This window comes from Anabrus simplex, chromosome 1, assembly GCF_040414725.1.
Source record: "Anabrus simplex isolate iqAnaSimp1 chromosome 1, ASM4041472v1, whole genome shotgun sequence".
NCBI classification, from domain to species: domain Eukaryota; kingdom Metazoa; phylum Arthropoda; class Insecta; order Orthoptera; family Tettigoniidae; genus Anabrus; species Anabrus simplex.
In genome coordinates, this window is record NC_090265.1 from 1011706226 (window position 1) to 1011994583 (window position 288358).

Sequence of the window (288358 nt, forward strand, 5' to 3'; positions counted from 1 at the left end):
ATGGTGGTAATTGTGCTGCCATTATTTGGGAGTGCAGATATTAGCGAGAAAAGGAAACAGGTCTGAGGTATTTTTAATAGATCAATAGCTCGCCCATTTGGCACTATAATGATAAAACTATTTTTTCGTGGCTATTTCTGTCGTAACCATCGTCATTCGACACACAGTTCTGCATCGAATGCAAAGAATGACGTGATTTTTCATTTCAAAAATTCCTTTGTTAAGAAGGAAGCCATGTTTGCTAGTGTAGACTTAGTTTTCAGTCTGTCGACGCTAAGTGGACCCCGGTCCAGGCCTCGTATCACTTTTCAAATATCGTGGCAGAGCCGGGAATCGAACCCGGGCCTCCAGGGGTGGCAGCTAATCACACTAACAACTACAACACGTGTAACACTGTAACATAACTGTAAAAATGGTAGCCTGTTAAACAAAGAATGACGTGTCTTACTCTATGTCAACAGAATGGCAAGGGAATGCAGATCTCGCGATACCTGCTCAGAGGGAGTCGCTCTATTGGTACGCGAAGCTTGTCTTGGCGGATGCAAACTGTATGACAGTGCGGATAATTTTGCTCATGATTTCTAAATAAGGTCCGCCTCTGTGGTGTAGTGGTTAGATTCCATTCCCGGAGGCCCGGGTTCGATTCCCGACTCTGCCACGATATTTGAAAAGTGGTACGAGGGCTGGAACGGGGTCCACTCAGCATCGGGAGGTGAACTGAGTAGAGGGCGGGGGGTCCGATACCCTCCTCAGCCCTCCTTGACGTAGTTTTCCGTGGTTTCCCACTTCTGCAGACTAATGCCGGGATGGTACCTAACTTAAGGCCACGGCCGCTTCGTTCCCTCTTCCTTGTCTACACTTCCAAGCTTCCCATCCCTCCACAAGGCCCATGTTTAGCAAAGCAGGCGAGGACGCCTGGGAGATGTACTGGTCCTCCTCTCCAGTTGTATCCCCGACCTAAAAGTCTCACCCTCCAGGACAATGCCCTTGCGGCGGTAGAGGTGGGATCCCTCGTTGAGTCCGAGGGAAAAACCAACCCTCGACGGTAAACCGATTAAGAAAGAAAAAAAAGAAAGAAAGAAAGAAAGAAAGAAAGAAATACATAATTAATAATTAATTAATTAAATAAATAATTAAGTTTATTGATTTTCACTTAGGTATACTTTTATTTTCTCTTGTGGTTAGGCGGCCCTCGACATTGGTATGGTCGAATGGTGATGTATAAAGAGCCTTGGATCCATAAATCCATACATTTGAGTTGCGGATAATATTTTGTATATCCGTGGAGGGCTCTATCTATTGGACGCCCAACTAAGAGAAAGATCGAGAGAGTAACAGGCCACTTGATCTAATACATGTTTTTATGATGATGATGGACATAGAAGATTGTGGTTTCCACGAGTGGGTATAGGAAGCTTCGTTATTTACAATGGTTGCATCGACACACCAATTATGGCTGCCTGAGTGTGATATTTCCTTTTTATGTTTGCTTGTGATACATATTCATACACCGAGCTCGATAGCTGCAGTCGCTTAAGTGCGGCCAGTATCCAGTAATCGGGAGATAGTGGGTTCGAACCCCACTGTCAGCAGCCCTGAAGATGGTTTTCCGTGGTTTCCCATTTTCACACCAGCCAAATGCTGGGGCTGTACCTTAATTAAGGCCACTGCCGCTTCCTTCCCATTCCTAGGCCTTTCCTATCCCATCGTCGCCATAAGACCTATCTGTGTCGGTGCGACTTAAAGCAGATAGCAAAGAAACATATTCATAATGAATTATTTTGAGCATGATTTCTAGCATTTAACATTTTTAATATACTGTGTACTGAACCATAAACCACTGAGCACTTTAAGAGAATTAAACTAAGCTATTGAACCAAAGTGGTAACAAAATATTTCCCAGTGCCTGCATTAGACTCCTTTATATATTACTAACCTCCTGAGCCCAACTTGGTAGGTTCGATATTGTCGCAGTCCGGAGGTATTTGAAGGTGATCAAATACGTCAGCCTCGTGTCGGTAGATTTATGGGCACGTTAAAGAACTCCGGTGGAACAAATTTCGGCACCTTTGTAGCAAGGAAAGCTTCTACAAGAAAATCCTCAGATTTTATCAAATCACTTTAAATCATGCGCATATGTGTACAATACTAGCAAATGTACCCGTGCTTCGCTACAGTATTCTACATTGTACACGGATATCGAAGTAAATACTGTGCGTGCAGTAAATTATATTGTTTTAAAATTGCATGTCTCTTGGCCTTATGCGAGAAATAGCATGGGGAGGTCCCCATACGTTGTTTCCAATGTAAAGTGCGGGTTGCAGGCTCACCTGCCTACTGCCATTCACAATCGAGTTGGCAAGTTTACATATAATTGCATGCCCCATTACCTAGTGCGCGCTCACAATCGATTTGAGTAGTTTTAGTTACAATGGCAGACCCCTTTCCTACTTTCAGACAGATTACAGTTGAGGAGTTTTTATTATAATAGCAGGCAACTTCCCTACCACCAGTCAAAATTGAGTTGTGCAGTTATCATTATAATGACAGGCCCTTTTTCTTGCTGCCAGCCAACTTACTGCCAGTCACACAGAATTGGTGAATTTCTATGAAAATAGCAGGCCACTATACCTAATGCTAGTCAAATTTTAGATTGGAACATTTGTTTATAATGGTGGGCACTCTGGCCTAGAGCCAATGAATATATATAGATGGACATACGAAAGTATATGCATATTTAAAATATTGCAGACCTTCATTTACAGATTAACTGCTGCTAAACGGTACGTCATATGGACCAAGGATTGTACCGTAAGGCGCAGTATTTAGCGATCTAAATGGCTTGTTCTATGATATTTTCTGGCATCGCATCTATTCATGGGTCAGATTGAGTCAGAAACGTTGAATAGGTTGACATTTGTGTACGATTATCTTACATTGCATTACTTTTCGGATAATTATGTGACATAGCATTTGGCTCACAAATGGGTACTGGGTGGGCCAATGTTCGTGCAGAGTTTGATGATACTATCTTTCCTATAAGTGATTGAAAGTATGAATTACATAGGTAAAAAGTCCAAATTTACTTAAAATCGAGAAATAGAGACGAATCTAACGTATAAGCGATATAGATACGATAAAAAGTCATAAGACCAAGGTTGAAGATCACTCCTAATTCAACGAAGATTGTTCCATCCGTTATGTGATAGGACTTTCCGTTTATCCCACGAAAACCTCGAAACGAAGGTCTGCACCATCATTAAAATTGCCTCCATATTTCCATATTCGTCGGGGATAAAAAAATGAAAAATTTAAAGATCTTGGAAGTTTTTCGTCCGTTACAGGCTGAAACAAATAATTTTTTCAAATTTCAATTTTCTTGATCGTCTGGCAGGTTATGCTGCAATCTGGATTTTGGGTGAGGGGGTAAAAATTAGGACTTTCAGGAAATTAAACCAAAAAATATACAGATGTTCATTATTACCCCTCAAACGGGTATCTGTACGAAAATTTCACCAAAATAGTCAATGTACAGGCACACTCAGTCGTTACAATTTCATTTATATAGATAGATAAGAAATTGCTCCGCGTGTGCATATTTTGAGGAAGTGCAAAATCATGGTTCCGGTTTCGGATAAACCCCCAGTAAATTTAGGTATTCAGAAATAATATTGGCCCTGAAACCTACACAAGGACAGGTGGATTCTTAATATCAAGTTTGGTAGAAATATATTCAGTAGTTTTCAAGTTATAAAAACTCATACAATCAGTTAAGAAATATGCAGATGGTCATTATTACAACTGAAACGGATAACTGGACGGAAATTCCGCCAAAATAGTCAATGTACAGACAGACGGTCGTTACGATTATATTTATATAGATGACACCTAAGCATGGGCACGTTTGTAAGTGCAAACCTTCATTTCGAGATTTATTGCTCCTAAACGGCACATCATACCAACAAACGGTTTGCACCCTCAGACGTCTCTTTTATCGCTCTACCTGTTTGGTGTTAAAACATTTTCTCGTATATCACATATTTATGGGTTCGATTAAGTTACGATATTTGAATGGGGTGAACTTTGGGTACATTTTCATCATTTTACATTATTTTTCACAGACTTATATGGAAGTTAGAATCATGAAATTGGGTTCGCATATAGCCATTGGTCGTGTCAATGTGCGTGCCAAATTCGATGACTCTATCTTTCTTATGTGTCAATCTAAGTAAAAACGTGTAAAAAACACAAAATTTACGAAGAATCGAAATATACAGCCATATCTACCCTATAAGGGAGAGAGAGAGACGACAAAATATCACAGGACCAAAGCTGTAGATCACTCGAAATTGAACAGAGATCGTGCCATCCGTTTCGTGATAGGACTTACCGTTTAGCCGCGAAATACCTCAAAACGAAGGTCTGCACCGTCATTAAATTGCCTATATTTCGATATTCTTCGGCATAAAAAGTGAAATATTTAAAGATCTTGGAAGTTTTCCGTAGGTTACCGGCTAAAACGTATAATTTTGCTTAATTTCAATTTTTCAGCTCGTGTGGCAATCTTGATTTTGGGCGAGGGGGGTAAAATTTAGGACTTCCAGGAAACTATAGCTAAAAATATGCAGATGGTCATTACTACTCCTTAAATGGAAGCTGTACGAAAATTTCGCCAAAATAGTCAATGCACAGACACATGGTCGTTACGATACGATTTATGTAGATAGATACGGAATCTGCTCCACGTATAACACCTTTTCGGCTATGTCCGCTGGACTTAGCCTGAGAAACCAACCTTTCATGTTATCTCCCTTATTAATCCTCCTGTTGAAAAATGCACATGAGAAAAAGAAATTAGAATTGGATTTCCAAAATGTTTGATCGATTTCCAGTCAGGTTGGTCTTGTACTTTATATATTGTGGGAGAGTAAGAATCACCATTTCGGTCCCCTATAAAACCTCAGTCCATTCCGTGAATTTGAAATGGTATAGACCTTAAAACCTACCCTTGGACAGGTGGATGCTAAATATAAAGTTTGGTTCAAATATCTTCATTAGTTTTCAAGTTGTAAGAAATACGCTTTACGCGCACCCGCTCTTGCGTTAAGTCCGGTGGGACTTGTACCGAAAAACGGTCCGTTAATGATATCTCCGTTATTAATCCTGGTATCGAAATGATGCACATGAGAAAAAAAAGTTTAGAAATTAATTTCCATTAAGGCAGGTAGATTTCCATTACGTTTGGTTTTGTATATTTTGAGGGAGTGCAAAATCACGGTTTCGGTTTCGTATAAACCCCCAATCAGTTCAGGGATTTAGAAACAATATTTGCCCTAAAACCTACCCAAGGACAGGTGGATTCTAAATATGAAGTTTGGTGGAAATATATCCAGTAGTTTTCAAGTTATAGAAAGACAGACAAACAGACAAACAAACAAAATAAGTAACAAATAAACAAACAGACACCAAAGAAACCTATCCTTGGACAGATGGATGCTATATATAAAGTTTGGTTAAAATATTTTCAGTAGTTTTCAAGTTGTAAGAAATACGCTTTACGCGCACCCGCTCTTGCGTGAAGTCCGGTGGGACTTGTACCGAAAAACGGTCCGTCAATGATATCTCCCTTATTAATCCTGTTATCGAAATGATGCACATGAGAAAAAAAGGTAGATTTCCATTAAGTTCGGTTGTGTATACTTTGAGGGAGTGCAAAATCACGGTTTCGGTTTTGTAAAAATCCCCACTCAGTTGAGGGATTTAGAAAAGATATTTGCGCTAAAACCTACCCAAGGACAGGTGGATTCTAAATATGAAGTTTAGTGGAAATATATCCAATAGTTTTCAAGTTATAAAAGGACAGACAAACCGACAAACAGACAAACAGACAAACCGACAAACAGACAAACAGACAGACACCAAAGCTAAAAATTATGCAGATGGTCATTATTACACCTGAATCGGTTAACTGTACGGAAATTTCGCCAAAATAGTCAATGTACAGACACACGGTCGTTACGATTTTATTTATATAGAAGATTGTTCACGTTGCGCGAACTTGTCAATGATTGAGAGTTGATGATATTCTTCTTCTTCTAGCGTTTTCCCCCACACCTGTGGGGTCGCAGGTGTGAACTGCGTCACACATATGTGGATTTGGCCCTGTTTTATGACCGGATGCCCTTCCTGCCGCCAACTCTATATGAAGGGATTTTATCACTATTGCGTGCTCCTGTGGTGGTTGGTAGTGTACTGTGTTGTCTGAATATGAAGAGGAGAGTATTGGGACAAACACAAACACCCAGACTCCGACCTTGAAGAATTATAATAATTTCGTGTGGCTATTTCTAGCCGATTGCAGGCCTTGTAAGGCAGACCCTCCGATGAGGGTGCGCGGCATCTGCCACGTGTAGGTAACTGCGTGTTATTGTGGTGGAGGATAGTGTTATGTGTGGTGTGTGAGTTGCAGGGATGTTGGGTACAGCACAAAAACCCAGCCCCGAGCCATTGGAATTAACCAATGAACGTTAAAATCCCCGACCCAGCCGGGAATCGAACCCGGGACCTTCTGAACCGAAGGCCAGTACGCTGACCATTCAGTCAACGAGTCGGACAACTTGAAGAAGTAATCGGAAGAGATTAAAATCCCCGACCCGCCCGGGAAACCAACCCGTCACCCTCTGAACCGAAGGGCAGTACGCTGACCATTCAGCCAACGAGTCAGACTGAGAGTTGATGATATTATGAACAAGTAATTACAAATAATGATTATATAGTCCTCAACTGTCGACTTATTAACTTAACAGAAGTGTTTCTGTGTTTACCTAAGCTGCTAATCATTCCTCCGTTACTTTCAGCAACTGCAACTTGGTATGGGAGCATGGGATTAAGGGTAGATTATTAAAAGCAGTCAAAGGAATTTATGTTGGCAATTGGGCTGCGGCGGAAATTATTTCTTATTGTAAGAAATATGTGAAAAATGAAAGAACAAACATCAAGCACTAATGTAAATATAGAAGGATATGACCCATGTTTGTCCCAGAATATACAACACTGTTCAATATAAAGGACTTAACGTTATTATAATGAGTAAAGTGGATATAAAATGTTACTGACAGCGAATTATGATTTATAATATGATAACGAAGACAGAGGGAGCAGGGGTCGGCGGAGCGGAGATAATGTGGACGGGGCCAGTGGTGAGCAAAACAATAGCCCCGGCGAATTGTTGAGGCACGCAATACATATTTAGAAGATGCTGAAAAAGTCGAACAGTGGAGAGGCGGCTGGAACAATCTGGAAGTGGAAACTGTGAAATACTAGGTCTAGAATCGTCTGCTGGCTTATAAGTAGAGCGAAGTTGTAGATCGCCTGTCAGTCGCGAGTCTGGACGAATTATTCCGCAGCGCGTCAACAACGTCTACGCCGAGTTCAGCGTGGCGTGAGACGAGTTCTTGAGCTTAACTGTGTTGGAAATTAACTGCACTGGGGACGACGCTACTGGAGAGGAGGAGCTTGCGTGCCGAAGGGCTGCGTGTTTGGCCAGCTTCTTGCAGAAGTGGAAAACTCGGAACTCGAATGCACTTGTAAATAACAATAAATAACTTGTACATAACAGTTTAACGCTACCTCTCCGAGCACTCGTTTTAGTTTTTAGGACCATGACACCAGCCACGGTATTAATAGGCACAAATAATTTACTATGGTTATTAGTGAATGCATGTATGAAACATTAGCTAGTGGCTTTACGTCGCACCGACACAGACAGGCCTTATGGCGATGATGGGATAGGAAAGGCCTAGGAGTTGGAAGGAAGCGGCCTTGGCTTTAATTAAGCTACAGCCCCAGCATTTGCCTGGTGTAAAAATGGGAAACCAGGGAAAACCATCTTCAGGGCTGCCGACAGTGGGGTTCGAACCGACTATCTCCCGGATGCAAGCTCACAGCCGCGCGCCGTTAACCGCATGACCAGCTCGCCTGGTAAATGTATGAAAAATATCTATATATAATTTTATAGGCATTTGTCGGGAATGTAAATTGTGAGGAAACGGCTGAAGAGATTGCAATGAGCGCTCATCAAAAAGAGTTCAATCTGAAGATTCTTGGAAAAATAGTAGTTTCCATAGGACTGCTTAGTTTTCTACATAATTTCGTATTCGTACTTCCTTCGAGTAGTTTCAAGATATTCCGCTATGTACCGTGCGACAACTGACGTGATTACAGACCCTCCAGTACTGTAACCCCTTTTGATTGACTACTGATAAATAAAATCATGAATAAAAATATATAAATAAAATTACTCAAAAATTAATAAAATTAATAAGCATAATTAACCGAAATGTCCGTAGTATGGGCGCCAGAGTTCACCAGAATGGATCCCTCGAATTTAGATAAGAGCATGATAAACTATATATCCCAGGGCGTGTACATAATGCTGCGTACTGGTACATCTGCTGCAGGCCTTACCTAACCTCCTGAAAACGACTAATTAGGTAGGAACTGCACCTAGGTTCATCAATAACACTCATTCTAAAATAGCTAACTATATTCTTAACAAATTCCGTGCATGAGCACCTCATCAACATACAACATTATACATATAATACACACATAAAATATTGCTGGAAGACTCCATATTTACAACAACAACAATAATGAAAATCGTGGGAAAACGAAAGCGAGAATTAAGGTACCATTTGTAGATAGTCCGATGAACAATGTACATGTATGAAGATAAATACCCTTCACTGTCTCTATATCAATTCGACTTACCGATTCTCATAATCGGCAGTTATCACATCACACAGATACTGTACCTTGCACTACTGTGTTCACATATTTTAACACTTGTTGTAAAGATATATACACACGTCTGTCGATCCTCAACATAAATTTATGGAAAGTCTGAGATAGCTTTCACCAACATATAATGCTAGGCCGCCACAAGTGCTACAATACTTAATGCGCAAGCACTCTCCACAATCAGCCACTTTCCACAAACATAACAAGACTACGCTCCACGAACGTTTGAAGTCCAGTCCATTGCAGCCGTGTCACTCCAGTACCGTGTATCAGCACTACTTCCTTCCTGTACAGTGCGTCAGTTGTAGTTGTAGTTATCTTCCTTCTCGTTCCTTTACAATCACCTCTACAATCACCCTTACAAACTTTCTTACAATCTCCCGGTTGCCGCCGTATCATCAACCTTTATAGACATCAACATCCCCCTCCTCTCAGATGATACGTCTGGATTGGTGCTTGCCAGCCAATCATGGATGGTCCTCTTCTCAAGCCCAAGCCCTGAACTACTTCTTCCTCCCAAGACAATAACAAACTCTGGGGTATATTCCATGAATCACCAAACTTTCCTACTACAACAACAAGCTCACCTTATCAGGCTGGGATATATACATGACTCATGAATTTCCCGACACAAGTACATCACAACAAATACATCTCATAAGACACTGGGATATCCATATGACTCATTCAAATTACCAGAGTTATTAAAGCAATGTTTTCCCACGCGTGCAAAACAAATTACTCATACCTACATATGTGGATATCTTCCAGCTTACCAATATAAATGACAAAACATACAAATGAAATACTGATAATAATAGTAATAATAATAATAATAATAATAATAATAATAATAATAATGATAATAAATCGAATACTGACAATAATATCTCTAACTTCTACATATAATTCGGGGGTGTGATATATATACTATCACATAACGCCCCCTTGGTGAATCGATGATATCACATATTATGATTCACCATAAAACAGAACTTCATACATAACCTTATAATGGCATAACTGAACACATAATTTACTGTAATAATGATATATACATTGCGTCTACTGCATTGTATTCGCACACACGAAATACAATTTGTCCAAACAATAATAATAATAATATGGCTATATACACACAACTCTGATTGTTTCATATAGCATTGAACACAATCCCTTCTTGCTACTGTACACATACATCAAAATTGATAATATATACATCCAAGGTGCAGATCCTATCTCTTATATCTGCGAAGGCTATAGATATTAAATGTCCTAAGAACCTTATTTTCAGCGGTTAGGAGCCTATAAGCACACTTGCCTATTCTACTGTCCACAGTATACGGACCCTGGTACAATTGAAAAACTTATGCATAGTTTTCTGATCGGCATTCGACAAATGAGGAACTCTGAGAAGCACCTCGTCTCCCACCTCAAACTCGTCCTGTACTTTCCCCTTTTGCTGGCGAATTCTCTTATTACCTGCCTTAATTAAATTATCCCTAGCCAGCTGGATACAGATATCCCTGGGTACCGCCTCTCCTGTAGCTAAACCTAATATTCTAGCGAGTTCGTTGGTAGGCTACCTACCTAATTGAACCTCAATCGGAGAATGTCCAGTACTGTCGTGCTTAGCGACGTTAAACCACCGCTCAATATCGTCCAGGCGATTAAACCATGAGCTGTGTTTCTCGCTCACATACGACCTGAACATCCTGCCGAGTTCTCTCATGACTCTTTCAGACATATTCCCTTGCGGATATCGTATCGACGAATAAATATGCTGGATCCCAATTTCCGCCAATTTGGTTCTCCAGATTTTTGAGGAAAATTGTGATCCATGGTCTGATAGTATCCTGAGTGGCTTACCAAACTCAGGCACATACTTGTCAATGATCTGATTGACACACCCTCTCCCTGTGGCTTTCCTCAGTGGATACAACTTGACGTATTTGCTGAAGGCATCTAATACGACAAATATAAACTGGTATCCATACCGAGAAGACACTAACGGTCCGTACAGATCCACGCATACAAGCTATCCAGGCGCCTGCGTCATAACTACCTGTCTAGGACCCTCTAAATGCCTGTTGGGGTGCTTGCAGCGCTGACACAAGTCACAAGTCGCTAGAATTTTCCTAACGTCCCTTCCCATGTTCTTCCAAATGAAATTGTACTGAAGAGCACATAAAACCTTTTCCGGACCGAAATGGCCCAACTCTTGTGATAAAACCAAACAATGTCTTCTGTCAAAGACTTGGGGACTATCACACACCACACATCGTTATAACACTTCTTAGCCAGTAAATCACCTTGTAATCTGTACCACGTGTTACCTTTCTGAATCTGAGTATCAGGCTCACTAGCCTCCAATTCACCAATTATCTGAATGAGGTCAACCTCCTTCCTCTGTTCAATTTTAATCTTACGCAAACGTAACTTCTCCTCCTTACGATCATAAAATTTTACCGTACATACTAAAATGCCTCCTGACTGTTCGGCGACAATGTCTTCACGAGATACCTGAGGGTTTCTACTCAAGAAATCTGCTAAGACATTGTCTGCCCCTTTGACATGAGATATGTCAAAGTCGTACTCTTGTAAGGCCAGAATCCAACGAGACATACGATTAGACGTTAACTTACACGTCTGCATAAAAATCAGAGCATTGTGATCCGTCATAATCTTAAATTTAGTTCCTAACACATACGTTCTAAATTTACCCAAGGAGTACACAATGGCAAGCAACTCTAATTCGGTAACAGTATACCTCTTCTCAGCTAAACTAAGTCCCCTACTAGCTAGAGACACAATCCCAAGGTTACCCTCATCATCCTCTTGAAATAACACCCCCGCAATCCCCTTATCGCTAGCATCAGTCATAACTAAGTATGCACGGTCTGATCTAGGATATTTTAGCATGACAGCTTCTCGAAAACCTAACTTAAGTTGTGTGAAAGCTGTATCATGCTCCGGACCCCAGTTCCACCTAGCATTACTCTTAAGGAGTTCCCTAAATGGCTCTGCAAGAAATGAATATCTAATTACAAACCTCCTAAAATAATTGCAAACTCCCAAAAAGGACCGAAGTTGTTTGACGTTACGTGGTGTCCTGGTGTTGAAAATGTGTTCTAATTTCATCTGTTCTGGAGTTACACCCTGCTGCGTGATAGTGTGACCTAGAAATGTTATGTGTTGTGCACAAAATGTAGATTTATTCAATTTCAAGGTGAAACCCCCATCCCTCAACTTACGAAAACAATCCCTAAGTGTCTCATGTGTTCCTCGAATGTATGTGACGCAACGACCAGGTCATCAATATAACTGGTGGTGAAATCCTCCGTTTCATGTCCCAACACAATGTCTAAAGCCCTGATAAGTGCGGCAGATGATGTTTTTGTGCCAAAAGGGACGCGGGTGAACTGAAATAACTTATTCTTATAAAGAAATGCGGTGAATTGCCGATCTTCCTTCCTTAAGGGAACTTGCCAGAAACTGGAGCTTAAATCTACCGCCGTGAGCCATTTCCTACCATCGAAACGTTGGATTAGGTCTTCGGTAGTCTCAGGTCGTTGTTGATCGGGTGCAATGCGTCTATTCATCTGTCTGGCATCCAAGCACACACGAACACTCCCATCCTTCTTGGCTACAACCACTAAAGGGTTCAGATATTGACTGCTTGAAGGTTCAATGATTCCATCCTCCAACATTTTTGATATAACCTCATCTACAGCTCTGGCATGAACATGTGGAATCGGGTACCGCGGTACCACAAAACTCGAGCGATCAGTGATGTCAAACTTATGTTCATAAAGGTGAGTTTTTCCAGGCTTACCACTAAAACGTCGCTATACTCTACTAACAAAGAAAATAAGCAATCCTTCTGCTCCTGTACTAAATTCGTTCTGTCCACAGCCTCGAGGAACTGGTCTTCCTGACCAGTCTCCACAGACATGTGACACAGATTTACCTGTGACTCGCTATCACAAACTTCATTTACTTCAACATCGTAAGCCACCTGGATACAACTCAACTCATGAACAAAAATTCCCTCATCGATCTTGTACTCCAATTTCATCAAATCACGAGAACTACCCCAAAAGAATCGAACCGTCGCACTATCATAATCCAACTTAACACCTTGACTACCCAACCAATCAGCCCCAAAAATCACCGGATATACTAAATTAGGCACTAATAAACATATCTGAAAAACAGTCTCATTCCCTATCTTAACTGGAATAGCCACTTGACTCTTAATTCTATGTGATTTGCTGCCTACCGCAGACAAGATGAAAGTGTTACTAACAGGAATTTCCTCTATGACATGTCCTTTCCTCTTAGCATCATCATAAAACTTAAGATTAATACAAGACTTCTCACTACCAGAATCTAATAAAGCCTTGACCTTATTCTCCCAAATCTCAACTTCAATCACAGGCGTAATCATAATAGCTTCAGATTCCTCCTGATCACAAAACACTCGGTCATTCAATAATTCCTCTTTCACGTCTAAATCATAACTTACCTGTTTCATCACGTGAATAGGAATTTCGGTATCGGACTGCCTATCTGACCCAACTAAGAAGTCCGATTCCGGTTTAAATTACTTGACGTGGACTGTTCACTATTATCATGTCTCTGCACTTGATCTGGAGGTCTTTGATCCGTACGCCCCCTACTTTCTGATTCCCCTTGATTAGGTCTTCTGCCGTAATATTCCTGGTGATTACCTCCTTGGTTAGTGTGTCTGTTTCCCCTTCCGGAATTACCACCCTAATTCCCTTGCCTAGAATGACTGAAATTCTGATTATTCCTATCTCCCGCTACCTGATTACCTTGTCTCCCATTATCCCCGTAATTTCTACCTTCACTTTGCCTAGTCCTCCCCTGCCCTTCCAAAGCATCAAATCTCTCTAACAGCTGCTCTAATTCCTTAATCGTAACAATATTCTGCATACATGCAGCTAATCCGACCTTCTCAGGAAAATGCCTCAACATCTGGCGTACTGTATCTCTCTCCGATGCTAGACCTTCAATATTCTGGCTGATCAGAACATGCGCTAAGAAATACTCCGTCATAGATACACCTTCCTGAGGTCTATATTTGCCAAATAGCACGCGATCTCTTTCCCTTCCCTGAATAGCTTCACTCCAAAATTTAGAACTAAATTTCTCCCTAAATTCCTCTAAACTCGAAATACCCTGTCTATAAACTTGAAACCAGGATCTCGCTTCTCCAACAAATGCAACATCCAACAGCTCATCGACCATACTCCACTCAATCAAACCATCGTCAAGATTCCTGGAAAACCGTTTCTCCACCGTTTTCAAGAATTCCATCGGATTAAACTGCCGACCATTAAACTTGGGTAATTCAGAGTCCTTCGTACAAGATACGTACCTATTACATATGCTGCTACCTTTTTGGTTTTGACTGATCTCCTGTCTTAACTTTACATGATATGCTTTAATTCCTACATCAACTACCATTCTGGCATTTCCTTCTACTGACTTGAGGTCATCTTTTACCGACTTAAGGTCTTTCTCCAATTTCTCATCCTTCTCATCTATACGCTTCGCTAAAACGTTTTGATTGGATTTAATCCTATCTATTTCTTCGACTTTATCTTCCGCTATTTTTATTCTCTTATCACATCCCTTGCTGTTTTCAACAAATTCCTTCCTAACAACATTAAATCGGCATTCGATTTTCTCAGTCAATTCCAAGCATTGAGCTTCTACCTTATTATTGACTTCCTAAATTTCCCTGCTTTGATGGTCAAACTTCTGGTTCAATTCATCTATTCTACCATTCACAGCACTACTTAAACTATCAATTTTACTAGACAATTCAACACTCACTAAATTTAACTCCTTACTTTGATTCTCAATCTTACTGGACAATTCCGTACTAACTGAATTTAATTCACTACTAGCGAATGTAGCCGTGCTTCGCTACGGTATTCTACATTGTATTCGAATATCGAAGTAAATAGTGTGCATGCAGTAAATAAGATTGTTTTAAAATTGCATGTCTCTTAGCGTTATCCGAGAAAGAGCATGGGGAGGTCCCCGTATGTTGTTTCCAATGTAAAGTGTTTGTTATGGATTTGTGATATAACGGCAGGCTCACTTGCCTACTGCCATTCACAATCGAGTTGGGAAGTTTACATTATAATTGCAGGCCCCATTGCCTACTATGCGGAGAGAATCGATTTGGGGAGTTTTCGTTAAAATGGCAGCCCCCCCTTTCCTACTTCCACACAGATTACAGTTTTTATTATAATGGCAGGCAATTACCCTACTATCACTCGAAATTGAGTTGTGCAGTTATCATTATAATGCCAGGCCCATTTTCCTACTTCCAGCCAGCTTACTGCCAGTCACACCAAGTTGGTGAGTTTCCATCAAAATAGCAGGCCACTATGCCTAATGCCAGTCACATTTTAGATGAGGACATTTCTTTATAATGGCGGACACCCTTGCCTACTGCCAAACACAATCGGGTAGGGGAGTTTTTAACAAAACTGCATGCTCACTTGCCTTCTGCAAGTCAAATCGAGAAGTGAACTATTCATTACAATTGTAGACCTTCCTTACTAATGACAGTTACACAGGAGTTGGAGAAGGAACCCTTTCATACTGCCAGTCAAAGTCGGTGTGGGGAGTACTGATTACAATAGCAGACCCACCCTTTCTCGATCGCTACAAATCGACATCAGTGAATATATATAGATCGACATACGAAAGTATATGCGTGTTTACAATATTGAATATTGAAGACCTTCATTTACAGATTAACTGCTACTAAACGTACGTCATATCGACAAAGGATTATACCATAAGACACGCCAGATTTAGTGGCCTAAATGGCTGGTCCTATGATATGTCATCTATTGTTGGGTCAGACTGAGTTAGAAACGTGGAACAGGGTAACGTTCTTGTAAGATTATCTCACATTACATTACTTTTCGGATACATACATAGCATTTGGCTCATATATGGCTACTGGGTGGGCCAATTTTCGTGAAGAGTTTGATGATTCTGTATTTCATATAAGTAATCGAAGGTATGAATTATGCATGTGAAAATTCCAAATTGACTTAACATCCATTAATAGAGAAAAATCAAACGTAAAAGGGATACAGATACGGCAAAAAGTCATAAGACCAAGGCTGTAGATCATTCCAAATTGAACGAAGATTGTGCATTCTGTTATGTGATAGGAATTTCCGAAGGTCTGCACCATCATTAAAATTGCCTGCATATTTCGATATTCTTCGGGGATAAAAGTGAAAAATTTAATGATCTTGGATATTTTCCGTTCGTTACAGGCTAAAACGTATAATTTTGTCAAATTTCAATTATCTTCTTTTTCTTCTGGCAGATTATGCCGCAATCTGGATTTTGGGCGAGGCGGGTAAAAATTAGGACTTTCAGGAAACTAAACCAAAAATTATGCAGATGGTCATTATTACCCCTTAAAGGGAAAGCTGTACGAAAATTTCGCCAAAATAGTCATTGTAGAGGCACACAGTCGTTACGATTTGATTTATATAGATAAGGAATCTGCTCCATGTAAAACACCTTTTTGGCTATGTCCGCTGGACTTAACCTGCAAAACTGACCATTCATGCTATCTCCCTTATTAATCCTCCTGACGAAACAATGCACATGAATAAAAGGTTTAGAGGTGGAATTCCATCACGTTTGGTCGATTTCCAGTCAGGTTGGTCTTGTTCTGTATATATTGCGGAAGAGTAAAATCACCATTTGTTTTCCCTATAAACCGCCAGTCCATTCCGGAACATGAAATGTTATTTACGTTTAAAACCTACCTTTGGACAGGTGGATGCTAAATATGAATTTTGGTTCGAATGTCTTCAGTAGTTTTCAAGTTGTAAGTAATACGCTTTACACGCACCCGCTCGTGAGTTAAGTCCGATGGGACTTGTACAAAAAAACGGTCCGTTAATGATATCTCCCTTATTAATCCTCGTATCGAAATGATGCACATGAGAAAAAAGGTTTAGAAATTAATTTCTACCAAGGCAGGTAGATTTAAATTAACGTTGGTTGTGTATATTTTGTGGAAGTGCAAAATCACTGTTTCGGTTTCGTATAAACCCCCAGTCAGTTCAGGGATTTAGAAACAATATTTGCCCTAAAACCTATCAAGGACAGGTATAAATATGAGTATTAGTGGAAATACATCCAGTAGTTTGAAGCACTCGCGTACATACGGCGTAATTAAGGAAGAAAATAATACAGTTAAGAATGTTGAAACTAATAGAAAATGGATTATAACTGAGGACAGCCGGATAACGACAAATATGTAAATACCAAGTTAATGTATTGGAAAATCAAATGCCCCTCAATAAATTATGCTAGTGTGAGTTATGGATATAATAAAGCGGTAACAGAGGAGAAATTTAGGTCCATTGATTCCTAGGTAAACAAAAAATAAGAAGATGACTAATGGTGTTATTACTTAATCTATTCGAAGGCGGTTATAACATCCAACGATATTCCGCCAATATCCCGAAGATAGGCCGATTGACGCCTCTCTTGCCTTCTACCCAAGTAACAACCACGAATTTAAAAGCATGATGAGGAAAATGGCAATACGTTACTTCCCTGCTGGCATGCAGTCAGAGACGTTGCCATGGTAACCTGTAGGTTCGTTGTCGGTCTGTCGGTCACTCAATGCAGAGCATGGTACCAGCAGAAAATTAAATTTCTCCGTCATGTAAAGAGTAAGGTAAATTATGAACATAACGAAAGTTGTTCATAATGAAGAGACATTTCACGTACGGTAAACGAAGTTTACAGAAAATCAATAGTATAAGAGAAAATGGAGGAAAACCATTGTGGGTTTCCTATAAACCCCCCGTCTATTCAAAAATTTTAAAATGATATGCATATTGAAACCTTCCCCGGGATAAGTATACTCTAAATATGAAGTTTAGTTGAGATCTATCGAGCCGTTTCGACGTGATGGTGGAAAAACCATTCTGGTTTTCCTATAAACCCCCGACTATTCAAAGATTTTAAAATGATATGCATATCGAAACCTTCCCCGGGATGAGTATACTCTAAATATGAAATTTGGTTGACATCTATCCCGCCGTTTCGACGTGATGGTGGAAAAACCATTCTGGTTTTCCTATAAACCCCCGTGTATTCAAAGACTTTAAAACGATATGCATATCGAAACCTTCCACGGGAGGAGTATACTCTAATTATGAAGTTTGGTTGAGATCTATCCAGCCGTTTCGAAGTGATGGTGGAAAAACCATTCTGGTTTTCCTATAAATCCCCCGTGTATTCAAAGATTTTAAAATGATATGCATATCGAAACCTTCCCCGGGATGAGTATACTCTAAATATGAAGTTTGGTTGAGATCTATACAGCCGTTTCGACGTGATGGTGGAACAGACAAACAGACAGACAAACAGACACGAACAATTTTATTTATATAGATTAATACTGTATATTTCATTACTTAAAAAACTCAATTCACTCTTCAACTCTTTACTCTGACTATCAATCTTGCTAGACAATTCAACATTATTATTATCGATTTTACTGGACAATTCAACATTATTATTATTATCGATTTTACTGTTAACAGCATTTAATTCAACACTCACTGAATTTAACTCTTTACTCTGGCTATCAATCTTACTGGACAATTCAACATTATTATTATCGATTTTACTGGACAATACATCACTCTTACTGTTAAATTCACCCTTCAACTCTTTACTGAACTGATTAAATAGTGATTGAAGCATATTAAGAGTTAAGGTCGCCCCTTGATCCCCTACATTCTGAGTTTGAGACGGGTTACTCGGTTCCTCACCCATCGTTCCCGATTGATCTTTCTTACTATCAGCCATTTCGCTACTCTCACTTAAATTCGATAGACTCAATGTGGTGGAATTCTTTTGACTTCTCTTATCCTGATTCATAGTACCAACAACTTTAACAACCTCTCTACTTCTCAGTTTTATAACACTCGACTCGCTACAACATTTCTTCACACTCCAACTTACATATCACGTACATATAAAACACTTCACTGACATAGTTTGCAGAATTCCAACCACACCTGACAAGTGCGCCTACGCTTATAAGCCTAACAGATGTACCAATCATTCAGCCACACGTTGGGAAGCCAATTGTAACCCCTTTTTGATGACTACTGATAAATAAAATCATGAATAAAATATATAAATAAAATTACTCAAAAATTAATAAAATTAATAAGCATAATTAACCGAAATGTCCGTAGTATGGGCGCCAGAGTTCACCAGAATGGATCCCTCGAATTTAGATAAGAGCATGATAAACTATATATCCCAGGGCGTGTACATAATGCTGCGTACTGGTACATCTGCTGCAGGCCTTACCTAACCTCCTGAAAACGACTAATTATGTAGGAACTGCACCTAGGTTCATCAATAACACTCATTCTAAAATAGCTAACTATATTCTTAACAAATTCCGTGCATGAGCACCTCATCAACATACAACATTATACATATAATACACACATAAAATATTGCTGGAAGACTCCATATTTACAACAACAACAATAATGAAAATCGTGGGAAAACGAAAGCGAGAATTAAGGTACCATTTGTAGATAGTCCGATGAACAATGTACATGTATGAAGATAAATACCCTTCACTGTCTCTATATCAATTCGACTTACCGATTCTCATAATCGGCAGTTATCACATCACACAGATACTGTACCTTGCACTACTGTGTTCACATATTTTAACACTTGTTGTAAAGATATATACACACGTCTGTCGATCCTCAACATAAATTTATGGAAAGTCTGAGATAGCTTTCACCAACATATAATGCTAGGCCGCCACAAGTGCTACAATACTTAATGCGCAAGCACTCTCCACAATCAGCCACTTTCCACAAACATAACAAGACTACGCTCCACGAACGTTTGAAGTCCAGTCCATTGCAGCCGTGTCACTCCAGTACCGTGTATCAGCACTACTTCCTTCCCGTACAGTGCGTCAGTTGTAGTTGTAGTTATCTTCCTTCTCGTTCCTTTACAATCACCTCTACAATCACCCTTACAAACTTTCTTACAATCTCCCGGTTGCCGCCGTATCATCAACCTTTATAGACATTAACATCCCCCTCCTCTCAGATGATACGTCTGGATTGGTGCTTGCCAGCCAATCATGGATGGTCCTCTTCTCAAGCCCAAGCCCTGAACTACTTCTTCCTCCCAAGACAATAACAAACTCTGGGGTATATTCCATGAATCACCAAACTTTCCTACTACAACAACAAGCTCACCTCATCAGGCTGGGATATATACATGACTCATGAATTTCCCGACACAAGTACATCACAACAAATACATCTCATAAGACACTGGGATATCCATATGACTCATTCAAATTACCAGAGTTATTAAAGCAATGTTTTCCCACTCGTGCAAAACAAATTACTCATACCTACATATGTGGATATCTTCCAGCTTACCAATATAAATGACAAAACATACAAATGAAATACTGATAATAATAATAATAATAATAATAATAATAATAATAATAATAATAATAATAATAATAATAATAATAATGATAATAAATCGAATACTGACAATAATATCTCTAACTTCTACATATAATTCGGGGGTGTGATATATGTACTATCACAGTACATGCCGTGTGACAGTAGATGCAATTGCTACCAGCGCTATATCGGGACAATCGCCAGTTTCAAGGCGTAGCGTGCTGGCGTACTGTTAAGACGGTAGTATGAAGTTACCATGGGTTCTGGCTTGAAGTTGTGCTGTTACGAACTTACAGACTTACATTCGTTATATGAAACGTAATATAAAAATCAGTATATTCTATGGCCTACTGACTGTACTGTTGTCTGCTAGAGGACGTCCCGTAGATGCATCGATCCTCCAGAGACTCCTCCAGAAGAAATTGACCCCAGAGGGTTACTACTAGAACGCAAGTACCGACGGATGTTTTACCCAGGTACTTTGAAAATATGATTATTCGTTCGTAATCTGTCGGTTTTTCCCTAGGACGCAGCGAGGGATCCCACCTCTACCGCCTCAAGGGCAGTGTCCTGGAGGTTCAGTCTTTAGGTCGGGGATACAACTGGGGAGAATGACCAGTACCTCGCCTAGGCGGCCTCACCTGCTATGCTGAACAGGGGCCTTGTGAAGGGATGGGAAGATTGGATGGGACAGGCAAGAAGAGGGAAGGAAGCGGCCGTGGCCTTAAGTTAGGTACCATCCCGGCATTTGCCTGGAGGAGAAGTGGGAGACCACGGAAAACCACTTACAGGATGGCTGAGGTGGGAATCGAACCCACCTCTACTCAGTTGACCTCCCGAAGCTGAGTGGACCCCGTTCCAGCCTTCGTACCACTTTTGAAATTTCGTGGCAGAGCCGGGAATCGAACCCGGACCTCCGGGGGTGGCAGCTAATCACGCTAACCACTACACCACAGAGGCGGACAAATATGATTATTAAAATATATATTGTTAAGAATAAAACACCGCCTGATATATTACTCTATTTTTTTCAGGGTGACCCAATAAACACACTCACTAATTGCTATCTATTTACAAGTCTCCGTTCTTTTCACACAGCGGGGGGTCTCGACAAGTTGGAATTACCTGAGAGGCTGTAATTCTATTCACAAGCTCGTCTTTCTTTCACCTCTCCAAGTACAGTCCCCGGTTGTCTGACTCACTAGCCCCTTCAAGGAAGAACCGAGAGGGGCTACCACAGGGCCGGCACGTAACAGTATATTTGCAGTACTTGCTCTACAAGTCCTTAGTTTATTCCAGTTTTGTTATTTTATAAGAATATCTAGTGGGTTATTGCTATTTCTATAGAGTTACATATATTATTATGATGGAACTTTCTGAGGAACCAATAAGATCTTAGATTGTGGACTTAACAAGTAAAACAATGTTCCAATTTACACTTTCACAGCCTAGAATACTACGGTGGATATGATGGTCTTTCTTGGGTTCATGTTGTGTAAAACGAAACAGGCTACTGGAAATGATGACGTTGCACGAAGACTTTGTTCTACTTCCTCAGAAGCCTGAGTCCATTGCTAAATACAAAATTGCTGCCTCTATGATAAGTTAGCAACGGGATGGAGAGACTTATGAGTTTGTAGAAACCTATGTGTTCACCAGCGTATTGTACGACTATGATGATTGGGGCCGATGACCATAGATGTTAGGGCCCTTTAAACAAGCATCATCATCATCATCATCATCATCATCATCACGGCTATGATGTTGTTGTTGGACCTTTATGTTTTCTTATATATATCAATGATATGTGTAAAGAAGTGGAATCAGAGATAAGGCTTTTCGCAGATGATGTTATTCTGTACAGAGTCATAAATAAGTTACAAGATTGTGAGCAACTGCAAAATGACCTCGATAACGTTGTGAGATGGACAGCAGGCAACGGTATGATGATAAACGGGGATAAAAGTCAGATTGTGAGTTTCACAAATAGGAAAAGTCCTCTCAGTTTTAATTACTGCGTTGATGGGGTGAAAGTTCCCTTTGGGGATCATTGTAAATACCTAGGTATAAATATAAGGAAAGATCTTCATTGGGGTAATCACATAAATATGATTGTAAATAAAGGGTACAGATCTCTGCACATGGTTATGAGAGTATTTAGGGGTTGTAGTAAGGATGTTTAGGAGAGAGCATATTTGTCTCTGGTGAGACCTCAACTTGAGTATGGTTCCAGCGTATGGGACCCTTACCAGGATTACTTGATTCAGGAACTGGAAAAAAACCAAAGAAAAGCAGCTCGATTTGTTCTGGGTGATTTCCGACAAAAGAGTAGTGTTACAAAAATGTTGCAACGTTTGGGCTGGGAAGACTTGGGAGAAAGGAGGTGAGCTGCTCGACTAAGTGGTATGTTCCGAGCTGTCAGTGGAGAGATGGCGTGGGAGGACATCAGTAGACGAATAAGTTTGGATGGTGTCTTTAAAAGTAGGAAAGATCACAATATGAAGATAAAGTTGGAATTCAAGAGGACAAATTGGGACAAATATTTGTTTGTAGGAAGGGGAGTTAGGGATTGGAATAACTTACCAAGGGAGATGCTCAATAAATTTCCAATTTCTCTGCAATCATTTAAGAAAAGGCTAGGAAAACAACAGATAGGGAATCTGCCACCTGGGCGACTGCCCTAAATGCAGATCAGTAGTGACTGATTGATTGATTGATTGATTGATTGATTGATTGATTGATTGATTGATTGATTGATTGATTGATTGATTGATTGATTGATTGATTGATTGATAATGATGATGATCTGCATATTCTGTGGTTGAAAGGTAGTAAGCCTGCCTCTTACCTGTTTGCCCTCGGTTCAATTCCAGGCCAGGTTGGCGATTTTTACCTGGACCTGAGGGCTAATACGAAGTCCACTCAGCCTACGTGAAAACGAGGAAATATCGGACAATGATATAGCAGCTCCAGTCCAGAAAACCGAGAATAATGGTCGGGAGGATTCGTTACGCTAACCATGCACCACCTCGTAATTTGCAGGCCCTTTGGGCTGAGCAGTGGTTACTTGATATGCTAAGGATCATCAAGGCTGTACCACCATGTTTAGAAATAATACCGTAATGTTACCGCTTTCATGTCCCATTGACTACTTCTACATCTTTTCGAGACCCGAGATGCCGGAATTCTGTCCCGCAGGAGTTCTTTCGCGTGGCGGTATATCTACTGATACGAAGCTGATGTATTTTAGTACCTTCAAATACCACCAGCCAGAGCCGCAATCGAATCCACCAACTTGGACTCAGGAGGCCAGCGCTCTATCGTCTGGGCCCCTGAACTAGGCCTGAATTAGTAAAATCATATAGCACACCGCTATACTTGTTTCTAATTCATTTTGTTAATGTAAACATGAGTATTGTTAATGTTTGCCCACGAGAGCCGTTGTAATTAAGTTCATTGTGTTCCTGTTGAATGGCGCAGCTTTCTTGCTATCAATGACGCGCCTCTCGTCTGCATATGACCCACACAATAGTCCATTGTTCCAGATCACATCTGTAAATACAAGTGTACATTTATTTTAATTTTCCTCACATAAACGTGTACATAACGTTTGATTAAACCCAAATGCACCAGGAATAGTCTAATATAGTGCGTGTTACAACGTCATCAGGGTTGTAAATTTTTCCTCTGTTCGAATCCAGCTTCATTTGAGAGTCATGAGGTTTTGTGACCAATTAACTATTCGTAATGAGAGTAACGTGAATAATATTCATGTAATCCAAGGGTCGCGTGTGTGTGAATTCTACCAGTATTGCCAACTAAGCAGATTTCAGCTAATTCCGGAATATTTGAATTCATTCCTCCTTTTACCGCCACTTCGCATGTGTGTAGACTCAATGTTGGTCTTGGATATGGGTTTAAGCGTTTATACCCTTTCTGTCACCATACACCTGTCTTAGGAACAATCCTACTGGAAGTCGCGAAGATTCAAACGTGTGACAAATACGTACATATGCGGCACTTCACTCATCATAATTAGAATTATATTTTAATTTCGTGATTCTTTCTGGTCCGCCTTTGTGGTGTAGTGGTTAGCGTGATTAGTTACCACTCCGAGGAATGGGTTCGATTCCCGGCTCTGCTACGAAATTTGAAACGTGGTATAAGCAGTTAGTGGGAAGTAAAGCAAGTAACATTAAATTATTAACTTCAGGTCACGGCCGCTTCCCTCCTTCTTCTTTGCCTTGCCTTCCAATCTCCCTATCCCTGCACAAGACTCCTGTTCAGAATGGCAGGTGAGGCGCCTGGGCGAGGTACTGGTCCTCCTTCCCAATTGTATCTCCCTAACCAACTTGTCACGCTCCAGGACATTGCCCTTGAGGCGGTAGAGGTGGGATCCCTCGCTGGGTCCGAGGGTAAAACCGACCCTGGTAGCTAAACAGATTAAGAAAGAAAGAAAGAAAGAAAGAAAGAAAAGAAAGAAATAATTATTTCTGACAGAGAATCTAATATTATAACACAATTGTATTTTTATGTAAAATTTTAATTTCAATTGTCTGCTCTGTGGTGTAGTGGTATTATAGTTAGCTGCCATCCCCGGAGGCCCGGGTTCGATTTCCGACTCTGCCACGAAATTTGAAAAGTGGTACGAGGGCTGCAACAGGGCCCACTCAGCCTCGGGAGGTCAAGTGAGTACAGGAGGTTCGACACAACCGTCTATTCCTCTCGTAGCATACTGGAAATCTGATCCTGACAGCCCCTCTTTGGTCTGAAACCACACTGGTTTTCATCCAACTTCCTCTCAACCATTGATCGCACCCTCCCTAACAAGATGCCAGTGATTAATTTGCCTGGTATGCCTGTCATTGAGACCCCTCGATAGTTGCTGCAATCCTTCCTGTTCCCTTGCTTATAGATAGGTACAATTACTGCTTTTGTCCAATCTGACGGTACGTTACCAATACTCCATGCTAATCTTACTACTCTATGAAGCCATTTCATCGCTGCCTTCCCACTATATTTCACCATTCCACGTATAATTTCATCTATTCCTTCTGCTTTATGATAATGGAGTTTATTTACCATCCTTTCCATTTCCTCAAGCGTACTTTCACCAACACCATTTTCCTCCTCGTCATGAGCTTGGTTCTTCGTGACACCACCAGAAATATTTTCGATTACGTTGAGAAGATTTCCAAAGTATTCCCTCCACCTCTCCAGTGATTCCCTGGGGTCTATTATGAGTTCACCTGAATTACTCAAAACACTGTTTATTTCTTTTGTCCCTTCCTTCCTAAGATTCTTTATTACTGTCTAGAAAGGGTTCCCTGCTGCTTGACCTAGCCTTTCCAGGTTATTATCAAAATCTTCCCGCGACTTTTTTTTTTGGATTAAACAACTATTTCTTCCGCTCTGTTTCATCTACGTAATTCCCCGTCTGCATCGGCCCTTGTTTGGATCCATACCTGATAAACCTTCTTGTTACGTTCACGAGCTGCTCTCACTTCATCATTCCACCAAGATGTTCACTTTTCCCCATCTTTGCACACAGTTGTTCCTAGGCATTCCCTTGCTGTTTCTACTACAGCATCCTTGTATGCCACCCATTCACTTTCTATATCCTGAACCTGCTTACTGTCTACTGTTCGAAACTTCTCAGTAATCATATCCATGTACTTCTGTCCAATTTCCTCGTCCTGGAGATTTTTTACCCTTATTCGTTTGCAGGTAGATTTTACTTTCTCTATCCTAGACCAAGAGATACTTAGTTCACTACAGATGAGATAGTGGTCTGTGTCATCGAAAAATCCCCGGAAAACTCGTACATTTCTAACAGACTTCCCGAATTAGAAGTCGGTTAAGATGTTGTCTATTATGGATCTGGTACCCCTAGCCTTCCATGTATAGCGATGAATAGCCTTATGCTTGAAGAATGTATTCGTAACTGGTAAAGCCATACTAGCACAAAAGTCCAGCAAACGCTTCCCGTTCCCATTAGCTTTCATATCTTCCCCCACATTTACCAATCACCCTTTCGCATCCTTCAGTTCTATTCCCAACTCTCGCATTGAAATCGACCATTAGCACTATTCTATCCTTGCTGTTGACCCTGAGCACGATGTCACTCAATGATTCAGCTTTATCCTCATCTGCACCCTCACATGATGCATACACTGACCTGTGAGACAATTCTCGTCCTAATTCCTCCAACTGCTAAATCTACCCATATAATTCGCTCATTTACGTGCCTAACAGAAACTATGTTGCGTGCAATGGTATTCCTGATAAAGAGCCCTACTCCAGACTCTACCCTTCCCTTTCTAACACCCGTCAAGTACACTTTAAAATCTCCTATCTCTTCCTTGTTATCTCCGAATATCACTTACTCTTAGCACATCCAGATGCATTCTCTTTGCTAACACAGCCAGTTCTACTTTCCGTCTTCCATAAGACCCATTAATACTGATAGCTCTCCATCGAATTCCATTTTGTTTTCCAAATTGTTTCCAAGGAGTCCCTCGCCTGTCAAATGGGAGTGGGGCTCCGTTACTCCCATAGGTCCGAGGCTTGCTTAAAATGTTTTGAGCTCGGAAATTCATGAAGCAGGATGCTATCCTATCCTATATAGTTCAAGTGAGAGTCTCTCCTCTAACGGGTTAGGGGCCACCGTTGGATTGTATAGTCCTAGCCGTCTGAGCACAAATAGGGCCATGACTCAGAATATGCCCGAGGTGCTCACTCCCATTCCATAGCATTTGGTATCCCGACTCTCAGGACCTATTACTAGGCCACTCAGCCGTTGCCCATGGTTCACGAACTAGGATGTGACTACAATAACCCACACCACAAACCATAGTATTCTAATTTTCAAACCTAATATTTCTAGTTTTATTTCTTAATTATGTCGCAGAACGTACATCCTGGAAACATTTTCAGGACATGCACAGGATGGAGACAGTTGTTTTGGCGGTTGATGACCTACGGCGAGAAGCCGTGTTCAGTGTATGCCCCGAAACTGTGCCGTGACCACCCGGTGGTCACGGCTGTGCGATCCTGTATTGTATTGTAGAGAGCTCTATTTTCCCCATTCACTTCCATGAGTGTTTCGGGGGCTGTACAACATAAAACATTATTTTAAAAACTAATTTAAAGCCTACAATTCTGAATATAATAATTATAAACAATATCTCGACACTGTTCTTATAAAATTTACTATAATACGCTTAACTTACGGCACATTATATGTTTATCTCTAAAATTTCCCTCAACATTTCTCTGGGTTTCATATTGAAAATACATTTTAAATTTCAGGAAACGTTTCTTTGTCTTCTTCTGCTGCAGTCTTCTTAAAGAAGGTTGATGAGACATCATGGATTCTTTTTTATAATTTTGCGTTTCCCGTATCAGAGTTGCGGTATTGTAGATATCGAACCACGGTCGGAGATTCAACAACCAGCGTTCTCGTTTCCCTTGATCAGTTGTATCAGAATACATATGTCATTTTGGAAGACGTGGTAAAAATAGGTTCCTTTCCTATGTTTTGAGAGGGTTAAGACCTCACATGATTTCCCGGTATGACGGAGAACCTCCTCGTCCAGGTACTCTAGAAACTTGAGAACCTCACTGAGGGAGGGGGGAATCAAGCTAGGGTTTTCGAAACTGGCGTTCGAAACAAAGTAGCATAAATACGTTGGTGTGAGAGTTTTTTCACCCAGTGAGAAACTCTTTTTTTCCAAAGTGAAGAAGTATTTTTGTCCGCGGACTTAACTCCTTACAAGTTACTTTACGTCGCTCCGACACAGATAGGTCTTCTGGCGACGATGGGATAGGGAAGGGTTAGGAGTGGGAAGGAAGCGGCCATGGCATTAATTAAGGTACAGCCTTGTGTGAAAATGGGAAACCACGGAAAACCATCTTCAGGCTGCCGGCAGTGGGGTACGAAACCACTATCTCCCGAATTCTGGTTACTGGCCACACTTAAGCGACTGCAGCTATCTAGATGGGTCCCACGGATTTCAAAGTTCGCTGAGAGACCAAATTAGTTTTTAATATCGAACCCAAAGTACCGAGGGAAATTTTTGACATAATAAGGAGACATACAGTAATCTCTCTCTCTTTCTACAAGTTGCTTTTACGTCGCACCGACACAGATAGGTCTTCTGGCGACGACGGGGCAGGAAAGGGTTAGGAGTGGAAAGGAAGCGGTCATGGCATTAATTAAGTTACAGCCTGGTGTGAAAATGGAAAACCACGGAAAGCCATCTTCAGGGCTGCCGACAGTGGGATTCGAACAACCCACTATCTCCCGAATACCGGATACTGGCCGCACTTAAGCCACTGCAGCTATCGAGCTCAGTGAAACATAATCTACTCATAACTGAAGTCTAAGTGTAGTGATATAAAGGTAAGTGTACAACACAGACATGAGTTTACGAGGCACTTCCAGGCAACCTTAAAACTTGGTACCATCAAATATGATAACCCCAATATCCAGAAAAAACTTTAAATATTTCCAGAACTTGTGGAAGGTTCCAAAAAGGAGCCCAGAAACGAAACAGTATAAATACGCCAACCTGAGTATTATTTTACCAGTGGAAGACTTTCTTTTGTCAAGTAAAGTCATCATTTCCGTGGGCTTGTCTACTGCGTGTGTTTCTGAAGTTAAAACATCTTGTGTCCAACCTTGACCTCTGATTCAAATATTCTTGTGTCGTAAAACGTTATTTGTTAACGGTCCTGCTTTATGCCGTTGAAATCTGGATGTTCGTCAGAATGTTCAAGATCACGTGGGTAGACCATGTCATCAGCAAGGAGGTACTCTGTCATATCTGGAAATCATATGAGGTCTTAGCCCTCGCGAAACGCAGGAAATATGTCACTTATTCCAAAATGATACCACGCAATATATTGCAAACTTTGGAGTGAATCCTGGAAGCAATTCTGTTGTGACGAATGTTAACTTGTGTAATTTAATATTGTAATTGTAATATTGTGTGTAATTCTTTATTCATAATGGTCATTGGCTGCATTGTTTCATTCAAAATCACAACAAATCTGATATTCCCAATACCCCGAAAAAAATATTTCCAGGACTGGTGGAGGGGGCAACAAAGGGGTTTAACAGCAAAACAGCATGAATACGCAAACTTAAGAATAATTTTGCCAGTGAGGAACTTTCTTAGCCAACTGATTAAGGGAAAAGTGGACGCGGGTGGAGAAATTTGTCCTGGTTGCGGAATCTCCGACTGTGGTTCGATACCTACGATACGGCAACTCTGATACGGGAAACACAAAACTAGAATATTATATTCCATAATGGTCACCAAGCATGTGGGATGGCACCAGAAGAGGAAGAAAAAGGACACCAGGGAAGTGGTTCATTAATTCACATCTATTATCATCTTATACCTACCTCTATACATCGTTTCACTTCGACTTTCATAAATATTCTCCTCTAAAATTTAGATTCTGTTAAAGATTCTTTCCTTCAACGATTCTCGATGCATAACCTCTAAATCAAAATAGGAGAAGTAATGTATTTCTCTTGACAATGAAGGGTAATACTGTAGTTACATTTCAACTTGCGCTATGCCACTTCAAAGCTCCACCCTCAACAGTGCTTCCACTTTCTCGCCATGCATAGTAGAGCGAGCAGGAATTGATCCCAGGTATTTGATGCACATTCTGGAGCTTAGGAATTCTACATCGCGTACTCAACGAGGGAAACTTTCAAGTGACTTGGAACTGTTGGAGTCGAACCTAACTCACCAACGCTCACAGAATCGCGAACAAAGGATTTACATGACACACAAACTAACAACCGAGAAAGAAGAAAGTTATTTGTTGTTTGGCCACACTGAACTTAATATTTTAACGTAAACAGTAGCGTCACTTGAAGTGCAGGAAATGATAAAACATACAAGTTATATACTTTGTTTCATACTAAGTCGAACTCGCTTAAAAATAATGTGGAAAATAGAGCTTTATCTTACTTGCAGCACTTAACTTCTACCAATACAAACACATATCAGGCCTATATATAAAGCAGAACGTCTGTCCGTCTGTCGATCCGACCGTCCGTACCTTATACAAATCTATACCGTTCCACCAATCTGAACAATTTTTTTATACATACCTTTCAGGACACTGTGGGTAACCCCACAATAAATTTTAACATCCCTCTCCATTCCGTAGATTTTGGTCCTTTGGTACATTATCATAGGCTAATATAGGCGAAATATTGAATTTGTCATACAACGACGAAATATTTTATGCCAACAACGCGAATAATAAAACTCGGTAAGTCGCTACGGGACCGAAAACCATATTTTAAGGCCCTAAAACCAACGGTTATGGAGATATTTTCATCACACTGCCCCCGTTCTAGGAATGGTATGAAGAAATGAACGGCCATAACCATGGAAACATCAGCTCAAGAAATCTACAGTAGAATACACACCTGGTTTTCGAAGTAGTGTAGGTAGGTGCGTAAATGTAGACTAGGCCAAGGAGTGATTCTGCTACAAATATGAGTTACTGTGTGAAAAAAATAAAAACTCTGTGGGGGTAAGCTACCCCTAGGGGCTCAGCTGGGGAGGGGGTGGCATATAAAAATAATCCAAAATAGTGTCGTATCCATAGTTTTCGGGGTCGCTGAGATGGACAGTGACACTCCGCATGTCGTTAAGTCCAAGTTCATCCCCCAGTGGCATGGGGGTGAAAAGGGTGAAAAAGTCCAAAATGGCCGAGATTATGGATTTATGTATGCTCCACCATAGCTGTCAACTCAACTTGGTACACATATGACTTACTGTCAGGAAAAATATACTGTGCGGGTAAGACACATCCATTGCACCCCTCTAGGTGGGGCTAGAAAGTGGTTGAAGTATCAAAATAGAAAACAATCAATATAAATGTAGAATTCACAATTTTCGGGGTCGCTGAGATGAATAGTGACACTTCAGATGCCATTTAAGTCAAAGTTCAGCTCCATCGACACGGGGGTGAGAAGGGGTGAAAAAAAAAAAAAAGAAAATGTCCAACATGACTGAGATTACGGTTGAATGTGTATATGTTTCAGCATAGCTCTCAACCAAATTTGGTACACATAGCCTCTGACCTACTATCTGGAAAAATGAGTGAGGAGGGTCGGGGAGGGACCAAAGACACCCCTAGCACCTCTGGGGGAGGGGGTTTTAAATGTAAAAATATACTGAAAACGACCGATATTAGTGTCGAATGCATAGTTTTCGGGGACGCCGAGATGAACTGTGACAGTCTTAATGCCGTTTAAGCTACAGTTCTGCCCCAGTCGGAATGGAGGCTGAGAAGGGGTGAAAAAGAATGTCCAAGATGATCGAAATTACGGATGTATGTGTGTTTCAGTAGGCCTATATCTCAACCGAACTTTATTACACATGTGACTAACTATATGCAAGAAAATACTGTAGGGGTATCTCTTGATGTGGAGTGAGGAGGGGGGACATATAAAATTAATCGAAAACGACAAATATTAATGTCGAATACATAGTTTTCTGGGTTGCAGAGATGAATTGTGACACTCTGGATGCCGTTTAAGTCTAAATTCAGCCTCCATCGGAATAGCGATTGAGAAGAGATGAAAAAGTATGTCCAAACTGACAAAGATTGCGGATATGTGTGTATACTAGCAGATGTACCCGTGCTTCGCTGTGGCATTCTACATTGTATACAGAATTCTAGGTTAGGTAGTGTACACATTGCGAGTAAGATTGTATTAAATTGTATAGCTCTTAACGTTACACTAGAAATGTGACGGGGAAGTCACCAAACGTCTTTCCTTATGTGAAGATTGGGTTAGGAAGTTTTCATTGTAATGGTAGGCCCTCTTGACTACCATCAGTCACAATCAAGTTGGGGAGTTTCTATAATAATGGCAGACACTCTCCACTTGCCTTTTTACATCAACAGAAAGAATGTCTTAGTGGTTTTTCCAAATTAAATCAACACAGGCCATTACAATGATGCCAGTAGGAATGTCGCGATTAAAAGCAATGCTATCATATGAAATACTCGATCAAATAAAAAAAACATATCAGTACTACGCCGCCGAACTAATAGTCTAAAGTTCCAGAGCTGGAATGGCCAGGCCGCAGTCAGCCGTGAACACCCTTTTATTTTAGGGCGGGGGTGGAGGGGGGGGGGGTGCGAATGGTGGAGAGTCCCAGGGCAAAAACTGTCCCCTTTTACTCATCTGTTTCCTAGGAGTACCCAATGAGTCGGAAAATCTCAATTCACTACACTGCCAGGGGAGGGGGGTAGGGAACTATCTGACTTGTAGGAAAATTTTTCCTCCAAGCCAGAGGAGAAACCCTCTCTTCGCTGCTAATTTGGAATAAAATTAATATAGAATTTAATAGAAGTGAAGCGGAAGAAGCTTTTCTTAAGAAACGGCTCTTTCAGGGTCGAATTTTGAGTTATTTAGTGAACTGTGGTGCTATAATTTGGAATAGGCCTAAATTGTAATTCTAGACCAGGTCATAAGCGAGCTTCTGCCATTATTCCATTAAATGCACACGCTGATCATTCCAATCAGCGCACCAGAGTAGGGATCAAATAGCTGGAATACTCAGATGACCCAGTGTGTTACGTACCAGCAGTATCAGAAAATGTATGAACCAGAGGAATGGCATGCTAAAGAAGAAAGTTATCTAACTCCCCAGATATTTACCGCCAATATTCAGGCGGGTTGTTATACTCGGTACGCAGTAGTAATCCTATCTATCGGAGTTGAGTGGCTGCATAAGAGACAAGGAACATCGCAACAAACAATGGTCAATGTAATATTATTGTTGATCAATTTCATGAGCTTTCGATATTGTAGGCCTTCACATTTAGTTTTCTTCCGGGTCTGAAATACCACTCTTATCATAGACGGTACGGTAAAACTGAATAAAACATAAATAATCGGAAATTGTATTCTCTATAACTTTTGTTATGTAGTACTTTTCGATAGGACCAATAACATGGGTATTTAAAAATTACATTTTAGGCACCTTCCCCTAAACTACCACTTCATCCAGGATGAATAAAATTGTTTGTAGGTTAGACTGTAGTTTCTTATTTTCCGACTCTATATACAGATTTTTATTAAATTCTGTTTACCCATTTTCTCGTAGCTCGGCGTTGATATGGACTTAGCAACAAAAATACAAATTCATGAATATCTCTGTTATCATAGTCGGTACGGTAAAAATGTACAAGACATAAATGATCGGAAATTTAATTCTAATAACTTTAGTTATGTAGTATTTATCGACAGGACCACTAATGCATAAATATTTGAGAATTACATTTTAGTCCTTCCCCTAAAGTACCATTTCACTCAGCGTGAGTAAAATGATTTACAGCCTAGATTGCAGTGAATCATTCCGCGACTTTACATATCGATTTTCATTAAATTCTCTTCAGCCGTTTCTCGTGATGCGCGTACAGACAGACAGACAGACAGACAGACAGACAGACAGACAGACAGACAGACAGACAGACAGACAGACAGACAGACAGACAGACAGACAGACAGACAGACAGACAGACAGACAGACAGACAGACATTACGGAAAAGTAAAAAGTGCATTTCCTTGTTATTGTGGATACGACCGATACAGAAATACCATTCTTTTTACATTCTGATAAATGTACAGACAAAATTATTTTATATATTGTACCCTTGAGAGTGTTGAATCAGCGGTAATTCTCTCTATCTTTCTTCTGCCACGGCGCTCTGTAATATAATATTCTTACCGCTATGAGAGTCTCATCTGCTTGGGGCACGATCGGTTCGTTGTTATTCCTCTTCTTCTGGTACATAAGGATACTAAGTACTACGGGTGCTATCACTACTAAATGACAATGGACCAGATTAATATTTTTACTAATTAATTTATTCAAATCGAAATTAATAAAAAATAAAAATATTTAGTAGGCAAACAAAGTCATAAAATGGACTCGGACTGTAAAATAGCCATCAATAGCTCGGCTACGCCATAAACAAGAATTTCTCATAACCGATTAATTTAAATTGAAATTAATTATTGACACGACAGTTGTGCAATTTTGACTAATGACTGACGTAACCTAGTTACCTTTATCTACAATGCCAAATACAATAATTATTACATAAGAGAACTATGAGCAGTGTTAAAGTTAATATCAAAAATTAAAATCATAAAAGGAATTACATTGACTTATGTGAACTGGCACTGCTCCGATAAATAATTAGGAATTTCCTGAGAACACCTGAGTTTGGGAGTTTACTGCTCCCTTTTACCTTATTATTATTATTATTATTATTATTATTATTATTATTATTATTATTATTATTATTATTATTATTATTATTATTATTATTATTATTATTATTTAAATTAGCGTAACAGTGGTCTCATCTGACCTTTCATGATCTAGTATTGGAAGGATACTCAAAACAAACAATTTTATCCGTGATAATTTTACGACCACTGTGTAGTCACCACGGATTCCCCAAGTTATAAATTCACATAAAGAAATCAGCTGAAAACCCGACCGGGTTTGCATGATTCGCATACCTTTTCCCCAGTTATAAGTAAATGTCTTAAGTCTACTGCTTTACACTTACAGTCCTATTTATTTACAATTCTACAGAGGCCTGTTCAGTGACTTAATTATTAAGTTGCAATTTGCTTGGATACTGTAAGCGAAATGTTGTTTTAAAGATGTATCCAAACTGTCTACCTCCCTTAAGGTTACTGAGCTCATATTTACATTAGAGTGTGGTTGAAATCCTCCCACGTGGACTAAATAAAACAAACTAATTGACAAAAAGAAAGAGACAGCTAAACCTCAATTATACTATTTCTACCATCTAAATACATTCCTGAAAGAGAATACATCCTATCATATCTAACCTATAGTATTTAAATCAAGCAGCAAGATCACGTACAAAACTGAATGTAACTTCTATCTGAGATGCTGAAGGCACCTGTCATTCAAATGACTGAGTGTCAACAAATGTTCTAATTGATTTCTCTCGTCACAGTGATTATGATAACATCTCACTCTGGACGGTGTGTTTGACCAAGTCCAATTTCCTAATATCATGGTCACTCTAATAAATTTAACAAGTTTGAAACGCCGCTTAACTTCAAACATCAAAGAAAATAAGATTTAAAAAAAATAGGCATGAAAATACGTCCGGCTGAAAAATCACCATAACTTAACCAATACTATCCTTCCATCACAAAAATTACGAATGAAAAGTCAATCAAAAATTACTGAACAGAAATAAATAAACATTATTTAACCTCTGTAGCAAAATGTTACTGTGTCATGCATTATTATTATTATTATTATTATTATTATTATTATTATTATTATTATTATTATTATTATTATCATTATTATTATTATTATTACTGTTCACAGGTGCAAATTTAGAGTATAAAATAATTGGTTATCACTTCAACTCTGTTCGTATCAGAGTACACAATCTGGAATCAATTCAGTATCGATTAAATATTCACAGTGCGTCTGGATGTGAGTACGGTGGTCTTATCTCATGTATTCAAGCATTTTTAAAGCAGACATCTGTTTATCTCTATTACACAGTGGCTAGTCCCTCTGTATTTCATTTCTTATTTCTACGTAGATTCTTATTTTCCTCTATCATTTCATCGAAGCTTCAATGATATTCTTTCTTTATTCGTAGACATTTACTCACTAGCTCATCACTTGTCATCCAGGACTATTTCTACTGGTACCTCAACGTATTTATTTCCTCCTCTAATGTTATTTCTTTCTTTCTCATTTTTCTTGTTTGTTGCTCGATATTTCATTTATATCAGACAGCTCACTTTTATACATCCGGTTGGCACCGTGTTAGCTCTACTCAATGTTATGTGAAGAATGCAACACATTTATAATATATTTCTTACAAATTCCCAATTACTTTATTATTGCATGGCCAAAAAATGACGAATCCTCTCAGGGTTATTAATATCCACCTATTCTGACGTTATGTTGGAAACCTCTTAAAATTCACAACTGAGAGTCAGTTAAATCACTCATGCAAATCGCAACGGCATTGTAATTATTATATTACCTGATTTTACAAATTTTCATAAATAGTTTTTGTTAAACACGTCGTCGAAATACATCTTGACAATTATCATTATTATTGTTGCGATCCATCACTATAAAATTATCATTCGCAACACAATTTATTATTATTATTATTATTATTATTATTATTATTATTATTATTATTATTATTATTATTATTATTATTATTATTATTATTACAACTTCCCCCATGCGGAGGCTGCCACAAGGACAAAGTATGTCGACTACACAGTATTTTGTCTTCTAAGTTACTGTTGACTTTGCTAGTGTGCCAGGTAGAAAAGTCACCGCAAGGCTCAGGAATAAATTTGCAAATACGGTTCTTTAGATGTTATATAGATGATTGCGGAGTATGGTCACTGAACCTCGTATTGCGGCGATAGCGATGTCGTGAAGTGGTGTTCGGCTGAGACCGAGAGAATCCCATAGCTGTACAAGAAATTTAGGGATTGTGCCTCGAGCTCCGATCATGAGTCCATGGACGGAAATATTGTCTAGGTGATATTTATCTTTATAGTAGTTTCCACTTGGCTGGTAAATTGACTTCTTTTCGGCGTCCACCTCTTCGACCTCGCCAACGTGCGACTCGAAGCGTATTGTGGGATCTAAGATTAGTCCTTGCTTGCTAGCTGGTTGAAAGGCTATCATGTCAATACACCCGTTACTCCCGTCGGTAGCAAGGCCAGAGACCTCTTCGTGCACCGTGAAACCGTGATCCTTCAGCGAGGTCGCAATCATGTGTCGTATTGTATGATGGCGGGAATTTCTCAATACCTCCCCGTGAGGGCAGGCTCCCAGGACATGGGCAAGAGTTTCGTGCTCTCTGTGACAACGCCGACAGAGGGTGTTGTCCTGGGACGTTCCTGGCACGGAGCGAACGGCGCACACATTCGCTGTCATCTTGATGGCCTCTATTATTGTTATTATTTGACATATTTTTATTATTCTCAATATGAATTAAAAGTTTTGGACACGGATATATATAAATTTAGATCATTAAACGATGCAGTAGATATTCCACAATCTAGAACCCAATGAAATCAACCCGATAAGCAGAAAAATGACAATGTCAGGCCCTCAACATCAAATCATGCCATGCCCGTAATCATGGTACGCAACCTACAATTTTAAATTAAAAGCAATATTATCTGTCCGTTACGAAACCGTAAAATAAAGCAAAATAGGCCTAAATATATCTAACGGATGACAGCGTGGTCATGGCTATATTTAATTATTTACATGTTAATTAAAACAACATTTTAATAAACTGGTACTTAAACTCTCCAAGCTTCGTCAGCAGACTCACCCATGCGACCCATGGCACCTTCCTCGTGGCTAAGCCATGTTAAATATTAACGTTGTCATGGTGAATACTGGTGTATATTCAAATTGGCACATTTTACTCCTTATTTATACACACGAAACACTCTTTTTCAACATAATTCTAAGCTCTAATATTATCACATATTCTAACACACTACTAGGGTTGAGCTCGCCCTATCAGCGTGATTTGCGCCACTGGCCTATATTTACCTTACTTTCCATCAGCTGGTCTGATATGCGTCAAACTGGCCCTCTTAAAATCTCGTTCTAATTTGTTCCCTGTTTTGACGGTTGGCTAGGAATTATTCTCACTCTTCCGGTTAACGTTCATTGTCCTCTGCTGGTATGGTCAAAGGAATGTCCGTAATAAGCTTGAAATATGCTCGTTTTTCCCGTAATTACTAAGCGTTTGTATCAGCTCTTCGTTGACTGACTTAACTATTTCCCTAACTGTACCGCAGAGGGCAGAACCCTGCTCTGAACACGGATGGTCCTTCTTTCGGCGAGTCTTTGACTTTCTCTCCTTGACTTGATATATTTGTTGTGGTTATGACGTGAGGAATACCAAGATGGAGTCATCTCTGATCGGAGTGGCATTTCTCAATTACAGATGGGTATTCATAAGGTTTAAACTCTGCCTGTACTCCCATTCGGGTTTTTAATTAACCAGCTTATACTGCATGTACTGTGAGCTGTGTTTTCACTTTTATTTTATGTTTATCTGGTGGCCATTTCTTGTGCCATAAATCGTAACTGATAGGTATACGCCTTTTTGCTCCGTGATATGAATGGGCTGTGTGCTTGATTGCATTATTCTGACGATGGTGATGTGGTAACTGGGTCTCTACAAAAATTCTGATTATGTTGCCGGTTTTGTGATGTATTTTGTCACCAAATATGAGTATGCTCTGGGCGTCGACACGGAGATCCATTCGAGTCGTACCCAATGCGTAAGTTGGTGGGCTTGTACGTGAACCATGGGTCCATATCATCCTGTTTATGAAATATTTGCGTTGTGCACGTTACTCCGTCGTATATGTGGCCTTTATTTATGACCAGGTGAGTCATATTACGTGTGTTTGGGATCTGCTTTGAATGAGTTATTGACCCTATTGTTGCCCGATACCGGTAATGGCTGAATGCTTTGGTGTGTGTGTGTGTGTGTGTGTGTGTGGCCGCGAGGGAGGAGTGAAAAGATGTCGTATTGGTCAGTTAATTGATATTTCTTTCCCTTAATCCTTCCGTACTTGGTTTTCGCTTCGAGTACGATGTTTATTATCTTGCCTTGGTCTATGTCTTGACCGTTTCTGCTTGCTCACGTGGCCGCCATTATTGTTCATTTTAAATAGGGTGATGCGCACACCTGATTCTCTTTGCCTTACGTATTATTCTTTGGTACAGATATGTTCCATTCTCGGCCATCCAGATACCTGCATACTTTCCATTATATCTGGTTTCGCTCTACTCCGTGATGCTTTGTGATCCTTTATCTTGGGAATGGCTATTGTTGTCGTGATGATGATGGAGTCTTGATTAATGTTTGTAAATATAAATGTAATTTACCTCGTAGAAAGAAACGACCAAACAAAATCCGTGTGGTTTGTTTTCTCTTAAGATACTTAAATATGTTGTGAAACTATCATTCAAGTGGTGAGCACGTCGTAAGGTATTATTTTTCTGGGTGTTTGAGATATTCTGTGCTCGCAGACTTACATTATTACCTCTCATAAACCTGAAGGACAAAAGTATGTATGCTTTTATTGTTTAATTTTCATTGGTGGCTTCGTTTTCTCCTTTTCTTATGATATGTTTATATAAATAAACCCTCATTCAATTTTATTCGTATTTCATTACTATTAGTTAGTTGCTTCCTTGTCATGCATTATTAATGAGGGACATCTCCAGTTCAGGGCCTTTTATCTGCCTTTCCTGGTCGGGATCCACGCCCTCGAACCTCCCGTCGTGCATTATGTATTCCGTCGTATATCATCAGCGAGGGAGGGGTTCGGTACAAGCTTAAGAACATGTTCCCGCAATTGAAATACAAGTGACCACATGTGGGATTTATCAAACTGCTCCCTCTTTACCTTCTCAATGTCCCGTTAGCCTCTGCGGAATGTTATTCTGTCCCTCTCACTGATTTAAAACAAATCAGCTACCTGTACTTCTCTCATTGACTCATGATATCAACACTGTCCTAGGTAATAGCAAGTTATTACGTTAAGAAATTCCTCTACGTAGGGCCTAATTTCTCCATGGCGGGTGAATAAATATAGTTTATGAATATTCACTTACATTTTTCAATTATATTGTTGCAAGATCTGTATAGTCGGTCACTTGGCGTTTCCTCGAATTCGGTTGAACACGCAGACGTACTGTACTGCACAATGGACTTCTCTGATAGACTGAACTAGACTGCTCGATCGATGGAAGTGAACGGTTGAAGTGTACTCACGAAAAGCGCTGATGACAAAGTAGTAGTTACCACCCGGCTCGTTTCACATCTGTTATAAGCCTTCGGTCCGACTACGTGATTCTAAATCAACTTCCGATTATATTACGGAGCGTAACAAATTAATCCAATGGCTTCATTAAGTTATTAACCGGTGTCCGATATTCCTTATTTTTATTGTATCACGGTACGGAGTTGAAAAATCTGAGTACGATCGTACCATTTCGTGTAATACCTTGGCGTTGGTTCTATTAAACTAACGTCGGCCATTGTTACTTTCGGTTTCACCCACGCTATCCACACGTGATCAGTTGCACATAATGATTATTATGCCACCTACGTTGAAATTAATTTAATTGCGTCCACCAAAAATTATCTAATACAGTTATTAGGAGCCGAACTGATGTGCAATCTTTTACAAACTCACGAGATAGACTAAAATATTCCCAGAAGGAATTTCGGCGTTTAAGAATGGAGCAATTTGATTGGTCGCGCCATTTTTCTACGGGGTCTACTCATCTAATTCCTACGATTTCAGCTATCCTCTGCCTCTTATGTATGTCTTAAGTTTCTCTGTCTAACACAGCTGCGTGGAAAATTTCCAAAGAATGTTCTCAAGGTGTGGTATGACATAATTGTTTGACAACTCCCAACAGAACGTGATCTCCTCTCCTGAGGTGGCTTAAATCTTACACGTTGGTGGGCTGTGACCATACAGCAGTCTTAGCTAAAACAGTCGAATGTTGTTGTATTAATACACATAATCTAATGGATTAATATTATTCCACCATATCACCTAAGGAAGTTTGGGTGCAATATATATAGATGTTCCAGCATAGCTCTTAACCGAGCTTGGTACACATTAGAATTACTATATGGAAAAAATACTGTAGGGGTAAGACACCACAAGCAGCTCTGGGGGTCGGGGAGAAAAGGGGACGAAATATAAAAGTACTAGAAAGCGACCGATATTAATGTAGAATAAATCGTTTTCGGGATCACTGAGAAGAACACTCCAGATATCGTTTGAGTCCAACTTCAGTCCCCATCCACATGCGGGATAAGGAGGGGTGAAAGATAAAATGTCCAAATTAAACAAGATTATGAATATACGTGTGTATATTCCAGCATAGCTCTCAAGCAAACTTGGTTTATATATGTTACTACCTGTAAAAAGTTCTGTGGGGGTACGACGTCCCTAGCACCCCTGGGGGGAAGGGAGGGCAAGCAAAAATAATCGAAAACGACCGATATTAGTGTCGAATACATAGTTTACGAGGTCCCTGAGATGAATTGTAACACTTCGGATGCTGTTTAAAAATAAAATGCCTAAATGACCAAGAAGAGTGTTGATTCCATAGTCTTCGGGGTCCCTAGCCTGATTGGTGACAGTCCCAGTGACAGTTGGAATCATAATATGCACCCGTCCAAACCGATAGAGTCTCCGGCGATAAATCTACAGGGTCGTTAACCGCGTATTAATCAAATGGGCATCACAATATGTAAAATAACTTGGCGGCATACAGGGTAGGAGCACACGGGTATCATACAACTACAATCGAATGAGAACAATATTTTAAAATTTTAAAATCAGAGGGTTTATTATACTCCTGATGATGATGAAAAATGACTCAAATAAACATGGTGAATACATGATCGAATTTCACAAAATTAATCTTTGAATACGTTGAGCATTGTTCACGCTTTGGGAATAAGACCAAGCGTAACCAATCAAGAAGAATATATTTTATGACTACACGTGTACTGAATATTAAGTATTAATCACTGAAGCTACTGCCAATTTTACTGAGCAAACAAAGCATGATACTCAAATATATTGTAGCGTGTTGGCGGGGTAGATAAATAAATAAATGAGTACAGAACCTGGTAGCAACCTATTTCTAAGATTTATTAACTAACCACTACAATTACAGATTTACACACACGATAGCCGAGCTTACAACTTACGCAAGTACCCTCACACGGTTCGCGCTCTCTCTCTTAGTTTCTCTTATGGTCCGTCTACAATGACGCACACACACACACACACAGAGATTATTTACACTACACTCACTCAGCCAGTCAGTCACACTCGCTAGCGCTGTCACGGTCCACAGCCTACACGTCAGTCTCGCAGGTCGGGATAGTATCCGCTCTTCACTCAATCCGTCGAACCCCGTTCGCAGTCCGCACACTTCAGCACCCAGCGTGCCCTTCGCGCTGCTCCAGAATACTCCAGGTTCTCCTCCAGCAGCCAGCCTCAAGGGACAGACACACACGACATCAGGGAAACAGGAACGAGCCCTCGGCTGCAACAGGCAGATGCTCCATCAGGCTGCACTCTCCCAGGCCATCACTGACTGCGCTCCAGTGAACTCAATCTCGCTCTCACTCATTCTTACTCACTAAATCTGTCTCTCACTGACTGACTGCAGGCAAATCACTCCTCTCTTATATAACTGCGCCGACCCTTCTGGAACAGTCCGGATGCTAGATGTATCCAGGAACCTCGCGAGATGGAAAACTCCAGATTGATAGTCGAGTAATTTCCGTCGTCCTCTGTTGTGGGAGCGCGGACGGAGGCGAGAGGGCCGGCCTAGCACTTTTAAGTGTTGCTCGCGATTGGCGCGCTCGAGCGTAAGGGGGTGGGGCCGATACGATGACGCCCCCGGCGCGTAGCGAGTTGGCATGCCGGACGCCATAACCATTACAATATACAAATCTGAGTGACACCTAATCTAACATTAACAAATTTCCCACTGGAATAACCTTAAGTAATGTAACGTAAACAAACAAATTTCAGATGCACTGGATCCAAATCGGACCCCACTCATATATATATGAAACCGTGGCACCATTGGTTGAAACCAATGTCGACCCTGTATGACATCACAATACAATAAACACATAAACACTCACGAGGTAAGGAAATTATATACACAACACAGATGAACGTTGTGCCCCGTGGTAGCACGGTCAGCATATTATTTTCCCAGCGGCTCAATTTCTTCTCAGGGTATTCCATGTCTCTCGTAAAATCTGTGATCTTACATTTGGTCGCGCTTAAGGTGAGCTCTGAAGAGTATCAGTCCATCGCAGACGTATCACTGAAGTATTAATTCGTATGAGAGAGTACCGACTACCGAAAACCTCAAAAAAAATTCTTAGCATTCGTCAATCCATTCAATTGCTTAGGCCTATTTAACTTAACAACTAACTTATGAGCTAAGCGTTCCGAGAAAGAATTCATTACACAGACACATTCTAGAAAAAATAATATAATAGTATTTATTGAAATGAAGTATCAGCCTCCGAAAAATTAATGTAAATTTGGGTAGTAGTATCTTGATATCATATACGCATAATAGTTCAGAGTCAGCGCTGGCTCAAAATAAAATAAATGTAATTTGAATTTCAGACTATTTACACACTCACATACTCACATTTATGTTTTTTCATTCATATTCAATATCTCTGTTTTATGTTCCATATTTATAATTATTTTGATATTATTATTCTGAAATGAGATCAAAATGACTCTTAATATGTACACTTGATCACTGAGCAATCACAGTCTTGCATAAAATACTTCTTTAGCTTGACGTAAATACTGCCATGTTAATTGTGTTATCTATTCTCAACACACTCAAGTCAATTACTTCTGAATCAAACATATAGTTCACCATAATGAAGCGTAATAATAATTAAATAGATTAAAATCAGATTGCAAATATAAAACCGGGTATATCTTTGGGTATATGCCTCTGAAATAAACCCTAGCATGAGTATGAACTCATAAAATTGCTCTCCTAAGTTGGCATTCATAAATCTGAACTCTGATTATATAGTCCTTCTTCTTTAATACGCTTGAATAACAACTTACGGGCTAAGGCAATACCTTCCTAGTGCCTGTGAGACACGGCTCCTAACCTACCATTTCCCTAGTCATTATATTTTCTAAGAACGTCGCCTCAAAATAATCTCTGTTTTAAAAGAAATAAATCACCTAAGTACCTATTTACGTAGTTTCCGATCCACACACACATCTACCTCAGGCTCAATGTGCCTTCCTTTTCTCACATTATACAATATCTCGTATCCTTACGGGCTACTAAACTCATATGGTCAGTTAGAATGAAAATAACACGCATTCATATTTCGAAGTATGTCACCACATCAAAGAATATCATAATTACACTTGGTCATGAGCGCATTTAAATAACGTGTCAATGAACTCTCGTATTTAATACACAACCTCTACAACTGTCAGATAAATACTGTCACGAATCTCAATTCTACTATGGTACATATCAATCTTACCTCAGATAGGTCATCCACGCAATGTACTCTCTTTCACGTACACGGCATCTCTCCTCATATTCACGTAACATAGCGTTTCCTCAGCAAATAGCAATTCATATCCACACCGAAGCACATAAATAAATATCCTCGTTTCAATATTCCTTACTAGACTCCGTCGAATAATCACATTACAACTTCATTTCAATGTACTACTATCACTTCATTTGCATACACTTTACCATAAACATATCGCCGATTACTTTTGTACCGCTACACTAAGCATCTCAGAATTGCCTTTTTATAAAACGCATTTCGATAACCTCGTATACTTTAACATAAGACAGAGTTCAATGCCCTCATTCAACAGACCAAAGAGTACGTAACTCAAACACAATCATATCTGCCGCGCGGGTCAAATGTGACGTAACCATTGTACAATTAAAACGAGATCTATTTAAGTTCCAACAACTTGTGTTAACTCATTGCTATCAGATATTAGAGAAACACTTCTTTCATTTACTCATGCCACTTTATACTATTTCTGACCAAGTACGGTAGCGTGTATATAATGTAATATAGATCTTATTCTACACTGCCATCTTATATTAGAGTCTTAAATATCTCAGACTTCACTTGAATAATTCACTCGCATTCTTAATTAAGTAGTTAATATCTCCAATTAATCGACACATGCCGAAGTTAGAGTGCGGATGCAGATGAAAAAGAAACCACGTAACTAGATAAAAATGTAAGGACTTAGCTCGTTAGATGTTATATGTGTGTGGTCCAGTAGTCGCTCCAGTGCTTGGATGTAGTTAGACCCGCGGTTGAGATCCGGGTCTGGTCATTCTCCGTCCACGCCTTTGGAATCGGCTCCTGGTGGGTTGAGATTCTCGCTCGTCATGGTCTGGACATCAGGTTGGACATCGCCTTCCACGTCATCGGCTGGTCGTCTGGTTGGCCGTTGCCTTCCTCCGCCGTAGGTTGGTCATCTGGTTAGGATGTACCTTTCCCCAGTTCGGTCCATCTTGTAGATCTAGCAAACAGTCATGACTTCAGTTCTGTAGGCATCAAAGATATACATTTCGACGAAGAATTCAGTCATAATAAATTCCATTTTTATAATGTTTATTTCTCAGTTGATATACTCTTCTTTGTTCTTTGGGATGAAGTTTTTGCTTTGGTCAGAATTAAGTTCTCCGTATATGCGAATTTATGTATCTGCCTTTCTCTGTAGAACTCCAAATTCACTCTCGTTCTTCTTAAATTGAGCAGGAATAATCCTCTTCCCGATTGAAATTGTCGCTCCTCTTTTACAGTTGGTCCTCCTTTCCCAAAACGTAGGATGGTTGCTTACGGGACCCTGTTAAGATGTAGATCTCCGTATTTTTTTATTCCTCGGCTCTTCTTAAATCGTCCGGGGGTGAATTATTTCGTCAGTTTCTGAACGACGATCGTAAATCTTTGATATCCTCTTCTTAATCCTTCTATTATCTTCCGATACGAAGTTCGACTTGCAGTTGCGTCCTTCCTTTACCGATGCAAATTTTTAAGAGTGAAGTTTTTAAACAATCACCTCGCTGCTACATTTTTTTCAAAACAATACAGTTGACCCTCCACTGTCCCGTAGTGCCTTCCAAAATGGTCCATTCCGTGACGTACATCGCCTTCTATAACATCACATTACCGAGAAGTTCATTGTATCTGATAGATCGCATGGGCCATACCTACCTACGCCGCCATTTTGTAATCGGTCTACGAGATGCGAACGGGCACAACGTTAACCACCAGTCCCAACATTTCTGGGTCTGCCAGTTGCACGCCAAGAGCCAAATCCAGGATCTTCGACGTTTGCAGAGGGCCTGAAAACCCTACTAATATTTTTAGATGCATTAAAACAATTAATGGAAAGGAACCGGGTTATTGATTTCTGATATTTATTTAAGTCAGCTGAGGAAATGAATCAATTAGCATTCCACACAAGGACAATAATAGAAACCTTTTTCAAGTCAACATACGGACCACGATTACACGGTGTGGGTGTCGCAGACATACAAAAAATACGCAAAGCACACACTTAGAGACGAGTCTTCCTTCACTCACGCTCTCGGCCGGAGGCGTGGCAAACGGGACATAACTTTACGCTGTCAAGGGAAGACCATTTCGTCCCTTTAAATATCACTTTCAACCATCAATTCGCTTCATATAATAGCACACTTATTTTAGTGAGGTGATTCACAATTCATTCCTTATTTCTCAATTCAAAATGCCTTCATACGTGTCCACCCACAATCTGACTTCGAAAATTCGCACCGTGAGTCCTGATTTCAATTACATTCTAGCATCGTCACCTGACGCATTTTTCAGCAGATGAAATGAAATGAAATGTCGTATGGCTTTTAGTGCCGGGATATCCCAGGACGGGTTCGGCTCGCCAGGTGCAAGTCTTTCTATTTGACTCCCGTAGGCGACCTGCGCATCGTGATGAGGATGAAATGATGATGAAGACAACACATACACCCAGCCTCCGTGCCATTGGAATTAACCAATTAAGGTTAAAATCCCCGACCCGGCCGGGAATCGAACCCTGGACCCTCTGAACCGAAGGCCAGTACACTGACCGTTCAGCCAACGAGTCAGACTTTCAGCAGATGATTTCCTTTCTTTCCACACACTCTTTCGCACAACTGGACTGGTAATAACCCATCAGAAACAGTCATAACTTACTTTTATTATTTGTTTTAAAGGATTAGCTACTTCCCAGACAATATGGGGTGCCACAAGGGAAGTGTATAACGCGAATCTAAATAATATTTAATTAAAACTTGAAATTTGTACACATAATATTTCTAAACCTACAAAAGAGGTCGTAAAGTACGAGTATTAATCAACGTCACAATAAGGATATCCACAAACAATAACTTCAAACAGGTAATAACATTCTTTAAGTAACTAAACATTTCAAAAGTACCCGAGCAGCTGGTTCATTGTTAATACTTATTGTAAACAAATATCGCACTCAAACAGCCATAATCATTCTGTCAATGAAACCTTCGTAAATAGCGCAGCTTCTTATATACATTTGTGGGAACCACCACCTGCTACGTTCATCACCATCATCGTCATCATCATCATCATCATCATCATTATCAAGACAATTATTAGACCAGGAGACATGTTACTCTCTCGATACTTCTCTTAGTTGGGCGTCCAATACAGCGACTTCCTCTGTGCAGGTATCGCGAGATCTGCTTGGGGTGGCTTTCCCTTGCCGTTCTGTTGACATAGTGATGATGATGATGCTGTTTCTTGTTTAAAGAGAGCGTAACAGCTATGTCATCGGCCCTAATGCTACGAGTTGTAACGAAATGAAAAGAATTAAAACTTCAAGATGTATCCATTGACTAGAATATAAAAAAAATGATGATGAAAATTGACCATGAATCCAAAGCAATCAGTGGATCCAATTCACAATGCCTTATTTTCTGGGATGATGCTTGTTGTAAAAAAGGGGGTCCAAAATCCAGGTCGTCGGCTCACCTTAATAGTACTAATCATTGGTAAAGCAGAACCATAGTCTTCTTCCTATAGTGAGATTAAGTAGACTCATAGTGGTACTAATCACAGGTAATGTAGATCCACGGTGTGTCACGCATAATAACATTACTTACAGTTAACACAGAACCATGGCGTACTATTCGGAGGTAACGCAGACCCATTCTGAACACAGTGGAACCAACTCATGTGAGCGCAGCCCTCGGCACCTTCTCGCGCTAGACACTAGTCTTTGCATCCGAGCGCCCGCTCCCCGCCGCGGTGGGATGCATACGATGGTACTAATCACAGGCAACCCCCAGACCCGTGGTGTTCCCCACATAATGGTACTGCTCCTAGGTTACGTAGTCCCAGTGTGTTCCTCACATGGTGGTATTAATCGCAAGTAACGTCGACCCATGGTGCTCCTCACGTTATGGTACTAATCACGAGTAGTCTCATGGTTCTTATTCCATCATCCCCTGGTCGACCCTTTTAGTCCACTCTTACGACAGGCAGGGGATACCGTGGATGTATTCCTCATCAGCCACAAGGGGTGTGTGACATAGTCCTCCAGTTCTTGTGTATCTTAATCATTTAATACATGATAATGTTATTGGTTTACCGCCCACTAACTGCGTTTACGGTTTCTGGAGGCACCGAGGTGCCGGAATTTTGTCTCGCAGAAATTATTTAACATGCCGGTAAATCTACGGACACAAGGTTGACGTATGTGAGCACTTTCAATTACCACTGGTCTGAGCCAACTTAAACTCAGAAGGCCAGCGCTCTACCGCCGGTCCTACCCAGCGTGGCCTAGCACCGGTTTACCTTCAGTTCTATCATTACTCCCTCGTTCCTCGTGTGCAGCGTGCTGTACGTCTCGTGAATCTCATCCCAGCAGTGGATGTTCTGGATTCGCACGGAGTATGTTTTTTCATGACTGTTCATGCTTCATTGTCGTATATGAGAAAGGTCTGTTGTGTAATATTCTATAGTCTTGTGTTTCTCTAGACTATATACTAAAGCACCACTACTTTTATCTTCTACCGCGGCAGCATTCTATCACACTTAAACAAACTTTGAAAATACGGGGGTTCTTATACAGTATTTTCAATTTGAATTTAACACGAAATTTTAACATTATGTTGTATATGATTGTTATGGGACCGTGAGAATAGAATTATTCACGAATTCGAATTAAAAACGTTATAATCAACGAAGTTTTAGTGTAAGACGTAATCAACATCAAAAACGTGTGTATAGAACCAGTTTCTTAAGGGGAGCGGGAAAGCAATTTAAAGAAAAAAACTTATTCTAAATGTCTCATCAAATTATTTGGACTCTGCTGAATGAGATGGTGTATAATTTATTATGATACGCTACCCGTAAACATTTGAAACATATTTTAGAATATTAATGCACATCTTCGGACATGTTTCTCTTTGAGGTCACCTATTTCTGTGACCGTTTGATCTAGAAGGCTGTTGTTTTCAATAATGTGTTCCAAAATGATGTGTGAAGACGTTGCCGGCACTGTCATCACAAACAATCAGATAATTATGACTACGATCCAGGCTGTTTTTGGTGCTGACATGGGTAAATGTGTGAGTGAACATGGTGTCATACTTTAAATTCGTTTTCTGAAAATTGATTTTTTTTATATGATTGACCCATTATCTCTTGAAGTATACGCGCTAAGGAGATATTTTTTCAGAGTTATTTTATGCCTTAATGCTACTACTGAACTAGGAAAAAGTATCTCCCTTGATTGCTTTCTAATTTAGAGCAATTTTTAACGACTTCTTTTCCTAAAATATGCAACATTAAACAAAATTAATAAATGTACAGCTGTTCATTCAATCCACTTCATTATAATTCAGTACCTAGGGGAATGTTGTGATTACCAGTGGTAAAAAATTTCTAAACGTTAACCTTAATAGTTCCTGCGATACTGCGATATATTTTCTGTCAAATTAACATTGTCAAGATAAGGATTTCCTCTTTCCCCTTAACAACTGATTCAACAATTTAATAAATAAATTACTAATTATTTTGTAGGATGAAAATATTGAAGTGCCAGAGTAATTGATTTGTAGGGTTGTAACTCCACTTAAAAAAGGAAACTCCCCCATCTTTGTTTCGTATAAAAGAATGTAAGATCTTTGAGTCAGAAAGCGTTCGAGCACGTCAGAAGCGTTTGTGGCCGCATTAAAGAGCAATGCCAAGTAAACTGTTAGCTGCTACACATGGTTGGTGACTCACAGGATGCCAGGGCGGCTCTAGCGATCGATAGAGACCAGGCAACCTTGTTGTCAGGTGGGACATCGGCGATTGAAAGAAATACGGCTACTTAAATTCCAGCCACCGAGTGTTTCTTTAGATTTGACTGCAGCCGGTGATTTTATACATTTTACAGTGCGTGATTATGGAGGAGTAATGGAAGTAAATTGAGAAGATTCCAAAGGGTTATTCTTTACTTTCATTTTATCTTATACTAAAAATGAACGCTTCAATTCTAAGACATAGAAATGAAATTATGATATCAAGGCACCTCAGGACGATTTTTTTTAAATTTGATAGCTGTAATATGACATTGAATAAAACGGAATGCAATAAAAACTGAATATTTATATTCTTTTTAATCTTTTTACCCTCCAGGGTTGGTTTTTCCTTTGGACCTAGGAAGGGATCCCACCTCTACCCCTTCAAGGGCAGTGTTCTGGAGCGTGCGACTTTGGGTCTGGGTATACAACTGGGAAGGAGAACCAGTACCTCGCCCAGGCGGCCTCACCTGCTATGCTTACAGGGGCCTTGTGAGGAGATTGGAAGATTGGAAGGGATAGACAAGGAAGATGGAAGGAAGCGGCCGTGGCCTTAAGTTTGGTACCATCCTGTCATTTAGCTCGATGAGAAGTGGGGAAATTACGGAAAACCACTTCGAGGATGGCGGAGGTGGAAATCGAACCCTCCTCTATTCGGTTGACCGCCCAAGGCTCAGTGTACACCGTTCCAGCCATTGTGCTACTTTCCAAATTTTATGGCAGAGCCAGGAATCGAACCTGGGCCTCCGGAGGTGGCAGTTATTCACACTTACAACTACACCACAGAGGCGGACACATTTATATTCACTGTCATTTTAACGTGAACAGCAGTAGGGTTTGTAAGACATTTTACTTTTAGCAATGTTTAGTGTAGAATCACATGTTAACAATGAACATTTGTGCCTCTTCATATTAATGAGTTTTAAACACACTAATTTGCAACCAGCAGACTTCTGTTTAAGAGGGCGTAAAATATTAGTCTGAAAACGCGGACAATTCGCCTCAAAAATAGTCGAAATAAATTAGATGTCTAAGATGACAAAGTCCATTCACAGTTTCATCTTCTTATTCATGTCATAAAGCAACAACGATCTCACAAATGAACCTTAAAGATGAACTAAAGATGCGTTCCGTTTTTTCTTCAATTTGCACTTGACGGCTATATTTCATTTTTCAATGGAGTGGCCATTAATTTTGGCATGATAAGGTCTAACAAATATTGTTTCCTTTTTTCATACTTCGTATGTCTTCAATGAAATAAAGCATGCTTATTGCTTGTAAAATTGAGTTTGTGTTCATTTTTAGGGAAGGTGATCACAGGTTTTATCAGATTTTCAAAGGGGTTCATTATACAGAAAAAGTTAAGAACTCCTGCTCTAGAGGATCACACGTTGCCTGCCGGGCTGAGTAGGTCAGAGGGTAGGGTGCTGGTTTTCTGACACCAACTTGGCAGGTTCGATCCTGGCTCAGTCGGGTGACATTTGAAGGTGCTCAAACACGTCAGCCTCGTGTCGGCAGATTTATGGTCACGTTAAAGAACTCCTGCGGGACAACATTCCGGCACATCGACGTCTCCGAAAACCGTAAAAGTAGTCAGCGGGACGTAAAATCTTATCTTACGTAAAATATTATTATTATTATTATTATTATTATTAGTAGTAGTAGTAGTAGTAGTAGTAGTAGTAATAGTAGTGCAACGTATGTTCTAAAACAATAGGTGCGGCGTCAGCATTTTCCCACGAGGTCATTGACCCCTAGTCGAGTGGTAAGGCAAAGTACGTTTTCAACTCGAGGTCACTGACCTCTCGAGTAATAAGGCAATGTAGGTTCTAAACCATTGAACTCGGAATAACGTCATATCCTTGCGTACGAGAGCAAGCCTAACCTCACAGACGTCGTTGGAAGGGCCTAATTGATGAGTAGTTAGCTCAGGTACGTTCTATACCCGAGTACTAAGCCAATGTACGTTCTACACGGTATAACGTCACATCCTTGCGTACGTGAGCAAGCCTAACCTCACAAACACCATTGGAAGGGCCTAATTGATCTGGGGTTCTTTTTGACCCCGAGGCTAGTTGAGTAGTAAGCCTAGGTACGTTTTAACCCGAGTAGTAAGCTTAGGTACATTTTAACCCTAGTAGTAAGCTTAAGTTCGTTCTAAACCTAGGTAGTAAGCCTAGGTACGTTTTAACCCGAGCAGTAAGCCTAAGTACGTTCTAAACCCGGATAGTAAGCCAATGTACGTTCTAAACCATTGTATGCGGAATAACATCATATCATTGTGTACGAGTGCAAGCTGGAGGGGCCTAATTGATCTGGGGTGCATTTTGACTCCGAGGCTAGTTGAGTAGTAAGCCTAAGTACGTTTTAACCCGAGTAGTAAGCCAATGTACGTTCTAGACCATAGTACGTGAGCAAGCCTAACCTCACAGACACCATTGGAGGGGCCTAATTTGTCTGGGGTACTTTTTGACTCCGCGGCTAGTTGAGTAGTAAGTCTAAGTACGTTATAAACCCGAGTAGTAAGCCAATGTACGTTCTAGACCATAGTACGCGGAATAACGTCATATCCTTGTGTACGTGAGCAAGCCTAACCTCACAGACACCATTGGAGGGGCCTAATTGGTCTGGGGTACTTTTTGACCCCCCAGGTGAGGATATATCATACGAGGGCAATGCTAACCTCACTGAGTGTTTTGACCGCTATATGACACGTATGAGTTCAGTGCTAACCTCACGGGCCACTTTGGAGGAGCCGAATCGATAGGGCGTCCCTCTCAAATCGCTTAGATGACCTGCAGATGAGGTTAAGATGGCATAATGACGTGTTAACCTAACCTCGCGCACAGGCAGAGTTGAATCGGTTAACCTAACCTAACAACAGACGGGTTTCTCCTTCGACGAGCCGAACTAGTGAGGTGACTTTTAGGTTTAACCTTGGTCACACGACGTTATGACCCGGCAGAGTCCAATCGTTAACCTAACCTAACCTCAGACGTGTTTCCTCTTGGAGGAGCCGAACTAGTGAGGTGACTTGTAGGTGTAACTTTGGCCATGAACGGTAACCTATCCTCACAGTCGAATAGCATCGAGAGGTATGCTTAAGGCTTTACGTCTCCATCCGACAGCGTTATATGCCCTCACTGCGGAGAGGATTGGAAGGCTTCTTTTTAGATGCAGCGATTACGTCGACATGGTTATGCATGTTTAGACTTGTTCGTTATCATTGTTACTCTCTAGTAAACTCAAGTCTTTATAGATGTTATAAGTGAGAATATTTTCGATAGGTGTGAGGAGGCAAAGGGAATGTAATAAGTAGAACATTTTAAATTTAACGAAATATTTATTGTGCAATTATTTACAAAATTAAACGAACTAAAGGGAAATGAGGAGTGAGGTAGTTTTCCGTTGCTCTCTTTACCGAACCTGAATTTGCTATTACATATCAGTCTGCCAAGCCCACTGAAATGCATGCACCAACTCTATATGAAGAGGGAAGTGTTGTGAATAAAAGGAAATACGCAGTCACTGAGCCAGAATAATTATTCAGTCGTGAATAACATCTCTAACCCCACACAGGAATCGAACCCGGGAAACTTCCTCCTGAAAAGAAAGGCTTCTACGCTGACTATTGAGCAAAGGAGCAGGAGGAGCAGGAGGAGCAGGAGGAGCAGGAGGAGGAGGAGGAGGAGCTCTTTTTGCCCTTTTGCCCTTCTGATCAGAAGTGTGCTCTGGGTTCGATTCCCTATCATGTGTGTAGCACGATTTTTTCGGTTCTGAACACAAAGATTTTACTCATGGTCATTTACACGGTGAACGTTTCGTTTTAGGATAAGACGTTTATCAGTTTCCCGTGTACTTGTAGCAGGAATAATACAAATGTTAAGCAGCTTAGGATGTAACTGCTCATAGTAGAAGGACTGTAACAAAACAATAACTCCGGTAGATCATTCAATGAAGTTCATTACTGGAAAATAACCATAGATATACACAACACGAATAGATTACATTACTGTAAGGTACATTGTGAACAGTCTTTGGGTCATTCGTCATCTTCGTCTTCGTCAACATCAACAGAGATTTTGTATATTGCAATCAAGTATAGAAATGTTATATTTTTCTGATTATGTTTTATATGCATATTCAATATTTCAAAAATAAAATCAGCACATAATGTTAAATATTCGGAAATTAAAATTAGGAAGTAATTGATGTAATATCATCAACATCGGAGATTTAGTATAATGTAATCATATATATTTAATATAGAAATAATAAAAATCGATTTATTTTGTATTTTCATACATTTGTTTAAGGATGTAGAAGGATGATAGCATAAGGAACGCTCAGTACAAAGGTTACTTGCGACATGATATATCTTGCATAAGAAATATGGATCTCAAAAGGAATGCGTTAACACTCGTATTCACGTGACAAACAGTTCTGCTTATAATATCGGTTGCAGTCTGACAACTACTCATTATAACTACCTAAGTGAGCGCATTAATGTTAAAATCATTATGTTTAAGTGTGATCTTTGTGCAGAAAATTTTTCAAAGCGAGACAATTTTCAGGGATATAAAGCAGTTAAGCATAACTTTAGAATATTCATATGCAATCAGTGTACTGCTACATTCAAAAGGCGTGATAATCCCGCACATCCTGTGAATACTAAACATATTTGCTCAAGTAATCAGCCAGTAGTATTGTTAAAAACTCTGCCTGAATGTCGGCAGCGTAATATAAAGAAGCGTGATCTAAACGATACGACATCGTCTCAGCCTACTACAAGGTCTGTTACTAAGCACACACCTCCAGATAAAGAGAAGCAAGAAGAGGAATTGCAAGAGGAGGAAGACGAAGAAGAACTCAACGTTTCTTTACCGTCACAGTTTTTTCATTTTACTATATTTCCTATGCCTACTACACATTCTGTCGTTCTGGAAACATCTCAAGAAGAAGAGAAAAGCAAGATTAAGTAGAAGAAGAAGAAGATTTCAGCGCTTTTTCACTGACAAAGCGAGTTAAGTTTTTAACTACAGATAGCATTGCAGAAGCATGTACTACATCAAAACAAGTTCTACCGCTTCCTACACATCATTTGTCTGCACGTAGTCACAATGTTAACAAGAAGACTGTTACTCTATGCAGATGTAAGATACTGTAAAGACCCAAACATACTTACAGAAAGTTTGCAACTCTTACGAGCTTATAAAGATGCTGGTTGCCCACAGTATGAACTAGAGATTCTAGAAATAGAGCAAGAATCACGTCGTAAGGGTATCATTGTGTAGTCCTATACAATGTATTGCCACCATCTTTTTCCTTTCAGAATTCCAAGTTCAGCTCCAAACCCCTGTGGTTGCATTCCAACGTTACGAACCTATGAATAAAGCAGATATATTAAGCCTTACGTCATCTCCCTTGACCCGTGCCGCCATCTTGTCCCATCGAATGACATTTGATTTAGGATGTACCTGCAATTGTTAAGAAGTTAATATTTTAGCACATTGAAGGCCGATAGCCTTGCTGTTATGGTTAATGTAGGCAATATGTTGACATATTTCTGATTAAATCGAGTCTCTCTAGCATCAAAAATGTATGCATACGAGACAGAAAAATTCACAATCTGCGCGAAAGGCAAAAGGTGTGCGTTCAAGTGTAGTTAGACATTTACAACGCGCAACACTATTGTAATGTACTGGCGTCTAAAAATGATGCTTTTTGTAGACAGATGAGAATACTTTCACGCAGAAGCCATCTTTTTACTATCGAACAGAAAGGAAAGGAAACCTTTATTTACCATCCCGTTCGTATGATTACTCCAATGAAGATCTTTCCATGTATTAACATCTAGGTACTTACAGTGATCCCCAAGAGGAACTTCCACTCCATCAACGCAATAATTAAAAGTGAGAGGACTTATACTCTTTGTGAAATTCACAACCTTGCGGTTTCTCCTACCACTACTATTACTATTAATTACATTCACACAATTATTCTTTAAATTAGTCGAGCGCCAGTTATCATCGATCGTGGTATCGGTGGCAATAATAGAGCTCAGGTACTTGAATTTGTCTGTCATTACCAGTGGTTCACCCGCTAGGAAGACTTTACTAAGTACTGTAAATAGTTATTCGGTAGTCCGTTGTATACACTGCAGATGCCCCATCCTAGCTTTCGATCGCTGTAACAGGAGCTACGAACATTCACGAAACTTGAAATTACACTCACTACCGTGGAACTATTATCGTTCTAAGCCGAAAGTTTCTCGTCGACAGCTCCGTAACAGTTAACACCGTAAAATGATGATAATAACGATCATGCTCATCTTGTCGTCTTGATGCTTGTTGTGGCCTGAAGAGGTGGCAGTCCACTGCGGATGTACCCGAAGGCTCCTTGAACATAAAGGAAAATTGGGACAAAATAATAGGTAGGGATTTGAGAGAGAGAAAGATGCTTCGCGCATGGGTGGAGCAGTGAGGTTCAATGTGGAGGAGCTTGGAGGGATGTTCAAGGAATTGCCACCTCACATCACCCCACCTCACCTCCCTTGTGATGCCAATATGAGCTGACGGCTCACCGAGCGTATGGGTGGCCATTTTATACACTTTATTGACGTCATATTGATAAATACCGATGAAAAATACCTGCAGATCCTGGAACATGCAATCCTCTTCACAGTTGTCACAAAAATATCTTGTTAATCCTGGAACATGCAATCCTCTTCACAATTGGCACAAAAATACCTTGGCGTCTCCGAAGACCGTAAAAGTAGTTAGTGGGTTAGTGGGACGTAAAGCAAATAACATTATTATTAAAAATATATTGTTGATCCTGGAACATGCAATCTTCTTTACAATTAGCACCCGGTAGCCCTGAAGATGGTGTTCCGTGGTTTCCCATTTTCACACCAGGAAAATGCTGGGGCTGTACCTTAATTAAGGCCATGGCCGCTTCCTTCCCATTCTTAGGTATTCCATGTCCCATCGTCGCCATAAGACCTATCTGACTCGGTGCGACGTAAAGCAACTAGCAATAAAACCTTGTTGATCCTGGAACATCTAATCCTCTTCACAATTAGCACAAAAATACCCTGTTGATCCTGGAACATGCAATCCTCTTCACAATTGGCACAACAATATCTTATTGATCCTGGAACATGCAATCCTTTTCACATTTAGCACAAAACACCTTGTTGATCCTGGAACATGCAATCCTCTTCACAATTAGCACAAAAATATCTTATTGATCCTGGAACATGCAATCCTTTTCACATTTAGCACAAAACACCTTGTTGATCCTGAAACATGCAATCCTCTTCACAATTAGCACAAAAATACCATGTTGATCCTGGAACATGCAATCCTCTTCACAATTGGCACACAAATATCGTATTGATCCTGGAACATGCAATCCTCTTCACAATTAGCACAAAAATACCTTGTTGATCCTGGAGCATACAGTCCTCTTCACAATTAGCACCCGGCAGCGCTGAAGATGGTGTTCCGTGTTTTCCCATTTTTACATCAGGGAAATGCTGGGGCTGTAACTTAATTAAGGTCATGGCCGCTTCCTTCCCATTCCTAGGTCTTTCCTGTCCCGTCGTCGCCATAAGACCTATCTGTGTCGGTGCGACGTAAAGCAACTAGCAAAAAATACCTTGTTGATCCTGGAACATCTAATCCTCTTCACAATTAGCACAAAAATACCTTGTTGATCCTGGAACATGTAATCCTCTTCACAATTAGTACAAAAATACCTTGTTGATCCTGGAACATGCAATCCTCTTCACAATTAGCACAAAAATACCTTGTTGATCCTGGAACATGCAATCCTCTTCACAATTAGCACATAATTCAACTCGCTTCCCCCACAAACAGTTCATTATTATACACTGAGGACCCTCTTCTACTGATGCTAACTATATAGCTTATTTGCGGACCGCACAGAAAAGCGTGCTGCCGCATAACAATACATCATGAAAGGTTTCGCATTTTCTATTTATATTCTGATATAATATGAAATGAGAATGTACGATGCTCATATTTACACAATTTCTTGATGTCATCTTCATAAATAGCTGTAAAAATGCCTTGTTAACTACTTACGAGTATATGCCATTTAAAGTGCAATCCATTGTTGCTTCAGTCGTCAGTTCATGAACGCATCTCCTAACAATAACAGAATTTCACTTTACGAGTGTCCGCGTCCGTAGCGTAACGGTTAGCATTATTAGCTGCCGTCCTCAGGGGTCCGGGTCCCATTCCCGGTACCTGCCATCAATTTAAGAAATGGAAGGAGGGCTGGTAAGTGGTTAAAATGGTACATGCAGCTCACCTCCACTGGGTGTGTACCTGAAAAGTGCTTCACCACCTCAGGATGAGATGATGAGTTTACTTTACGAGTACTTTGTACTATTTCTTAAAGAAACTCGCTCATTTTGGTCAAGTTAATGATCTGTGTCTTATAAAAATTCTCACCGGTAGTAGGAGTAACAAAGTGTACCAGTTTCCTCGGATACGAAATAACATTGTCGATAAATTGAGGAAAATAAGTGATGAATATAAAAGCTCTATAGAGGCCGATTCATTCCGTAACATTTCTATCTGCAATCAATCAATCAATCAATCAATCAATCAATCAATCAATCAATCAATCAATCAATCAATCGATCAATCAATCAATCAATCAATCAATCAATCAATCAATCAATCAATCAATCAATCAATCAATCAATCAATCAATCAATCAATCAATCAATCAATCAATCAATCAATCAATCAATCAATCAATCAATCAATCAATCAATCAATCAATCAATCAATCAATCAATCAATCAATCAATCAATCAATCAATCAATCAATCAATCAATCAATCAATCAATCAATCAATCAATCAATCAATCAATCAATCAATCAATCAATCAATCAATCAATCAATCAATCAATCAATCAATCAATCAATCAATCAATCAATCAATCAATCAATCAATCAATCAATCAATCAATCAATCAATCAATCAATCAATCAATCAATCAATCAATCGCTACTGATCTGCATTTAGGGCAGGCGCCCAGGTGGCAGATTTCCTATCTGTTGTTTTCGTAGCCTTTTCTTAAACGATTGCGAAGAAATTGGAAAGTGAGTGAACATCTTCCTTGGTAAGTTATTCCAATTCATAACCCCCTTCCTACAAACGAATATTTGCACCAATTTGTCCTCTTGAATTCCAACTTTATTAGTTTATTATTATTTATTATTATTATTATTATTATTATTATTATTATTATTATTACTATTATTATTATTTTTTTTAATTATCGTTCCGGCCATCTATGGACCACGTTTTACAGTCTTTACGTTATTTTTCACCAGTCCTGACTTCACATTCTGCCAGTACTTCTTCATCCTTGTACTGACTTCTTTCTTCTGTTCTTCTGTGTAGGTTCTCTTCTTCTTCTTCTTCTTCTTCTTCTGCTTCACAAGTTCTTCCCCAGTCTCCTGGAAACCCTTGAACTCCTTCACTTTTTGTCTAAATTTGTTTCTGTCCAGTGCATCCTCTTTTTCTACTCCAATCTTGGTCAGGTCGGTCCTTACTTCCCGAAACCATTTTGGTTCCGTCTTCCTTAGGCTGAAAAAGCTAAAAATCCTTTTTGTCAGTCGGTTGGTGTCCATTCTCTGTAGATGTCCATAAAATTGAAGCCTTCGCTTTTTCTTCAATACGACGACATCCTCTGTCTTCTGGTATAGTTCTTTGTTGGGTCTAAGTCTCCTCTCCCCACCTTTCATTTTCGGGCCCAAGATCTTCCGGAGCATTTTCCTCTCTTCCTTTCTGATGTTCTCTAGATCTCCCTTTCCAATCATGTCCAATGTTTCTGCTGCGTATAAGCATTCAGGTCTGATGACTGTGTCCAGATGTCTTAATTTGGCTCCATATGACAAAGCTTTCTTGTTGTAGGTGTTTCTAGTGAGCTGATACGCTGTTTCCATTTTTCTCGCTCGTTCTATCAGAGCTAGCTTCTCTGATCCATTCTCTTGAACTATTTCTCCAAGATACTTGAAGCTCTTTACTCTTTTGACTTCCCCCTCTTTCAACTTTATTATTTGGGGAGCCTCTTTGATGTTGGTCATAAATTCAGTCTTAGTGTATGATATTTGCAGTCCAGTCATTTCTGCTATGCTATGGAGTTGTTCCACTCTTTTCTTTGCTATTTCTATGTCACTGGCAAAGACTGCGATATCATCAGCATATGCCAGGCAGTCTATCCGTATAGCACCTGTCCCTCTTCCAATATGGAATGTTTCTTTGTCTGGGATTCCTTCTTTCCACTTCCTTATCACCTTTTCCAAGACACAGTTAAAGAGAATTGGTGAGAGTCCATCCCCTTGTCTCACACCAGTCTTGACTTCAAAGGACTCCGATATTTCACCCATGAACTTGACCTTTGACTTGGTGTTGGTAAGTGTCTGTTTGATGATATTCCTTGTTTTACTGTCCACATCAAATTCTTCCAGTATTCCGAATAACGTCTCTCTATCTACCGAATCGTAGGCCTTCTTAAAATCCACGAAGACTACAACATATTTGCTTCGTCCCAGCATCTTGTACTTTATGATGTTCTTGAGATTAAAAATCTGCTCAGCGCATGATCTGCCTTTCCGGAATCCAGCTTGGTACTCGCCCAGTTCTTCATCGAGTCTTTCTTCAACCCTGGTTTGAAGGGCTTTAGACAGCATTTTATATGGGACCGAAAGCAGCGAAATTCCTCTATAATTATTGACATCCTTCTTGTTCCCTTTTTTGTGTAATGGATGTATTAAAGCAGTTAGCCAGTCTTCTGGAATTCTTACCGTTTCCCAAATAATTTTAAATAAATGGGTCAATGATGAGATTAATTCTGCATTTCCCATTCTGAGCAGTTCTGCCACAATACCGTCTTCACCTGCTGCCTTGTTATTTTTTAGCTCCTGGATGATTTTGGATACCTCACGTTCGTCAGGTGGCTTTGAATCTGGCATTGTTACCTGCGGTCGTTTAATATCTGGCGAGAATTTCACAGTTTTCCTTATTGTTCATTCCTAGTTTATCCTCTTCATCCTCAAAACATAGACCAGGTGATTGATATCCTTTTAACCGTGACTTAAAGGTCTGATAGAAATTTTTGGTGTTATTTTTCTGGAAATCTTCTGAGGTCTTCTTCAGATGATCTGTTTCATATTGTCTTTTCGCTTGCCTGAAAGTTTGTGCTGTCAATTTTCTTTGATCTCTGAAGGCAATCAAGTCACAGTTCCTTCTGGTGGAACTCCATTTCTTCCATGCCTCCATTCTGCGCAAGAGTGCATCTTCATATGTTTCATTCCACCATTCACGTTTCTTTCGTTTCGCCAAGAGAATGGTTTTACTTGCAGCATGTTAATATTGTCTCGAATGTCATCCCAGTTTACTGAATTAATGTTTTCCAGCTCTTTTTGGTATTGAAGTTTTATTTCCTCACTAAGTTTTAATCTTCCCACATCGTATCTTGGTACTCTTTTCCCCTTTCGTTTTTTCCTGACTGGGAGAAGTCTCATCTTTATTTTGGTTAAATAATGATCAGAATCAACTTGGGCAACTCGTAATACTTTCACGTTCATGATTTCTTTTTGCGCTTATTTAGAGATCGCCACATGGTCAATTTGGAATTCACCCAGAATCGGATTGGGAGATCTCCACGTTTTTTGTTTTCTTGGCAAGTGTCTGAATTTAGTTGACATGAGTTGTAGATTAAAGGCTCGGCACAACTCAATAAGCCTCTCTCCATTCCTGTTTGTCCGCCTGTGTGCCGGATATTCCCCTACTATTTTTCTGAACTGTTTCTCTCTTCCTATCTGAGCATTGAAGTCCCCCATTAATACCTTCACATTTCTTTCGGGAATCCGGGAGATCTGATCTTCCAATTCCTCCCAAAAACTATCAACTTTGTCTGCTTTTTTGCGGTTGTCTTCATTGGTCGGGGCGTGGGCATTGATTAATGTGTACATTTTGTTTCCACATCCTAAATGCAGAAATGATAGGCGTTCAGAGAAACTCTCGAAACCTACAACGGAGTCTATTAAACACTTGTCTACAATGAATGCTGTTCCGAATAGTGGGAGAGATTTAGTGTGGTCCACTATGATGGCTGGTTTTCCTGTAAATATCCTAAACTTTCCAGTATCGAGTAAGTCCTCATCTCTGTGTCTTGTTTCTTGAACAGCCAAAACTCTTATTTCCTTTTCTTCCATTGTCTTTGTTAGTTCTTTCAATTTTCCGACCTTAAGTAGTGAGTTTACATTCAGAGTTCCTAGCCAGAACTTACGTTTCATCTTGAGTCTGTGTTTCCCAGGGGACTCCGACTTCCCCTCGCGTTGTGGTGCAGGCTCTCCAGAACCCTTTGGCCTGCTTGCGCCACTTATCGTGGCGGTAGATTTCCCTTTTGGGCTGCCACCTGGAGTAGTTTCATCAATGCACTGGTAGTCCATAACGCGTTAACTGTCTAATCATTAGACGTGGCGAAGCAAGAATTGCTTCGCAGATATAGAACTGAGACTGTAAGTCCCAGAGCTTCCATTAACAGCCGCCCCTAACATGGGATAACAGACGCTGACCAGCAAGCCGCCCGATGTGGGAACAGACACCATAGCTGGATTTGTGGTTCATTGCCCCTTCCGCCTCACTTGCCATACCGAAGAACTTCTTCTCTGCCAAGTCAACCGTTGAGGTCTTCATCATAACCCCGGCAAGGGCCCTCCATACTTATTACCCCTGGAGAGAGGGTGTCCCAGTATTATAAATTATTATTATTATTATTATTATTATTATTATTATTATTATTATTATTATTATTATTATTATTATTATTATTATTACGAGGAATCTGCGGGGCCCCTTAAAGGCCTGGGCCCACCTTCATTGTAAGCCCTAACGTTACGCCACTGGGTTTACTCTTAAATATTCTATGGTTCTTGGTTTTTCTGTTACATTTTCATCCAAAAATCTTGTTCTTGTACTGAAAGAATTTGTATTTCATGTTTATCTAAAAGAATTTCCAGTTATATAGGTTTGCCAGTTTTTTTTTTTTTTTTTTGCTAGTTGTTTTACGTCGCACCGACACAGATAGGTCTTACGGCGACGATGGGACAGGAAAGGGATAGAAGTGGGAAGGAAGCGGCCGTGGCCTTAATTAAGGTACAGCCCCAGCATTTGCCTGGTGTGAAAAGGGGAAACCACGGAAAACCAGTTTTCCGGGCTGCCGACAGTGGGTTTCGAACCTACTATCTCCCGAATACTAGATACTGGCCGCACTTAACCGACTGCAGCTATCAAGCTCGGTTTACCAGTTTTTAATAAGCAATTTGCATTCAAAGTACCAGCAAAATATTTCTTTTTAAGCCTGAGCCTGAGAGGATACCAAGGATGCTCCGACTCATCCTTATTGCAGATGGTGGGACTCCCCAGAACCCTAGGTCCCAATTCATTGCATGACATAGTGGTGGATTTCTCTGCCACTACCTAGGGCAGTGCCTTCTTTCAGCGAACTTTCCATTCTGCAATTGAAATTGTACATAGTGGTGATGGGACATTCGCTTCATTTTACTGAATCGATTCATTTGATTCCGTTCACGTTACTGAATCGATGCAGTGATCCGATTCACGGCACATTAGTCACCGCTCGTACTGCATCTGTGTAGTACGTGCTGGTAAGACAGCAGTAACAGCATTCAGTGCTCGCAGCTGCCATCTGGTCTTCATACTATGAACTCCTTTCTTAGAAAAAACAATGCTAGTCACTCTAATACATCGAAGGTTTCCGGCGACGCAGGGTGGGAATGGTTAGGATTAGGAAGATAGCAGCCATGGCCTGAATTAAGGTACAGTCCCAGCATTTCCTGGTGTGAAAATGGGGAAACTACGGAAAACCATCTTAACGGCTGCCGACGGTGGGATTCGAACCCACCATCCCTTGAATGCAAGCGCATAGCTACGCGATACTAACCGCACGACAACTCGCTCAGTCATTTTTGAAAATATGTATTTTTCTATCAGCTGAGGATTTTTTTAAATCGTCATATTTTATATAGGTTACCCGAGATGTGCAGTAGCCCGCTGGTTGTCTGATTCAACATACTGTTTGTTAAGTTATTGCATCTATCCACATGTGATTGAAGTCTTGCGCAACGATGTGACATATGAACCGAGAGAATACTGAGCCGTTCTTCCCAATATAAAACAGGTACTTTTGAGCGGTCATGAGCATGAGGTCGAGTTTAACTGTGAAATGTCAACTAAATTATAATACTAAGATTCATGAAACTAATAAATAGTATAACCTAATAGCCTACCTACTTACTAGCTACTTCAGAATTATGTTTTGACTACCTTTTTAACACTGCAAATAAATCCATCTATTATTTAAACCTCCCTGTAAGAAGAGGACAGTGAAAACAAATGGGTATTATTTTCAAATGAGCTGAGCTCGAGAGTCCATTATAGCATACGATTCTTTCAGTGTACCATGGCTCACTGTATGTTTCGCTGCAGCGGAAGCTTGGCTCTCCGCCAGTGTCCAGTGAGCCGATTAGGAGCCGTGTGTATCTTGTGTCTCACTGAGCCGCGCTCGTTCATGATTCTTTCGGTGTGCCATGGCTCACTGTATGTCTCGCTACAGCGGAAGCTCGGCTCTCCGCGTGTCCAGTGAGCCGATAAGGAGCCGTGTGTATCATGTGTCTCACTGAGCCGCGCTCGTTCACGATTCTTTCGATGTGCCATGATTCACTGTCTCGCTGCAGCGGAAGCTCGGCTCCCCGTCAACGTCCAGTGAGTGCGCCACTCAGCACTGTCCGCTGGGAGTAAGCTGAATCGTGTGCCGTGAGCTCGCGGTTCCTGTGAATCGATTCACTCGGACACTTGAATGAATCGATACACTGCTTCGAATCATGCATTCAGTAGCCACCACTAGTACATAAGATCGGATTGTTAGTCCGAAATTTTGAGGGTTTTCTTCGGGTTTTACTCCACTAGGTTCTTCCGCTCTCTCCACCGTTGGGATTCTGAGATTCCTCTTCCGCGTTTGAGAGCGTTGACCGGGTTTATAATAATAATAATAATAATAATAATAATAATAATAATAATAATAATAATAATAATAATAATAATAATAATAATAATAATGTTATTTGCTTTACGTTCCACTAACTACTTTTACGGTTTTCGGAGACGCCGAGGTGGAGAATTTAGTCCCTCAGGAGTTCTTTTACGTGCTATTAAATCTATCGACACGAGGTGACGTATCTGAGCACCTTCAAATAGCACCGGACTGAGCAGGATCGAACCTGCCAAGTTGGGGTCAGAAGGCCAGCGCCTCAATCGTATGTTAAGACGAACACAAATACTCAGGCCGCAGGATAGAGGAAGTTTTTACACCCGGTTAAAGTTTCCCGACTCGATCGGGAAACGAACCCGGTGCTCTCTGAACTGAAGGCCACTACGCTCACCATAAGTAAAAGCAAAGCAAAGTCACCTCCGTACAGGCCATGGAGGCTAACTACTCTACCCCACCAAGCGCCGAGGATATGGATGGTGGAAGCCTTTACCCTCCACCCCTCCAAGGGCCTATGACTTTGCTTCAATTTTTTATTATTATTATTATTATTATTATTATTATTATTATTATTATTATTATTATTATTATTATTATTATTATTTTGATTAGTAGTAGTAGTATTACATTTTATATCAAAAGTTAGTTTCTAGAGGGATGTCCGCCTCTGTGGTGTAGTGGTTAGTGTGATTAGCTGCCACCCCCGGAGGCTCTGGTTCGATTCCCGGCCCTGCCACGAAATTTGAAAAGTGGTACGAGGGCTGGAATTGGGTCCACTTAGCCTTGGGAGGTCAACTGAGTAGAGGGGAGTTCGATTCCCTCCTCAGCCATCCTGGAAGTAGTTTTCTGTGGGTCCCACTTTTCCTCCAGGCAAACGTCGAGATGGTACCTAACTTAAGGCCACGGCCGCTTCCTTCCCTCTTCCTTGTCTATACCTTCCAATTTTCCCCCATCCTCCCACAAGGCCCCTGTTCAGAATAGCGAGGTACGGGTCCCTCTTCCCAGTTGTATCCCGGACCAAAAGTCTCACGCCTTTGAAGCGGTAGAGGTCGGATTCCTCGCTGAGTCCGAGGGAAAATCCAACCGTGGTGGGTAAACAGATTAAGAAATAATCAAGGGATTATTTGTTGTGGTGAAAATGTGGATCTTTAATTTTTTTTAAAGTTGTATTTATATGTAAGTCATGGCAATCCAACCGTCAACTCCAACGCCACGCTGGAGCTACGCGGTGGTAATTTAATGACTGAAAATGGCTAAAGAGCTTGAATACCTAATAATAAACTTGTTTGTGGTAATGCCAGAAAAATGTCAGGTCTCTTTATGAGACAGACGATCACAAACTTGCTTCTTGTAATGTTGTCAGAAACAATGTCGGATCGTAAGTTCGGTGTCTTCTTTGTGAGACATCATCACAAGTATTATTACCTTGTTTCTTATAAATTCGTTAGGGATTTTGTCGGATTTCTTTATGCGACAGACAGTCATAAGTATTATTAACTACTGTGTGTGAGTCTGTGATATCCGTAGTAGATAATGGTGTAAGATGCAGTGAAAAATGTGGCAAATGCAGAAGAGTAGTTAAAAATGGGATTCTGTGTCGTAAGTGTGATGAATGGTACCATTTTCGTTGTGCAAATATTGTAAATAGGACTGATATTGAAGAAAGTGAGTGGCTGTGTCCCGAGTGTAAACAAACTGAGAGTGAGGCAGAACAACAAGAAAGAGAGACTTACGAAACTATAATTAAGATTTTAGGAGTGCTACAAGAGGACTTATGCGCTCTGAAACATGAAAACGAAAGCTTAAAGGACAGAATAAAGAAACTGGAAGATAAAGAAGACATTGGAGAAGAAAGATCGCCGTGGACGGAAGTGACGCGTGGCCATTTTAGGCCTAATGTTAAACATATGGGAGAAACTACGTACAACTTAAAACCGGGAAAAAACTCTTTGCAGTGCCAGAATAGATTTCAGTTATTGCAGCAAGTTCCAGAAGAAGACACACCAAGTTTTCCAAATAATTTTAAATCCAGTGGAGGTAAGCTACAGAAGAAAACCAACCGAAAGTCAAGATCGCCAAAGATTCATCTCTACGCAGACAGTCAAGGGCGGGGTATGGCAGAAGGCATCAAGGATGAGCTGCAGAATCCAGAGACTGAGGTTTTAGGACTAATAAAACCAGGTGCCAAAACTGAAGACGTCCTTTCAAGTTGTGATCCTGTGTTAGAGAAGGACAATTATGTCGTGATTGTGAGTGGTACAAATGACATTGCTGCAAATGAAGGTGAGGAATTAATTCCGACTCTCAGAGGTAAGATTTCTAAACTACCTGACTCAAAAGTAATTGTAGTAAATGTGCCACCCAGGTTTGACCTTTTAGAGGACTCATGTGTGAACAAAGCTGTACATGATGTAAATATAAAAATCAAGAGATTAAGTAAGAGTTTTAGAAATGTCTATGTAGTAGATACTTTAGGTCTTGGCAGGCAAATGTTCACTAGACATGGGTTATATCTAAATGGTAATGGAAAAGCAACTCTCTGTAGACAAATTGCTACAATTATCAACAGAGATTTGCAAACTAATCTGTACTTAAGAAAACCCATACCACTAAACTGGCACATACAGGGAAACTTGCCAGAAAACCCAGACCCTTAAATCAAGATCTATGTACAAGGATCTGGGTTCCAGGGAAGTTCTCAACTCATGAGTCAAACGTTACCCAATTGCAACAGTCAAGTTTTAGGGAGGAAGGAGGTCTGAGATTGCTCTTGGTAAACTGTCAGAGTGTAGTAAATAAACAATTAAAATTCGGTACATTGATGGAATCTTATGAGACGGATGTGGTGATAGGAGTGGAATCGTGGTTGAGAGAAGGGGTGGGTAATACAGAAGTATTTCCAGAAGGGTATACAGTCTATCGTAGAGACCGAGGAGATAAAAAGGGAGGAGGGGTATTTATTCTGGTGAAAGAAACTTATTGTTCGCATGAATGGTTTACTGATGAAAGGGATGAAATATTAGGGATAAAATTAGTTTGTGATAATATGGAGGAGGTGGGAATTATAGGAACATATAGGCCTGGAAGAGAGGAAAGAGACATGGAAGTATTTGAGAAAATAATAGATTATACTCATAAAAACAATAATGATACGGTAATAATTGGGGGAGATCTAACTTGCCTGAAGTTGAATGGAATGGAGCTGAAAGTGAAGCCCATGAACAGAAACTGGCAAATAAGTTAATTTGGGAGGGAGGATTTACACAAGTAGTACAAGAACCAACTCGTCTCAATAACTTGCTAGATGTATTCTTGGTTAAACCATGGGAAATTGTTGATAAAACTGAGGTAATTGAAGGAATAGGTGACCATAAGGCTGTAATAATGGATGTAGGACTTGTACCAAAAATTCTTAATAAGAGGGTCACAAAAGACAAGAAATTATACAGAAAAACTAAAGTTGATGAATTTGGGACTTACCTTAAATCACAATTCAGTTGTTGGATAAGTGAAGGGAATAATGTGGATACACTTTGGGCTAAATTTAAAGGAATCATTTGGGAAGGAGAGAAGAGATTTGTACCTGTTAAGAAGGGTAAAATGACCTCAGACCCTGTTTATTACACAAGGGAAATAAGAAAGTTAAAAAGAAAATGTAGAATAGTAAACAGGAAAATCAAAGATTGTAGGGAGAGTAAAGAAAGTAGAAAACAGCTAATGAGGGAACTGAATAGAGTGAAAAAGGAAGCAAATGAGAATTATATGAATGGCATTCTTCAAGAGGGTAATGACCACAAAGGGAAATGGAAAATGCTGTATTCATACATTAGGAATCAAAAAGGAAAAGGAATCCAAATTCCTACAATGGTGGGAGAATGGGGTGAACACTATTTAACAGATACTGAGAAAGCAAACCTCTTTAGTAGGGAATTCCGAGATTCAGTAGAAGATTGTCAGGACTTGGAAACCGTAACAGAAGATAGAGAGGGAGAGACACAGAGGGAAACAAGAAGCTTCTCATTCACAAATGAAGATATTTTCAGAGAAATCCAACTGCTTCAGCAAGGAAAAGCAGCAGGAAGTGATCAAATTACTGGGGAGGTATTAAAGACAATGGGGTGGTATATAGTGCCTTATTTAAAATTTCTCTTTGACTATGTCATAAATAATAGTGTGATACCAAAGGAATGGAAGGAATCTATAATAATACCAATTTATAAAGGAAAGGGTGATAAAAGGAAACCAGAGAACTACAGACCAATCAGCCTGACCAGTATAGTTTGTAAAATACTGGAGAGTTTAATAGCAAAGTACATCAGAGGGATATGTGATGATAAAAGTTGGTTCATGAGGAGCCAGTATGGATTTAGAAAGAAATTTTCTTGCGAGGCACAACTGGTGGGATTTCAGCAGGACATATCAGATCAGTTAGATTCAGGAGGCCAGTTAGATTGCATAGCCATAGATCTTTCCAAAGCCTTTGATAGAGTGGAACATGGAATATTATTAAAGAAATTGGAGGGAATAGGATTGGATGTAAGGGTTATACGTTGGATAAGAACATTTCTAAATTCAAGGGTTCAGAAAGTCAAAGTAGGAAATAATATATCACAGGAAGAGAAAGTCTGCAAGGGAATTGCACAGGGTAGTATAATCGGTCCGTTACTTTTCTTAATATACGCAATACGCAATATATCATCGAAAATAAGATTGTATGCAGATGACATAATTGTTTATAGGGAAATAAATAACATTGAGCATTGTTCAGAATTACAAAGGGACCTTGACAGTATCCAAGAATGGGTTGAAGAAAATAATATGAAGATTAATGGAGGCAAATCAACTGTTACAACATTTACAAACAGGAGCTTTAAAACTGAATTTGAATATACTTTGGATGAGATAGTTATCCCAAAAGATGGCAAGTGCAAATACTTAGGTGTGAGATTTGAAAGGAATTTGCACTGGAAGGGTCATGTTGATGACATTGTTGGGAAAGCATACAGATCGTTACATGTCATAATGAGACTACTTAAAGGATGCAACAAAGAATTAAAAGAAAAAAGTTACTTAAGTATGGTTCGTCCATTATTGGAATATGCAAACAGTGTTTGGGATCCTAACCAAGAATACCTAATAAAAGAACTAGATGGTGTGCAGAGGAAAGCAGCAAGGTTTGTAACAGGGGATTTCAGGAGAAAGAGTAGTGTATCAGAAATGTTAAAGTAAATTGGGTGGGAAACTTTAAGTAAGAGAAGGGAGAAAACTAGACTTATAGGATTATATAGAGCCTATACAGGAGAAGAAGCTTGGGGAGATATCCGTGAGAGGCTTCGGTTGGAAAATAATTATATTGGTAGAACTGACCACAAGTACAAAATTAGAAGGAATTTTAGCAGAAGCGATTGGGGTAAATTTTCTTTCATTGGGAAGGGCGTGAAGGAGTGGAACAGTTTACCAGGGGTAGTGTTTGATCCTTTTCCAAAATCTGTACAGATATTCAAGAAGAGAATAAACAACAACAGAGATAATAATTTAAATGTTAGAGGGCATTCGACCAGTGCAGGATATTGTAAATAATAAATTTGTGTGATTAAATTAATTCCATCCCCTGGTCTAAGGAGTTTGGACAGCCCAAGTAGGGGACTGCCTGTAGGGGTGAAGTACAGTGGGGACTTCGAGGGCCCTGGGACCGCTACGGTAGCTGTGAAGGCCCTTCAAGAACTCTGAAAAGTGGTGGCAAAAGGGGCTCTGGTTAAGACGCAGCAGGTCGTTATGCTACTTAGGTTCCAAAATGGGTAAAATATAAATATGTGTATAAATTCAGTGTTAATTTTAATCTTATACCGGTTGTATAGTATTATTAGAAGTAATTTCACATACCGTACTGTATATGAGTTGACTATGTTTGTAAGATATTATAAGTAGAATTTTGTAAACAATATAAATTTATTAAGGATGATGTGTGTGTTTAATAGAAAAAATTATTACCGTAAATTGTATAATATTGTATTCTAGGAAAATTTTCTTCGTCTCCTGTTAATTTAAAATTTAGTGCTTGACAATAATGTATTTTAGTGTACCATTTGCCACCGAGGTAGACACATCATTTGCAAATAAAGAGATTTTGATTTTTTGAACTTGTTTCTGGTCATTTTTTCAGAAACGACGTCGGATCGTAAGCATGGAGTGTTCTTTATGGGAATTATAGGCACGAATCGGTTAGAATGCAAACGTATTTGAACAAGGTGCAAGTGAAATCTAGCCGCTCTACAGATATGTCGGGGAGTTGCATAAATTTTAGGGGTTCTGATAATTCAGATCGCTAATATTTATGCAAATCTCACCGCAGAACCGTCATGCGGGTATCATACACTTGCGCCTTGTTCAAATACATTTGCATTCTAACCTATTCGTGCCTATAATTCCCATCTCTGTTTATGAGACAATTACAGGTATCATTATCTTGTTTCTTGTATTTTCGTCAGGAACGTTGTCGGATCGTAAGTATCAGAGATCACTTTGTGGCATGGAGAATCGCGGGTTCCTTTAACAAAGAATGCTCTATCATCCGTGGCGCGGAACAACAACTTTGATATTTACCTTCTAAATGAAACGTAGAATTTCTTAATAAAGTATTGTACTTTCCCGCGTGCAGAGCGTTGAGTGCAGTACGTGCTGTAGACATTAATAAAACTGCTCCTTGTCAAGTTCCTTGCTCTCTCGCCGTATTAAAGCTGAACTCTCCAACGGAACTGCGCAACCAGCCCGCCATACTTTTGTTTGTTCCCGTGACACAATTTAGTTTCTTTTTGTAACAGGCAGTGATAAAGATTGCTAATGAAAAATTGTTGCAGCAACTGCAGTATTGGCTGTGGTTCCTGAGATCAAACTTTAGAAAGAATCTTTTGCCGCTGGCTTTTCCTATCATGTAATCTTCCCTATAGTGTTAAAAGTATACGAAATGTTGAAAAGAAAGTTATAAGTATCATTATTGAAACAGAATCTTTATGACTTTATTTACAAGTTTCATCAGGTCGACCACTTTCAGCGGCATTTAATTAAGAAATACAGAAGAGCTAAATAATTTTTTTAGTGAGCTCACCCTTGATGTAGGTCTTTGCTTCCTGAACTGTTACACAAGTTGTGACCGTAAAAAGGATAAAATAAATATCGGGCAGCAGGAAGGCACATTTCCGAATAAATATACATTAAAACATTTAATAATTCACAATTATTGAAGTTAGTAGATCACAGGTCTTGTCCGATGATTCGGAAATACAATTCCGATGGTGCACCCATACATGAAAACGTGCTTTTGAGGATGGGTAAACTGGTTAGTGAGCAAGTAAATCAATCGAAATAATTTAATACAAAATAACATAAAACATTATATAATGGATGAAATTGAATAATTTGCCAGTAGAATACATGTGAATACATAATTAAGTTTGCGTTCAAGTGGCTTGAATGGCATCACCATAACAGGATATCTCCTTTTGAATTAATGAACATTAAGTGTTCCAACAGATAGTGGTGGTGGTGGTGGTGGTGGTGATTATTGTTTTTAATAATGCTTTACGTCCCACTAACTACTTTTACGGTTTTCGGAGACGCCGAGTTGCCGGAATTTAGTCAATTTAGTCCCGCAGGACTTTTTACGTGCCAGTAAATCTACCGACATGAGGCTGACGTATTTGGGCACCTTCAAAAACCACTGGACTGAACCAGGATCGAACCTGCCAAGTTGGGGCCAGAAGGCCAGCGCCTCAACCGTCTGAGCCACTCAGCCCGGAAGATTTTTTTTACTAGTTGTTTTACGTCGCACCGACACAGATGGTTTTTAGGCGACGATGGGACAGGAAAGGGCTAGGAGTGGGAAGGAAGCGGCCGTGGCCTTAATTAAGGTACAGCCCCAGCATTTGCCTAGTGTGGAAATGGGAAGCCACGGAAGACCATCTTCAAGGCTGCCGACAGTTGGGTTCGAACCCACTATCTTTTGAATACTGGATGCTGACTGCACTTAAGTGACTGCAGCTATCGAGGTAGGTGATTATTGTTTTAAGAGGAAGAACAACTAGCAACTGTCCTCTATGTAACACTAATCAGAGAGAAAAAATGGAAGGGATCTGATTGTTAACAAAACGAATGTGTCCGTCAAAGAAAGACAAGGGCCACGAAGGGCGTGAAAATGAAGGACTCCCCAGGCCTCGAATGCTCTAATACCGTCGGGGTCGGAAAAGAACAAGAATTGATCGAGGGATAAGAGCTCCAACAGATCAGCACGCTGACTTACAGGATGTTTTCCATTTCTCCATCTGAGGCTCTCAATGTCTTGAAGATAATGAATAATAAAGTTCAACACACGTAATTATAGTACGTACAGTATATACGACAAGGATTTTTTCACCCTGCACTTCGCAGACTCTTTGGGTTTGCCCATCAGACAAAGTATACTTAATATATTTTGTTAGTTACAGTTTTGAATTTTCATCATACGATTTTTAAATAAATTCCGTCTTTCAACATCGGCACACGAGAAGTTTTAATAAACTGAAACTTGAATTTGCATATGAGAGAATAATCTTGTTTCAGTTATTATACACTAGTCATCAATTCATATAATAATTTTTATTAACACAATGAAAAGCTGGGTGGACTCAAGATATCTTATTCATAAGTTAGAAGTAACAGACATGAAAGCAGAGAGAATGATTGCTGGTACAAACAGGTGGTAACAATGGCAGGAGGGTACTCGGAATGAGATAAAGGCTAACTTAGGAATGAACTCGATGGATGAAGCTGTACGCATAAACCGGCTCCGGTGGTGGGGTCATGTGAGGCGAATGGAGGAGGATAGGTTACCTAGGAGAATAATGGACTCTGTTATGGAGGGTAAGAGAAGTAGAGGTAGACCAAGACGACGATGGGTAGACTCAGTTTCTAACGATTTAAAGATAGGAGGTTTAGAACTAAATGAGGCCACAGCACTAGTTGCAAATGGAGGATTGTGGCGACGTCTAGTAAATTCACAGAGGCTTGCAGACTGAACGCTGAAAGGAATAACAGTCTATGATGATCATGAATGAATGAATGAATGAATGAAAATACAAGAAAGCATTATTTAAATAATTTAGAATAGCAATAGGATTTCATTGTTACAACATTGATTTTACAGTGACGAGATACAAGTCGAAAAACCCTATGAACACAACACATACACTATTGTCGCTTAAGAACCAATACCACGTAAGGAAACAATACACATTTTTTTCTCCAAAAGGAAAGGGGAACATAAAACCGTAATAATGGCCCAGAGTTAGAAATTGGTATCTTATAATGAAATTATTCAATTAATTTGTAAGAGAAAAATCAAGTACGTGTTTGATTTTAATTTTTTCGGATATTAAGCCTCCGCATTTGGCTGTATTTTGTTAGCTGCGCTGTGTTGTTTCTTAAGTGACAGTACACACAGGGGCAAGGCCGGTCTGCAATGGAATATTTGACCGAGTGCAGCCATCACATGATATTTGCTGACCGGTAGAAGTCGACCCGAGTCCAAACCAGTTTATATAGGACTCGATTCTGTATACTTCGCATAAGACAGAACGGATCGTTCTCGTTATACTGTATAATATACTTCGGTTTTCTCTGATGTTGACATTTTTAGTGCAGGTCTTTTCTAAGCTCGGGAGTGTCGGAGGACGTGTTCGGCTCACCATTTCTGTAGGTGGTTTTCCTGGTACACTCCATGAGGGTGAGCTGTATGTACCGCTGTGCGAGGGTGTTGTCTCTGAGTATAGGTGTAATTGTTCGGGGTAGGAATAGGGAGGAAGCGGCCGTGGCCTTGAGAAAAGTATCATTGCTGCATTTTCCTGAGGCTGAAATGGGAAACCACGAATAACCATTTCTAGGATGGCCAATGGGGGAATTCTAATTCCCCTGTTTCCTCAGTACAGAGCTAGCAGTCATAACTAGCCATGTCGCAACGAACTGAGCTAACCTGCTCGATTGACGAAGACTTAAGTGTACTTCAGTCAACTAACTATGACGAAATTAAAGTTAAAAAAGAAGACATAAAAATTTCCATTTTGTCAAATGGAAATGAAATGACTAAATGAAATAAAAATTATAGCACTACAAACATACCTGAAAAAATACACGCTATTACACAAAAGATTATATGTTTCGTTCTGCAAGAACATCCTCAGATTCTATCAAATCACTTAAATCATGCGTAAATATGTACAGTGTTGTTTATGTTGCGTAAACTTGTCAATGACAGAGAGTTAGGTGATAATATGAACAAGTATTAACAAATGATTATTTTATAAGTACTCAACCAGCACCGTATTAACATAATGAAAAACAAAATTCCGTACTTATCTGGATTACCGAAGCTTAATCCGCTGTCACCAAACACTATTTCACGACTGTGGTCAAAGAAAAGCTAGTGGAAAATGTTGGGCAAAGCATGTTGTTCCGCGGAGAGGGTCCACTGGAACGTTGTAGATCCTACCTATTGGATAGGGGAGAGCAGGTCAGTACTTTCCCCATGTTATAATCTAGCATACTGTGCCGTGGAGACGGGATGGGGAAGTAGGGGTGGGGCGATGTTAGTGTTGTGGAGGCTTCCTTCATCTACTGAGTACGGGGGTGGGGGCGGGAGGGGAGAAGGCTATTCACCTTCTTCATGTAATAATGCATTTATGTATTGCGGATAAATGCAAGTTAATGATTGAATAACGTGTGGAATTGAAATGGAGAGTATCTATTACGATCTATTACTTTCTCCCCCCGCCCCCACCCCCGTACCCAGTAGATGAAGGAAACCTCCACAACACTAACATCGCCCCACCCCTACTTCCCCATCCCCTCTCCACGGCACAGTATGCTAGATTATAACATGGGGAAAGTACTGACCTGCTCTCCCCTATCCAATAGGTAGGATCTACAACGTTCCCGTAGCCCCTCTCCGCGGAACAACATGCTTTGCCCAACATTTTCCACTAGCTTTTCTTTCACCACAGTGGTGAAATAGTGTTTGGTGACAGCGGACTAAGCTTCGGCAATCAGATAAGTACGGAATTTTGTTTTTCATTATGTTAATACGGTGCTGGCTGAGTACTTATAAAATCATCATTTGTTAATACTTGTTCATATTATCACCTAACTCTCTGTCATTGACAAGTTTACGCAACATAAACAACACTGTACATATTTACGCATGAATTAAGTGATTTGATGGAATCTGAGGATGTTCTTGTAGAACGAAACATAATCTTTTGTGTAATAGTGTGTATTTTTCACAGGTAAGTTTATAGTGTTATAATTTTTATTGAAGTTTTGTGTGTTTGACAAATTGGAAAGTTTTATGTCTTATTTGACTAAGTCGACACTGTAAAGTATGGCTTCCTTCTTAACGAAATTCAAGTTGCTTTCATGGGGGCAATCATGACATAGTGACTGGGGATGGGTCTACTCATAGAAGCTCTTTATAAAGCACAACGAGACTTCACTCCCCCTGAATCTTCGCGAGACTGACATTGTAAAATTAATATATTTTGAGATGATGAGCACAGTTTCATGAAATCTACAAGTTTCCTTACGTCACACCGACACAGATATGTGACAATGGGATAGAAAAGAGCTTGGGGTGGGAAGGAAGAAGTCACGGCTTTAATTAAGGTAGAACCCCAGCATTTGCATGGTGTGAAAAGGGGAAACCACAGAAAAACATTTTATGGGATGCCGGCAGTGGGGGTCGAATTCAATATCTTCCGAATGCAGGATTACAGGTGCACACCCCTAATCGCACGGCCAACTCGCTCGCTTTTCATGAAATCCATTTCCTGAAAGAAACAGGATTCTTACTCATTCCAACTATATTTCACTCGTTATTTCCAACACTAAACTGGATATTAACAAAAGGGCAATATACAAACGTCACATATAAAATGCACAGAGTAATGTTTACTATGAATTAATACAGCCTAGTGATACATGAGAACAACAGGTAGAGAATATCACCGGGCGAGTTGGCCGTGCGTGTAGAGGCGCGCGGCTGTGAGCTTGCATCCGGGAGATAGTAGGTTCGAATCCCACTATCGGCAGCCCTGAAAGTGGTTTTCCGTGGTTTCCCATTTTCACACCAGGCAAATGCTGGGGCTGTACCTTAATTAAGGCCACGGCCGCTTCCTTCCAACTCCTAGGCCTTTCCTATCCCATCGTCGCCATAAGACCTATCTGTGTCGGTGCGACGTAAAGCCCCTAGCAAAAAAAAAAAAAAAAGAGAATATCGTGTCTTTACATGGTTTATGCTTCATTTTATTCATTATTCATCCCTTTCTTTTTTTTTTTTTTGCTAGTTGCTTTACGTCGCACCGACACAGATAGGTCTTATGGCGACGATGGGACAGTGAAGGGCTAGGAGTGGGAAGCAAGCGGCCGTGGCCTTAATTGAGGTACAATCCCAGCATTTGCCTGGTGTGACTCATCCTATTATCATGATATTGAATTTTTTTGTGACTAATTTTAATAAACCATGGAACATGCCGATTTACGCGGAATTCGCATCATGAAGACGTGATTTACTATTTTTAAAATCTCACATTAATCGCCGCCTTGGTTGTCACTGAGCTATTTCAGCCACTATAATTAAAAAAAAATTGCTACTCGTTCAACGTCGCACTAACACAGAAGGTTTTCGGTGACGGAAGGATATCATTTCGTGTGGCTATTTCTAGCCGAGTGCAGCCCTTGTAAGGCAGACCCTCCGATGAGGGTGGGCGGCATCTGCCATGTGTAGGTAACTGCGTGTTATTGTGGTGGAGGATAGTGTAATGTGTGGTGTGTGAGTTGCAGGGATGTTGGGGACAGCACAAACACCCAGCCCCCGGGCCATTGGAAATAACCAATGAAGGTTAAAATCCCCGACCCGGCCGGGAATCGAACCCGGGACCCTCTGAACCGAAGGCCGGTACGCTGACCATTCAACCAACGAGTCGGACGACGGAAGGATGAGAAAGGGCTAGGATTGCGAAGGTAGTGGCTGTGGCCTTAATTAAGGTGCAGCCACGGAAAAACATCTTCAGGGCTGCCGATTGTGAGATTCTAATTCACTATCTCCCGAATACAGCTGCGTGACCCTAACCGTACGGCCAACTTGCTCGGCATCTACCTCTTTATTGTTCTTATTCTCATAATAATGCTGCAGGTTTTACGTCCTTCGAACTACTAAAAGTGTAAACCATGCTTGTAGGTTTGCGTTACTGTTGATATGATCATAGCCACACGACCTCCAGTTGTACGTGGTCTCCGAAGCACAGGGACGTAACTTTTCATTTAAAAAATCTTACGTCCACTGCCCGGGATTAGAACTACTTCTGCTTCGGTGAGAAGTAGCGACGATTTCACTTGGATATCACACCATCTACTAAGTAACTTTACGGTTTTCGGAATCGCCGAGATGCCCGGATTTTGTCCAGCAGATTATTATTATTATTATTATTATTATTATTATTATTATTATTATTATTATTATTATTATTATTATATTTTCTTTACGTCCCACTAACTACTTTTACGGTTTTCGAAAATGCCGAGTGCCGGAATTTAGTCCTGCAGGAATTCATTTACGTTGCTGTAAATCTACCGACACGAGGCTGACGTATTTTAGCACCTTCAAATACCACCGGACTGAGCCAAGATCGAACCTGCCAATTTGGAGTCAGAAGGCCCGTGGCTCAACCGTCTGAGCCACTCAGTCCGGCATTATTATTATTATTATTATTATTATTATTATTATTATTATTATTATACAGAACGTGGCTTTGTTACCTCTTTCCATTTTCATGGCAGGAGAATACTGTTATACTGCCACACGTCAAGTCTCGGGGCGCCTTCCTCCATTGTTACGGCCAAATATTTAAAATCAGACAGACAGACAGACAGACAGACAGACAGACAGTTAAACATTACGAATGAGCGGCAACAAAAAACAACAACAACAACAACAATACCAGAAACATCAACTAAGTGGTTAGCTACCATAGAACGAGTCGGTGCTGTTCGACTAGGGGCACAGGCTTCTATGATACTGACCCGCAACACAACTGTCATCACGCTTGAAAACGTGCCAAAGACATTCCTTACAGTTTTATGTAAGGGTTTGGGACAGTGCAGTCAACTGCCTCATCTAAATGGTTTGCAAAATAACCCGTGCTGATGTTGTTTCTTCATAGGTTCGTGCATATGAAATTGCGGCGAGGATTAGAAAGGATGCTCCTATGGCATATACAACAGTTGTCAGTAGAGATACACCTTTCAGACTAAACAGTCCGAAGCTGTAGCTGTTTTAAGGTACCTGTTAATAAATTTAGGGATTAGATAGCCAGATACACTTGTCTCCTGCTTACCTCGTTGCCAAACTTCAGTCTAGCCCAAAGTGGAAATGAGGATCATGTCTGGAATGTAATGCGCAAGTGTCACCAGCTACCTCTTTTACTAGATAGTTAAAAAAAAAAATGACGTAGGAAATTAATGTAAACAGAATTATTGAACCATAGACCTGTACTTTCACAGTTGACTCCCAGTGAATCGAATTACAATAGTACGCCGTACAGCGCGATTTATTTTAACTCTTATTTTTTAAAATACCTACGACGATGTAGATAAGCATTCAGACCACTATCGCTGGTGGGGGCGCACCTGTGACGTGAATTTGCCAGGATTTAATGACTAACGGTTTAACTGATAGATGATAGGGCTTAACATTGATGTAAAATACATATCTAGAGCAATAACAGTAACCTCTTAAAAATAAGAACTGCTAAGATATGGATTTATTTGTATCAAAACAAAAATAATGGCTAATTATTAAAAAATACTAAACCCCATCAGTAAGAACAGAAATCAACAAGGTAGTATTGCAAATACTTGGTGACTGATAATAATACTATAAAAATCTATTAGCATAGCTGCAAAAGAAATTCTGTATCACGCATAGAAAGCTAGACATATCTTCATCAAATCAAAACGTACTCTAAGCAACTTACATATAAACCTACACATAAGGTACTAGTAATGATATGTGATCTCCAACCTCTGTTGTGGAGTAGGAGTATGGACGTGAATAGGTACTTCCTAGCAGCTTCTGACAGTGTTCACCCATGTCCCGATTCTCTGTGTGGTCGGGTATGAAGCGAGATGAATCTTCGTAACGAGGTTTTACGACCGCATGCCCTTCTTGACGTCAACCTCATCAGAGGAGTTAATGGGGTGAAATTAATGACGTGATGTATGATAATACGAAGGGAGAGGGTGAAAGCCTGTGCCGGCACATAGCCTGCTACAGTCGAATAGCAGCAAGATATCTGCTCAAGGCTTAACATCTCCATCCGACAGACGAATCACTATCAAAGCGTCATATCCCTTCACTCCATATGCGAAGAGGTTTGGAACTGAATCCAGGACATTGACACCCAATGTAGTGATTACGAACTGTACAGCATCACCTCTCCTACCCTGCCAGCGAACATGAACATGCTTTCGACCAACGGGATCCGAGCTGGTTAACCACGGTGTCGGACCATGTAGACTTGGCGCTTTAACGATCATGGCCACCAGACGTAAAGGAGAATATAAAATAAATCGAAGTCGAATTCAAAGAAGAAACAGTGATTAAATAAGCTAACATACATTAGACGGCAATTGAGAGTTGTTTACAACCACAACGTGGTGAAAGGGTAGCGAGCCTATCGCGGGTTCGATTTCCGGTCAGTGCAAGAATTTTAATTGTGGACAGAGGTTTGGAACGGGGTTCCCCCAGCTTCATGAGATCAACTGTGGAACTGTTGATGTAAGAAGCAGTGAAGTAGTTCGCGAAATACAAGTAATAACCAGACGACGTGACCATGTGACACTTCACTATTTGCTGACCGTCTGGCTAGGCAGGAGTCGTCTTGGCACTACAAGGTCCTTGATGACAGTTGTGATACGAGATGTTTACTAGTTTGTTTGTTTGTTCGTCACAAGCACAAGAGAAAAAGTATATCCTACGAAGGATGAATGTAAGAATGGACACCGTGTAAAGACTAGAGAAAATATATACTTTGATCACGAATTAACAGCAAGAAGCCTCCGTGACTCAGGGGCGGCAGTGCGCCGGCATGTCACCACCGGGTTCCGTGGTTCAAATCTCCGTCACTCCATGTTAGATTTGTGTTGGAAAAAGTGGAGGCAGGATAGGTTTTTCTCCGGGTACCCCTGTTTTTCCCGTCATCTTTCATTCCAGCAACGCTCTCCAAAATCATTTCATTTCATCTGTCAGTCATTAATCATTGCCCCCGAGGAGTGCGACAGACCTCGACAGCCGGCACAATTTCTATCCTCGTCGCTAGATGGGGGCTTCGTTCATTACATTCCTGACCCGGTCAAATGACTGCAAACAGGCTGTGGATTTTCATTTTCATCAACAACGAGAAATGCCGACTCTCAGCGCTCATCACTGAAGGGAAAGAAACCAAAAAAAGCTCTCGTTATGGCAGAAAAATATAGCATAATGACTTTACATGATAACAATTGAGCGATTCAAAACGAAGTGTTGTGGAAAAAAATGACCACCAACGTCTACTGAAGATAGGATGGGGTATAAGGAAGAATTTTGACCTGTACTCAGCCGAATTTACAATTTTTCACTGTACCTTGGTAAGCAGTGTCCGTCCTTTAAGCTTCCGTTGTCATGGTTACCACGATTGCGAGTGATCGCATTTCTACGTTCTACAAAGAGGTGGGAGTTACTGAACCACGATCCTACTCAACAACTGGATTACGGGTCGAGGGAATAGGGCACACCACAGGATTGTGCAATAGCAATTGACACCTCACTCCGCGGCTGTGAGCTTGCATCCGGGAGATAGTAGGTTCGAATCCCACTATCGGCAGCCCTGAAGATGGTTTTCCGTGGTTTCCCATTTTCACACCAGGCAAATGCTGGGGCTGTACCTTAATTAAGGCCACGGCCGCTTCCTTCCAACTCCTAGGCCTTTCCTATCCCATCGTCGCCATAAGACCTATCTGTGTCGGTGCGACGTAAAGCCCCTAGCAAAAAAAAAAAAAAAAAAAGACACCTCACTCCAAGCGCTGCTAAGAGCGTTAAATATATTCGTTTCAGGAATAGTATTTTTTTTAAGAAAAGGAGAGAGACGGTGTAACGGTTCAAATCCCGTTACAAATACTTCTTTGTATTATTATTATTATTATTATTATTATTATTATTATTATTATTATTATTATTATTATTATTGTTTGATTCTCTATAATCTGATTTTTCTATGTATTAATTATCGCTTGCTTTATTGTACTTAATTTATTATGTATATATGTGTGCATGTTAGCATTAAACTTATGTAGAGTGAGAGTTGCTGCCTAATATCAGATATGGATATATTTTGTGAAGTAACTTTAAAACATTGCAACATATGGTGTAATACTGTTACAGTAACTGTCGAGTCATCGCTCTGTCATTTATGCTTTTAACGATGAGACAATATTTAGGGAGTTTCTAATTTGCCTCAGGCTATTTCATCACTATATATAATACTTTGGAGCTGGGTGGGAGTGGCATCATGTCTGCTTTTAACTCTGACGTGGGTGTAATACCATGTGGCAACTAATGTCTATATAAAGGGCTGTGTCCTATAGCAGCCAGTCAGTTGGTGTCAGTTGGAAGGAGAGTGAGGTCACAGTTGGTTGTAAGGAGTTGAATGGAGAGGCTTGCCATGAAATGTTGTCGTCAGATGGATGGAGCCTTGGTCGATGGATAGTCATATGGGAAGCGAGGCCACAGTTGGTCAGTCAGTCAGTTGAAGTTAGAACAGTGATATGGATACGTAATCGTCAGTGACCAAATGGATTATAATTATGTTCGGAGTGTGTTTCATGTATCTGTTCGGTCGAGTTCTTGTGTCAGTTCGGTGACAGCCGACTATTGAGTCGTCGTAATGCAGACTAACAGTTGTCAGTGAATTAACTGTAAAGTTGATTGTGAACTGTGAATATAATTTCAAGTCATGCTATATCTCGTATGTGAAACTAAAAGGATACTTCACCAAATTAGGTTTGAGATACCTACAGCTGATACCAATTCAAAGGAATACGTCGTAATAACACTCAAAGTGTTGAAGGTACAATTAAATGAACCAGTGTGGGATAAACTTCTTGTACAACTTTTAAGCGTTCTGTCAAGAGGATTTCAAATTTAATGCCTAGAGTTTCTTTCAGTTATAATGTCAGAGTTTTATATTATCTTTTGAAATATCGCACAAGGTCTCACCCGTCAAACTCAACATTTAAAGAATATATTTTGTTTAATATCAAATACAATTTATTGTTTTATTTCGAGGGTAGATTAGATAACCTCAATTTTTTTTCTAGTTGCTTTACGTCGCACCGACACAGATAGGTCTTATGGCGACGGCGGGACAGGAAAGGGCAAGGAGTGGGAAGGAATCGGCCGTGGCCTTAATTAAGGTACATCCCCAGCATTTGCCTGGTGTGAAAATGGGAAACCACGGAAAACCATTTTCAGGGCTGCCGATAGTGAGGTTCGAACCTAGTATCTCCCGAATACTGGATACTGGCCGCACTTAAGCAACTGCAGCTATCGAGCTCGGTGACCTCAAATTTTAGTAGGGAAACCAAATTCAATGTCCTTTTACCAGAACCTATATGTTATGCTGTCAAAGTAAGCTTATTACCTCACACCCTAGAGATATTCAAGATTCTGATTCTATTATCGTTACATTTATTTGTAGCTGGCGCCCATCAACAATTGTGTGTGTATGTAATCAGGTAAGCACTAAGTGTGAGTACATAGTCCGACGATTGAGTATTTTATTTCATTCATGAATATTTTAATTCGGTTTCATTTTTAAATTAGTGAGTAATTACAACGTGATGAAGCAAGCGCTAATTATATTAATTCCATCACATCAATAATGAGAGAGAACTATGATCATAATGATAATAACAACGTGAAGTTTACATCTCTTTAGAATTACATATCTGAAAACTAATTAACCCTTTAAACCAAGGGAGTTGGCCGTGCGGTTAGGACAACTCGCCCTTGGCTTTGGCCACATGAAAGTGACTGAGGTATGAGCAGCCAGTCCCTGTGATGAGTGTCGCTCATAGTGTCGATGGGTGTGCTCATTTCAGTGGGCTTGTAAAAGCACCTTCTGGTTCCGTGAAGAAAGAACCAAGGAAAAACTCACTCTTCATCTCACTAGTATGCCCCACCAGTGACGCCTGGGCATTCTGGTCTGATAGCTAAGGTTGAAGCAGTTGGGGATCAAACCAGCCGCAGAGTTCAAGACACAACATATAAGTAAAATAAAATTTAAATAATATCTTCGTATGGGCCTTGAAAACATTTGGAGAAACGCACGGTAGCATTTTCCACACATATACCCCCGTCCTCGTAAGTTTGGCGTTTCGTGGTATAGAAGGATTAGCCCTAGGCTTGGACACCTTTATCCCCTGGAATTAACCTGGTACTCATGAGGGCTGAAGGAAGCCCTAGGCCATGTGTTCCTGACAGGGAGTCGAACGCATGTACTTGTGAGTGAACTGAAAACACACTTACTGCCTTTTAGTACAGTGACAGTATATTACTTTTGGTACTGGTTTAATGTCACACTAACTTAGTTAGGTCTTCGGCGACGACGGGATAGGAGAAGGCTTGGACTGAGAAGGAACCAGCCATGGGGTTCTTCCGTCACAGGGTCCCGGTATCAAGTATCGCTTAACTCGGGAACTGGGTATTCGTGTGTGTACGAATACTCTCATTTTCACACGCATACAACACACCACATTGCGAATCATCACAGAAACACGCAGTAGTGAATACATCCCTCCTCATGGGGTTGATGTTAGGAAGGGCATCCGGCCGCAAAACATGACCTAATCGACATGTGTGACACAGTTGACGCCTTCGACCCCACCCGGGTGTGTAAAAAGAAGTAGATGATGACTTCTTTACTCATTAAGAAGTGCTGGATATAAGTGCAATAACGCAACAGTTTTTTCCACGCAATGTTAGCGTGTTACACACATTTAGTTGTGTTTATGGTGCCTGGAAAGATGTTTCTCGGTCGAAGATTGAACATATTTCTGGCAAACAGGATTTCTTCCAGAATCCGATTAAAATGCAGAACTAGAGAAAGGACAATAAGTTGCTTTAGCAAAGTGTATCGGAATAAGCTTCCGATGGGGCACTTGTATTCACATTTGATAACGTCCTAGAGGTTTCTGAAGATGTCGGTGACCCAGCTGAACATATGCTGCAGAATGTGATTTCAAACGAAGTGAATAATCCTAGGGAATCTTCAGAAAATTAAGATGACGGAGCAGCAGGAGGAGAAATAAATTACATTTTGTTTCCACCTACACACGAGAGGGCTACTGAGTGCATTACAGAAGTGAAAAATTACGTCTTCAAACATAAAACACTGGAGTGATAGAAATATCATTTGGATTGCGACGGACTCTGGAAAAGGAACGAGCAAAATCAAAGATGCAGAATTATTTTTCAAGGATTGATATAATTACATCGGTCTGAGCTCACTTTGTAAGTACAGTACTACATGAAATTGTATCTTGTTACATACATAGTAAATATTACAATATTGCTATATTATTATTATTATTATTATTATTATTATTATTATTATTATTATTATTATTATTGTTGTTGTTGTTGTTGTTGTTGTTGTTTTAATCCCTTTACCCTCCAGGGTTGGTTTTCCCTCGGACTCAGCGAGGGATCTTACCTCTACTGCCTCAAGGGAAGTGTCCTGGAGCGGGAAACTTTGGGTCGAGGGGATACAACTGGGGATGAGGACCAGCACGTCGCCCAGGTTGCCTCGCCTGCTATGCTAAACAGGGGCTTTGTGGAGGGGAAGGGGTGCTAAGATTGGAAGGGATAGAAAAGGATGGAAGGAAGCGGCCGTGTTCTTAAGTTAGGTACCATCCCGGCATTTGCCTGGAGGAGAAGTGGGGAAACCACGGAAAACCACTTCGAGGATGGCTGAGGTGGGAATCGAACCCCTCTACTCACTTGACCTCCCGAGGCTGAGTGGATCCTGTTCCAGCCCTCGTACCACTTTTCAAATTTCGTGACAGAACCGAGAATCGAACCGGAGCCTCCGGGGGTGGCAGCTAATCACACTAACCACTACACCACAGAGGCGGACATCATTATTACTTTTATTTTTATTATTGTTGTTGTTGCAGCAGCAGCAGTAGTAGAACACAATTTTCATCCCGGTCCCTCTATCCTGGACATTTCTTCAAGCTGGGTACATTTGTATTGATACACGAAACAAAAATGCCCAAGTTTAGGGAAATTAGACTGTACTGTAACCCAGAGTACCACTATCTCCGAAATAAGTCAATATTTGTGAGCAGTTACACTCTCTGCAACTCCTAACACGCAACTGCTATAACAAGTGATTGCAGTCCTAAATGTGTGATTGTACCTCGACGTGTACCGTTAAACTACACCATATAACTTATAGTTGCTCCTACTGTTCATGCTGCAAGCACGCGATGTAGATATGAGGTTATCCGTGGTTGGTAATGGTAATGAGGCTTTCTTACAACTAACATTTCTTTTGTGACTAAAATACACTTATTTAGTGCTCAATGTGAGGATGCACGTGAAAATTCTTGGAAGAGTTGAATACTGAGCATTTGAAACAATAACATCGTATAGTCTGATTCACCATCATAGATACTGCAACTTGCTAGTGTTTTAACGTCGCATTAACTAAACTAACTAACTAACTAACTAACTAACTAACTAACTAACTAACTAACTAACTAACTAACTAACTAACTAAGGTTTTCGGTGACGGAAGGATGAAAGGCTGGAACTGGGAAGGTAGCGGCCGTGGGCTTAACGAAGGTACAGCCCTAGCATTTGTCTGATGTGAAAATAGGAAACCACGGAATCGAACACCCCATCTCCCGAATGGAAGGTCACAGCTACGCGACCCTAATCGGACGGCTATTCCGCTCGGTATTCTGAAGTATATACTCATGTGTCTGTCTAAATAGGAACATAAGACTGTGCCTTCTGTCATCATATCATCAACATCATTTTAGAGTTCCAGTTTCCCGGGTACTTTTGGCGAGCCTCATCCCTTCTGTCTTATTGAGATACGTTCTCTTGTTAATGACGTCCTCCAGTGTCCTTCCCCGATCTGCAATGTCCATCTTTACGATATCCATTCAGTGGGTTCTTGGTCTTCCCACCATCCGTTTCCCTGCCACATGTCGCTCCAAGTTAACATATGCTGTCCTTGTTGGCTCCATCCTCATTACATGCCTAAACCACCTCAGTCTGGACATGCTGATCCGATCAAACATTGATGTAACAATCCCAGCTTCCTTTCTAACCACATCATTTCTCAACATAGCAATGTGGTCCCATCACCTTCTCATAGCCTTTCCTGTCTGTCCCGAGCTGTGCGTTGAGGTACACGATGATGATTTCCCTCTCTTCACTGATGATCACTGCTAGGTCTTCGAGAAACTTGTTCTTTTCATCTTGATTGCAACCCGTATGAGAGGCATTCACTTGCACCAGTGTCAGCTTCTCTTACCGAGGTGAACTGTTGCCTTTATAATCCTCTCATTGATGTACTGGATCTCTGTAATACCATCTAACTCTGTAGACAATATCAATCCTACTCAAATTCTCATCTCTCTCTTGTTACCATTCCAGTAGAGGGTATAGTGTTTCCTCAACTTTTTCTTCCCTTCACCTTTCCATTTAGTTTTACTCAGTCCTAGGATTAATATTTTCCTTCTCTCCATGATGTCCACTAACTCTTCACATTTGCCAGTCAAACTCAGTACATAGATTGTTCCTGTTTGAGTGTGTTGTCTTCTCTGGGGTTGTTGCACAATCGCAAGGCTTGGCCTATCATCAGGCTGTAAGCCATCATACCTGGCGTGGGTCTGCAGGTGCTGTTGTCTACTCCGAGTTCTTTGTTTGCATCCGAGGCTCGTATAAGTGTTGAAAGTGATTGCAGTTACTCTCCAACTGACTTGTTAGGCCTAACGTTAGAGAATATTTTCTGTCAGGGTTATCTCCCTTAGCCTTTAGCAGTCCCCTGCCAAATCTGAAAGGCAGCAGCTTCTAGTTGAATGTATGTGTCATTTTCTACACAATGGCTTCAACAAGCCCCCTAAGGGTGAACTCCACTGCCCATAGCCATTGGTTCTCCCTTAGTTTGTCAGGTTTGGTAAGAGCCGCCCAACCCTCAGCCAGACAGTAGCAGGTAGTACTCTCTACTATCGCATACGGTAGGAGGATGTAGCTGACCTGACTGAATTACCTTTTATGATCTCTTCAATTTTTAGAATACCGAGCTCGATAGCTCCAGTCGCTTAAGTGTGGCGAGTATCCGGTATTCGGGAGATTGTGGGTTTGAACCCCACTGTCGGTAGCCCTGAAGGTGGTTTTCCGTGGTTTCCCAATTTCACACCAGGTAAATGCTGGGGCTGTACCTTAATTAAGGCCACGTCCGCTTCCTTCCCACTCCTAACCCTTTCCTGTCCCATCGTCGCCATAACACCTATCTGTGTCGGTGCGACGTAAAACAATTTTAAAAAAATTAGATTAGAGTACAACTTCTTCTTCTGCTGCTGCTGCTGCTGCTGCTGCTGCTGCTGCTGCTGCCTCTGATGCCTCTACTCACAGAAGTTGACGACCATTGTGTAATACGTTTTCTAGTTTTGAGTTTCCCGAATCAAAGTTCCGAACCACTTGACGGAAATGTCCGCGTCCAGGATAACTTTCTGTACCTATGCCCACATTGCCTTCTATCTTGCCCTCCTCGATCAGTTGTATCCGGCTGCATTGGTCGTTTCGGAAAGCCGGCTTCATTGGCTCAGACGGTTGAGGCGCTGGCCTTCTGACCCCGATTTGGCACCTTCGATCCTGGCTCAGTCCGGTGGTATTTGAAGGTGCTCAAATACTTCAGCCTCGTGTCGGTAGATTTACTGGCACGTAAAAGAACTCCTGCGGAACAAAATTACGGGACGTCGGTGTCTCTGAAAACCGCCAAAAGTGGTTACCGGGACCTTTTTCTTTTTATCAACCTGTTATTGTCCATGTTTTACATCCAGTACTACAGTCAACACAGACGTCTTCAGAAACATGTTTCTAAATGTACACTGAGTAAGTTTTCTTCTCAATAAAGACCGTCCTTGCTCGAACTAGTCTACCTTTAATGACCTGCTTACTTCTGCCATCACTGACATATAACATAATCAACCCTCTACCCTTCCAGCCTTTGATACTGGGCGCCGGCAATAATCCCTGGGTCGCTATACGGGTGATCCCCAGAGTTATCTTCGAGTAAAATAACTAAACTCAAAATTATTAGGCAGGAAGGATAAGAGAGAAGAAAAAAAATGAAAAGATATGATTGAGAACCTTTGTTGCAAACAAATTTATTTAAAAATAAACTTTGGCAAAGTAAATAAAAATATACCAAAAAATAAATTAAAAATGAATAACAACACTATTCACGCACTAGGTCAACTGAAACCCTTAATAATTGATTAATATTACAAACTCGATCTGATCCACATAATATTTATTCCAATTAAGCACCAATGCTTTATATATTGAATCAAACCCGTCGGCCTAATTTCAAACTTATCCAATTCCACTCATAAAATTATTAACATATAAACAACAATCTTCTTTCGTAAACTCCAAATCCAGATAAATGCATATTGAGTGGTTGAAATATTTTACATCGCTTAAAAAAATCATATTGACAACTTCGTTACATCAAGATACTGCCGACGTCAACTTAATTAGTTCATTCATTTAATTACCACCTATCGGGTTTCGTTATTATTAATTTATTAACATTTTTCCAAATATAGTTGACCTGTGTTATCTACATCAACTTCATTTTAGTGACATTTCAATCCAATATATAATTACATTTCCTCTGTACATAAACTGTTTAATCGATATTAAATCTTCATCTCTCTTTCGTAGCTTCAAACCTTCCATCTTCAAACAAATAACATGAAACAAATCCGGACCGACGAGTACATCAGACACGAATACTACGGATTATCACTTGATTTTAACTGAGAAATATTAACTCCGCATATACATAATCAGCTGTTTTATATTTCACACTAATAAACACAAACCTGTAACGAAGGGCCCTACAACTAACACAAAGTCCCCCAAAAGCTTATATCTACACTGAGTCTACAACAGTGCGACAGAACCCCTGCTTCAAACATGACACGAAATTAAATCCGCGTCGTTGTTTGTTTTGGTATCAGGGTATACGGTGAGTCGGGAGAATTTTGATCATTGCTGTGTGCTTTTTTAATGCAAAAATTTTTCTCGTGTGTTAATTATGTAGCGTAGAGATTGATTAATTACGTAGTATGAATAGAGTGTATTATGTAGGCGACATCTATTCAAATGTTATGATGGTGATCGACCGAAAGAAAGGACATTTCGCTCGTTTTATAAACATACTCGTGTCTTAATTATTGCCATTATGGGCGAGTTGCATACGACTGCTTACGCTCGACGATAATTATAACTATATTTTTTAAATATTTATCAATTTATGTCGAGATGTCGGTTGACAGTTCAGTTTACTGAACAGAGCGCTGGGTTATTGATTTTCCGCGAGTGGATCAGCGACCTTGAGAATGTCATATATTTTCAAAGCTTTGGTAGAAGGTTATCATAACCTAGCTTTATTCCAAATACAAATTGTTTATTGTACAGTTGGTGAAGTGAGTTTGCGGGAATGTGCCGTTTGGTTGTGGAATATTGGAAGTAGAAGGTGCATTGATGTAAATATGTGTGTCCGATATGTTTGATATTGCTATACTTACTACACCCTTCCGGGCCTCGAATGGACGACCCGCGCATAAGAATGCCTCCACATAACAGGGTAAGCACCCACGGATAAGACTAGAATGAAGAGCGGCTTGAATTGCCTAACGAGCTTCGAACCGCTCCCCTCCTACTTTCTGTGCGGCCTCGGCAGTTCGAGCACTTGGGGGGTGGTACGTTCGAAAGAAAAACAAATACTTAAGATGGAGCCTTAGGTAATAAGAAAGTAGGATTCTCTGGCTTCAACTGTCTACTGGATACTACTTAGCATAACTACAAATGACATGGATCATATAATGGGGGTTACGAAGACTAATTTATTCAAAATATGACATGATAAAAAAAGATACAACCCTATACGATGAACTCTCCGCGTACGGGAGGAAAAGAAAATAATTAACACTCAAAATATGACTCGCCTAAGGGAGTCGTCTGCACAACGGTGTAATTGAGGTTTTGCGGTCACTATCGTCCATCTTTCCCTCATTAGTTCAAACCGTTTCATTACATTTTTATATTCTGTCCATCACACCGTGAGATGAGCTAATGTCCCTCTACATAGTACCTACTGTTCTTAGCACGTAATTAACCGGTTCCTGCATTACATGATTACCACATTAAAAGAGATATTTACATAATACATAGACAAACACACATACCATTTAGCTAAAACCCCCGGACTTCCCTTATCTGTCACCAAGACAAACAACGTTGAACATCGGTTCTGTTTGAACTCAGAATAAATGCACATTAAATACTAAACACACACGTATATACACATCATGCATAAAAGGGGCCCTTCCAGTAAGAAAAAAACATGGTTATCACTGTCTTCTGCCCCCGGCGCAAGCTTAATGGAGGCTTGCCCAAGGCGGCCCATTCTGACCACGGGGCTCGAACTGGACGAATCCCGACTGAGAGGTACATTCCTGAAAATCCCTACACTAGCCACGGTCTCATATCACCGGATATTGGGGGAGATCCATATTCATTTATTAATTACCTTCTAAATCACCGTGATATTATCATTACATAAGTATTCTTATCTGAACCATTTAAACCAAACAAACGAGCACGGTGAAAACCCAGAGCCCCGAGTCTTACTACAATAGCACAGCAGGACCGCTCTGTCGCGAAGGGAGAGGAACAAACACGCGCATAAAAAGAAGGGAAGGTCATTCGTTTAGTACTACCATTACTCATTCATTGGCTACGCCGGACTCTTCTCTCAATTACAACGGCCAGCCCTCCTTTCTCGGAGACACATATCTATGGCCTACTTCATTTGTTTATTCATCTTACCGCAAAAATCCCAAGAAATACTCATTTATTCTATATCTTCTCATTCTTCTCGTAGAGCGCCGACTGTGGACACCATCACTTCCGAATCATCTCACCGTAAAACTATCTGGGCATTCAGCCCTCTCATTACGTCTCATATCGCATATCTTCTTCCCTTGGGCATAGGGCTCTCACGACTTCTCAGTTCCACGCTTCCGCTCATCGCCCAAAAGTTATGTAAATCTTTATATTCCTACCATACATAAGACTCTGGCTTCCCTGGGTGGAATCCCGGTTGCAGACAAAAAAACTCCATACAATTCTGGTAAAATAATCAAGAATCACGGGAAACTCGCACACTGTCCCTCACAATTATACCTAAATAACACATTTATGTACCTCTCTCGGTCAGGATCTCTTCTTTCTTGCTGCACATGCAGTTATTATATGTATAAGGTCGCATACATCGTCTGACTGACCCATGATTTTCCCCAGCAAATACGATAGCCATGTTGGACATTAACTAACAGCCTTTGGACATGGTTTTCCCTGCTCGTCCACTATTGTTCCAGCCACCCCTAGGGGAACTCAAATATTCTCCTATCCTTGTTTGCCATAGTTGCTAGGATATTCTACATATTACTAAGAATAACCCCTCACGATAAACTAATCATTAAGAAAAAACAAATGGGTTGTCCGAGGAGTCAGCTTGAATTTTACTTTAACATTGTAAGAACAATAAAATTTCCATATTAGGACATGCATTATTTTACAACATTTTGGTATTACAAAGGAAAGCTCATTCTACAACCCGTTCTACATTACCGTGCTAAGAAAATTATATTTGACATCACTCATCTGTTTGGTGGCCGTGTTTTTCCTTCCACGGGAGACCCATGGCGGAGCTTACTGCTGCATGACCTCGGCGCTGGAAACGGGCGTGCTGTCCTTCAACGCTGGTCCACACAAGTCCGACATCCTGGATAGCTCGTCCACTGCAGAAATCTTAGAGTAATCCAAAGGGGTAACACTCCACCACTCGTCACACGGTCCTCTGTTTACGGCGACACACACAGAGTTTACACAATCAACCGGCAGGTCATTCTAGTCACCGTGGGTGCATTCACAGCATGAATCGGGTTGCTCACGATACTTGAGAACCCTGGCTTGGAGGAGCACTTTGGGTGATACCAATTTATTAATATCACGGACTCATTTAGGCCGGCGTTGTCCATAGTCGGCTTCCGCTACTCGTTTATAAATTATGCTCGCAGCTTATTTAAATGACATGCGGCACAGAGACATTCGCCTAGGCTCGCTTGGATTCCCGTCTACACTTCACAAAGGCCTTCTACTTCACGGCCGCGACGGACACAATAACACTGTCTTAGTATGCGGTCACTAGGTTTTGGTCTGTAAAACTGGAACACAACGGGACACACTGTCCCCTCTCAGCGACCCGCTAGGAACTGTGTTCAGCGAGGGCCAGCTCAGCTTTTATGGTCTACACACCGGAAGACCATGGGCGTAATCGGTTCACGGTTCACTAAGGACAGCAGCTCCTCTCATCCCAGGAATTCAAAACATTTAAATGGTGCATATTGTAACCCTCTCTCTCCTCTCTTATTTGAACCGGGTGTAGTCTACCGACGATCGGCAGTTTTCACGTAATTTGCTTCCCGCTTTTAATTATTCCATTAGCGTCATCTGGGGGTGGAGTCATCTTTGAGCGCGATTCTTAGCTTGGGGGACGCTTCACATCCACACGTGTTTGCAATCTGTTAAATCTGGACATCTGGTGACCTCCTTTCGTCCCTGGAGTAAAGTATTCCATATTTTTAGTCTGGGATACGCAGAAAATTCAGCTCTATTCATTGGTGTGCCTCCCATAATTTTCCCATGTCTGGATCCAAATATCTTATATTTTTACGCGCCAAAATTCGACGTTGGCACCCGTGAAACGTGCACAAAAACCGGAAGTTCCTTCTGTTAGTTTGGATCCCTGGGAAAATAGGCCACACCTCGGGGCATGTTTGACTACGGTAGCGTCGCGTCATATCTCCAACTCTGTCTGCGAGTTGAGAGGGCCTTTTCGCGGGGGCTTGGCTCCTGTTCAACCTTCCCTTTATTTTTCAGGCACTCTTTCCATTCTGGCCGGACACTGCCCATCGCCCATAATCCTACCAATGACGCGACCTTTAGAAGTGATTTTAATAAGGGAGAAAGGTACCTATGATTCCAATGAGCTGTACAGTACACTGTACGGTTTCATTACCTAATTGGTCAATCAGTTGTATCATAATGAAAATTAGAACTCTGATTGGTGGAGAACCTGTATCATAAGGAAACTTGAACTATAAAGAGCATCATTCAGTTTTCTGGCATATAATGTTTATATTTCGGCATCGTCGAGCATAAATTATGTTTAATTGCCAGACTTCGATTATACTTCAGGCCAGTCAATTTATTTCGCGTACTGATTTTTTCTCGTTGTGTGGAGTTTTTTATTGTTATGGTGGTTTATTTTCTGCTCATGTCGTAATTCAGTAATAAATTGATATTCCTGACCCCATTACATGACTCTTGTCATTTCTAACAGTGCTAGGCAGTATCCAGTAAATAGTTGAACCCAAAAATCCTACTTCCACATTAGTTAAGACTCCTTCCTAAGTATTTTTCTTATTTTTCCTTCGAACGTCATCACCCTCTAAGTGCTCAAGAGGGAGGGCAGTTCGAAGTCCGTGTTGGCGGTTTGAGCTGCTCTTCGATATAGTCACAGCCGTAGTTGTTCGTCAGTTTTTACATTGACGCATTATAATGCGTGGATCTCCTAGTCAAGCCCAGGTAGGGTGTAATGTAATGTTATTGATCTATGTTATGACTTTTCTATATTGTAGACTTTCACATTTAGGTTCCTTTCGACTCTGTGAAATTAGTGCATCTAATGTAAAGAGAGTCCTTCTTCCTTTCGTGACTCTCTCTTGTCTTATTCTTCAAGCGATTGTTCCTTTGCTATATTTTCTCATTTTTATGACCATCTTCTCAATTTTCCTTGTCGATATGGACCGATGACCATGTGCTTTTACACGTTAAGACAATCAATACGAAATCCATCGTCATTTAACACGATTGGACAATATTGCCATGTCAGCAATGCTCGGCGTTGATATGGACTACCGGGCGAGTTGGCCGTGCGGTTACGGGTGCGCAGCTGACAGCTTGCATCCGGGAGATAATGGGTTCGAACCCCACTGTCGGCAGCCCTGAAGATGATGGTCCGCGGTTTTCCACTTTCACACCGGTAAAATGCTAGGGCTGTACCTTAGTTAAGGCCACGGCCGTTTCCTTCCCATTTTTAGGCCTTTCCGATCCCATTGTCACGATAAAACCTATCTGAGTCCGTATGACGTAACAACAAATTGTAAAAAAAAAAAATATGGACTAAGCAACAGAAGTCTAAATTCATCTAAATTAATAAATTCTTTTTTTATAGTCGTTAGGGACGCGCAGCTGTGAACATGCATTCGGGAGACACTGGGTTCGAACTCCACTGTCGGAATCTTGAAGATGGTTTTCCGTGGTTTCCCACTTTCACACCAGGAAAATGGTGGGGCTGTACTTTTACTAAGGCTACGACCGCTTCCTTCCCACTCCTACCCCTTTTCTGTCCCGTCGTCGCCCTAAAACCTCTCTGTGTCTGTGCGATGTAAAGCCAATTTTAAAATGTCATCATATTTAGGACATTATACAACTGTTGAGATCCATAATTATAAACGATGAGAATTGTTTTTGGGCAGACATTATTGGCAAGTAGTCAATAATAATAAAATTAAAATATTATGAGCCTCTGTGATTCAGGCGGCAGCGCGTCGGCATCTCAAAGCTGGGTAACGTGGTTCAAATCCCGGTCACTAGATGTGATATTTGTGCTGGACAAAGCGGAGGCGGGACAGCTTTTCTCTGTCATTTTTCATTCCTGCAACACTATCCGTCAGTCATTAATCATCGCTGTGGAAGAGTGGGACAGGTACGACGGCACGACCAGCTTACTCTAAGCTCTAATGCCGGACTGAGTAGTTTGGACGATAGAGCACTGGCCTTCTGATCCCAACTTGGCAGGTTCGATGGCGGTTGAGTTCGGTGGTATTTGAAAGTGCTCAAATACGTCAGTTTCGTGTCTTTATATTTATTTGCATGTAAAATACCTCCTGCTGTACAAAATTCTGGCACCTCCGCGTCCCCGAAAACCGTAAAAATTAGTTAGTGGAACGTAGAAACAGTAGTAGTAGTAGTAATAGTAGTAGTAGTAGTCATTGGCATTATTATGAAAGGAGCTCTAATTAAACGGCTCAATCACATGTCGGCGCCTACTATCCGATAATAAGCCTTCCATTACAAATACCTACCGGCACTTCCATACTTGAAGCCTTTTCTCTTCAGTGTCAACCGTCCTTTCATTGACCTGAAAATATTATGAACATAGCATAGACAACTCGCATTGTCTATTGTCGGAAATTCGACGTAGACTCTCACAATAACAGCACAGAAATGTTGCACCCATTTTTCATTATTTTTTGCTATTTGCTTTACGGCGCACCGACGCAGATAAGTCTTATGGCGACGATGGGTTAGGAATGGCCTAGGAATGGGAAGGAAGCGGCCGTTGCCTTAATCACGGCACAGTCGCAGAATTTGCCTATTGTGGAAATAGGAACCACGGAAAACCGTCTTCAGGGCTGCCGACAGTGGGGTTCAAACCTACTATCTCCCGGATGCAAGATCACAACTGCGCGCCTTAACCGCACGGCCAACTCGCCCGATCCAGTTTTTACTAACTCATTATCTATTTACCTTCATTGTTGTCAGTTTGGATTACTGAGTAATGTCATTGACGTCTTATAAATCACACACAACGGCACAACACTTGACTCGTATGTATGTGCTGGTACGCATATTCGACGTCACATGCTGTACGTAACGAGTACAAAATAACACTCGGCGGCAACATGAGAAGGTACAAGTGTGGATACTTAGGTAAGTATTATGTGTACTTTGCACACAGAGTACCCTAGACCGGTTTTTGGGTAAAGGAAGTGGTCTGGCACGTGAGTCAGCCTCCCTTACTTGCCAAGCGGTTAGGGGAAGACCACAACAAAATGAGTTGGCCTACGATAAGGAAAAGTTTCAACAACCCCTATACTCTGCTACTGTACCTCCACTACACGAGGACACAATGGCATAACCGGCGTATCCTACTACGGCCGTTCAAAACACATTAGTCCTGAAATATTAGGCTCAGTTATGGGAAAACTCAAAGGACAAGGTTCTAGAATCAATCACTACTGATCTGCATTTAGGGCAGTCACCCACGTGGCAGATTCCCTACCTGTTGTTTTTCTAGCCTTTTCTTAAATTATTTCAAAGAAATTGAAAATTTATTGAACATCTCCCGTGATAAGTTATTCCAAACCCTAACTCCCCCTCCTATAAATGAATATTTGCCCCAATTTGTCCTCTTGAATTCTAGCTTTATCTTCATGTTGTGATCTTTCCTACTTTTAAAGACATCATTCAAACTTATTCGTCTACTGATTTCATTCCACGCCATTTCTCCACTGACAGCTCGGAACATACCACTTCGTCGAGCAGCTCTTCTCCTTTCTCCCAAGTCTTCCCACCCCAAACTTTGAAACAGGTTAAAAGTACATAATATATTCTGAGATGTATTTTTCTTTACGGACTAGCAAAATATCTACCCGTATTGTACCGGAAACACCACTACGTGAAAACAAGTTCGAAGTATATATGTTAAACTTCGCGTGAGGTGGAGGATAGGTAGCCCGCCGAACTCGCTGACGTGCACAGACGTGACGTAGCCGCTTCGAGCTAGCTTCACGCAACCAGGCGTGACCATATATGGTAATGTTCCGACCCATGTGTAAAAGTGTAAGTGTTGTTGTTTTTACACTGCCAACGTGGAGGCCATCATAACAGATGCAATCTATCAAATTCTGGAGAAAATCCACTATGTACTTTGGGAGTTATAGAGGTGGATAATATCCACGTTTCTAGATGCTTCGTCGGCTCCGGGTATAAAAGGAGGGCGATCCAGGCTACAGGGTCAGTAATACTCCACCGTTTCTGCGATACGGGTGACGGGTGGAGCTCTACAAACGTGGCAGACCTAATCTATGATCGAGCGAGACTTCGCATCTCGAGTGCTCGGTTCCAGCGGAGGTGGAACTTAATAATTTTCTTCAAGTGCCATGTTAGGACTTGTGTTTCAGTGACAAACTGAAGGAACATAGATTTTTCTCGTGAGTGTTGTAACTCTTCCAAGTGCTGCATTTGAACTTGTGTTTCTTAAACAAACTTTGGGGAAAGAAATTTTCCCGAATGTCACATTTGAACTTGTGTTTCTCGACAAGCTGTGGGAACACAGAAATTTTCTTGTGACTGTTGTAATTTTCCAAGTACCACATTGAACTTATGTTTTGCGACAGACTGTGGAAACGTAGAGTATTTCCGAGTATTACGTTCGAACTTTTGTTTCGTAACAAATTGTGGGAACATAGAATCTTTCTGAGTGCCACATTTGAACTTGTGTTTAAGCTCGTGTCATCGTAACAGACTGTGAAAACATAGAATGCCCATGCCATATCTGAATTTGTGTTTTCCTCTCGTGAAGTTCCGAGAGAATACAGAATATTTCAGTGCCATATTTGAACTTATTTCTATTTCATAATCATTTTCACGGACAGTGTTAGACTCTTTCCAAGTGCAGTTTAACTTTAATGATCATTTAATGGCATTGCTAAACAGTCTTCAAGTACACGTAATTTTGTTTATAGACGGAATAGGACATTTCCGAGTGCCATTAAATTTGCTTAATTTATTACGAACGTGCTAATGTGTCCTGAACTTGCACGAACTGGGCGTCTTGCGCTCAATATTGTGTTCTGATTATAAACTGATGAAGTCATAAGTTAGGAACTGTGATTTTAAAGATTAGTGGTCTAATAGGACATTCCAGTTTGTTATGCCAATATTAGCAGACTTACGTCGTGAACTTGACATTATAAATTGTACATAATTTTCCCAAGTATTAATTCGGCTGACATCTAACATGTGGTCAGATATTCAGTTTAATCGTCTTACTTTCAAGTGATTATTTATGAACCTTTGTGATTCAACGAGGTGTTTGAATCAAGATTCGCGTGTCAGTTTCATTAACATTTGACATATCCCACTTGCAATGAATGAATGCAATATTTAAAGGTCAATGTTAATTTATTTAACAGTGCTACAAGTGAGTTGAATGCCATACGGGGGACTTGTGTGCGTGTCACGCCTCACCTCTCAGTGTTATCGTGTGAGATCGAACCCCGTAACTTGTGCACCTAGAAATTCGAGAACTCCCAGATCCTCTAGAACTTCGAGAAATTCTAGAACGTCGAGAGAACTTCACATCCAGGACGGGCGTAGTACCTGTCCAGACCATGCCCAGTAACCATCCCGGAGTCCGGAGATTCCAGCCTGCTACAACGCTTCAGCTTAGCTTGTATGAAAGGTGATATGAATTTGTTTCCAATGAACAATAAAACCAAATTTTCAATGTTTACGTGCCACACCCTTAGAAATATTCCATGCTCTTCAAGCTAGTGTCAGCGGCCCCAAAGACAGACATTATTTTTCCCGGTACAGTATACCCCTAACATTCTGTATATATAGATGGTAGCCTAGTATTATCTGTAATTTCGTTGCGTATCGTCATGCAGAAGATCGTGTGAATTATGTCAGAACTTTCTACAGTAGGCTTACTTAAGTGGATAATCTGTTACAAACGGACAGCTATAACTACGTGGTCAAGGGTAAATGTACTTGGTAATCTATGGTACATTTTAAAGGTATAGAGAAGCAGCGTATGTTTGCTCAAGTGAAAGCATGATGTAACCAAGTGATAAAACCAGTCAATATAAAAAGGTACAGTATTAAGTTTATGAATTTAAATCAGGATACCCTGTGTCGATGGCGAAATTCTGAAACTTTTGTTGATACACAAAATGAGTGCAGGTCGCTACATATATTTAGATAGATAGATAAATAGATAGATAAATAGATAGATTTTCATTTGTAGATGGTCTCGCTACAAACGGTAGTTCCTGTCTCTGTATTCTCCGCCCGCATACTTTTATTATAGGATGATTTTCTTGTATATAGGGAGGATATTCCAGCACTTTTTAAATTATATTTTAAGACAAGACTAGGTAAACAAACGACGAGGAATATGCCACATGGGCAAGATCCCTAAATGCAGATCAGTGATGATTAATTTTTTATTGAATGTGTTTCTATTTTATAATTATTGTGTGTTGAAGTGATCATGCACGGGAAAGAAGAGAAAATAACAATGCTGTGCGTAAATTTGAGGGATCCATTTTGGTGCACTCTGACGCCCAAATTGTGGACATTCAATTAATTACTTCGTTTATTTATTTATTTATTTATTTATTTATTTATTTATTTATTTATTTAAAGTTCAAGACAAAACAGAATAAGTAAAATTACAACTGATGGCCGATGTGTGGCGAGTATATTTTATATCGATAAGTAATGTTCCATTTTTGTGATTAATTTATTCTCTTTATTTTTTTTACTTAGTAAACTGTTAAAATATTATTTCGACTACGCAGCAGTTTTAGCTTAGCCCTAGTTTAAAGGTTACATGACGAGTCTCACGTAGGTTGACGCTGAAAAATTATTATTAAGTGTTTATTATTGCTAAGAGTTTGTCTTGTGCATGAAAAGGATACCAGAAGGAACCTGGTTTTGTGTGGTAGAGCTGTTACACCTTTTAAACTTGAAAAGTAGGTCGATCGTTTCTTGTATATTTACTGAAAAATAAATCTGTTCGGTACTTTTGTATTATTTTGGTAATCTGTCCTATCTTAACTACACCCGGCAGCTTCTTCCCTCCTTTCCTGCCATCCTATACGATAGATCTCTCATTTATGAAACAAGATTATTATTATTATTATTATTATTATTATTATTATTATTAGTAGTAGTAGTAGTAGTAGTAGTAGTAGTAGTAGTGGTGGTGGTGGCAGATAACAACTTAAACGCCTGAGGGCCGTGAAAGCTTGCGGAGATATGTTGAACTTTCTGAAGAGCACTTGATTTCCATCTTTTAGTTTGGAGTACCACCTAGGGGCTTGGTATGAACATTGTTTAGTAGAGAATTGTAACTGTTAGGGGTAGCACTCGGTATTCTATTTAATCTGTATCTAAATCGGCACTACTGTGATTTCGAATTAAAATCAACCAATCACCGCCCAGCTTGTCCCCATAACTAGGAGCAATCTTGGACCTTATGTATCTACCTTAATCAGTGCTACGGACGGTGAGGTTCTCCTCACACAAGGCTACAGGCGAGCTGGGACAGCTTCTAAGACAGGCAGCTGAAGAATTTACTCTTTCATGTGAACTTAATTGCGTGTGGAGACGCGAACGTACCAGTGTTTCCCTCTAATATGTAACAGTTAGGGTCGAGCCGCGTTTACCTACTTTTAAATGGAGGTTTTCTCCTAATTTAACTTAATCTGTAAAATGTAAATTTCTGAGCATTCTTGCTACAAAGTGTAACCACTCGAGCGCATGCTATGTATTAAGGATGTACGAGTGTGGACCCTCATTTCCCTTATTCACTTTTGCTTTTGTATGCATAAACTTTTCAAAATTTGGAAGTTTATCCTCCCCGATCATATTGAACCCATAATTCTACGGTGAGAAAAATTTTCATTTTTCTCAAATATTTATTTGGCATTCAGAAACTACTGTATGTTTGAGGGCAGCCATTTTTGCGCTCCTACGAGCCCCGATGTCGCGTGGTAAGGTTCTTCCTCACGGCGAGCTCGTGAATTGCCGGGACACCTCGGTGGGACTCGAGTGCCCGACAATTCTTTAAAGTCGTGGAATTCTGCACAACGAGGGATTTTGATAATATAGTAAATGAAGAAATAACTAAGCAAAATTATTCATACACCCTTTGTGAAGTTAGTGACACCGGGGAAAATTTTAAGTGCAGTTAAGCCCAAGTACATGTTAGCGTGAGACCAGCGAACTAGTTACACGTGCCAAGGTCAGGGGCAGAAGAAAACGCGCGAAACGCACGGGCATAAACAATTTATTCCCCGTGTTGTGAGTGTGGAAAAATTATAAAATTAACATCGAACATAAGTGCAAGTCTGTCCGGAGTTCTGGGACAAGTCTTATCAAAATCGGCTTATTAGAAGCAAAATTGGCAGATTACACAACCAAGCCTCATAGAGGGGATAGCGTCCTTCCGGAAATTATAAAAGAAACCCCCCACCGTAGATTTTGCAGTGTCGATCTGGAACTTGGAGCCGCGGGAGCTTGTGCCCGTCATCTTGGGAAATTCGCGCCAGATTGACCGACAAATATCTAAATTCATGTTCGAGGCTAAGGTCCATATATTTGGTTAAGGAGAGAAAGTGATTGGGATTTGTGAACGTTTGCAGACGAACTGGGAAGGTGTAGGCTGGTTGAAATATACACCGCAGATTTGATATTTTATCATTTCATGTACTCTTGTAAGTGAAGAGGGTCTGGGGGAAGCTACGCAGAGGAGTTCTGCTCCCTTTATCGGTTGAACACCTGTTCTTATTGAAACAACGGAGAGAGAAAACACTCTGGGAACACATCAGACAGTTGTAGTCGACTGCAGGACGAGGGAAGTTCGTGGTGCAAGTTACAGAGAAAGTGCATTATTTATATGGTAATTTTAATATCGTGTGTGTGAAGGGTAGTGTTTGGATGAGTGATATTTTGAAAATGAAAATGTTATCTGTGAAAATGAGTGGCTAAGTACGAGGTTGCTGGTGAGGATGTAACCAGAATGCTGAGAACGTCACCATTGTGCAGGTCTGTCTAATTTATATTATGTTGTAGTTAGTTAGTTACTGTCTGTCCTAAACAAATTTTCCAGATGCTTGTCGGGTTGATATTCGTAATTAATCAGGCGAAAGGCGTTGTAAATTTTGGTCAGCGTGTGAAAATTTCAGTGTGTAAAATTCATGTCAAGAACGGTAAAATGCGACGCTTAAAATTTTGTGTTGAGATGAGATATCATTCAAAGTGCGGATTTGTGAACGTTATAAGTGTAAATTTGTCGTGGCGAATATCGTAATTTCAGGTGTCAGTTGCATTCATAAATGTTGGTCGATAATAATAATAATAATAATAATAATAATGTTTACCGCGGGATAAGGAAATTCTTCTCTGTTAAATTGCATTGAACCAGTTATATTTGCAAGGATCGTAAGCATATTTAGGTAATGTCAATAAAATGTGTTAGAGTCACAGTTATTAATGGGAAGGAAATTTTGAGACATCGTGTATCCCAGTGTTGCGAAAGGTCGATGTGTGCTCTTGGGCTCTTGAGGTTCGAAATCGGAATAATAGTAAAGTAAGAGATGTGTTTGATAATGGTTGTCGTTTTCACCAGGGGATCGAAGTATGAAAAAGGGTCTTGAAGGAAAAGGGATTGAGAGCGATGGATTTATATGTACGTGGAGATGAGAGAGAAGCGATACCGCTGGAATAAAGCGATGAGAAAGTGTGTTGAGATAAGCCGTATTTTGTAGAGGAAGTATTTAGGAAACAGAGTGTGTTGAGACAGGCTGTATTGTTTTCCACAATCAATCCGAATTTGAGACGACTATGATGTGAAGCCTTGTAAATTTATAGAACGATCCCAAGTGAAAACGACTCTAGTAAATGTTAAAGTCTGGGTAGTAAATATCCAGTGACTTTTGTTAAGAAAATGTGCGATCTCCAGGATCGAAGAGCACTTTGGACACACGGTTGGGTTATATTGAATTTGTTCACTGGAGAAGTCATTGATAAAATGGTTGGAATTGATGATAGGCGATCTGAGAATTTCGAATGCGGTGGTGATGATTATTATTTTGAAGGCATCCACTAAAAGGGTAAACGTGTGTTGGGAATTTTCATTTGCTTCCCTAACACTTCAGTGCACAGGCTGAGATTGTGTTCGAGGTGGAGAATCGTTCGTCACGTCTATTTATTTTTGAGTTCACATATTATAATGAGGTAGACACTTACTGTATTTTTCGAGAGGTAGAGACTTACTGTATTTCGACTTGCATTTGATAATAGAGACGTTGGTTCCGTCGTGTGTGGTATTTGTCTGACCAAATTTTAATGTTGAATATCAGAGTTGTTTGAAATTGCTGTTCGCCTGATATGTTAAGGGAGACGTGGTACGACCCACTTTGACGCCCGACGATAGATTTAGGACGTCACGTGTTATTCTTGGAGTCACTGATGATGAGACGTCCTAGGTCACGCCCGACGACAGAATTTGGAAGGCATCATGTACATAATGATTAGGGTTAGGGTGTACAGATTTCAAGTGAGCCCGACGATAGGTCTGGGATGGTAGCTGTACACACTCAAGTCTCAGTTTAGATGTTTTTCTTTGTTTTGTGTCTTGAAGCGGCCTGGGGGAAGATAGCGTCTACAATACGATATGATTTTATGACGAGGGTCAATGCGGAGCTCTCCATTGAGATAACGGGACTGCTATCAGACCAGTGAGGGGTGTCCAAGTGTTGGATATCGGCTCGACATAGATTAAATGCTTTTACTGTAATTCTTCGTGCGTGTTAAGCGTTAATGACTTCGAGATGTTAATTTATTTTTACGGACTTTATTGGTTTCTCGTTTTGACGTCCGTTCTCGTTTGGTAGTGTGCATATTGACACTCAGTGTATTAGTGTGAGACTTGAGTCGCGAATGCGGTTTCGATTCGTCAGCCAGTATTTTATTTTATTTGCAATCTTGTCATACTTTCATTTTTATTCATAGTTAACGTAAGTAAGTAATCACTTTACCAGTAGTGTGTTGGGACAGACAGTAAATAGAGAGATCTGTACTGGTAGCATTGTTTTTCAAGGGAAGGAATTCTTTAAAATTGTAGTAAATTTTAGCGTGGACTGGTAAATTTATTAAGCATATTAAACCCATTTCTAACCTGAAAATCGGTTCAATAATAATATTTTCAAGTGACTTTTCACTTTTTATTTAACTTCAGTGTTTGGCATTTCTTCTAAATGCATGATTAGTAATTGTTTCCTGCATTTCGCAGTTTTGTTCCTTTAGAACGATCTAACGTAAGATCCTCCCGGATCCTGTTGTTGTTGGTTCCTTCCGAACAGCTGTTTGGGGTGATGCACAGTTAGCATCGGGATTACCTTATCACTTAAGGGTGTCATGAATGACAAATACATGGTGGAATTTTATTTCAATTGTGAATGATGCTGTTAACTTGTAGTGAACACCATGCTTTCACATAATATTTCGCAACCTATCCAAAGCAACTGATAGTCAGTTTGGTTCGATTAAGGGTCCATTCGGCGGATGTTCCGTATCCGTGAAGGGTATTTGACTGGTGGATAACCTTAATTGAGAGGAAATCAGGCGTTCTACTTGTTGAAAGTCAGATTTTCCACGGATCGTGTGGATTAACTCTCAGTTCTTGTTTGGAATAATAGGTGCCCGGTTTTCAGGTCTTCCCTTTTTCAGTTTTTCAGTTTCGCTGTCCACTAACATATTAGCTTCTCCGAAGCAACTCTTCGGCATTGTAAGAAACAAATTGACGTTATGTAATGTGACTGTGTTTGGAACATTCAAACCCAATAATTTATATTTTTTTTCGCAAGAATGCATATTAAATTAATTATGTTATCGTGCTATTTCAGTTTAATAAAAGTTAGTAAGCACATTTTTGCTCCTCATTTCAAGTAGTTACCGGGCGAGTTGGCCGTGCGCGTAGAGGCGCGCGGCTGTGAGCTTGCATCCGGGAGATAGTAGGTTCGAATCCCACTATCGGCAGCCCTGAAGATGGTTTTCCGTGGTTTCCCATTTTCACACCAGGCAAATGCTGGGGCTGTACCCTAATTAAGGCCACGGCCGCTTCCTTCCAACTCCTAGGCCTTTCCCATCCCATCGTCGCCATAAGACCTATCTGTGTCGGTGCGACGTAAAGCCCCTAGCAAAAAAAAAATTTTCAAGTAGTTAGGCTTTCTTCTGAACCCCATCGTTTGGTTAAGATCGTGACCGAAGTTATTCCCGCAACGACCCATGATTTAAGAGTTCTAAATTGTTCTACTGTAGCAGCCGTGGCCGACCAACGATGGAATGGTAAGTTCAAGGGTTCAGTAAGAAGTGGCGCCATCAACTGTGGGGCCTTAATGTCACGATAACGATGAGGAGCCCAAAGTCACGATAACGATACGATGCCACGATAACGATATTGAAATTATCCATTGAAAATAAATGGTAGGAAAATATAAAATAATGTTGAGGCCTAAGCCACATTATAAATAATACAAGCGGGTGAGAACTATGGCTGAGCCACAGTTAAACGAATTATGCCCAATGAGAGTGCTAGATATTATCACGTTTAACGAGGAGCGTAACTACTTGGTAGATAGTAATAATAATAACAGTCACAATGCATTTTAGGAAATCAGTATTTAAAGCTGTATTGAGGCTTATGTCATGTTGCCAATATAAATTTTGGAAGTAGTAACGCTGAATTACATTCAAAGTTTATGCGTTAACATGTTCGTTATTTACTTAATTTACGGAAGCGAAACTATTTGGGATATTTATCCAGAGTAACTTATTAACTTCAGAATTTACTTTTTATTAAACAAATTTGTGATACCAGCCATGTAAACAAAATTTTATGAGACAACTGTTGGAATGTTGTCAGTTTCGGTATTAAATTATAATAGCGTTTGTATGTGAAAACGCAGTAGATAGTGAATTCTTTCCCTAGTAGTTTGGAGTATTCTGGTTGCATCAACAGCCAGCGTACTCATTATTGTATTCTTTGTGGTATTGTGACATGGAGTGTCAGGCGATGTTGGATCTGCTAATGCAGAGGATGGAAGAAATGAGTAGCAATATGAAAGTTCATAATGAGAAGTTGGATAGTAAGATAGATAGTTTGGATAGTAAGTTGAGAGAGGACATGAAAGTTCATAATGAGAGTTTGAGGGAGGACACGAAAGTCCAGAGTGAGAATTTGAGAGAGGACATGAAGGCTCATAATGAAAGTTTGGATGGTAAGATTGAGGAGTTACAGAGTAGTATCGAGGATACCCAGGCTAGGTGTAAAGAGTCTAGTGATGAGTTGAAGGCTGGATTGAAGAACGTAGTTCAGGAGACATACACTATGTGCACCGAACTTAAAGAGGAAGTTAGGGGTGAGATAGGTAAACTCAACCAGCGTTTTGATGATAGCCAAGTGGAAATTAGGAATGAGATTGATAAACAATTTGCGGAAGTGCAGGTCAGTTTAAAGAACGATTTCGACAAACAGTTTTCTAAAATCCATGACAGTTTAAAAACCGATATGGACAAGCGTTTTGACGAAAGCCACGACATGTACAGTAGGTTATGTGATAGTCAGGATGAGATGAGAAAGGAACTTGACAAGCATTTACTGGAAAGCCAGGCAGCGCACAAGCAGCTGATCGACAGTCAGGTCGAATTTAAGGACGACATTACACAACAGGTCGTAGAGATGCGAATTTCCAGTGATAAGGAAAGGGGGAAAACGCTAACCATAATAGAAGAACAACGTCAATTATTATCTGCGGACATTCAGTCACTGAACAACAAGGTAGATAAAATTAGTGTGGAATTGGAGAGTCAAGTATTGTCGAAAACCGAAACCATGGAGAAGAAACTGTTGCAAGTTAATGAGGAAGCAATTAGTAAACTCCAAGTGGCGAATGAGGACTCCGAAGTTTTAATTAAAGAAATTCAAGAGGAGTTAGTTGAAATGAAAAATGAACACACCCGGGAATTCAACGACAGGCAAAATAGTATAGAACAGGACTTAAGGGAAATCACGTCAGCCCAGGAAGAGACAGACAAGAAAGTGGGGTTCATTAAGAGCGAAGTGAGCAGTTGGATTAGCAGCATGGTAGATATGCAGTCCAAGGTGGACAAAGTATTAAGTCAAACCTCGACAGCTGTTAACTCTGACCTCAGTGGTCAATTGCCAAATATCAGTCATGTGAACAATAACGGTCAGAGCTCGAATGTAGATACCAGTCGATCTCAAGGCTCAGGGGTCACAAACGTTATTAACATGATCAAGTTACATGAAGACCAGCCTAAGAAATTTAATGGAGGTCCACATACCACGCCGAAGGGATTTCTTAAGGATCTCAGGGAGTACATCCGGGACGCCAAGATTCCTGAGGAACGTCAGTTAAGGGTAGTTGAAAGATATTTAGAGGGGGCACCACTTTTATGGTTCAAAGGCTTCCGATACCACTTTGATACCTTTGATGAATTCCAGAGGGCGTTTCTAAATAAATTTTGGAGTACGGAAATTCAGCAGAGTCTTAGATTAGAGCTATATTCACGTCGTTACACTGCAATAGGCCCTACAAAATTCAGTGAGTACTTTATTGCACAAATGGTAAAGTTCAGAGAACTTGAGGCGCCGCCCTCGGAGCAAGAGTTGGTACAGGCCATCCAAAAGCAGCTACCTCCCGAAGTACAAAGGATGCTCATTGCATCAAAGGTAGAGACCCCCATGCAGGCAGAAATGATCCTTAGGCAATTGGATCATACCCATAATCAAATAGCACCCAGAGGGGGACGATCGCACGAGCAACATGTAAACACTGTTAGCCAGCTTCCAGAGGGAAGTCAAGAGGCACCTGAGCAGGGGAAACCACAGCCGACTGAGCGGAGGCGTGAGTTTCGCAATAACTGGGAACCCTCGCATCCACGAAATGAGGATTGGAAAAGGCGTAGGGGTAATTGGAATTATCCACAAAGGAGGAACCCTTACAGGAGGCGATACGATGGGGACAGAGAAAACCAGAGGAATTTCAGGAATGGACATAATATCCGCAGGGACTGGGGAAATAATCGAACCCAGAACTTCCGCCGTGATGATGATGAAAGGTACCGCGAACGTGCTCAGTACACCGAAGGGTGAAGGAAGGACCATGAAAGGGAAAAATGGCAGGGGGCTATACAGCGCCAGGACGTCAACACCGATTGTTTCGGGGCTGAAAGTCTGGAATTCCAGAAGGCACATAGGCAAGACCAGCGAAACTCCGGTCTGAACCCGTTTGCGCCGAATTTCGAGCAGGAGTCAATGTCGGCTCTTGATAGAAGAAAAACCACTTCAAATTCCCAGTAGGAAAAATTTCAGAGTCTTTCATCCCAGATTCTGAAGGAGAGACAACCAAATGACGCACTTAACATCAATAACAACAAGAAACAGACTCCGAGCAACTACCAATTCAATGATGACCGCAACCCAACAAGAAATTTAAAGATTGATCATCGAGCAGAAGAAAGAATCCCATTACAGGATGACGCAGCCTTACCACCAGGGGAAATGGTCACCGAAGGAGAAGAAGAAGAAGAAGAGGTACAACCAGTAAATATGATCGTCACGTCGAGAGGAAGACAGGTCGAGGCACCACTCCAAGGACAGGCAAGCAGTGGGAGTAAAGAAGAGGAAGACGCTGAATGTTTACAATGTTCATTCTTAAGAGAAGACTTTGTTGATGATATCTGTAACGCAATTCTATTGTTGGAAGAAGAAAACAGGGAAATACGTGAAAGTAACAGAGCCCTACGTCAAGAGTGAGATCGGCTGAGAAATTTTACGTAGAATCATGGTTCATTTGTATCAAAATTCCCATGTACAATTTAGAATTTTGAAGGAATATATCTGTTTAAATATTTCCCCTTTCTGGGTAAACATTTCGTCGTTGTAGGTGGATTATGAACCCATAATTCTACGGTGAGAAAAATTTTCATTTTTCTCAAATATTTATTTGGTATTCAGAAACTACTGTATGTTTGAGGGCAGCCATTTCTGCGCTCCTACGAGCCCCGATGTCGCGTGGTAAGGTTCTTCCTCACGGCGAGCTCGTGAATTGCCGGGACACCTCGGTGGGACTCGAGTGCCCGACAATTCTTTAAAGTCGTGGAATTCTGCACAACGAGGGATTTTGATAATATAGTAAATGAAGAAATAACTAAGCAAAATTATTCATACACCCTCTGTGAAGTTAGTGACACCGGGGAAAATTTTAAGTGAAGTTAAGCCCAAGTACATGTTAGCGTGAGACCAGCGAACTAGTTACACGTGCCAAGGTCAGGGGCAGAAGAAAACGCGCGAAACGCACGGGCATAAACAATTTATTCCCCGTGTTGTGAGTGTGGAAAAATTATAAAATTAACATCGAACATAAGTGCAAGTCTGTCCGGAGTTCTGGGACAAGTCTTATCAAAATCGGCTTATTAGAAGCAAAATTGGCAGATTACACAACCAAGCCTCATAGAGGGGATAGCGTCCTTCCGGAAATTATAAAAGAAACCCCCCACCGTAGATTTTGCAGTGTCGATCTGGAACTTGGAGCCGCGGGAGCTTGTGCCCGTCATCTTGGGAAATTCGCGCCAGATTGACCGACAAATATCTAAATTCATGTTCGAGGCTAAGGTCCATATATTTGGTTAAGGAGAGAAAGTGATTGGGATTTGTGAACGTTTGCAGACGAACTGGGAAGGTGTAGGCTGGTTGAAATATACACCGCAGATTTGATATTTTATCATTTCATGTACTCTTGTAAGTGAAGAGGGTCTGGGGGAAGCTACGCAGAGGAGTTCTGCTCCCTTTATCGGTTGAACACCTGTTCTTATTGAAACAACGGAGAGAGAAAACACTCTGGGAACACATCAGACAGTTGTAGTCGACTGCAGGACGAGGGAAGTTCGTGGTGCAAGTTACAGAGAAAGTGCATTATTTATATGGTAATTTTAATATCGTGTGTGTGAAGGGTAGTGTTTGGATGAGTGATATTTTGAAAATGAAAATGTTATCTGTGAAAATGAGTGGCTAAGTACGAGGTTGCTGGTGAGGATGTAACCAGAATGCTGAGAATGTCACCATTGTGCAGGTCTGTCTAATTTATATTATGTTGTAGTTAGTTAGTTACTGTCTGTCCTAAACAAATTTTCCAGATGCTTGTCGGGTTGATATTCGTAATTAATCAGGCGAAAGGCGTTGTAAATTTTGGTCAGCGTGTGAAAATTTCAGTGTGTAAAATTCATGTCAAGAACGGTAAAATGCGACGCTTAAAATTTTGTGTTGAGATGAGATATCATTCAAAGTGCGGATTTGTGAACGTTATAAGTGTAAATTTGTCGTGGCGAATATCGTAATTTCAGGTGTCAGTTGCATTCATAAATGTTGGTCGATAATAATAATAATAATAATAATAATAATAATAATAATAATAATAATAATAATAATAATAATAATAATGTTTACCGCGGGATAAGGAAATTCTTCTCTGTTAAATTGCATTGAACCAGTTATATTTGCAAGGATCGTAAGCATATTTAGGTAATGTCAATAAAATGTGTTAGAGTCACAGTTATTAATGGGAAGGAAATTTTGAGACATCGTGTATCCCAGTGTTGCGAAAGGTCGATGTGTGCTCTTGGGCTCTTGAGGTTCGAAATCGGAATAATAGTAAAGTAAGAGATGTGTTTGATAATGGTTGTCGTTTTCACCAGGGGATCGAAGTATGAAAAAGGGTCTTGAAGGAAAAGGGATTGAGAGCGATGGATTTATATGTACGTGGAGATGAGAGAGAAGCGATACCGCTGGAATAAAGCGATGAGAAAGTGTGTTGAGATAAGCCGTATTTTGTAGAGGAAGTATTTAGGAAACAGAGTGTGTTGAGACAGGCTGTATTGTTTTCCACAATCAATCCGAATTTGAGACGACTATGATGTGAAGCCTTGTAAATTTATAGAACGATCCCAAGTGAAAACGACTCTAGTAAATGTTAAAGTCTGGGTAGTAAATATCCAGTGACTTTTGTTAAGAAAATGTGCGATCTCCAGGATCGAAGAGCACTTTGGACACACGGTTGGGTTATATTGAATTTGTTCACTGGAGAAGTCATTGATAAAATGGTTGGAATTGATGATAGGCGATCTGAGAATTTCGAATGCGGTGGTGATGATTATTATTTTGAAGGCATCCACTAAAAGGGTAAACGTGTGTTGGGAATTTTCATTTGCTTCCCTAACACTTCAGTGCACAGGCTGAGATTGTGTTCGAGGTGGAGAATCGTTCGTCACGTCTATTTATTTTTGAGTTCACATATTATAATGAGGTAGACACTTACTGTATTTTTCGAGAGGTAGAGACTTACTGTATTTCGACTTGCATTTGATAATAGAGACGTTGGTTCCGTCGTGTGTGGTATTTGTCTGACCAAATTTTAATGTTGAATATCAGAGTTGTTTGAAATTGCTGTTCGCCTGATATGTTAAGGGAGACGTGGTACGACCCACTTTGACGCCCGACGATAGATTTAGGACGTCACGTGTTATTCTTGGAGTCACTGATGATGAGACGTCCTAGGTCACGCCCGACGACAGAATTTGGAAGGCATCATGTACATAATGATTAGGGTTAGGGTGTACAGATTTCAAGTGAGCCCGACGATAGGTCTGGGATGGTAGCTGTACACACTCAAGTCTCAGTTTAGATGTTTTTCTTTGTTTTGTGTCTTGAAGCGGCCTGGGGGAAGATAGCGTCTACAATACGATATGATTTTATGACGAGGGTCAATGCGGAGCTCTCCATTGAGATAACGGGACTGCTATCAGACCAGTGAGGGGTGTCCAAGTGTTGGATATCGGCTCGACATAGATTAAATGCTTTTACTGTAATTCTTCGTGCGTGTTAAGCGTTAATGACTTCGAGATGTTAATTTATTTTTACGGACTTTATTGGTTTCTCGTTTTGACGTCCGTTCTCGTTTGGTAGTGTGCATATTGACACTCAGTGTATTAGTGTGAGACTTGAGTCGCGAATGCGGTTTCGATTCGTCAGCCAGTATTTTATTTTATTTGCAATCTTGTCATACTTTCATTTTTATTCATAGTTAACGTAAGTAAGTAATCACTTTACCAGTAGTGTGTTGGGACAGACAGTAAATAGAGAGATCTGTACTGGTAGCATTGTTTTTCAAGGGAAGGAATTCTTTAAAATTGTAGTAAATTTTAGCGTGGACTGGTAAATTTATTAAGCATATTAAACCCATTTCTAACCTGAAAATCGGTTCAATAATAATATTTTCAAGTGACTTTTCACTTTTTATTTAACTTCAGTGTTTGGCATTTCTTCTAAATGCATGATTAGTAATTGTTTCCTGCATTTCGCAGTTTTGTTCCTTTAGAACGATCTAACGTAAGATCCTCCCGGATCCTGTTGTTGTTGGTTCCTTCCGAACAGCTGTTTGGGGTGATGCACAGTTAGCATCGGGATTACCTTATCACTTAAGGGTGTCATGAATGACAAATACATGGTGGAATTTTATTTCAATTGTGAATGATGCTGTTAACTTGTAGTGAACACCATGCTTTCACATAATATTTCGCAACCTATCCAAAGCAACTGATAGTCAGTTTGGTTCGATTAAGGGTCCATTCGGCGGATGTTCCGTATCCGTGAAGGGTATTTGACTGGTGGATAACCTTAATTGAGAGGAAATCAGGCGTTCTACTTGTTGAAAGTCAGATTTTCCACGGATCGTGTGGATTAACTCTCAGTTCTTGTTTGGAATAATAGGTGCCCGGTTTTCAGGTCTTCCCTTTTTCAGTTTTTCAGTTTCGCTGTCCACTAACATATTAGCTTCTCCGAAGCAACTCTTCGGCATTGTAAGAAACAAATTGACGTTATGTAATGTGACTGTGTTTGGAACATTCAAACCCAATAATTTATATTTTTTTTCGCAAGAATGCATATTAAATTAATTATGTTATCGTGCTATTTCAGTTTAATAAAAGTTAGTAAGCACATTTTTGCTCCTCATTTCAAGTAGTTACCGGGCGAGTTGGCCGTGCGCGTAGAGGCGCGCGGCTGTGAGCTTGCATCCGGGAGATAGTAGGTTCGAATCCCACTATCGGCAGCCCTGAAGATGGTTTTCCGTGGTTTCCCATTTTCACACCAGGCAAATGCTGGGGCTGTACCCTAATTAAGGCCACGGCCGCTTCCTTCCAACTCCTAGGCCTTTCCCATCCCATCGTCGCCATAAGACCTATCTGTGTCGGTGCGACGTAAAGCCCCTAGCAAAAAAAAAATTTTCAAGTAGTTAGGCTTTCTTCTGAACCCCATCGTTTGGTTAAGATCGTGACCGAAGTTATTCCCGCAACGACCCATGATTTAAGAGTTCTAAATTGTTCTACTGTAGCAGCCGTGGCCGACCAACGATGGAATGGTAAGTTCAAGGGTTCAATATTATGAAGCTTTCAAGCTCTATTTGTTTTGGTATATCTTTTATAATTCTGGTTGTTATTTCTTGTTAATTACTATTGTTGTATTTTTTGTTTGAGAAAAGAAAATAACAAAAAAAAATATTTAGGAAATGCATTCAAAATTTAAAGTTCTTTATCTAGGCTCTGTCACTTTCTCTCTTCTGCTTCCCTTGTGCCCTTAACAATTATTATAATTCTTCTTCTTCTTCTTCTTCTTCTTCTTCAAATAACCCTTTTGAGGATACGATAAATCAACTTTGGTTTCCTTTCTTTGCATTTAACTTTCTTCGTTTCCAAACTTCCTTCATTTTCTGAGAATGTTGTTCCTTTTCCTCTTGACTCCATTTTCTTCCAATTGTTAATTTATTTCTCTCTTGAAATCCTGCCTTTCGTGTTACTTCTCTGAAACGTGTTCTGTTTTCTATCGTATCTATTTTAATTCACTTTCGATTTCAATGAACCACGTTGGCTTGATTTGTAACTGTCCAATAAGTTGAAGATCCGTTGCAGTTGTCAGTTTCTCAACTTTTATATATAGCTCTCTGATCGTAGTCTAAATTCAGCATTGTTGTTCCTTATAGGTCCCAGTATTTTTAAATCAAAATTCTTCTTTCAACTGTTTCTAATTTTTCAAGATCCCCAATTCTTGTAAGGTTAAGAGTTTCTGCTGCTTTAAAATTTCTGGCCGGGCCACTGTTTGATAATGTCTTAATTTTTAAGTTCCAGGATAGAGATTATTATTATTATTATTATTATTATTATTATTATTATTATTATTATTATTATTATTATTATTATTATTATTAAATGTCTTCAAGCATCAAAGGAGAGATTGTCTTTGTGTTGATTGTCAGAAAATAAAAACGAATTTTTTCGTCCTCAAAAAACCATTTACGATGGCCAGGATCGAATCTGTGATCTTAGGTACAAGATAACTAACACGCTGATCACCTTGTCTGTATTGGAATGACAGATTCGTCTTTCATTTATCAGACCAGCAACATCTCGGAACGTTAAATAGTAAAAGATTTAAATAATTTACTTTTATAAATATGGTCGATTACGTTAGGCTAAATGTAAAAAATATCTCTGTAGGATAATTTAATAACCAGTGTTTGTGTTCCTTTAAAGTTTGATTCACAGATTTAAAAATATGTTCTAATTTAGCTTCAAACGACGTCAATTTTGTTTTTGATGTTAATCCAATGAACTCTGGTCGCGAACTTTAGTAGCAGCTCCGTATTTACATTTCAAAGGTGCTGCTCTGTATGACAGATGATTGATTGGTGTTCATGTTGCTCTTTCGGAGCCAAAGTGACAAACCGTTCATATCAACAGCTCTAAATAGGTATTAATATCAGGATCTAATTTATTTACTCTGATAAAATCCAAGTAAATATCTGAAAGGAGTAAGGAATTATTTCTCTTCTGCTTCTTTATTATTATTATTGTTATTATTATTATTATTATTATTATTATTATTATTATTATTATTATTATTATTATTATTATTATTATTATTACGCTGCCAGTCCCGTAGATGGTTGAGTACTCTTCGATTTTTAGCAACACGACGTAGTTCTGTGCATTTTATGTTCATTCAGTCTTGAATATTCTTAAGGCATGACGTTCGTCTTCTACTTACATATCTACGCCCTTCAATTTTTTCGGAGTGTATGTCCAACCCTTGGCCCATTTCTCTACGGGGTTGAGTATGAAGTGTGATGAATCTTTGTGGCGAGTTTTTACGACCAGGTGTTCTTCCTGACGTCAACCTCATCAGAGGAATCAATGAGATGAAAGGAGAGACGTGATATATGGCAGTAGGAAGGTAGACGGTGACAGCCGGTGCCGGCACATAGCCTACTCCTGTCGAATAGCGCCAAGGTGTCTGCTCAAGGCTTAACGTCTCCATCCGACGGACGAATCACCATCAACAGCGTCATATGCCCTCACTCCATATGAATACTGCGGAGAGGTTTGGAATAAAAAACAGGCTTTTGGCACGTAATCTGCCGCCCCTGCAGCCAACATTGATGGTGAAGTTTTTTCCCGACCAACAGGACTCGAACCGGCTAACCATGGTGTCAGACCATACAGACGTCATGCCTCAACGATCATGGTCAACAGGTGGGCAGTCTCCTTGTCATGCCTCAACGATCATGGTCAACAGGTGGGCAGTCTCCTTTCAGAATAAGTTGTAAAATTGAACATTTTTCACATGCCCATGATGTGCAATATTTCTGCATTTGATGGTGGTCAGCAGTTCTCTTTGGTTGTTTGCTCTCTATAATTCCTTTTCATTAGTGGCATGTTCAACCCACGAACCTATGTTTCAATGTCCAAGCTTCGATCATAGAGCAGAGTAGACCAAACGTAACATTTAACAATACGCTGCCGAAGTTTTAAATTTAAGGTGTCAACACAGAGTAATATCTTCATTTTCGTGAATGTTGATCTTTCAATTTTTATTCGGTTCCTAATTTCCATCTATGCAAAGATCATGATGAAGTGCTACAGCACATTGCCTATTTGAAAAATAAATTACATTAAAAGTATTATCTGCAATCAAATACAGTGCATTGAAAGAGATATCAGCCAAAAAAATAGGAAATTATTCAACTCCCCTTACAACCAGGTAGCTACTGGTGCGCTCCACGCCGGGTGCTGTGCGATCACAGTTCAGCGAGAATTTCTAAGCTTCTAGCCAGAAAGCAGGAACTCTGCCTTTTGCGTATGCGTGCCCAACTTTTCTGATAGGCTGTGGAAACAACAGCCAAGACATCACTTCACAGCGATTCTTCGTTCGACCACAGAGAGACAGGACTAGTCACACTTGCATTACGCCCGAAATGAGGACGTGGCAGGTTGCACCCTCTTGACTCAGCGGTAGTATTTAAGGTGGGATCGCTTAAAGCAAACGGGAAAACAAAATACTGTAGAGCTGTTTCCGCCAGGTCTTTTAATACCAAAGATGATAGAATACTCCCAACTTGCCTATTCCATGGCCACATTTGTAAATCTATCAAGAATAAAAATTGTACTTTTTAGGTTGTCAAAATAAGGATATGATATTGTGATTTCCTTCAATTAAAATGCCTAGTTTATAAATGCCACTATACAATCATGACATCTAATTTTGCACTACGACGTTGCTGGTTTTATTTAAATGATTTTGGTAACATTGGGAAGTTCTGTTTTTGCGCGCTCACACCAAGTGTTTGAGTTCTTTAATATTTTACCATTGCAGTTGTTATTGTGTGTTTAATTATATAGTTTTATAGTTTTGTATGAGGAATGTGTATATGTGTTGGGATTCCTTGCGTGTCTGTTCAGCGTAGGAAACTCAGTGGAGAGCCTCTTGAAAACCGCATACCGGTATGTTTCTAAATATTTTTATTTTTTGGAGGGTGGACGGGTTACAGCACACAACTGATTTTCTGCACGATCCGCCACTTGGCTGAGGTTCAACGTGGGATGGAGTGTTTAGCTCTATACCCAGCCGCCTTATCCTCCGGGAATTAACCTGATACTCATTTTTGGTGTAGGCTGGATGAACGTCAGGGCCATATAACTTCCCAGAAGTGAAAACCTCGCTTGTGTATTTTTCCACATCTGACGGGGAATAGAACCCACGTCCTTCCGGGTGAACTGAACACACCTTTACCACCTCGGATAGGGAGTTCGTAAGTGCATACACAACCGAAACGATATTCTGTTTATCCTAGTTGTTCCTGGAGTCAGCAGTAGTTAGAATGGTTATTATTATTATTATTATTATTATTATTATTATTATTATTATTATTATTATTATTATTATTATTATTATTATTATTATTATTATTATTATTACGATGATAGCGTGGTGAACAGAGGTGTAAGGAGGGACGGGCATGAATGGGTGAATAGAATAAAGATTAAATAGTAATTTAAAATTTGCTATTATATTTCTTTCTTAGATTTCTTTCTTTTAAAATTTTAAACATGGTTAGACAAAACCAAAAATCTGGTACAAAAGTTTAGCTCGAGAGTTTGAATAACAATATTAGAAAAGTCTAGGATAACATTAAATAACAACATGAACTTGAAGCTCCCCAGTTACAAATTTCACAAGAGCACAACTGCTCCGTTCAATCAATACGCAAGGAGACTGAGTTCCAAAATACACAACAGTAGGAAAAGAGCGCCTTCGCTCCACACAGTTACTCTCTAGGCGGTTATTCTCCAAAGTTTACAAGTTCCAAGCCTATTAAAGGCACAAGCTACAATTAACAAAAACCAACGGTAGATACTGCCTTATTTGCTCAACAGTCGTAATCACATAGAAAGATAGAATAGAAATAGTGAACTTTAACAGGGGCAATAAGTGCCCATTCTACCTGGCCTTAGTTAAAACATAAAAGGTTAAAGTCACTGGCTGAAAATCAAAATGTTAGGAGGCGAGCACTTGCACTCCTTTGGTATTCACCAGAACATCATTAAAACCCTGTGTGGTCGTATGGCCCGAAGTTACAGGGGCTAAGCCTATACTACGGAGGTGACTAGATGAAAGAAAAAATGTTTAAGTTACGAGATAGATTTTAAAGGTTACATTATCATAGTCACCTCAATGCCAAGTTGAAGGGGAATACTCTTTATTCCCTAAGTTAAAGTTCTTTAGAAATAGAAGTTTACATTATTAAAGAATTTCGAAACCTTCCTCTCGAGCTATCTTTCAGAGACTACTACATGAATACATTGAGTCTGCCATTACCTTGAGCTGGTGGACCTACCGGCGATAGACGAGGCAGCCCTTCCCATGCTTCCGCTACGAACACACTCTAAACCTCTTGACTGGAGCAATGGAAAAGACAACATGGCCAGAAATGTCCCAGCTTTTACAGGTTCCAGATTTCTCTGGGCCGAAGCCTTGACACACCCCTAATTTCTATTGGACAATCAAATCAATATCAAAATTTTCTCACTGGTGAATTAAATAACTGTACAATATTCCCTATTGGCTACAATATTAAGTTGGCGGGAAGAGATAGAAGTGTTGATAACTTTAGAACACCAAAAACGATTTACAAACAATTCAGTTTTACCAACTAATGACTACCAAATTTCTTTTGAAATTGAACTGTCCATCCTCTCATCAGAGGGAGCACCTAGATAGATAGTAGATACCTCTGTCGAAAAACGTTGAAACTTATTCTACCACATAGTTTAAAGTACAAGTTGCAGATGGCCTTCTAAAAGGCGCTTTATTTAAATACACTGAGTGGGAGTACCTCCGGTACAATTATTATTATTATTATTATTATTATTATTATTATTATTATTATTATTATTATTATTATTATTATTTATTGCCGGACTGATTGGCCCAGACGGTTGAGGCGCTGACCTTCTGACCCCAACTTGGCAGGTTCGATCCTGGCTCAGTCCGGTGTTATTTGAAGGTGGTCAAATACGTCAGCCTCATGTAGGTAGATTTACTGGCACATAAAAGAACGCCTGTGGGACTAAATTACGGCAGCTCGGAGTCCCCGAAAACCGTAAAAAATGTGTTAATGGGACGTAAAAGCCAAGAGTATTATTATTATTATTATTATTATTATTATTATTATTATTATTAAATCCAGCAACCTTGGAATTATACGCGCTGTTCTCATCGTAATCATAACCATGGGATAGCGAGTTTCAAGTGGAATCCGAACCTCACGGATGTGATTTTTCCATTTAATAAATCGCTCATTCATTGGCCGGGGTTACAACCATGACTGCCTTGGTGGAAAGCCAGTGATGATGCCACTCGGCTGTCATGCCCCTCCTCCTTATTCTTATTATTAAGTGCTAGGCCTTATTTTCTGCTCCTTGGTTCGAAATCATGATCTCTTCTAGTTCTTGAGTCTTAACGCGTATGGGAGATTATTAAATGTCTTCCCTCTTCAGACTAACTGCATGGGGTAGCTGACCACGTGGATTCAAGCACTTAACATGAATCAACAGTGATGTTTTTGGGAGCAGGAGATTTTCATCCCATCAGAAACCTGTGTTTCGTGTTAATATCGCATATAGTTTATCCGTCCTTTTGCAGGATTGAAGCTAGAAAATTGTCTCTAAAGGTGCTCAAATAAAACAAATATATATTTCTGAAAATTGCACTGTTTTCAGTATATAAAATATTTTACAGAAAGATGAAATGAATACAGTTTACAGAAACAAAAATTGTGTAATTTCCTTCTTTGAATTGTATTACTTCCAAATTTGGCTGAAGATGACGCCAAGCTCTTCTTTTTTTCATTTATTTCTGTACATAGTGCAAACAAATAATGGAGTATTCCTTTTTATACTGAACGCTTATTTAAATATCTATACTTTTTTAGTAATTCATGACTGGTTTCGGTATTCCCAAAATATGTTTCACCTTCAATTTGCCTGCTCCGTTGCCTTTATTTCTGGTTAAGAAATTGTTCATAACTTCATATTATATTAACACCACCAGCAACCATTTATCAACTTAATTAATACTAAACAAATTATTGCAGTGATTTGTTATTTCGTTGTATAGCAACAAGCTAAAGTTGCTCATCCACCTTTCTTGGAATACCCGAAAGCATTATTTCCGAATTGAATAAACGAACAAAGAAAGAGAAATGACGAGAATCGTTCTTTGTTGTGAAGAAGAAAACAATGACAGAGGCACGTCCGCTAAAAGTCTGCGTGTTGTGTTGTGTTGGGTTGTGTTGTGTTGTGGCGGTTATTGGGATCTTAAATGCGTCATACTATCCATTAAAGCGACGTAAAGCCCTTAGCAAAAAACTATCCATTAAATTTATTGAACTACTATGTACAGTTAATCACAAGTTCACTCTGTTTAATTTTTGCTCTCGAGACAGTTTTTACTCACCATCGTAACGCAAACACAACATTTTAGACTCAGGAGGTCAAATGGACTGTATAGCTAATGCGTATCTAAGGCTTTTGATGGGTAGATAATGGGAGACTACTGATGAAAATGAGGGCTATTGAACTAGATAAAAGGTGGTTAATTGGGTGGCTAAATTTCTAGAAAATGGAACTCAGAGAATTGGAGAATGTGAAGCGTTATATATTAAGAGGGAGTCCCACAGGGAGATATTATTGGACCTTTGTGTTTTCGCATATACAGCATATATAAATGATATGAGTAAAGAACTGGAAACACAGACACGGCTATTTGTAGATGATATTATACTGTATAGCGTAGTAAATTAGTTACAGGATTGTCAGCGTCTAGAAAAAGACCTAGACAGTGGTGTAAAATGGGCAGCAGACAGTGGCATGGTAGTAAATGGGATGAAAACTCAGGTTGTAAGTTTCGCGAAGAGAGTAAGTCCTCTCAGTTTTTATTATTGTGTTGAAAGAGTTGGGATCACTGTAGGCCTAAGTATCTTAATCATATAAGGACCGGGCGAATTGGCCGTGCGGTTAGGGGCGCGCGTCTGGGAGCTTGCATCCGAGAGACAGTGCTTTCGAATCCCACTGTCGGCATCTCTGAAGATGGTTTTCCGTGCTTTCCCATTTTCACACTAAAGAAATGCTGGGGCTGTACCTTAATTAAGGCCACGGCCGCTTCCTTCCAACTCCTAGGCCTTTCCTATCCCATCGTCGCCATAAGACCTATCTGTGTCGGTGCGACGTAAAGCCACTAGCTATATATAAGGAATTATCTTCATTGGCGTAATCACATTAACGGAATTGTAAAGAAAGCACACACACCTCTTCACATAGTTATATTTAGGGGTTGTAGAGAGAGTGTATGTCTCGGGCGGGACCCCAATTAGAGAATGGTTCAAGTGTATGGGTCCTAAACTTGCAATACTTGGTACGAAAACTGGAAAAGTTCGAAAGGAAAACAGCACGATTTGTTTTTGGTGATTTCCGACACAAAAGTGGTGTTATGAAAATGTTCAAAGTTTGGTCTGAGAAGACTTGAGAGTAAGGAGACGAGATGCTCGGCTACGTGGTATGTTCCAAGCTGACAGTGGAAAGAAGGCGTTAAATGACATAAGTAGACGAATAAGCGTGAGTGGAATTTTTTAAAAGTAGGGAATATCATATTATGAAGATAAAGCTAGAATTCAAGAGGACAAAATGGGATAAATATCTATTTATAGGACGAGGAATAAGAGATTGGAATGATTTATCAAGGGAAATATTGGATATATTTCCAACTTCTTTGAAATCATTTAAGAAAAGTCCAGGTAAACAAGTTATAGGGAATCTGCCACCTGGGCGACAGCCCTAATGCAGATCATTGATGACACACAACATATACACACCAGTGCGTCGAGCTCCTGTTCTTCACACGAGCACAGTGCGGTTCCAGAGCAGATCGCAGATCGTTGAACTCCACGTAGCCAACTAACGGACTAGTTTCCGATGAATGACTCGTCAAGGACTCACGACTGATCGCACTCAATCGAGAGTGAGTAGCGTGCACCAGTTGAGCTCTTTATATAGGCCTGTAAAAGATTCTAGTGGTTCCAACTTCCAAATCATTCTGTGTGCCTCGATCGTTGTTCATAAGCTTCCAGCATCTTCTAGAATATTCCTTATCGCTTGCTTCAACAATTCACCAGCGCTATTGTTGTCCTCGTTGTTGGCCCCGTCCACATTGTCCCAGTATGTATGAATGTCCTCTAAAATGCTCGTACCAACAGACTATCACACCATTCGTAACCGGGACTGGCTGCATAAGGAATGGCATTACCAGCAACGCTCATACTACAAGTCACTTTCAAAATATTAAAGCCAAGGGTCAGTCTGATACAGGTCAATGAAGGTCACAAAAATAGTATAGCCCATACCAAAATATATAGAACACTGTAAACACTAGTGTCTCGATAGCAAAGGCAGGTTTAATATCTAGGACTTGAAATTCCGATAACATGCAGCAAAACTATCATGATCTAGTTATAATTTATTATGTATTAATAGGTACAAATACTAGTAATACAGATTATTATAAACTGCATGCATCAAAACAATTTCCTCAGTTTCTGCTGATTCGTAACTAACTAGGAGAACAGAGTATTCTATTACAGTGCGAGCGTCAGTCGAGTTGCCGGTTATTCTCTGAGCCGTGTCTGGGCAAGTGGATGATGCAATGACCGCCTGACCCGCACAGCTCGCCCAGTGATGTATTCGTCTCAGCTACGGCTGTGGTAACGGAACATCTCGCTTCTACAAATGATTTAACGAACTAGTAGCTAGTAGACGCTTTCGCTCTTGTTCCCGATAGTCGACTGGATGCCGGTCGGAGCGAGTTCTTTACAAGCGATAAGAGTTCTCCGTAAGTGAACGATTATTTTTATATGGAAATAGTTTCTGAAATCTAGATATTCACATAGATGAAGGTATTCAGTGCATCCAGTTGATGAAAATTGGCGTGAACTCTGAATTCCATCAAAAGACGACGAACAAAAATTTCCCGAATATTATCGAATGAGGCCAGTTACATTTGACTATATTTTGGATATTATAAAGGACCTTAGTACAAGGCACAGGAAAACATTCTATTTCAGCAGAAGAGAAACTTGTAGTAACACTGAAGTAAGAGTATTCATGAGATTAAAATATTTTGGAATATAATCATATTTTATTTTCTATTTTTTCATATTTTACTTAATTCTTTTAAAATGGGTGGGTTCTTGTTAATCTGGGTGGGATGAATGAAATAAAATTGTCTTCCATTATTAATTTTTCGCAATCCATGATTACAACTCTGTTGACAAGCTTCAACTGGCACGAGGAAACCGGCAGCGAACCGTTTCAATCGCTTTTCTGGCGCTAGATAGCGCCAGCTCGAGTGTGATAAAATGAGAAATTCAAACGCTTCAACACTGAGAAATGTACTTCCGTACAGCGTACAGATTGATTGTTTCTTATACAGCAGCTCGTAGATCGATTTAGTGCGTTTCATGGCTTCTGTCTTAAGGGTTGATCAGCGGATTTTCGTGTGTTTTAGGTTTTTTAAAGCACGAGCTAGAAGTGACATAGGCAGCTAAAATTGAAATACGATATAATATCATCTCTTTCGGGTCATAGTTGAGAAGAAAGATAGGAGGAAAACTATAATCAGCACAGTGGCATCACCGCGAGGATATGAAGCTCTAATCTCAAGATGGTAAAAAAGCTTCATAATTTTATCAATTTATTCGGCTATAAAGGTGCGTCAATGATTTCACCCACTTGTTATATCGTTGTCAGTATTCTTTCCCTTGCGGATATATTCTGTATATTTTACTCTGGAAATTTTAAGTCACATAAAATATAAAGCTTCTCCTCTGTGATCTTGCCGCGGTGGAGAGACTTGCGTGTCCCAGTCAAGCAAGTAGACGAGCCGTAGGTGCAACCATATCGAATGGGTATCTGTCGAGAGACCAAACTAATGAATATTTAATCGAAAGTGGGGTAGCAGCCTTTCGGAAGTTGCAAAGGCGGTAGTCTGGATAATTGACTGATATGGCCTTGTAATAACACTCAACATGGCTTAGCTGTGTTGATACTGACACACGGCTGAAAGCAACGGGAAGCCATAACTAACTCCCGACGAAATATTTCTGTGTGAATAATGCACTGATGGTGGCTTCCTCCCCGGTAAAATATTCCGGAGGTAAAATATTCCCCCATTCAGAGAGTGGGCAATCATCAGGACATGAATACTGACATTCTGAGAGTCGGAGCGTGGAATGTTAGAAGTTTGAATCGTTGTGGTAGGTTATTAGATTTAGTTGATATAAGTGAAGTACGTTGGCAGGAAGAGCAGGATTTTTGGTCAGGAGACTACAGAATTATCAACACAAAATCAACCAGAGGAAATGCAGGAGTTGGTTTAATAATGAATAAGAAAGTAGGGTACTGGGTAAGCTACTACGACCAGCAGAGTGATAGGATTATTGTTGTTAAAATAGAAAACAAGCCAATGCCCATCATAATAATGCAGGTCTATATGGCTACTAGTTCAGCGGATGGTGAAGAAATCGAAAGAATATATGAAGAGATAGAAAACTTAATACAATAAGTAAAAGGGGACGAGAATCTAATTGTGACGGGAGACTGGAATGCAGTGGTTGGCCAAGGAAGAGAAGGTAGAATAACAGAAGAATTGGGATTGGGACAAAGGAATGAAAGAGGAAGCCGGCTGGTTGAATTCTGCACCGATCTTAATTTAGTCCTTGGTAACACTTGGTTCAAACACTACAAACGACGGCGGTATACATGAACGAGATCTGGAGACACTGGAAGATATCAAATAGACTTCCTTACGATTAGACAGAGATTCAGAAACCAGGTGTTCGATTGCAAGATTTTCCTCAGGAGCTGAAGTGGACTCTGATCACAACTTGTTGGCCGTGGAATGCCATCTGAAGTTGAAGAAATTGAAGAACGGAATGCATGGAGATGGGATCTAGACAATTTGAAAGAAAAAAGTACGAGGGATTGTTTTAAGGAACATGTTTTACAAGGACTAAAGAAAAAGGCTGAAGGAAACACAGGAGGGGAAGAATGGACAGTCGTAAAGAATGATGTCAGTAACGCTGCTGAAAAAAAAGTTAGGAAGAAAGGAAGTATTAACTAAGAACCAGTGGATAACCCAGAAGATACTAGACCTGATTGACGAACGACGAAAGTACAAGAATGAGGAGGGCAGAAAAGAATACAGGCGATTAACGAATGAAGTAGGTAGGAAGTGCAGGACAGCTAAGGAAGAATGTCTGAAAGAGAAGTGCAGGAATGTTGAAGGTTGTGTGGTCCTAGGAAAGGCAGATGCTGCATACAAGAAAATCAAGGAAACCCTTGGAGAAGGACAATTCTGTGGCTTAGTTCAAAAAGGGCCAATGCCATTTTAAAAAAATCGAAATTGAGATATTAACTGATACAAACGTGTTTTATCCTGGCTTGCAACATGTTAAGAGGGCCAATGTCTCTGTTAAGTACTAAACGAACAGTTAACGTTTAATTAAATAAGCCCTTGCCAATAATGTTAATTACCAATAAAGATTAGAGACCTGGCAATTTTTAAAGAATACGATAGAAAAAAATTAGCGTTTAATAAGGTGACTTCCACAAAGAAAGTATAAAGTTATTTAAAGTTAGTTGTTGAAAACAATAACTGGAAAACTATAAGCAAAAGTTGAAGTGCTCATAGCTCAAAAACAAATGTTTTTGACATTGGCCCTTTTAGAACCAAGCCACAGAATTAGGTGTATGAATATTAAGAGCTCAGAGGGAAAATCACTCCTAGGAAAAGAAGACAAGGCAGAAAGATAATAGGAACATATCCAACAGGTGTATCAAGGTAAAGAAGTAGATGATAAGGGTCTGGAACAAGAAGCGGCTGTGGTTGCTGATGGAATGGGATTAGAGGTATGGATCAGACAGTGCTTAGAGAGACCTAAGTAAGAACAAGGTACCGGGAATTGACGACTGAGGTTATTCCATTTAGTGTGTAAGATGTATGAAAAAGGAGAAGTGCCATTTGATTTTCGGCAGAATGTTGTTATACGCTACTTATTCCCAAGAAAGTCGGTGCTGACAAGTGTGAAAATTACTGCACCATTAGTTTAGAATCTCGTTCCTGCAACATTTTAACATGTATCATTTACAGAAAAATGGAAAGACAAGTTGAAACTGAGTTAGAAGATCAACATGACTTCAGAAGAAATGTAGGAACACGTGAAGCAATCCTGACTTTACGTCTGATCTTATCGGACCGATTTAAGAACGGCGTTCGTAGAACTAGAAAAAGGCATTCGATAATGTTGAACCAAGATATTTTAGATTCTGAAAGCGATCGGGATCAGATACCGAGAAAGAACAAATATCTACAGAACTGTATAAAAGGTGTCGTATGAGTTGCGCCGTGTTAAAATCAGTTAAACTTGCGCCGAGGTCATTAATCATTCTAGGAACTAGAGGTCTTGTTTGGGAATTCCACAGGGAATGAAACAACGCTGATGGAGTGAACATTTGCGACGGGAAACTGTAAATTTCAGTTATTGTTAAGATTAAAAAAGCTTCTTCATGACGCTGATGGAACGTAGGCTTCCCATCACTGCTCAGGGGGTTAAATCTATGATCACTTTAGATAGCGTTTATGCTGGACAAAGCTGGCGTTCAAAATATTATTTCTGATTTTTCATATTTATATCAGCATCACTGTTTGAAACAATTTCATTTGTCATTTATTAATCTTTTATACCCAGGAGATTGCGACAGGCCTCGCCAGGGCACACAATTTCCTTTCTTTGGCAGTAGCTATGGTTCATTGTTGAGCCCTATCACTTCATAAGGGGTGCATGTCGGGGAAACGTAGGGTGAGACAGTTTTTTTCTGTTTTCACTGGTCATTATTTATTCAACAAATTCGCTACATTTCATTTGCCATCCATTAATCTTTGTCCGCAAAAGCACGTCAGATCTCGCATTCGGCAGCATTTTCTTCCTTTAGCGGTATTTCATCCTTCATTCATTCTATTCCTGACCCTGTCAGTTAGCTACAAACAGGCTGTGGATATTCTTCATAAGACTGAAAGATTGATTCCATGTTTCCACACTTGGTTTGTAAATTAAGTCAAACTACGTAGTCATACACATTTCACCCACTGATATAAATACGATGCAGGTTTTCTAAATGTTCAAGAAACCAACATTGGTAGAGTGAATACCGAGCTCGATAGCTGCAGTCGCTTAAGTGCGGCCCGTATCCAGTATTCGGGAGATAGTAGGTTCGAACCCCACTGTCGGCAGCCCTGGAAATGGTTTTCCGTGGTTTCCCATTTTCACACCAGGCAAATGCTGGGGCTGTACCTTAATTGAGGCCACGGCCGCTTCCTTCCCACTCCTAGCCCTTTCCTGTCCCATCGTCGCCGTAAGACCTATCTGTGTCGGTGCGACGTAAAACAACTACCAAAAGAAAAGATAGAGTGAATAATATTTTTTATATATTAATTTCAAAATATCAGTACTACAGATACTCACAGACATTCCTTGAACTTGGAAATAACCCCCTGCGGTGCAGCGCAGGTAGCAGATGCTTAAGACAGCTGTCAAACCACTTCTACTCCCGGCGGGGAATCTCCACGGCGCAAATTTTACTCGGCGCAACTCATACAGAACCGTATAAAAACCAGTCAGGAGTGATAAGAATCGAGGGCTTTGAAAAAAGAAGCGGCTATCTATAAAGGCGTGAGGCAAGACTGCAGTTTGTCCCCCCAGCCCCCTCCTCTTTTCAATGTTTATATAGAACATGCGCTAAAGAAAATCAAAGAGGAACTTGGATAGTGAATCACAATCCAAGGAGAGGAAATCAAAACCCTGAGACTTGCCGATGATATTGTTATTTTATCTGAGTCTACAGAAGATCTGGAGAAATTTCTGAATGGTAAGGAGAGCGTCTTGGGGAAGGAATACAAGATGAAAATAAATGTCCAAAACAAAATTAATGGCGCACAGTCGAAGAAAGACAGGTGGTGCAGGAAACAATAGACGAGGAAATGAACTCTTAAATGAAGTAGATGAATGTTGTTACTTGGGTAGTAAAACAAGTAAACGATGGCAGAAGTAAGGAGAACATACAATGCAGACTAACAAAAGAAAGGCAACTTAAGAAAATAAATCTCACTTCGAACATTGATGTAGGAATAAGAAAGATGTTTTCATCTGGAGCGTGACATTGTATGGAAGTGAAACATGGACGATAACTTGCTCATAAAAGAAGTGGATAGAAGCTTTTGATATGCGGTGTACAGATGAATTCTTAAGAGGAGATGGATAGATCGAATCAGAAATGAAGAGCTACTCGGTCTAATTGGAAAGAGGAGATCGATTTGGCTAAATTTGACGAGAAGAAGAGACAGAATGATACGACACATCTTAAGATACTCAGGACTTGTTCGTTTGGTTTTTGAGGGAAGTGCAGGTGGTAAGAACGGTAGGGGTAGAACAATGTATGAATATGACAAGCAGATTAGAGGAGATGTAGCATGTATTAGTTTCGTAAAGATGATAGGGTGACATCAAACCAGTCTATGGACTGATGACTCAAACAACAAGAAAATAGAAAGCTCGTTTTATACATATCAGCGGATTGTAAACACGTCGTTTCTCGTACACATAACAAAATTCGCATTAAGTAATGATTAAACGGCGCCAAGTTCATGTGTCCAAGTAGATTATATTTCCTAACTAGCTGATGTACCCGTGCTTCGCTACGGGATCCTCAGAAAGACTGAATTTGTGGTTTTCCTAACTGAAATCAACATAGGTCATTACAAAAAAGTAAGTATGAATGTGGCGATTAAAAGCAATGCTATCATATAAAATACTCGATCAAATGGAAAGCCGCACGTTTTATCACTTTTAACGAACAGTGCTGCGGTTAGATTGCGGTGCCAATCTAATAATCCAAAGTTCCAGAGCTGGGATGACCAGGCCGCAGATTGCCATGAACTCTCATCTGTCATTATTCCGCTAAATATGCACACTGTTCATTCCAATCAGTGCCTCAGAGTAGGGATTGAATAGCCCGAATGCTATGATGATCCAGTGTGTTACGTACCAGTAGTATCAGAAAATTTATAAACCCGGGGAATGGCATGCTAAAGAAGAAAGTTATCTAACTCACCAGCTACTTCCCATCAATATTCAGGCAGGCTGTTACACTCTGTCCGACTGGGTGAGTTGACCGTGTGGTTAGCGGTGCACAGCTGTGAGCTTGCATCCGAGAGATAGTGGATTCGAACCCCATTGTCGGCAGCGCTGAAGATGGCATTCCGTGGTTTCCCACTTTCACACCAGTCAAATGTTGGGACTGCACCTTAATTAAGGGCTAAGTCACTCCTAGCCCTTTCCTATCCCATCGTCGCCATAAAACGTATCTATGTCGGTGCGACGGAAATCAAATAAAAAATACTCTGTACGCAGCAGTAATCCTATCTACCGGAGATGAGGGGCAACAGAAGACACAAAGCACATCACGACAAACAATGGTCAATGTGATGTTATTGTTGATCAGAGTTATGAGCTTACTATATTGTAGGCCTACACATTTAGTTTTGTTTCGGCTCTGTGATTTGTAAAATATTTTATACCGTAAACTTTAGTTTCTTATTCTCCGACTTTACATACCGATTTTCATTAAATACTGTTTACCCATTTTCTCGTTACTCGGCGCTGATATGGACTTAGTAACAAAAATTCAAATTCATGAAGATCTTGGTGATCTTAGCCAGTACGGTAACAATGTATAAGACATGAATAATAGGAAATTTAATACTATATAACCTTAGTTATGTAGCATTCATCGACTACACTTCTAATAAGAAATATTTGAGAATTACATTTTAGGCCTTCCCAAAACTACCATTTTACTCAGAGTGAATAAAATAATGTACAGCCTAGACTATAGTGACTTATTTCCTGACTTTGCATACCGATTTTAATCAAGATAGGACTACTAATTACAACAATATTTAGGAATTAAATTTTAAGCCTTCCCCTAAACTACCATTTTTCTCAGCGTGAATACAATTATTGACAGCCTAGATTGTAGCAATTTATTTCCCAACTTTGCATACCCATTTTCTTTAAAATACGACCACTAATAACATAAATAGTTGAGAATTCAATTTTAGGACTTCCCCTAAACTACCATTTTACTCAGCGTGAGTAAAATGATTTATAGCCTAGATTGTAGCGGCTCATCCCCCGACTTCACATACCGATTTTCATTAGACCACTAGTAACATGAATAGTTGAGAATTCAATTTTAGGCCTTCCCCTAAACTACCATTTCACTCAGCGTGAGTAAAATGATTTATAGCCTAGATTGTAGAGGCTCATCCCCCGACTTCACATACCGATTTTCATTAAATTCTCTTCAACCTTTTTCTCGTGATGCGTGTACATACATACATACAGACAGACAGACAGACAGAAATTACGGAAAAGTAAAAAGTGCATTTTCTTGTTACTATGGACATGACCGATACAGAAATACCATTATTTTCAAATTCTGAGCAATGTACAGACAAAACTCTTATTTTATATATATAGATTACCACTAGCCTGGGAGATGTTCTTGGCGTGGAATTGCCTTAAAAAGACAAATTACTTCGTGGAAACATGTGCACATCTGAGCTCGTAATATATTTTTTAGAACTTTCATGCAGTGTGCTGCAGGGAGGAGGGTGGCGCGGCGAGGGTGGAATGATGAATGCGGCGATAATACCAGGCGAGGGTTCAGCAACCCTCTCCTTGTTAGGACCATGCAAATACAAACCAATTAAATAACCGATGTAACCAAAAGCATCATAAAGAAGTTTTGCAGTCATTGTCCGGCCAAGGTTGTAAGTAGGAGTGTTACCTGAGTTTAACCGTGAATTAGTGAACGCCCCTCTCGTATGAATGTTGTTTATGGCTACCGTCTTAAGCTTGACCACACCCCTCTCTTTTTTTTTTTTTCAAATTCATTTACGTCGTATCGACAGAGTTAGGTCTTATGGCGACGATGGGATAGAGAAGGGCTAGGAGTGGAAAGGAAGTGGCCATTGCCTTAAGTAAGGCACAGCCCCAGCGTGAACATCGCTAACCACAGAAATCCATCTTTAGCGTTGCCGACAGTGAGGTTCGAACTCACCACTCGCTCGGTACACTCATTTATGAACCACTAGTTTTTGTGCACGTCGTTGACGAGTTACTTCTGTACATTTGCGGCAGGTTATGCCAAGAGAGCACCTGGACTGTGCAACGTCACTGTAATGGGCTTCGTTGATTGTACTGTGAGAATGGCCACGGGTATGGAAGCAGCCGTGAAGCTCACTAAACTTGCAATACACAATTTTAAGAATTGATTTTAATATAAATATAAATAAATACAAATGCATATTGTTAAGTGCCAAACCTGTAGTAGAACCTGTCAGTGCTTCCTGAAGAGGCTAGTCGCAGGGCCTCTCAGGGTACATGCACTGTGCATGGTGCAAAAGACGACTTCGCTTTGTTGACCAGAGTGCAGACCCCCACTCCTCGATTTGGAGCAATAGCGCTGTCTCTCTCGTTCCCCACGCTTGTCTCGCTCGCTCCCCCTGTCTCCCTCTACCCCATTTGCTCCTTAACGCTCCAAATCCGAGCCGAGTTGAGCCGAGCTTAGCCGCGTAGCTCAGAGATGAAGCGTTGGTGAATGGGACCGAACTCTGCGCCTCAATTTACACGCGTGAGATTTTGTGCGTTTGAGAGGCCCTGGCGCTAGTGATTCACACGACCGTGGATCTCCCAGCCAGCCTGTAGGTGGGGCCCGTCTTTCCCGTGTATTGTTCTCTTGGGCTTGTTTTCCCGTCAGTTTCTGGGTGATGCAACGGGAATGTTCCGTCTCTAGCCACATAGCGAATATTCCGGTACACATCATTCGAGGTACAAAAAGGACGCTAACCGCGGACAGTCGGTCAATGTTAGAGTCAAGGTGGGACTCCATAGTGGAGTCAGTGCTGGACTCCGTGTTGTAGCCGGAGTTGGACTCAGTGTGTTGGGGTTCGGTGTCTGCGCTTGGGCGACACGGTGTTGGCTGTCGCACCGAGGTCTGAACGAGAGGTTGTTGCGTCGGTGTGTCGAATGAGTAGCTGCCGGCTGCCGTCAGGCTATTGTCGGGTACGGGACGCAGTACTGTGGGTGTGTATGTGTACTTATGTGGACTGAGGACGGTCGTAGTCAGCGATTGTAGCAGCCATCGTGAGTGTTAATGGAACAGTGTTAATGGATGTTGTTCTGAAGAGCGTTGTCCTGTTGGTTAGCACTATTGAGCTGTTGCCGTATAGTTGTCAGTGTTTAGTTGTTCGCCGAGTCTGACTGTGTGAATTACTGGACTGTCTCTCGAGTCGAACCAAGGGACAGTCATCGTTTGTTGTGTGGCGAGTAGCCTGTGTTCAAACCTGTCTGCACACACCTGTGGAGTGGGGTGACTGGACTTGCAAAAGTGAAAGTAAGTCGATCCTGTGAATACGACTATATCCCTCTCGTGTAATATCAACGAACTGAGACTTCCTGCTGTGTGAAAGTAGCGGAGACTTGTAAATAGACAACAATTGGCAAATGTGGCCATTCATGGTTGAATATAATTGTGTGTGCGCATTTAATGGGACCCTCACCAGGATTACTGTCCGGCTCCATGGCTAAATTGTTAGCATGCTGGTCTTTGGTCGAGAGGGTCCCGGGTTCAATTCCCGGCCGAGTCGGGGATTTTAACCTTCATTGGTTAATTCCAATGGCTTTAGGCTGGGTGTTTGTGCTACCCCAACATCCCTGCAACTCACACGCCACACATAACACTATCCTCCACCATAATAACACGCAGTTACCTGCACAAGGCAGATGCCGCTCACCCTCATCGGAGGGTTTGCCTTAGAAGGGCTGCACCCGGCTAGGAATATCCACACGAAGTTATTAATATTACCAGGATTACTTGATTTGAGAACTGGAAAAAATCCAAAGAAAGGCAGCTCGATTTGTTCTGGGTGATTTCAGATTAAAGAGTACCGTTATAAAAAATGTTGCAAAGTTTGGAATGGGAAGACTTGGGAGAAAGGAGACGAGCTGCTCGACCATGTGGTATGTTCCGAGCTGTCAGCGGAGAGATGGCGTGGAATGACATTAGTAGACGTATAAGTTCAAGTGGTGTTTTTAAAAGCAGGAAAGATCACAATATGAAGATAAATTTGGAATTCAAGAGGAAAAATTGGGACAAATATTCGTTTATAGGAAGGCGAGTCAGATGTTCAATACATTTTCAAATTATTTGCAATCATTTACGAAAAGTCTAGGAAAATAACAGATAGGGAATCTGCCACGTGGGCGACTGCCCTAAATGCAGATCATTAGTGACTGGTCATTGGATCCTGAAATAAATTAGAATAATAAAACAAACGGTGTTTAATTCGTAACAATATATATAAAATACGGTGGGTTTCAATATGAATAACTTGTGGTGACAACTGATACGGTACTGATAAAGCCTTTAGAAATCTTCGCGTATCACAACTATTTAAGTCAACATTGGAGAGTCGGCCTGAGTAGCGCGGACGGTTGAGGTGCTGGCCTTCTGACCCCAACTTGGCAGTTTCGATCAGCGCTCAGTCCAATAGTATTTGAAGGCGCTCGGTAGATTTACTGGCACGTAAATTAATTCCTGCGGGACTAAATTCCGGCACCCCGGAGTCTCCAAAAACCGTGAAAGTAGTTACTGGAACGTGAAAAACCAATAACATCACTATTAACAATGCAGAAGTTGAACAAGAAACTAAGCTTACTAGCATCCTCGCCTTGCTACAGTCACTGTTTTATCCTCGTTTATCTGTCCAGTTGCCATTCATCGTCTTCAGACAACAACATTGCAAAGACTACCAGCAGAATTTCTCTCCACTGCTGATGTACTAACAAGGACCAAACCAAACATGGTGCAAACGCCCCGAAGGGCCATGGACTACCAAGCGACCACTGCTCAAATTGAAGGCCCGCAGATAATTAAGTGTCGTGTGGTTAGCACGATGAATCCTCTCGGCCATCATTCTTCGCTTTCTAGACAGGGACCGCCATCTCACCGTCCGATAGCTCCGCAATTGTTATCACGGAGGCTGAGTGGACCTTGAACCAGCCTTCCGATCCAGGTAAAAATGGCTGGCCTGGCCGGGAATCTAACCCGGGGCCGCCGGATAATAGGTACAATAGAAGAGGATAGGGCAACCTAAGCACTGAGAGTAAAAATTCTGAGAAGTAAAAGAATAAAAATAGAAAGGGAGACAATTATATACAATTGCTTAACTATTAAGTAAAAATGGAGTAAACAGGGAAGAATAGCAAATTATTTTCGTTTAAAAAGTACTAAAATTAAATTTAAAAAATCAAAACGAACACAAACGAGAATGTTGAAGGATAAGGATAGGACGGATAAGAGGTCTGCGTGTTCAACAATAATGAATATAATTATTAGTATGTTAAATATAATATCAACTGTAGTAATATATAAATTGTTGTATTGTCGTGCCAGTATCTTCTATTTATATTTCAGCCGTTAAGTAAGGCATGTTGTTATTGGCAGGATACTCCACAGGACTTGTGATACAAAAGTAAGCAAAGGAAAGGGAGGATACATATTGTCCCAGACAATATAGCACTGTTAACGTCTAGGAGAAAATATATTATATTTAGTGTAGTAACGCCAACGGCCGTAGCCGTGTTGAAACAGCGGATCCCGTGAGATCTCCGAAGTTAAGCAACATTGGGCGTGGTCAGGAGTTGGATGGGTTGCCACGCGCTGTTGGTGGTGGTGGGGGGGTAAGGGAATGGAGGAGCGGAAAGGAACTGGCCACCCTACCACACGTAAACTCCGGCTCAGAACCACCTCTTAGGAGGTTCGGACCTGCCTTCGGGCAGAATAACCCTTAGCGTACCTTGGTGTACTAATAGTCAAACAATTATAAGAAAATGTAATGCAAGTAGGTATCGAACTTACTGAATTGCCTAGTTTCAGGCGATCCGGAACTAGGGGATGGGAGTATTCTACTCTATCCTATTTTTTAAAATGCTAATCTAAATAAATGTTGTGTTGAGCAATTTTTCTGTAAAACCAACTGTAAAAGAGAGACATCGACTTTTATGTTTAAGGCCCCCTCTAAAGCCCGCTCCTGCTGACTTTTTTGAACGAATTACAGCTAACACCCTACTCACCCTTATCCTTAACTTAAATCCAACCATCCATCCATCCCATTTCATTTCATTTCATTTCATCCATCCTCATTTTGTAATGCTGTAACGAACAGAAATATAGACACACAAACTGGACAGAATGCAACTCAAGCCAACATAGGCTATATTTGTCCTATCCTGTGTAAAAAAACAAAGTATCGTGTCGAAACTCAAAAAGTACAGCCATACAGATGATTTTTTTTTTCATATTGTATACATAGGAATCGGTGCGCTGAAAACAATGATACCGGAGGATAGCTATGATAACAGCTGGTAATAGGAGTTACTTTGCCTCAAGTGAAGTACTTTTTTTAAAATTTGCTTTACGTCACACCGACACAGATAGGTCTTATGGCGACGATGGAAGAGGAAAGTGATAGGAATGGGAAGAAATCGGCCGTGGCCCTAATTAAGGTACAGCCCCAGCATATTCCTCGTGTAAAAATGGGAAACCACGGAAAAGCATCTTCAGGGGTGCCGACAGTGGGGTTCGAACCCACTATCCCCCCGATGTGAGCTCACAGCTGCGCACCCCTAACCGCACGACCAACTCTTCCGGTAAGCAAAGTATTTAAATCATGAAGCCTTATTATGAATCTGAAGCTGACTGTTTATCGCACGTTAGTGAGACCTGTGGTGATGTATGGTGCGGAGAATTGTACTTTGACCCAAGGTGATGAGGAGTTGTTAAGGAGAAGGTAAAGGAAGATACTTAGGAAAGTCTGTGAACCAGTAAAGGATCGTGGAAGCTGGGGAATCGGGAATAATAAGGAAATCCGAGAGCTGTGTAATAAACCAGATATAGAAGCAGAAATAAAGAATAGTAAACTGCAATGTTTGGCACGTGTAGAAAGAATGACTGAGAACAGGACGGTAACGAAAGTCTTCGATGGGAAACCAGAACGACGTCGTATGAGGGGAAGACCGAGAATCAGATGGTTGGACAACGTGGAGGAGGATTTGAGAAGTGTGGGAGTTAGAAGATGCAATTTTTTTTTTTTTTTGCTAGTTGCTTTACGTCGCACTGACACAGATACGTTTATGGCGACGATGCGATAGGAAAGGCTAGGAGTTGGAAGGAAGCGGCCGTGGCCTTAATTAACGTACAGCCCCAGCATCTGCCTGGTGTGAAAATGGGAAACCACGGAAAACCATCTTCAGAGCTACCGACAGTGGGATTCAAACCCACTATCTCCCGGATGCAAGCTCACAGCCGCGTGCCCCTGACCGCACGGCCAACTCGCCCGGTAGTTAGAAGATAGAGAATTAGAGCAGTCAACAGAGAAAAGTGGGTGGAGATTGTCCAGGAGGCCAAGGCCTAACAGGAGTTGTAGCGCCAAGGAGTAAGTATGATTCGGTTTATGGGATGTACGGTTCGATTCCCAATTGGGTTGTGGATTTGAATCACATTTTGTTAATACCCCTAACTTGGGGACTGGGTCGTTGTGCTTGTTCCAACACACTCATCTTCATATTCATACAACTCTAAACACTGCCAATCACTACAGAAACACGCAGTAATGAATATACCCCTCCCCATAGAGTTGGCGTTAGGACTGACACCCGCCGTAACGCAAATCGACATTTGCAACGCAGTTCACACATGCGGTTATACGGGAAACCCATGGAGGCACCAAAATGAGAGACACTAGGGGAGATTGGCAGTGAGGTAGTTTGTCATTATTTTCCTGAATACCGCGCCACGTATCACACACACTGACCGAAAATCAATTGTAAGACGACCGGGTTGGTGGAAACATGGTCAAACATTGCAGTAAGCGGACTAAAACGTATATCAGTGTTTGAAAGACATACAAAATCTTTGAAGTTGCTGTAGAAAAAAAGGAAGAAAAAAAGAAAAAGGACATTCGTATAGTCACAGCAAGCATTGGTCAGTTCCTTTCCGCTCCCCCATTCCCTTACCCCCCCCCCCACCAACAGCGCGTGGCAACCCATCCAACTCTGTCCACGCCCAATGTTGCTTAACTTCGGAGATCTCACGGGATCCGGTGTTTCAACACGGCTACGGCCGTAGGCAGATGACATAGGAGTGGGGCACAATTTATCAAGAAATGATATGGGATTCTCTAAGAATGTGGTTTAAAGAGTAAAAAGGGTATACAATAAGGACAGAATGTGATAGCAAGAGAACACTAGTAGAATTTTGCAAAATATGTAAAAATAAGGCTGAAATATTAACAAAAAGCGAAATGATGAAAATCGGTGCATTTTATGCAATGAAGATATTGAAGTGGCACACCTACCTGAACTTTACAATCTTCATAAGTCAAGAGAAATGAAGACAGTGGGGAAAACTGCAAAACTAAGTAATATTATAAGAGAAATGTGGCCTAAGAAATATAAAGAAAGTGAAAACAGAGAAGATGCATGTAGCTGGTAGTAAGCCTATGCATGTGGAGATATCCTACATTATAAGACTTAAGTCTAGGAAGTACCTTAAAGGCCAAGTTTATCCAACCATTGACTAAAGATACACTGACTAAGCATTTGTGGTATATGCAGTATATTAGTAATTAATAATTATACTTAAATAACTCTGCAACATTTTCTTAGCAGGATTATCTGTAATATTGTGTATTATAAAAAACAAAGTGCATATATGAATTAAATACAACAAATGAACACTTTCTGCCCAGTTTGTGGTCATCCGCGACTGGGAGGCAGGAGTATTCATTTATTCATACCACGGTGCTACCATCGGCACTGAATCACCGTGTACTGACCTAACATCAACTTATTTCTACCATGAAGACGTATCTACGAGGACCAATCAAGTGAAAAACTGAACTCATTCACATCTATTAGCTGGGAATTTAATTGTCCCCCACATCCGTGGATTTAAAGGGTACGGGCCACAGTGACACTGGTATATTAAAAACGCATCAACTTTGGCATTTTTCATGGTAATATGAATGGTTTGAAACGTAAATATCTGACATTACTTACTTGATGAAATATTTGTTTACTCCTCGGATGGTTGCGCCTATTTGAAGAAGATAATAATAATTATTGAGTGTCGGACTATTTGGCTGAATGATCAGCGTATTGCCCTTCGGTTCAGGGGGTCCCGCGTTCGATTCCCGTCCGGGTCGGAATTTATATCTATTCTGATTAATTCTTCTGGCTCGGGGACTGGGTTTTTGTGTCTGTACCAACATTCTTTTCTTCATATTCATACAAATCAAATCAAAATCTCTTTATTTGCAAATGAGGTGTCTACCTCGGTGGCAAATGGTACACTAAAATACATTATTGTCAAGCACTAAATATTAAATTAACAAGAGAAGAAAATTTTCCTATAATACAATATTATAAAATTTACGCTAACAATTTTTTTCTATTAAACACTTAGCTCATCCTTAATAAATTTATACTGCTTACAAAATTCTACTTGTAATACTCCTGTACTACTTACAAATAAGGTAACTTAGGGAGATCCCGAAATGAGGGAGAACTCGACACTTTTAAGCTTAGCGCCTCTGGTAACCACAGTACTGCACAGGTCAAAGTTGCAACTACATTTACTGGAGCCGTATGGTTTTGTGCTCATGGTCACCCAGTTAGATGAAGATTATCACTACAAATACAAGGCATATGAATTATTGAAGGTGAGTAAGTAAGTGATATATGATTTAAAAGTAACTTGCTATAATATGATGGGTAGGTTGTGTAACGGAATAGGTAGATATGCGATTCTTTTAAGGTAATGTTTTAGGTTAGGCGCACTAAGTAAGTTTTGGAGAAGCGGTGATGTCATTTCCAAATCGCCAAACCTTCAGCTTGGTAAGTGTTGCGACCTCTTGCCTGCCAATGAAACTCGGGGAGATCTAGACACGACACCTGTCGAAATCTCTCTGAATCTCTAAACCGGGATACATTTTTGGGGACATGGTTTAATGGTGCGTTAATTATACAGTTTAGTAGGAGTAATAAATTATGACAATGTAGTGTATTAGGATATGTATAATCTTTTTGTAATGCGATATTTTTATAAAAATATTTGTAGTGTTAAATGAAACTCAAATTACGAAGGTTGGAGACTGATGATAAAGTAGAAGTTTCGCATTAATAGTTTTGCATCCAAATGGTTATAGGTGGAGGATGCCACGGAAATATGTGTACAAAGGTCTGCTTGGACGATGGAATGCAGAAGATATGGCTACTGCTATTAAGGACGTGAAAGAAAATGGAACTACTTTAGCAACAGCTGCGAAGTATTTCAGTAATCCAAGGAATACACTCAGATCCAGAATACCACCTGGTATATCTACCAATAGAAAACTGGAAAAAGGAGCAACAATTGACAAAGCTATGGAGGACCAGTTAGTCAACCATCTTTTTCATCTCGATTCTAAAAGGTTTGGACGAACAGCGACCGACTTACGAGAACTGGCTTTTAGGTTCACTCAGAGGAATGGTGTTAAGAAGCATATTTAAAAACCAAAAGGCAATGGTTGGATATGACTGGGTTTTTCAAGAGCCTGGTAATATTTTGAACGTCAATGAGACTGGTGTTCAGCTCATACACTGACTGACAGAGCAAATGCAACACCAAGAAGGAGTGGTCAGAACTTTATGCCAATTGCAGGGTAGACTGACGTCACTGAGGTATGCTCATGATGTGAAATGCGTCGCTGTGCTGCGCACGTAGCGTACGATAAATGGGACACGGCGTTGGCGAATGGTCCACTTCGTACCGTGATTTCTCAGCCGACAGTCATTGTAGAACGTGTTGTCGTGTGCCACAGGACACGTGTATAGCTAAGAATGCCAGGCCGCCGTCAACGGAGGCATTTCCAGCAGACAGACGACTTTACGAGGGGTATGGTGATCGGGCTGAGAAGGGCAGGTTGGTCGCTTCGTCAAATCGCAGCCGATACCCATAGGGATATGTCCACGGTGCAGCGCCTGTGGCGAAGATGGTTGGCGCAGGGACATGTGGCACGTGCGAGGGGTCCAGGCGCAGCCCGAGTGACGTCAGCACGCGAGGATCGGCGCATCCGCCGCCAAGCGGTGGCAGCCCCGCACGCCACGTCAACCGCCATTCTTCAGCATGTGCAAGACACCGTGGCTGTTCCAATATCGACCAGAACAATTTCCCGTCGATTGGTTGAAGGAGGCCTGCACTCCCGGCGTCCGCTCAGAAGACTACCATTGACTCCACAGCATAGACGTGCACACCTGGCATGGTGCCGGGCTAGAGCGACTTGGATGAGGGAATGGCGGAACGTCGTGTTCTCCGATGAGTCACGCTTCTGTTCTGTCAGTGATAGTCACCGCAGACGAGTGTGGCGTCGGCGTGGAGAAAGGTCAAATCCGGCAGTAACTGTGGAGCGCCCTACCGCTAGACAACGCGGCATCATGGTTTGGGGCGCTATTGCGTATGATTCCACGTCACCTCTAGTGCGTATTCAAGGCACGTTAAATGCCCACCGCTACGTGCAGCATGTGCTGCGGCCGGTGGCACTCCCGTACCTTCAGGGCCTGCCCAATGCTCTGTTTCAGCAGGATAATGCCCGCCCACACACTGCTCGCATCTCCCAACAGGCTCTACGAGGTGTACAGATGCTTCCGTGGCCAGCGTACTCTCCGGATCTCTCACCAATCGAACACGTGTGGGATCTCATTGGACGCCGTTTGTAAACTCTGCCCCAGCCTCGTACGGACGACCAACTGTGGCAAATGGTTGACAGAGAATGGAGAACCATCCCTCAGGACACCATCCGCACTCTTATTGACTCTGTACCTCGACGTGTTTCTGCGTGCATCGCCGCTCGCGGTGGTCCTACATCCTACTGAGTCGATGCCGTGCGCATTGTGTAACCTGCATATCGGTTTGAAATCAACATCAATTATTCGTCCGTGCCGTCTCTGTTTTTTCCCCAACTTTCATCCCTTTCGAACCACTCCTTCTTGGTGTTGCATTTGCTCTGTCAGTCAGTGTATTTAAGGCAGGGAATATTATCAGTGAAAAAGGAAACGAAAACGTGTTTCACAGCACCACGGCAGAAAAGGGATCTACGGTAACAGCAATGGTGTGTGGTAATGCTATTGAATATGCTATCCCACCCTTTGTTATAATGAAAGGGGTAAGGCAAAGATACACTCAAAAGGAATGCCCAATGGATCAGTTGTTAAAATGTCCGAATCATTATTCCTTGATCACCTAAACCGTTATAAACCGTTATAAACCTCAGTGCAGGATTTGGTTCATAATCGACGGACACTCAACGCACTGCAAAGATCCCGATGTGTTTGATAAGGCATAAGCTGTATGAATAGGGATGTGTTGCTCCCTCCCCCCCCCCCCCCCATCCGCCACGGTGACCTCGGAGGATTATCGGAAAAATTTAAATAATAGGAAACGCGAAAATGAAAAGAATCCTTCACATCGAAGGACAACAACGGGAACTCGGCGTGCGCAACGGGGAAGCTAGTTTCTCAAGCAGTCTTCTTTGATCTGAGAATTACTGCGCAATATGTGACGACAACCGTAATGAAATCCTATGTAGTGGGGATTGCAGGAAATGGTTCCACGAGATGTTTGTGGAAAATGGAAACGATGAGCAGTTTATATGTACCCATTGTGTACAATAGTTGCGTAACTATTCGGAGGTCCTACCTAGTGTCAGGTTCTCCCTAAGTGCGGGAGAAGTGGACATTATTGCATCATTTATTTATTCTATAATTTGACATGTTATGAAATGTTATCTTTTACCATAAATAATAGAAAACATAAACTAACTGTGTACAAAATCACCTGGGAAATAATTGAAATATTTTACAAATAAAGCATGATCAAAATTACAGATTTTTGCTTAGCGTGTCGAGATATCCCTAAATTACTATACAGTCAACTGATATACAGTATGTGGAATTACTTCAAATGATACTATACAACTGGTATAAGATTAAAATTTACATGGCATTTATTTACTTACTTATTGTTTTACCCATTTTGGAACCTAAGTAGCATAACGACCTGCTGCGTCTTAACCAGGGCCCCTTTTGCCACCACTTTTCAGAGTTCCTGAAGGACCTTCACAGCTACCGTAGCGGTCCCATACAACACACTACTAGCCACCACAGAAACACGCAATAGAAATTACATCCCTCCATATAGGGTTAGCGTCAGGAAGGGCATCCTGCCGTAAAACAATGCCACATCCACATGTTCGACGCACTTCGCACCCGCGACCCCACAAGGTGCGCGAAAAAGCGGTAGAAAAACAATAATAAGAAGAAGAATTCGATCGATTATTTCAGAAAGCAGTCAAGTGCCAAACAATGAAAACAAAATGAGTTAATTGCAGAATATGTTACCGAGAGGGTATACGCACATTTTGGTGCTGAAACCAGTCAAGAAACGTCCTCCTATAATGGTCAGGCATTACGCTGAATTTCATATTTAGTTCAGAAACCAGTCAAGTGACACCGCTTGGCTGGTTTCTGCAGTAAACTGCTGGTACATTTTGTGATGTGCCGCACCTTGCCGGTTGGCGCTGCTGTTCGATATCCAGAATAGCCAGCTGTTCAGCTGTTTTTATTGTCATTGTTGTGTTTCTGGAATCGCATTCGTAGTTTTGTGAACAACTCATTGAAAAAGTGTTTCTTTTGTTCAGTGCAGTGTTTTTATAATCGTAGTGATATGTCTGAAAGTTCAGAAGACGAACCTATATCTAGAAGGAAACGAGGAGTGGTAGACAAACAAACTCACACGCGTAATATTATTCGGAATGCAAGGGTAAAAGAAGAAGGTTATATTTCTTACTCAGACAAAGGAGTACCTGGTCTGAGCTCTACATTATTCTTTGCTATTGTTTGTTTCATGTGCCCATCAAAATCAAGAAGATACGTGACCTAAATGCCTTAAAACCTTACCTGGTGGGATATAAACACTTTTATGACAGCATTTTACAATGGTCTACTACAGAGACAGAAAGTGCTGTGGAGTTTGTTTACGAGGATTGATTACCTCCTGTCATGATGAGCAGGCATGGCTGATTTCATCCTTTTCATAATTATATTTGCATCGGTAATGTAGTCTAAACGTATTAAAATATTTTCTATTTCCACAAATATGGGTTTTATGACACCACCCTTTCAAAATTCAAGAATTATCCCTTAAAAATATGTTTGTAACACTCGTTTATTTCAGGAACAAGTTAAGTGGAACATTTTTGGGATTTTTACAGTAAAGTTAATAAACACAAAAGATTTCCCTTAGATAGAAAGTATTAAAAGACGATATACTTTCAAGCTAAAATATTAAAACCCCTACCATAAAGTTTTGTCGGATGCTAGACACTTTTGTTTTCATTTTACCAAAAATGACATACTCGGCGCTTGAGTGGTTTCTGAAATTGTACCGGGCGGTACACCTCCACACCGCTAATTTAAAATGTGCGCCTGTTGAAACTCCTCTGCTGGAGGAAGTCTGAACTTTATGGACAGTATTAATTTTCAAGTTTCTCAGAAGATGTCTCTACCTGGAAATTTTGGAGTTTTTGAACTGTGTCATTTTCGACGTATTTTTGTTTTGCTTGTAGTAAGAAGTGTGAACCTTCTCTTCTAGAGGACACTACTGAAGATCAACAATAGTGCACCCTAGTGCGGAGTGAAAGAACTATTTTTTTTGGAGAAGTTCTTATTTCAAAAGTTTGTTTCTTGTTAAATTTCTTTCTGTTATTGTTTAAGTTGGCTGTATACCCCTCTTTTTCCCCTTGTTTTAGATTTATCCAATCCCGAATTTCTTTTAGTAATTTCCGACCAATCCGATGTATCTTCCCCCAACTTGGATATGTTTCTGTACCCTAGCCAATAAAGTGATTGTGGCCGGGTGTTCTCTTCCCTAAAACGCCTAGAACCTTTCGCGAGAATATTTAAACTGCTGATTTTTGGGTCTCCGGGCCACTTCTGTTCCATCTTTCAGTGTGTAAAGTACATAGCAGGGGGCGGGAAGCGCCTCTTTCTTCTCCAGCTGTTCAACACCAGGTAATGGCCTCTTAATAACTTCTTTTCTTGCTAGGTTGGCAGTTTAACTCTCGGAGCGGGTTCGAAGCGTTTCCACCATGTAACCTTTTCCTAAAATGTAACCAATCTTTTCATCTATTCTCTTTTAAGCTGCATATTGGGATAGAGAGTGCTAACCCTCTCGAGCTCCCACTCACATTGTTTTGAGGTGAACTTATTTTCTCAACCTATTCTTCGTTAACGTAAAACAAATTGCTCTTTTCTAAAGTCACCTCTGTAGTATGGGATTAGCCCTTGCATTAGTGGCCTAAAGCCAGATTAGGTTTTAAAAACAAGTGTATTAGGAGTGCAGATCGCCTCCTCTCAAATTGTTATTTTAGAGGTCATGTAATTGCCCCTTTTCATTTAATAGACCTCAGTAGGTTGGGTATTTTACCCCTGTGTCTATGTCCAGTGAGGACAACTCGAAGGTGGAGTTTGGTGTGGCCTTTGAGAGGCTTAAAGTTGAGAGCGTGTGGCTCTTTTGAAAATTGAGTGTTGTATGCCTTGTGGAGGCTTTTCAGTGTAATTTGGAGCAAGGACTCCTAGGCATGAATGAGGTTTTCTGCCCCTCTGTTGAAACTTGTGTTTGGGGTAAAACTGAGCTGATTGCCCAAGCATTGTGAAGTCAGGGCGCGAAGCCCAAATCCTGTAAATATTGTAACTACCCTTTGGACTTGCTACTTTGTACCTGCCATGCTTGTTATTTCTTTGTTTTTGAAAAGAAAATATAACCTTGTTAAATTTTACATTAACTTTGATTCCGTAGTTTGAGACCCGTTCACGCCCGCACCTTCTTTCACCTCTACCTACCACTAAAACACGGTAACAAGTGGTAGCAGAGCGTGGTTGAATGGGTCTCAATTTAGCCCTTTTTGACGGTTAAACTTTGTTTTATTCCGAACTCTAAAAATTTTCTCAGTTGCTGGAATTTTTTTTGAGTTTTTCAAAATTGTTCTGTCATCATGCCCGGACCTCGCGATGTTCTCCATCTTAACTATTTGCGCAAAGAGGAGTTGATATATGAGTTAACTATTAGAAATGTGCAATCTGGAGGCACGGTTGCAGTAGACACCAATAAGCTTAGAGAGTCCCTTGATTTGCCCATTTCCATCCCCACCTTGGGAGAGAAAGGAATTGACGACTCTCTTTCCACGATCGTCGAGAATATTACTGGGCTAGCATCTGTAGTTAGTTTTTTGATGAAAATGATCCTTCTCCTAATCGAATTAAGCGTGTGCAAGCCAGGCTATATCACTTTTCAAATAGAGTTAATGATCTGTTGTCTCTGAAGTTGAATGACGTTCAGAGGAAGGAAGCTAGTACGCTGCTTGAAAATATTTCTGAATTATCTAGCAAGGTCACTCAATTGTTAACTGGGGAGGTTCCTCCCAAAACTGATCAACCCGTCACGGTGAATGTAGGTAGCGAGGAAGAGCCTCATAAGGGAGAAGTTAATAGGAAAACCATTGCTGCTCAAACAACCTCTGCCCCATTGGACGAGTCTGAACGCCGTAACTCATTAAATAATGTACGTTCTGAATTATCTACCTTGCCATTGAAACCTTTACCTACTATGTCACCCGGGTTTAGTAGCTTGCCTCATCCCTTGGCAATGTTGCTCAGAGGTATCTCTAAGTTTTCCGTTAATACCACCAGTGACGTAATTTCATTTTTAAGATTTCTAGTTGAATTTCAGGATCATGCCCTTGTTTTTTCTCTTTCTCCATGTCAAATTTTGCAAATTATCTATCCGTATGCTATTGGTATTCTCTCTGATAAAATCGTAAGAGCCATTGCCGAGCAATTATCTATTGAGGATTTCCATGCCCACTTGCTAGCTAACTTCATCCCTGCGAGGGCCAGGTCCTCCCTTATACAGAAGTACTATTATCGGGTACAGCGCTTGGATGAAAACTTGGCAGACTTCATCCAAGATATTAAGTTTTATACTAGGGTGTTTGCTCTTCATTTCCCTGAGGATCAGATTGTACAAGCTATTGTGGAAGGGATTTCACCACCCTACAGGTCATATTTGTGTTTCGCGGCGTGCCCGCAAACTTTCTCGGAACTTGAAGCATTGGCCGTCTCAGCGGAAGGAGTTAGATACGCCGATTCTTTGCGTGTAGCGAAAGAACCCCCGCCTTCCTTTAGTAATACTCGGCCTCCACCTCGCCGATCAGTCACCCCTCGTAAATGTTATGCTTGTGGGTCGCCTGACCACCTGCGCGATAAGTGTCCACTAATCAAGTCGAGTGGGACAAGTAATGGGGCTGGTTCATCACAAGGCTGTTTTAAATGTGGGGCTTTCTCACATATCGCCAAGAATTGCCCAAATTCGAATAGCACCCCCTCCTGCTCAACTTCTGGTGCAAATTCCACCTATGCCAATAATAAAAAGTGACTAGTGGCTTCGGCTGAGTCGACTAATCCATCTTCCCGAGACTCAGCCCCTAGTAAACAGGTTGTAAATTCAGGGAACGAGCAATTTTCAAATGCATCTTTTGAATGTCCCAAAGAGTGTCTTAGGATTGCGGCGGATTCCCCCGCACCTATTCCTTTTCTTGAGTTAAACAATGAGCCTATAACCGCTTTATTAGATTCAGGCAGTGTCTGTTCGATTATTTCGGCTGAATGGTATTCTAAATTGAAATCTGTTTGTAAACTACCTGACTATGTCTCATCTCCTGTCCTATATGTTTCGGCTAATTCATCTCCATTAGAAATTCTAGGTTCCTTACTGGTCAAAATTCGTATTTTTAAATTTACATGGAAAACCAAACTGTTTGTGGCTAAGCACTTGTCTTGCCCCATCATACTGGGAGCGGACTTCATTTCTCACACTGGTCTTGTGCTCGATCTTCAGAGTAAGTCGTGCACATTCAAATTTGCGTCCAATTGTAACATTCCCTTGTTAAAGTGTAATTCTGTATCATGTTCATCTATTTCGCCTACCCAGGATGAGATGTTGTTAGACCTTAGACATCTACCTGAGGAGCAGGCTGATAGTATTCGCAAATTGTGTCAGTCCTTTCCGGAGGTGTTCTCTGATACTCTTGGTGTTACTGACCTTATTGAATACAAAATTGAGGTCACGGATTCGATTCCTGTCCGTTTTCCACCTTATAGGCTATCTCCACCTAAAATGAAGGCTCTGAAAGAAATTATCGATCAGATGTTGAAGGATGGTATTATTAGGCCCTCTAAGTCAGCGTATTCTTCGCCTATTTTTCTAGTCCCGAAACCCCAAGGGGGCTTCAGGCCTGTCATTGATTACAGGGCTCTCAATCGGAAGGTGGTGTTACAATCTGTGCCCCTTCCCGACCTTCATTCTTGTTTTTCATAGTTTCGTAAGGCCAAGTTCTTTACTATCTTGGACTTGAATCAGGCCTATAATCAAATTCCCCTTGCCGAAGAGCCTAAACACCTTACAGCGTTTGCCACGGACTGGAATTTATATGAATACAACCGCGTGCCTTTCGGGCTCCCCACGGGAGCAGCTGTACTCACTAGGCTGCTAGATAGGGTCTTCTCCGACATCAAATTTGAATACTTGTACCACTACTTGGATGATGTCGTCGTATTTTCGGAAACCTTCGAAGAACATCTAGATCATCTGCGAGAAGTTCTCAATCGCCTTCGTAAGGCTGGGTTAACTGTCAAGTTGTCCAAGGTTGCCTTTGCTAAGCCCTCTATGTCATTCCTAGGGCATATTGTGTCACCTGATGGTGTTGCAGTCGATCATTCGAGAACACAGGCCATCCGTGATTTTAAACCTCCCAAGGACATTAAAGGCATCGCCAGGTTTATTGGTATGGTGAATTTCTTCAGAAAGTTCATTCCTAACCTTGCTAATAGAGCGGCGCCCTTAAACCTTCTTCGTAGGAAAGGCATCAAATTCGAGTGGGGACCTTCTCAACAAGCCGCTTTTGAAGATCTTAAATTGGCTCTCTGTAATGCCCCTGTACTTGCTATGCCTGATTTCTCGAAGAAATTCATCGTCCAAACTGACGCGTCGTCGTCAGCAGTAGCTGCAGTCCTTCTTCAAGAGACTGAACTACGGAGGCGACCCATCGCCTATGCATCTAGGACCTTGACGGCTCAAGAAGCCAAGTATTCCATCTATGAGCTCGAAGGTTTGGCAGTCTTATTCGCCTTAGAAAAGTTCCGTCTCTATCTGGAACACGTCAAATTCGACCTGGAGACAGATAATCAAGCCTTAAGCTGGGTCTTAGGTAGGCCGCGTCGTACTGGTCGTATAGCCCGTTGGGCCATCCGTATTTCTGCCTTCCAATTCGATGTCAGGCATATCAGAGGTACCGAAAATGTTGTTGCTGATGGACTCAGTCGTATGTTTTCTAACAACGTCGAGACCCATGAACCGGTCGACAGTTCATCACCTCCCGAGTCCATACTATCTGGTGTTAATGCCATCTTAACAGATGCTCCCATGCTTTTTAGGGATATTGAGAAATACCAACGTGAAGATCCGACGCTGGCTCCGATAATGGAAACCCTTTCTTCTGGGGAACATGTTGTCCCTTATGTTCTGAGGAATGGTGTTCTATGTTGCCCATCGAGGCATGATAAGATGATGAAAGTTGTCGTTCCAGCTGTTCTTGTACCTATGATCTTCAAGTATTATCATGAGACCCCATTAGGAGGGCATCTGGGTATCTTTAAAACTCGTGAAAAGATTCGTGAAATGTTCATCTGGAAAGGTATGGACGGTGAAATCCGTGAACTTGTAAAAGCTTGTAAATCTTGTTTGCTCAGTAAACCCACCATGTCCACCAAGGTAGGCCTTTTGTCTTCGCATCAAGCGTCGCGCCCCATGGAACGCCTGTATATTGATTATGTAGGACCCTTCCCCCAGTCAAAGGGAAATGCTAACAAGTTCATCCTTGTATGCGTAGATGGCTTTACTAGATTTTCCTGGTTATTTCCGACTAAGCTGGCTACCGCTCAGTCTACCATTACTTGCTTAAATTCTATTTTTGCTTCTTTTGGTCCGTGCCAATATATTGTATCTGATAATGCTAAGGCTTTTACATCTAATTTATTTCGTAAATTCTGTTTTGACTTGTCCATCTCTCATGTAACTACTTCTGCTTATTACCCTCAACCATCTCTGGCTGAACGAGTTAACCGTAATCTCAGGTCCGCACTTATTGCCTATCATCATGAAGATCATTCCAGGTGGGACACGTCCCTACATTGGTTAGCTTTTGCTTTGAATTCGGCGGTTCATGAATCACATAAATTTACTCCAGCCTCGTTGATGTTCAAGTTTGTTCCCAACACGCCGCTCTCTAACCTCTGGTCTCTGAGTGACATTCTACCCGAGACAATAGATCCGGACAACATTAAAGATCTTTGGAAGAAGGCTAAAGCCAATCTTAAAGTGTCTCATGAAAAGGTTAGGGAAAGGTATGATCGTGGACGGAGACCCACCCCTTTGAAGGTAGGTGACCAAGTTATGGTCAAGAACTTTGTTCCCGCGGGCAAGCTTGCCCCCAGATTTCATGGGCCTTGTATCATTCTCGATTTTCTTACGCCGGTTACATTGTTAGTAAGCAATCCAGCCACCGAGAGGATATTTAGGGTTCACCTGTCCCAGGTGAAACCGGTGTAAATTTTGTGTCAACTTGCTTCATATAATTTGATAGGAATATGAAGGTTATATTTTTTTTGAGTTTCCACTCTTAAGGCATTCTGCTCCTTCTATTTTGTTCTATATGTAAGCATTTTTGTAAAACCTTCCCCGATCCGTTAAACTGCCATTCTGTCCTTACCATGGCCATTACCACGCTCCCGTCTCCTGCTATACACACTGTGGCTTGCTTAGATTAAATGCCATGGATATTTGCACGCCGCTGGCCCCTCTACCTCTCCAACAAGCCTGTGCCCTCAAAAAAATGATGATGGTCCAACAAAATTCTGCCGCCTAGTTTTAATGTTTCAGTGCCCCCACAGCCGCGCGGCGCCGTGCCGCGACTGGGTTTGAGGAAGGGCCCCCTCGGCCCCAGCGAGGACGACATGTGCACGGCGAGCCGGAGCTCTCCTCCCGGCCTAGGCTGATGTGCGGCGCACGACCTGCTACTTGCCCGCAGCTTGTATATGTTCACCGCGGGCGCGGCGTGCTTCAAAACCTCTGCTCCCCTCATAGTGCGGGCGAGTGGTATCTCAGGGTACTTGAGGGGTCCGAGCGGCCTCCTTTGGACGCAAGCTGCAACGGCCGGTCTGGCCATCCAACTTCATCAACATCAACTACATGAACAGTTACTATAAGCAATGACTACACTTGGGAATTCAACAGCAATATTTGGTGGACATTGCAAAATTTTTCATCACTTTTAAGTATTAAAAGTTTATCTTCAGAATTCAACTTCTACAAACATAAAGACTGTACTTTACCTGCAACAACAAAATTTTGAAACTGAATCAAACCAAATTAAGAAAATCTTATAAATTTTTTTGGCAATTAATCTCCATATCTACATCAAAACTTGGACCTTGTTTTCAAACAATTTCATGTGTCACCCCTGGAGGAACTTTTTTTTGGGGGGGAGGTCTGTACCGGGCGGTACACCTCCACACCGCTAATTTAAAATGTGCGCCTGTTGAAACTCCTCTGCTGGAGGAAGTCTGAACTTTATGGGCAGTATTAATTTTCAAGTTTCTCAGAAGATGTCTCTACCTGGAAATTTTGGAGTTTTTGAACTGTGTCATTTTCGACGTATTTTTGTTTTGCTTGTAGTAAGAAGTGTGAACCTTCTCTTCTAGAGGACACTACTGAAGATCAACAATAGTGCACCCTAGTGCGGAGTGAAAGAACTATTTTTTTGGAGAAGTTCTTATTTCAAAAGTTTGTTTCTTGTTAAATTTCTTTCTGTTATTGTTTAAGTTGGCTGTATACCCCTCTTTTTCCCCTTGTTTTAGATTTATCCAATCCCGAATTTCTTTTAGTAATTTCCGACCAATCCGATGTATCTTCCCCCAACTTGGATATGTTTCTGTACCCTAGCCAATAAAGTGATTGTGGGCGGGTGTTCTCTTCCCTAAAACGCCTAGAACCTTTCGCGAGAGTATTTAAACTGCTGATTTTTGGGTCTCCGGGCCACTTCTGTTCCATCTTTCAGTGTGTAAAGTACATAGCAGGGGGCGGGAAGCGCCTCTTTCTTCTCCAGCTGTTCAACACCAGGTAATGGCCTCTTAATAACTTCTTTTCTTGCTAGGTTGGCAGTTTAACTCTCGGAGCGGGTTCGAAGCGTTTCCACCATGTAACCTTTTCCTAAAATGTAACCAATCTTTTCATCTATTCTCTTTTAAGCTGCATATTGGGATAGAGAGTGCTAACCCTCTCGAGCTCCCACTCACATTGTTTTGAGGTGAACTTATTTTCTCAACCTATTCTTCGTTAACGTAAAACAAATTGCTCTTTTCTAAAGTCACCTCTGTAGTATGGGATTAGCCCTTGCATTAGTGGCCTAGAGCCAGATTAGGTTTTAAAAACAAGTGTATTAGGAGTGCAGATCGCCTCCTCTCAAATTGTTATTTTAGAGGTCATGTAATTGCCCCTTTTCATTTAATAGACCTCAGTAGGTTGGGTATTTTACCCCTGTGTCTATGTCCAGTGAGGACAACTCGAAGGTGGAGTTTGGTGTGGCCTTTGAGAGGCTTAAAGTTGAGAGCGTGTGGCTCTTTTGAAAATTGAGTGTTGTATGCCTCGTGGAGGCTTTTCAGTGTAATTTGGAGCAAGGACTCCTAGGCATGAATGGGGTTTTCTGCCCCTCTGTTGAAACTTGTGTTTGGGGTAAAACTGAGCTGATTGCCCAAGCATTGTGAAGTCAGGGCGCGAAGCCCAAATCCTGTAAATATTGTAACTACCCTTTGGACTTGCTACTTTGTACCTGCCATGCTTGTTATTTCTTTGTTTTTGAAAAGAAAATATAACCTTGTTAAATTTTACATTAACTTTGATTCCGTAGTTTGAGACCCGTTCACGCCCGCACCTTCTTTCACCTCTACCTACCACTAAAACACGGTAACAAAGGAGTACCTGGTCTGAGCTCTACATTATTCTTTGCTATTGTTTGTTTCATGTGCCCATCAAAATCAAGAAGATACGTGACCTAAATGCCTTAAAACCTTACCTGGTGGGATATAAACACTTTTATGACAGCATTTTACAATGGTCTACTACAGAGACAGAAAGTGCTGTGGAGTTTGTTTACGAGGATTGATTACCTCCTGTCATGATGAGCAGGCATGGCTGATTTCATCCTTTTCATAATTATATTTGCATCGGTAATGTAGTCTAAACGTATTAAAATATTTTCTATTTCCACAAATATGGGTTTTATGACACCACCCTTTCAAAATTCAAGAATTATCCCTTAAAAATATGTTTGTAACACTCGTTTATTTCAGGAACAAGTTAAGTGGAACATTTTTGGGATTTTTACAGTAAAGTTAATAAACACAAAAGATTTCCCTTAGATAGAAAGTATTAAAAGACGATATACTTTCAAGCTAAAATATTAAAACCCCTACCATAACATTTTGTCTGATGCTAGACACTTTTGTTTTCATTTTACCAAAAATGACATACTTGGCGCTTGAGTGGTTTCTGAAATAATCGATTCAATTATTGAGTACGTGATATGGCGTGAATTGTGCTATGCACAGTATACCACATACGTCACACTGCCACGTAGTCCCTTTCATTTTCTTCTTCTCCAAACAGACGATGCAGTGTTTTGCTATCTTAGCTCCTTTGACAGCTGTTGGCGTGATCCTTGTGGGAACTACTATTACACAAGTGTTCATTCTCCTGATGGAATGGCGAACCTCTTAGACGGTGACGCCTTCTCTTAGACCAAGGAGATTTGATTCGGAGAAGGAGATGTTAGGAGAAGGTGAGGGGTTTGGCGACCGTGGCTTAAACTAAGAATTGTTCCTGCTTTCGCCTTAGTGCAGGAGAATGGAAACCCACGGAAAACCATTCTCAAGACAGCCAATGGTGGGGACCTGCACCTATAATGCAGAACGTTGGCCACCAGTAAGGCTAAAACCGACTCTGCTCGGTTGGTCGGGCGGAATACAAAGCTGTAGAGCCACGGACCAGTCGTGGCCACCGGTATGGCTAATAACCAACTCTGCATCCCACCCTGGGAAAGTGTCTCCTTTTGTAGATGTCACCACAAGCCTAAGGTATCAGAGGAATGATTTAGTTAACCAGAACTCATCCCACTGCAAAACAAGCCACTATTTGATCGCACGTGTAACTTACATACCAGTACACTTATGGCAATATAGGCCATGCATCACATGCGTACCGGATGCGAATGAGTTAAAAGTGTAGTACAAATTTGAAATGTCGTGTCAAGGTTCTGTCCGCAGGCAGTAATTATAAAGGCAATAATGAATATCCTACAGGAGGTAGCATCATGCAGTCAAGCAAAGTCGCTCCGTTTCAGATATACAGAACAACGCGTTTATTCGGTTTTTGAGTAATGAAGGTGTTAAATCTCTTGAAAATAATCGACGAATGACGATTCTGTATGGTGGCGCATCTTTGTCAGAGCAGCAACATGAGAATCCTCGGCCCCATACTGCCAATGCAACAGTTGCGACTGAGCCAGTCTCTGTCTCTGGCTTCGCTTTTCAAAGCTGCATTGTTCATATCAAATCCAAGTTATTTGTTTTAGTCTGTATATATTCACATTGTTCTTTATGCACGACACATCTCCACCATGAGAGGGCAGCAAGATTCCAATCTCGCAGAAGAGTATGGTTTTATTCCTTTCTCTGCCCCAGCTATGTTTTACTCGTTTCAAGTCTTGGTCGGTGTAACGGTTCACTTATGATGGCCTGTACTCCTTCTTGAATTTCATAAGTAAGGCTAGATTTTAATTTTCTAATATTTTTCTCGATCTCTATATTCATTTATGTTCTGGTTACCATGGCGTCGTGCATTTTAAGACTGGAGCTTTTAAAGTAACTTCCGTTTCAATTATAATTTAATTCACATCTTCGTTTTGACATAGAGCTAGAAATGTTTTCTATATTTACTTGATGTGTTTTTCTCTAGATCGAATTTTCTCCCCATAGTACCTGACATATGGTTTATATTTGTGCGTGTGTGGGCGTGTGGTGATATGCATGTTGGAGCCTTTGTTTTGGTCTTATTTTGGTTCTCCATGGGAGAGGTTTATGGACATGTTCTGATAAATTTCACTGTCGCGTGCCTTGACTGAGTCCGTCTAGGCAATTTTTGAGGCCATTAGCAGATGTTTATATGATGTTCCGTACGTGAGATGGAAACTACGATGCTAGTTTCAGGTTATGGCAGTGTCGTTTGGTCATGAGGAGATGCGAGTCTTTGGGCTTACTGCAATGTTTGTATCCCTTGGATCTGTGAGTACAAGTTCGACTCCTTATATGGCTCGTTTATAGATATGGTTTGGTGGCTCCTGGTTGCCAGTGAATTTGTGTGGGTGGAGAATCATACGGGCGTTCGCACTCCTGGGAGGATTGTTTGCTTTGATTATATCTTTTCTTTCCTTGTTTTCCCTCACGTTATTGTTATATATGGAGGTTTTCCACTGGTTCCGCATTTTATTGTTCTCATTACCTCTTTATGCTAGACGTCATGAAATTCTCCGCTTATTTACCTTCTTGTATGTGGCTTCCATCTTGTGTTTTGATCTGCGCAAGGCCAGATTTTTCTCTTCAAGTTTGAGCCTGTTTTCACGTCACGCCTCCTCTTTCTTTGCGCTAGAATGCTTTTTTGGAAACTCAGGGATGTCTTGATTGTTTGCTGGGGGCGTCTTCTTTCTGCGGTCCGCTTCACAGGATGGTGTGAAATGAGTGAATGGGATCTGGTTCTCATTTTTATTAAGCTGATCAGATTTAGTGATTATATTATGAGTCGAAGCGGCTTGGACTGCTACTAAAATATTTTCATTCCTTCCCTGAAGGGGGAGGCGGGCCTCTTAGACGGTGACGCCATATCTCAGGCCGAAAATTTGTTACGGTGAAGGAGATGCTCGGAGAAGGTGAGGGAGTTGGCGGTCGTGGCCTATGCTAGGAACTGTCCTGGCATTCGCCTTAGTGCAGCAGTATGGAAAACCATTCTCAGGACAGCCGACGGTTGGGACCAGCCGTGAGGTCCAGCTCAGTCCCGTCTGCTGAATGCAGAGGCTTAGAGCCACAGTAGAGCCGTGGCCACCCCTCCTCCGGTCGGAGTGCAGAGCTGTTGAACCACGGACCAGCCATGGGCACTTGTGGGCCGAGACTCGCTTTGCATCCACCGACGACGGATTGGATTGTTGTAGGTTTTCTGCGAGAGCTTTATGTGTGGGCGTGTGTTCTCATTAATATCTCTGTCGTGTGAAAGCCCACCATCTTACCTAAGCAACTGTTTGGCTGTCAGTAACTATGCATTTTCTTTCATCTTTAATTTGAGGCCTGTCCAGTTCTTTTACCTTGACTCTTGATTTATCTTGCTCTTTTAGTTTAATAAACTAGACCTATACGTTTTTGGCATATCCTCTCTCATTTTGTCGTTTCATCTGCCCCAGACAGATTTTATTTATATGGGATAAATGGATTCAAATTCGGACTGTATCTTATGTCTGCTCTGGATGAAATCCATCGGCATATACAAGTACTCCAGTTCCTTTTACTCCGTTCGCTGCCTCTGCCTTGTTATTTATTTTTTTATTGTTTGCTGTTATTGGCCAGGGGCTGCTTGGCCGAGGCGGTAAAGGCGTGCTCGGTTCGCCCGGAAGGACGTGGGTTCGAATCCCTGTCAGGAAGTCGTAAAATTTAAGAAATTAGATTTCCGCTTCCGGAGGTGCACATGGCCCTGAGGTTCACTCATCCTACACCAAAAATGAGTACCAGGTTAATTCCTGGGGGCAAAGGCGGCCAGGCGTAAAACTAACCACTCTACCCCATCACGTGCCGAGGTTAACAATGGTGGAAGCCTTTACCTTCCACCCCTCCAAGGACCTTCATGGCCTGTACGGAGATGACTTTGCTTTGCTATGATTAGCCGGTGTGCGCTGGGTAATAAGTCCGTCTCATGACCATGCAAGACCTGCATTTTGATTGCCTTCCACATCCACCGTATTCACCCGACCTTGCACCGAGTGATTACCACATGTTTGGTCCACTCAAGGAGGCACTAAGAGGTGACATGTTACTCTTCGAAGCTGAAGGATTAAGGCGGTACATGAGTGGTTGCGCAGACCATTACACGATTTGATTTTCTAGAGGAATCCATGCAATTTGCAAGCGGTGGAGACTACGTAGAAATATTATACTATATTGTGTACCACCTTCGATTAATAAAATTAAAAAAAATGTATTTGACTCGCCATTGTAGGTGGCAGAGAATTAGTGAGGTTCAGCGAACCGTCATATTCCAGAGCCCTGCATTGTCGCGTTTCGCTCGAGCTTGTTGCCAAGTACACCGCTAGATGGTGGGAGTGATGCTTGTGACGACCAAGGAACACATGCAAGGAGAAACTAAACTAAAGAGGTGGGGAAGGATAAACTTGTAAGTTACGAATACAGTTTGAAGAAGCCAGTAGGCTTCAAAAGTGATGTGTGGGAAAAGTTTTCGGTAGCAATTAATCATGATGGTAAGCAGGCAGACTATGTATCTTGTAAACAGTATTCTTCACCGTGAACGGACAACGCTACAACACGCTAGAGGGACGTAAATTCAATACCATTAGCATTGAGTTTACACGTCTGTAAAGTACGTGTCGACAGAACGCAGAGTACAAGCTGTTAAAAATCGCTTACGCACAAATGTGTAAAAAAAAATGTGCGCTACTGATTTACGTCCTTTTACTGTCATGTCGGGTGATGGCTTTCTACTACACCGGGCGAGTTGGCCATGCTGTTAGAGTCGCGCAGCTGTGAGCCTGCATGCGGGAGATAGTGGGTTCGAATCCCACTGTCAGCAGCCTTGAAGATGGTTTTCCGTGGTTTCCCATTTTCACACGAGGCAAATGCCGGGGCTGTACCTTAATTAAGGCCACGGCCGCTTCCTTCTCACTCCCAGGATTTTCCTATCCCATCGTCGCCATAAGACCTACCTGTGCCGGTGCGGCGTAAAGCAAAAAAAAAAAAACCTTTCTACTACTACTAAAATGTTTTCATTCCAGCCCTGAAGAGGGAGGCGGGCCTCTTAGACGGAAACGCCGTCTCTCAGGCCGGGAGATTTGTGACGGCGAAGGAGATGCTCGGAGAAGACGAGGGGTTGGCGGCCGTGGCCTATACTAGGAACTGTCCTGGCATTCGCCTTAGTGCAGGAGATCAGAAACTATGGAAAACCATTCTCAGTACTGCCGACGGTTGGGGCCAGCCGTGAAGTCCAGCCCTGTACCGTTTCCCGAATGCAGAGGCGTAGAGCCACGGTAGAGCCGTGCCCACCCCTCCTCTGTTCGGTTGGCCGGTCAGAGTGCACAGCTGTTGGACCACGGACCAGCCGTAGCCACCTGAGGGCCGAGACCCACTCTTCAACTACCGACCGATGGCTTTCGTGATATGTCCCATGAACTAGTACATATTGGTGCGCAGTATGGACGAGTAAATTAGTAAATGGGGGTGATATTGTATCCCCTACTAAAACCATCTCGCATAACACAAACAAAGGCCACTGAAATTGGTGCGAAGATGCTCATTAGGTTGATCCTAAATGGACAATGAAAAGCCTTACCGTAGTGACATACATTTTCCCAGACAAGAGAACAAACTAGAGAAAATATCAGAGAGGAAATCAAGGACAAGGTCATCTAACTGGGAATAGAGAGCGTGAAATTACACATCTGTTTCACGTCCGATGGAGGATCAAATATCTTGGAGGCCCTTGAAACTTACCTAGTGTAAGCATATTATTATTATTATTATTATTATTATTATTATTATTATTATTATTATTATTATTATTATTATTATTATTATTATTATTTTGCAATCTGTTTTACGTCGCACCGACACAGATACGTCTTACGGCGAAGGTAGGAGAGGAAAGGGATATGAGTGGGAAGGAAGCGGCCGTGGCCTTAATTAAGGTACAGGTTTGCCTTTTTGAAAATGGGAAACGACGGAAAATCATCTTCAGGGCTGCCGACAGTGGGGTTCGAACCCAGTATCTTCCGAATACAAACTCACGGCCAACTTGTTTCTTGTTATCCCAGGGCATAGTTTACGTTCGGTATAGTGTACAAGAATAAAAATGCACTTATATATAAAATGTTAATGGTAAACAATATATAAGACATTGAATTAACTAAACAGAAGGAACACTATTTACTATTTTATTTCATTGTTCAGAGTTCTTATTCATATATATGTTATCCCAATGTATTGTTTAAAATGATCATTATATTTGTTATTGTTTACAAGAAAAAAAGCTATTTAATTTTCATTGATTCAGTGTCTACAATACGAAGCTGGGAACGAGTATAAATTACAAGTAATGAAACGCCAAATCAGAACAAACGTAAATATTATGGAATTATTTTATCGTTTTCTAATAAAACTTCAAATTACTGCCTGTTGTCTCCTGAGATTGTCCTTCTCGCGAGCATATTTCGCTTGTCAATATAGTTTCAAGGGCTCTTCGCTCGGGGGAATCCCGCTCGAGTAGAGGACCTTCGAACGAATACGAGCGAATGGATAAACATACATTGCAGTGCTCTGTCATGTTCCCCTGCGTTCTGTACGTGTATGCGGTATAAGGCGTACGGCGATTATTAATCGACTAGCAAGATACCCGTGCTTCGCTACGGTATTATACTGAAATTTATAAATGAATGCTTAACGTTTTATATATAATCCACCGAAATTCGCGATCTAACTCGTTTTCTGAGAGAATCCGCCAAAATTCGCGATCTGACTCGTTTTCTAATAGATTACGGCAAGTTTCCTCCCATTTTTCAGTCATTTTCAGCAATCGATTTCGTACTTCCCGGGCTAGGTCCAGGTATTCCACCCGGTCAGTTGGATCCCTAAATCTTTGCCATCTTTTCCTATAAGCATTTTTAATACGGATCAAATCCTTCAGAAGATTCAGCGTGATGTCGTCTTGGGTGCATTGGCGGTACTGAACCCGCGGCCGGACTGCATTCTTAGTCATTATCCGCCATGGACCCGTTTTCAGCGCGTTCCGCACATTTCACGATGGTCCAGAACATTATTATTATTATTATTATTATTATTATTATTATTATTATTATTATTATTATTATTATTATTGATGTTCTGGACCCAACAGCAAGATGCAAGACCGTTATTTGGCGGTAAATTACATCTGCTGCCATTGTCATTGTTGACAATGTGACCAGCACTATTGTCGCGCATAGGCAAGTGTGCGGGATTTCTGGCGATACGAATGACATACTTCCGTGCATTAGTGACCTTATTACAAAGGTTAACAATTTGACGGTCAATCGCATTCCTGTCGTTTATTTCAAATGTGTTTAAATTTTTATTTATATGCCAGGAGAATCTACTGTAATCTAAGAACGTTCTCCGAAGGAAAGGAGAGCTGTTGAAAATGAACCCAGGAAAGATTAAAAACTGATCGGTTTATGATCAGAATAAGTACATCGAAAATCTACAGCCTGTTTCCAGTCATTCGACAGGGTCAGGAATGGAATGAATAAAGCCCCATCTAGCGGCGACAATAGGAATTGTGCCGGCTGCCGAAGCACTCCTCTGGGGCAATGATCGATGAATGACAAATGAAATGAAATATTGGACAGTGTTGATGGAATGAATGATGACAGGGAAAACCGGAGTATCCGGAGAAAAACCTGTCCCGCCTCCGTTTTGTGTAGCACGAATATCACATGGAGTGACCGGGATTTGAACCACGGAACCCAGTTGTGAGAGGCCGGCGCGCTGCCGCCTGAGCAACAGAGCCTCCTTATGAGTACATTATGAACAGTAAAATCAATTGGTCTCACCTCCTTTTACACTCCACCGCCGTTAAGTTTATCTACCCCCCCCCCCGAAAAATAAAATAAAAGAAGGAATGTTTCTTTATGCTTAAAGGAGATTCCAAACCCCAATGTTCACGTCTATTACATTCAGTTTTGAGATATAAGTATCTCCATAAAAATAACTCACTTTTTTTTCACTTCCTTTCACACTCCTCCCCCCCCCCCCGAGTGAATATTCCGGCAAAAAAATGTTTCTTTAATAGTAAGGGATCTTCTAAATACCATTTATCACGACTCTAACTTCTTCAGTTTTTGATTTATGTGTCCTCATGAAAGGAATTCTACCCCTTTTCACTCCCGCCCCCCCCAATATGCCTCCCCTCCCCCCCAAACGCGTTTTTCCTTGTTTTTAAAGGAGATCCAAATACCAATTTTCACGTCTGTTTCAGTTTTAATTAGATGTATGTATTCTCATACAATTAAGTCAATATATTTTCAATTCTTTCACCCCCTCCCCCATTCGCTTGGTTGGATTTTCCGAGAATACATGTTTCTTTACTTCTAAAGCAGATTCCAAATATCAAATTTCACGTCTGTAACGTCTTCGTTTTTGAGATATCAGTAGCCTAATTAAAAGAAATCAACACCATTTTCAGTCAATTTTATCCCCCCCTCCACCCAAGTGGTATTTCCGAAAACTAAAAATACACGTTTCTTTACTTTTAATAGAGATAAAGAATGTCATTTTTCACTTCTGTAACATGTTAAGTTTTTTGAGATATACTGTAGAAATTCTCATTTTAAAATTTCACCCATTTTTAGTTCCCCTTAAGTGGAATTTCCAAAAACAAATCACCTATGTTTCTTTATGTTTACAGGAAGTTCCAAACACCCACTTTTTACGTCTGTAACATTTTACGTTTCTCAGATATTCTGTAGATATAGTCTTTCGAAAAATTCACCCGAATTTGTCACTCCTGTTTAACCGCCATTGATTGGATTTTCCAAAAACAAAAAATACGTTTTCTTTATTTTTAAAGAAGATCCCATATACAAATTTTCAGTTCTGTAATATTTTCAGTTTCTGAGATATATGTATCCTCATTAAAGGCATTCAACCCATTATTCACCCTTTTACACCCCTCCTATTGGGATTTACTGAAAACAAAAACATACGTTTTTCTTTATTTTAAAGGAGATTCTAAATACCAATTTTTACATCTGTAAACTTTTAAAGTTTTAAGATGTAGAGACACTCATTTTAAAAATTCACCACCCTTTTCACCCCTCATTATTTGGATTTTCCAAAAACGAAAAAATACGTTTCATAATTTTTAAAGTAGATCTCAAATACCAATTTTCAGGTCTGTAATATCTTCAGGTTCTGAAATATAAGTAGCCTTATTAAAGGCATTCAACCCCTTTTTCACCCTTTTTCCACCCTTCCCATTGGAATTTTCCGTAAACAAAAAAATACGTGTTTCTTTATTTTTAAAGGAGATTCTAAATACCAATTTTTACATCTATAATCTTTAAAAGTATTGAGATATAGATACACTCATTTTAAAAATTCACCCCCCATTAATTGGATTTTCCCAAAACAAAATATACGTGTTTCTTTATTTTTAAAGGAGATCTCAAACACCAATTTTTAGATCTGTAATATCTTCAGGTTCTGAAATATAAGTACCCTCATTAAAGGCATTCAACCCCTTTTTCACCCTTTTCCACTCTTTCTATTGGGATTTTCCGAAAACAAAAAAATACGTGTTTCTTTAATTTTAAAGGAGGTTCTAAATACCAATTTTTACATCTATAAACTTTAAAAGTTTTGAGATATAGATTCACTTATTTTAAAAATTCACCCCCTTTTCACCCTCCCTTTAACTGGATTTTCCAAAAACAAAAAAATACGTGTGTTTTTATTTTTAAAAGAGATCAGAAGTACCAATTTTCAGGTCTGTAATATCTTCAGTTTCTGAGATATAAGTACCGGTATCCTGATTAAAGGCATTCAACCCCTTTTTCACCCTTTTCACCCCTCCTATTGGGATTTTCTGAAAACAAAAAAATAAGTGCTTCCTTATTTTTAAAGAAGATTCTAAATACCAACTTTTACATCTGTAAATCTTTAAAGTTTTGAGATATAGATACACTCATTTTAAAATTTCACCCCCCTTTTCACGCCCTTAGCGACGGTATATCCAAAAATCCTCTCTTAGCGAGCACCTACATCTTAATATAAATATATCCCCAAAATTCCATTTCTTTATGTCCAGTAGTTTTGGCTCGGCGATGATGAATCAGTCAGTCAGTCAGTCAGTCAGTCAGTCAGTCAGTCAGGACAAGTTATTTTATATACATAGATTACATTTTACTCGTGTAAATGTGTGTGCGTGAGTTTGCTTTTATTAGGGGGTAGGGTCTGGTACGAAGGAACCATAGCCTGTATGTTAAATGCAAGTTGAAACGGGGCAAAAACCACTTGTAGGGTGGTACAGATTGGTACAGTAATTTAAATATCCTAAGCGATGTTACCACCTGAGGCTGAATGCTCCATGTCCGGGACTCCCATCAGTCGTAGCAGAATCGAACTGGGTGCAACATCAAGAGAAGCTGTACTAGCCATTAGACCACAGTAACAGACTATATATTAGGGTTGGGCATACCGGAACATTCAGTTGTTCCGCAACATTAGGAGCTTGGAGGCGGAGCGTTTCGGTACAGAGTGCCGCCACACGGGACGCGGGACTGTAACTGCATAGTAGAGAGAGAGAGAGGTAACATGACATCCTCCGCGTCAGCTGGAATGTGCCTGTACCGAACGTGCTGTGTTGAAGGCCGCACTAGATAAGCTAGTTGGCCTTGGCTGTGTGCAGTGGGCACTTGGGACACGGGGCTGTAACTGCGCAGTATAGAGCGTTCCAACCTTAAATTGCAGTACAGCAGTAATGGGATAATTCCGTCTCTTTCCTTCTCTCATGTTTTGCGGATAGCGCTGTCCTACTCTAATGCAGCGGGTTTGCCAAATATCCGTAAATCAGAATGTTATCGGTTAAAATGGGTAAATATCGTGTTATGTATAGAATTTCAAGGCGCATTCGATGCCGTTAACAAACAAAATGTAAAAAAATACTTTAGTGTGAAAATGGTAATATAATGGAAAGTTTCGCCAAATGCAAAATCTTCATTGCATAGAACTTATCATGTCATAACTCCTATTTTATATTCATTACTTTCCTAATTTTTTCACTACTGGTAAAGAAACATTTCAGCTCGATGTAGATAAGTTTATTTTTAAATTTAAATAATAACAAAATGCAGTATATGCGTTTATTTTCAGTCATGTTCAAGGAATTTTATGTGCAGGCACGAAAAAGTCAGTCGCTGGCCAGCGTCTTTCCTATTGAATTTGCATGGGGGGTCAAAGCGAGGCAAATGGTCTTCAGATATGGAAGTTATTTTTAAAACAATCCCGAAGTTCTTATCTTGCTTAGTTCTTAATTTGTGACAGGAGAAATATCTGCCTTGAATTTTTGTTCCGCGCGTGACTCGGCTGGCTAGCTGGCTTCTGTCTGTCTGGCTGAAGTACCGGTAGTGATCTCCCAAACATGCGCTTTAAACATTTCCAGACAGCAGCATGCAGTGCAGTGCCCATTTCGTCAGTAGTATGTATAATAGTGATTAAATACATATCAGTGACATATGTACAATTCTTGAGGGAAAGTGTATTTCGTTTGTGTAGTTCGTGAGTTCGTGCTCGTGCGTGAGGATCTAATTTCGAAGAAAAAGTGCAGAAGGATCATGGCGTGGTTAAAGCAAAGCAAACGGTCGTCGGATATGGAAGTTATTATTAAATCATACCATTCATACCTCAAGTCCTTAGCTCGTTATCTCTTAATTTATGACAGGGAGAACGTCTCGTTTGTTTACGTTTCACGAGTGACTCGGCTGGCTGAGCTTTTAAATATACTGACAGTCGTGTGCAGTGGTATTCATTTAATCAATATTATAAGATTGATTAAATAAAGGTCAGTGATATATATAATATTTAATGGCGTGTGGCCTCCGAAGAGGACGAGTGCAGGTCTTTCGAGTTGACGCGCATAGGCGACCTGCGCGTCTATAAGAATCGCGCCCTACCTGTGATGAATTCTAATGCTGAAGACGGCACACACACCCAGCCCCCGAGCCATTGGAATTAACCAATGAAGGTTAAAATCCCCGACCCGGCCGGGAATCGAACCCGGGGCCCTCTGGACCAAATGCCAGCACGCTAACCATTTAGCCATGGAACCGGACAAGATCAGTGTTAAATGTATAGTTCTTGAGGACAAGTGGATTGTGTTTGTTGTGTTTGTGTAGTCTGTGTAGTTGTCAGTTCGTGCTCGTGCTCGTGCGGGGGGGGGGGGTTCTTAGTTCGAAGAAAAAGTGCAGAAGGATGTACAATGGATCGCCAAATGAAAAAGAAACGTTCCGTAGGTAAACTCAGGGGAAAAGAACGCAATATTTTAATGAGTGTCCTGGATTATTTTTTATAGTCTATCCCGCAACAACAACAACAAAAAAGCAAAAAAAACAGAAGGACGGCAGAAAAATGCATGGAAAATTAAATACGATGAAATTTTGCGAAGTGAAGTGCGTCGGGTGGTTCACTCTCTTTTATTTGCTAACATACCACCGACATTGAACGTGATTTTGAGTCGGGTAAATGAGAAGATTCTTTGCCATGATTTTCCAAAACTACGTTGTATCGCTTCTTACATGATATAGGCTTCCGTTATTTAAGACGGGGTAATAAAGCAGCTTTCATTGAAACCGATGAAATTATTAATTGGAGGCACAGATATCTCAGGGAGATAAAACGTTTGAGGGCACAAAATAAAGTTATAATTTACACAGATGAATCGTGGGTAAATATTGGGCAGACAGTGACAAAAGAATGAAAGGATACGACAGTGAAAAGTGCACGGCAGGACGCCATTGAAGGGGTGAGTTCGGGACTTAGGCCACCGAAAAGCCGAGGACCGTGATTTGCCTTAGTCCACGCGGGTAATGAACATGGTTTTGTTCCAAATGCTGAACTAACATTTTTATGCCATAAAAACATAAGACAACTGGGCAAATTACGTGAAGGAAGTAAAGAAAAATGAAAGAGATCTGTGGAAAGCAGACGAATTACAGGACGATGTCGACGATAAAAAGTTTTTAATACGACGTTCTTCATCGTCCGGATCATTCTCAAGTTCATCTCCCGAACCCGGTTCATCCAAAGCGGGAACATTGCATTTCACTCTGTCGGGTTTTATTCTAGTAAAAAAGTCCCAAACAGGACTTCTGTGCGACATCATGGAAACTTTACCGTCTTTTGTACGGTATATATTCCTAGACTTCAATAAAAACACACTTATAGAACAGTTAAACACAAAACAGAACACATTAAGTTATTCGCATGTACCGATTTACTACCGAAGGCCAGTGGCAGGCTGCAACGGAACTCACAGAACAAAGAGGATATGACAGAACACGGAACACTCCAACACGAGCAGCACGTGGCGGGACTGGCGGCGGCACGGGCACACTGCACTTCCGTCTCGTGTAGCGCCTGACACTCAGGAGCCGTCATGAGCCGTCATCGGCTATATCCGCTGTCACTTGACTCATGGTGCCGAACGCATCGTGTCGTCACAGGTCCCGCTTACCTTTGATTACTTGCGAATCTTGAAGTGAAACCAATTAAACTAGTGTATTATTTAATTGTAAAATAGCCAAGAATAACTTCGTGTGCCCAGTATGTTCTACCCGTACTTCCTTTTATTATACACAAGGCTTTCTTTTCTTTCTTATAGTGTACGCATTCTCGAAGATCCCGCGTGAAAAGATGCTTTCAATAAGTAATCTGTAGCTTGCGGTAATGAGGTGAAGTTTGTTAAAACGTGAACTTGAGTTTCTTTCTTTCAGAATTTTCAGTGAAATTATTACTTAAGCTAGTGTATTATTTAATTCTCAAGTAGTTGCGAATAACTTGGTGGGCTCAGTATGTCAGAATGTTCTACATCCTTTAATTATAGGGAAACTTGAATCGTCATTTTAAGACGAAAAATTCAGGTGAAGAAGTGATATTTACAAGTCATGTAGATGTGTTTCATAATAATATTAGCGACTTAGTTTCTCTTTAAGGTGTTAGAAATAATGAATGTGTATCATGTAGGATTAGAACCGATTACAAATTGAGCACGCGATAGCATTGTGAGCGTTCAATTATATCACTGAGCCTGTAATTCTGTTCACAATACACTCTGAACTCGAGGAAAGTGAAAATCATAAGTTCTGAAAAGCTCAAGCACAGGGAGAGTGTGGTGGCTAAATATCCTGCTACGACGATCATGCACGAACTTAGCCGATAAAAATGAAATGGCGTATGGCTTTTAGTGCCGGGAGATTTCAGGACGGGTTCGGCTCGCCAGGTGCGGGTCTTTTGATTTGACTCCCGTAGGCGACCTGCGCGTCGTGATGAGGATGAAATGATGATGAAGACAATACGTACACCCAGCCCCCGTGCCAGAGAAATTAACCAATGATGGTTAAAATTCCCGACCCTGCCGGGAATCGAATCCGGGACCCCTGTGACCAAAGGCCAGCACGCTAACTTAGCCGATGACGGCTCCTGAGTGTCAGGCGCTAGAACAAAGTGCACACCGCCGGTATCGACAGTCAGCTAGTAGCCGAAGGGGAAGGGCAGTGCGTAGTGGCGCTTCTGACGGGATAGCAAGTCAATATCTCGGTCTCGCTTGAGAATGTTTCGGAGCAATTGACACTCCGTGTTCCGGAACAGCGGAACATAACTGTGCACCGGCACAGAGTCCCGAAACAGGGACATAGTGCCCAACCCTACTATATATGTAACTTGCGTCTATGGTTTAGGTTTACATATTAATTATAGAAGGTAAACATTATTCTTCACAAGATGCACGTTTACCGAGCTCGATAGCTGAAGTCGCTTAAGTGCGGCCAGTATCCAGTATTCGGGAGATAGTAGGTTCGAACCCCACTGTCGGCAGCCCTGACAATGGTTTTCCATGGTTTCCTATTTTCACACCAGGCAAATGCTGGGGCTGTACCTTAATTAAGGCCACGGCCGCTTCCTTCCCACTCCTAGCCCTTCCCTGTTCTATCGTCGCCACAAGACCTATCTGTGTCGGTGCGACGTAAAGCAACTAGCAAAAAAAAAAATAAAAAAAATGGATGCACGTTTATTTTACTTAGGGCCTACTGTATTTAAGTTGAGTTATATCTCCTAAAACTTAGTCACCTCCGAAAACCTCCGAAAGTAGTTAGTGGAACGTAAAGCCAATAACATTATTATTAAAAGGTAGTTACCATCCTAGAAGGTTTTGACGAATTATGTAGTGGACAGCTGTTTATTTAGTCTTATTTATCTCGCGCGACTCACTGTCTTCCAAGTAGCAATGGCGACGAAAAAACAACTGATTTATATCCAGTGTTATGGCTCCTTTTATTGGTTAATGAAGACGCCAATCCGCCTACCCTTTCCAGTAACCGATGTAGTTGCTTCTCCGTCTTGTTGGCTCGGGCTCAATTCCTAACTGCATTAAACATTTAAATCATCCTGCCTCATGAGGACAGCTAAGGAGAGGAAGTGGTCAAATTTCCGCTCTCGACATTCCTAGAAGTGTCTTGCTCACAAATCAAGCACAATTAATAACAAGTATACACGCCACTACATTTTCTTTCTTTCTTAATCTATTTACAGCCAATGGTTGGCTTTTCCCTCGGACTCGGTGAGGGATCCCACCTCTACCGCCTCAAGAACAGTGTCCTGGAGCGTGAGACTTTGGATCGGGAGGATATAACTGGGTATGAGGACCAGTACTTCGACCAGGGGGCTCACCTGCTATGCTGAACAGGGGCCTTGTGGGTGGATGGGTATATTGGAAGGGATAGACAAGGAAGAAGGAAGGAAGCGGCCGTGGTTTAGTCATTTGAGAAGATGTCCCTTACATAATACACTCTATTCTTAGCACACAATTAATCGGTCCCTATGCTACATAATCAACACATGAGGAAAATATTTACACTCATGTGTCAAAAAAGCATAACACCTTGAAAGACTAGAGATAGGAAGTTCATATTCACAGGACATGTTCATTAGTATGTTCTGCAGAAACGATTAGCATTTCAGTCACCTAGGTTCAGCATGGGTTGTGTTGCCTAGTAGGCACTGGATGCTCCATGGGCACTGATAACTTGTTCTATGTGTGATAGTATCGGCGCGTATAAGGACCGAATGGCGTCCTGGGGTATAGCCATCTATGCTGCATTCACCTGGTTACACAGTTCATCTTTGGTGGTTGGCATTGGGTCACAGCGCCGTACCCGTCGTTTCACCATACCCCACTCATTTTCGATTGGTGATCGGGCGGGCCAGGACAAAAGTCTGACATCCTGTGACAACAAGAAGGCGCGTGTTCGTGCATCAGCATGTGGTCGCGTATTTTCCTGCTGAAAAATGGCGTCTGGGATGTCGTGCAGAACGGATATGGCTACAAGTCGCAGGATATCATTCACGTAAGTCAAACTGGTCATAGTGCTCTGCACACGCAACAACTGTGATTTGTGGTTATACTCAATAGCATCCCACACAATAAGGCCTTGAGTTGGCGCTGTATGTCTTGTGGGAATGCAGTCAGTGTGATGCCTCTCCCCCTGTCTGCGGCAAACCAAAATGCGGCCATCATTTTCAAACAAACAGAACCTGGATTTGTCGAAAACACTATCTGTTGCCATTCTTGTCCCCAGTGACGTCGTTCCATACACCACTGCAGTCTAGCATGTTTATGCACATTGGTCAAAGGTAGGCGGAGAAGTGGACGACGCGCCGATAACCCAGACCGTAATAAACGGTGACGGACTGTCACTCCTGATCGTGTACGATCTGTTACACTGTTCCACTGTTGCGCCAGAGCCGAGGAGGACGCAGGTCTGTCCTGCGATGCCATTCGGATGAGGTGTCGATCTTTTAGGGGGATGGTCTGGGTGGTGCAACCAGACCCATCTCGTCATGTTCTACGGCCTTCTGTGAACCATTCTGTACACACCCGTTGCACTGCCGACATACATCTTCCCACACGACCAACAATTTCCCGGATGCATTATGTTCTCTCATGCCAACAATGCGCCCTCTTTCAAACCCACTCATTTGACGATACGATTCTCGCATACGTCTGCGAGGCATCCTGCACATCTGCTCAAGTCATACTGATCCATTACCTTCGGTTTAATGCGACAACGAGAGCCGCAGGCACATTTTACAAGTCAGTGGTGTTGGGCCGAGATATCGATGTGAACCTTGAACCTGAGGGCCGACATGCCTCGAATACTAATCATTTCTTCAGAACATACTAATGCACATGTATTATGAATATGAACTTCCTATCACTAGTCTTTCAAGGTGTTCTGATATAAATGTCAGATATAAATAGATATAAATGGTCATGAGTGTACATAAAATACTCATAACAATGAGCAAAATTCTCCGGACTCACCGTAAACCGTGACACCAAGACAAACAACGATGAACATCGGTTCTGTTTGAACTCAAATAAATGAAGTAATACACTGAACAAAATGATATGTACACTGTGTGTACAAATGGGGCCATTCCTGTAAGAAAAACATGGATATTACATTCTTCCACCCCCGGCGAAAGGTTGAGGCAAGCTTGCGCATACCGGCTCATCCAGGCCATCACTTGGGTTCGAACAGGGTTCCTTCTGATTGAGAGATACACATCTGAAACTCTTTAGCTATCTGTTGCCTCGCACTATTGTACATGTGGAGGGGGGATATATATCTTAACTACCATCTAAATTATCATTATATTATCATTTAACACAAGTGTTCTTAAACCGAACTATTGAAAGAAAACGCAGTGTGAAATCCAGGGTACACGGCCTTAAACTACAATAACAGCGCACACCGCTCTGCACATAGAAAAGTTTTCTCCCCTATTGTACTCGAGTAGGTCAGTCGGACGGTCCGGTCTCTCTTATTCATTGGTTGCAATGGGCCATAACTGTTCATAATTACAGCGGATACAGTTATTATCGCCTCAATTCATTTATTTCATATCACCGCAGAGTTCCCAAGGAATGTTATTTATTTATTTACTCTATATCCTCACATTCTTCACATTGATTATCTTGGGGCAGTAAAACATTCGAATTCCTCATTTCATATCTCATCGTAGACTTTTGGGCGTTGGGCCTTCTCACTACTTCTCACATCGCGTATCGTGGTTCCTTGGGCATAGGGCTATCATTATTCTTTTTTCAGCCCTTCATATTTCTCTTCGCTCACCGTAAACGTTATGACCTCTCAAGTCCGCAGCACTTCACACTGGTTTCGCACAAAGAAAGAACACTACAGACAGATTCTTGTAAAATCAAACAGCAAGGGAAATTTGCATATTGGTCCCTAACGTTATCTACCTACATAACGCAATTTTGTATCTAACTGTCAGAACTCTTCACTCTTGATGTTCATGCCTTGATAGTAATGTACGTGTCAGCTAGGCATGCATTGTCTTCTAAATGACCAGTGAGCCCCCCTCCCCCGGCAGTCTGTCTTCCCACGACAACCATATTGAACATTAATAGCAAATTCTTGGACATGGTATCCTTCATTCATCACTCACTACTGTTTCCAACCCTTTTCCCATACTCACTAGCATATTACTAATTATTAACAACAAAACTACTCCTCACGAAATACTTATCAGAAAGGAAAATGTGGTTCATCCGGAAAATTTAGCTCTCTTAAGTTTACGTTAACGCGACAAAAGAAAAATCAAATTCAATATTACGACATGCATTATTTACAGCATTTGTGTATTAAACAAAAGAAAATCCTACATTAAATCACCACGGTTGTACTTTATCGTCCTAAGAAATAAAATGACATCAGCTCAGCTGTTCGGTGGTCGTGTTTCCTTCCATGGGAAACCCATGGTGGCATACTACTCGATCATCCTCTTGCCTCTGTAGGCGAGAGTATCAGCCTTCAAATCTGGTCTGCGACAGTCCATCATGCTGAACGGCTCGTCCAGCTGCTACAAGTCTTGAAGTAATTCAATTGGTATCAGCTCCAACACTCGTCACACGTTCCTTTTTGGCTAAAACGAAACATACACAGAGTTTAATGCAGGAGGTTCCCTTACGGAGGCAGGTCACTCTAGTTAGGGGCGACACACAATGAGTGGTGTGACTCATAAGACATGAGAAACCATTACTCCGAATAGCGGAATTTTTCCTGTCGACGCTATTCTACCGCCGAATTTTTACTGCTCTGAATTTGATACCTCTAATTGACTGATATCGGGTACTAATTTATGCCGGCATTGTTCATAGCCAACTCCCGCAATTTATTTATTCAAATTTTTCTAGCGGCCTACTTACTTATGCACAGACACTGAGATTTTTGCCTAGGCTCGGTTGGCTATTGATCAAGTTCCTAATACACAGTTCACAAGATGCACTCCCGGGTTATGTAGTTTACGACCGGGACGGACAATAACTTCGTCTTTTGTTAGCTGTCACGATACTGCCCAGCGTGGGCCGGGGCCTGTCTTGTATTGTCAATTCGCTGACCCATGGGTGGGAGGCTCCTTCATGCTGAATTAAGGAAACCGGCTCCGTTAATAACTGGAGTTCGACATGTAAAGTGTGCGTATTATACACCATGAGTCCGTCTTTCACTCCAGCCAAAACGCGATCGCAATTCCTTCCGCAGTTTTTAGGTAATCAAGTTCCCACCTTAAATTAGAGCAGTTGCGTTCCTTTGTGGGAGGAGTTAACTTTGGGCGCAATTCTCGGCTTGGGGACGCGGTACATTCTCACGTGTTAGCAATACGTTACAGCTGGACATCTGATGTCCTCAATTCGTCCCGTGAATAAAGTATTCCATATTTTTAGTCGGGGACACACAAAAAAATTCAGCTACATTTTTTTCCTATGTCTGGATCAGGATATCCAACGAGCTAGAAAGAGGATTATAGAGTGGATATTGGACCGCCATATTTGAATGTACTTGAACGGCGCGTCTAAGCGATCAAAACAAGTGGGTGTGGTGATGAAGCATGTACACAGGCTACATAAATAAATACCGTTTCACAGTTTTCTTAAATAGGGAAGCACTCTAAGATGCATACTGTCTTTTTAAAAGGACATTAAAATAAAAGATACAAGGAAAATTAACACATTTCCAGTGTAATTACAAAAGAAATCACAATGCAATGCCATTAAACAAATTTAGCCCTATTTACAGAGAATTAAAATATAGAACAAAAAAGTTGATCAAAATAATATAACAGAGTGAAATAATTCATAGCCTATCACTTGTATAATAATAATAATAATAATAATAATAATAATAATAATAATAATAATAATAATAATAATAATAATAATAATTGTACCGGGCGGTACACCTCCACGCCGCTAATTCAAACTTTGCGCCAGTTGAAACTCCCCTACTGGAGGAAGTCTGAACTTTATCTAAGGTGTTAATTTTCAAGTTTCGCAGAAGATGTCACTACTTGGAAATTTTGAAGTTTCTGAACTGGGTCGTTTTCGATGTATTTTTCTTTTACCTGTAGCAAGAAGTGTGAACCTTCTCTTCTAGAGGACACTACTGAAGAACTACAATGGTGCACCCTAGTGCGAAGTGAAAGAACTGTTTTTTGGAGAAATTTTTATTTCAAAAGTTTGTTCCTTGTTAAATTTCTTTCTGTTATTGTTTAAGTTGGCTGTATAACCCTTTCTTTCCCCTGGTTTTGAATTTAGCCAATCCCGAATTTCTTTAATTAATTTCTGACCAATCAGGTGTATCTTCTCCAACTTGAATATCTTGCTTAACCCTAGCCAATAAAGTTTTTGTGGGCGGGTGTTCTCATTTCTGAAACGCCTCGAACTTTCCACGAGAGTATATAAACTGCTGATTTTCGGGTCTCTGCGCCACTTCTGTACCAGCTTTCAAAGTGTAAAGTACGTAGCACGGGGCGGGAAGCGCCTCTTTCTTCGGGCAGCAGTTCAACAACAAGGTAATGGCCGTTTAATAACTTCTTTTCTTGCTAGCTCAGCAGTTTAACTCTCGGGGCGGGTCCGAAGCGTTTCCACCATGTAACTTTTCCCTAAAATGTAAAGACTCTTAGCATCTATTCTCTTTTAAAGCTACATATTGGGATAGAGAGTGCTTAACCCTCTCGAGCTCCCACTCATATCGTTTTGAGGTGAACTTATTTTTCACAACCGATTCTTCCTTAACGTAATGTAAATTGTTTTTTTCTAAAGTCACCTCTTTAGTATGGGATTAGCCCTTGCATTAGCGGCCTAGAGCCAGATTAGGTTTTAAACAAAATGTATTAGGAGTGCAGATCGCCTCCTCTCAAATTGGTATTTTAGAGGCCATGTAATTAACCTTTTCTCACTTAATAGGCCTCAGTAGGTTGGGTATTTTACCCCTGTGTTTATGTCCTTAGAGGACAACTTGAAGGTGGAGTTTGGTGTGGCCTTTGATAGGCTTAAAGTTTGAGAGCGCGTGGCTCTTTCTTGAAAATTGAGTGTTGTATGCCTCGAGGAGGCTTTTCTGTGTAATTTGGAGCAAGTGCTCCTGGGCATGAATGGGGTTTTCTGCCCCTCTGTTAAAACTTATTTTGGAGTAAAGTTGGGCTAATTGCCCAAGAATTGTGAGTTCGGGGCTCGAAGCCCAAATCCGGTAAATACTGTAATTATACTTTTGTTGCCTTGCTACTCTGTACCTGCCATGCTTGTTATTTCTTGATTTTGCAAAGAAAATATAACCTTGTTAAATTTTAAATTAACTTTAATTTCGTAGCCTGAGACCTGTTCACCCCCGCACCTTCTTTCACCTCTGCTGTTCCACAGATACCTCGGAACAATAATAATGTAGCCGGACTGAGTAGCTCAGTCGGTTAAGGCCCGTACCTTCTGGTTCCAGTTTGGCAGGTTCGATGCTGACTCAGTTCGGTGGTTTTTGAAGGTGCTCATATCCATCAGCCTTGTATCGGTAGATTTACTCGCACGTAAGAGAACTCCTGCGGGACAACATTTCGGTACCTCGCTGTCTCCGAAAAAGTAGTCAGTGGGATGTAAAACCAATAATAATCAAATTTACGAATAGCAAATATTCTAGAGACGTGGATTACAAGGTTTTAAAGTGAACAATGGTGTAGGGATAAAAAGTATCCCATAATAATAATAATAATAATAATAATGTCGGTGCTACGTAAAGCAAATAGCAAAAAGAAATAATAATAACAACAATAACAATACAACCCCAACAAGAAGTTCTAGGATAAACAATTTAAAATAATTGTTTAAAACGAGGACAGCCCTTCTTGTATTAATGATCTTAAGTCATATACTTACCTGAATAATTCACTTCCACATTTTTAGACGAAGATTCTGGTAATGCCGGTTCTTTTTATTTGCCTTATGTTGCATCCACTCAGAAACGGCTTATGGCTAGTTTGGGATAGGACAAGGCTGTGACTACGAAGGAAGTGGCAGTGGTCTTAAGGTACAGCAGCCCCCGCATTTGCCTGATGTGAAAATGGGAACCACGGAAAAGCAGATATCAGGACTTTTAACAGTGGGATTCGAACGCATTATATCCCGAATGCAAGGTAAGAGCAATATGCCGCGAACAACGTAGCCAACTCGCTCAGTAGTAGCAGTGATATAGGACTGGAAGTCCTCATATTACTCCGTTTCGTAGGCAGAGGGCATGAGATGACTAAGACATTCAAAACACTGTACGTGTGGCGTTGGACAGCAAGTGCCTTGTATCATCGTTGTTCACTATTATATTTATTTTCAAAATGCCGGTGAACTGTGCTCTGTAGGATACCATTTAGTAGTACTGTAAACAGTGTTATTGGTTTTTCGTCCTACCAACTACTTTGTAACCGAGGATTGTGGCGACGTTTAGTAAATTCTCAGAGGCTTGCAGACTGAACGCTGAAAGGCATAACAGTCTATTGAACCATTCTGTTCATTGGAACAATTGTATTAATTTGAGTTTTGGATATTGGAATCACACAAGACCACCCACGAAGCCGATGTCTTACAGTATATGTCATAAAGGGGTCCAGAAGAAGCGTTCTTATGTGAAGTGAGCGCGAGCGTCATTATGAGAAATCTCCAGAACTCATTAAAAGGAGTTATGTCCCAAGCCAAGCCTCTTGATGAAGATTGGGGACGCTTTCCAGTTCCCGGCTAAACTTATTATAGGAGGGAAGAATGAAATAAATTAATATCTTTGGTTACGGAAGAGTTGCATTGGATTTGAGACAAGAATTGCAACCTGTATTATTTCTGCTTTATTTTGATAGGCATTAGGGCTGCATTCATTAATGCATTCGCTAATTTGAGCTCATGATATAATTAATGCGGGAAAATTTCCCGGGCGCGCTAACATTGCACGCAGTCAAGCGGCTTGATGACGCTATCCGGAATTATAAATTAAGGCCGCCAGGGCATATCAGAGTCATTCTTGGACCGAAAGGCTGCGTGAACGAATCGTCATACTGCGTGTTGGTACTGAGAACACCGCTTTGTCTTCGAGCTACACCGACTACCCGTACTGCTATTTCTGCAAGGAAGTAAGTAATCAACTTGAATATTAAGATGAATTTTAGATTTTACCTGTGAGAATCTGCTATGGGGAGATGAGGTACTGCTTATAAGAGACTAATGAACTAGTAGCTTCATATTTCTGTGAGGTCAAGGGATTGCGGACGAACGGCTAGAATTAATATTGGCTCAGGTTAGGAATTCTAAAACTATATGTTGTCCGTGTGATAGGGTGAAAGAACAGTGACTGAGAGGAGTAAAGAAACTATTGTGTACCAGGTTAAAACTCTGAACGAGACTTGGTCAGTGTGACGTGTGCGACACGCTAGTAGTGGAGACAGGCATCGAGTTTGGACAGTCTGTAATATATGAATTTATTTTCAGTTACCCCAGCATCAAGTCAGAACGAGTGTTTGACAGCATCATTGCAAAGAAGCCACAACCAGGAGCTGAAGCCAACACAACAACGGGCATCGATCCAGGAACGTTGGGAGCACCTGATCAGCACAACATCGAAGGGGACACCTTCCGACTACAGAGGGAGCTGTACGAAGACGCCACACAAGCAAGAATGTCTCCAAGTGGTCAACACTATCTGATGCCAGCTCTGCAGTCTATCAGAATGTGGTAGATCCAGTGGTCCACAGGGATGGCCGCTCCGCTATGTCCCCGATAAATTAAGGTCAGAGCTTTCCAATTCTGTTTCAAGCATGTCATTTAAATTTAGATAGGAATATGGGGGCCGTCAGTCAACAGATTTGTGGTAGTAGGAAAATTTCCCTTGTAATTTAGAGCTAGGCCTCAAACTCGAACCCCGTACTTTAAGGTAGGTGTTATTTGTAGAGTCCTTGTTAGCGAAGTTATAGTTCATTTTGATTGCGTTATTTTAACGTTCGTGTTTTTGTAAGGGTCTGATCGAACTCATTTAGGCATAGGAGGTTAGTCTACAGATAGGTACTTTGATTAGATCGCATTTAGGCATTTGTTTCTGCAGACGTAGAAGTGTATAGTTATGACCAAGTCGTGACCAAGTCGTGACCAGTAATTCACCCAGATTCACTGATAGAGCGAGCGAGTCCAAATATTTAAGAGATTTGAGCCCATGAGAGGCAGAAGTAAAATTTGCAGTTGGCATGAGAGAGCCCAACTATTGAAAATTTATTGAATATATTTTGGAAATGCCTAGTATGGCCATGTGACGATCGCTTAATGATTAGTGTTTTGTAGCACCAGGATTTAGCCCATGAGAGGCATAAGTAAGATGAGCGAGATTGCTGGAGGTATTGAGACGAGGGCAGATAGCCCAGGTATATTTAAATGAGGGCTTTAGCAGCTGACTACGTGAAAGGCAAGACTTTAGCCTGTCACCCCGTTTGAGCTCATAAATTAGGGGACTGCCGCAAGTGGAGTGGTGAGGATGGAGGTCATTGAGCTTGACGTCACAGGCTTGTGTGTTGGTCGTCTGCAGTATGTCAAGTATGCCGGGAGGGGAAGAAACGACCTTCATGTTCTGAAAGCAGAGAGGGAGAGATTTGTTTTATGTCCTATTTGTTTTACGTAATATTTTAACACTGGCCCGTTTTATACTGACACCCATGTATGTGTTGATTGGGTCCTTTTATATTGTTTGCATAGGTATCTTGGACGCCTTACCTGTCATGAGACTAGGGTTCGTGACCGAGTCAGGTCATTGTAAATTTGGTGGTGATTTTGTTTGCACCGGGGTTCGACGGCGCGAGGCATTGTAAATTTTTATGGGAATCATTTTTTTGTGTAATTAAGCAGATATCCATCTTTCTAAACTTCGTTACTTACACTATTGTAACATGCTTGTTGCAGCTCACGTGTTTTCGTGAAGGCAGTGAACTGGTAGTCATCGGCTCAGCGTCATTTTACCATCTCATATTGAAAAGCTCTTTCATTTGTAAATAATTCAATTTTATGTAATAAATCCCTATTTGTTAAACTTTGAATGCAGCGGTGTTTTCTGTTAGATATTTTATTTTTATTTTTAATTTAGCCGAATTCTTACCTGAGTAGGCACATGTCCTAGTGTTTTATCTTTATGTTGCCCCGTTATACCCATGTTATCCCTGAGAAGAGCGCTCTCCCGGCTGATTGAAGAGGACTGTATTCAGGTAAGACTATGTGCACCAGCTCACGTCTGTGAGAGTTCGTTCACTACTGTACTCTGGGTTCGAGACCGGCCTTCGCCTGGACGGAACTTTAAAGTGCAGTAGGGCACACTATAATGATAATATATGTATGTATGTAACTACTTTGTTCGGTTTTCGGAGGTGGTGAGATGCCAGAGTATTGTCCCGCCGGTGTTCCTTTACGGGCAGGTAAATCTACAGTACTGGCACAAGGGTGACGTACTTGAGCAACTTCAAATACCAAATACGCCAACTTGGGCTCCGAAAGCCTGCGCGCTACCGTCTGAGCCACTCAGCCAGACAGGAAACCGTTTATTGGGTTTGGCTGTTCGGCAAGTTCCTACAAGAAAAGGCCTACTGTCTCAGACTAATAATTTGTAATGAATGTACTAGTCCGCCTCTGTGGTGTAGTGGTTAACAGCCGCCCCCGGGGCCCGGATTCGATTCCCGGCTCTGCCACGAAATTTTAAGAGTGGTACGTAAGCTGAAAGGGGGTCCAATCAGCATCGGTGGTCAACTGAATAGAGGGGGGTTCGATTCCCTCCTCAGCCTTCCTCGAAGTGGTTTTCCGTGGTTTCCCACTTCTCCTTCAGAAAAATGCTGCGATGGTACTGAAACCGTACATTGTCCTACACAGCTCATTGTCAGTATCTGCCGTCTGAGCCACGGAAGCGCTTCTATTGTAAGGCATAGTAGGAAATAAGACGCGACACAACGAACGAACGAACGGAGTCTGAGTAAATGCAAAGATGCCCCACGAATTCGAGATAATTCTTTCCACAATTTGTAAACTGCTGCTACAGACAAACGTAGAGAGCTCACAATTGCGATCATCCGTATTCTTTAAGAAAGGAGCGAGTTCTCGGACGAAACTGTGTTTACATCAGCCTGTATTCAGGCCGAATTTACAGAACGGGAGTGAAACGTGGGCGAACTCGCGATATCTTTTTCGTAAGTTGGAAGTAACAGACATAAATCAGCGACAATGTTTGATCGCACAAACAGGTGCGAACAGTACAAATAATAATAATAATAAATAATAATAATAATAATAATAATAATAATAATAATAATAATAATAATAATAATAATAATGATAATGGTTTATCGTGGTTTACCAGTTTTACCCCAGGAAAATGCTCGGATTGTACCTTAATCAAGGCCACGGTCGCTTCCTTTCCACTCCTAGCCCTTACCCACCCCATCGTCGCCATAAGACCTACCTGTATCAGCGCAAGGAAAAGCAGTCGTCTAAGTAGGCCAAGGCCCTTGTGCCACGACTTTGTTTTTGTTTTGTTTCATAATAGTTTCAACAATTTATTATATAAAATAGGACCGTTTTCCTGGAGTTTACAAGACACATCCTTTCCCTGTGTGCACATAGCAGATGATCATCACAAACACTACAGTTTTTTAATGAATATTATTACAATTTGAGAATGTTTACTCAAAAGAAATACTTTAATCTATCAGCCCCCTTGGGACAACAGCCCTGATGGGCCTACAAGGGATTGTTGCTCAGCCCGAAGACCTGCAGATTAGGATTAGGATTAGGATACGTTGACGAATCCTCTCGGCCGTTATACTTGGATTTCTAGACAGATAGCTCCTCAACTGTCATCAGGTTATCACGGAGATGTGAGTGTACCTCGAACGAGCTCTCCGATTGAGATAAAAGTCGCAGACCTGAGTGGGAATTGAATCCGGGGCCCCTGAGTAAGAGGCAGGCACGCTATTCCTAGACTACGAGGCCAGCTTTAATTTAATATACTGATGCAAAATAATTGCAGAAAACATCGTATACATTGAATCACATTAGTGGTTGAAGGGTATTATATCATCTAAGTTACAGTTACAGCTAAGCACCAGAAAGGATACAACAGGTAAGATAAATCGCATGGCCATACAAGTGGCGATCACACAGTACCATTACGTTGTCATAGAACCGGAGTAGTACGAAGTGATGATTAAGCTGCTTAGCTACTTCACATACTAACTGTATCTTTTGTGCTTTGAAGATGGCAGTTAGTGGTTTAAAGGAGGGTGGGGATGAGGGTGCGCATGGGTCGGTGGATGGCCACGTATGTATGCCAGGAAGAAATTTTATGTGGCAAAGTGTTAAGGCCCGCTCACAATTACCGGAGAGGAGACGCGGAGAGAGGAAATTCCGAGAAGAATTTCTCCTATCGGAAACGCGCCTCGTGATTGGGACAGATGATCGTCAAAACCTGTCTGTCAGTTGTGTGTGAAGCGTTGGTCCACCCGAACACAAATAATAGATCACATGGTCGAAGTCCGACTCGTTGGCTGAATGGTCAGCGTACTGGCCTTCGGTTCAGAGGGTCCTGGGTTCGATTCCCGGCCGGGTCGGGGATTTTAACCTTCATTGGTTAATTCCAATGGCCCGGGGGCTGGGTGTTTGTGCTGTTCCCAACATTCCTGCAACTCACACACCACACATAACACTATCCTCCACCACAATAACACTCAGTTACCTACACATGGCAGATGCCGCCCACCCTCATCGGAGGGTCTGCCTTACAAGGGCTGCACTCGGCTAGATATAGCCACACGAAATTATTATTATTATTACATGGTCGAAGGTGCTGAAAGAAAAACAAAAGGCAAAATCGGCTTGAACTAACAAGTCGACAATATTCAGTCACATATATCGCCCATACATCACTCTTTACTTCATGCATGCTCACATCTTCCAAACAATAAACCATAACAAAACCAACTAAAGTCTGAGTTTCATTTGGCAACCCTTACACATTATAGTAATGGCACACTTTCATTAAAATATATATACAGTAGAAGCTAATTAATCCAGACCCGATTAATCCGGACTTCGCTTAATCCGGACAGCCGTTTAGTAATAATATACACCGGACGAGCTGGCCGTGCGGTTAGGGGCGCACAGCTTTGAGCTTGCATCCTGGAGATAGTAGGTTCGACCCCACTGACGGCAGCCCTGAAGATGGTTTTCCGTGGTTTCCCATTTTCAAACAAGGCAAATGCTGGGGTTATACCTTAATTAAGGCCACGACCGCTTCCTTCCCACTCTTAGTCCTTTCCTATCCCATCGTCGCCATAAGACCTATCTGTGTCGGTGCGACGTAAAACAAATTGTAGAAAATAGAAAAGTACATAGATGCAATTGCAGTATAAAGTTGAATTGCGAGCTCAATGTTGTAAACTACGCAGAGGAGGAGGTCGTTGAAAGTGTGATTGCTTCAGAAAGCTCCGAAACGTACGAATATGACCAGGATGCAGGTGATATTATTAACCCTAAGCCAAAACTTAGTGAAATTAAAGACCATCTAAACATTACAATTATATACGTTGAGGATAGCAATGATGAAACATGCCTTCATGTTACGAACATTTGAGGCATCTGCGTGAATTATTAAAGAAATTAATGTCAAAGGAAGACAAGAAAAGGTCACCAGTTTCTTCAAACCAGTAAGCGTGTCAAGTGCGGTCAGTGAAGGTGTTCCGTGATTGCCATGTTCTAATTCTGTATTGCACTAGGTATTTTGTAGGGCCTAATGCTGTATTGCATTAAATCTTGTATAGTACATAACAGTCGTATGTTTTACATTTAAAATACTGTACTCGTTCTTTTTACTGAAGTGTTTAAATATGTACCTTGGCTCATTTCATAAGTTATTTTGCTTAGTTCGGACAACCTAGAGAGCCAATTAGTGCGGATTAATGAGGTTCTACTGTATATGTATACAGACTAGTCATTTACATTCAAAACTAGTTTCTTAAATCCACGCGGGCGATTAAAGAATGCACCAGCTAAATAACGTTTAACCACAAATATGTTTATTTTAAAACAAGTTAAATAAAATAAGAGTTACGATGAAAATATCTTTAATGTGTGTGGAATGACGTTTGTAAAGGTATCATACCTTTACCAACTCTTAAATAGAAGAGTGAATAATATGAATGAGCACTTTCTTTAAATACTGATGCAAACCTAAAATTGAATACACCAAGTGTACCTGCATTTCAGAAATCCCTAATCATGTTTATTATTCAGAATATTAAAATGAAAGAGGGAGGACATATCATATACAAATTAAAACTTAATAGTTCACTTGTATTTCTTAATATCCAGAAAATAATATATTTAGTACTCATATGCCATGTGATGAAAACAATTCTATACTGATGCATGAGGAAAAATGGGATAATGGAATATGTTGCTTTAAAGCCTTTTTTACTTTTAATTTCTATAGGCTATATGAAACTAGAGATGTACCGGTATTACTATTCTCATAACAAAAAATTAAATATAACACATCTGTCTCATTTCATGTCTTTTAACAATATGGCTTCAAATAATAACTTGAGACGGATTGTTTATAAACACAATAGAAGATCATCATGCTCAGCTACTGAGCTGTTTCCGACACTTGTGAATTCTGTGAACTCTATGTGAATTTTAATCATCTGATGTACTTAAGAGTTAGGCAAAATATGGCCCAGCAGCATGAATTTAGTAGACCTACAAAGGTAACAAGCGACGTTTTGCATACTTATTTGCTAGTGGTTTAAGGTAGCTCTAACTCATCGAAGATTTTCGGCGACACAAGGATGGGAAAATGGCTGGGAATGGGAAGGTAGTGACTGTGGCCTTAATTAAGGTACAACCCCAGAGGTTCCCTGATGTAAAAATTAAAAACCACGGAAAACCACCTTCAGGAAGCAGACGGTGGGATTCGAACCCATCATCTCCCAAATTCAAGCTCACAGCTTCGTGACCGTAGCAGCACGACCAACTCTCTGGGTTTTTGTGTGCTTAATGAACATTCATAGCCATTCAAATAATGCTCAGATGCTTAAAAAGCCTAGTATTTACGTGTAACTTTTTAATCTAATTTGACTTTTCTTTTTTTGTTGCTAAATGTCGTCGGCACATACTTAAGAATCTGTTGACCGGCTCCTGACTGAGTGGTCAGGATACTGGCCCCGGGTTCAATTCCCTGCCAGACAGAGGTTTTTATGTAAGTATGGTTAATTCCTTTGGTACGGGGCTGAGTGATTTTGTTCGTCTGAATATTTTCTCTTAATATTTACACAACACATCACACTGTCAACCACCACAGAAACACGCAATAGTGAATACATCCCTCCATATAGGTTTGGAGTCAGGAAGAAAATCCGGCCATAAAACTGGGTCAAATCCACACAAAGTACCGAGCATAATAAATTTGGATAAAGTCTAGAAAGACTAAGAATATACTTCAGAATGTATAATTTGTCTTGAAGGCCACGGTTCCATTTATATATTTCTTGAAATTTTAGCAGTACTAATTATTTATTTGCCGGGCTGAGTGGCTCAGACGGTTAAGGCGCTGGCCTTCTAACCCCAACTTGGCAGGTTCGATCCTGGCTCAGTCCGGTGGTATTTGAAGGTGCTCAAATACGACAGCCCCGTGTCGGTAGATTTACTGGCACGTAAAAGAACTCCTGCGGGACTAAATTCCGGCACCTCGGCGTCTCCGAAGACCTTAAAAAGTAGTTAGTGGGACGTAAAGCAAATAACATTATTATTATTAATTATTTATTTAAATTTAAATTACTTGTGTTAAAGCAAAAATGCCTGAAGTACGTTGGTCATAGAAATACAATACACTACCCGGTAAAATGTCATGTAAATATCGTCAATATTTTAAGAATTATGATGAAAAATATGCTTAAAGTAGAAAAGAGGGAAAATGTGCAAGGAAGTGTGACAGAGTGGGATATAAAAAGTGATATACGTACATGGGCGGTTACGAACATATATTTTGAAGTAATTTTAATATTGAAAAAAATTGTTAGCAAAGTAAGAGTCAAATAAATATTAAAGTTTATTTATTCCACCTGTTCAATACATAAAAAAGATAATGAATTAAATAAAATTATAGGGACATGTTTCGCCCTTTAATTATGGGCATCTTCAGCCTTAATCTCAAACTGAAAGTTGATTAATCAGGTACCTGATTGTAATTAACTTACATATGAATGTGAAGGAAATGTTGTAAATGTGTGAAATGGTTGACAATAGTTATGAAATTCTTAATATTAGGCCTTAATAAAGTCTAAAATACAAATATTCGTAAAATTATACATTTTCTTGAATGTAGTTAAGACATTCTTGAAATGAGGCCTTAATGAAGTTTAAAATACCAGTAGTCGTGAGTTTATACACTAGAGGAAACGTTTGGATCTTAAACAGAATGAATGTCACTATAATAATCACATCAAGTGGTGTTTATAATAAATGTGAAGTGATAAAACTGTAGTTTTCTAGAAGCATGAGAGAAGAAGAGTGCTTGAAGGTAAGTTGCTGTGTTAAATGTTAACAGGAAGGAACGGCAGTAGTCTCTTGTGTAGAGTCGTAAGGGAAGTTTGGATTGAAGTCTGTAACAATAGCAGATTTACGTGTTAAAGAATTAATTTTAATTTCGGGCAGAATAACCATTACCTTACCTTAAGTGATGAAGCATGGAAATTAGTAGCACATAAAATTTCATTCCCAGAACATTTATTGATTTGTTAATTAGCTGGATGTGCTGAAACCATTGATTTACCTTATCGTTACAGTTCCGATAATGCTAATACCGTATTTTCTCTTGGCAGAGGTAAGAACTTCACACGATATAACGGCCACAAATCAGCTTGTGAGCCACAGCAAATCGTGTTAAAAGTGTAATCTATCAGGCGGATTGTCTGGCGCCAGAAGGACTTACACCTCTGTGTGAAAAGTTTGGTGTTAAAAAGCCTAGAATGGAATTAATTCCTACTTCTGTGCTGTGAGGACATTTAATTTTATCGATAGTAATTGGTCCGTGGGCTTTGGATGCAAATGGCGTCTAGAGTAGCGTATTATTTTATTCAAGACGACAGCAAGTTAGATCATTTCTCTCAATCATGATTAGGAATATGACGTTTTCCCTTTTGCAAGCGAAGGCATGGATTTTGAATATTTATTAATAACACTTTGTGCTCGTTTACGCGGCGATGAGACGATTTCCTGTTAATTTCATATGGCGGGCTTGTTCCGACATATGTTTAGTCTAACAATAGGGGGCGTTAACGACAGCTTGTAAGCTTTCACGAACTCTTGAGCAATATCATGTGGATAAGGTTAACAGTTAACAGTTCAATGGATGTTTCCCGTCCAGATGAGAAATAATAATAATAATAATAATAATAATAATAATAATAATAATAATAATAATAATAATAATAATAATAATAATAGGGGCCTAATAATAATAATAATAATAATAATAATAATAATAATAATAATAATGGATTTTCGTCTCACTATATACTATTTTCGGAGAGGCCGAGGTGCCGGAATTTAGTCCTGACGGACTAAATCTACCGACTCGCGGATGACGTATTTGAGCACCTTCAAATGCCAACGAAATGAGCTAGGATTGAGCCTGCCAAATTGGGGTCAGAAGGCCATCGCCTCTTCCGTCTGAGCCAGTTAGCCCGGCAAGATGAGAAGATGTTGAACGGAAAGCTTCACTCGATCTAGCCTCATATTCGAATGAGTACAATTTACAGTGCTGAGTAGAAAAAAACCCACCCAAGATGCTACAGGTTTGATGATCCCCTTTACCGACCTCGATAGCAGCAGTCGCTTAAGTGCGGCCAGTATCCCGTATTCGGGAGATAGTAGGTTCGAACCCCAATGTCGGCAGCCCTAAAAATGGTTTTCCGTGGTTTCCCATTTTCACACCAGACAAATGCTGGGGCTGTACGTTAATTAAGGCCACCTATCTGTGTCGGTGCGACGTAAAGCAACTAGCAAAAAAAAGAAGATGATCCTTGGCTTATCGAGCGACCGCTGTTCAAGCTGTTATTCTTTATTCTTGGCTTTCTAAACCGGGGGCGCTATCTCACCATCAATAGCTCCTGAATTGTAATCGTGTATGCTGAGTGGACTTCGAACTAACCCTCAGATTCAGGTATAAAACCCTGTCTTGGACGAGAATCAAACCCGAGGCCTCCGGATAAGAGACAAGCTGTCTGCGGTGCCGGCGAGTTCAGTACCAGACAGAACAAAGACGAAGAGAAACCCATTTCTTCTTGAAAACCTTTTTAATGCTACTCGCTTTCCTCGCGGTGGTTTCTTATAAATGAATAAAAGAAGCACACACAAAGGTTCTGCCCAGATCCATCTCTGGTGAGATACAGTGAGCGGAGTGCATTGTGTCCCCTTATATGGGCTAGAACAAGTTTGTTACTTGTATTTTCTCAGCCTTGGTTTTGACGATATGTAAGTGACTGAGGAGTGTGTACTATTATTATTATTATTATTATTATTATTATTATTATTAACTTCTAAAACGTAATCTTTCTTTTCTTTTGGTGATTTTACCGAAATGTGACAACCGTCTGATGGATAATGAAGACTGATGCTATATACTTTCCTATCACATCAACATGCAAGTGGTGAAAACAGTGCCCGCTTTTAAACAATTACTCAACCCAGTGTTTGAAATGCTGACACTGAGCGATGACTGAACAGCTAAATTCAAAATGGATGCTTGACAAATGACGTATGATGTTGCCATGCGGACCGCTGAGTCTAATTGATTGATCAATACCGGAAATCAAAAGTGCAGACAACTGTTGTTCTTACTCATCGCTCTCTACGCCGATAAATTCAGCGATCAGTCGTCTCTCACACATGTAACTCTCGCTGATTGTCACTGATTTCTCACCAACGAGGTCGTGGTTCAACTTTGGGACAATGAATGTGCGATTCTTGAACAATGCGTGTAATCCGGATTCCTAGTACAGCTGAATTTCCTGGGGCTAATGTCGTGAAACTTGTTGTGTTTACTCCAGTGATATAAACACTACTTATTTTCCTATGAGGTGTATGTCATAGGGAAGTTTACAGATCAATCAGTCACTACTGATCTGCATTTAGGGCAGTCGCCCAGGTGGCAGATTCCCTATCTATTGTTTTCCTAGCCTTTTCTTAAATGATTTCAATGACATTGGAAATTTATTGAACATCTCCCTTGGAAAGTTATTCTAATCCCTACCTCCCCTTCATATAAACGAATATTTGCCTCAATTTGTCCTCTTGAATTCCAACTTTATCTTCATATTGTGATCTTTCCTAGGACCATTCAAACTTATTCGCCTACTAATGTCATTCCACGCCATCTCTACACTGACAGCTCGTATCCTTTCTCCCAAGTCTTCCCAGCCCAAACTTTGCATCATTTTTGTAACGCTACACTTTTGTCGGAAATCGCCCAGAACAAATCAAGCAGCTTTTCTTTGGATTTTTTCAGTTCTTCAAGTAATCCTGATGATGGTCCCAAACACTGGAACCATACTCTAGTTTGGGTCTTACCAGAGACTTATATGTCCTCTTCTTTACATCTGTACTACAACCCCTAAATCCTCATAACAATGTTCACAAATCTGTACCCTTGGTGTAAGAGTGAACAAGACGGGATGCTCAATTTTTAGTCAGTGTCTGTTAAATTGATTTAAACTGTCCGATAGGAAATAATATATATTTATGATCTTGAAAAGGGAATTTTCTGAGCATAAATTTGCTATAACTTATACCACAACTAGCAGTTTCCCGTGGGCTCCACCCGCAACGTATCATGCTGTTCATTAATGTCCCCACGGATGTTCTTGCGAATTTTCGAGAAAATGAAAAAATTATCATAAGCTGTTGTGGTAATAGAACGTAATATTATATCAAAACACACTTGACAAGACATCGCAAATAGTAATTATCTTCCTGCAGTTTGGTAACTTTTGATCTTATTGCGAATTATTGATATCATTTCGCCAAGTTCGTACATATTTTCTAACTGCTAAATCAAGACCAACACTACAATATATCAGACCTTAATGCAGCTATCGATATTAGCTAAAATGGCGCTGCGTTCGGTTTGTTCAAATGTGGATCATGGGCATGTTCGAAGCATCTGTTGCCGTGTGGTTAGGAGCGCGCAGCTGTGAGCTCACATCCGGGAGATAGTGGGTTCGAACCTCACTGTTGGCAGCCCTGAAGATGGTTTTCCGTCGTTTCCCATTTTTACACCAGGCAAATGCTGGGGCTGTACCTTAATTAAGGCCACGGCCGCTTCCTTCCCATTCCTAGGTCTTTCCTGTTCCATCGTCGCCATAAGACATATCTGTATCGGTGCAACGTAAAGCAACTAGCAAAGAAAAGCATATATTCTTTCTACTGGTTCGGTTTGATTAGGAAACGTTAGTGTAGTGATGCATTTATTGAAATTTAGTTTTGAAAGTACTTTGACACATTAAGACGTGTCGATCGTATTGTGTGCCTGTTTGTAATTCATATTAAAGCAGATGCACTCACATTCAGATCAAGTATACCTAATGCTTCGTGATGATTTCGTAGTTACAAATAATTCATTAAGGCGAATTAAAACATTCGAGGATAAATCTGTCAACAGAGAGGATGCTTTTCGTGTACTTGAGGAACTATTTTTTCCGGATAAGGCCCAAACTCTGTGTTGGTGCCTATCCTAGTACATTTCTCAATTACCATACCTTTTGAGGTTTTCAAAAGCGATGTTATAAACAGTGATAAAGCTATTTATTTTATGAATGAAGATTATATTCTCTTTGTTAAATTAGAAGACAAGGTATCAACTGATATACTGTCACTCACATTAAGTATTTACGTTGCCAACGATTTGGGTGTTAAAGTGCTGTATACGAAAATGCATACGCCACCAGAGAACGTAAAATCGATTCTCCTATTGAGAAACAAAGATTGTCTGAAGTGAAACACATGTAGTATAGCAGTTACTTGAATCATTATCAGAATCATTGTTAGGAGAGAATTGAAATTCGTGACAAGGTTATGTCTCTAATAAATTTCTTGAACGAAGTAGGCTGTTATATTTAAAATCATATGATAATAGAAAGGTCATTCAAATAAATATATTTATAAAACAAGTATATTGATTTATAGGAAGAAGAATTACGGTCTGGAATAATTTACCAAGGGTGCTACTATATCTACACCAATTCGATAAATTTCCAACTTTTCTGAAATCATTTAAGAAATCTACGTAATCTGCCACTTGGACGACAGCCCTAAATTCATATCTTTGATTGATTGATTGAATTGAATTGATTGAATTGAACTGAACTGAACTGAACTGAACTGAACTGAATTGAATTGAATTGAATTGAATTGAATTGAATTGAATTGAATTGAATGGAATTGAATTGAATTGAAACTGCAACTCTTTTAAACACATCAGATATTCCCCCAGAAATGTTATTTTGAATGCAATCCTATATTACATATCTCCTGGACCATATAGGTTCATAGAGAGTACTTATATTTTGATTTTTTCATATATTGCTTATCTAAGAATAAGCTATTTCCAGATAGTATTGGTTCTATTACCCAAAGTAAAGTATACTATTCGTTATTCATTTCAATACGATAATCAGAAGGTTATGTTTATGTATCACAGGCGTGTTGTACGGCTCCATGGCTAAATGGTTAGCGTGCTGGCCTTTGGCCACAGGGATCACGGGAATTTTAACCATAATTGGTTAATTCCGCTGGCACGGTGGCTGGGTGTACTGTCGTGTTCATCATCATTTCGTCCTCATCACGACGCGCAGGTCGTCTACGGGCTTCAAATCAAAAGACCTGCATCCTGCGAGCCGAAGTTGTCCTCGGACATACCCAGCACTTAAAAGCCATATGCCATTTCATTTGTACAGGCTTGTTTACATTCAACCGATATGTCGGCCATGTTGATTTTGTCTTAAGGTCTGATATTATTGTAGATGCTCTTGGCTAAATCATTAATCCAGTGCCGCAGGATAAACAATATTATATTTCACACACACTGATGTAGTATAATCTTATAAACCAGTAAAAATGTCTACTGCTAAGCAAGCAGTTATGAAAAATGAAATAACGTATGGCTTTTAGTGCCGGGAGTGTCCGAGGACAAGTTTGGCTCACCAGATGCAGTACGTTTTTGTCTTGTCGCCCGTATGCGACCTTCGCGTCGTGATGAGGATGAAATGATGATGAAGACGACACATAAACCCAGCCGTCGTGTCAGCGAAATTAACCAATTATGGTTAAAATTCCCGATCCTGCCGCGAATCGAACCCAAGACCTCTGTGGCCAAAGGCCAACATGCTAACCACTTAGCCATGGAGCCGGACAGCAGTTATGATTTCCCCTAATGATGAAGTTGAGGTGAAAGCTTTAGAGCAGGTTTCCATCCCGTGGTTTCAAATTTGAGTGCCATTAGTTTTGTAATTTGTGATTAATATTGACATTCAACACATCGATGAAAGGAAGTACTGTATGTTATTTCTGAATTTCTGGTAATTAATTAAGTCTGTTGATTGAAAATGTTTATCAATTAAATGTAATGAAACAAAGAAATGTTTTATTTTTAAAATTTGTTTACGTCGCACCGACACACATAGGTCTTCTGGTGACGATGGGATAGGAAAGGCCTAGGTGTGGGAAGGAAGTAGCCGTGGTCTTAATTAAGGTATAGCCCCAGCATTTGCCTGGTGTGAAAATGGGAAACCACGGAAAACCATATTCAGGATTGCCGACAGTGGGTTTCGAACCCACTATCTCCCGAATGCATATTCACAGCTGCGCACCCCTAACCGCATGGTCAGCTCGCCCGGTAAGTGCTTAAACGATTAGCACATAAATCATTGACCAATCCGGTATAAAATTATCAGGAACTTCAAATGCCGGTAGCCATAATCTGTCTCCAAGCAAACACCACAAACTTGAGCGCCGAAATAAGACGAAACAAGAACTCAGAGATGAAAGAAAGAAAGAAAGAAAGAAATAACTTCAAACCGTACCGTCAGGACGTAGTTCAGTACAATGTAACTATAATTATGTCCCTGATACTGTGATTAAAAGGGGGCTGTGGAGCTAAACGTCAAATATTTCAACATTACCTAAAATTACGACCACTTGTCATAGATTCACATTCAAGAGTGTTAATGATAGTTCGAAATACAGCACTACGAGGGGATCATCTCTCATAGTGTAAGGGATATAATTGATTAAGTTCGCCAGAATGGTGACCACCAATACACTTTCCCATGCCGCTATAACCGAAGTCCAATAGCTGTCCTTGATATAAGGCACAAAATACTTAACACTCGCCATGTGTGAATGAAGGACAAGGAATGAAGTCTGGAGGATCACGAATTAAGGCGGTCGTTCGCCGTCCAATTGTTTTTCCACACCGGCGACACGTAGGGCATTCCCTACTCAAAAGTGTTCTCACTAGGCGAACATAAGAAAATCCGAATGGTATCATCGTGAGCGAGCCCATCGGCAGCGACCAGCACAACCACAACCACCACCACCACTGCCGCCAGTGACTTGTCAGACAGCCGCACCAGCTTACCACTCGGCTGTAATGTCTAGTTTTGCAGCTGCTGACTACCAGGCCAGATTTCCTCCCATGACACCAGCTCCGCAGTGGGACAACACTAGACTTCAATTTCAGTTTAAGAGGTTTCCTCCACAGTCTGTTCCGCAGGAAGAACAAGCTGCACGATGCCTTGCTTTGGACCCAGAACCTGCACCATCGACAGACATTACAAGTGCGTCGCCGCCGGCCACGGACTTCATCAATCCACACATACCTCTAACCCAGTCACCACCATTCCCTCTCAGCTTGCATTTCCATCAGTATCGTGCACAAGACGTCCCATCAATCATCCCCGTTTGCTTCAACCTACCCCCTTCAGGTACGCATTTATTTCTACTCTCCAATACTGCCGCCGAATTCCTATTTCCTCACGCCATTTCCTTCACCCTGTTCAGATTTAATATGCGCCGTGAGGATATAGCGGACATCGACGTACGACAACTGGAGTTATCATTCAAGTTAATGAGGACACCGCAGCCATTTCACTCACCACTGCAATAGGAGCTCACCAACTTGTAAACAAGTACCCCTCTCAGCTACTTCCACGTCTACCCATCAAAACTCCACCCTCCGCAACATGCTACCGCCTTCTCAGCTCTGTAACACGTGGTGCTGACCACTCTATTACAGAGAAAACAATCATCTCAGAACTTAGCGTGGAAGGCATTCCAATCAAGAAGCCATTTAGAGTCAAGAACTCCACTGGTCCCAACTACTGTATATGGTGAGAATTCTTCTGTCATCGCTTGAAGATGTCGACCGTGTCTTGACCAGCGGAGTCTCCATGCATAGACATCACCTTAAAGTGGTCCGGCTCCATGGCTCAATGGTTAGTGTGCTGGCCTTTGGTCACAGGGGTCTTGGGTTCGATTCCCGGCAGGGTTGAAAATTTTAACCATCATTGGTTAATTTCGCTGGCACGGGGGCTGGGTGTAAGTGTCGTCTTCATCATCATGTCATCCCCATCAAGACGCGCAGGTCGCTTACGGGAGTCAATAAAAACCCTGCACTTGGCGAGCAGAACTTGTCCTCGGACACTCCCGGCACTAAAAGCCATACGTCATTTCATTACCATAAAGTGGAACCATCTCGCGCACAACCTTAATAAGCCATCTCGTGAGCGCTGTCTCATCTACAATAATCATACCACCATTCAGTATACCGCCAAGACTCTTAAATGTGGACATTGCAGTCAAGATCACTCTACACCCAGGTGTCCCAACACGCATCAACCCCCGCAATGTCATACCTGTCGAGGTAATCACGCAGTGTATTCTCGCCGCTGCCGTCGCCGCCCTGCACCTCCTCAAAAATCAACCAGAACTCATAGCTCCTATCAGAACCATTAATCCACCGACATCACCTAACCGTTCCCTTTTTCAGTCACTTACAGTCGAGGATCTAATTCGCTTTGTCATCATTTCATTACTAAATTTCCACCCCTACAGTAGACACTTAATTCTCCCTCTCTTAAAAGCCGCAGCAAGTCAAACATTCAATTTTCACTTTCTAACCACCCATTCCGGCCTAAATTCGCCCTTCAACTTCACACCATTGGAAACCCTTGTTTGGACACGTTCACAACCCTCTCAGCTTAAGCAAATGCATCATAGAACTGGATCCTCTCCAGTGTTTGTAATCACCGAATGAACTTATATCCTGTTAAACGTAGGGAAATTATATGCTATTCTTCACATATTTGCCACCCTGCCTTCAGAATAAAGCACCTCGGCGAAGGAACCAATGAAAAATTTCTTTACTTGATGTTAATATTCCCAGTACTGTTAAATTGTGAAACTTATAGGTACAGGGTGTAACCGTGATAGTGTTACAAACTTTCAGTGATGATGAAGGGCGGCAAGTGGATCAATCTGAGATACGGAACCCGGAAACTGTAGAGTCAAAAGATAAGCAAAATTCTACTCGTTTAAGTCCGTTTACTTGCACAAGTTTCACAAGCTGCTCCATTTACAACAAATGTTCGAAATGGCGTCCCCCTGAGTCAATGCAAGCATGGAATCGTCGCACAAAGTTCTGTCGTACCCGTTCGAATGTCACGGTGTCGTTTGAACAGCGTCGCAGGCAGTGATCATTGTCATGACATCCTCTTCAGCCTCGACAGGTGTCTCATACACAATCCCATGTCGTTGGCTTCCGACGCGTTAAAGAACAACTGCGGGGCGAAATTCTAGCACTCCGGCATCTGTTGAAATCGGACGGACGTTAAACAACTTGGATTATTAATACATTTTGACCGAGCTCGATAGCTGCAGTCGCTTAAGTGCAACCAGTATCCAGTATTCGGGAGATAGTAAGTTCGAACCCCACTGTCGGCAGCCCTGAAAATGGTTTTCCATGGTTTCCCATTTTCACATCAGGCAAATGCTGGGGCTGTACCTTAATCAAGGCCATGGCCGCTTCCTTCCCACTCCTATCCCTTCCCTGTCCCATCGTCGCCATAAGACCTATCTGTGTCGGTCCGACTTAAAACAACTAGGAAAAAAAATTACATTTTGACTTGAACGTGTCCGGGCTAGGGTTCCTTATCTCAATAAGATCGATTTGCCGTCCTCCATCATCCCTGAAAGTTGGTAACATCTTCACGGATACGCCCTGTATATAAGTATACATGTCAAAAGAAAGAAACAATCTTCTAAATGATGTATGTATGTTGGGTATTCAGCCCAAAGGCTGGCTTGATCCTCGACAGCTCCGCCAACAGCTGCCATAGATAGCATAGGCGTCACTGAAGGAGCATACTAGGGAAAGGAGGAGTGACATAATTCCCCATTGCTTTCCTCACCGAGCCAGAAATTGCTATTACATATCAATCTGCCAAGATCACTGAACTGCATGCACCAACCGACCCTAAGAGCAATATTTTCACACTATTCATAACAGGAACTGGCTGCATAAGAAATTGTATTACTAGCATCTCTCATACATACCTCGGTCATTTTCATATCGTCAGAGCCAAGGATTAACTGAGAGAGAACAATGAAAGTAACAAATTAAAAAAAATTGCAAACTGTACCGGTTTGCCGCCATGTGTACCGTTCAAGTGTGCTAGGGAAACGATAGAAATGTTGGATTAGTAAGCAAAGGACTAAGCTTCAAGCAGAATTATACACAGCAATGTTCCAAGGCTTTACTCAGTACCGAGCTCGATAGCTGCAGTCGCTAAGTACGGCCACTACCCAGTATTCGGGAGATAGTAGGTTCGAACCCCACTGTCGGCAGCCCTGTAAATGGTTTTCCGTGGTTTCCCATTTTCACACCAGGCAAATGCTGGAGCTGTACCTTTATTAAGGCTACGGCCGCTTCCTTCCCACTCCTAGCCCCTCCCTATCCCATCGTCACCATAAGATCTATCTGTGTCGGTGCGACGTAAAGCAACTAGCAAAAAAAAAAAAAAAAAAAAAAAAAAAGCTTTACTCAGTACTCTAGTGTGCTGTTTAGAAGTGCTACCAAGCAAGGTCAGAAAGCTTATCGGCAATGTTTACGTTTCGGACAGCAGAGAACAGCAGTGAAGTACTAAGGCGGGAAAGGTGGGTCAGGCAAACTGGAGCGAAACAACTCTTTGTGATAATGTCAATATGCCCAAGTAATGTATTGCGAACTCCACGAGGGCTAATTTCTCTCAAAAAGGAATTTAACGTAACAAATATTATCTTCTGTTAACAATGCAGAAAAAACTTTTAAAACAATATTTTAACAAAAAAACGATCTCTTTGAACGCAAGAGAACAGTACTAAAACGTACCAGTACTGTCTTACAATGCAATTTCTAAAAGAAGAATGCAAATTCAACAACATTTAACAAATTATTAACGACCAGCGCATTTTAGGTTTCCTAACTACAAAGGACAAACAACTTTCAAAGGAGAAATAAGTTAAAAGATTTGAACAGGCCAAAAGAAGGCGGGGTTGGGCGGGGTGGTATCCAAACAATTCAAAAGGAATACAATATTCAAAAGAAAAATCACTCAGTTCAGGCTAAAACATGAAATAACAAGTATTGATTCAGTTTACAAGTGTTCTGAGTTGCTAAAACACTTTTCGGCACTTCACCGTTCTAATCCGACTTGCACCAAGGGTTTAAACAACCCACACTTAGACATGGATTCCAAACACGTGGTTATTCTAGGTAACGAATACGTTTAGCACTCATAGCTCCTTCTCGAAGTTCTTTGGTTTTTTCTTTAAACCAGACAAAGTCCCAAGCCGAGATTCCGTAGAACCCCCACACAGAAGTAAAATAAACAGAGTTTCTGCATTATAGTTACGAAGAACAGAATACTGCATTACTCAAAGTTCCAGTTTCTGCATTAAATTTACGAAGAATGGAAGACTGCATTACTCTAAGTTCCGATTTCTGCATTAAATTTACGAAGAGTAGAACAGTGTATATATTCAAAGTTCCTTTCAGACATCCACATCCCGTACTGCCTCACTGACAAAACCACCAACCAAATTAACGAGAGGACGAAGATCTCCAGTTATAGCAGTTCTTAAAGCTACGCCTGGTATTAGAACAGTAAATGATCATACTTACCATTTTCCCAGCTCACCTTGTCCATCGAAGCAACAGCTAACCTCGGCACAGTTTTCTTGCCTCACAAAGCACACTACATACAGAACGAAAGTCCAGGGATGTACCGGCACTATTTATATTAAAGTTCAGAAGGGTAATGATGAGCAAGAATATTCCAGCGCAGAGATGGAGTAGTCCAATAAGACTGCGGGTGGCGTGGAGGTCAGTAACGTGCGGAGTAGAAACTGCGAGCCAACGAGGGAGGCAGTAGCGAAGTATTGCCGCCAGTTTCACGCGGACAGCTGTAGCTTATGAAGGATCTTCATTTGTCGTACCAGGACTTCGTAGAAACAGGAGGTAGGAAGTAGTATAAAGCTGTAGAGAGAACAGCCGCGGGTGAGTGATTATTACAAAACCCCCCTCTCATGTACTCCTCTTTTACATCCTTTACCCACCTCCTTCCTGCGTTACATCTCCCCAACCCGCCCGTATCGGCCAGAGAGAGGGCGTAACTCTCTAGGTGGTCCTCCCCACCCTTTCAGAGTGGGGAATGGAAACATTAATAGATAGAGCTATGGCATGGATGGATGCAGAGTGGGTATCGGCCCAGAATTAGCCACGACTGGTCCGTGGTGCGACAGCTCTGCACTCCAACCGACCAATCGAGCAGAGGAGGGGTGTCACGGCTCTACCGTGGCTCTACGCCTCTGTATTCGGGAGACGCAGAGGGTCTGGTGCCCACCGTCGGCTGTCCTGAGAATGGTTTTCCGTTGATTTCCATTCTCCTGTACTGAGGCGAATGACGGGACAGATTCAAACATAGGCCACGGCTGCCAATCCTCTCACCTTCTCTTTACATCTCCTTCTCCGATACAAATCTCCTGGCCTGAGGAACTCCCCTTTCAGGGGAGAAATGAAAACATTTAGTATAGTATTATTAGTAGCAGAGTTAAGGCAAGCTAAGTCTGTGGATTATGACCCACATAATTATTTAAAACATAGAAATTACTCTCTCATTCTCTTAACTCGGAGTTGGCAGTCATAAAATCAGGAAGAACCAGCTCTAAGATTATCGTCCGATACCCTCCTCGAACAACCGATGATGAACACGGACTAAAGAAAGTAGGTGAAATTGTCACCTTCATACTGATTTAGAGGTACAATATGAGAAATGAGGGGCAGGTGGGGCATGGAAGAATCTAGAATGTAGAGTATCTACGTCAGCGCCAGCGACGTCAAGAAGAGCACCGATGAGGACGCAACACTCAGTAGAGGCAGGTCGTGTTAGAGAACAGAGGAAGTATACCATGCGTAGTGAGATGTACTGTAGTGTAGATAATAATAATAATAATAATAATAATAATAATAATAATAATACGTAGGTCGAGTCATAAGTCATGGCATCTATTTTTTTTTCTAGTGAACAGGAGACAAGATGGAAAATCTAAGATATACATTTGGAAACGTACGGTATGTACTTGCGTATGATGCCACTAAATGGTGTATGTAAACAACAGTGTGGGTCTAAGCATGCCCCCATGTTCAGTGTGTGAGTGAGAGCGTCACAAAATGGAAGTCAATAAGCAGGAGCAACGATCGTATATTAAAATAGTAGTTCTCCGCGACAGAAATGCACGCCAATGCTATGCAGAGCTGCGGGAAGCATTAAGTGTGCACGCCATGCCCTATAGAACAGTGGCGAGGTGGCGCTAGCGATACACATGCAGCGAATGGTATTCAGCGCCTGCCCCATCGCTGGCAACGCACAGTGGAAACCTTGGGTGATTATTTGGAAGGTCTGCAACCAGTAGAGACCTGTCCTTTGTACGTAGTCTTGTGTATTTGCTGACTATACCATAATATAAAGCAATGTTTACCAATGGCTTGTGTTCTGTCACTTTCCTACGAGAATCTCCTGAAGTCAGAATTTGTCTTCAGGCACTATGCATAGACCCTAAGTATATGTCCTATATTTCCAAATGCATATCTTGGATTTTCCGTGTTGTCTCCTGTTCGCGAGAAAAAAATTGTTGCCACAACTTATGACTCGACCCTCGTAATAATAATAATAATAATAATAATAATAATAATAATAATAATAATAATAATAATAATAATAATAATAATAATAATAATAATAATAATAATATCGCAGTCTTTGCCAGTGACATAGAAATAGCAAAGAAAAGAGTGGAACAACTCCATAGCAAAGCAGAAATGACTGGACTGCATATATCATACAGTAAGACTGAATTTATGACCAACATCAAAGAGGCTCCCCAAATGTTAAAGTTGAAAGAGGGGAAAGTCAAAAGAGTAAAGAGCTTCAAGTATCTTGGAGAAATAGTTCAAGAGAATGGATCAGAGAAGCTAGCTCTGATAGAACGAGCGAGAAAAATGGAAACAGCGTATCAGCTCACTAGAAACACCTACAACAAGAAAGCTTTGTCATATGGAGCCAAATTAAGACATCTGGACACAGTCATCAGACCTGAATGCTTATACGCAGCAGAAACATTGGACATGATTGGAAAGGGAGATCTAGAGAACATCAGAAACAAAGAGAGGAAAATGCTTCGGAAGATCTTGGGTCCGAAAATGAAAGGTGGGGAGAGGAGACTTACACCCAACAAAAAACTATACCAGAAGACAGAGGAAGTCGTCGCATTGATGAAAAAGCGAAGGCTTCAATTTTATGGACATCTACAGAGAATGGACACCAATCGACTGACGAAAAGGATTTTCAGCTTCTTCAGCCTAAGGAAGACGGAACCAAAATGGTTTCGGGAAGTAAGGACCGACCTGGCCAGGATAGGAGTAGAAAAAGAGGACGCACTGGACAGAAACAAATTTAGACAAAAAGTGAAGGAGTTCAAGGGTTTCCAGGAGACTGGGGAAGAACTTGTGAAGAAGAAGAAGAAGAAGAAGAAGAGAACCTACACAGAAGAACAGAAGAAAGAAGTCAGTGCAAGGATGAGGAAGTACTGGCAGAATGTGAAGTCAGGACTGGTGAAAAATAACGTAAAGACTGTAAAACGTGGTCCATAGATGGCCAGAACGATAATAAATAATAAATAATAATAAATAATAAATAATAATAATAATAATAATAATAATAATAATAATAATAATAATAATAGTTTTACGTTCTGCTAACTATATTTACGGTTTCCGGAAACTATGAGGTGCCGAAATTTTGTCCCGCAGGAGTTCTTTTACGTGTCTGTAAATATACCGACACGAGGCTGGCGTGTTTGTTCACCATCAAATACCACCGGACGGAGCCAGGATAGAACCTGCCACATTGTAGTCAGAAGGGCGGTGTTCTAAGGTATGAGCTACTTATCTCGACTGTATTGTAGAAAAACGAAGTCCATTGCAGGCGGAAGAGAACTGGTAAGTTGTATTGTCACACATTGGTACTTGCTGGGTCAACAGGCAAATAATATAAGATTATATAGCATCTGAACGATCATCCGTTTAACAACTTGATACGAAGACCATTGCGACCATTGGCAGGACAGTTCCAGCTCTGCCCGGTAGTATTTGAAGATGTTGAAATACGCCAGCCTTGTGCCAGTATCTCTCTGTGGATGGGGGTAGTAGAATAACAGCCACGGTATCTACTGCCTGTCGTAAGAGGCGACTAAAAGGGGCCCCAGGGGCTCTTAACTTGGGAGAGTGAGTTGATGACCATGGGGCCCTCAGCTGAGTCCTGGTATTGCTTCCACTTACTTGTACAAGGCTCCTCACTTTCAGCTACCCTATCCGACATCCCTTGGTCAACTCTTGTCTTTTCCGACCACGACGGTATTAGAGCACTCGAGACCTAGGGTGTGTTTCAGTTTCACGCCCTTCGTGGCCCTTGTCTTTCTTTGGCCGATACCTTCATTTTTCGAAGTGTCGGATCCCTTCATATTTCCTCTCTGATTAGTGTTATACAGAGGACGGTTGCCTAGTTGTACTTCCTCCTAAAACAATAATCACCACCACCACCAGCACCTTGTGCCGGTAGGTTCACCACTTAATTGAACCCTCGAGGGACAACATTGCAGATCTTTGGAGTCTACGAAATCCATAAAAGTATTCAATGGAATGTAATTATTATTATTATTATTATTATTATTATTATTATTATTATTATTATTATTATTTGCGTCGCAACGACACAGATATGTCCTATGGCGACGATGGGATAGGAAATGCCTAGGAAGTGGAAGGAAGTGTCCGTGGCCTTAATTAAGGCACAGCCCCGATATTTGCATGGTGTGAAAATGGGAAACCACGGAAAACCATCTTCAGGGCTGCCGTCAGTGGGGCTCGAACCCACTATCTCCCGATTACTGGATACTGGCCGCACTTAAGCGACTGCAGCTATCGAGCTCGGTATTATGATTATTATTATTATTATTATTATTATTATTATTATTATTATTAATTTCCACATTACACCTTCAAACAAGTACAATTTTCTTAGTAGGCCTAGGCCTACCTGTTAATAGTGTATTTCATTGGGGTTAAATTGGACAGTTGCAGTAATGACATGCGTTGCAAGTGTTGCCATGTGGTGGAAACAATTACCAGCCTTGTTACTGTATTGTGAAACGGCCATCGAGAGTTTTATTGGTTAGTTTTTATATTGTTTACTTTTGGTTGTTGTTTTATTAACTTCAACTCATTGACAATAAATGGATGGTATTTCCAACATTTTATCCAGGTACTAAATTGCTTCTTTTGTAACTTTAACGGCTACAAGAGCTTGATTCATACACGACTCGTGCGCAGTATTAAAAAATCTGTCTATAAAACATCCATGTTTAATTACCTTCCTGAGTACTGGATACATTTTTTATAACACTTCCAGGTAACACACTTTGTGTAACGGAGCATTGTTATTCGGCGTATAATCGTAAATCAAATCGACGATGATTGCCACTTAAATTATTATCAACAAATATCTTGTAATTGAGAGTCCGACTGTTCGTCCGAATGGTCAGCGTAATGTTCTTCGGTTCAGAGGGCCCCAGGTTCAAATACCGGCCATGCTGTGGATTTTAACTGCATTTGTTCAATTTCTATAGCTCCGAAGCTGTGTATTTGTGTTTGTCTTAATACATACACAACACTCAGCCACCACGGAAACACGTAACAATGAGTAGGCCTACATATACTCACCACATAGGGTTGGCGTTAGGAAAGGCATCCGGACGGAAAACTGGGCTAATTCCATACAAGAACAGACTTCAGATATTTGAGAAAAGCCAATAAGTAGAATAACAACAGTTATAATAACAATAATTGTACCGGCAGGTACACCTCAACTACGCTCATTCAAAATAAGCGCCTTAATAAACTCCTCTATCGATCAAAAGGTGAAACTGATACTACATGAACTTGGAACTTTAATCAGAAGATGTCACTACTGAAATATTAAGTAACTGTGTTATTGTGAAGTTTCCTAAACTGACTGAATTCCCCCTTGTTTTGTTTCGCTATACATCAAGAAGTTTGGACATTTTTGCACAGATGACACTACCAAAAAACTACGGTCATGCACTCTGGTGTAAGGTGGAAGAACTTATAACTTAAAGAAGTTTCGTGTTTCTAGATTTTCATAACTGAATCTATGTTCATTTATTTTTGGGTTGGCAACACTTCTTTTTCTTTTCGCCAGTTTTGAATCTGGCCAATCATTAATTTTTGTATTAATTTTCAACCAGTCCCACATTTCTTGTTCACGTTGAATTAACCAATAAAAATTGAGAGGGTGTGTCCGGATTAGTCCTGAATTCTCTCGAACCTTCCCTGAGGGTAATTAAACTGCGGCTTTTCAAGTTTCCTTGTCAATTGATCGTCGTATTTCTAAGTGTGTGTGTGTGTGTGTGTTAAGGCAGGAGGCGGGGCGCCCCTTTCTTCGGCCGGCAGAACATCTACAAGGTAATGGCCACGTAAATTCTATCTTTCTTGCTGTCTCCGCAAATTTATCCGAGGGGAATGTCCGAATCTTTAACTATGTAACAAACTTTTCTAAAATGTAAATCTTATTTCGGCTAATGTAAATTTCATTAAGTTTTTAACTGTAAAACGGAGATAGAGAGTGAGTTACCCTCTCGAGCTCCCCTTCATCTTGGTTTGAGGTGACTACAATTTCGTGACTGTTTCTTTATGTAATGTATTAAAGTTATTTCCATGCGAGCCACCTCAGTAGTTTGGGACTAGCCCCAGTTTCATCGGCCGAGAACCCTGTAGGTTTTTAGTATTGCATTATCTGAGAGCGCAGTGTATGCCTCCATTCAGTTTGTGTTCGGGCCATTTATTTAACCAGTTCTTTTCCGCAAAGGCCCTGTAGGTTGGGTATTAGGTGCCCCTGTTAAAACTATTTCCATTTGTAATTCGTGCCTTGTGAGGCCAGTGAGTGTAATATTTTGATGTAATGTTGCCTTGAGTGGGCTGTAAGAAATTGAGTGCATGTAAGCTCTTTGCAAAGTTTTGTTATAGTGAGGAGTGCCTCTGGAAGGCTAAATATTGTAATTTGTGAGAGAAAAGTGCTCTTGTACTTGGGAGATGTCTTCCCTGGTCTAAATAATACCACTTTGAAATCGTAATCGTGTGTACTAGGGGCTTGAAGCCCAAAATTGTTAAAGTTCTGAATCTTAGATTTTCTAAGTCTTACTTTCAAGACTGCTATTTTACCTGACATATTGTTATGTTCACTAAGTGAAAATTTGTTAAGTTTGTTTTTATGAAGAAATACAACCTTCAGTTCAAGTTTTAAATTTATTTAGATATTGTAGATAGACCCATTCATCCCGGCACCTTCTTTAACCTCTTTATGCTCCACTAGACTTGAGAAACAAACAGACCATATAATTGGTGAAAACCAGGCAGGTTTCCGAAAAGGAAGATCTTGTACAGAACAAATCCTTAATCTCAAAACTATCCTCCAAATGCGTAAAACCAGACAAACAGTCATTACTTTTGTAGATTTCAGAAAAGCATATGACTCTATAGACCGTCAAACACTTTTCGATACTCTAGAATAATTTCAAATGGATAAACAAACAAGAGAATTGATCAATCAAACATTAACTGGCACTACTTCAAAAGTTAAATTCGTAGACGAAATATCTGAGCCTTTTCCTGTTAACACCGGGGTCCTTCAGGGGGATGGTTTATCGCCGCTTCTGTTTAACTTCGTACTTGAGAAAGTAATCAGGACCTGGGAAAAGGAAGCTAAAGGAATAACCCTTAGAAGACTACGTAAAGACATAATTCACGTGCAATGTCTGGCCTTTGCTGATGACATAGCAATCATTTCCAATAATAGGCATGAAGCAATTCATTCCATTGAGAAACTATATGAAATTGCCATCAAAACGGGACTTCAAATTTCGTATGAGAAAACTCAGTACATGGAAGGAGCCTCACGATACTTAGATGGACAACCTATGATAACTAAATTTGGCAAAATTGTTCAAGTGAACCAATTTAAATATTTGGGAGAAATTATTCAGCCCTCTGGTTTAAACCGCGAAGCAAATAAAGAAAGAATTTCGAAATTACAGAAAGCATACAGGATCACTTGGAACAGGTATTAAAAAATCAATATCTCGGAATGCAAAACTTAGACACTATAATACAGTGATCAAACTTGAAGCGTTATATGCCTCAGAAACCTTAATCATTGGTGGCGGGTCTTTAACCAAAGACATTGAGAAACAAGAAAGGAAAATTTTACGATTTTTTTTAGCCCAGTTTGTATAAATAGAATATGGAGGAAAAATCATCCCAGGAGATGTATTGTCATTCTGAAAAAAATTCTCACACTTTTCGGAAAAGACGATTTAAATTTTATGGACATCACATCAGAATGAACAATAACAGGCTAACTAAAAGAATTCTCAACCTGGCCCTTTCATTAAAAACCAAGAATAGCTGGCTTCGTGAAATTGAAACAGATCTCCAGGAAATCAACATCTCAGAAGACATTGTACAGGACAGATGTAAATTCAGAACCAAAATCGACAATCACCACTTGGAAGACAAATCCAACACCAGAGCTACTATAACGTGGACAGAAGAACGAAGGAAGAAGCTCAGCGAGAGGATGAAGAGATTTTGGGAGGAAAAGAAGGCCAACACATCAGATAAGCAAGTTCAACCGTGCTCCTGAGCAGGGCATAACGATGTAAAATAATAATAATAATAATAATAATAATAATAATAATAATAATAATAATAATAATTGTAACGGAAGGTACACCCGTCCCATTCATTCAAACGAAGCGCCTTGGAGAATGTCATCCACTAACTGAAGCGCGCAACAATTAATACAAGATGTTTGGATTTTTCTCTGCAGATTTCTCTACTAAAAGCTTATGTTATGCCCTCTGGTGTAAAGAGGAACTATTAAAAATCTGAAGTATTTTCTTTATTTTAAGGTTTACTACTGCACTGAATTGATTATTCTTTATTTTTGGTATGTTAAAGTTGACTTCACTTTTGTCTCTTCCCGCCAATTTAAGATGTTGGCTAATAGAAAATTTTGTATATTTATTTTTCTGCCAATCAACAATGTCTTGTATTTATATAGTTACCCAAACAAAATTGGGGTGTGTCGGGCCTTAGCCCAGAGTTTTCTGGAACCTTCCTCTCGGGTATAAAAGCTGGCACATTTTCGACCAGGTGGCCTTATTCATCGCGCCAGTCTAGTGTGTGTGTGTGTGTGTGTTTGTGAAGGGAGGCAGGGGTGCATCGTCCATCGTCGAGAAGTCCATCAGCTCAAGGTAATGGTAGTCCTGGTTTAACTAAGTAATAATCTTTGAAAGCTAGCTCGAGAGGAAGGTTTGCAATCTTTAATAATGTAACTTTATTTTCTAAAATGTAACTTTCAAACCTTACATGTAAATTTCTAACAAGCCTAAAGAACTCAGCGGAAATCAGGGAATAGAGATTGAGATTCCCTCTCGTGTTCCCTAGCAACTTGATTTTGAGGTGACTATGATTTTGTAACCTCCGTCTAGTCACCTCAGTAGTATAGGATTAGCCTCTGTAACTTCGGACCATAAGCCCATATAGGGTTTTAAGCCGTTCATTGCAAATTCCAAGGCGCGCAAGTATCCGCCTTCACACTATTTTGATTTTTTTGGGCCAGTTACTTCAACCTATTGTTCTTTCCAAAGGCCCGGTGGAATGGGTATTCAATACCCCTGTGAAATTCGATTCCATTCCTTTTATGTTAAGATGTTAGACTGTTGAGCATACTAGTCGGTGAATACTGCTCGAATTTGTAAAATGTAGTTTGTGCCTTTGAAAGGCCTGGAAGTTAAAGGTAAATTTTATAGAGCATGGATGCTCTTTCTACTAATGTAGAGATGTTAATGTAAATATTGAATGGTGCCTTTGGAAGGCTGGAAAGGTGTAATGTTTGGAGAGTAGTCTCCTAGACTAACTTGTAGAGCAAGGAGGCTCTTACTATGGTGTAAAAGGGAATTGGGGGATCCGTCTCCTTGACTGGTTTTTGAAAGGAGCTGCAGCGCTCTTGGAGAATGTATAGTTAGGGAACTTCAAGCTCAAAGCCGTTAATTAATTGTTATTCGATTTTTAAAAATTGTTGCCCAATCCTATGGACTTTTGTACCTGAATTGTTCAAATCTAACATCTGAAAAGAAACAGAACAAGATGATAGCAGTGAAAGAAAATATAGGTATAATTTTCAAGTTTTAAATTAATCTTCTGATTGCCTTATACCGACCCATCCATGCCCGCACCTTCTTTTCACCTCTCTGTTGCACGCGAACCCGGTAACAATACCGTAATGTCTGCGTATTACGAAATCGCCAATGCACTGATGGATGGAGAAAAACTAGATCAAGTAAAGGAATGCAAATACCTGGGAAGTCTGATAATATCTGACAGAAAATTTATGAGAGACGTAAACGCCCGGATTGCACAGGCGAAGGGACCTTTCTCAAGAAAGAACTCTTCGCTGTGCGGTTAGGAGCGCGCAGCTGTGAGCCCGCATCCGGGAGATAGTGGGTTCGAATCCCACTGTCGACAGCCCTGAAAATGGATTTCCGTGGTTTCCTATTTTCACACCAGGCAAATGCTGGGGCTGTACCTTAATTAAGGCCGCGGCCGCTTCCTTCCCATTCCTAGGCCTTTCCTGTCCCATCGTCGCCATAAAACCTATCTGTGTCGGTGCAACGCAAAACAAGTAGCAAAAAAAAAGAAAAAGAGGAAGAAAGAACACTCTACTAACATCTGAGACCATCTGCATGGAGGTACGGAAAGTTTTGTATGGAGTGTTGTAAGCTATAGCTCAGAAACATGGACCCTTCGAAAAGTGGAAGTGATGAAACTCAAGGCCTTTGAGATGTGGTGTTGGCGTCGACTACTAAGGAAACCTTGGACTGACAGAGTCATAAACGAGAACGTTATCAAACGAGACACGTACCTTGGATGAAACTTTGAACAAAAGAAGAAATAGCTTCGTTTACCACTTGCTTCATCATTCTGACTGGTGCACCACCTTGTTTGAAGGGGAAATAGAAGATAGAAGGACCAAAGGAAGACCTAGACTGCAATTTATTGACAGCATTAAAGGCAAGCACACCTATTGTCACTTGAAGCTGCTGGCAAAAGAACGGAAACGCTTGGAAGTCATGCATGTTACCCACAAACCTTAGGGTTGATGAGAATAATAATAAGAATGTCTTCGTACAGCAACAGAATCAAATGATACGTACTATTCTTGGCCTTTTCCCATTATCCTGAGGTTGGTATTTTGTGCGGATTTGGCCGAGTTTTACGGCCGTATGTCCTTCCTGGCGCCAACCCTATGAGGAGGGATGTAGTCACTATTGCATGCTTCTGTTGTGGTTAATGGTGTGTTGTGTTTTATTGTGTGTAGATAAACAGATGTGTATTAGAATGGACATGAACATCCAATTCCCGAGCCAGGTGAATTAATCATACATAGTTAAAATCCGCTGCCCGGCTGGGAGTCAAAACCAGGGTCCTCTAGACTGAAGGCTACTACGTTGACCATTCAGGCAAGGAGCCGGAAGAAAACATAAAATGCAACAAAGTACTACAAGAAGTTACTGGATATCAATACAAGAAATATCATCATAACGAAGGGAGAAGAATAAAAATGAAATGCATAAAATCAAGAAAGAAACAATACATGGAAATTAAAAATTGCTTACGAGGATTGTAACATAATTACGAAACATTCATGCTAAATTTAAGGAAAATAAAATATTCCTTAATAATAATTCATCCCTTGCACAAGAAGACCGGTAAAAATAATGTCAATAATTACGGAGCCATCTTCATCCTCCCCATTGCACACAAGCTATTGTCGAAAGCACTTCAGCGTAGAGTGGAAGTCGACCTAGGCAAACAGCTTGGAGAATACAAGCAGGGTTTAGTCTCTCGTTTCGACTTTCAAAGTAATAGATACTGTCTATATACTGGTGTCATATACTGTATGTACTGTATACTTGGCCTTAAATATTTGCTGTTACGGCTCCAATATCGTCCTTGCGCCTGAAAAAAACCGCTATGTGATAATGTTTTGTGGAAAACGCTGACTCGCGGTACATACATCATACTAGCAAGAATTCTTTGAAATACTCGCACAGTATTGAACCTTGGATGACAGAACCTTCCCGGGCAAAGTTCTGAGCTCATATATTTCACGTAGCGATTTTCGCACGCCCCACGACGATATACTGTACTTTAACCGGTGAAGTATGCAATTTGCATGACCCGAATATTGTGCAAGTTGCCTACGGCTCACAGCGTTCCCTAGGGATCGGCGATTGGAGCTTTCTCAGCCGGTTGCTGCAGGACTCTATCTGGTGATATATTTGATGTTTACCAGAAAATAATCCTTTAATTTGGGCTCAGTCATAGATCACTTGACAGAGACACATTTCTCTGCCATCTGGAAGAATAAAACAAAACCTCGAAACTGACAGCTACACAGCCTAGATGGCGTCAAATTAAAATTCCTGCACACGGTAGCAATTATTATTTATTTTCACATCGTTGTGCCCAACTAAGGAGCGCGATTGAACTTATTTAGCAGATGAATTTGCTTTCTGCTCTTCCCAGAATCTGTTCATCCTCTCGCTGTGTGTTTTCTTCCGCTCTTCCGTCCATACAGTGGTGGTCTTCATCTTGGGTTTCTCAGCAAAATGATGTTTGTTTACCAACGTTCTACTGTCCCATATCATTTCAATTGTTATGCTCATTTCTTGAAAGTCTTTTTAAGTTTCGGTTATCCAATTATTCTTGACTTGTAGTAAGTCTTTCATTGCCCATTCTTTCAACATGGGCAAGAAATGCAGTCGTAATTTTCTAATAGTATCTGATTTTTTGTCAGAATGCTGGTATCATTCAGCAGACCACCTTTTTATCCACACTCCTATGAATACTGGGCCAAAGATTTTCACATAGCGATTTTATTATTTATTTATTTATTTATTTATTTATTTATTTATTTATTTATTTATTTATACGAACAACCATGGACTACGGTTACAACAACTACCTGCTTTCACTTTCTTAGGCTTATACTTTTTTTGTTTACATTGTAAGCAAAAGTTTTTCAACCTCACTCTCCTTTTCAGCCTTTCTTCCGCGGAGATGTTCCACGCTTTAGTAATTCTTTCTCTGGATCATCCCTGAACCCCGCAACTTTCTTCCTAAAGATGGCCCTCTCCATTATGTCCTCTGGTCTTGCATCATTCACCCGCATGTCTTTGTGCACCTCCCTCCTCCAGCGGGGATTTGCAAATTTTTTTTCAGGAAAGTGAGCAATTTGCGTGCCAATTTCTACGGATTCATTCTTTTCAGTTAACTTTCGTTTTTTTCTTCATAATGGCGGTGATTCTTTTCTTCTCCCGCACACAGTTCCGTGTTTGAACACAAGTGTAAGGCAAAACAAGACACTTATTAGGACCCAAAATCTTCCTGAGAACTTCCTTTTCTTATCTAAATCGACTCATCTTCCAGTTTTGCTAGCGTTCTGCAGCGTAAAGGCATGCCGGTCTGAGTACTACTCAGTAGTGTCTCGGTTTAGTCTGATAGTATGTAACGTCTAAGACAAAATATATTTCGTATAGTAATAGTCAAATAATTGTGAGAGGGAAATGTAAGTCATGTATCGAATTTAATGAATTGCAATAAACGAATGCTCTCTCTCCAGTTTCAGGCGATCGGCAAGTGGGAGACGGGAATATTCTATTCTATTCTAGTCTGATAGGAGATGGATTTGGACCTGTGTCATGGCTCATTTTATGTGCCAATTATATCTTCCTTGCCCTCTCACACAGCGTTTTCTTTTCATTGTCGTTGGGGGTAATGATCTCGCCTAGGTATTTCCATTTCCTGGTCCTCGGGACAATCCCATAGGCCGTCTCAATACTGTGAGTGGAGTCTCTCTTTTCCGAATCCATATACTAGGTCTTTTCAAACAACACGATCCACATTATTTTCCTGCTGCCTGAAGATTGTCGGCTAGAAGCAAAACATCATCAGCGAAGGTCAAACAGTCAAAAGCGATGCCTGTGTTTTGCAACATACTCTCACTCCATTTTGAATACCATTTTCCTTCAACTTTTTCCTCCACTCTCTGATTTCATTCTCCAAAACATAATTGAACAGAAGTGGAAAAATACTATATCCCTGCCTCAGGCCTGTTCTTATCTCAAACAGTTCGAAGAGCTAGCCCAGGAACTTTAGATGAGAGTGTGTGTCAGTGAGAGTATGTTGTATCATTGCCAGCGACTTATTGTCGACTCCGAATTCCCTGAAAATGTTTAGAAATGTCTCGCGATCCACTTAATCATACCCTTTCTTGAAATCCACGAAAGTCATAATCAATCATTTCTGGCTCATTGTCCTGATTTTGATCAGCGACTTAAGGATGTGACCTTTTTTTCTGCACAAGACCGCCCTTTTCTAAACCCTGCTTGTATTCTCCAAGCTGTTTGCCTAGGTCGACTTCCACTCTACGCTGAAGTGCTTTCGACATTAGGTTGTGTGCAATGGGGAGGATAAAGATGGCTCCGCAATTACTGACATTATTTTTACCGGCCTTCTTGTGCAGGGGATGAATTATTATTAAGGAATATTTTATTTTCCTTAAATTTAACATGAATGTTTCGTCCAAAAGCTGGAATGTTCGGCCGGTTCTATGAACTTGTCGATCGCTCCCTGAACGGCCAAGCATACACCAGTCATGGGGCCTGTTTTGCAGCTCTCTGTCACTAGAGATCTTTTGCAAACCGACATCGTACGACGTGGGGTGCTGAATGGACTTTATTCCGCACTTCTTCCGGCCTTGAACCCACGACTTCGGGATTCAGAGAACACCAGTCTAACACTTATAAGTATCGTAATATAATTACAGCGCAGTAGCTTAATAATACAAAATATCACTTACTATTCCACTAAAAGTAGTGTAGCATTATGATTTCAACGTAATCAGCCAGACATTCTTTGTTAAATATACCCATCCCTTTAACACTAAGATCTATAGCAGACTGAGGGCTGTAATGATTTACTACTAGGTTAATATTGTAATTACGACATCACGTAGATTTTTAAAACAGTATTTGCAAGATATTGGAGCCCTTTCTTAAAACATCTTACGATTTGGGGGTAAGGTTCTAAGACTACTGCAGACAATGCATTCCAATTATCTATTTCCCGAGATATAAACGAATAGTTATCACCAGGGCGTGGACGTTGATGATCTAAAAATCACTGAAAAGTTCAATAAAATGCACTTCAACTTATGGACAAATGCGATAAAATAAGTAAAAAATTACTTTAAAATGTTATACCAAATAGAATTCTGGTGACAGTGGTTTTACGAGTAAAATATCCCTGTTCTATTCACTTAACAGTTCTTGTTTATACAGAAATAAATCTTCTAATTTTCATGGAAGTGTATGCAAAAGGGACATGATGATCTGCTGGATGTAGTGCTAGAAATTTGCTCCCAAAAAACCGGGGAACACCTGTTGTTCTTGACACTCGTTACAGCTTTGAGATGTTTTCTTGTTTAATGTGCTGTTGTACAACAAACTTTCTTTCCGTACTCACTTTAACACTGCACATTTTTGTTTTCTTTTCTTTTCTTTCATTCATTCTTTATTAATCAGTTTGCAGTCCAGAGTTGACTTTTCACTCGGACTCCGCTAGAATGAAACTGTGGAGGAGGACCAGTAACTCGCCCAGGTGGCCGCATCTGACAACAGTGGCCTTGGGGTGGTGGAGGTGGGGAGAGGGGGAACGAATGCGATAGACAAGGAAGAGTGGAGGAAGTAGTCGTGGCCTTAAGTTCGGTACCATCTGGCATTTACCTGGAAGAGAAGTGGGAAACCACGGAAAACCACTTCGAGGATGGCTGAGGTGGGAATCGAACCCCTCTTTTCAGTTGACCTCCCGAGGCTGTGTGTAACCCGTTCCAGTCCTCTTACCACTTTTCAAATTTCGTGGCACAGTCGGGAATCGAACCCAGGCCTCTAGAGGCGGCAGCTAATCACACTAACCACTACACCACAGAGGCGGATCACTGCACAATTTAAAAAATAAAACACGCCCATTTCTTGTAAACACGTATCTTCCAAATTAATTCAGTAGCTGAATTAAAAATACACTTTGTGATGGTTTCATTTGGCATTATTCCTGCACAGAAATACTTGGGAGGATAATTCTGCACTGAAGCGGTAACTGTTATTTGCAATCCCTTCTCGTTTCCATTTGTTCTTAGCTTTGAAGCACGGTGAATGAGTGGTTACAGGGGCGGGTGCATTCCCTGTGTTTGAAACATTTATCAGAGTACTGTATGGAAACAAGACTCACCCTACCTTTGTCACCAACAACTGCAGGTCATAAAAGAGATTTAGCCAATTTAACCATATTTATCTATATGTAAGAGAAATGTAAAATATTCTATGTTATCACTTGTGGGCTTTTATCAGTCTGACTAATAAAACGTACACTCATTAAAAAAAAAATTTTAAAATTCCTCAAAATGCTATACAGAGTGGTCGGAAACAATGATATCTCGCGCCGTTGTCATTTAATCAGCTGCTGAAGTTCTTCCTCTTCTTTTCTTCTTGGGGCCTCAAAATATTAGTTCCTAATTAGCGTTGACCTCTAAGATCTTTTGCTACCATGTTTTACCTTCATTCCCACCTAGATATACCTGCTCCCTTCACAAAGCTGCAAGTTGTTCTTATTGGGTCTTCTTGGAATTTTTCTCTCTCTTCACCCGGTAGTCCTAGAATGGAGAGTCTGATTCTACCCAGCGCCTCATATTCGAAAATTATGTGTTCAGCTGATTCCTCTGCTTCATTGCATTCCCAACATATATTGTCTCTTATTACTCCAATTCTATGTAGGTGTTTTTTTCAGATGGCAGTGTCCTATCAACAGTCCTACTGCATATCTTATATTTTATCTGCTGAGTTTCAACAGTTCTTGCGTATGCTCCTTGTTTGGTCCCTTTATCAGTTCTTTTGCAAGCCTGCATCCTGGAGTATTTTCCAGTTCTTCATTTTTTCTTTTGTACCCTTTTTCCAATGTAGCGTCGGGCTTGTCAATAGGAAATCTCGCATACAGGTTCTGGTCCTACAAAATGTGTTTCTGCCCCTTTCCTGGACAGTTTATCTGTCTTTCCATTTCCTTGTATACCTGCATGCCCTGGTACCCATTTTATTTTGACAATGTTGTACTTTGAGAGCATCAGGAGAAGTGAGTGGCAATACCAGACAATTCTGGACGTTATCCGGACTGCTTCTAGTGCCTTAATGGCCGCTTGGCTGTCCGTAAACATGAAAATGTTCTTATTCCTCTAGTTCATTTTCAGATTTTCTTCAAGACATGTTGTGATAACTATCACTTCTGCTTGAAAGACTGTAGTGTGTTTGCCCAGGCTCACCTGGATTGATCTCTCAGATCTTCCTCCTGTGCCATCCTGTCTTTGAGCCATCAGTCCACCACACTATATAGTCTTTTTCAGTATTCCATTTGTTGATATCCCAGTCTTCTTTTTTTATTATCTGGGTCTCAAACGGATTTTCAAAGTTGTACTTTGGTATCATATGATCAGAAAGCATGTGTAGAACTTCCTTTGTTAATTTTACAGTGTCGTAGATTGGGTCTTTGTGCATTCCAGCACTCTGATTGTGCCAATCTATGTGAACTCAGCTGCTGAAGTTAGCCAAGCAGAACGCTTCGTGTGTGAGCTATGCGAGGCGGTGTTGCTAAATCTGGACATGGCTTAAGACCGTCTTGAGAGCCATGCATCAAAGACAAACCGGTGTCACCGTAGCGCACTTCGAACCTACCCGTGTTCAGATCCCTTCCCTGGTGAAGTTTTTCCTTCGATGGGTGCTTTCAATCCGGCACTAAGCGACGTGAAAACTTAGCAACACCGCCTCACAAAGCCTATTTGAATCCGTTCGCTAAGTGACCTGATTGGCTAAATTCAGCAGCTGATAAAATGATAACAGCGTGAGATATCGAATTATTTCTTTCAAATTACTTGTCAGTGTGACCAACACTTTAACGCTCACACCCTCGGTTCACATTGTTTCGGACTAACCTATATATTGACGTAAACACTTCTTGAAAGTTGAAATAATGACTGATCATCCCAAATCACCAAACAATGCAAAAGAATGCAAAATAAAAACGTGTTTTGCCGTTTGTTATATCGCAGAAAGATTGTTTATACTCCTGAGCAACGTCCTAATGAAAAGGAGGGAAAAAGATGACATTTCAATAGCATCCGCCCCCTACTTGTCACAATTGGTTGACTGCCGAAAAAAAAAATGAATTTCAGGTCCTCAAAACCATATCTTCACTAGTCTCTGTGGCCGCACATTTAAAGGATTGTTTAGAACCTATAATCTCAGTCCTTTAAATTACAGAAATACTAAATCATGAACTTAAAGGATGTTATCATAATACCGCTGTGTGGCAAATTCACCTCTTGACCTTCCAGGATGACACTCATTGAGATATCTTGCAGATTTAAGAGTGCAATGGTGGCATCCTCAACCATGTCCCGTGGTTTTGTCGACCGAGTACACTGATTATTTTATGAGATAGCTCTTTCGGTGGTCACCTGAAGCTGAGTAATCCCCATTCCAGCCCTTATTTCAGGATAAAATATTGTCCCGCAGAACTTCTTTTACAAGTTGGTAAAACTACTGGCATGAGACTGATATTCAAAACCGTCTGCATACAGGTCATAAAGGCCCTGGGAGGAGTGGAAGTCCACTATGAGTAACGATGTGGGATACAATCGTTAGCTCTAGATTAAGCCTCATTGTTCCCACAAGTTAACCTGGTACTCATTCTTGGTGTAGGTTGAGGGCCATATCCCTTTTCTCAAGTGGAAATTCCCTTTCTAAACTTTCGACTTTCTGAACGGGCATCCGAATTTTCACGCCCTTCCGAGTGAACTGAGCATCCCTCACCGCCACTGCTACTCAGATCTTTGACGTATTTGAGCACCTTCGAATACCAGTGGATTGAATAGGGATCAAACCTGCAGACCTGGGTTCTGAAAGCCAGCGCTCTAAGCCCGACTGTATGTTTGTTTATTCCAAGTGATGTAACGTCACAGCAAATGAGACAGGTTTTTATGTATTTTTGGTGACGATGGGATAGGAAATGGTGAAAACTGAGAAGGAAATGCCAGTAGTTTTAACGAAGTGTTCAGCACTCATTTGATGTGTAAATGAGAAACCGCAGAAAAATCATCTTCAGGGCTGCCGATAATAGGGTTAATACCCACCATCATCTGAATAAGCTAATAGTAACACGGTCTGAACCATATAGCCACCTTGCTCCTTATGTATGTATGTATGTATGTATGTATGTATGTATGTATGTATGTATGTGTATTTCTTTTGTTTTAGTTTTTTACAATTAGCTTTACGTAGCACCGACAAAGATAGATCTTATGGTGGTGATGGGATGAAGAAGGGCTAGGAGTGGGGAAAAAGTGACCGTGGCCTTAATTAAGGTACAGTCCCAGCATTTGCCTAGTGTGAAAAAGGGAAACCACGGTAAGCTACTTTCAGGGCTGCCAACAGTGGGTTCGAACCCACTATTTCCCGAATGCAAGCCGATTTCTACGTGACCAAACCGTGCAGCCACTCGCTCGCTGTGTATGTATGTATGTATGTATGTATGTATGTATGTATGTATTTAATTTGACCGTTGCCCTGATTATGAACTCCATCACGTGTTGACCAAGTTACTAACTTTATCTCTTGACTAGGCAACATAGACAGTTACCAAACCGCTCGTACATTATCAAAGTTGTCCAGTTAAGAGAATACGTTAAGAAAGCTGCCGCACAACACACCGAACTCTGATGAAACTTGCATCACTTGCGCCTTGGGGCAGGCTTTAATTTTCTATGTGCGTCAATGTGACACCAATTTGCCCTCTCTACAATATCTGTCATCTGGTATCCCCCTGGTTACCGAATACAAACAGGGACCATTCCCTCTTACGAGCCGCTCAATCGGGCCCCAGGCGTTGTCATGACGACCGCGCCGCACCCCAGATCTCCTTCCTACGCGCTGCACGCGGCCTCTTCTCACGTGGTCACTCCGGCTTACACACTTGTCATATACCTTGTTGTTCTGTCACACTGCATCCACCAGGCGGCCTTCCGAGGCTAAGGAACGTTTAAAATTAGCCCTAGATAAATTCAAGACAGGGTAAATGTTCTTCGGTATCTGTTATATTGCATTCTTTCGGTCAGCTTTGGTGACAGACAGAAAAGTGCCAGAATTTCACGCGAAATTCCTGGTTCAAATCTCAGCGATTGTACCACAAATTGGTCAGATTGAAAGCAATTTTCCACGATCCAACGCACAGCATCCTTCTGGTTGCCTTTTAGTGGGTCAAAGGAAACTGTATCAGAAATTTCACGCTAGAAATCCCGGTTCATACCTGTGATTGCATTTAAAATTGGCGCTAGAGAAACTGGAGGCAAGACAAATTTTCTTCGGGAGCTTTCGTACGGTATTCTATTGGCCGTCTTTCGGTGACTCAGACAGAAAAGTTCTAGTATTGTTTACGCAATGTTCTCATTTCAAGTATCAGTGATTCTACTTCAAATTAATAATAATAATAATAATAATAATAATAATACTAATAATAATAATAATAATAATAATAATAATAATAATGTTATTTACTTTACGTCCCAATAACTACTTTTATGGTTTTCGGAGACGCCGCGGTGCCGAAATTTAGTCCCGTGAAACTACCGACACAAAGCTAGCGTATTTGAGCACCTTAAAATACCACGGGACTGGGCCAGGATCAAACCTGTCAAGTTGGGGTCAGAAGGTCAGCACCTCAACCGTCTGAGCCACTCAGCCCGGTCTTCAACTTAGAGCTGGACAAATCGGAGGTAATGCAGGTATTTTTCCAGAGTCTATCTTTTAGTATGCTCTAGTAGTCCTTAGGAACTCGGACACAATTATCTCATTATTTCATACTTTATTTCCGGTCCAAGTATATAATGTTAGGGCTAGAGAAAATGGAGGCAGGATAAATTTTCATCGGGGGTTGTCATACGGAATCTTTCTGGTCGTCTCGCACAGAACAATGCCTGTATTTCACGCTAGATTCCCGATTCAAATCTCGGTGACTGCATTTCAAATTTGTGCTGGATAAATGGAGAAATAATTTCCTTCGGGATCTGTCGTCTGACATTCTTCTGGTAGCCTTCAGTGACTCAGACAAAACAGGATTAACATTTCACGCCAGATTCCAGCTTCATATCTCAGTGATTGCATTTAGAATTTAGTGCTGGACGGATTGGAGACAAGACAACTCCTCTCTGGGGCCTGTCATAATATCCCTCTCGTAGCCATCAGTGACACAGACAAAATAATGTCATTACTTTATGCTCAAATCTCTGTTCAAACCTCGACAACTGCAGATAAAATTGGCACTAGGTAAAAATGGAGATAGGGTAGTAATTCTCCGAAATCTGTCGTATGTCACCTTGTGCGGCTAAAGCAGTAAAATGCCAGAATTTTACGCTGGATTCCAAATTGAAATCTTGAGGAATCAGCAGCCGCCACCGATATTGTTTTTCGCAAACCGCACTTGAAGATACGTCCTGAAAACATCTGTCCATCCGGTACACACAAACACATTAAGACGGATGTGTTAGTATTCATGGCCTACACAAAAATACGAAGCTCTTTTGCCATAATATTATTAAATAATATAAACCACGCATGCGCTCTCTAAATGATCTGATATGTGAATGAAACGTCTGTGAAACACGAAGTGGACATTGCGGTCGTGTTTAAACGATCACATGAGCTGTAATTTAGACACATTGTGTTGCGGTGCAGTAGAGCGTAGACTGTAAGAACAAGCTGAACGCCACGGTACTCCAGTCTTACATGTGATAAGCACACACTTTTAGTTTCGATTTTTAAAATTGTTACCGTCTCTTAACGTACGTACCGGGCGAGTTGGCCATGCGGTTAGGGACGCGCAACTGTGAGCTTGCACCCGGGAGATAGTGGGTTCGAGCCCCACTGTCGCCAGCCCTAAATATGATTTTCCGTGCTTTCCCATTTTCACACCAGGCAAATGCCGAAGCTGTACCTTAATTAAGGCCACGACCACTTCCTTCGCACTCCTAGGCCTTTCCTATCCCATATTCGCCTTAAGACCTACCTGTATCGGTGCGACGTAAAACAAATTGCGGTAATTGTGGCAATTGTGGCATTCTTAATGTACGTGAAATATCCTCTTTTATGCACATCTTCAGTGAATGAAAGAGCATGTGGCCCTAAAGAAGGTCGATTGTCATCACGGTCGGACGAAGATGGGATGGGTAGAAGGAGGGGGAACCAAACTGCAGTAATAATGGTTAGTTATGTTATCAACTGCTCGAAGAGATGGCCTGTTCTGTTTATGCACATTTGAGCACGCCACTGAATGGATATTCTAGTGCGCTGTAGCATAGCCAGTGTTATTTATGTACAGGTTTCTGCGATGAGTTGTCGAAGGCTCTTGTGATTTTCTAGCGCCTGGGTGTAAACTGTTTGTTTCAAATTCCCCCATAGGAAGAAGTCTAATGGCGTTAAATCCAGTGACCACGCGGACCAAGAGGAAGGTCTTTCTCTTCCTACCCATTTCACTTATGCGTCTCATTCATACAGTTACTAACGGTTAATGTCCAATGTGGTGGAGCTCCATCCTGTTAAAACCACAGCATTGAACGTTCTCCAATGGGCACATCCTCGAGATGGGTGATCATGGCGTAGAAAATGCAGGTAGCGTTAAATGTCCCCTCGCAGAAATACGGTCCGATAAGGCGATCACCCAAGATTCCACACCATATATTCATTCCCTACTGCATTTGATAGGCTACCTGTCGGACCGTATGGGAATTGTCAGCACTCCAATAGTAAATGTTGTGGCGGTTGACAATACTATTATTTTGGAAACGCGATTTATCCGAGAACAGGATTTTCGACAGGAAGGTTGCATCATTTCCAAGATTTACCTAACAGCCACAGACAGAAATTCATTCGAGTTTCGAAATCTCACCCGCGGAGCTCTGGTTTAGATGAGGATGGTAGGGGTGATATTTATCCGCATGCAGTATCCGTAGTACGGAAGCCTGGCAGATATTCAGCTGTCGTGTGCTAGTGTGCGGGTTATTGCAAGCAGTGTCCAAAATAGCCTCCTCAATCTCACCAGGACCGAGCTCGATAGCTGCAGTCTCTTAAGTGTGGCTAGTATCCAGTAATCGGGAGATAGTGGGTTCGAACCCTACTTCGGCAGTCCTGAAGATGGTTTTCCGTGGTTTCCCATTTTCACACCAGGCAAATGCCGGGGCTGTACCTTAATTAAGGCCACGGCCGCTTCCTTCCAATTCCTAGGCCTATCCTATCGTCGCCATAAGACATATCTGTGTCGGTGCGACGCAAAGCAAATAGCAAGAAGAAGAATCTCACCAGACGTTACGGTCTTCTCTCAGACAGATAGTATCACCTGAAGTACCCCTGTTGTTCGTGAATGTTTTTCAACACTGCGCAAAGACTTTGCAATCGGTCGAATCGGATGTCACCTGTCCGGATACCTTTTCTGATACAGACGTACACTAGTGCCTGAAACGATTTGTCTCTTGCTTCCAGGAGCATGTCAACGTATTCATCCGTGCAATACTTGACGCGTGACTGAAGCGACTTTATTCCGCCCATATCGCAGTGCAGCGTGTGGAGCGCAATAAATAAATAATAATAGGCGCCCTGGATCCGGCCCTCGGCAACGTCGGCCTCTCTCGCCGTAAACCATGATGTCAAGTGCTCAAACTTTTCAAATGCTGTTTTACTCAACTACTGAACCCTCATCAATGGATCTACACTGCAATATAGATAACAGTAAGATTTCTTCTACATGTTTGAAAAAAATCAAAACTCTACTATCAGGCAGAGGAGGCGCTTGCCGACCATTTAACTAAGATGTTTTCTGGCGTCGGTAAATCTATCGATACGGGTCTTTCACATGTAAGGAACGTTAAGTGTTTAACGACCGATAGGAATTAATTCCCGCTACCTTGAGCACAAGAGCGAACACCTATCCAAGCCGGCCGATGTTTTAATTAGGTATATTGTTTTGGATGAGCTCATGCAGTGGTCTAGACCAGGTCCTCTCAAACGCCCAAAATCTCACGCTGCAAACAGCGGCGCAGAGTTCCTGTGCACAGTGCATCGGTCCACTCGGCTCGGCTCGGACCAACGCTTCGTCTCTGGGCTACTCGGCTAAGCTCGACTCAACTCGGCTCGGATTGGAGCGCTACGGAGCAAGTGAGGAAGGAGACAGGGAGAACGAGCGGGACAGGCGTGGGGAAAGATAGAGACAGCGCTATTGCTCAAAATTGTGGAGTGGGGGTCTGTACTCTGGTCAACCAAGCGAAGTCGTCTTTTGCACCGTGCACAGTGCATGCACCCTGAGAGGCCCTGCTCTAGACATTCAAAACGGACTATATCTACTCTATTAAAAATTAAATTATATCTGTTCGTTCCGGATAGGCTCGGAAACTACTGTACCAAATAAGCAGAAATTTAGTAGCGTTATAGCTTGAAATCCTGAGTCACATAAGGGATACTTTCTTTTTCAATACATATCACCGTTTCGAATTAGTGGGGCTTTATACAGGGGTAAAACTCCTCTTCAGCATAGCAGGTGAGACCGCTCGGGCGAGGTACTGTTCCTCCTCCCCAGCTGTATATCCCCGACCCAAAGTCTCCCACTCCAGGACACAGGCAAATGCTAGAGCTGTACCTTTATTAAGGCCACGGCCGCTTCCTTCCCATCGTCGCCATAAGACCAATCTGTGTCGGTGCGACGTACAGCAACTAGTAAAATAAGTTTTGCTCTGCAGTATAGACTACCATATTTCACCTCACTCGAATAGTCCGGCTCCTTGGCTTAATGTCAGCGTAGTGCTCTTCGGTTGAGAGGGCCCTGGGTTCGATTCCTGGCCCGGGTCCGAGATTTTAACCTCAAAGAGTTAATTCCCTTGGACCCCAACATCTCTCGTACTCTCACATCATATGCAATACTATCCTCCATGACAATAATACACAGCTTCCTAAACACGGCAGATGCCGATTACCCTCATCGGAGGGTCTGTCTTACAAGAGCTGTACCATGCTGGAAACAGCCACACGAAATTACCATTACCTCACTCGAATGATAGCATTAATCTCGATTAAAACGACACTTATTTATAACAATACAAATTTATTAGGTCCCTTAGATGCCAGTCCTTTAACTTTGACGACAGAAGTTGTACTTGTGTTGTAGATTCTCGTACAACGCTATCTGTGAATAAGTCGATTGTCTGCCGTATTAGCGGAGCAGTTTCAGGGCTTATATTTCGCTCTTATTGTTGCCGTGTTCTCTCCCATTCATTCGACCCAGCGGAGTGCAGACCTTGACACCGACTAATCGCCATTCAGAGTATTCAGGACAAACATTCATCAAATAAGAGCGACTCAATTATACTTTTATTCTTTGCAAAGGGGGACATTTCTAGCACTGAATGACGAGCGCAGTTGAGAACTTCACTTAACGTCTGCATCGAACATTACACTATACCCAACGGCATGGACGAGCCAAACAGATTAGAACTGTACTAGCACATTTAAATGAGGCTTATCCCCGAGGCAACAGCCAATCAAAAGAACGATGTTCTAGCAGGAATATTGAACGTATTAGCACCTGAATTACTCGTATATAAAATTTTGTCTCTTCATTGCTCAGAATTTAAAAAAAAAATGATATTTCTGTATCGGTCGTGCGGACAGTCTTCTTAATAATCTGTTTACCCTCCAGGGTCGGTTTTTCTCTCGGACTCAGCGAGGGATCCCACCTCTACCACCTCAAGGGCAGTGTCCTGGAGCGTGAGACTCTGGGTCGGGGGATACAACTGGGGAGGATGACCAGTACCTCGCCCAGGAGACCTCACCTGCTATGCTGAACAGGGGCCTCGCGGGGGGGGGGGAGGATGGGAAGATTGGAAGGGATAGACAAGGAAGAGGGAAGGAAGCGGCCGTGGCCTTAAGTTAGGTACCTTCCCGGCATTTGCCTGGAGGAGAAGTGGGAAACCACGGAAAACCACTTCCAGGATGGCAAAGGTGGGAATCGAACCCTCCTCTACTCAGTTGACCTCCAGAGGCTGATTGGACCCCGTTCCAGCCCTCATACCACTTTTCAAATTTCGTGGCCGAGCCGGGAATTGAACCCGGGCCTCCGGGGGTGGTAGCTTATCACACTAACCACGACACCACAGAGGCGGACGTCTGTACATTGCTCAGAATTAAAAAAGAATGATATTTCTGTATCGGTCGTGTGGACAGTAACGAGGAAATACACTTTTCAATTTCCCGTCATGTCTGTCTGTCTGTCTGTCTGTCTGTCTGTCTGTCTGTACGACCGAGCGAGGCGGCCCTGCAGTTAGGAGAGTGCAGCTGTGAGCTTGCATACGGGAGAGAGTGGGTTCAAACCCCATTGTCGGCAGCCCTGTGAATTGTTTTCTGTGGTTTCCCATTTCACACCAGGCAAATACTGGGACTGTGCCTTAAATAAGGTCACGACCACTTTATTCCCACTACTGGCCCTTTGCTATCCCATCGTCACCATAAAATCTATCTGTGTCAGTGCGACGTAAAGCAATTTGCTTGTACATGTATGTATGTACGCGCATCATGAAAAAATGGCTAAAGAGAATTTAACAAAATTCGGTATGTAAATTCGAAAATTAAGGCGCTATAGTATAGGCTATAAATAATTGTATTCACCTTAGTAAAATGGTTAGGTTAGGGGAAGACCTAAAATTAAATTCTGAAAAATATATGTTATTAATGGTCCTATCGATAAATACTACATAATTAAAGTTATATAGAATTAAATTTCCAATCATTTATGTCTTATACACTTTTACTGTACCGGCTATGTTAACAGAGATACTCATGAATTCCGATTTTTGTTGCTAAGTCCATATCAATGCCGAGCCACGAGAAGATGGGTGAACAGAAGTTAATGAAAATCGGTATGTAAAGTCGGAGAATAAAGCACTACAGTCTAGGCTAGAGCCTCTCAAACGCCCAAAATCTCACGCGTGCAAACAGCGGCGCAGAGTTCCTGTGCACAGTGCATCGATCCCACTCGGCTCGGCTCGGACCAACGCTTCGTCTCTGGGCTACTCGGGTAAGCTCGGCTCAATTCGGCTCGGCTTTGGAGCGCTACGGAGCAAGTGAGAAGGAGGGAGACAGGGGGAGCGAGCGAGACAGACGTGGGGTAAGAGAGAGACAGCGCTATTGCTCCAAATCGAGGAGTGGGGGTCTGCACTCTGGTCAACCAAGCGAAGTCGTCTTTTGCACCGTGCACAGCGCATGCACCAGGCGGATGCACCCTGAGAGGCCCAGGTCTAGGCTATAAATAACTTTATTCACGCTTGAAGAAATGGCAGTTCATGGGAAGGCGCCTACAATTTAATTTTTAAATACCTACGTTATTATTCAATTTAATGTCCGGCTCCATGGCTAAATGGTTACCGTGCTGGCCTTTGGTCACAGGGGTCCCGGGTTCGATTCCCGGAAGGGTCCGAAATTTTAACCATCATTGGTTAATTTCGCTGGCACGGGGGCTGAGTTATGTGTCGTCTTCATCATCATTTCATCCTCATCACGACGCGCAGGTCACCTAAGGGAGTCAAATTAAAAGACCTGCATCTGGCGAGCCGAACATGTCCTCGGACACTTCCGGCACTAAAAGCCATACGCCATTTCATGCAATTTAATAAATTATTCATAATTTGTATACGACTTCATGTAGAATTCTGTATACAACGCAGAATTCCCGAGTACACCAAGTATAATAATAATGATAGTGGCAGTCTGCTGACAAAAATTGACTGGAGAATAATATCAGTCGTAATCAGAACCAGAAATATGGAATAACTCAAACTATTTAATTGGAGGGGCTACCATGCCGAGAGGCGAAGTTCGTTCGGTACACCCGGAAGAACTTTGGTTCGGATTCCCATCTGGAAGACGAAACATTTAGAAACGAAAGTTCCACTTCCGGGGAGGTCCATTCAACCTGCAACACAAACGAGTACTAGGGAACAAAGCCGGCAGGACATAAAGTGTCGGTCTCCGGGCTTGATGTAATGGGAATGTTGAAGGGCGGCACTCAATGTATGCTGAAAAAGATCTCTGGTGACACATTCGGTGTTTACCCGGGACAAATTAATTAAACTATGCCATATATCGCCCAATAGAGACCCATTCCTCTGCCACCTGGTACAGTAAAACGGAACGTTAAAATTGATACGCAGATAGTCGAATTTGCGTCAAATCAAAATGTCTCCAATACGGTAGCTGAGGCCATAACATGTCGAGGTTATGAACACTGGAAGCTTTAACTTTACACTCCTCGACGGGCCTTCAAGACTTGTACATTGTAAACCGTCGATGAGCTACGCAGAACAAAACTCTATGCCAGTTGACGATGCATGCGTTATGGAATTACACCTCGATGAAGTATTGACACTTCTCCTCCATACTCATTTATCTGGAGCCGTGATGCCGTAGTATAATTTAAAATTGTTAAATGCAATGGAAATAATTTCTTGGTGGCCTCACTCATTTCATATTTACAAGGGTAAAGCGATAATTTTTTCTGAAGAAAATCGTTTAGAAAATACAAAATGCGTTTGGCTGTAGTAGGAAAATAACCAAGATTGTTATAGTAATCGAAATAACAAAGTATAAACATCTGATATCAAATAATACAATAACACTGTAGATTATAGCGCAGAAGTCCCATATTTTTATAAACTGTTTTTCTTTGACATACTGACTTTGGAAGTAATATACTGAACCCATAATTCTACGGTGAGAAAAATATTTTTTTTCTCCAATATTTATTTGGTATTAAGAAAGTACTTTTATGTTTGAAGGTAGCCATGTTGCGCTCCTAAGAGCCCCGATGTCGCGTGGGAAGGTTCTCACTCACGGCAAGCTCGTGAATTGCCGGGACACCTCGGTGGAACTCGAGTGCCCGACAATTCTTTAAATTCATGGAATTCTATACAACGAGGGATTTTGGCAATACAGTAAAGAAGGAAATAAATAAGCAAAATTATTCGTACACCCTCCGTGAAGACAGAGACACCAGGGAAAAACTTAAATGCAGTTAAGCCTAAGTACATGTTAGCGTGAGATCAGCGAACCAGCTACACGTGCCAAGGTCAGGGGAGGAAGAAAACGCGCGAAACGCACGGGCAGAAATAATTTATTTCCCCGGTTATGATTGTAGAAAAATTATAAAATTAACGTCTAACATAAGTGCAAGTCTGTCCGGAGTTCTGGGACAAGTCTCATCAAAATCCGTCTATTAGACGCAAAATTGGCAGATTACACAATCAAGCCTCATAGAGGGGATAGCGTCCCTTCTGAGATTATAAAAGAAACCCCCCACCGTAGATTTTGGAGTGTCGATCTGGAACTTGAAGCCGCGGGAGCTTGTGCCCGTCGTCATTAGAATTTTGCGCCAGATTGACCGACAAATAATTAAATACAGGTCCGTGGCTAAGGTCCATATACTTGGTTAAGAAGAGAAAGTGATTGGAAAAGTTCTGAACGTTTGCCGACAAACTAGGAAAGTGTAGGCTGGTTGAAATATACACAGCAAGTTTTATTTATATAATCTCATGTACGCTTGAAAGTGAAGAGGTTTTTTTGGGGGAAGCTATTCAGAGTAGTTCTGCTCCCCTATCTGCTGAACACCTGTTTTTATTGAAGCAACGGAGAGAAACCACGCTGGGAACGCATCAGACAGTTGTAGTCGACTGCAGAGCGAGGGAAGTTCGTGGTGCAAATTACAGAGAAAGTGCCTGATTTATATGGTAATTTTAATATCGTGTGTGTGAAGGGTAGTGTTTGTATGAGTGAGATTTTGGAAATGAAAATGTTATCTGTGAAAATGAGCGGCTAAGCCCGAGGTCAGCTGGTGATGATGTAACCAGAATGCTGGGAATGTCACCATTGTGCAGGTCTGTCTATTTTATATTATGTTGTAGTTAGTTATTGTTCTGTCCCAACAAATTTTCCAGATGATTGTCGGGTTGATATTCGTAATTATCAGGCGAAAAGTGTTGTAATTTTTGGTCAGCGTGTGAAATTTTCAGTGTGTAAAGTTCATGTCAAGAACGGTAAAATGCGACGCCTAAAATTTTGTGTTGAATGTTCGATGAGATATCATCCCAAGCGTGGATTTTTTGAACGTTATAAGTGTAAATTAGTCGTGGCGAATATCTTAATCTCAGATGTCAGTTGAATTCAGAAATGTTGGTCGATAATAATAATAATAATAATAATAATAATAATAATAATAATAATAATAATAATAATAATAATAATAATAATATCATCTACCGCGGGATAAGGAAATTTTTCTATGTTAAAGTGCATTTAACCAGTGTATTTTTACAAGGATCGCAGGCATATTTAGATGATTTCGGTGAAATTTGTTAGAGTCACAGTCATTAATGGGAAGGAAATTTTGAGACATCGTGTATATCAATGATACGAAAAGTCGGTGGGTGCTCTTGGACTCTCGAGGTTCGAAAGTCGTAATAATAGTAAAGTAAGTGATGTGTTTAATAATGGTTGTCGTTTTCACCAGGGGATCGAAGTATGAAAAAGGGTCTTGAAGGAAAAGGGATTGAGAGCGACGGATTTATATGTATGTGGAGATGAGAGGGATGGATGAAGTGATACCGCTGGAATAAAGCGAGGAGAAGGAGTTTGAGACAAGCTATATTTTTTAAGAGGAAGTATTTAGGAAACAGGCTGTTTTAGGCAGGCTGTATTGTTTTCCGCAATCAATCCGAATTTGAGACGACTATGGTGTGGAGCATCGTAAATTTATAGAAAGATTCCAAGTGAAAACGACTTTAGTAAATGTTAAAGTCTTGGTAGTAAACATCCAGTAATTCTTGTTACGTAAAGCCCGTATGGATAATAAGATAATGAGCGACCTCAAGGATCAAAGAGCACTTTGGACCCATGGTTGGGTTGTACTGAATTTGTTCACTGGAGAGGTCATTGATAATATAGTTGGAATTGATGATAGGCGATTTGAGAATTTCGAATGCGGTAGTGATGATTATTATTTTGAAGGCATCCACTAAATTGTAAACGTGTGTTGGGAATTTTCATTTGCTTCCCTAACACTTCAGTGCACAGGCTGAGATTGTGTTCGAGGTGGAGAATCGTTCGTCACGTATATTTATTTTTGAGCTCACGTATTGTAATGGTAGAGACTTACTGTATTTTTTTTTTCGACTTGCATTCATTTGATAGTAAGAGACGTGGTTCCGATCGTGTGGTATTTGTCTGACCAAATTTTGTATTAAATGTCGGAGGTGTTTGAAATTGCTAGTTCGCCTGATATGTTAAGGGAGGCGTAGTACGACCCACTTTGACGCCCGACGATATATTTAGGACGTCACATGTTATTCTTGGAGTCACTGATGATGAGACGTCCTAGTTCACGCCCGACGATAGAATTTGGAAGGTATCATGTACATAATGATTAGTGTTAGGGTGTACAGATTGCAAGTGAGCCCGACGATAGGTCTGGGATGGTAGCTGTACACACTCAAGTCTCAGTTTAGATGTTTCTTTTGTTTTTTTGTCGAAGCGGCCTGGATGAAGGTAGCAGTTACAGTACGATATGATTTTATGAAGAGGGTCAATGCGTAGCTCTCCATTGAGATAACGGGACAGCTGTTGACGCGTGAGGGTTGTCCAAGTGTTGGATATCGACCTGATGGAGATTTAATAATTTTTACTGTGATTCTCCGTGCGTGTTAAGCTTTAATGACTTCGAGATGTTGATTTATTTTTACGGACTTCATTGTTTTCTCGTTTTAACGTCCGTTCTCGTTTGATAGTGTGCATATTGACACTCAGTGTATTAGTGTGAGACTTGAGTTGCGAATGCGGTTTCGATTCGTCAGCCAGTATTTTATTTTATTTTCAATCTTGTCGTACTTTCATTTTATTCATAGTTAAAGTAAGTAAGTAATCACTTTACAAGTAGTGTGTTGGGACAGACAGTAAATAGAGAGATCTGTACTGGTAGCATTGTTTTTCAAGGGAAAGAATTCCTTAAAGTTGTAGTAAATTTTAGCGTGGACTGGTAATTTTATTAAGCATAACAAACCCATTTCTAACCTGAAAATCGGTTCGATAATAATATTTTTCAAGTGACTTTCCATTTTTTAATTGTCTTCAGTGTTTGGCATTTCTTCTAAATGCATGATTAGTAATTGTTTCCTGCATTTCGCAGTTTTGTTCCTTTAGAACGACATAACGTAAGATCCTCTCGGATCCTGTTGTTGTTGTTGGTTCCTTCCGAACAGCTGTTTGGGGTGATGCACATTTAGCATCGGGATTACCTTATCACTTAAGGGTGTCATGAATGACAAATACATGGTGGGATTTTATTTCAATTGTGAATGATGCTGTTAACTTGTAGTGAACACCATGCTTTCCCATAATATTTCGCAACCTATCCAAAGCAACTGATAGTCAGTTTGGTTCGATTAAGGGTCCATTCGGCGGGTGTTCCGTATCCGTTAAGGGTATTCGACTGGTGGATAACCTTAATTGAGAGAAAATCAGGCGTTCTACTTGTTGAAAGTCATATTTTCCACGGATCGTGTGGATTAACTCTCAGTTCTCGTTTGGAATAATAGGTGCCCGGTTTTCAGGTCTTCCCTTTTTCAGTTTTTCAGTTTCGCTGTCCACTAACATATTAGCTTCTCCGAAGCAACTCTTCGACATTGTAAGAAACAAAGTGACGGTATGTAATGTGACTGTGTTTGGAACATTCAAAAATCAATAATTTATATTTTTTTCCATTTTGCAAGAATGCATATTAAATTAATGATGTTATCATGCTCTTTCAATTTAATAAAAGTTAGTAAGCATATTTTTGCTCCTCATTTCAAGTAGTTAGGCTCTGTTCTGAACCCCATCGTTTGGTTAAGATTGTGACCGAATTTATTCCCTTAACGACCCAGGATTTAAGAGTTCTAAATTGTTCTACTGTAGCAGCCGTGGCCGACCAACGATGGAATGGTAAGTTCAAGGGTTCAGTAAGAAGTGGCGCCATCAACGTTAGGGCTTATGTCACGATAACGATGCGGAGCCCAAAGTCACGATAACGATACGATGCCACGATAACGATAATGAAATTATATATTGAAAATAAATGTTAGGAAAATATAAAATAATGTTGAGGCCTAAGCCACATTATAAATAATACACGCGGGTGAGAACTATGGCTGAGCCACAGTTAAACGAATTATGCCCAATGAGAGTGCTAGATATTATCACGTTTAACGAGGAGCGTAACTACTTGGTAGATAATAATAATAACAGTCACAATGCATTTTAGGAAACCAGTACTTAAAGCTTTATTGAAGCGTATGTCATGTTGCCAATATAAATTTTGGAAGTGGTAACGCTGAATTACATTCAAAATTTATGCGTTAACATGTTCTTTGTTTAATTAATTTACGGAAGCGAAACTATTTGGGATATTTATCCAGAGTAACTTATTAACTTCAGATTTTCTTTTTATTAAACAATTTTGTGATACCAGCCACCTAAACAAAATTTTATAAAACAACTGTTGGAATGTTGTCAGTTTCGGTATTAAATTATAATGGCGTTTGTATGTGAAAACGCAGTAGATAGTGAATTCTTTCGCTAGTAGTTTGGAGTATTCTGGTTGCATCAACAGCCAGCGTACTCATTATTGTATTCTTTGTGGTATTGTGAGATGGAAGGTCAGGTGATGATGTATCTGCTAATGCAGAGGATGGAAGAAATGAATAGTAAGTTGATGGAGGACATGAAAGTTCATAATGAGAGTTTAAATAGTAAGACAAATGAGAACTTGAATAGTAAGATAGACAGTTTGGATAGTAAGATGGAGGATACGAAAGGGCAAATGTTAGAAAGTTTTGATAGTAAGATGGAGGACACGAAAGTCCAGAGTGAGAATTTGAGGGAGGATATGAAAATTCAAAGTGAATGTTTGGCAGCTAGCTTGAAAGACACTCGTGAGGAGTTACAGTCTAGTTTGAAAGACACTCGTGAGGAGTTACAGAGTAGTATCGAGGATACCCAGGCTAGGTGTAAAGAGTCTAGTGATGAGTTGAAGGCTGGACTGAAGAACGTAGTTCAGGAGACACACACTATTTGCACCGAACTTAAAGAGGAAGTGAGGGGTGAGATAGGTAAACTCAACCAGCGTTTTGATGACAGCCAAGTGGAGATTAGGAATGAAATTGATAAACAATTTGCGGAAGTGCAGGTCAATTTAAAGAACGATTTTGATAAACAGTTTTCCAAAATCCATGACAGTTTAAAAACCGATATGGACAAACGTTTTGACGAAAGCCATGACATGTACAGTAGGTTATGCGATAGTCAGGAGGAGATGAGGAAGGAACTTGACAAGCATTTACTGGAAAGCCAGGCAGCGCACAAACAAGCTGATCGACAGTCAGGCCGAATTTAAGGACGACATTACACAACAGGTCGTAGAGATGCGGAGTTCCATTGATAAGGAAAAGGGGAAAACGCTAACCATAATAGAAGAACAACGTCAGTTATTATCAGCGGATATTAAGTCACTGAACAACAAGGTAGATAAAATTAGTGTGGAATTGGATAGTCAAGTATTGTCAAAAACCGAAACCATGGAGAAGAAACTGTTGCAAATTAATGAGGAAGCAATTAGTAAACTCCAAGTGGCTAATGAGGACTCCGAAATTTTAATTAAAGAAATTCAAGAGGAGTTAGTTGAAATGAAAAATGAACATACCCGGGAATTCAACGACAGGCAAATTAGTATAGAACAGGACTTAAGGGAAATCACGTCAGCCCAGGAAGAAACGGACAAGAAAGTTGGGTTCATTAAGAGCGAAGTGAGCAGTTGGATTAGCAGCGTGGTGGATATGCAGTCCAAGGTGGACAAAGTATTAAGTCAAACCTCGACAGCTGTTAACTCTGACCTCAGTGGTCAATTGCCAAATATCAGTCATGTGAATAATAACGGTCAGAGCTCGAATGTAGATACCAGTCGATCTCAAGGCTCAGGGGTCACCAACGTTATTAACATGATTAAGTTACATGAGGACCAGCCTAAGAAATTTAATGGAGGTCCACATACCACGCCGAAGGGATTTCTTAAGGATCTCAGGGAGTACATCCGGGACGCCAAGATTCCTGAGGAACGTCAATTAAGGGTACCTGAAAGATATTTAGAGGGGGCACCACTTTTATGGTTCAAAGGCTTCCGATACCACTTTGACACCTTTGATGAATTCCAGAGGGCGTTTCTAAATAAATTTTGGAGTACGGAAATTCAGCAGAGTCTCAGATTAGAACTATACTCACGTCGTTATACTGCAATAGGCCCTACTAAATTCAGTGAGTACTTTATTGCACAAATGGTAAAGTTCAGAGAACTTGAGGCGCCGCCCTCGGAGCAGGAATTGGTCCAGGCCATCCAAAAGCAGCTACCTCCCGAAGTACAAAGGATGCTCATTGCATCAAAGGTAGAGACCCCCATGCAAGCAGAAATGATCCTTAGGCAACTGGGTCATACCCATAATCAAGTAGCACCCAGAGGGGGACGATCGCACGAGCAACATGTAAACACTGTTAGCCAGGTTTCAGAGGGAAGTCAAGAGGCACCTGAGCAGGGGAAACCACAGCCGACTGAGCGGAGGCGTGAGTTTCGCAATAACTGGGAACCCTCGCATCCACGAAATGAGGATTGGAAAAGGCGTAGGTGTAATTGGAATTATCCGCAAAGGAGGAACCCTTACTGGAGGCGATACGATGGGGGCGGAGAAATCCAGAGGAATTTCAGAAATGGATATAATAACCGCAGGGACTGGGGAAATAATCGAACCCAGAACTTCCGCCGTGATGATGATGAAAGGTACCGCGAACGTGTTCAGTACACCGACGGGTTAAGGAAGGACCATGAAAGGGAAAAATGGAAGGGGGCTATACAGCGCCAGGAAGTCAACACCGATTGTTTCGGGGCTGAAAGTCTGGAATTCCAGAAGGCACATAGGCAAGACCAGCGAAACTCCGGTCTGAACCCGTTTGCGCCGAATTTTGAGCAAGAGTCAATGTCGACTCTTGATAGAAAAAAAACTTCAAATTCCCAGTAGGAAATGTTTCAGAGTCTTTCATCCCAGATTCTGAAGGAGAGACGTCAGATGAGTGGGTGGTCGCACAGATAGATTCGTGGATCATTACCTCTGATGACTTGGTGGAAGATCACTTTAAACAGGAGAGCAATCAAGTAAAGAAGCTGCCTTTAATAAATGTCCGCATCTGTAATTTTCATGTCAAAAGTTTGGTAGATACCGGGGCCAGTATCAGCATCATCTCCCAAGCTCTTTTTGACGATTTGAGACAACGAAATAAATTGCCAATTATTCCGGTGTCAAATGTAAAAATTCGAGGGGTCATTCCTGACAAAATTGCTGTTTGTAAGGTACAAACTTATTTGGACGTACAAATTGGAAATTCCACTTTCGCTCATGCATTCGTAGTCATGTCCAAAATGCACTACAATGTAATTTTAGGGGCTGATTTTATCCGTGAGACCAACGCAGTCATTGATTTGAGCAGGAACCAGATAAAGTTCAGGAAAGAAGAGGGAGCGGAAGTCGTTACACTAAACGAGGAATTGGGAGAAGATAGAACATTAGAATATGGCGAAGAGGAGGCCCAATGTGTAGACTTCGTAAATTCATTAGAGGGAGTCGCTGGTGAAATTGACAGTGTAGATGACGAAGGGATTCATCATGAAGAGTTACATGACGTCTTGGAGGCTGAGGTTGACACCGATTACGAGGTCTTACTTGGGTTAAAGGTCGCGGAATGCCCTGGTACTGTAGAAGAGAAGGAAAAACTTAGAGCTCTCTTAATGGAATTTATATCTGTGTTCGACTCCAAACCGGGTCTAATCCCTAATTTCACATATGCGCTAGCTGTTACGGATTGGACACCGTTTAAGAGGAGACCGTACCCTATACCGGACAAGTATTATGCTCAAGCTGCAAAGATTATTAAGGAAATGGAGGAGAACGGGCTAATTTCCAAGCAGCCCACTCCATATTTGAATCCGTTGGTAGGGGTTCAAAAACCGGACGGGTCTCTGCGCGTGTGTTTGGACGCACGTGCTCTCAGCGAGCGCTTAGTGCCCGAGCATGACCATGCCCCTCCTATTAAAGAGGTTATCAAACGTTTCAGAGGAAAATCACGTTTTATTAGCGTAGATTTGACATCCTCGTATCATCACATCGGTTTGGAACTCAAGTCTAAATTATTTACTGGCTTCATTTTTGACCAACAGACGTATGTTTTCAATCGTCTCCCATTCGGGTTGAAAAACGCCGGTGCAGCTCTCATACGCGCCCTAGATCGATGTCTAACTGATGAAGTTAAAGCCGCTACAACTCGGTATGTCGATGACATCTTGCTAGCTTCATCAACATTTGAGGAAAATATCAGGGATTTGAGGAAACTACTGGAGAATTTGAGGGCATCAGGTTTCAAAATCAACTTGAAGAAATCGCATTTTTGTCAAAAGGAAGTCCTATTTCTCGGCCATGTCATTGATGGTGAAGGAGTTCGCCCGAACCCGGTGAAGCTCCAAGCCATAGACAAGTTCCCAAGACCGCTCAAAATTAAGAACTTCAGGCAATTCCTTGGAATGTGCAACTTTTTTTCGGACCATTGCATGAATTACACGGAGGTTGTAGCCCCACTTCAGAGCTTGCTTCACAAGAACAACAGGTGGAAATGGAGTCCCGAGCACGAGGAGGCATTCAGAAAGATCAAAGAGCTCTTGCTAAACAGCGTTAAGCTAGGGTATTCGGAGTTCGAGAAACCCTTTATCGTACAGACTGATGCATCGACCGTAGGAATCGGGGCACTCCTATATCAGGAATGTTTGGACCAGCCTCATAATAGGAATTATTTATCTTTCTACAGCCGAAAGTTGAGATCACACGAAGTCAAATACAGCGTGACCGAATTGGAAATGTTGGCTATTGTTCAGGCATTGCAACATTGGAGGAAAATGATTTATGGTTTTCACATAATCATTAAAACCGACCACAAGGCACTGACCTTTATAACGAAAACAGCTGTTGCCAGTGAACGAGTGGCTAGGTGGGCCCTGTTCATACAAAAATTTGACTTCGAAATTGAGCACTGTTCCGGAAAATCGAACATCTTGGCGGACCTGTTAAGCCGAAATCCTAATGAGGAAGAACACGTCGTGAATCATTTAGACTTAGTCCAGGAAGACCACGATTTTCTATCAGAGTTGAGACAACTGGGAGACTTGCAATTGAGAGATCCTTTCTGCGGAAAAATGATTTCTTTCCTCCGAGGGACACTTCCGGCTGACGATCCACGGTACTTTGCCATCCGAAAACTGTCAAACAACTACTTGTACGTGAATAACATGTTGGTAAAATTCGTGGACAGCGATCACGTGAAATCCCGAATTTTGGTACCACCGCAGCTTCGAAAGGGATTAATCTGGCACGTACACAGGGTTATTGGTCATGGAGGGATTGATAAGGTTGTGTCAACCATCCAAGAAACGTTTACCTGGGTGAATCTGAGGGAAAATGTCAGAGACATCATCATCACATGCGATACATGCCAACGGGTTAATGCAAACCCTTATCTGATCAGGCAGGCGCCTATTCCTCTCTTACCTTCGCAACCTAAAGAGCTGTTCGCGATGGATATCTATGGGCCGCTCGTGAAAGGAAAGCGTGGGAACAAGTTCGTGCTGGTAACCATTGATGTTTTCTCCAAGTATACGACTCTGTTTCCTATGCAAAAAGCTAACACTAAGCTAGTCTTGAGGTGTATTTCCCGAAATATCATTCCGGAAATGGGCACACCGAAATTCCTTCTGACAGATCATGGTCCCCAGTTCACCTCTGCACAGTTCAAAACTGCCCTTCAGAATATGGAAAATCATCACATCCTGAGCAGCGTGAGACATCCTGAGGGAAATCCTAGCGAAAGGGTAATGCAAGTAATTGCAAAATTCTGTAGAATTTATTGCGCCCGAGAGCATTTCAAGTGGGTTGATGTGCTACCCCTAATAGTAACTTGTGTAAATAACACCATACACGAATCTATTGGGAGGATTCCCTCTATCGTGCACTTCAATAGGTATCCTGTGAGATCCTGGCATGGTTCATCCAATGTCCCATCGATCCCCGCCCGTCACAGGAATTATGCATTCAAAGTACGGAAGAACATCTACGTCGGCAGGCAGACCGCCGGTTACGCAGGGTGAGGAACCGGCGATTCCACCGTCCCTTAGAGGAAGGCGAATTGGTGCTTGTCAGGAGACCCATGATGTCAAAACCGCAGGAAAACATATATGCTAAATTTGCTCCCTTATATGTTGGGCCTTTCAAGGTGGTCAAAAGTTTCAGGAATAATTCCTATAGAATTCAGAGTCTGGATGGCAGCAGCGAAGCTATATTCAATGCAGCCAATTTAAAGACTTACCATAGAGCAGAAGAAAGAATTCCACTACAGGATGACGCAGCCTTACCAGCTGGGGAGATGGTCACCGAAGAAGAAGAAGAAGAAGAAGAAGTACAACCTGTAAATATGATCGTCACGTCGAGAGGAAGACAGGTCGAGGCACCACTCCAAGGACAGGCAAGCAGCGGGAGTAACGAAGAGGAAGACGCTGAATGTTTACAATGTTCGTTCTTAAGAGAAGACTTTATTGATGACATCTGTAACGCAATTCTATTGTTGGAAGAAGAAAACAGGGAAATACGTGAAAGTAACAGAGCCCTGCGTCAAGAGTGACATCGACTGGAAAATTTTACGTAGAATCATGGTTCATTTGTATCAAAATTCCCATGTACAATTCAGAATTTTGAAGGAATATATCTGTTTAAATATTTCCCCTTTCTGGGTAAACATTTCGTCGTTGTAGGTGGATTATGAACCCATAATTCTACGGTGAGAAAAATATTTTTTTTCTCCAATATTTATTTGGTATTAAGAAAGTACTTTTATGTTTGAAGGTAGCCATGTTGCGCTCCTAAGAGCCCCGATGTCGCGTGGGAAGGTTCTCACTCACGGCAAGCTCGTGAATTGCCGGGACACCTCGGTGGAACTCGAGTGCCCGACAATTCTTTAAATTCATGGAATTCTATACAACGAGGGATTTTGGCAATACAGTAAAGAATTAAATAAATAAGCAAAATTATTCGTACACCCTCCGTGAAGACAGAGACACCAGGGAAAAACTTAAATGCAGTTAAGCCTAAGTACATGTTAGCGTGAGATCAGCGAACCAGCTACACGTGCCAAGGTCAGGGGAGGAAGAAAACGCGCGAAACGCACGGGCAGAAATAATTTATTTCCCCGGTTATGATTGTAGAAAAATTATAAAATTAACGTCTAACATAAGTGCAAGTCTGTCCGGAGTTCTGGGACAAGTCTCATCAAAATCCGTCTATTAGACGCAAAATTGGCAGATTACACAATCAAGCCTCATAGAGGGGATAGCGTCCCTTCTGAGATTATAAAAGAAACCCCCCACCGTAGATTTTGGAGTGTCGATCTGGAACTTGAAGCCGCGGGAGCTTGTGCCCGTCGTCATTAGAATTTCGCGCCAGATTGACCGACAAATAATTAAATACAGGTCCGTGGCTAAGGTCCATATACTTGGTTAAGAAGAGAAAGTGATTGGAAAAGTTCTGAACGTTTGCCGACAAACTAGGAAAGTGTAGGCTGGTTGAAATATACACAGCAAGTTTTATTTATATAATCTCATGTACGCTTGAAAGTGAAGAGGTTTTTTTGGGGGAAGCTATTCAGAGTAGTTCTGCTCCCCTATCTGCTGAACACCTGTTTTTATTGAAGCAACGGAGAGAAACCACGCTGGGAACGCATCAGACAGTTGTAGTCGACTGCAGAGCGAGGGAAGTTCGTGGTGCAAATTACAGAGAAAGTGCCTGATTTATATGGTAATTTTAATATCGTGTGTGTGAAGGGTAGTGTTTGTATGAGTGAGATTTTGGAAATGAAAATGTTATCTGTGAAAATGAGCGGCTAAGCCCGAGGTCAGCTGGTGATGATGTAACCAGAATGCTGGGAATGTCACCATTGTGCAGGTCTGTCTATTTTATATTATGTTGTAGTTAGTTATTGTTCTGTCCCAACAAATTTTCCAGATGATTGTCGGGTTGATATTCGTAATTATCAGGCGAAAAGTGTTGTAATTTTTGGTCAGCGTGTGAAATTTTCAGTGTGTAAAGTTCATGTCAAGAACGGTAAAATGCGACGCCTAAAATTTTGTGTTGAATGTTCGATGAGATATCATCCCAAGCGTGGATTTTTTGAACGTTATAAGTGTAAATTAGTCGTGGCGAATATCTTAATCTCAGATGTCAGTTGAATTCAGAAATGTTGGTCGATAATAATAATAATAATAATAATAATAATAATAATAATAATAATAATAATAATAATAATAATAATAATAATAATAATATCATCTACCGCGGGATAAGGAAATTTTTCTATGTTAAAGTGCATTTAACCAGTGTATTTTTACAAGGATCGCAGGCATATTTAGATGATTTCGGTGAAATTTGTTAGAGTCACAGTCATTAATGGGAAGGAAATTTTGAGACATCGTGTATATCAATGATACGAAAAGTCGGTGGGTGCTCTTGGACTCTCGAGGTTCGAAAGTCGTAATAATAGTAAAGTAAGTGATGTGTTTAATAATGGTTGTCGTTTTCACCAGGGGATCGAAGTATGAAAAAGGGTCTTGAAGGAAAAGGGATTGAGAGCGACGGATTTATATGTATGTGGAGATGAGAGGGATGGATGAAGTGATACCGCTGGAATAAAGCGAGGAGAAGGAGTTTGAGACAAGCTATATTTTTTAAGAGGAAGTATTTAGGAAACAGGCTGTTTTAGGCAGGCTGTATTGTTTTCCGCAATCAATCCGAATTTGAGACGACTATGGTGTGGAGCATCGTAAATTTATAGAAAGATTCCAAGTGAAAACGACTTTAGTAAATGTTAAAGTCTTGGTAGTAAACATCCAGTAATTCTTGTTACGTAAAGCCCGTATGGATAATAAGATAATGAGCGACCTCAAGGATCAAAGAGCACTTTGGACCCATGGTTGGGTTGTACTGAATTTGTTCACTGGAGAGGTCATTGATAATATAGTTGGAATTGATGATAGGCGATTTGAGAATTTCGAATGCGGTAGTGATGATTATTATTTTGAAGGCATCCACTAAATTGTAAACGTGTGTTGGGAATTTTCATTTGCTTCCCTAACACTTCAGTGCACAGGCTGAGATTGTGTTCGAGGTGGAGAATCGTTCGTCACGTATATTTATTTTTGAGCTCACGTATTGTAATGGTAGAGACTTACTGTATTTTTTTTTTTTCGACTTGCATTCATTTGATAGTAAGAGACGTGGTTCCGATCGTGTGGTATTTGTCTGACCAAATTTTGTATTAAATGTCGGAGGTGTTTGAAATTGCTAGTTCGCCTGATATGTTAAGGGAGGCGTAGTACGACCCACTTTGACGCCCGACGATATATTTAGGACGTCACATGTTATTCTTGGAGTCACTGATGATGAGACGTCCTAGTTCACGCCCGACGATAGAATTTGGAAGGTATCATGTACATAATGATTAGTGTTAGGGTGTACAGATTGCAAGTGAGCCCGACGATAGGTCTGGGATGGTAGCTGTACACACTCAAGTCTCAGTTTAGATGTTTCTTTTGTTTTTTTGTCGAAGCGGCCTGGATGAAGGTAGCAGTTACAGTACGATATGATTTTATGAAGAGGGTCAATGCGTAGCTCTCCATTGAGATAACGGGACAGCTGTTGACGCGTGAGGGTTGTCCAAGTGTTGGATATCGACCTGATGGAGATTTAATAATTTTTACTGTGATTCTCCGTGCGTGTTAAGCTTTAATGACTTCGAGATGTTGATTTATTTTTACGGACTTCATTGTTTTCTCGTTTTAACGTCCGTTCTCGTTTGATAGTGTGCATATTGACACTCAGTGTATTAGTGTGAGACTTGAGTTGCGAATGCGGTTTCGATTCGTCAGCCAGTATTTTATTTTATTTTCAATCTTGTCGTACTTTCATTTTATTCATAGTTAAAGTAAGTAAGTAATCACTTTACAAGTAGTGTGTTGGGACAGACAGTAAATAGAGAGATCTGTACTGGTAGCATTGTTTTTCAAGGGAAAGAATTCCTTAAAGTTGTAGTAAATTTTAGCGTGGATTGGTAATTTTATTAAGCATAACAAACCCATTTCTAACCTGAAAATCGGTTCGATAATAATATTTTTCAAGTGACTTTCCATTTTTTAATTGTCTTCAGTGTTTGGCATTTCTTCTAAATGCATGATTAGTAATTGTTTCCTGCATTTCGCAGTTTTGTTCCTTTAGAACGACATAACGTAAGATCCTCTCGGATCCTGTTGTTGTTGTTGGTTCCTTCCGAACAGCTGTTTGGGGTGATGCACATTTAGCATCGGGATTACCTTATCACTTAAGGGTGTCATGAATGACAAATACATGGTGGGATTTTATTTCAATTGTGAATGATGCTGTTAACTTGTAGTGAACACCATGCTTTCCCATAATATTTCGCAACCTATCCAAAGCAACTGATAGTCAGTTTGGTTCGATTAAGGGTCCATTCGGCGGGTGTTCCGTATCCGTTAAGGGTATTCGACTGGTGGATAACCTTAATTGAGAGAAAATCAGGCGTTCTACTTGTTGAAAGTCATATTTTCCACGGATCGTGTGGATTAACTCTCAGTTCTCGTTTGGAATAATAGGTGCCCGGTTTTCAGGTCTTCCCTTTTTCAGTTTTTCAGTTTCGCTGTCCACTAACATATTAGCTTCTCCGAAGCAACTCTTCGACATTGTAAGAAACAAAGTGACGGTATGTAATGTGACTGTTTGGAACATTCAAAAATCAATAATTTATATATTTTTTTTTCCATTTTGCAAGAATGCATATTAAATTAATGATGTTATCATGCTCTTTCAATTTAATAAAAAGTTAGTAAGCACATTTTTTGCTCCTCATTTCAAGTAGTTAGGCTCTCTTCTGAACCCCATCGTTTGGTTAAGATCGTGACCGAATTTATTCCCGCAACGACCCAGGATTTAAGAGTTCTAAATTGTTCTACTGTAGCAGCCGTGGCCGACCAACGATGGAATGTTAAGTTCAAGGGTTCAATACTTTGTTTGCTACAGTCGCATTTTTACTCGAAGTGTCATCTATTTCGTTGCCAATAATAACAATTCCCATTTGGTCTTTAATAAATTTCCTGCAAGCAACTTTTCGTCAAACATGCTTGATTGTAATACTGTGTCTGTAATACGCCGTCATTGGTTTATGTAAACGTAACATCTTCCAATATTCATCGTTTCTTCTTCTTCTTGTTTCCGAATTTGGCCGCCTATGGACCGCATTGAACTTAAGGCACCGGGCGAGTTGGCCGTGCGCGTAGAGGCGCGCGACTGTGAGCTTGCATCCGGGAGATAGTAGGTTCGAATCCCACTATCGGCAGCCCTGAAGATGGTTTTCCGTGGTTTCCCATTTTCACACCAGGCAAATGCTGGGGCTGTACCTTAATTAAGGCCACGGCCGCTTCCTTCCAACTCCCAGGCGTTTCCTATCCCATCGTCGCCATAAGACCTATCTGTGTCGGTGCGACGTAAAGCCCCTAGCAAAAAAAAAAAGAACTTAAGGCGTTCTCTTCTTCTTCTTCTTCTTCTTCTTCTCCTCCTCCCAGAACCTCTTCATTCTGTCACTTCTGATCTTCCTTTCTTTCTCAGATATGCCCAGTTTGGGTCTACATTTTGGTGGTTTATCCTGGAATGTTTTGATGCTGTCCACTCGACTTCTAAATTCTTTTCTGTTGTGAACCATATCCACTGTAAGTCCACTTTCTATTGCATCTCTTTTTACCTCTTCCACCCACTTCATCGAAGCTTTTGGTCCAGTGATGTACTTGAATATTTTCTTAGCCGTTTCTCATCCATTCTTTCTCGATGCCCATAGAATTTTAGCCTTCGCTTTCGCATGGTGGCAGTGATTTTTTCGGTGTATTTATAGAGGTCATAATTTTTTCTATTTCTCCACTCCCCATCAGCATTTTTCTGTGGTCCTAAAATTTTCCTTAAGATTCTCCTCTCCTTTTTTTCGAGATCTTGAAGCTCACCCTTTTTATTCATTGTCAGGCTCTCTGAAACGTAGAGACCCTCTGGCTTTACCACTGAGCTGTAGTGTCTAAGTTTCGCCTTGTAAGATATTGCTCTTTTGTTGTATCGTTTATTATGATTATTATTATTAATATTATTATTATTATTATTATTATTATTATTATTATTATTATTATTATTATTCATGCACAAATACATCTTCGTTATAGAATGTTATGCCTTCAGCGTTCAGTCTGAAGACCTCTGTGAATTTACTAACCGCCTCCACTTAGCCTACTCCTGTCGAATAGCACTAAGGGATCTACTCAAGGCTTAACATCCCCATCCAACGAACAAATCACATGCATCATATGCTCTCACTCCATATGAGCACAGCGGAGAGGTTTATAATTCAATTGTGTACCACCACCTTCCTTATCCTGCCGGCCAACATTCTGATGGTGAATTTTTTTTCGACCAACGGGACTCTAACAGGCTAACCATGTGTCAGACCGTTTAGACTTCAACGCCTTAACGACCATGACCACCAGGCGGGCTTATTATTATTATTATTATTATTATTATTATTATTATTATTATTATTATTATTGTTACCGAGTTTTTGTGGTAGTTAAGCATGAAAGAAGGTGCTGGGTGGTGAATAGGTCTCAAGCTACTAAAGAGAAATTAAATTTTAAAATTTAACAAGGTTATATTTTCTTTTCAAAATTAGGTAACAACAAATAGAACAGGTACTTAGTAGCCGAAATACAACTTGAAATGTACAATTGCAGGGATTAAAGAATTTGGGCTTCGAGCCCTGAAAACACAATTCTTGAGCAACTAGCTCAACTTTACGATATACCAATTTTAACAAAAGGGGCAGAAGACCCCACTCAAACCCTGGAGCCTTTGCTCCAAATTACACAGCAAAGCCTCCTCGAGGCATACAACTCTCAGTTTTAAAAAAGAGCCACTCGCTCTTAAAGTTAAGCCTCTCCCAGGCCACACCAAACTCAACTTTCAAGTTGTCCTCAAAGGACATATACACAGGGGTAAAATACCCAACCTACTGAGGTCTATTAGGTGAGAAAAGATTAATACATGACCTCTAAAATACAACTTGAGAGGAAGCGAACTTGCACTCCTAATACACTTTGCTTTTAAAACCTAATCTGGCTCTGGGCCACTAACGCAAGGGCTAATCCCATACTACAGAGGTGACTTAGAGAAGAACACTTTACATTACATAAACGAAGAAAAGTTTGAGAAAATAAGTTCACCTCAAAACAAATGTGAGTGGGAGCTCGAGAGGGTTAGCACTCTCTATCCCAATATGTAACTTTACAAGAAAAAGAAGAAAAGAGTAGTTACATTTTAGGAAAAGGTTACATGATGGAAAACGCTTCGAACCCGCCGCGAGAGTTAAACTGCCGACCTAGCAAGAAAAGAAGATATTAATAGGCCATTACCTGGTAGTAGATCGCTGCCGAGGAAAGAGGCGCTTCCCGCCTCCTGCTATGTACTTAATACACTGAAAGATGGAACAGAAGTGGCCCGGAGACCCCAAAATCAGCAGTTTATATCCTCTCGCGGAAGATTCTAGGCGTTAGGGGAAATAAAACACCCTCCCACAAAATCTTTATTGGTTCGGGAAAAGAAACCCCTACATAGAGGAAAAAGAAACACATTATTGGTGGAAAATTAATTAAAGAAATTCGGGATTGGCTAGATCCAAACTAAGGGGAAAAAGAGGGGTATACAGCCAACTTAAACAATAACAGAAAGAAATTTAACAAGAAACAAACTTTTGAAATAAAAATTTCTCCAACACAATAGTTCTTTGATTTCGCACTAGGTTGCACTATTGTAATTCTTCAGTAGTGTCCTCTAGAAGAGAAAGTTCCCACTTCTTACTTCAAGCGAAACAAAAACACATCAAAAGTGACACAGTTCAAAAACTCAAAATTTTCCACGTGGTGACATCTTCTGAGAAAGTAGAGAATTAATAGAATAGATAAAGTTCAACCTTCCTCCAGAAGAGGTGTTTCAACTGGCGCAACTTTTAAATAAACAGAGTAGAGGTGTACCGCCCGGTACAGACCTCCCCCCCCAAAAGTTCCTCCAAGGGGTAACACAGAAGAACATAAGCTTTGTTTCCAAAATAAGGTCCAAGTTTTGATGTTGATATTAAGATTAATTGCGGAAGCATTTATAAGATTTTAGTAATTTGGTTGGTTGCAATTTCAAAATTTTGTTGTTGCCGGTGCAGTAAAGTTTTTATGTTTGTAGAATTTGTATTTCTGAAGATAAACTTTTAATACTTAAAGGTGAAGAAAAATTTTGCAATGTCCACCAAATATTGTTGTTAAATTCCCAAATGTAATTATTGCTTATGGTGACTGTCCATGTAGTTGATGTAGATTGAGTCGGATGGCCAGACCGGCCGTTGCAGCTTGCGTCCAACGGAGGCCGCTCGGACCCCTCAAGTACCCTGAGATACCGCTCGCCCGCACTATGAGGGGAGCAGAGGTGTTGAAGTACGCCGCGCCCGCGGTGAACAGATACAGGCTGCGGGCATGTAGCAGGTCGTGCGCCGCACATCAGCCTTGGCCGGGAGGTGAGCTCCGGCTCGCCGTGCACATGTCGTCCTCGCTGGAGAGGAGGGGGCCCATCCCCCTCCCCAGTCGCTGCACGGCGCTGCGCGGCTGCGGGGGCGCTGAAACATTAAAGCTAGGCGGCAGAATTGTGTTGGACAATTATTTTCTTTGAGGGTATAGGCTTGTAGAGAAAGTGAGGGGCCAGCGGCGTGCAGATATTCATGGTATTCATTAAGCCACTGTGTAGAGTGGAGCAGGAGACGGGAGCGTGGTAATGGCCGTGGCAAGAACAGGATGGCAGTTTAACGGGTCGGGGCAGGTTTTACATAAGGCTTACATCTAAAACCAAAATATTACAGAAGGGGCAGAATGCCTTAAAAGTGAAACTCAAAAAAAATATAACCTTCATATCCTTTCAAAATAATATGGAGCAAGTTAACACAGAAATTACACCGGTTTCACCTGGGACAGGTGAACTCTAAATATCCTCTCGGTGGCTGGATTACTTAGCAATAAGGTAACCGGCGTAAGAAAATCGAGAATGATACAAGGCCCATGAAATCTGGGGGCAAGCTTGCCCGCGGGAACAAAATTTTTGACCATAACCTGGTCACCTACCTTCAAAGTGGTGGGTCTCCGTCCACGATCATACCTTTCCCTAACCTTTTCATGAGACACTTTAAGATTAGCTTTAGCCTTCTTCCAAAGATCTTTAATGTTGTCCGGATCTATTGTCTCGGGCAGAATGTCATTCAGAGACCAGAGGTTAGAGAGCGGCGTGTTGGGAACGAACTTAAACATCAAAGAAGCTGGAGTAAATTTGTGAGATTCATGAACCGCCGAATTCAAAGCAAAAGCTAACCAATGCAGGGACGTGTCCCACCTAGAATGATCTTCATGATGATAGGCAATAAGTGCGGACCTGAGATTGCGGTTAACCCGTTCAGCCAGAGATGGTTGAGGGTAATAAGCAGATGTAGTTACATGAGAGATGGACAAGTCAAAACAGAATTTACGAAACAGATTTGATGTAAAAGCTTTAGCATTATCAGATACAATGTATTGGCACGGACCAAAAGAAGCAAAAATAGAATTTAGGCAAGTAATGGTGGACTGAGCGGTAGCCAGCTTAGTCGGAAATAACCAGGAAAATCTTGTAAAACCATCTACACACACAAAGATGAACTTGTTGGCATTACCCTTTGACTGGGGGAAGGGTCCCACATAATCGATATACAGGCGTTCCATGGGGCGCGACGCTTGATGAGAAGACAAAAGGCCTACTTTAGTGGACATGGTGGGTTTACTGATCAAACAAGATTTACAAGCTTTTACAAGTTCTCGAATTTCACCGTCCATACCTTTCCATATGAACATTTCACGAATCTTTTCACGAGTTTTAAAGATTCCAAGATGCCCCCCCAATGGGGTCTCATGATAGTATTTGAAGATCATAGGTACAAGAACCGCTGGAACAACAACTTTCATCAACTTATCATGCCTCGAAGGGCAACATAGAACACCATTCCTCAGAACATAAGGGACAACATGTTCCCCAGAAGAAAGGGTTTCCATTATAGGAGCCAGCGTCGGATCTTCACGTTGGTATTTCTCAATATCCCTAAAAAGCATGGGAGCACCTGTTAAGATGGCATTAACACCAGATAGTATGGACTCGGAAGGTGATGAACTATCGACCGGTTCGTGGGTCTCGACGTCGTTATGAAACATACGGCTGAGTCCATCAGCAACAACATTTTCGGTACCTCTGATATGTCGTACATCAAATTGGAAGGCAGAAATACGGATGGCCCAACGGGCTATACGACCAGTACGACGCGGCCTACCTAAGACCCAGCTTAAGGCTTGATTATCTGTCTCCAGGTCGAATTTGACATGTTCCAGATAGAGACGGAACTTTTCTAAGGCGAATAAGACTGCCAACCCTTCGAGCTCATAGATGGAATACTTGGCTTCTTGAACCGATAGAGTCCTAGATGCATAGGCGATGGGACGCCTCCCTAGTTCAGTCTCTTGAAGAAGGACTGCAGCTACAGCTGACGACGACGCGTCCGTTTGGACGATGAATTTCTTCGAGAAATCAGGCATAGCAAGTACAGGGGCATTACAGAGAGCTAATTTAAGATCTTCGAAAGCGGCTTGTTGAGAAGGTCCCCACTCGAATTTGATGCCTTTCCTACGAAGAAGGTTTAAGGGCGCCGCTCTATTAGCGAAGTTAGGAATAAACTTCCTGAAGAAATTCACCATACCAATGAATCTAGCGATACCTTTGATGTCCTTAGGAGGTTTAAAATCACGGATGGCCTGTGTTCTAGAATGATCGACTGCTACACCATCAGGTGACACAATATGCCCTAGGAATGACATAGAGGGCTTAGCAAAGGCAACCTTGGACAACTTAACAGTTAACCCAGCCTTACGAAGGCGATTGAGAACTTCTCGCAAATGATCTAGATGTTCTTCAAAGGTTTCGGAAAATACGACGACATCATCCAAATAGTGATATAAGTACTCAAATTTGATGTCGGAAAAGACCCTATCTAGTAGCCTAGTGAGCACAGCTGCCCCCGTGGGGAGCCCGAAAGGCACGCGGTTGTATTCATATAAATTCCAGTCCGTGGCAAACGCTGTAAGATGTTTAGACTCTTCGGCAAGGGGAATTTGATTATAGGCCTGATTCAAGTCCAAGATGGTGAAGAACTTGGCCTTACGAAACCATGAAAAGCAAGAATGAAGGTCGGGAAGGGGCACAGATTGCAACACCACCTTCCGATTGAGAGCCCTGTAATCAATGACAGGCCTGAAGCCTCCTTGGGGTTTCGGGACTAGAAAAATAGGCGAAGAATACGCTGACTTAGAGGGCCTAATAATACCATCCTTCAACATCTGATCGATGATTTCTTTCAGAGCCTTCATTTTAGGTGGAGATAGCCTATACGGTGGAAAACGGACAGGAATTGAATCCGTGACCTCAATTTTGTATTCAATAAGGTCAGTAACACCAAGAGTATCAGAGAACACCTCGGGAAACGACTGACACAGTTTCCGAATACTATCAGCCTGCTCCTCAGGTAGATGTCTAAGGTCTAACAACATCTCATCCTGGGTAGGCGAAATAGATGAACATGATACAGAATTACACTTTAACAAGGGAATTCTACAATTGGACGCAAATTTGAATATGCACGACCTACTCTGGAGATCGAGCACAAGACCAGTGTGAGAAATGAAGTCCGCTCCCAATATGATGGGGCAAGACAAACGCTTGGCCACAAACAATTTGATCTTCCATGTAAACTTAAAAGCCCGAATTTTGACATGTATGGAACCTAGAATTTCTAATGGAGATGAATTAGCCGAAACATATTGAACAGGAGAAGAGACATAGTCAGGGAGTTTACAAACAGATTTCAATTTAGAATACCAATCAGCCGAAATAATGGAACAAACACTGCCTGAATCTAAGAGAGCTGTTATAGGCTCGTTATTTAACTCAATCTTAAGAAAAGGAACAGGTGCGGGGGTATCCGCCGCAATCCTAAGACACTCTTTAGGGCATTCAAAAGATGAATTTGAAGGCTGGTCGTTCTCTGCATTTACAACCTGTTTACTAGGGGCTAAGTCTCGGGAAGATGGATTAGTCGGCTCAGCCGACGCCACTAGTCACTTTTTATTATTGGAATAGCTGGAATTTGCACCAGAAGTTGAGCAGGAGGGGGTGCTATTTGAGTTTGGGCAATTCTTGGCGATATGTGAGAAGGCCCCACACTTAAAACAGCCTTGTGATGACCCTACTCCATTCCTTGTCCCACTTGACTTGATCTGAGGACACTTATTCCGCAGATGGTCAGGCGACCCACAAGCATAACATTTACGGGGATTGACTGGTCGGCGAGGTGGAGGCCGAGTGTTACTAAAGGAAGGCGGGGGTTCTTTCGCCACACGCAAGGAATCGGCATACCTAACTCCTTCCGCAGAGACGGCTAATGCTTCCAGTTCAGAGAAGGTTTGCGGGCACGCCGCGAAACACAAATATGACCTGTAGGGTGGTGAAATCCCTTCAACAATAGCTTGCACGATCTGATCCTCAGGGAAGTGGAGAGCAAACACCCTAGTATAAAACTTAATATCTTGGATGAAGTCTGCCAGGTTTTCATCCAAGCGCTGTACCCGATAATAGTATTTCTGAATAAGGGAGGACCTGGCCCTAGCCGGGATGAAGTTAGCTAGCAAATGGGCGTGGAAATCCTCAATAGAAGATTGCTCGGCAATGGCTCTAACTATTTTGTCAGATAGAACACCAATAGCATAAGGATAGATAATTTGCAAAATTTGACATGGGGAAAGAGAAAACACAAGGGCATGATCCTGAAATTCCACTAGAAATCTTAAAAATGAAATTACGTCACTGGTGGTGTTGACGGAAAACTTAGAGATACCTCTAAGCAACATTGCCAATGGATGAGGCAAGCTGCTGAACCCAGGTGTCATAGTCGTTAAAGGTTTCAAGGGCAAGGAAGTTAATTCAGAGCGGATGTTACTCAATGACGCACGGCGTTCAGATTCGTTGTTCGATGGGGCAGAGATAGTTTGAGCAGCAACGGTTATCCTATTGACTTCTCCCTGAGGAGGCTCTTCCTCGTTACCTACATTCACCGTGGCGGGTTGATCAGTTTTGGGAGGAGCTTCGCCGGTTAGCAATTGAGTGACCTTATTAGACAATTCAGAAATAGTTTCAAGGAGCGTATTAGCTTGCTTCCTCTGAACGTCATTCACCTTTAGAGACAATAGATCATTAACTCTATTTGCAAAGTGATACAGCCTGCCTTGCACACGCTTAATTTGATTAGGAGATGGATCGTTTTCATCAAAAAAGCTGACTACCGATGCTAGCCCAGTAATATTCTCGACAATCGTGGAAAGAGAGTCGTCAATTTCTTTCTCTCCCAAATTGGGGATGGAAATGGGCAAATCAAGGGACTCTCTAAGCTTGTTAGTGTCTATTGCAACCGTGCCTCCAGATTGAACGTTTCTGATAGTTAACTCATATATCAACTCCTCTTTGCGCAAGTAGTTAAGGAGGAGAACATCGCGAGGGCCGGGCATGATGACAGAACAATTTTGAAAAACTCAAAAAATTCCAGCAACTGAGAAAATTGTTAGAGTTCGAATCAAAGCAATGTTTAGCCGTCAAAAGGGGCTAAATTGAGACCCATTCAACCACGCTCTGCTACCACTTGTTACCGAGTTTTTGTGGTAGTTAAGCATGAAAGAAGGTGCTGGGTGGTGAATAGGTCTCAAGCTACTAAAGAGAAATTAAATTTTAAAATTTAACAAGGTTATATTTTCTTTTCGAAATTAGGTAACAACAAATAGAACAGGTACTTAGTAGCCGAAATACAACTTGAAATGTACAATTGCAGGGATTAAAGAATTTGGGCTTCGAGCCCTGAAAACACAATTCTTGAGCAACTAGCTCAACTTTACGATATACCAATTTTAACAAAAGGGGCAGAAGACCCCACTCAAACCCTGGAGCCTTTGCTCCAAATTACACAGCAAAGCCTCCTCGAGGCATACAACTCTCAGTTTTAAAAAAGAGCCACTCGCTCTTAAAGTTAAGCCTCTCCCAGGCCACACCAAACTCAACTTTCAAGTTGTCCTCAAAGGACATATACACAGGGGTAAAATACCCAACCTACTGAGGTCTATTAGGTGAGAAAAGATTAATACATGACCTCTAAAATACAACTTGAGAGGAAGCGAACTTGCACTCCTAATACACTTTGCTTTTAAAACCTAATCTGGCTCTGGGCCACTAACGCAAGGGCTAATCCCATACTACAGAGGTGACTTAGAGAAGAACACTTTACATTACATAAACGAAGAAAAGTTTGAGAAAATAAGTTCACCTCAAAACAAATGTGAGTGGGAGCTCGAGAGGGTTAGCACTCTCTATCCCAATATGTAACTTTACAAGAAAAAGAAGAAAAGAGTAGTTACATTTTAGGAAAAGGTTACATGATGGAAAACGCTTCGAACCCGCCGCGAGAGTTAAACTGCCGACCTAGCAAGAAAAGAAGATATTAATAGGCCATTACCTGGTAGTAGATCGCTGCCGAGGAAAGAGGCGCTTCCCGCCTCCTGCTATGTACTTAATACACTGAAAGATGGAACAGAAGTGGCCCGGAGACCCCAAAATCAGCAGTTTATATCCTCTCGCGGAAGATTCTAGGCGTTAGGGGAAATAAAACACCCTCCCACAAAATCTTTATTGGTTCGGGAAAAGAAACCCCTACATAGAGGAAAAAGAAACACATTATTGGTGGAAAATTAATTAAAGAAATTCGGGATTGGCTAGATCCAAACTAAGGGGAAAAAGAGGGGTATACAGCCAACTTAAACAATAACAGAAAGAAATTTAACAAGAAACAAACTTTTGAAATAAAAATTTCTCCAACAAAATAGTTCTTTGATTTCGCACTAGGTTGCACTATTGTAATTCTTCAGTAGTGTCCTCTAGAAGAGAAAGTTCCCACTTCTTACTTCAAGCGAAACAAAAACACATCAAAAGTGACACAGTTCAAAAACTCAAAATTTTCCACGTGGTGACATCTTCTGAGAAAGTAGAGAATTAATAGAATAGATAAAGTTCAACCTTCCTCCAGAAGAGGTGTTTCAACTGGCGCAACTTTTAAATAAACAGAGTAGAGGTGTACCGCCCGGTACAATTATTATTATTATTATTATTATATGAGTATAAAATTGGGAACTAATTGCATAAATGAATGATTGTGGGACTACAAGTGTTTCTGTACACTCTCCACCTGCGAGGTGCAATTATCGACATAATGCACTCGTCACTCTAGCGTAAACTCTCTCTCTCTCTCTCTTTTGATGCTAGTCATTGTGCGGCCAGTAGCTCGACCTCGTTTCCAACGTGTTTCGTGTGTGCTGAGATGGCTGATTACGGTGACACAGATTTTTTCTTTTTATTTTACGTCGCACCGACACAGACATACATGTCTTATGGCGACGTTGAGATAGGAAAGGAAGCGAACGTGGCCTTAAGTATAGCCCCAGCATTTGCCTGTCGTGAAAATTGCAAACCATAGAAGAATATCTCATATCAAGCGAGTTGGCCGTGCGGTTAGGGTCGCGCAGCTGTGAGCTTGATCGGGAGGTAGTGGGTTCTAACACACTGCTGGCAGCCCTGAACATGGTTTTCCGTGGTTTCCATTTTCACACCAGGAAAACACTGGGCCTGTACCTTAACTAAGTCCATGTCTGCTTCCTTCCCACTCCTGGCTCTTTCCTGTCTCATCGTCACCATAACACCTCTCTGTGTCGGTAAAATGTGAAAAGAACATCTCCAGGGCTGCCGACAGTTCGGTTCGAACCAACCATCTGCTGCAGAATGCAAGCTCACAGATACCTAACTCAAACCGCGCAGCCAATTCTCTCGGTGTCACAGCAATGAAGCCTCCCAGTCTTATTTTGTAATTCAAATGGTCGAATGTGGGAGAACGCTCACCGTAACAGCGCAGCTCATAGAAACAGGTTTTGGCTGCAACAAAAATCTTACCCTGGTCCTGAAACTCCCACAAGATGCTCTACCAGGACTCAACAACTTAGCTGAATTCAAAATCATTTATACAAAATATAAGTACAGTGAGAACATTTGGACTAAGAATTAGCCACCCCATTTTTTTCTATCGGTGACACGTTTATTGAACACATGCAGTCTATATCAGCACCTTTTATAAAGTATTCAAACCAGAACAGGCTTTCGTAATCTTTGTTCCATCCCCAATAAATACATTAAAATTATTTAAAAACGTAAAATTCACGTGATTGAGTAGTCCAAATATTAAAAATTGATGATGTCACGGTACATACAAATAAATATTAAAAATTAATGATATCACTGTACATAAAAATAAAGAGAATATGCAAAAGTTTCGTTCTGAAATTTTCTGTGCTAAAACTATTTCAATATTCTGGTGAATGTTTATCCCAAATCCGTAACTATCTTTATGAAAATTTAACTCCATATACAGTATTTTTCTATTTTCCTGGAAGCTATGATTGTTGTCATAAATATGTTCAGCGAAAGCTGAATATTTATTGTGTTGTTTCTGCGAATTCTTGGTAACGTTGAGGCAGTGTTCTTCCAGTCCGTCCTATGTAAAACGTTTTACAATCATTGCACGCCAGTCTGAGCCTGTATACTCTTGAACAAAAGTATCGATTTTTATTGTTAGTAATATTAGAGTTGATAGTTTTGTGATATTTTATTTTGAGTTCTGAATGCAATATTTAATTCAAATTTCTGAAAGATTAATTTAAAAAAATCCGTCTCCGAGATGCATAAATGTAACCTTCTGTTTTCTGCTTGAGTTTTTCTTGTTTTCTCCGGTATCTTATTTTTTATTTTACTTTTAATGTATGATTCTATTTACCATTTCTGAATTGCATCTTTTCGCTTTTGCGATTTTTATTATTCTCACTTCTTTCATTCTCTTTTCTTTAATTAGGAATCTTTAACATTCTGTTTACAATCTTGGATGACGTAACACGATCTCCCACCAGGCGCATACGCAGTGAAGGCCGATCAGTAAGCAGGTAATAGTTGAGGTAGGATGTTCTGTCAGGTGGTGGTGGTAGTGGTGGTGGTGATTCAGTCCATACGTATAAGGTATGACTTAACCCTTTCCTGGACAAATTATTTAAATGAATTTTTGGGAACTAAACATGTTCTTGTAGTGATGGGATGTCAAGGAATGAGAGGCTATTTTATAAAAGAAATTCAATACCAAAAGCTAGCACACTCAAATCAGGACATAAAATGAGAATATGTGCATTCATATTCTACCACACCGAAGTATAACTAATTTACACTGAATACAGCTGTAACCTATCCTTTCAGGTAGAATAAGGGGTGTATAAAGTGAAATCCAAACGAATAATACATCCATAATTATATATTGGAAAGGTAATCTGAACACATTTACTTGTCATGAAACAAGCTGATAATATATTACATTTTACTTTTCATGGAATTTCCGGAACTCAGGAACATAATATAATGAAATAAAATAACAAAAGAATTCTGGAGATGAATAATCATGGCAAGATGAAGAACTAATGTTCCTGTGTTTCACCTTTACTTAAATCCTATTTATTTACCCATACTGAGACAAAAAATGTGCTCAATCTATGTCTGAAGCACTACAGAATAATTTATGATAACGCTAATAGCTTAGAATTACTAACATCCATCTTTCTGGTGCAGAAAATCACTTCACTTCCCAAAAATGTGCGTTCCTGGCAGCCATTACACTACATACATGTGAACAAACAAGTCCACCAACATAGAAGCTGCAAATATACCAGAGCAGATTTTTTTTCTAGATTTTCTGATGTCCACACCAGGTAGCAGCACAAATCAAATGTGGAAATCAGGTCACCCTATGGCCCAATAGCGGAAACATTTAGTGGGAGTTATATCACCCACTGGCCACGAAAGTGTTGCATTATTTGGAAGTACGGGATAAGATAGCCATTTTACAGCGACAACACCAATTTTTAATGTTTGAATGAACGATCATATGGATTTTACGTTCGTTTTATGTTGATAATTTTATTGTATCCACTGAGGATGGAAAAAATATTCTGAAAGCCGGTTATGGTTTACATACTTTACAAACTTCTTAAAATACAGAAAGTTTCTCTCATCCGTTGGCCGGCAGGCACGCCCAGCTTACCTGCCTCACGTTGACTCATCACTGCCCGCTCAGCACTTCGCTCACTTTATGCGTGCATGCCATGAGATAACAATCAAAATTAAGAAAAGAATAATTAAGAAAATTAGTCATTAAGAATTAAGAAAATAAGCTCATACCTTATAACAGATGTTGGAAATGTTTTCAATTTTAACATTTTCGTAGCCGATCATGATGAGCTCTTCGAAACCCCGGCTTCTTATCCAAGTCACCTTAGGGACTTTGTAGGCGTATATTCTAATCTTTCTGCGGTTTCATTTACTTTTTCCTCGTTAAGTAGGCCTACAGGTTTTTTAACACTTCGCTTTTACCGAGTAAAGAGCCAGTTCCTCTCAATTTGTTTACGAGTTCCTGCACGGTCTCTCTTTGTGGAGGGCGTATACCTGGAAATTGTGTTAAAAATCGCCTAACGACTTCCCAGCAAGACTCTGCTTTCACATAATTATCGAACACTAATACCCTTTCCTCTACCGCGTACACACGTAGAGGCATTATGAGAATTATACCCCGAAATAACCCTTCACAGCTCCAGAATAGTTGGAGCAAGAGATCAACACTTAATACACGTTCTAAGCACGGACCTGAACTGCGAAGTGCGGGCATTCCCGTGCTGTCGGGAAGTGATGGGCCAAGAGGGGACAGATAAGCTGGGCGCCCCTGCCGGCCAACAGATGAGCGAAACTCACTGTAGCTCGTGTTACTATCGTATGGTTGCATCACCGCAGCTCCATGGTTAAATGGTTAGCGAGCTGGCCTTTGGTCACAGAGGTCCCGGGTTCGATTCCCGACAGAGTCGGGAATTTTAAGCATAATTGGTTAATTTCGCTGGTACAGCGGCTGGGTGTATGTGTCGTCTTCATCATCATATCATCCTCATCACGACGCGCAGGTCACCTAAGGGGGTCGAATCAAAAGACCTGCATCTGGTGAGCTGAACATGTCCTCGGACACTCCCGGCACTAAAAGCCATACGCCATTTTTTACCGCAGCTGAAACTCTGCCGACACACGGCAACTTCTGTCACGCTCATCGATAGCAAAAACACCACGCGGCTGGTTCTAAATTGAAATGCTCTCACTTTATGCACTTATAAAGTGAGTGCCGCCATCAAGCTTCGAACCAACGGAAGGCTCCAGAGAAATCACAGAGTGGGCTGTCAAGAAAAAAACAGTTCTGAGTTTTATTGTGTATGGCTCTTTTAGTAATGATATGTGGGCTGCGCTGAGGCGACAAGTTACGCCATCCAGAGCAGCAGCTACGAAATTCTTCGACCAGAATGTGACAAGTCAACATGAATAAAGTTTCACTACATTAAGGTAAGTAATATGGATACGTATATGGACTAATGCTTCCAGACTGATAAAATAGTTAACAGAAAGAAAGTTGACGTTGGACAACATTTACTAACTTTAGTAGAAAAAGTGAACTGAAATACCTCTTTGTAAGTAGCACTTACTTTTCCATCAGAGTATTCTTAGTTCATAATCAATGCAGTTGAAGTTTCAAATCCCGGCGTAAAAAATGTATTGAATGCAGAAGAAGAGAATGATTAATAAGATGCAAATGTGCCAGTCGCTCAAAATTGTGAACAATCTCCGAACTCCACCTGGAAATCAAATCAATGTCACACTTCGTTTTTTGCAAAATTGAGTTAACAGAGCTCCGTTACTCCTCAGTTTTCAGCATCCACCCGCTACGAAAATTGCATCTATCAGTTCGATTGATTATTTAACAACTGCTTTCCTATGCATCATTAGCTTTCAGATTCTCGATCCTCCTGCAGTCACTTCTTCGCATCAAGTTTTAATGTTACAAAGCTTTCCCCGACAGTGACAACTCCATTAAATAATTATATAGCTTTAGATGAAAAATATTTGTACACACAGTCATCAATGATTTGCATTTAGAGCTGTCGAGCACGTGGGAGATTCCCTATAAATCGTTTGCCTAGTCTTTTCTTAAATGATTTCAAAGAACATGGATATTTCATTATATTCTCAGTAAGTTCATAATACAAAATAAATAGGTTAAAAATTGAAATGCAGGAAAAATAGGTTCTTGTGCATGTCCAATACTACACACGCTTATTACAACACAAAACGTACGTAAATAATAATAATAATAATAATAATAATAATAATAATAATAATAATAATACCTGCGAATCAGTCCTCCAAGAAAGACTCAATGCGTGGAAACAGTACTACTCTACGAAATCAGAAAATGATTGGGAAACCTACAAAACCCAACGTGCCCAAGCAGCTAGGGTGTTCAGAACTGAGAAACGTAAATACGAAAAATCTCTCATTGAAAAGATAGAACAAAACTTTAGGAAGAATGAAAGCAGAGAGTATTACAGAGCCTTCAAAAGCAAGCTCGCTGGCTATAAACCACCATCTCTATGCTTTGAGCAAAAGGACGGTACACTGGCGATGTCAAATGAAGGAAATTGCAGCATTCTGGCAGACTACTTCAAGAATTTACTCAATTGTTCTAAACCGCAAAGCCCCATTGAGACCAAGGAACCCTTACTCAGGTACCCAGATTCCAGACCACCCGACAAATATGAAATCAAGCGCCACATTGCCCGTCTCAAAAATAACAAAGCGCCGGGGGAAGACTCAGTAGTAGCAGAACTATGGAAATATGCCACAGACGAATCATTTGATATCTTGCAAAAGCAAATAGAAGAAATTTGGAGCAAGGAGACCCTACCCGAAGATTGGAAAATAGCTTTGATCCATCCATTACACAAAAAAGGCAGCATGAAGAACATTAACAACTACAGAGGAATATCTTTGCTACCCGTGACTTACAAAATTCTATCACTTGCCATCCTGGAGCCTTTGGAAGCACAAGTCGAACATCAAATAGGTGAATACCAAGGAGGGTTCAGAAAAAGTCACTCAACAGCCGAACAGATCCAAAATCTCAAAACGATAATCAGATATTGTACACTAAGGTTCAAGCAATATGTGTCTGTCTTTGTGGACTTCAAGAAAGCGTGCGACTCCATTGACCGGGAAGTCCTGCTAAACATCTTAAATGAATTTGGAGTTGATTTGAAACTGTTGGCATTAATTAGAGCTACCCTTACCGATACAAAATCCAAGGTGAAGTTCCACGGATGTCTCTCGCATTCCCTTGACATCAAAACAGGAGTCCGACAAGGTAATGGGCTATCCCCGATACTCTTCAACTGCGTTCTTGAATAGATCATCAGAACCTGGCGGGCGAGATTACAGGAAACCAACTACAGTCCAATAAGAATAGGAACCAAATACAAGGGGATCACAACAGACTGCTTAGCATTTGCCGATGATATTGCCGTTCTCTCAAACGACATAGAAACCGCTAGAAAACGGCCGTGGCCTTGATTAAGGTACAGCCCCAGCATTTGTCTGGTGTGAAAATGGGAAACCACGGAAAACTATTTTCAGGGCTGCCGACAGTGGGGTTCGAACCTACTATCTCTCGATTACTGGATACTGGCCGCACTTAAGCGACTGCAGGTAACGAGCTCGGTTAAATATAAATCAAATAAGTTGCTTTACGTCGCACCGACACAGATAGGTCTTACGGCAACGATGAGATAGGAAAGGGCTAGAGGTGGAAAGAAAGTGGCCGTGGCCTTAATTAAGGTACAGCACCAGTATTTGCCTGGGGTGAAAATGGGATACCATGGAAAACTATCTTAACTGCTGACGACAGTAGGATTCGAACCCAGCATCCGCCGAATGAAGCTCATAGCTATGCGACTCTAAACGCACAGCCAACCAGTTCGGTCGTCTTTGAAAATGTCTTATTTTATCAGCAGAGGATGTTTTAAATCGTCATATTTTGTATAGGGTACCCGAGATGTACAGTAGCCCACTGGTTTTCTGATTAAACATCTTTTGTTTAAGCTTTTGTACTGTCCACGTACAGCGGTGATCTCGTGATTCGATTATTGAAGTATTGTGCAATACTGAGAGAATACCGAGCGGTTCTTCCCAATATAAAACAGACAATTACGAGTGGTCATGAGCATGACTCATAGTCATAGGGTAGGCTAGATAATAATGTTATTGGCTTTACGTCTCACTTTTACGGTTTTCGGAGATGCCGAGGTACCGGGATTTAGTCCCGCTGGAGTTCTTTTACGTGCCAGTAAATCTACCGACACGAGGCTGGCGTATTTGAGCACCTTCAAATACCAACGGACTGAGGCAGGATCGAATCTGCCAAGTTGGGGTCAGAAGGCCAGGCCTCAGTCGTGTGAGCCACCCAGCCAGACGGGTAGGCTAAGGAGCTGAGTTTAATCAATTGTCGAATGTCAACTAGTTATAGAAGTACTGACGATTAAACTAATACGGTACATAGAATAACCTAATAGCCTACCTACTTACAAGCTAGGTACTTTGGAATTATGTTCTGACTACCTTTTTAACACTGCAAATAAATCCGTCTATTTATTTACTGGGTATTATTTTCAAATGAGCTGAGCGCGAGAGTCCGTTATAGCGAACGATTCTCTCAGTGTACCATGGTTCTGTATGTATCGCTACAGCGGAAGGTCGGCTCCCCGCCAATGTACCGATAACGAACCATGTGTGTGTTGTGTCTCGCTGATCCGTGACTGCGTACGATTCTTTCAGTGTGCCATACCGAGCTCGATAGCTGCAGTCGCTTAAGTGCGGTCAGTATCCAGTATTCGGGAGATAGTAGGTTCGAACCCCACTGTCGGCAGCCCTGAAAATGGTTTTCCGTGGTTTCCCATTTTCACACCAGGCAAATGCTGGGGCTGTACCTTAATTAAGGCCACGGCCGCTTCCTTCCAACTCCTAGCCCTTTCCTGTCCCATCGTCGCCATAAGACCTATCTGTGTCGGTGCGACGTAAAACAATTAGCAGTGTGCCATGGCTCTGTAAGTCCCGCTGCATCGAAAGTTCGGCTCCCCCTCAGTGTCCAGTGTCCGGCTAGTGAGCCGTGTGTGTATTGTGTCTCACTGATCCGAGAGTGTTCACTGTCTGCTGCGAGTCAGCTGAATCGTGTGCTGTGAGGTCGCCGGTCCTGTGTATCGATTCACTCGGACACTTGAATGAATCGATACACTGCTTCGAATCACACACTTAGTAGCCAACACTACTATGCTGAACAGAGGCTTTGTGGAGGGGATGGAAAGTTCGGAAGGAGTAGACAAGGAGGAGGAAGGAAACGGCCGTGGCCGTAACTTAGGTACCATCCCGGCATTTGCCTCGTGGAGAAGTGGGAAACCACGGGAAACCCTTTCGAGGACGGCTGAGGTGGGAATCGAACCCCCCTCTACTCAGTTGACGTCCCGAGTCTGAGTGGACCCCGTTGCAGGCCTCGTACCACTTTTAAAATTTCGTGGCGGAGCCGGGAAACAACCCCGCGCCTTCGGGAGTGGCAGGTAATCACACTGACCACTCCACCACAGAAGCGGGCTGACTTTTTCCTACAAAATGTATAGAAGTCCGGAGGGCGAACTCGTCCTTTGTGAGGTAGCAAGATGAAGAGCTTATCTCTACTCGCTGGTGTGATATTTATCTGCCTACTAGATGTCCCTGCCAGTGAGAAGTGCAAGCTCGCCCTTCCCTTCGTGGTCCTTCACGCACCGCCACAGGAAAAAAACTTCAGGTTCATTTTACAGCAATATTGGTTGTTGTCAAACTAGATAAGACTTGTAAAGGAGCCAAATAGGTGCAAGAGATTACACAAAGAACTGAATTGAAATAAAATATGCACCATCAGCAGGAGTCCACTACTTTTAAAAGCTTGCGAGTAGACTTATATCTCTCCGGATGTCGTTTGCCCTGAAGAAGAATCGATACTTCAACTAATGAGATCCTTTCGTTTTGGCAGTCTGAAAAATGCTTACCGCTGGGTATTTTGATGATGATGTTTGTTGTTCAAAAGGGGCCTAACATCTAGGTCATCGGGTCACTGGGTATTTTATTGTAATCCGGTCTACAACTCGTAACGGAATATAATGGAATAATTATTATTTAACAAACACTCGTAACACTCCCACTGCTTGATATCACGTTAAGGAACGATACTGGCACTCTATTTGTCTTTTGGCACGGGTAGAGAGACGATCGAACGTACTTCACGCCTACATCTTGTGAACTAACTTAGTCTATGTACCGCAGAATACAAACACGTGTTTGGCAATCCCCAGCATCGCCCGCAGCGCTAACTGGTGGTTGACCCACTAACCACCAAGGTTAAGGGAGGGAGTGATCACAGTATCTTCTTCTATTCGCTATGATATGAAACAATGACAAAGTGAGAACAAGCATGACTTTTCTAAAAAGAACAACTAAATACATTCGTCATTTCCTGAATTTTAATCCAATTTTAAGTACTAAAATGGGTTTTTCCACAGTTTAAAAAATAATAAATAATATCGTTGTATGGTTCATTTTCCTTCCCCTTATATGTTTCAAGGCCGGTCCCGCGGTGTAGGTGTAGCATGCCTGCCTCTTACCCGGAGGCCGCGCGTTCGATTCCCGGACATGTCAGGGGGTTTTACCTGGATCTGAGGGCTGGTTCGAGGTCCACTCTGCCTACGTGATTACAATTGAGGACCTACTTGCCGGTGAGATGGCGACCTCCATCTAGAATGTCGAGAGTAACGGTCGAGAGGATCCATCATGCTGACCACACGACACTTCATTATCTTCAGACCTTCGGGTTGAGCAGCGGTCGCTTGGTAGGCCATGGCCCATCGGGACTGTTCCGCCATGGGGTTTGCTTCAAGATAGTGCCAAGAATTTGCTCTGATAGTGGAAGAACAGACGTGTTTATTGGTGTTGCAGATGATCATGTCTCGTAACGATAGCTATACATTTGTCAATATTACGACCCAATATTTGACCAGTTTGTGAAGAAAACGCAATTTGAAAATTATATGGCGGCTCTTACAACGATACAGTCTTCCTTCGATTATCTGGAGAGCTGAGACGGTAGTGCTTCAGATTTGTAAGCAGAAGTTTGTTGGCTCGATTCTCACTAGCTGCTCTATTTTCCGATAAGTTTTTGTTTCTGGATTTTTGTTGTTGCTATTTTGCTTCACATCTTACCGACACAGATAGGTCTTATGGGGACGATGGGATAGGTAAGGGCTAGGACTGCGAAGGAAGCGGCCGTGGCCTTAATTAATGTACAGCCTGGTGTGAAAATGGGAAACCACGGAAAACCATCTTCAGGGCTGCCGAACAGTGGGCTTCGAATCAACTATCTCCCGACTGCAAGATTAGAGTTTCAGCAGGAATAGTCCCTCTGTAAAGGAATGAGGGCATGGTGTTGCATGTTCCTCGCACATACATAATACAGCTTAAATTGCATATTCTGGAAAACAATAGAAATATTGTTCTATTCATTTTTGTTCATTCCGTACATTATTTTCTTTTCTTTTTCTGTACAGCACACAGAGTGTGATATGTATTTTTTACAGTTCATAGAGTGTGATTCTGGGAAAACAATAGAAATATTGTTCTACACATTTTTGTTCATTCCGTACATTATTTTCTTTTCTTTTTCTGTACAGCACATAGAGTGTGATATGTATTTTTTTTTAGAGTGTGAATTTTGGCTTAGGCTGGACATTGTTATTTTCTCTTTAACGGATCAAATAGGTATTCTTACTGTAGATCTGGAGAAAAATAATAATAATAATAAATAAATAAATAAAATAAATAAATGTTCCTCGCATTTAGTATTTTATCTGACTTAATTTTAATTGTTATCAAAATATAATTCACCTCCCATGTAGATACAAACACTATAAAGGGTATATCTATAGCAGAGGTGTTCACACTGGGCGTTCCAGCACTATAAGCGGGCGGACTGGCAGGCGATGAGCACAGCGTATGCTATTGAACCACAGTGACGTTGTGGCTACGTCACAGGCCGTGAAGGTTGACCGAAGTTCTCTCAGTCACTCTCGATCACTGCGGCGGTACTCGAGTTTGAAATTGAGGGCAGAAATCTACTTCATTTTCAATGTACGTTGTAAGAAATACGGTGTTTATGTTCATTGCAGTTTAGGTATTTTGACCGGATACAATAAAGAGTTAGGCCTACAACCTCAAATATATTTATAATGTACGTAATGCATAACAGTTTTCACTATTACATTTTAAGATGTGCTTTAAAAGATTTTAAATATAACACGGAGTTAAGGTGGATAATCTGTGGCTTGTGGTTGTTTGGGTTTAAATTATCTGATAAACTCACCAACAATCCAATCATGCTTACAGGAATAACATCAGTTATGTGATTTATTTAAGGCATACTGTGTATTTATTTGGTAAATATATTTAAATTGTTGTTGTACTTACTATCTTGGATAGTAAATATCTATGTCCTTACTCATGTTGAAACTCCCTCACCATTTAGAGGCTAGCTAATATAGTCGGATGCCTGATAAGTCTTAAATACTATTTTCAGAAATTCAATTAACAGGGAAAGTCACACAACACTACAACACTGAGCAAAATCAACCAGTTAAGTTGTTGAATTATGTAATATTACCTTTTGCTTATGCCTTTGCTAGTGGGACCTAGTGTTTACAGTGCACTAAGTCTTCTGGTATGGGCTAGAGCAATTTTGTTACTTTCATTGATCTGTCTCTGTCTTATCCTTGTCTTTGACAAAATGAAAGTGACTGAGGTATGAGCGATGCTAGTAATGCAATTCCTTACGCAGCCAGTCCCTGCTATGAATGGTGTGAAAATATTGCTCATAGGGTCGGTTGGTGCATGCATTTCAGTGGGCTTGGCAGACTGATATGTAATAGCAACTTCTGGCTCGGCGAGGAAAGGAACGGGAAACTACCTCACTCCTCATTTCCATAGTACGTCTCTTCAGTGATGCCTAGGCCATCTATGACAGCTCATGGCGGAACTGTTGAGGATCCAACCAGCCTTCGGGCTGATGACAAAAACATACACATACCTTTTGCTTAATGAGTAACACAAATCTTACTTTTAAAAATGGAAATACTGGCATTTCCATCCAAGAAATTGTAAATCGTAGATTGTACGCTTAAACCCTGTACCTTTGTGGTTTGTAAAACAAACATTATAACGTATAAGTTTTCTTTCAATTAATAAATATAAGAAAATAAAACTGACTTTTTATATCGAGCGCAGTATAAATCAAACCGGAATATCTTGAAAAGGTCAGTTTCTCTGCGATTATAGCATTTTATTTTAAATACTGTACCCCAATCAACATTTCGCTGAGTGGTGGAAGAGAGCTTCGTCATCACAATCGAAGTCACTGCAGCCTTCCCTGCAAAGTGTGTTCGCTCTCTCACTTCACTGTGACGTATGCTTGCTACGTAAGCTGCCTGCATTTACGTCAGACCAGCACGGCCGCATTGGGCTAGCCTCAACGGGTGCCAAGCCGAGCACCTCTGATCTATAGGTGCAGTTATTTCTGAAGAAAGTGTACCTGATAGGAACCTATACAATGCCATGCAATCATTTATTTTTAGAGCGACTGCCTTTATAGGCCTATACAGTCGAGACTCGATATCTCGATTCTTTGTATTCTTTGTATCTCGAAGTAACTTAAATTTCCCGGCCATTTGTCCTATTCTTCGCGTATATTTATTTCTCTTTTACTCGAAATTCGGTTACACGAATTTCTCGATTTCTCGATGCAAACATTTCCTCCTTTGAAGCAAAAAAAAAAAAAAAAAAAAAAAAAAAACTTCGAAACTCGAATTTTGTGCAACATTAACTGTGCAATACGGCGCTTGTGGTTTGTGAGGAACAAGTAAACAAAGGTTTACCGTGATGCTGGGAGCTTATATGACGGGAACCGAAAAACTAAAACCTCTAATGATAGGAAAACCCCTATTTCTCGGGTGTGAATTAATTACCGGTCACCGAGCTCGATAGCTGCAGTCGCTTAAGTGCGGCCAGTATCCAGTATTCGGGAGATAGTAGGTTCGAACCCCACTGTCGGCAGTCCTGAAGATGGTTTTCCGTGGTTTCCCATTTTCACACCAGGCAAATGCTGGGGCTGTACCTTAATTAAGGCCACGGCCGCTTCCTTCCTACTCCTAGCCCTTTCCTATCCCATCGTCGCCGTAAGACCTATCTGTGTCAGTGCGACGTAAAACAACTAGCAAAAAAAAGAAAATACTAATTACCGGTCACGTACGAAAGCAACCCCCGAAGTCGCGGATTGCAAGCTCCATTTATGAATTTCGGCTGCGTGTCTTCTGTCTTTTTTTTTTTTTACTGCTAACTCGTCCTCCCTTCACAGAAGACACTAACGGATTTTTCCAAAAGGTGTTAACGGAGGTATGTTTCTTGGTTCACTACTGCATTTACTGTACCCTGTCTTCTAAAACGTTAAGGTTATAATGAAAGATATGATGCGGTAAAATAGAGTTTTTATATTTTTAAATACTCTTAAAAATAACGTATTCAGTATAAGCCCGTAGATAAACGTAATTCAGTTTGATGCTATACATGCTCTAAAACGGTATTCTCTATATCTCCTAAGTTCGATAACTCGAAATAAAATTTAGTTCCCGAGATATCGAGGTCCCCCTGTACTAAAAAACAGAAGTGAAAGTGCAGTGATGTGTAAGGGCAGGTTTAAAAAAGAAAATATCTGTGTAGTGCATATACCACACCCTCGCACTGTATTCACAACTACGAGATACTATTGTTATTATTGCCATTATTTATACGAATATTGTTATTATTTCATTTGTATATTTATTCTTAATATTTTAAGCTGAAAGGTCTTCATATGTTATATGAGTAGTTTGTTTTGTAGTAGCGGATGGGAAAACTGCTATTTACAACTCGAAAAGTTTCTGTGAGTCATGTGAAACAGCCTAGAGTCCGATGGCATAGTCTTGTTGTTATTGCCTTGGAACCCGGAAGAATTTCGGGGCGTGGTCTTGGTATGACAAGAGGATCTTCCACTAGTGATTGAATGGCAATGATGACAAATCTAGACGTATCATAAGAGAGTAGGTGGAAGATCAGGTCTGTATAGGCATGTGAGAAAACAGCGAGTGACTGGACTTACATTTTGTGTGGAACGGGGTTGACTTAAAACTTTGGTGGAGCGTGATTGGCTTAAAAATTATGTGGAACTTGAAGTGTGGTACTGGGCTACAAACTGTGTAGTGCTTAGGCACTTGGTATTATATCACTTGTGGCGGCTTAACCTTTAGATACTCGCGCTCAATTTTCCCCCTTTATTACTCTCGTGGGGTCTTTAAGGCCTCTGGGTTAGTATGCATTGAAAAAATACTCTAATTAGAATACAATTGCATCTTATTTTACTGGAAACACTTCACCACATTAGAAAGTATGTTTACAAGAAATCAATACACATTAGTAACATTAAGTTCATGACAGTGTTCTTTTTCGCACATTATACACATTTCTCACATATTTTCTTCATGTGCTCTACACAGACATGTTCCCTGCAATTTTCACATGTAGTTTTTATTTTCCTGTCCTTTGACCTAGGGCAAATCACGCATCTCTTTCTTGAATTGTCTGGCTCCTCTATATCTTCCCTGTCACCATTATCGGTACGTAGTCTTTTCTTGAGATTTCTAGGCAGGCTAGGTATAGCAGCACGCGCCAACAGCCATGGTTTAATGACTTCTTTCGCCAGCTCTTTCAAAAATACGCTCTTTGGCATGTTTTTCTCGTGGCTGGATTTGAATTTCCATACAACGAAAGCCTTGATACCAACCACATTGAAGATATGGTAGAAAACAACGAGTGTCTATCTGTTGGTTCGTCGTGCTACGTTGTAAGTTTGGCATAACTTGTCATTTGTGTCCACACCACCTTTCGTGCTCACTAATTCACTTTCACTTTCGGAGTTATGATTGCTGAATATTTCACAGTCTGAATCAGAATCAGAAGCAACTGGGGCATCAACAACATCATCATCATCATCGTCTTATTCTCCTTCTTCTTCTAAAAGGAAATGTTCAATATCCTGTACTTCCAGCCATATTCATCTGAAAGCGAAATACAAATAGAAGTAACCCGGAAATATAAGAGAAAATCAAAAACACATCGCTCTGTTTGCTACACTGTATCTCATGTCAAAGTAGGAGCGCCTTATACTGTAGGTTATAGGCTTACTTCTTGTATATTAACAATTCCCAGACATCACAAGAGGTTCAGATGCTGGCCAAAATATGTGTATTACACGTTCACACCATCAAAACTCAATAAATAGTTAATTACAAGCAATATGTGCAAGAATATGAAAGGAGTTGCCTTACTTTATTTTCATACGTAATTACTCGCGTGGGGTCTTCCAGGCCTGGTCACTGCTCTCCACAGAGTACCTTACTTGGCAACAGTGAGCCAACTACTGAACTGAGCTCTCCTCCCCAGTACATGAAGCTATTGCATGTGTCAAGGTCACACGTAGCGACTTGGGGAAAATATAACAATTTAAAAAGGGAGTGGAGCCTCAAAGACCCCGCGCGAGTAATTAAACGTTAAGGGTCTTGTATGTTGGAAAAAGCTATGGCATATTGCATTTCAGACTTTCCAACAACAAGCGTGTGTTGCTCAAGCGAAAGTATCTTTAAACCAAGTGTTAGAATCAGTGAACACAGAGTTATACAGATACAGTATCAGTGTGATACAACAAGTGCTGTTAGTGAGAATATGAAAGTTGTGTTGATACACAGACAGAGTGAAGGGTGTTTATCCACGTATATATGTTGTATAATTAGTACTCATCGGGCTAGCTACGAATGGTAGCATGGTCCTCGCTTTTGGTTTCCCACTGTTTTTGTTGTTGTTGTTGTTGTTGTTGTTGTTGTTTTTTGCTGTTGTTGCCGTTGTTGCTGTTGTTATTCGATAATTGTTTAAATATGTAGTCTTCCAGCAGTATTTTGTGAGTGTATTCTATGTATATTTTGGTGTGTTGATGAGGTGCTCATGCACGGATATTATTCAGGATATAGTTAATTATTTTAGAATCAGTGGAGTTATTGATGAACCTAGGTACAGTTCCTACCTATTGAGTCGTTTTCAGAAGGTTACGTAAGGCCTAGATATACTAGTACTCAGCTTTATGTACACGCCCTGGGAGAGAATTTTCATGCTCCATTAAAATTCCAGGGATCCATTTAGGTGATCTCTGGCACCCATATTACGGGCATTTCGATTAATAATTTTTATTAATTTACTTTATTTCAATTATTTTATAAAATTATGTGAGTTATTTTATTTATTCAGACATCTTATATATATTACAAATTACGCCCAAGCATGAGACGTTTATTCATATTTTATTATTTTCAATCGCATTTGAGCTGGCACCTTATACCACGAAGATCTACAGGCAAATGGAAAATTCTGAAAACACACCGGCGGGGGGGGGGGGAAGAGGTGGGGAGTGGTCAAAAAGTACGGTGGAAATAAAAAAAGCGTATACGCAAGAGTAAATATTTTTCACCCAGTCTGAAACTCTTTTTTCTTTTAAGAAATGACTTATAGTTTTCGTTGCATGGAAATACAGATTAATTTTTGCCATCAAATCCGAGAACGGATCGAGGGAAATTTTCGAGAAATGAAAGATGTAAAGATGTATATTACGTAAGTAGATCAGTAATAGAAACTCAATTAATATGGTCCCATTATTCGACAGTAGGGCAAGGATCGTAAATAACCTCCAATTGTCCATTCATGCAGATATTGATCATCTACATAATGATAGACTTTGATGAAGACATACGCCTATTTGCAAGGCAGAGAATCTTGTAGCAATCAATTTCGATCTTCGCGAGCAGTGGTCACATGAATGGACACAGTTTATACCCCCAGAGTATTCTGAAATGCCGTCCATTCCAAAAATTGTACCTGACTTCAAACAACGTCGAGATTTGAATCAAATTAAATCGGATACGGACAAATCATGGCGTATGTGGAGATCTACTGTACTGTACAAGTGGGAAAGAAGACTTCAACCATGATGTGACTGCGTCACTGGGAAGCGAACTATGAGTCACTCTTAAGTTCCTACAGGTGTATATATTGGCACCACATAGTCAATTGGTTATATTTTAATTTAAATGTTAAATTGTAATTATTTCTATGTAGATGCCATATGATAGATAAATAAATGTAGTGGTTTTATACGGATGCAAGTGTTGGCACAGACATTAATAAACAACACGTGTGCAAGAAGAAAGCTACTCTGCAGAGAAGTTAAACATTTTACAGTTCGTTGTAGTAGCAGTTCACTTGTGGTTACGAGGGCGTATGTACTAGAGGAACATATTCGTCGTTCTCTGGTTTATGAGCTCAATGAAGACAATGAACGTCAAAACGTGCATCAAGACGAAGCTGTTACAGTCTGTCTTTCACTGGTAAAAATGATTTAGGCGACTGCGATCATGAGAAAACGGCCCAGGGTAATACCGGGTGGGCAAACTAAACCGGCCCGGAAAATATTTACAATAGGACTGACGCGGGGTTTAGCCTCGTTAATGAACATCACAGAAGATACTGAAAATGGCATCATTTGAAGAAATGAAAAACTGAGAATTCCAGATTTTCTAACTGGTCCACAGTTAAACTTCACACTCTTGACTCGGACATGAAAATAAGTAAAAGAAACACTCCACCATCTTTACATGGACATAACCATCAGATTTCTCTCCACAAACGCAGTGACGCTATTTAACCACGCGGATGTTGCTATCCCTGCGATAGTTTACCCACACGTATATTTACACTATTGAAAAACATGGTTAATACACCACGCACACAAATAGAACATAGACATAGCACTAGCACATACTATATACTGTTTAGTGTGATGGCCTTTGGTCACAGGGGTCCCGGGTTCGATTCTCGGCAGGGTCGGGAATTTTAACCATAATTGGTTAATTCCCCTGACTGCGTGTATGTGTCGTCTTCATCATCATTTCATCCTCATCACGACGCGCAGGTCGCCTACGGGAGTCAAATCAAAAGACCTGCACCTGGCGAGCCGAAGTCCTCGGACACCTCTCGGCACTAAAAGCCATACGCCATTTCATGTTGTTTATTTTCATCTCAATGACGTTCATATAATACATTACCTCTTCCATGTCAGCTTGTATTCTGCTTTGACAAACTTTTAACAACATACATACATACATACATACATACATACATACATACATACATACATACATACATACATACATTACCATTATAGACCGTTATGCCCTTCAACGTTCAGTCTGCAAGCCTCTGTGAATTTACTAAACGTCGCCACAATCCTCTATTTGCAACTAGTGCTGTGGCCTCATTTAGTTCTATACCTCTTATCTTTAAATCGTTAGAAACTGAGTCTAACCATAGTCGTCTTGGTCTCCCTCTACTTCTCTTACCCTCCATAACAGAATCCATTATTCTCCAGGGTAACCTATCCTCCTCCATTCGACTCACATGACCCCACCACCATAGCCGGTTTATGCGTACAGCTTCATCCATTGAGTTCATTCCTAAATTAGCCTTTATCTCGTTGTTCCGAGTACCCTCCTGCCATTGTTCCCACATGTTTGTACCAGCAATCATTCTTGCTACTTTCATGTCTGTTACTTCTAACTTATGATTTTTTTTTTTTTTTTTTTTTTTTTTTTTTTTTTTTTTTTTGCTAGGGGCTTTACGTCGCACCGACACAGATAGGTCTTATGGCGACGATCTAACTTATGAATAAGATATCCTGAGTCCTTTCAGCTTTCGCTCCCGTAAAGCAAAGTTGGTCTGAAAACAGACCGATGTAAAGATAGTTTCGTCTGGGAGCTGACTTCCTTCTTACAGAATACTGTTGATCGCAAATGCGAGCTCACTGAAGTACTATTTTACACCTTGATTCAATCTCGCTTACTATAATACCATCCTGGGAGAACACACAACCTAAATACTTGAAATGACCTACGTGTTCCAGCTTTGTATCACCAATCTGACATTCAATTCTGTAGACTTTCTTACCTACTGACATCAATTTAGTCTTCGAGAGGCTAATTTTCATACCATACTCACTGCACCTATTTTCAAGTTCCAAGATATTAGGCTGCAGGCTTTCGGCACAATCTGCCATTAAGACCAAGTCATTAGGATAGGCCAGACTGCTTACTACATTTCCACCTTACTTTTAACAACCTGAAAATAAAATAATGACTTATAAAACAATTCACACGAGATATTCCTCTCTCTTGCTGTACGCACTACTCATGACTCTAAAATATGATCAGACCCGTACGCGTATGAAATATTTTCGTACAAGATGCATGATATGTTCTGATCTGCCTGCGTAGGAAATCAAATTCCACTGCCGTCTCCCGTCGAACACTGAGAGTATTTTTACGCTGACTCCCCGTTGCAAGGATCAGACCGTTAAATGAAAGAATCTGGTATTACAGACAGCGAACAATCTTACCACAGTCCTCTCCGTCTAAGATGATGCATTGGGTCGAGTAACTTTGCTTTAAATGTAGCAAAGTCTTATGGATCTACTCGTTGCGTAGAAAAATACATTCTACTAGCTAAAGGTGTTTAGGTTAAGTTCGTGACTGAAGCTGCTCTTATCTGAAATTCAATTTGATATCATTTTTAGCTCCGAAGAGTTTAAGTCTTACATTGTACTTTCAAAGCCTAAGACTTGTTTTGATGGAGATATGTTTCGGCTCTGTTCTTTATTGTCGATCTCGCTCAAAAAACGTAAGTCCCATTTTAGACATTGGCTGAAAAACCGGCCTTTCGAACCTGGAGCTGAGATGCGTGGCTTCACGTTGGAAAACTCTTGAAATAATAATGAAAATCAACATGGGCTCCCTAGTCTTATCGGTTCGGCTAACCTTCCAGGCTTTTCTGACAACAGGACAGTTTCACAATTGGAAATGTTTCACATAAAACTTAAATTCAACTGGTGTGGAGAAATATGGCCATCACGAATCTAGTGCTGAAGCATTAGTGATTGCATGATTTCGGCATGTGAACCCTACGGGCAAGTTCGACTGAAGTCCAGTAAAGAAGTATACAGCAAGATGGAACCGATAACAACAGCAATTAGAAAGAGAATATTGTTCTTCTGTATGAATAATGACCGGCTCTCAAAGAAAATCTGGAAGTTTCTAAAACCAAAGTTGAGATGGTTCCAAGAGTAATAAATTAATTTCGTGTGGCTATGTCCAGCCGAGTGCAGCCCTTGTAAGGCAGACCCTCCGATGAGGGTGGGCGGCATCTGCCATATCTAGGTAACTGCGTGTTATTGTGGTGGAGGATAGTGTTATGTGTGGTGTGTGAGTTGCAGGGATGTTGGGGACAGCACAAACACCCAGCCCCCGGACCATTGGAATTAACCAATGGAGGTTAAAATCCCCGACCCGGCCGGGAATCGAACCCGGGACCCTCTGAACCGAAGGTCAGTACGCTGACCATTCGGCCAACGAGTCGGACGTTCCAAGAGTGTGAGAAAGATCTGAGAGAGGTGGGCATAACGGAGGGTGAAATCAGTGACATGGTTTGTTTCAGAAGGATGGTGAAAAGCTATCAGGGTTTTATTGTAGAGACGACGGAGAGGTCCTTTACCAGAGGAGCGGAAGAAAGCGCTGATCAATGAGCTCAAGAGATACTGGCAGGATGTCAAAGCCGGCAGACGAACAACACACGGACACTGAAAATGACATTGGTTGTTAACACGCAGTCCATAGAGGCTCAGTTCGAATAATAATAATAATAATAATAATAATAATAATAATAATAATAATAATAATAATAAAGCAAGCCATCTCCATGCAAGCGCTTCAACTTTCATTGGTTATAAATAATCGGAGTGCTGGAAATTTGATTTGTTCTAGTAAACCTACTGAGATGTGTCTCTCAATTTTAACCCCTCTCGGAAAAAGTACAGTCGCTAAAACTCAACATGGATCTTTACATATTCCTTCATCCGACCGTTGCATCTCTGTAGGTGTGGTGGAGAATATGACTTAGTGCATGCGCATGGTGCCGTTAAGATTGCTTCGGATATCGTGCGCAGGGTGTCGTTAAGCTTGTTCCTGATATCATGCGCATGGTGTCGTTAAGCTTGTTCCTGATATCATGCGCATGGTGTCGTTAAGCTTGTTCCTGATATCATGCGCATGGTGTCGTTAAGCTTGTTCCTGATATGCGCATGGTGTCGTAGTTAAGTATTCGACCAGTGAACATATACATATATTCTTGTATAAAATACTTGAAAGACTTACAGAAAGATCTGAAGTTAAAAGAGAGAGAATTCTGGAGTTAATTGTGTCAGAAGTGTATATGATTGTATATGTAATTGTATATATTGATGTATAATCAAAGGTTTCGGATTATAAGTGAGAACGTATCTTCGTCAATCTGATTATGCGCTCCCAAGTCCCCAGCCTGCCTTATCCTTGGGATACGACAGTATGTATAAAGTGAGATGAAACTTCGAGGCGAGCTTTTACGGCTGGATGCTCTTCCTGATGTCAGTCTCATCAGAGGAGTTAATGAGATGAAATGAATGATGTGATCTAGAGTGACAGGAAGGGAGAGTGCGAAACCTGGTACCGGCACATAGCTTCCTCCTCTCGAATAGCACCAAGGGGTCCGCTCAAAGCTTCACGTCTCCATCCGACGGACGAATCACTATCCACAGCGCCCTATGAACACTGGGGGAAGGTTTCGAATTTAATCCAGGCTTTTGGCATGCAATCTAGTGATTAGACATTGTATACCACCACCCCTGCTACCCTACACCACGGTGTCAGATCACATAGACTCGATGACGGCCACCGAGAGGGCGAACAAAGTACAACACGGAGATGATTTGATTAACTGAAATTCGCACTTCGATTGAGAAACTAAATATATAGCCTGACCATCCAGGAGGGCCTCCTTATGAAGTAGAGAAATGCGGTAGACAGTTAATTCTCGAGCCATTCAGTGTAATGCAGAAGGGCAACGATAATTCTGTAATGTAGAGCACTAGGGAATCACGCAGGATTTTTGTTAGGTAGAGTGAGGTCCAATGAATAATATCAAGTTCTAAAAACAAACTATAATAAACACATTTTTCTATATTTCTGAATATTTAGTATCAACATTTGCAGCATTAATGGAATAATGATTTATATTATAGAAACCTATATATTGTAGTTATTTCTCCGTAGTTCACCATCCGACTCACAGTTTAGTCTTTTCAATTGCACATGCCATTGCGTAATCTATGAATAGCTTCCAATCCAACAGGAAAAGCATTACAATATCGGGAAAGCTGGTCACGTAGTTGCATATTGGGGAAAGGTGGGCTCAAATTCCTCCGTCACCAGCCCTGAAGATGGTTTTCCATGGTTTCTCCATTTACACACCAAGCAGATGATGGGACTGTACCTTGCTACGGCTGTAATCTACCAAATCCTAGCCCTTGTTCATCCTTTCATTATCTGAAGCCTTTGATGTGTTAGTGCTTCGTTAAACCACTAGAAAAAAAGTTTAAATTCCTTCAACCTCTTTCCCTTGTTTTCTCACATCAAAAATATGACATAAAAGTAGTTTTGTTTCTAGCTTGAGGGAGTATGTCTCCTATGAAGCGCTCTGGCGGGATGGCTGGTAATGTCTCTTTCGAAATGGAGCAAAAATGTTACGTTGTGTGGCCGCTTTGCATTGGAACCGCCATATGGAGTGAGAGCATGACGCTGTCGACACTGATCCGTCGCACTGGTCGCTAAGCCTTGAGCAGATCTTTTGGTTTTATTGGATAGGAGAAGGCTATATCCCTATCCCATCATCATCACCGTTATCATCATCATCATCCCACACACAGGAAGAGTGTCCTCGGACACCTCCGACACTCAAAACAATACGATAAATAAATAAATAAATAAATAAATAAATAAATAAATATTATTATTGGTCTACTTTAACGGTTTTCTGAAACGTAAGGTGCCGGAAATTAGTCACGCAGGAGTTCTTTTACGTGCCAGTAAATATAGCGATACGAGGTTGACGTACCGAGCACAGATATCACCGGACTGAGCCAGAATCGAACCTGCACAGAAGGCCAGCGCCTCGAACGTCTGAGCCACTCATCCCGGCGATAAATAAATAAATAAATAAATAAATAAATAAATAAATAAATAAATAAATAAATAAATAAATAAATAAATAAGACCGTCCAACACAAAAAGCGTTCCTTTACAGCTAACTTCATTGTGTAACCATGCTCTGAACTAGTTCTTGCATTTGTGGAGCGGGACATTATTCCCTTCCTTTGGAAAATGAAGCTTTGTGTGAGAGAGGAAACGCACATCAGCTGCTGAACTGGTAAGTTCATCTTGCTAGCCTCAATGGCTTTAAGGGCGCTCTGCGTGGACGAGCGAATAGCCACAGACCAGGCTGGGTTCGACTAGTGAGCTTTCAAATTAATGGACTGGCGTGCATAGCACCGAGCATGCGATGCAAATTGAGTGCGATCAATAAACTAATCGCCTGAATGAAATTCACCACTTCCCAGTCACTGAGCAGGAAGCCAAATGTATTGCATGCATAAGATCATTGATGTTTCATAGTTCCAAATATGTAGGCCTACTTCTTTTAAAATGTCTTACAGTATTTAAACGTGTTGATGGTATGTATCTAATGAATATTAGAGGTGTTGATGCTTCATTTCATCATCATAAACTCGCAGACGAGTATAACAAAAATTGAATAATAATAATAATAATAATAATAATAATAATAATAATAATAATAATAATAATAATAATGTCTTTCTCATTCAACCATCTCCTTATGGAAACTTCTTATGCACTTCGGAGTCATTGCTGTTTTTTCATTGTTGCGTTCCAAATACAACGCATTAAAATCCATTTCAATGGTCAATATACGCTGCCCTTCAATTTCTACAATTTTATTTTACATCGCACCGACACATAAGGTCTTACGGCGACGATGGGATAGGAAAGGCCTAGGAGTGGGAAGGAAGTGGCCGTGGCCTTAATTTAGGGACAGCCCCGGCATTTGCCTGATGTGAACATGGGAAACCACGGGAAACCATCTTCTGGACTGCCGATGGCGGGGGGGGGGGTTTCGAACCCGCGTGCCTGATCTTGCTGAGGTTCTAGATTCAAGCATATCCATTTTTCATCGATGGTATGTGAACTCTTTAATAGGTTTCTACATTCCAGTAGCATCGCTAACTTATACAGTTGTTCAAACATGTAAGATCGGGCCCTAAGGAAAAATATGTTAGATATGAGTAAGACGTTTAATTGTTGCCAACTTCAATGTTACCCGCGAAAATCCCCAAACATTATAAAAACGAAGAATATCTCAATTCAGGGGGAAATAACGGAAATTCACATACCTGAACATATCACTGATGAAACATAAAATGAAATCCTACACAACTAGATTATTAATTTAGTAAATACGTTATACGTACGTGTCACAATTCTACTTACGTCGTATTATCCTAGTAGCCTAAAAAACCTAGGAAAATGATAACACTCCGATATGTAACCGTAGTGACTTACACGATACTATAATACAACTTCTCACGAACCATGCTTTGAACACAAAATTGAATGGTATCCAATCTGCTTGACAACACCACACCAACCATGTGGCCTCCTAACTCAACAGACCTAAATCCTCTACATAATTACGTGTGGGACATTTTTGATCAGGATACTAATCAACATTACGAGAGTTCTACTGACTCCCTAAAATACACCATTACCCGAGCAATCGATAAGGATGAAGACCAACTACTATACTCAGACCTCAAGGCAGGATTCCCATAGCAACAACATTCCAGTGAACGCGGGCCATTCATAGGTTCAATGCGATTGTGGATACGAGTTTAATATAACAGTTGTAAAATACTTCGTGATTTTCGATATTGATAAAGACGTATTTAAATCGCTAGGTGCTTTTGGAAGCTTACTTGTAGGTTAATTATTTCGTGACTTGCTCGTGGTGCCGTATAGGTTAAGTGTTTGTTTATCATCGTGTTTGAGCGATGTTGTTATAGAATGTACATATATTACGTTAACATGGACCGAGCGTGTTGCTTATCTCTGTAAAATTCAAATTACGTCAATTTTTGGGAATTCCTGTCCTCACCAAACGATAAGGTTTTCAAGAGAGATGAATTTGGTGCATTCATCGCGAGAGCTTAACTTTATATAATGAAACTGTCACATGCTGTTATTAATTATTTCAAAGTCAATACGATTCATCCATCATGGCCATCATTGTCAAGCTGAATAATAATAATATTTATTCTTCCTCAAATGACTGAGGTTACCAAACCGACAAAGAATATCATACAATATAAATTATGTACAGAGTACAGAGTTAAAAAAACAATCATTCTGTTGATAATTCACAGAAAACGAAGAAGCAGCAGGTAAATTACTTTAATTGGTGTAGTTAAGTGGATGGAGCGTAGAGGTGATGCCTCAATGTTGCTATCTAGTGAACCCGACAGGGGCATGATCCAAGGACCTTTGGTTGATATTGATCTTCGTAATTACGCACGCAATGATATTTAAGGGAAATAATGCTGAAACTGATTAATATTCATATCATTGATAGAGGTAATACCGAAACTAATTAATATTCATACCATTGAGATAGATAAATTGTGTCCTTTAAAAATTATTCTACGAGATTTCTTTGTCTGCAACTTATTGCGTAGTATTGTCCTTTGTGTGGCGGGGGCCCGATGAGGAAGCTAAGCCAACTTAGACCCGGGAGGGGTTATGAATGGGGATTCCCCGTGACATCACTCGAGAGAAGTCATCCCTCCTCAAGACTCACAGAATGAGGGGAAACCAACTATTTCGAAACGAAATATAGGAGCCATCTTGGACTCGGACTATCCAACTTAATTACCTACGATCCAGAAAATTAATGAAACTCAAATTATGGAGTCGTCTCCCGATTTAAAAGGGATAAATGTCACTGGGACATTTATTTAGAGTGTTTAATGTCCCTTTTCTTGATAACTTTCAGAAGAAGAAAGAATACTGCGTGGTTTCTGCGTGGAAAAGTACTGGGCCATCTGGTTAGTCTCACGACACGTCCTCGAAGAAGGGAGTTCACCACGCAAGGAGGGGGGAGCCGGACAGATTTTAATTAATTTAAGGTGGTTCTCCGAAGGATGATTGAGTGGTTATGTCTCAATCGCATCAACTAAATATTGGTCACCGAATAGCCGTACTAATGTACCTCGAGTATGCCGTGAATAGGCGATACTCAAATTAGTGGAAGGGGTATCGCTCCCTTGTAAAAACTACTGCAGTGAGGGACGAGCGTCATTCGGGGCTAGCGGCTCATCGACGGCGAAGCTATGCTCGGTTAAGCCCTCGTTAGTTCTTTGTTCAAGTGAAGTTAACTCCCATTTTAAGTGAAATAATAGAATTCGCATAAACAGTGTATAGTTTGGTCTCTGTAACGCCAGTGTTAACCTTTTTATAAAACCGTGATGTGTAAAGTAATATTATTATCATTACTATAGTATAATAATCTTACGTAGCAGCAGACTGAATAGCGGCCGAGAGATAGACGAGATTCGGTACTGAACCGCAGACTACGTAGTCGCTTACGAGATCGTGACCGGACGTTCACAGTGAACGCTGTTAGACAGAGTGTGGAATTAAACAGTGGCGTTGTGTATGTACAGGATTAACTGCCAGCGGCTCCACCAGCACGGAACCATGGATCTTCAACTTCAAGATGGAATGGAAATGGAAATAATCATTGCGGTGCCCATGGACCAGGAGTAAGCTCAGGATGGACCTCCTGAGCTGACGAAGGTGTCATCATGTGATAGAGATGAGTACAAAGTTTCAATATCTGGCATGCATAGAGGGTGCAACCTTACCAATCAGAAAACCAAACATTCAAAAGAAAAGCACAAACATCAAGAAGAAAACAAGCACAATACTTACCGAAAGGCAGTAGCATAAAATATGAAGCGTGGAAGGCAAAGCGAGAATTAAAAAGGCCAGGATCTTACATAACTTTGAGAGGTTGCCAGGTAAATATTGCTAGCTACTAAATGACACACCAGATAAATTTGAAATGAAGAAAATTTACTAAGCAAATGTAATTTGAAAATGGTATAAAATAAGAACAATAATAAAAAAATATATAATTCTTTTTCTAAAATTTAAAAATGCAATCAAACTAGATGAGGAAAACAGTATTTTAAAATAAAGTTGAAATTAAGGAGAAATGAAGCTCACATTAACATAGGCTTCCGCCGAAATTAAGGTTTGAAAATTCATTAATAACTCATTACCTTACATACAAAAAATAATATTATTTAAAAATTGTTTGCAACCGATATGCGGGCCCGCGATATAAAATCACTTTAAAACTGAAATTTGCTATACTACTAAAATACTAAGTTACAAGACGCACACAAGGACACACGAAAAAGAAGAAAATTTAGTGGCTCCAACCGCGAATAAACATTACACAAAAGAAACGAGCTAGATGAAAACACAATAAAATAATAGTGCACAGCAATCCCAACAAAATGAAGTATATTAAAGGAAATTTACAATTAACGGTGCACTCATAAAAATAATTAAGGAACACTGAAGCACCCAACAAGAGCTACCCGTTACCGACGCGAAGCCAAGATCCCATAATAATCATCAAAGCCACCCAAAATATTAACGTATCATCAGATTAGATAAGAAGGGGTGACATGACGTAATAAAGACAAAAGCAAGGAACCCAAACAATGGGAGAAAAGATAATAAGACAACGAAAGAAAACTCCCATTATTAAACTTAATTTCGACCAGCAAATTTCAATTTTAAGATTTTAAGTTATTAAAATAATAATAATAATTATTATTATTATTATTTATCCAAGAGGTGATAGTACCAGTTTACATTAGCCTTACTTAATCAATTCACCAGCGATTTACATACTTTAGAACAGAGGGGGCCGTGGAATGCGCTACGATGCGAATATGAGGTGTCATTAATTAAGGCCCGTAACAACGCGATAATCATTACGTACAGATAACCAGCCACGAAGGCAATAGGACAAAATCAGACAGCAATTACAATCAACCAGAAAAAAACTAAGGGAGAAAACACGCACCGAAATGAATTACCAAAAAAATTAAAAGTAATAATAATAATAATAATCGTCATCATAATGAACATCAAGAAACACAGTTGGCAATAATGGACCCCGACAAAAACGTAAGACAAAATCACTTACACAAAATATCACCTCATAGATGCATAACTAGCGATCCCGAGCTCCCTACATTACATTAAATTTTCTTTTTCCAACCGGTTCGGTTCAAACAGATATCAAATTTTGCTTACAAGGTTGCACTATACCAAAATTGTCGTTTATAATGTTACTCATGTCCGCGATGAAATTACTCACACTGGTGCCTGAACGAATGGGATCCCTTCAATAAATTATAATTTTCAGTACTTACTTGGAGTAAAGATATCCAAACTTACAAGACACTTGAAACTTTTAATACCGATAACGGTTAACACACTGCACCAAGTTTACATGTTACATTAAGAAAATATTAAGGTTGGAGCACACTGAATAACTTCAAAAAAAATAACAGGGCCTAGCCCTCACATTACTCTTTAACCGCCGGAGTCAAGCTCCATTATAATAGCTTTCCCTTTTCGCCAAGCCGTCTGCTTGGGAGCTTCATGCAACACAGCCATCTTGGAGAGTAACGGCGAGCTGACTACTGCAGACTACTGAGCTCACACCGAGCTAGGCGAGTAGCCAGTCCCATAATTCAATGCGTGCACCGCGAAAATGCGCAGAAGTTACAAATGATAATTCGGCGCATTACAGAGTCCAGTCAAATGCCTGACAATAATGGATAGATAACTTGAATTAAATTGGTCTGGTAACTTCCACAGTTAGGAAACAGTTCCAACAATGGCCGATAATACAGATAACGGCTGGATACACATGTCGACATGACAGATGAATAAATAAATACACTTAGATGCTTTGATGTAATAATTCAGTTATGTCCAGTAAATATTAGTTCCCATTTTCACATTACAGTTCTCCCCTCCCGAAGCCAGAACACAGGGGAGGCGCAAGTCCAAAACAATGGATAGCATGCCAATGGTATAATTTCAATGTCCAAACAAATCTTCATACGTTGGATACAGGAAGAGACACACCAAAATTTTTTTCAGGTTCAAATAACAAGGAATGGTCTTACTTGGTTGCAGGAATGTTGACCTTCACACAATACTAGCAGATTACATGTTGAGTGTGAACAGAATGGGATGCAACGTGGCCAGCGTCTCATCACACACCACACAAGTTGACAGCACATGATTCAGCACATTGATCACACCAGTACCGAGCGCAGTAGGGAACCACAGATATCACACACATTAGATCTCCGATCAGCAGATGCATGGGTGCTCGCGCGCGCAAATAACTGGAACACCACACACAGGAGCAGAAAGAGAGGGTCCAAGTGTACATAGCAGACCATAATAAACGTAAATGATTCAACCACTAAAGTTGGGGACCACAAAATTTTTCCAACTAGGTTTCCAGGACACCTTAGCAATATTTCATTATGTTTCGAGGAGTTACACAAGTTCCACATGTCCAAATTTACCAGCGATAATAGTTCAAATTTTGCACCCGAGTTAAACACATAAGTAACACCGTTAACGTCATTATACCAGACCACATAGTTTGCATCGGCATTTGAAGAATTACCAAAATAACGAGGTTGTTTTACATTCTTTTGTTGACTAGTAAGCAAACATACACAAGTTTTTTGAATTACCAATTTATGAGTTCTAGTATTACCCATCCAACCTTTGAATAAGACTTACATATTAAGGAAAGTGAAAAATAACTCAACTGAAATATTCCAAGACTTCAATATACTAGTATCGAGACTAATCACAAGAGATCAGAAATGTAATTTTGAATATTTAAGGTGGTTCATGGAATCCAGTGGCAAGTTACAGCGGTTTTAGTCCCAGCAAGTTATGTAAAATTCAATAGACTCAACAATTTGATAGGTCGAAGACCATTATAGATTATACATTCTTTTACATGAAATACTAGCATACTTCCACACATTACATAATTCCACAGGACAGTACAGATACCAGAAAGATCGTTAAGACCAAGAGCAGGAAAGATAAATGACCAGGGTGTACAGGGAGGTAACAGAGCAAAAAGATATTACTAAATGGAGGCAGCAGAGCACATACTGACAAACCATGTACAGAAAACAGGTAGCCCAGAACATGAAGATTAGGAAAACAGGTGACGCAGAGGCAGAAACTTTCACAATAAACACAACCATCCGCAACCATAACTTAGCAATCACATGGATAATCGACCAAGAATAAGAAGCAACGATGGCAATAACTGGAGACTTAACCGGTATAATAATAGGTGGAGGGGTGTACACAATGTGTGTCCGCAAGAGATCACCATGCAACCATTACCGAGGCCAACAACCACATGACAGCCAACAATTACAGTCAGGACGATAGAGAACAACTGAGAAAAACATGGAAAAGATATTACGTGCACCAGAACCAGCTCAACGCAGCATAACAAGGGCCAAAATTCAGGGAAAGTTACCTCTCCATATAAATAATCTTTGAATATACTGAGCATAGGTGTATTATCACAACCATCAAGTGTTCGGAAGAACCTCTGGATAGCCCAGGACTAATAATATGGTGGCAAAACAACAGTCCACCCTGTGTGATTAGGCCAATCACCACAGACACCCTACCAGCCAATCGGAATACACGGGATATAATAAAATATAAACGATGAAGAAGTGATAGGTTACACGATGACAAGGCGCATAAGCTGATGGAGAAGAACCTTCAGTCAATCAGTTGGGTCCCATACCCCAACGACGGACAAGGAATTTTAGCGACAGTTCCGGATTCATCCCAAATGATCCCATACTCATTGGAATAGAACCCAGAACAGTCAGATGACAACCAGGCAACAATATAGAGTTGCAAAAACATGCAGGGTAGAGCCAGAAGCGACAGAGTTACAAGGGGTTACCTTACTAAACCAGATGAGGAACTACGGAAGGCACGAACAAAGGAATACCTTATGTAAATAAGATAAAACGGAAGACGTTACACAGTGACGGGCACCAGGTACAAGGAAAATTTCTCGTACACAAATTTTTCACAATAACAGCAGATCACATACAGCATCTGATCCACGGATACAAATCAGAAGCGACATAAGCTCTCATACCACTAGACATCAAATGAAGACATGATCAGGACAGTGTACATTCACAAAATGACAAGATTTACCAATTACACTCCCATAACCCACAGAAAATGAACAGGAAGGAAGATTTACTACAGAAGGTTAATTTCAGAACAGATTCCACCATAATTAGATAAGGAACAGCACCAGTAACAACACAACAATTGCGCAACTCACAACCAAAATCCCAACATGAAGACACAGTAAAAACGAAGGGTCGTTTAAGCCATAAGCCAGCTGTACTCCACACCAGAACTCAGAAATGAACCCACACAACTGCCATGAAGTACCAGTAACAACACATGGGTAAAGCGACGAGAGATAAGGATGATCAAGAATCAACACATGGAGCAACCAACCAGGACTAGCAATGAAAAATCAGGAAGAATGAAAATTCACTCAAGCACACGGCCAAAACTGAAATCATTAACCAGCACCAGAAGATCACACACATGCGTGACACTAGTCACACCTAATGAGCAGCAGAGAATGAAACCCAGAGTAAGAGTTTAGTACACAGACACCTGACAGAAAATATGCAAGGGGAAGAAGCTAATACACAATGATTACAATTAACCAGGTCAAATAAACCACAGATTCACAAAGAAATTAAGACCACACCTCATTACAACAAGACCACATGAGTGAAGTACATGCACACAGCAGAAAAGGTGAATAAAAGGTGATGAGTAGTTCCAAAAGGACTAAAACATAAATAACATCAGGTACCGAAATTAATCACTCCACAACAGAACTGACAGAGCTACCTGACATGGACACATCAAATTAAAAGATAATACCATCTCAGATGAACCATACAGACGTAGCCTATCACCGTTCAATCAGGACACTCATTTCAGAGCACATGACAACAAGAAGACTGCCCAAGGTTACACAAATAGCATTAAACACAAAAAATTCAAGTGAGATTCCCACCAATACACCATAATCACATGACATAATTATCCAAGAGTTCAATACAGACCTACAACAACACCATATCAAGAACGGGAACATGCACAAGACCACACAAGGTAAAATAGGAAGAAATCCCACAGCACATGACCCAGATATGAACCAATATAGGCCTACATAAGCAAGAATCACCAACACATGAGAACTCACCACATTAAATAAACTCAGAATAATAACACATGACACATCGTAACCTGGACAAGGCAGAACGGTAAAAATAAAAGTGGAAGGAGAGAGTCACCATGGGTCAAGATTGTAAATCAATTCCGCATGTTCAGGCCAAACAGCGAGGTGGGTACACAGTCACTGCAAGAGAAAATTTTTATTACAATACAATTTCATATCACACACTCTGGACCATGGATGAAACTGGAATAAAAACATCACTTAGAATTTAAATCAGGCTCACAACAACAGTTCCAAAACCCAACACAAGTTAATCCAAGTAAATCCCACCAAGGACAGGCACAGCAATTCCAGCAAGACCTATAGTATACCAAGAAGCTGCAGATAACAAGGCCAAAGAACATCACATCATTAAGGTAAAATGTGGAAGAAACTTTCAATTATTTAAATCAGAAAGCAGATTAAGTGAATATTTCAAATTAATTATTAATAAAGGTGAGAATGGTCTTCAACTTACCCCTACATGGCAGGTACAGTATAAGCAGACCCCAAAACCAACAGGATTCCATGACCACGGAACATGGTAAATAAAACAAGCAGCAAGTGCACAGATACAGAGCCACGCCATACTCCAAGGCCAAGAAGGCAGCGACAAGCAAGTTTCGATCAAACATGAAACATACATAGGAAGGAATTATTTTGGTCCATTTCAGTTTTACAATTTTTTAGTTTAAAAGGTTGGTCTCCTTTGGCAGCCACCAACACTGACCCGGGCAACTTGTAAAGTTGTTAGAACAACAACATAACCACAGCGAATGCTACCACTCACTACTGCAACCTTACCAATCAGAAAACCAAACATTCAAAAGAAAAGCACAAACATCAAGAAGAAAACAAGCACAATACTTACCGAAAGGCAGTAGCATAAAATATGAAGCGTGGAAGGCAAAGCGAGAATTAAAAAGGCCAGGATCTTACATAACTTTGAGAGGTTGCCAGGTAAATATTGCTAGCTACTAAATGACACACCAGATAAATTTGAAATGAAGAAAATTTACTAAGCAAATGTAATTTGAAAATGGTATAAAATAAGAACAATAATAAAAAAATATATAATTCTTTTTCTAAAATTTAAAAATGCAATCAAACTAGATGAGGAAAACAGTATTTTAAAATAAAGTTGAAATTAAGGAGAAATGAAGCTCACATTAACATAGGCTTCCGCCGAAATTAAGGTTTGAAAATTCATTAATAACTCATTACCTTACATACAGAAAATAATATTATTTAAAAATTGTTTGCAACCGATATGCGGGCCCGCGATATAAAATCACTTTAAAACTGAAATTTGCTATACTACTAAAATACTAAGTTACAAGACGCACACAAGGACACACGAAAAAGAAGAAAATTTAGTGGCTCCAACCGCGAATAAACATTACACAAAAGAAACGAGCTAGATGAAAACACAATAAAATAATAGTGCACAGCAATCCCAACAAAATGAAGTATATTAAAGGAAATTTACAATTAACGGTGCACTCATAAAAATAATTAAGGAACACTGAAGCACCCAACAAGAGCTACCCGTTACCGACGCGAAGCCAAGATCCCATAATAATCATCAAAGCCACCCAAAATATTAACGTATCATCAGATTAGATAAGAAGGGGTGACATGACGTAATAAAGACAAAAGCAAGGAACCCAAACAATGGGAGAAAAGATAATAAGACAACGAAAGAAAACTCCCATTATTAAACTTAATTTCGACCAGCAAATTTCAATTTTAAGATTTTAAGTTATTAAAATAATAATAATAATTATTATTATTATTATTTATCCAAGAGGTGATAGTACCAGTTTACATTAGCCTTACTTAATCAATTCACCAGCGATTTACATACTTTAGAACAGAGGGGGCCGTGGAATGCGCTACGATGCGAATATGAGGTGTCATTAATTAAGGCCCGTAACAACGCGATAATCATTACGTACAGATAACCAGCCACGAAGGCAATAGGACAAAATCAGACAGCAATTACAATCAACCAGAAAAAAACTAAGGGAGAAAACACGCACCGAAATGAATTACCAAAAAAATTAAAAGTAATAATAATAATAATAATAATAATAATAATAATAATAATAATCGTCATCATAATGAACATCAAGAAACACAGTTGGCAATAATGGACCCCGACAAAAACGTAAGACAAAATCACTTACACAAAATATCACCTCATAGATGCATAACTAGCGATCCCGAGCTCCCTACATTACATTAAATTTTCTTTTTCCAACCGGTTCGGTTCAAACAGATATCAAATTTTGCTTACAAGGTTGCACTATACCAAAATTGTCGTTTATAATGTTACTCATGTCCGCGATGAAATTACTCACACTGGTGCCTGAACGAATGGGATCCCTTCAATAAATTATAATTTTCAGTACTTACTTGGAGTAAAGATATCCAAACTTACAAGACACTTGAAACTTTTAATACCGATAACGGTTAACACACTGCACCAAGTTTACATGTTACATTAAGAAAATATTAAGGTTGGAGCACACTGAATAACTTCAAAAAAAAATAACAGGGCCTAGCCCTCACATTACTCTTTAACCGCCGGAGTCAAGCTCCATTATAATAGCTTTCCCTTTTCGCCAAGCCGTCTGCTTGGGAGCTTCATACAACACAACCATCTTGGAGAGTAACGGCGAGCTGACTACTGCAGACTACTGAGCTCACACCGAGCTAGGCGAGTAGCCAGTCCCATAATTCAATGCGTGCACCGCGAAAATGCGCAGAAGTTACAAATGATAATTCGGCGCATTACAGAGTCCAGTCAAATGCCTGACAATAATGGATAGATAACTTGAATTAAATTGGTCTGGTAACTTCCACAGTTAGGAAACAGTTCCAACAATGGCCGATAATACAGATAACGGCTGGATACACATGTCGACATGACAGATGAATAAATAAATACACTTAGATGCTTTGATGTAATAATTCAGTTATGTCCAGTAAATATTAGTTCCCATTTTCACATTACAGAGGGGATAGGAATGTTTATTGTAAACTGACGCTATAAGAGATTAAAGATGTAGTCCTGTTGAAATAGAGCGCCGAAATGGGCGCGTCGTTGTTAATTCTCAGTTTAGGAAAACGACGACAGGTCTGAGTAATTGATTGTAAATAATTTAGGGAATATAATACTTTAGCTTTGCATGGGGTAGAGATTTATTCAATTATTTCTTTCTTGGGAGATTCTGTTTGTTTATTGGCGTCAGAAGACCAGGAGTAATCAGTTTAGTGGAGTGCAGTGAGAGTAGTTATAAATTAGAGTAATCATTAAATTGATAAGTGCATGGCAAGTAAAACGGTAAGTACTACAGTGCGTAGGGCACGTAACTACGAGGCTCAGCGGCCGATCTGACAGCCAAAAACCCCACCCTTTGAAATACGTAGATAGGAAGTGATATGATTTAAATTGATTATGTGATTAAATTTACCAGGAAGTGATCATAATGCGTGTGTCAAATATCAATCCGTGTAAATATTAATTAATTAATGAATGTACTGCCGTGTGACGATAAAGTAACCATGTGCTGACCATCGATTAATTAGCAGTCAGTAATCAGATGTTAATTGCCGCGCGAGCACTTAATTGTGTTGTA